Source organism: Ceratotherium simum, chromosome X (assembly GCF_057802395.1).
Source record: "Ceratotherium simum simum isolate JZ-2026a chromosome X, ASM5780239v1, whole genome shotgun sequence".
NCBI lineage: Eukaryota > Metazoa > Chordata > Mammalia > Perissodactyla > Rhinocerotidae > Ceratotherium > Ceratotherium simum.
The window spans coordinates 88,604,448-88,892,805 of NC_141940.1; the positions used below are offsets into that span (position 1 = coordinate 88,604,448).

Sequence of the window (288,358 nt, forward strand, 5' to 3'; positions counted from 1 at the left end):
TGGGTCCCATAGTAGTTTACTTCCTTGATTAACTTGGCTCTTGACTTGCTCCTGATTTTTATTATGAGGCCACCTTGGGGATTCCTTGAAACGTGGGAATAGAGCAAAGGAAGTTATATGTTCTGTTAAATGAAGGGGTTAGGGCAAAACAGTCTCTAAGGGCCTTTCCAGTTCTGATATTTGAGGAGTCTAAGAAAGAGTTTCTTTTCCATAATTTCTCAGGGAAACTTGTGTGGATGAGGTAAGATCAGGGTGAGGAAACTTGATTTTTGCCAGAGCTAACTGACTCCAGCAGAGAAAGGAATGCTTTGGGCCACAAAGGGCCCTGACAAGGGTCTGGAGGAGCTCAATAGTCCTTGGAGTTTATTTCTGGAGGGTGAGGCCCTGGTCTTTCATCTCTCTAAACGAAGAAGTGAGCCCAGGCATCCTATTAGCAATGTGGCCATGCTCAATGCCAGCAGCTGGAAATGGACAAGGACTTTTGCTGAGCTGAGAGCCCTGCATGTAATAGGAAAGGGATGACAGGAGCAGAAGGAGAAGGAAAACATGATTATCTCCTGGCAGACAGTGTAATTGGTTTGATGTCTCTGAGAGTTTTAGTCTTTCTGAATGTTAGCCTTCATTTCAAAAGAAAGTTGTTAGCAGAACTCGTCTGGGAGATTACTGCAGGACCAGGACTAGGCTGATGTGAGAGGCACTTGCCTCAGGGGCAAAATTTAAGGGGGCACCAAAAAAGTCAGTAATCAAGATAGATAACATTTTAAGGCACCATTGAAAAAAATGAATATTAATACAAAAAATCCATGATGAACAAAATATCAAAAATTGTATTACAAAGGATCCATAATAGTGCCATGCTAAACCATAATAGAGCATGAGGCAAAAGGAAAAAATGGTAAGACTGATTTTATGGGAGTAACACTTTATGGGAAATTGCCAAGGCAGTATTTAGAGAATGTATTGGCCTGAAAGCCTGCATCAGGACAAAGAAGCAACAATGAATTAAGTCCCTGCTTAAAGAACTGAGGAAGAGAACAAATAACAAATCAAACAAGTTTAGGAAACGGGAAATAAAATTTGGAGCAAGGGAAAAAAACAGAGAAAACGGAAGTTTCACTTACACCTTTAAATAAATTAGGGGTGAGGAGAGGTATGTTTCAACGTTTTCTCTCTTGCTTAATGTAAGAGTACATCTTTCCAAACAAAAGCTCATATTAGATTAATTCTGGTTAAAAACAAGAACCACACAGGATTTCCCCCATTAAAATTCTACTTTAAAATAGTTCTAATAATGAAAGAAGAAAAAGAAGTAAAAAGTAGAAATATGGAAGTAGAAATAAAAATGCCACTTTTTCAAATGATATATTTGTACATTCATGAAAATCAAATCCCCAAATACCAGAGGTAATGAATGAGTTTTGCAAAGGTATAGGATAGAAGATACTTGTGAGCTGTAAGAATTTGCCATCAACTAAAACAGTTCCAGCTGCTTCTTCCCCAGTGACTCAGACATGTAAAAAGTTCAGCAGTTCCCCTGCACTAAAATCTCTGTGGTGTCAGGACATGAAGTAAAATCTAAAAGAATTTATTGAATTTCTATATCCAGGAGCCACCCAGCTAGAAAGAGAAGAGTCTAATTACCATAGTGACACTAATATTAAACACTTGGGTATTAAGGAAGGCAAGAAAGGACATTTACAGAGCTCTTACTGAGTGTCAGAAACTACTAGGTGTTTTAATTCTCTAAAAATCCTCATGAGATGGTTTGTTATTAGCTGTTTTTACAGGTAAGAAATTAGAGGCTCAGGTTTAAAGGCCTTTTTCAAGATCATAAGATCAGTAAGTGGGAGAGTTGGGATTCAAATCCAGGTTTGCCTCATCAAATACTATGCTCTTTCCATTCTATCACACTGTCTTCTTATTAATTCAGAATCCGTGTTTATTAAAAAACAAAACTATAGGGGCTGGCCCGGTGGCATAGTGGTTAAGTTCACGCGTTCCGCTTAGGTGGCCCTGGGTTCACCAGCTTGGATCCTGGGCACGGACCTATGCACCGCTCATCAAGCCATGCTGAGGAGGCGTCCCACAGAGAAGAGCTACAACTCTACAACTGTGATACACAACTATGTACTGGGGCTTTGGGGAGGGAAAAAAAAAAGAAAAAGAGGAAGATTGGCAACAGATGTTAGCGCAGGTCAAGCTTCCTCAGGAAAAAAAAAAGAATTAAAAATAAAAACTACAAAACATGAATGAGAAAAATAAAGGAAAACATAAATAGAAAAATAGACCATGCTCTTGACTAATAAAACTAAATAAAATCAAACAAAACTCTTGAATTCAACATGTAGGTCTCATCTAACGCCAATTTAAATCTTTATGGGATAGTCTCAAAATATCTTCCCCAAAATATTTATTAATTGCAAAGAGAAAATAGTAACTTTACAATGGATAAGCCCCTCAATCACACCTTAATTATGTGATCAAGGTTAACATCATCAGTAAAGACATATTGACGTCATATACCTCCTGATATGAGCTCAAGGGAAGGGCACATCACCTCTGTGGCATTCTTGCCAAAAACCCATAACCCCAGTCTAATCATGAGAAACTATTAGATAAACGTAAATTGAGGGACATTGTACAAAATACCTGACCAGAATTCAGTGGGCTGCAAAGACTTATAAGGGAACATTTTGGAGTTATGAAATGTTAACTATGTATCTTGATAGACGAGGCATTTAACACATGTATACATTTCTCGAGTCTCATCAAACCGTACACTTAAAATTAGTGAACATTATTCTATCTAAATTATAGCTCAATAAAGTTTCTTTTAAAATATATTTAAACTTAATACCTGTAGGAAAAAAAATTCCCCTTCCACTGTTCACAAGTTTCTTTGCTCTTCTGCCCCTTTCCAGAAAGTCTCCAATTTAGCAAGTCTTTCTGACTTTGGGCTCTGAGCCACCCTTAACTTGTAGCCCTCCCTCCTGCTCCTTCCTCTTGTCTGTGGTGGCCCAGAGCAGGACCTTGGAAGCTCCCTCTTCATGAGACCTTCCCTCCCAGATCCCAGCTACATATCCAAGGTGAGAAAGTTTCCAGCTCAACTCCTCTTGTCATGAAAGTCTCCTCAGAAAAGCCTTCCTTCACTACCCTATCTCCCACAGTTACTCTTTTATTATTTTATCACCCTGTTTTATTTTCATCACTCTAACTGATATATCCTTTTTATTATTATTTACTTGCTTATTGACTGTCTCCTCCCACTATAATGGTAACTCCAGAAGCACAGGGACCTGTCCTGTTCACTACTGTATCCTCAGTGCCCAGCACAGTGCCTTTACAAAGTAGCCATTCAATAAATGTTTATTGAATGAATAACAATCCACCTATTTTGGTGTTCAGTGGGGACAAATAACATTAAATGGGGAATCAGAAAATTTGTCACTAACCATGGCCACTTAGTATCGCTTAATCACTTAATATAGCCAACTGTCAGTTTCCTCACCTCAAAAAATCAGGATGCTGGGGCTGGCCTGGTGGCGTAGTGGTTAAGTTTGCGTGCTCCGCTTCAGCGGCCCAGGGTTCACAGGTTTGGGCGTGGACCTACACACTGCTCATCAAGCCATGCTGTGGTGGCGTCCCATATACAAAATAGAGGAAGATTGGCACAGATGTTAGCTCAGGGACAATCTTCCTCAAGCAAAAAGAGGAAGATTGGCAGCAGATGCTAGCTCAGGGCCAATCTTCCTCACCAAAACAAAAAAGAAACAAAAAAAATCAGGATGCTAATCAGTATATTTCATATCTACCTCCCTGGAAGTGTTATGCAGATCAAAGAGGCAAGCAAGTTGAAAATATGCCTAAGTATACCCATTAAAGCTTCAATGCAAAATAATAATAATAATAATAATGTCTAACATTTACTGAGCTTTTACTATGTGCAAGGCATTCTTTTAATGCTTTCCACTATTAGGCCCTTTAACCCTCCCAACAACCCTATGAGGCAGGTACTGTTATTATCTCATTTTGAAGATGAGGCAACTGAGGCCCAGAGAGGCTGAGTAACTTGCTCAACTTCATACAGTTAGGAAGTCGTAGAGTTGGGACTCAAACACAGATAGTCCTGGCTCTAAATCTTTCACTCTGTACTGCTTCATAGAATATAAGGACCTTGTCCATAATGTCATATGTCAGGATAAGTCCTGGCATAGTGCTGGTAATACTGACAGAATGAAGTAGGCATATCTAGGAGGTGACAGGAACCTCGGGTGTGGTGTGGATGGTTGGCTGGAAGGAATCCAGGCTGGTGGATAGGCAGGGGTTTCCAAAGGGTATTGCAGGCATAGGCCACGGCCCAGAAGAGCCAAAAGCTTCCCCAAAGCAGCGGGACTCTCAACAAGCAAGCAGACACATCTCCTGGGACTCAGGGAGTAGGCAAGATCCCCAAGTGCAAGCAGAAGTGATGTTCAAAATGTATCCTCGAAGAACAAACTGGTAATTTGCATTTGCTCAAAGTGTCCAGGGCCACTACTGTTTGGAGGTGCCAGGCAATCAAGTGAAAGAACAATGCCAGACAAGCTGGTACATGTGCTCCCTGGCAGGGAACAAGGGCAGTCCCTGATGGTGTCCAATTAGTGCTTCTGAGAGCCAGACTGCACAAGGCAGAGGGGGAAAATGAGTTATGAAACACTTGGGGTGCTCAGGGCATTTACCAATCAGTATGAAAGTATTTTGATATTTTAACAGCCAGTAGGGCTATACCGGTTCCTAAAGTCTGAATGCCAGCCCTAGGTTGGAAATTCGTTACTTTCTCCTATCTTCCTCAAGACTCAGGGTCTGGCTAAAAATTAAATTTGAGGTAACACCTGAGGTGATTCCAGCTGAGGAAAGGGTGGAAGAGAGGAAACCCATAAGTTACTCCTTCTGACTCACACAACTCTATCCTCACTTTGATCACACTGTATTCTAATGTCCTATTTACATGTCCGCCTTTCCTCTAGAGTGTAAATAGCATATAACAAATGCATATGAAGGGCCTCCCACCTACTGGGCAGCCAGCCAGTCAATGTTTGCTGAGTAACAGCTAACATGTAGTGTGTGCTGACTTTCTGCCAGGCCTCTCATCTGATCCTCACAGCACGCCTGTTGGTAGCACCATTTTGCAACTGAAGAAATGAAGGCAGAGAGGATCGGAAACTTGCCCACATCTGGGATTAAGCCCTGGCAACCTGATCCTGGAGTCTGTACTCTTAACTACGGTGCTTGATTTAAGTGGCTGGTGGGAGGCCATACGTGTACAAAAGTTCCGAGATGAATAAAGCGTGGCTTGTTTGGGAACTGAAGAGACATATGGTAGCTGGAGTGTAGAGTCTGTGAAGGTGAAGTGATGGGTGACAAAGCTAGAAAAGTCAGCTACCATCAGATTGCAAAGGGCCTTGTATACCATATTTAAAATTTTGGACTCACTTCTAAGGTCAACGAAAAACCATTTAAAAGATTTGAACCAGGGAGTTCCAGGGTGAGATTTGTGTCCTGCAATGCTCACTCGGTCTGCTATGGGAAGGATAGATTGGAGGGAGGGTTGTGCTGCTCAACTGTTATTTACTTCCTTTGTTTATTTTTGTTTTTTTCCTTTCATTTTTAAAATACCAGCCTCACTGGACTTTACTGAAAGTTAAGAGGATTTATCCACATCTGGGCCAACACATCTCTTGAGGGGCAGATGGGAGAGGTGCCCCTTCTGATTGGCTGGAAAACCCCAGCTGTGGTGGAGCCAACTGGTGAAGGAGAGAGTGGTATGTTTTCCCTTCCCTAAGGCTGCACTTTGTCTCACAGCCTGTATTCAACACTCTCACTCCCACCAGATGCTAGGAGTAGTAGACTCCAGATCCCATGCTCCTCCCACCCCCAAATGACATAACACCTCCCAGAAACCATAGACCCTGTCCCAGAACTCGGCAGAAGGGAGAAGCAAAGGCAAACACCCTGACCTGCTAAACTTCCTCTTGGGGGTTTGATAGCATCTATCTCTTAGAGACCTTGCTTTTGGAAAAGAAATTTCTCCTGTCTGAGATTTCAGATGCCTTTGTCAGCCAGCCCTCTGGCCCAGACTGTCTGCTGAAGGGAGGAGGACGCTTGCCTGGAAAATCCTCTGGCACCAAATGGTCCACTTCTAAACTGATACAGCAACTTGGTTCTCCTCTAGACTAGGCACACCTAGAATGACTTGTCATGTATCTCTATCCTCCTTCAAGTATACCCTTGAGGTTTGCATCCTACTTCCCTGGCCCTTCCTTCTCAGTCTGCAATGAAATCCTCTTTCTCTGCCCATCTGATAAATTTTGGAGTACCCCAGGATCTATCCTCAGCTCACTGTTCTCACCAATACCACTCCCTAGCTGCACCTGCTTTGCAAAGGGTTGGAGGAAGGCCCAGCTGAAACACTGCCAAAGAGAACTAGTGCCAGGGTTTGGGTCCTGAAGGAAACCAAGAACCAGAAGAGGCGGAGGTGGGTCTGAGATTAAGTTCTTACAGTGATGCTTCTTCATTGAGGGTCCTGGAACTTATGAAATTGCAGATTCCCTGGCCCTACCCAGGGAAAGTCTTGATTCCTTAGTTTTGGGCTGCAACATAGGCACATGTATTTTGAAAAATCTTCTCCAAGTGATGGTCTACTACCCCTTTATATTTTGAAAAAATTAAAACCTAGAGAAAGTTGTAAGATTAGTACAATGAGGACCCATATACCCTTTATCAAGAACTTTCACCAATTATTAATATTTTGCCATCTAGCTTTATCTAGCTAGCTAGCTGACTAAAATTTTGTATATAATAATTATTATATTTTATATATAATATAATAATTATTAAAATAATAATAATTTTGCTGAACAATTTGCAAGTTAGTTCAAACATCATGATATTTAACCCTAAATACTTCAGTGTATATCTCCTAGGAACAAGGACATTCTTCCACATACAATTCATATTTATTTTTCCTTAAATATCACAATAATGGCCTCTATAGCCATTCCCTTCTACCCCATCCAAAATCCATATATTGCATTTAGTTATCCGTTAGTCTTCTGTAATCTAGAATAGTTCCGCAGCCTTTTTGCTGGTCTTTCATGACACTGACATATTTTGAGTCCAGGCCAGTAGTTTTGCAGAATGCCTAAGAGATTTTGATCCATAGCCAAGGCTGAGAACAGCTTACAGAGTACTTTACTTTGGAGAGATCATAACCAGTCAATGAACAGGAAGGCAGGCCTAAGGCCAAAATGGAGGGTTAGGAACTGCATGAAAACTGAAAGGAGGTCAGGAGTGAAGTGAGGAAGGGTGGCGGCTACGCAGATTGGATGGCTTAAACACATAAGGTCACAGCAGCTCTTCTTCCTATGGTTACAAATGCTCAAATACACCCAACAATGATTCACACGGTGATTTCTTCTGTCCTCTCACCTGTCTCCTGTGCCCCAGGCACTTATTTTGAACTGTCTTCTGGACATGGACATTTACTGAGCATATGCTGTGCATCAGGCACTGTTATAAGCACATCACATGTATTACCTTATTTAACCTTCATCACAACAAACTCTCTAGGAGGCAGGAACTGTGATTGTTCCCGTTTGATGGGTGAGGAAACTGAAGCACAGAGAGGGGGTAACTTGTTCAGGGTCACACAGATAGTAAGTGGGGTACCAGAATTTGAACCCAGGCAGTTCTAGCTCCAGAGCTCTCACTTTTTCATTTATTTTTTAAATTATTATTCAATAATTTTTTTTTATTTTGGTTTACAGTTCTATGAATTTTGACACATGTATAGACTCATGTAACCACCACCATACTCAGGATACACAACTGTTCCATCACCCCAAAAAACTTCCTTTCTGCTATCCCTTTAAAGGCACCCCCACCCCCTCCGGTGGGGAATGTTGCTATTTTTGTTTTGTTCCTCCTACAGGCTGTGTTTCCAATGTCAGTTTGGGTTCTTTAAATTTTAAATTGTTAATTGGTCTTTCCTATGTATTTGCCAACCAGTAGTCAGTTGGCTCCTCGGGGAGGACCGTTTAGTTCAGTTCTCAGTCTTCGTTATGCTAATTAGGATCAGTTCAGTTCAGTTCTCAGTCTTCGTTATGCTAATTAGGATCAGTTCAGTTCAGTTCTCAGTCTTCGTTATGCTAATTAGGATCAGTTTAACGCACGCAGAGGTCAAGGGTAAACCCAAGAGTTCCTAAACAGCTTTATAGGCCACTTTCCTGAGCTCCTCACTCTCCATTATCTTTCCAGTACTTTCTGGTTCCCTGGGCTCCCATTTTTGGTCCTCTAGGCTAGAAGTAACCCATGTCCGGGATTGCGCTGTGTCTAGGGCCAAGTGAGCGGAGACAAGGAGAGGGGAGACAGAGACAAAAAGAAAGCATCGGGTTTTCGCCCCTTCCTCTTAGAGCTGCAGGTCCATTGAACAAAGAGGAAGGTTGTTCCCCTTAGGAGTTTCGGCTTCCGCCAGTTTCCGTTCCCGGCCGCTCTTTGCCACTGCCGCCACAGCTACTGTGGGATGACCTGGTGACTGAGACGCGAGGGAACAGAAAAAAGAGGAGAAAAAAAAGCACCAGGGTATTTCCTCCACTCTCTCTGGGCTTTAGGATTTCCCTTTGCTGCTCCTCCATCCAGAATAAAGGCTTTCTCCTAGATCTCTGCACCACAGTGCTCACTTCCGGTTTTCAGAATGTGTTGAGCTCATGCTGGGAGATGCTGGAGGAACAAAAATGGTAAACTCACCACCACGTTGATGGTACTTTAAATTCTAGTGTTCTTCTCTGATCTGCCTGCTGATATTTCCTTTTCAGAGTTCTCAAACAGTTGCCCATGCATTCTGTACAAGTTTTATAGTCAAATTCAGTGAGAGAGAAAGGGAGGTGGGTGTGTACTCTGTCATATCCAGAATCAAAAATCAGCCGTCACTTTTATAAACCCCATGCCATAGTACCTCTCCACGTAAATGTGCCATAGACACTATGAGGTCATCATGTGCCAATCGGATTTCATTACCTATTCACTAGTCTCGCCTCTTCCAGTGATCCCTATCTTAACCAATGCACCATCATTTACCCAGTTGTTCAAGCCCAAACCCTGGGTGTTGTCTTTGGCTCCTCTCTCTCTATAACATCTGCATCCAATCATTCCTTGATCTTTGCTTCTCCCTCCTTATTTCCGATATCTTAAATTATTCAGACCTTTATTCTTTATCATCTGGATTATGGCTACAGTCAGCTAATTGGTATAACTGGCTGATATTTTTTATTTGTTTTAACTTTCTGCTTTTTAAACTTCGTATTGGATATATAGAGAAAATCACACAATGTTATAAACTTGATTTATTATCAGTAAATTTCACAAACTGAACCTACCCATGATCAAGGAACAGAAAATTACCAGAATTCAAAACACCCCCTTGTGCTCCCTCTCAAACACTACCCCTTTACTTCTCCCTGTAGGTGACCACTATACTGATTCTTAAAACCACAGCTTGGCTCTGCCATTTTTAAAACTTTGTGTATAGATAGAATCATACTGTATGATTTTTTTGTGCCTGATTTCCTTAGCTCAACATTATGTGTGTGATATTCAATCATGTTGTTGCATGTTGTTTTATTCTCACTGTTGTACTAATATTCCGTTATATGTTAAAATCATCCATTTTGTGGTTGATGGACATTTGGATTGTTTCCAGTTTGGACCTATTAAGAATAGTGCTGGGGCCGGCCCCGTGGTTTAGCAGTTAAGTGCACGCACTCTGCTGCTGGCGGCCCGGGTTCGGATCCTGGGCGTGCACCACTTCTCCGGCCATGCTGAGGCCGCGTCCCACATACAGCAACTAGAAGGCTGTGCAACTATGACATACAACTATCTACTGGGGCTGTGGGGGAAAAAAAGGAGGAGGATTGGCAATAGATGTTAGCTCAGGGCTGATCTTCCTCACAAAAAAAAAAAAAAAGAATAGTGCTGCTATGAATGCTCCGATACATGTCTGTTGGTGGCCATAAACGCTCATTTATACTAGACATATACCTACAGATGATATTTCTAATATGCATATGTTCAGCTTTTATAGATACTGCTAAACTCTTTACCAGAGTGGTTGTACCAATTTATACTTCCACCAGTAGTATATGACAGTTCCTGTTGCTCTATAGCTGGATACTATTTTTAGAGATTAATATATTTATATATTTTTTCTCCCCATACATTCCTGTTTTTCTTTTCTTCCCTCAAGCAGGTAGCTGGTTCTGGCCGTCTTGGCCACCAGAAGCTTTGTAGCAGGGCAGAAAACTAACATTTCCCAGAACACTTTCTTTTTTTTTTATAATTTTATTTATTTATTTATTTTTTCCCCAAAGCCCCAGTAGATAGTTGCATGTCATAGTTGCACATCCTTCTACTTGCTGTATGTGGGACACGGCCTCAGCATGGCCGGAGAAGCAGTGCGTCGGTGTGCGCCAGGGATGCGAACCAGGGCCGGCAGCAGCGGAGCGCGCACACTTAACCGCTAAGCCACGGGGCCGGCCCGCACCCCACCCCTCGCAACACTTTCTGACTTTTGTTCACAACACCGTTGAGCCCCAGAGGGAGGAAAAAGATTGCCAGTAAAGAAAAAACATCTTGGAAGAAACAGAAAGGGAAAAGGATTTTCCCAGGTTGAAAAAGAGATTCCGCCCATATAAGGGGAGGAGATAAAGAGCTCTGTGTATTCCAGAGTGACAGAGCCTGGCCCGGCTTCTGGGTGGTGTGTGAGGAAGGCCCCAGAGAGAAGTCATGAGGTGGGAATCTCGGAAGGTGAGACTGTAAGCAAAAGTTTTTCACAAAAGCATCCAAATGCTGCTGGACCTGAAGGGCCCTGCACAGGGGCCAATGGATATTTCAACATTAACCAGCATGAACAGATGACTTGATGACTAGAGGGCCATACCCCCAGGCCCTGATGCATATAAAATCCCAGAACTCAGGCACAACTCTGAGTGAGGGATCCCAAGAATAACTAAGGTTGGGTTTTCCTCCAGATTTATGGGACTGGGAGCTCAAAATGGAATTAACTCTGATTTATAAAGAGATGTGATATTTCTCAGCCATCTGAGTTGTGGACTGAGGAGCGTACCTCCTACACTGGTCTGGTATTCTCCAGGGCTACTGCTAGCACATATAGAATCTTTGTGAAAATTAGAAAACAGGCACTGCCTCTGGGCTGATCAGTTAGCAAAAGGCTCACCTTCTGCTGAGCTGGCAGTGTTGGGCCAGGGTGCTTAGCTTGATAAGTGGAATGTGGGCTGGATTTCAGCCCCTATTCATGCTCCTTGCACCATACAACCTGCACAACCATACATAGCAATCATGAGTGGCCCCTGTCCCAATCCACCTTTCCCATCATCACCAGAGCTCTTGCTCTGAAGCACACATCAGACCATGGCACCTCCCTGCTTAAAACCGTTCAATGGCTCCCCATTGCCTGGATCCGCACTGACAAATACACTAGCCACTAGTCACATGTGGCTCTTGAGCATTTGAAATGTGGCTAGTTTGAGTTGAGGTGCATTGTAAATGTAAAATACATACTGGATTTCAATGAATTTGTATTCAAAAAAGAATGTAAAATATTTAATTAATAATTGTATTGATTACATGTTGAAATGATAATATTTTTGATATATTGAGTTAAGTAAAATATGATATTAAAGTTGATGTTAGCTGTTTCTTTTTTCTTTTTTTAATGAGTCGACTAGACAATTTAAAATTGCATATGTGGCTCACATTATATTTTTAATGGACGGTGCTGGTCTAGGTAAAGTCCAAACTCCTGACTTTGACACAAAAGCACATTATATTCTTGGCTTTGCTTCTTCTACAGCCTTATCTAACCTCCCGTCTTCCTCCTTTCTCCCCACCCCTCCAATTCATGCATACATACCCTCCTTCACCTGGCACTGCAACCACTCTAAATCCCTTTTCATTCTCTTTCATACCTTTGCTTTTGCACAAGCTTTTTCCTTTTCCTCAAATGCACTTGTCTTCCTTGGAGTTTAGGTTCCTTATGTGTCAAATTAAGAAAGAGTGATAGACAATCTCTAGCATTCCTTCAGGCCAATGGTTCTATAGTTTGGCCTCAAAGAAATACACAGTGGCATGGATAATCCGACAGTCATTTGCATTTACATTCAATGTGAGAAAATAATATATACTAAGCACTGGTGGCCTACTGTGTGCCAGGCTCTGTTCCAATTGCTTTCCATACCACTTAATCTCATCAACAATCCTATGAGATGAGTACTATCATTATCCATCCCTGTTTTACAGATGGGGAAGCCTAGGTTCAGAGAGATTAAGTGATTTTCCAAGGTTACCAGAGACTTCAGAGCTCAGGCTCTTAACATCTATACCATGTTTGAGAAGCTGGGAATTGATAGCACTTTCAGTTGAAGGAATCCACACAGCAAAAGAATGACTTGGGAAAAGATGGCAAGCTGCCCAGACCTCTTAGCCTGTTCCTGCTCTTTTAACATTCAGCTTCCTTGTCTCTGACACTGGAAAACAGCTGTCTCTCCCTCTGTCACTGTCTGACCTTCCTTCCAGGTTTATATTCCCATAAAAGCTCAATCATGGAGGCTGAGCTTACAGCTCAGGACGGCTGCCTGTGGACACCGTTAAACACTTCCTCTCCACTCTTGCTCAGCTGTCCCAGGAGTCCAAAGGGTCTGGCCAGAAGGGGATTATCAATATTTTTCAGGCCCCTCTCTTCAGATTTAGGGGTTTCCCTGAATTCTCTGGAATTAGGTTGCCTCACCAGCAAGAAATGCATTCATCTAATAATCCCACCAAGTCATAGGTAAACGTGGAGGAAATATGCAAATAAAAGAGCAGAAGCAGGGGTTGGCCCTGTGGCCTAAGTGGTTAAATTCAGCACACTCTGCTTTGGCAGCCTGGGTTCGGTTCCTGGGAGTGGACCTACACCACTCAGCTTCTGCCATGATATGGCAGTGACCCACGTACAAAATAGAGGAAGATTGGCACAGATGTTAGCTCAGGGCGAATCTTCCTCAAGTAAAAAGAGGAAGATTGACAGCAGATGTTAGCTCAGGGTGACTCTTCCTCAGCAAAAAAAAAAAAAAAGAGAGCAGAAGCACATCCGTGCTAATTAGGTCTCTCCTCAACAGACACTCACACTCTTCTCACACCCACACTCATACTTTTAAAAACAAATCATTCTAAAAACAACATAACAATATTAAACAGCTGTGGGGAAAATCCTCTTAGGTGATTTAACAGAAAGGCTGTGGAATCTGTCAGACTTCGGTTCCACCCCTGCCTTTGCTATGTGACCTCGAGCAAGACAACCTCTCTGTCTGAGCCTTCTGATAAACTGTTATGCCCCCTCCATCCCTTCAATTCTCCACCGTGTATCCAACCATCTAGCCCTCCTGCTTTGGATTCTTCCACAAATGCAGGCCTTCAGCTTGCTTTTCTCTCCTTCAGGAGCTGTCAGTCTTCGCTCTTTGCCTTCAGGTTCAGCTTTCCCAAAGCTGACTGAGGTGTGGGATGCAGGCCTGCAGATCCTCCTTCTTTGCTGACCCCAAAGACAAGGGGCCATGGCCTGGAACCTGGAAAATCTTTATTAATCTAGTAATCATGATTTTCATTCAAGGGTTTTGCTGTCAGCCCCTTTGGGGAAACAGAGAGGGATTAACAAAAATCACTAACACTAGAATATTGATAAAATTTCCGGAATCTTAGAAATTTCTCCGAGTCCCTGTCCCTGAGTCTTTTGCTAAATGCTACCTTTAGGCCCCAGAAGCCTTCTGTTCAATTTTATTTCTCAAGATGGAGCTCATTAATCCTCTCATTTGTCACTGACTAGCTATGTAATCTTGAGTAGGTCATTTACCCTGAGTCTCAGTGGACATAATATCTCCTAATACCTATTTCCTCTCATGCTTTCTTCTTCTTCTTTTTAATCTTTCTCTCTTTCATTGTTCCCCTCGCCTGGAGCACTCTCCCCAACTCCCACCTTAGCCTTTGCACTGCTGGCCTCTTAGTCTTTAGGTCTCTGTTTAAGTATCCCCTCCTGAGAGAGGCCTTCCCTGTGTACCAAGTCTAAAGCAGCCCTCTGCCCTATTACTTTTCTCTTGGTATTTCTTCTTATTAGTTATCACAATTTGCAATTATGTATTTACTTGTTTGCTTGTTTATTATCTGTCTCGTCCCTAGGCTGGGAGCCTTAGGAAAGTTGGCACTGTATGTCTTGTTCCCTGCCTAGGCACCTATATAGAGATGATATTCATTGATGCAAAGCTTCTGTGGCTGAACCCAGCGGTTGGGTGGGTGGGGGGCACATTTATTTTGTTATACCTGCTTTTTCTGATTCCCACAAGCAATCCAATTGCATCAAAGCTTTTATTTTTTAAAAAATTGGAGGTGGGGAGTAGAATCTGCTGAAGACGTGGAGAGACTAGGGGAAGAGTCATACTTTCCTATCTCTCCCTTACTGCTTCTCTCCCCAGCCCTGTCGTCTGTTCTCCCCACACTTCAAATTCCTCTCTCTCTCCTATCAGAATTGCCCTCTCCCCGCACCTTTGCCTCAGTTTCATGCCTTAGGAGCCTTTTCTTTTCTTTTTCTCCGGATAATTAAATTGTGTATAAAAGAACATTATTGAGAAGGTCAAACAAAGCCTCATTTGTTGCTTCCCTCTGTCCCATTTTCCCTACCCCCACCAGGGGCAAATGGTATTATGAATTTGGTATGTAAAGTTTTGATGCAAGATTGTGGACTTTCTGAGGACAATGATTCCATTCTTTCATCCTCCAGATCCTCTGCCTCAAGCACAGGGCTCAATAAGTATTTGGTGAATGAGGAGAGGAGTGGACTTTCTATTTTGTTTTGAACACTAATTGTCAATTCACTTCCTGCGAAGGGGGAGGCTGTCCTGTGAGGGATACAGGGCGGTGCCTGCCCTTGAGGTACTTATGATCTGAAAGAAGAGAGCACAAAATGCATAAGATAGCTTGTTGTCCAGGCCAAATGAAAGAACCAGTTAGCACTGTTGGAGTTCAGAGGAAAGACTGTAGCAGGCCCAGGAGGCCTCACAGCTGAGGTAGAATTTAAGTTGGGTATTAAAGGAAAGAAAGGTCTTAATTAATCAGCGAGTAAGTGGGGAGAGCATTGGAAAAAGAAAGCAACCCAAGCAAATCTGTGGGGGAAGGAATATAAATACTTCCCTGAGAACACCATTGTCTAGTAGTTTTCTCTCTGACATACTGTCATCTACAGTTATCTGCCAGCCTACATTTGGGGTCCCTAAGGCAGCCTGTTATTCTATAGGAGCTTCTCTGATCACCTTTTTTGGGGTTGTGAAGGCTACCTGACAGTTTGCTAGCTTCATAAATAGCCCTAAATTGTATTTTGGATATGTTGTATGAATCCAGTGGATGTGGTATATGATGGGCTGCTGCATAGGTAGGGCCTATCCAGAAGTTTTTGTGGCAGTATTACTTTATATATTATTTAACCAACACTTATTTAGCATTTACTAATGCTAGGCATTGTTCTAAGCACTTTAAAATATTAGCTCATTAACAGATACCAACCTCATTAACAAATGACCAATGAGGTAGGTGCTATTATCCTAATTTTAGAGATGAGTAAACAGGCACCGAGGGGTTAAGTCCCTCAGTCATGGTCACATAACTAATAAGTAGCAGAGCTGGGACTCAATCAACTCTTAACCATTATGCTGTAATGCCTCTCTCTACAAAAATCCTGGATGGACGGTTTAAGGTCCTTTAAATCCTGTTAAAGGAGTCTTGAGACTATTCCTTTTTTTTCTTTTTAATAAACTCTTTATTTTGGAATAATTTTAGGTTTACATAGAAGTTGCAAAGATAGTTCTGAGAATTCATGTATACCCTTCACCCAGTTTCCCCTTATGTTAACATGTTACATAACCATAATTCTTTTGTCAAAATTAAGAAATCAACATTGATACATTACTATAAACTAAGCTACAGGCTCTATTCATATTATACCAGTTTTTCCATTAATGCTCTTTTTCTGTTCCAGGATTCAATCCAGGCTACCACATTGCTTTTAGTCATCATGTCTCCTTAGTCTCCTCTGGTCTGTCAGTTTATCAGTCTTTCCTTGGTTCTCATGACCCTGAGAGTTTTGAAGAGTACTCGCCAGGTATTTTGTAGAATGTCCCTCAACTTGGGTTTGTTTGATATTTTCCTCATAACTAGACTGGGGTTATAGGTTTTGGAGAAGAATACCACAGAGATGAAGTACCCTTCTCATTGCATGGTATCAGGGGGTACATGACATCCACCTGACATCACTGTCGATGTGAACCTTCATCACCTGCCTAAGGTAGTGTCTGCCAGTTTTCTCTACCATCAAGTTACTATTTTCCCATTCCTATACTCATTTCTATTCTATACACATATTGGTTAGAAGTGTTATTGAGTCTAGTCCACACTCGAGGGGGAAAGGATTAAGCTCCACCTCCCGGAGGAAGAGAATATCTACATATATTATTTGGAATCATTCTGTAAGGAAGATTTTTTCCTTCTCCCCTATTTATTTGTTTGTTCAATCATTTGTTTATATCAATATAGACTCACATGTTTTGTACTTTGGGTTATAATCCAATACTATGTTATTTATTATAGACTATTCCTTTTTAAAATCCATATCCTTCCTATACATTTGAAAGATTATTAGCTTAAAAATCCAGAATTCCTTATTGTGGGTTTGTTTATAGTAGGGACTATCTGAATTAAGTTCTGGTAGAAAATTTGAGGGGTATGTGTGTACATGCATACACCGATTTTACAGATGAGGAAATTAAAATTAGTGATGTTAAGTGAGTTGGCCATGCTTATACAGTATGTGATGGAATCTTATACATGAATGAATGGTCTCTACAAAATCCCAATGGTAGATCTCCATGCTCTGCTTAAGCATCTCTTGTGACATGAAGCTCATTATCTCACAAGCTAGCTCTTTTGATGTAGGGTCTGCTTTACTAATAGTGGGACTACAGTCGTCCAGGTAGTGGTATCGGAAGAGAACAAGGGAAATGATGGCCTTGGGAAGAGCAGAATTTGATGGAGTGGTTGGCAAGAGAGCGGATTTGACTATGGAGGAAGTGGTGACCAAGTCTAGGGTGTGGCAGCTAAAAACTAGTGTGTTTCCCTGGATTTCAGCAAAGGAGTTGTCTACCAAGATGACAAAGTGTATGCAGAGAGAGAACTTGTAGTGACCACCCCTCACGCCCCAAGCCCATCTAGCCACTGTTCTTCCTCACAGTGGACAGCCTTCAGTTATTGTATTACTGCTTTTGTCCATCCCCAATACATCCATTCTTAGATATAAACTATATTCCTTAATTCAACAAATATTTCTTGAGCACCTACTGTATAGGCTAGGACCTATTCTAGGTGCCACAGGTGAGTTAGAAGGACAGTGTGTGTGTGTGTGTGTGTGTGTGTGTGTGTGTGTGTGTGTGTAGGAGGTGAAGAAAGGCCTTCTATTGCTCATTCTTACTTGGATTAAATTAAGAATTTCTCATTCCTTTTATCCCTGATTTCTTTTTTTTATAAAAAACATCTTTATTGAGATATAATTCACATATCATATAATTCGCCCATTTAAAGTGTTACATACAGTTCAATGGTTTTTAGTATATTCACAGATATGTGTAACCATCACAGTCAATTTTAGAACATTTTCATCACCTCAAGAAGAAACCATTTAGCTATCCTCCCTCTATTCCCTCATTTCCTCCTCCCAGCCCTAAGCAACTACTAATCTACTTTCTGTCTCTCTGTATAATTTCCCTATTCTGAACTTTCGTATAAATGGAATCATATAGAATGTGGTCTTTTGTGACTGGCTTCCTTTATTTGGCATGTTTTCGAGGCTCATCCATGTGGTAGCATATGTATCAGTACTTCATTCCTTTTTATAGCTGAATAATATTACATTGTATGGATACCGCATTTTGTTTATCCATTTGTCTGTTGATGGGTATTTAGGTTGTTTCCATCTTTGGCTATTGTGAATAATGCTGTTATAAATATTCATGTACAAGTTTCTGCATGGGCATGTGTTTTCATTTCTTTTGGGTATATACCTAGGAGTGAAATTGCTGGGTCATATAGTAACTCTATGTTTAATCATTTGAGGAGCCACTAGACTGTTTTCCAAAGTAGGTGCACCATTTTATGTTCCCACCAGCAGTATCTCAGGGCTCCTAGTTCTCCACATCCTCCACATCAACACTTGTTATCTGATTTTTTGGTTCTAATCATCCTTGTAGATGTGAAGTAGTATCTCATTATGATTTTGATTTGCAGCATTTCCTTGATGACTAATGATATCTGAGCATCTTTTCGTTTGCTTTTTGGCCATTTGTCTATCTTATTTAGAGAATTGTATATTCAGACTCTTTGCCCATGTTTCAGTTGGGTTATTTATCTTTTTATTATTGGGTTTTAAGAGTTCTTTATATATTTTAGACACAAGTACCTTATTCTTTTTCCCATCACTTGGCTGAGATCCGTGTCTGGTAGGAAAGTGCACAAGGCAGAAGTTGCAGTCAAGGTGATGGTGCAATAAGTCAGGAAAGAGCCTCAAAGATAAAGAACTGGACATGTGGACAAAGGACCCAGCCTGGTTTCTGGATTTTCAAGAAATCTGGCAGCCCATGGAGGGGTTCCCAGGCCAAGGGGAGCTAGCTGTATCTAGCTAGCTGGCTAGCAATGTTACTCCAGGTAGTTGTTAAAAGTTATTTGACCATATATAAACTTTATTAAATGGTGCTCTTTCTGAGGAAAGCCTCACTCTGTGCTTGGTAATTTCAGCTCCTCATCTTGAAACAATCGTGCTAGTGTTACAGAAAAAAATTATTCATGACACTTGTTAAAGACAGTAAGGCAGACTTTATTCAAGGGGACTGCTACAATAGAGTTTTATAGTAGGATAGAGAGGTTGGGCTCAACTTGGAATACAGCAAGAAAAATGGGAATTTGTAGCCAAGGACCAGAGTTGGGGGTTGGGGATCAATGGATGGAAAATGACTAAGAGGAAACATCAAGGGTAAGGCAGGATTCTGGCTAAACCGACCTAACAGGATTCTTGCTGAAAACAGGCCAGGGTGATCAGACATCACCTGGGGGATGGTGGAGGATGAAGAATCCAATCAGATATCAAGGGTGATCAGATAGTGAGGGTGGGGGATTCTGGCTAAATGGACTTAACAGGATTCCTACTAAAATTGGACAATGCAGAGAGGAACGCAGAAGCTCAAAAGTCAGGGCCTAGTTGACAAGATAGTTGGGAGGAGCCTGAATAAAGTTTAGTCAAGGAGAAACTCTTTGACACCAGTCCCCCACCCCACCACCCTACATTTTCCCTGTCTACTTCCCTGTGAGTAGTAGGCCAAAGGAGAGGACAAACACTCCTCAGGGCTACTGTGTGGTCTTAGGGTTGCTAGGTGACCCTCAGGGCCCCTTGCAGTCTGTAGCCCCCCCCACCCCCCTCCTGGCTGAGGTGCCCTTACCTTCCCCTGTGGTGGCTGGCTGCCAGAAGTATTACAGGTCCCACAGCAAAGACTCATCTGCCTGCAGGCTACACACCGCCAAGGGCCAGGAAGAGGCGGCTTAGGCCTGGTGGGGGAGGAGGGGCAAAGTCACGTAACTCCTTAGGGTTCACCAGAACAATCAAAGCCATCATGGTGCTGCAAGTTGCTGCCACCACCCACCTCTTTGTCTATTTTGCACTGTTCATTTCCCAGGTGAGGGAAGCTGGGAGCCCTGGAGAGTGGACCACTGGCACCCCTGGGGAGCGTCTGGCACCAGCAGGGGTTAATCTTTGCATTCTTGGGGCTCATTAGCCCCAGTCATAACCTCACTCCCTCCATACTTTGCTCCTGAATAACCTATGTTTCTGATGTTCTCTCCCTATGACCCAAATGCGAATTTGGGTAGGTCTGGGGTCCAAGCTTTGGCTTAACTGTTGTCTAGTGGATAGACAGCAGTGGGAGTAGGGCTAATCTTGTTTGTTTTGCCCAGAAAGGACCAGCAGGCAAAGTGGGGCCTCTGGGCAATCTGGAACGTTATGTACTGCTACATCCTGGGAATGAGCTCTGCAGATATGGACGAGAGCAGAAGGTGCGTTCAGCCTGGGATCCTCCCGGAGAACAGACGCTTCAGCCAGACTACCTGGGTTCAAATCACTTACTAGTTGTGTGACTCTAGGAAAGTTACTTCACCTCTCAATCTCAAGTTCCATATCATAAGTTCCCCATAAATGGAGATAATAGTTCCTGATTCATCAGGTTGTTGGGAGGGTTAAAATGTGTTGATATAAGTAAAGTGATACGTGTTTACTGTTGTTTTCATTGTGGACAGAAAGGCGGGAAAACATCTTGGTTTTCAAGGGCCTGGTACTGGCAACTGTTGATTCCGTAGACCCAACAAGCACTGAGCATCTGGTGTGTGGGTGCTTCATTTACACTCACAGTTAATCCTCTCGACAACCCAATGAAGTATTATCAGCCCCATTTTGCAGATATCTCTCTTAGCAAGGCAGGGAGAAGGGTAGGGTAGGGGTAAGTGGGGGATTGAGTGAGCATGTGAAAAGCTCACTCTCCTGACCTCCCTGCCAGTGCCCTCTCCACTTCACAGTCTGCAAGAGAGAGCTGAGGAAAAACAATTCCTGGGCAGCAGGATCTCAAAGGTATTCTATGGAGTCAAAGTACGACAGCTTGGAGAGAACTGCCAACAGGGAAGGGCTTCCTGCTTGGACCCACAGCCGTGTTTTTACTCCTGGTTCCAAGGGGTTGTTGGTTTCCTCTGAAGTTGAAATTTACTTCCCTCCTCAAAGCAGGACCCAGGAAACTAACCTACTCTCCTATTAGCTAACCTGAGTACTATCTGAAGAAAGAAACTAGGTCCTCATTAGTCTCTAACTCTGGCCACCTCATCCCTCCCACCCCTTACAGGCAAATACACACAGACACTTAGGCCCTTGTACAATGAGAACTTTGATTTCCAAGGAGTGAAAAATCTCTCCCCCGACTCCAGACTTGTTGAATAAATATCTAGTGGTTCCCAAAGCAGAAGAAATATTATTTAGGAGAAAGAGAGGGAGAGATCAAGAGCAAGGAAGAGTAGTGACCTTGTTACCCCATCCCCATATTCTTCTACATTTATGAGCCCTCGCTACTACTCTCAGAGGGAAATAGGGATCTACCTTTGACTGATATAGGAATGGAGTCCACAAAATTCAGAGATTAGTTCAGATGGAGAGTAGCAGAACCCAAGGTTACAAGTATTGATTCTTAGCTTCTGGTTTTCCCCCTCACAACCAGGACTCTCCCTAGAGAGAGGTATAAACTCGCCCTCTGAGATTACCAGCCAGACAAATTTCAATACACACTTCACCTTTAACCCTCAACTCTAGGTCAAAGCAAAATTAAGACTTCTGGAGAACAAAAATTGAAAAATTTGTTTTGGTAAGCCAGCTATTTGTCAATCAGGTCTGTTGCATCTTTAAATTCATTGTATAGGCTATCCATGTCTTAACATGCCTATCATTTTTAAATACTCTGAAGCAAATTAGATGTTATAAGTTAAAACTCTCTTTCTCAGGAAAAATGATTCTAAAGCATGAGGTAATTTGAACTTGTGAAATTGAAGGTGGATTCCAAATAAGTTACGGTTTATTAAAGAAATTGAGAAAGTCCTGTTTAATGTGGCTACCCTTTCCTGGTAACATTTTTTTAAGTTCTGAAGGAGTCTTATTTCAAAAAAAAGAGTCATTTTTTGCCATATGAATTTTTATTGCAATGTACACTTAACATCAAACAGCTCAGGTGCAGTCAGTTCATCCTTTTCTTGGCTTCATATGACCGCTTCAAAGATCTTCAAACACTTTTAGAGAAACAGCAGACAAATTTCTGTTTTACTACAATCCTTTTCTCCATTCATATTCTCAATATATTTCCAAATTAGAGGGCATTCTTTTTTTTTTTTTTTTGTGAGGAAGATCAGCCCTGAGGTAACATCTGATGCCAATCCTCCTCTTTTTCCTGAGGAAGCTTGGCCCTGAGCTAACATCCATGCCCATCTTCCTCTACTTTATACGGGACGCCGCCACAGCATGGCTCAACAAGCAGTGCATCAGTGCGTGCCCAGGATCCGAACCGGCGAACCCTGGGCCACCGCAGCAGAGCGTGCGCACTTAAACGCTTGCGCCACCGGGCCGGCCCCCAGAGAAGGACATCCTTGTCCTACACTTTGAAATTATGATTTTATGACAGGCTGACATATTAACATTTTTTCTATGGCCAGAAACAATGATAGGCATCTTTTTTGTGTGTGTGTGAGGAAGATCAGCCCTAAGCTAACATCTATGCCAATCCTCCTCTTTTTGCTGAGGAAGCCCGGCCCTGGGCTAATGTCCGTGCCCGCCTTCCTCTACTTTATATGAGATGCCGCCACAGCATGGCCAGACAAGCAGTGCGTCAGTGCGCACCCGGGATCCAAACCCGGGCGACCAGCAGCAGCGGAGCTAGCGCACTTAACCACTATGCCACGGGGCCGGCCCCTGTTAGGCATCTTGTAGGCACATGTCTAAGGAAGCTGTCTCTTTCCATTTATATAAAGTAAAAAAATCTCATTATGTGCTTCTGCACGTTTTGAAGAAATTGAAAATGATCCAAAACTTTCATTATGAAAGCTTTAATTCCACAGGTAAGAAAAACACACTCCTTTTAAGGAGTGTTGTATACAAGGTGTGCAGGACATTTAACAGGTAAGATCTTTTCATTTTCTTTAGTAAGAAGTTTATAGACTGAATCGAATTTTCAAAATTTACATTTGTACTGTCTGCTGAATATGCAGATAGATGAGCAAAGTCTAGTTTGTATTGTTTCACGTTTTCTGTGGTTTCATTAATATCTTCATAGAAGTCAAGAAGACAATATGAAACTCCATTCTTTTTTAAATCAAAGTACCTAATAGCTAGGGGGACCATTTTTTTCTTGCTGTGATCAGACACATCACTTGATACACCGTAGAAAGCTTGATCGTTGGTAAGATCTGACAAAATCAGCTCTATGCTATAAGGGACCAACATATCTGGGATCAAAATTGCCCCCTTTTGTTTGCCTATAGGGCATTTTGACTGCAACTTCTGAATCAGGAAAAGTAACTTTAGTCAGTTTCATAGAGTAATCAAGGGAATAACATGATAATGCATGTTCATTTGTGTGGTATGCCCAAGCTAATTCAGCAGCCGCTATTTCCAACTCAGCATTGGTGCCTTTTGGGGAGACTTTGGATTGATTTGGAAGTACTTGCCAGTCTCATCCTGAACTTGTGAGATTCCATCTCTATATGTGCTTTCACATATCCTTCTCCACCATTCCCAATCCCAAATTCTTTTCTCTGTATTGTGTAGTAAGTTCTGTTGGGGTTATTTACGTCCCTAATCCAGTTATATGTAGTCTGCATCTGTCATTAAAATAACACAGTAGTTTAGCCTTCTTTTTCAGTGATTCCGGCATTGGTATTATAGTGGTTCTCATTTTCATGATCTGCATTCTTACAAAACATGGTGTTATGCGCTGAATTGTGTCCCTCCAAAATTCATGTGTTGAACCCCCAACTCCCAGTATCTAAGAATGTGGGGCTTTAAAGAGGTGATTAAGTTAAAATGAGGCTGTTAGGATGGGCCCTGATCCTATCTGACTGGGTCCTTATAAGATGAGGAAATTTGGACACACAGGGAGACACAAGGAGTGCTCGCACACAGAGGAAAAACCATGTGAAGACACAGGGAGAAAGTAGCCATCTATAAGCCAAAGAGAGAGGCCTCAGGAGAAACCAAACCTGCCCACACCTTGATCTTGGAATTCCCAGCCTCCAAAACTATGAGAAAATAAATTTCTGTTGTTTAAGCCACCTAGTCTGTGGTATTTTGTTATGGCAGCCCAAGCAGACTAAGACACATGGTGACAATATTCACAATGTCAAAGGTTAAACTAGCACTATTTTGATACAAATCACAACAGTTGATGCACAGGCAAAGTCAAAGACTGTTAATGCTCATGACACAGCACACTTAAGTTGCGCACTGAAGTGGCATCATTCAGAGTGATGCAACAATGAGTGATCCATTATTGTGAACTGAAAACCATGGTTGTCAATATCAGCAGTCAGAGGAAAAAACAGCCACAAATACAGAAGAAAGATAATCTGCCCCATATCCATTTCACACTAAAAACTGTTGTTTTCACCCCCTATTTTGGGGGCCAGCATACCGAATTTGTACTTTCCCGCCAATCTTCCACACTCATCACTGAAAACTGAGACTTTTCACATCCCAGTGAGGGGTTTCCTGGGATTCAGGACTTTCAGTGCTAAAACTGGAACAGTCCAAGGCAAACCAAGACAGTTGGCCATCCTAGGTGGTGGTCCTGGGATGCTGCTGGCAGTGTTCTATTTCTTGCCTGGGTGGCGGTCACATGATGTTTACTTTACAATGACTTTCAGCTGTACATTTATATTTTATTCATTTTTATGTTAGTGTATTAGTTTTCAAAATACATATATTTTAGAAAAAGTTATGTCCCTCACTTCCCACCCCATGTGTAATTCAGGATAAAATGATACTAAACTATAAAATAAATGGAACAAATCTAACCAATTTCTGATTTTTCCATGTTTTATATATAATGTAAATTGATTTCAGTTTTTGTGATGCCCCTGCTTTGCTGGTGCCCTAGGCACCTGTTTATGTAGATAACCTGGTATTGCCCTAAGTGAATGACATCACATTACCAGATACAACATTGGCAGGCCTTTTGGCCCCAGCCCCATGTAACCTCTTGCCTTTTATCACTCTTTCAGATAGACTTAATGGTTCCTTTCCACTGCACTTTGTGAGTCCCAGTGCTGATCACAATGAATTGGAATTAGGTGTTTACTGTGTGTCTCCCAACTTTGGACTGAACTTCTTGTGAGAAGAATGGTGACTTGTTCATTTCTGCATCGTCAACGCTTTGCAGTTGAGACTTGGTAAACATTTGTTGAATGAATGATAGGCTTTTATTGGAGCCAGCTGTCAAAGTCATCCCCACCTTGTGGCCTGGTTCTTAAAATTGCATTATAAGCCTGGATATTGTGGAAATTAATAAAAGAAACCTTAACTAATTTAGAGTTGGGAAGGCCTGTAAGGAGAGCTCTTATGCCCTATCGTACATCACCAATTACTTCAAACAGGAAGAGACATACACTGGCATCTTCAACAGGAAGTAAAACTACTTTACTACTGAAGGAAGAGTTCTCTATCCACCTGGCAACAGCACAACCAATGAGAAGTGCTGCAGCTCAGCCAATGAGAAGCTGTTGCCGCCCTGTTGCTGCCCTGTTGCCTCCCTGTCCTGTTACCTCCCCCAGTGGACTTTCATTTAGAACAGGCTTCCATACTCCCCCTTTTTCTCTGTAAAAGCAAACTCTCCTCCATCATTTTCCAGATTTGCCTATGGTTAGACAGAGCATGCGCATCACAAATTGCAATTCTTTTGGCTATTCCTGAATAAACCCATTTTGAGGGTAAAATAACAGGCAAGCCCATTGTGCCCATCACTTCTGTGAGTCTCTCAAATTCCGAGCTCCACTCTCCTTGTGTTTTGAGCTCTCAGACTTTATTCAGGATCAGGAGAGTTTTTGTCCTCTCTAGGAAGGACTTTGTACTCCCAGTTCAAGACTCTGTCCTTGGATTCAAGGCATCATCCTTGGTGAGTACTCAGTTGTTTTCTGAAGGTAGCACAGTTCCTTTTGGGGCTGGGGCTTGCTGAAAATCCAGGAGTTTTTCTTGGGTCTTCAGATTCCTTTTGGAATCAGGGCTGAGAATCCAGCAACTTTCTTTTCTTTTTAGATTCCTTCGGGGATCAAGGCTAGGACTCTAGCAACTTTCTTGGGTTTTCAGGGGAAATTTCAGAAGTGGGATTCCCGTCATCTAAATGTTATGAGGGAAACCATCCTCCAGGGACCCTGGCTGAGTTTATATTTAAGAACTATGGGCCCTTTACATGCGCATTTTTAACTAACTGGGCCAAACAGACTAAAAGCAGTCTGGAATTGCAATGGCTGTTATGGGGACCTTTCAATCTCCCCAAATTAGCTTTTCTTAAAACCAAATTGGAAGATCACAGCTCTAAAATTAAACAAAATGGTATGTCTATTTTCATTGGTACCTGGAGGCTTCTGGACATGCACAAAGCTCTAAAATTGCCTCACTGCAAGATACCATGTCTAAATTAGCCAAAACAACTAAAAAACTGAGGGAGAACAAAATGGCTTCTGAAGCCTCATGTTCCCCTCCCCCTTCTTCTTTTTCTCAGGCACCATCTTGTTTGTCTTCCCAGACTCCTTTGTTTCAGACTCGACCCCGGCAGCCACCTTGTGCCCAGCATTCACCCCTGACACTATCTTCCTCTCTTCCCCTCTGCAAAAACCTGCCCTCTTTAAAATCAGACCCTCTGAGGATTAAAATGCTAAATCTCTAATTACTATTTCTGAGTTAATGAGAGCAAATAAACAACTAGAAGGAAAAATTTTAATAGCAGTTACCCTAGACTTTTGATAATAGACAAAATGACTCCAAAGATGGCTCTAAAAGGATCCTTACAGCACGCAAATAAAAATCTTGAGTAAAAGACTTTGTCCAACTGAACAAGGAACCTCACCTTAGTCCATCAGCCAGAAATACAATTTGGATCCAACTATTCTTTTGAGTTTTGTACCTGAGAGATGGCTAAAAGTTTTTAAATGAAAGCTATACGATCTCTGTTTATGTCTGTCTGTGTGTCTATGTATGTATGCTACAGGGATGAGATATTTTTATACCTCCAGATGGTATTGCTAGAATTGATTTGTAAAAAGCTCTATTTAATTAGCTTGAAATTAAGCATTTATAAATTAAGTATTCTTAAGTAATAGAAGCTAACTTGAATGCTTTTCAAGTTTACATGATCTAGACCAAATCTTCAGTAAATAAAAGCTAGTTAAAGTGGCTGGTGGAAATGAAAAAAGCAGGCATGTCTTCAGAGTTGTTAGTACTGTGTGTAATGCAAAGGGGAACTTTTTCTCTGCCTGGGTTTACTAGTTAAGTAGGCTCATGCTTACTTGCCTCTGTTACAAAATTAGTCAGCAAGAAAGTAACTTAAGATGATAGTTGGCCATTTAATGTCTAATCCAAGCACCATTGCTAAAAGGAAGTAACTAAAATAAATGTAAATGAGACCAAAGTTTATACGAAGTTAAACTAAATAATGGACAGTCATTGAATACCTAAATCATTTTCCAAACAAGATAAAATAGTAAAACATTAATTACTGAGCATAGATTTATCTATTTTCGGCTTCCTATTGCAGAGAAACTAAAGACATTTGAGTCTATTAGTTAACATGCTTTATGCCATGCTGAGAAATTTTCTATGAAAAAAGACACACGTTTCTAGAAATTTATAAAAGGTATTTTAAGTTCACCAAGGTGCAAAATGCTAATATAGTTCACAGTTGCTTACTTCCTAGTTTTCACCAGGAATTGGGAATTCTAAGGGTTAAGAATTCTAATATGTGTAACACAAGCTACTAGAAACAAAAAGTGAAACATCTCTATATGCAAGGAAAGTAGAATGTGTGTTTTGATAAAAGGGGTATAAAGAATGGAAATGCATTTTGTTGAGAGAAAAGAAAGTAATTTTATCTTAAAGAGAGGCTGGTTATTTCAGAATGGGAAAAAGAAACAACACAGGACACAATCTGAATGAAAAAGTCATAGAAGGTTTATGGAAAGGAATCTTGGGAAAGGAAATTTAATGTGTGGTCAAGCTGGTCAAGGTTAAAATGAATTGATTAAAGTGAATTTTAATACCAGAGTAAGATGATGCAAAATTAAAATTTGGTTTTCTTCTCTGCTGGTGAAATAGATTGTGAAAGCTTCTTTATCTTTAAGCAATAGGCCTAGAAAAACAGAGATTTTGTCTTTTGTCAAAATAATTTCCCGTGTTGTTTCTATCAGGTCTTTAATTACTTAAGAAAACTGAGTCCTCTTAGTATTGAAGGAGTTATGTTTTGCTTACAACTATGCAACCATTTGCATTTGCCTTTGAAACCTGTTATTGTTACTTTGGTCAAATAGATACTTAAGTATTATTTTATAATGATCTGTGATCATACTTGGTCAAGTGTCTAAACCTTTTGATATTTTTGACAAACTTTCCCAAATATTCAAATTCTAAATGATGCCTTATGGACAAGGATGTAACTTTAGGATTTTCCAGAGGGCACCTGGGACATCTCAAAAGATTTTTTCCCTCTACTGATAAAAAGAGAGCTATTACACTAATTAGGCTTATTTGGTATGTCAAATTATACGAGAAACATGGTCAAATAAGCGATAATAAACCTTTTTAGGTTAAATTGTACGGGTGAATGTTACTAAAAAGGGTTCTAGAAATTGTATAAAAATCTGATATGTCCTAATATAATTTTAAAACCTGTGATTCCAGTTATTATCTAAAATGTGTGAAACAAAAATACATAAATTTTCTTGTCAATTGTATTTACCCATTGCCATCTTTTTTCAGCCTCTTGTCAGTAACAGACAGTTTTTGTTTTACTCTGACACTTTTACCAATATGTTTCATTTTCAAAGAGATTCATGGAAAAGACTTTGACAAGTACTCTGGAATACAGGTGTTGATAACTTGAAGATCATAACACTGAACTGGGTGGGAATTTCTGGAACTCAAGTAGAGGAATGATTAATGTTTTGTTTTCCAGATTTAAAGGACCCTTTTTTCTTCTCTCTTTTAAGCTATCTATAACTTACAGCATTTTGTTAAAGTGTATCTTTGCGATAAGGATTAAATCATTTATCTTTTTCTCTCCACTTGATCTCTCCAGAATTCGGAAACTCTTGAGTATTCTTTTCATGACATTTGCATAAATTCAATGAAAATCCATTCTCCTTATAACAGGACACAACTGGAAATATTGGCTGTTACCAAGGCTTTGACTAGAATATTATGTTCAAGAAAGATGTATATAGACTCCAGAAATGACCAGACAGCCTTAGGGAACTGCTTGAAAAATTGGCCTAGTACCCTGCTTACAAGGTCTCAGCAAAGCATTCTTAAAAAAAGAGCATATGTGGTCAATTACTATTCTTGCTGAATTTATATAAATAATCAGGCCAAGTTTAATTTAAAAATTAGTTTTACTATGATTATCTTTAATAAAAGTGTAGGCAATCGTGAAGAGAAATTATGTTTGCACCCTTGTAGATATTAAATTCCAGTCCTATTAATTGTCTTTAAGGTTTTGTTATACCTGAAAGCTGGACTGGATCCTAAATTCTTCCCGTTTCCTCAAGTGTCTCAATACAATACTCCAAACTGATGTTTCCAATTTTACTGCCCTTGAAATCTCCTTGGAAGGGACTATACTAGGCCCTCCTCACTACCCAGAGGACAGCCAAACTTCAGGGACTTGAGCCTTGGGTACACATCTCACAGCTAAAGAAGGCCCCACCTGACATCCGGTCCTGAACAAATGCTGGAGACCTCTAAATCACATTGACTAGGAAGAGAAGCAGCTGAACTCTGAGGCAGACAGCTTTCCCAAGATGACTAGACCAGGCCTGTGTACCCTCTTCCTCTTAAAGTGAGAAAGTGTTGTTTCTCACTTTATTTTCTCCCTCTCCTTCCTGCAAGGACAATGCCCTTGTCCACATTTCCAAATCCCTTGTGAAAGGGGGAAACACCTCCGATTGCTGTATAGGCCATCAGAAACCACAGTCTCTTCAAGACAGTAATGACTCCTTAGTTCATCCTATAAGTCATTTCACTGGGCTTGCAGACGCTGTTGTTTGTCTAAATTGCTCTGCTGTCCCATTTTACCAACTCAGGGTGCTAATCCCACCTAAACTCGTTTCTTGCTTTAATTTAACCCAGGCTTGCGAGGGGAAAATAAGATGTTTTGAATATTTGTATGAAAAATTCTGTGGGGCCGGCTCCGTGGCTTAGCAGTTAAGTGCGCGTGCTCCGCTACTGGCGACCCGGGTTCGGATCCCGGGCGCGCACCGACGCACCGCTTCTCCGGCCATGCTGAGGCCGCGTCCCACATACAGCAACTAGAAGGATGTGCAACTATGACATACAACTATCTACTGGGGCTTTGGGGAAAAAAGGAGGAGGATTGGCAATAGATGTTAGCTCAGAGCTGGTCTTCCTCAGCAAAAAGAGGAGGATTAGCACGGATGTTAGCTCAGGGCTGATCTTCCTCCCAAAAAAAGAAAAGAAAAGAAAAAGAAAAATTCTGTGGGGCAGTCAGTGTAACTCAGGCCATCTGTAAATATCTTGATATACCCATATATTTAGGCAACCTCTTGGTATGTAACAATATAGTATCTGAGCTTTGGTTATATAATGCTAATGCCTCTATGCCAATGAACAAGTCCATAGATGGTATCATCTATCATCAAAGCTCCTTATGCAGGAGCTTTATGTGCAACCCTTGATTACAATTTCATCTGTGGATTTTTCAGTAATGGCCTTTATCCTTGGACAACTCATTGCCTTGACAGCTGGAGAATACAAGGACAGTGTGCCCTTGCCATATTCACTGTCTCTGCATAACCAAACAGATACCTCTCATTGGTCTCTCCTATTGAATCTCTATAGTCACTCCAAACAAGAACTTCCAGGAGGCACACATGACTCTGGGTTTGCCTGCATGGTGAGAGCTTTCTTCCCGTGGATTGGAGTGAGTGCCAATGAACAAATGATCAGGAATCTGCCCCTGATTCTAGAAGAATTGGCCAACTCCACAGCCAAAGCAATTTCAGCTTAGCAACAGTCACTTAACTCATTTATCAAGGTAGTTTTGAATAATCATATAGCCCTGGATTATCTACTTGCTGAACATGGAGGTGTCTGTGCAACGGTGAACACCTCCTGTTGCACATAGATAAATGCCTCTGGGGAAGTAGAAACCCAATTACACACGATTAGAGGGCAAGTACATTGGCTACAACAAATTGCACCTAACAATCCACTGTCTTTTCATTTGTTCAGATTTTTACCTTCAGGTCTGGGCTCCTGGTTTAGAACCATCCTGCAAACTGGGCTTATTGTATTGCTCTTAATCTTATTCTGTATACTTGTTGTGAAGTTCTATGCTTGTTGTCTGTTGAACCTCTGTAAAAATGATGTGCCCAATAAGGTGATGCTGGCTCAGCACTTTGAGGTGATCTCCAATGTCTACAACCTTGGAGAAATATAGACTTCAGATGGAAAATTCCTGAGAGTTCTCCTTCCTAACCTTCTTTGTTACTAAAATGTGGCCTAAATAGTTTCCAATCACTATGTAATTTCCCTCCAATGTGGAACATTTCAACCAGGAAAGGTCCTTCCCGGCACCAAGGGACAAGACCACTATGCACAGAAAACCCACCTATTGATCAGTGATGCTTTCAGAGAAAGATCTGGATCCAAAGGGAAAAATGTGGAAATTAATAAAGAAACCTTAACTAAATTGGAGTTGGGAAGGCCTGTAGGGGGAGCTCTCACACTCTATCACACATTGTCAATTACACCAAACAGGAAGAGATGTATACTTGCACCTTTGACAGGAAGTACAACTATTTTACTACTGAAGGAAGATTTCTTTCCCTACCTGGCAACAGCCCAGCCAATGAGAAATGCCACAGCTCAGCCAATAAGAATCCATTGCCACCCTGAACTGTTACATCCCCCCAGTGGACTTTCATTTAGAACAACCCCTCTCCACTTCCCCTTTTTCTCTATAAAAGTGAGCTCCCCTCCTTTGTTTTCCAGATTTGCTTGTGGTTCACCATAGCATGCACATCCTGAATTGCAATTCTTTTGGCTATTCCTGAGTAAATTCATTTTGAGGGTAAATAACAGGCGAATTTGCTTTTTAAGCTGACAAGGGTGTCTACAAAAACTCTACAGTTTAGATCATACTAATGGTGAGAGACTAACTGCTTTCTTCCTAAGATCAGGAACAAGGCAAGGCTGTCCACTCTTACTGCTTCTATTCAACATCATAATGGAAGTCCTAGGCAGTGCAATAAAACATGAAAATGAAATTAAAAGCAAACAGCTTCAAAAGGAAAAAATAAAACTGTCCCCATTCACAAATGACATAATTGTCTATGTAGGTAACACCAAGAAATCTACCAAAAGAAACACTCCTGAGAATAAGTGAGTTTTAGCAAGTTCACAGAATACAAGGTCTACGCACAAACATCAATATTTCATACTGGCAATGCACAAATGGAAACCTAAGTTTTTAAAAAAATACCATTTACAATAGCTACACAAAAAGAAAATATTTTGGTATTAACCTAACAAAACACGTACAGGTTCCGTACGGCAAAATAAAGAAATCAAAGAAAACCTAAATAAATGGAGAGACATACTATATTCAGGAGTTGGAAGATTCAACATAGAAAAGATGTCAATTCTATTCAAATTCACCTATAGATGTGTGTCAAGGGTCCCCAAGACCACCTCCAGGTATAGTGATTCCTAGGAGGACTCACAAGTCTCAGCATATAGTTACACTCATGGCTATGATTTATTGTAGCAAAAGACACAAAGCAAAACAAGCAAAGGGAAAACAAGCATGTGCAAAATTTGAAGAAAACCAGAAGCAAGCTTCCAAGAGTCCTGTCCCAGTAGAGTCCTCAGGACGCACTTAATTTCTCCAGCAATGAGTTGTGAAAACACCTGTAAAGTGTTGTCTACCAGGGAAGCTCATTAAATGACTTGGTGCCCAAAAGTTGATTGGGAGCTGGTCACGTAAACACTCTCTGCCTAGTGTGTACCAACATTCCAGACTCCCAAATGGAAAGCAGGCGTTCAGAATAAACCACATTGTTTGCACTAAGAATTTAGGCACAGTTATCATTTAGAGAGGGTTTTATAGCAGTTTATGGAACTGTTTACCAGTCAAGTTCCCAGATGCCAGCCAAGGGCCAGCCTTGCAAACAGGCCTGTCTAAGGATAGCAGTATCAGGCCTGTTATGTTAACTTTTTTCTGCACAAGATGTAACTCAATCCCAATCAAAACTCCAACAGGATTTTTTTGTAGACATAGACAAACTGATTCTAAAATTTATATAGAAAGGCAAAGGAACTAGAATAGCTAAAACAATTTTGAAAAAGAAAAGACAGAATAGAGTTGGAAGAATCACACTATCTAGTTTTAAGACTTACTATAAAACTACAGAAATAAATTCAGTGTGATATTGGCAAAGGGATAGACACAGAAATCAATGAAACAGAATAGAGTATAGAAATAAGTCTAGCAATAGACCCACACAAATCAGCCAATTGATTTTTGGCAAAGGTGCAAAAGCAATTGAGTGGACAAAGTACATTTTTCCACAAATTGGTGTCAGAACAATTGGACATCCATATGCATAAAAATGAACTTTGACCTCAAAAACCTCACCAGTTATACAAAAATTAACTCAGAGTGGATTATGAATTTAATGGTAAAACTATAAAACTTATAGATAAAATATAGTAGAAAATCTTCTTGACCTAGGTTTAGGCAGAGTTCCTAAACATGACACAAAACACACAATCTGCAAAGAAAACACTGAAAAACTGGACTTTATCAAAATTAAAAACTTTTTCTCTGTGAAGGACACAGGTAAGACAATAAAAAAGCTACAGACTGCTAGGACATATTTTTAAATCATATATCTAATAAAAGATTTGTATCCAGAATATGTGAAGAACTCTCATAACTTGACACTAAGAAAATAAACTACCCAATTTAAAACTGTGCAGAAGACTTAAACAGAAACTTCACCAAAGAGGATATATAAATGACAAATAAGTATGATGTTCAACATCATTAGCCCTTGAGAAAATGCAAATTAAAATTCTGGTGACATTCCTCTACACACCTATTAGATGGCTAAAATAAAAAAAAATTCTAACAATACCAGGTGCTGGCAAGGATGCAAAGCAACTAAAGCTCTCATACATTGCAGGTGAGAACACAAGATGGTAAGTCACTCGGTGGCAGTTTCTTATTCAGTTAAACATACATTTATCATAACCCAGCAATCCCACTCCTGGGTATTGATGTTGGAAATGAAAACTTCTATAGTAGTCCCCCCTTATCCACAAGAGATACATTCCAAGACCCCCAGTGGATGCCTGAAACTGCATAGTACCGAACCCCATATATACCACGTTTTTTTCCTATACACATATTTGAGGTGCGACAGCAAAACTAGCACAAATTTCTTTCTCTTTGTTCACAATTTCACGGATAGAAGATTCATTCTTACCATGGATCTTAGAAACCTCAGCATATATTTTTTTTTCTTTCCTTATTAAGTCAAGAACTTTTACCTTTTCACTTAAGAAAGCACTTTAGGGCTTCTCTTTGGCATATCTGAATTGCCAGCATCATTACTCTTGTGCTTTGGGGCCACTATTAAGTAAAATAAAGGTTACTTGAACACAAGCACTGTGATACCACGACAGTTGATCTGATAACCAAGATAGCTACTAAGTGACTAACAGGCAGGTAGCATATACAGTGTGGATATGCTGGACAAAAAGATGTTTCATGCCCCTGGTGGGATGAAGTGGGACAGTGCAAGAGTTCATCACACTACTCAGAATGGTGTGCAATTTAAAACTCATGTATTGTTTATTTCTGAAATCTTCAATTTAATATTTTTGGACCATGGTTGAATGTGGATAACTGAAACCATGGAAAGTGAAACCGAGGATAAGGGAGGACTACTGTATTTATATAAAAAGCTGTCCATGAATGTTTATAGCAGTTCTTTCCACAGCCTCAATCACTGGAAATGGTGACATCATTATCATGGCAGCATGAGAGGATCCCTTTGTCTCTCCCCTTCAATCTACAGCAAGTAAAACATCCATAACCCAACAAAGGTTACACTGCCCAACACACCAAGATGCCAGAGACATCCACACAACGGTACATATGAAGATGGGTGGATTGGAACATAAGAGGAGGCAAAATAGGGGAACAGCAGAGGCGGTGCCTAGGACTCTAGATGCCAGGCCGCAGCGACTGAGCCAGCCACCCCCAGCCCCAGAGAAACCAGTGGGCAGCAGCGGAGGTGCACGTGCAACTCCAGCCAGCCAACCGTGGCAGCTACGGCCACGGAGAGCAGAGCAGCAGCAGAGGTAGAGCTCCATGATCCCGGGCAGCTGGCCATGGCTCAGAGCCTGGTAGCAGCAGCAAAGGTGTGCACACAACTCTGACATCCCAACTGATGTCATGCTGATTGGGAGAAGATATTGGCAAATCATATATCCAATAAGGGGTTAATATCCAAAATGTATAAAGAACTCATACAACAAACTCAACAACAAAATAATAAAGACCCCAATTAAAATAAGGGCAGAGGATCGGTACAGACATTTTTCCAAAGAAGATATACAGATGGCCAACAGGCACATGAAAAGATGTTCAACATCACTAATTATTAGGGAAATGCAAATCAAAACTACAATGAGATATCACCTCACGCCCATCAGAATGGCTAACATCAAAAAGACAAGAAATAACAAGTGTTGGAGAGGATGTGGAGAAAAAGGAACCCTCATACACTGCTGGTGGGAATGTAAATTTGTGCAGCCACTATGGTAAACAGTATGAAGAGTCTTCAAAATATTAAAAATAGAACTACCATATGATCTAGCTATTCTACTTCTGGGTATTTATCCAAAGAACATGAAAATATTACTTCAAAAAGATATACGCATGCCTATGTTAACTGCAGCATTATTCACAACAGCCAAGACTTGGAAACAACCTAAGTGCCCATAAACGGATGAACAGATAAAGAAGATGTAGTGTATATAGATACAATGGAATGCTACTACGCCATAAAAAAGATGAAATCTTGCCATTTCTGACAACATGGTGGGACCCTGAGGGTGTTATGCTAAGCGAAATAAGTCAGATGGAGAAAGACAGATACCATATGATCTCACTACATGTGGAAGATAAAACAACAGCAACAACAAACAAACACACAGACACCGAGAACAGATTGGTGGTTACCAGAGGGGAAGGGCGGTAGGGGGAGGATGAAAGGGGCAAAGGGGGACATTTGTACAGTGACAGATGGAAACTAGATTTTTCATGATGAACATGATGTAGTCTACACAGATGTCGAAATATAATGACATACACCTGAAATTTATATGTTATAAAACGATGTTACCTCAAAAAAAAAATACAATCCAAATGTCCTTCAATGAGTGAAAGGCTCAACAAACGTGGTACATCTATATCATGGGATACTACTCGGCAATTAAAAGGAATGAACTATTGAGACATGCAACAACTTGGATGGTTCGCAAGGGAACGATGATGAGCAATAAAAGTCAATCTTGAAAACGAGAGAAAATGGCAGCATTAAGCGCTCATGTATCAATAATCACTCTAAATGTAAATGGATTGAATTCCCCAATAGAAAGACACAGAGTGGCTGGATGGATTGAAAAACAAGACCTAACAATTCGCTGCCTCCAGGAAACACATCTAAGCCCTACAGACAAACACAGGCTCAGAGTGAAGGGATGGAACACGATACTCCAAGCTAATGGCAAACAAAAGAAAGCAGGTGTTGCCATACTTATATCAGACAAAGTACACTTCAAGATAAAAACGGAATAAGAGACAAAGAGGGGCAATATATAACGATAAAAGGGACACTCCACCAAGAAGACATGACATTTATAAATATATATGCACCCAACACAGGAGCACCAAAGTACATAAAGCAACTATTAACAAACGTAAAAGGAGATAACAACAACACAATAATAGTAGGGGACCTTAACACCCCACTTACATCAATGGATCAATGGACAGATGATCCAGACAGAAAGTCAATAAGGAAGTAGTGGACTTAAATGAAAAACCAGACCAGATGGACTTAATAGATATATAGAGAGCACTCCATCCAAAAAGAACAGATTACACATTCTTCTCAAGCACGCATGGAACATTCTCAAGGATAGATGATATGTTGGGAAACAAGGCAAACCTCTATAAATTTACGAAGACTGAAATCATAACAAGCATCTTTCCCAACCATAATGCTATGAAACTAGAAATCAACTACAAGCAAAAAGCTGGGAAAGTGACAAAGATGTGGAAACTAAACAACATGCTACCAAACAACCAATGGATGATTGAAGAAATTAAAGGAGAAATCAAAGAATATCTGGTGACAAATGAAAATGAAAATACACCACACCAACTCACACGGGATGCAGCAAAAGCAGTCCTGAGAGGGAAATTCGTAGCAATAGAGGCCCAACTTAACAAACAAGAAAAATCCCCAATAAGCAATCTTAAACCTCACCTAAATGAATTAGAAAAAGAAGGACAGGGCCAGCCCCATGGCTTAGCGGTTAAGTGCGCACACTCTGCTACTGGCGGCCCGGGTTCGGATCCCGGGTGCGCACCGATGCACCGCTTGTCGGGCCATGCTGAGGTGGTGTCCCACATACAGCAACTAGAAGGATGTGCAACTATAACATACAACTATCTACTGGGGCTTTGGGGAAAAAAAGGAGGAGGATTGGCAATAGATGTTAGCTCAGGGCCAGTCTTCCTCAGCAAAAAGAGGAGGATTGGCATGGATGTTAGCTCAGGGCTGATCTTCCTCACACGCACACACACACACACACACACACACAAAAACAACAACATACTACAAAGCAACAGTAATCAAAACAGCATGGTACTGGCACAAAAATAGGCACACAGATCAATGGAATAGAATTGAAAGTCCAGAAATAAAACCACACATCTATAGATAGCTAATCTTTGACAAATGAGCTAAGAACATACAATGGAGAAAGGAAAGTCTCTTTAATAAATGGTGCTGGGAAAACTGGACAGCCACTTGCAAAACAATGAAAGTAGACCATCTGCTTTCGCCATACACAAAAATTAACTAAAAATGGATCAAAGACCTGAAGATGAGACTTGAGACTATAAAACTCTTGGAAGAAAATGTAGGCTAGTATACTATTCGTCATTGGTCATAAATGGATCTTCTCAAATCCCATGTCTTCTCGGACAAGGGTAACAAAAGAAAAAGTAAACAAGTGGGACTTCATCAGACTAAAGAGCTTCTGCAAGGCAAATGAAACCAACATCAAAATGAAAAGACAACCCACCAGCTGGGACAAAATATTTGCAAACCATGTATCCAACAAGGGGTTAATCTCCATAATATATAAAGAACTTACACATCTGAACAACAAAAAAACAAATAACCCGATCAAATAATGGGCAGAGGATATGACCAGACATTTTTCCAAGGAAGATATACAGATGGCCAATAGGCATAGGAAAAGATGTTTTGTTTTGTTTTGTTTGTGAGGAAGATCAGCCCTGAGCTAACATCTGTGCTAATCCTCCTCTTGTTTTTTTTGCTGAGGAAGACCGGCCCTGAGCTAACATCTATTGCCAATCTTCCTCCTTTTTTTTTTCCCCAAAGCCCCAGTAGATAGTTGTATGTCATAGTTGCACATCCTTCTAGTTGCTGTATGTGGGAAGCGTCCTCAACATGGCCGGAGAAGCGGTGCATCGGTGTGCGCCCGGGGTTCCGAACCCGGGCCGCCAGTAGCGGAGCACGCACGCTTAACCGCTAAGCCACGGGGCTGGCCCTGAAAAGACGTTAAACATCACTAATCATCAGGGAAACACCAATCAAAACTACACTAAGGTATCACCTTATACCCGTGAGAAAGGACATAATCACCAAGACAAAAAATAACAAAGGTTGGAGAGGATGTGGAGAAAAGGAACCCTCATTCACTGCTGGTGGGAGTGCAAACTTGTGCAGCCTCTATGGAAAACAGTAAGAAGATACCTCAAAAAATTAAAAATAGAAATACCTTATGATCCAGCTATCCTACTTCCGAGTATTTTCCAAAGAACTTGAAATCAACAATTCAAAGAGGCTTATGCACCCCTATGTTCATTGTAGCATTATTACTATAGCCAAGAAGTGGAAGCAACCCAAGTGTCCATCAACAGATGATTGGATAAAGAAGATGTGGTATATATACACCATGAAATACTACTCAGCCATAAAGGACAAATCCGTCCCATTCACAACAACATGGATGGACCTGGAGGGTATTATGTTAAGTGAAACAAGCCAGACAGAGAAAGACAAACACTGTATGACCTCACTCATATGTGGAATATAAACTAACACATGGACAGAGAGAACAGTTTGGTGGTTACCAGGAGGAAGGGAGCTGGGGGCTGGGCACAAGGGGTGAAGGGCGCATTTATATGGTGACTGACAAATAATAATGTACAACTGGAATCTCACAATATTATAAACTATTATGACATCAATTAAAAATTTTTGAGAAAAAGTCAATCTCGAAGGTTACGTACTATATGATTCCATTTATATAACATTTGTGAAATTACAAAATTATAGAGATGGAGAACAAATTAGGAGTTTCCAGGGACAGGAAGGTGAGGGGAGGGGGATGGCTGTGGCTATAGATGGGTGACCTGAGGGATTCTTGCAGTGATGGAACAGTTCTGTATCTTAATTGTGGTGGTGCTTACAAAATTTACATGTGTGATAAAATTATATAGACTAAACACATACACAAATAAGTGCTTGTAAAACTGGTGAAATTTAAATAAGGTCTATGGACCTTGATTGTGATATTATATTAGTTATGCAAAATGTTACCATTGGGAGAAACTAGGTGAAGGGTACAAAAGATCTCTCTATACTATTTTTGGCAACTTCTTGTGAATCTATTTTTCAAAAAAAATGTTAAAATTTCATAGAACTGCATATCAAAAAAGTCCATTTTACTGTCTGATTATTAAAAAATATAAAAATTAAAGCTATAAAAACACTATATATATATTTTCTAGAACTGTGATTCTTTATCAAAAGGTGTGATTAGCAACACTTGTGGAGCTTTATAAAAATATGAGTGCCAGGGCCACGACCCCACATTCTGATTTGATTAATTATGGGATAGGACTTGGGCATCTGTGATTCTGTGATCTGTGCATTAGACGTGCACCCCTAGTGGATAACCACCACTTTAAAAGCGGGGGGATCATATACACACACAAATGTTAACAGTGATTGTGGGGTGTGGGATCGCAAGTAATTATAATTTCTTACTTTGCTATAATAAATGTTAATTTCTGTGTAATAAAAATAACAAAAGCTTTTTTTAAAAAAGATTCAGTTCATCATTCCAGCTCGTAGAGATATTTTACCTCTGTTATCCATTTATTTCCTATCCCTACTCCCAGTTTCATGCCATCTATGAATTTGATGAGTAGATCTGCTCTGTTCTCATCTACATGACTAATAAAAATATTGATCAGGACAAAGTCTACTGGCAGTCCACTAGAAATCTCCTTCTAGCTTGGTAATGATCCACAATCTTTGGGATCAGTTTTACTTATTTAAGATCTACCCAAATTCTACTCTTATCTAATTTACTATTCCTCATCATTTCCAAAGGTGAGGGACATTTTCACACTTTGCTGATATCCAAATATACCATGTCTACCACATTTCTCTGGTCTGTCACTCCAAAGTGAGCCTGAACAACTCCTCTGGTACTTAAAGGATATTGAACTATATTACCTTTTCTTCCCAATTATATAGTAAGACTCTGCTGGGCAAAGACTATACCCTATATTTCCTTGAAAACTCCATAGCAATTCATTCAATTCCATTCATTCAACAAATATTTATTGACTCCTACTATGTGCCAGGTACTATTCTGGGCTATCCTTCCTTAGTGTAAAGTGATACTTAAGTATTCATAGCAGTATTCCCTCAACGTCCAACCCTGGACAAACAGCTACCTGCCATGTCTGGTGCCACACTGTCCTTCTTATTACCCATCCCACCCAAAGCTTGAAAAACTTTGTCGCTGTCCCTTATCCAAATCACTAGATACACTTTTATAAGATTTTGAGAATGACTAAACTACCATACCATCATTGTCTTTTCTAGAAATAATCTCTCTTTCCACTGGGTTCTCACAGTATCTTATTTATAACATTCTTATGGTACTTAGTATACTCTACTTTGTATTGTACTTATCCATCTGCATATCTTACCTTGTCCCCTAGATCATAAGTTCCCTGAGAGCAGGAACCATGGCTTATTCAGTTCTGTAGACCCAGCAAATTTTTACCATGTTTGGCACCTGGAGATGCTGAGTGAATAACCAATAAAGAGAACAGCAGCTCCTTAAGGCGGCAGTTGTCAGGCTTACCTGCACCTCTACCAACCAGTCCACAAGAATGGCCCTCATGTCACTGCTGATGTCAGTCTGCCTGTTCATGTATTTTTTAAGTATGAATTTTTCCTGGCAGTAATAAGAAATAAACATTAACAAACAAACTCTTCTTGTAGTTCAAAAATTGTAACTTAGGAAAAAAATATTTGCAAGTAATCTCTCAGAAAAAAAGTAACCACATAATTAACTTCTTCATGGTTCTAACTCATTATTTTCAGATAATGGTATCAGATGGGGGCAGATCAAAGTATCCTTATCCTTTTCCAGACAAGTTCCAGTTATTCTTGGGAAAGGGACACACACGATATTCAAGTGTCAGGGTGGATGTTGAGGAGTCCATGGGGAATATGGAATATAGGAAGGAACACACCTATGACTACAGACGAATATGAAAGAAGTTCTGCCCCTTCTTTACAATTCAATCTAAAGCACAATACCATGCTATGTAGAGCAGTGCTTCTCAAACTTGAACATGCATATGTGCTACTTGGGGATCTTTAAAATTCACATTCTAATTGAGAAGGTCTGGGGCGGGGCCAGGTTTCTGCATTTCTAACAAGATCCCAAGTGAAACTGATACTGCTGAGCTAAGGCCCGCACTTTTAGTACAGCAAAGTTCTGTCTTACTTCCTCCAAGGTATACTAGAGAAAGTGTGGGCCCTGGAGTCAGCTAATCAAATTCTATGTCTCTAGAGAGAAGACAAGATATTTATCCTCCCTTTTACGCATGGCCTGCTAAAATTCTAGTTGTTAAGATTATCTTGGTCCCACCTGTTCTGTTGAGACAGACAGAAAATTTGGAATGATGAATATTAGTGGTAAAGGAGACTAGCAGATTTCAAAGGAGGAAGAAAATTTCACCAGGTTGAAGAGCTGAAACAAAGGGTGTGATTTTACCTATGGTACCAGAAACTTACGTAGAGAAGGGAAAAGATCTCTAAGAGCAGCCACTCAGAAAGAGACTACTTGATCATTTTTATGTCCGAGACCGTCTCCATGGCAATTAGAGGTGCAGCAACCTTATGATCTTCAAGATAATGGGACTGTAGTCCATATCTCAGCTCTACCACACACTAGTTATGGGACTCTGAGCAGTTTCCTCCAACTATTCAAAGGAGATAATAATACCTACCACCATGAAGTTATTGGGAGAATTAAACAAGATAATGTCTCTAAATCCCTTAGCACAATGTCTAACTCATAGTAAGCTCCCAGTAGATGTCAGTCATTGCTATTATTATTTTTATCATATTACCTCCCCTTTCAACTTGCATTTGTAGGATGGAGTACAAAGAAATGAGAACTAGAAATCATTGCCGCCCCCCCCCACCAGCCACCTACATACCTCTCTCTCCTTCATGTAATTGAAGATATCATTGGCATATATTGAGTTGAAAAATGGATCATTGTGGTCCTTGTCAATATCCTCCAGTGGGATTATCTGCTTGGAAATCACCAAAAAGACATATTAGGAGGAGAAAGATTCCAAGGAAAGCTTAGCTCATAGACATAAAGAATGATTCCTTTCTTCCCACTGTAATCTTCTGCTAAGGTTTCTCAAGCTTCATATATCCTAGGCCATAACAGAGCAGGCCTTGGCTCTGCAGTCCTCATATTGCCGAGTGACCAAGAAATGCTTAGTCCTCCTTGTATATGCCTGGTCTGCCCTAGGAACCAGGTACCATTTTTACAGGTAAGCTAAAGACTCTCCAAGAAAGACACTCTTATTTTACTATTTCAGCATGTCACCTGTCTTCTTTGGTTCCTTGTTCTGTCCCAATGCTTTGATCTGGCCCAATTCATCTTCTTGGTAGCCTTTTCCTCCCTTCTACCCCTTTACTCAGGTTGTTTTGCCTACAAGAGGGGTATTGCTCTTCCCTCTTGCCAAATCTCATCCCTTCGTCCTTCCAATTTACAACTTAAAGACCATCTTCCTTGGGAGATGTCTCTCATAACTCATCTTTGACTGAAGCCCACTGTAATGTAGATTGCAATTAATAAGAAAGGCAATTTCCTGAAAGAAATTGTCTAACCACTACTGCAAAGCCCAAATATATATATACGTTGTGGGTATTCCTGGAATAAATACTTTCTAATTGCTTGGGTGTATCACTATGCTGATCAGGAATTCAAGAGATTCTACAAGGCCAGGGGCCACCCCAGGCATAGTGGTTAAGTTTGGCCCGCTTTTCTTCGGAGGCCCAGGTTCACAGGTTTGGTTCCTGGCACGGACCTACACCACTCTTCAGCCATGCTGAGGCAGCGACCCATATACAAAATTGAGGAAGACGGACACAGATATTAGCTCAGGGCTAATCTTCCTCAAGCAAAAAAGGAGGAAGATTGGCAACAGATGTTAGCTCAGGGCAACTCTTCCTCACAACCAATCAATCAATCAATCAATAGATTCTACAAGGCCAGTTTGGTTTACTATAGCTTACTACGTATAGCTCAATTGCTTAGGAAGGCAAAACAAATCTCTTTGCTAGCAGCTACCTCCAGGACAACAAATAACACGTCATCTAATTTAAGAAAAACGAAAGCAGAATACCTCCTTCTGTGATCTCTTGCCCTGAGACGAGAAAGGTTTATTGGAACTGGATTCACAAGCACTGGACTTGCTTGTGGTACTTAACTTGCCCACACTGGACATAGCGGCAGTGCTGGACATGCCTGTTCTGGATTCAGGGGCAGTGCTGGACACATGTGGGCTGGTCTCAACTTGAAGGATCAAGAAATCTTTGAGAAAGGTATCTTCCTTGTGGGTGGGATTCTCTGGCAAGGCCAATGGCTCTTTGAAAGACAACTCCTTCCCAGGGGTGGATTTCTCATTCAAGGCAAATATCTCCTTGAAATTTAATGCCTCATTGATGGTAGGCATCTCCTGAAAGGCTAATGGCTCCTTGAAAATGGCCTCCATCTCACTGCTGGGCTTCTCCTGCAAGGCCAAGGGTTCCTTCAGGATAGCCTCCTCCTCAATTATGGGATTTTCCTGCAAGCCCCAGGGCTCCTTCAGGATAGCCCCCTCCTCAATTGTGGGATTCTCCTGCAAGGCCAAGGACACCCTCAGGATGGTCTCCTTTTCAATACGAGGCTTCTCGTGCCAGGCCAGTGGCTGTTTAATAAGGGACTCCTCTTCATTGGTGTTCTCTTGCAAGGCCAACTGCTTATCAAAGAGGAACACCTCCCCCTGAGCAGTGGGCTTCTTTAAAGATAATTCTCTCTCTATGCTTGTTGCTGTCTCAGTGGGGAGCTCATTCAGAAAAACTATGGAGCCTTGGTTAGAACGATGGGAATCTGGCAAATATCACATCTAATCTGAGGTCTCTGTACAGGTTGGAGGAGGCAAAAGACTGGCAGATCAGCCAGAAATTTAATGGGGAGATCTGAGAAACAAGACAGGCATAGTTCCACTTTCACAGACTCCTGGTGGTCTGTAAGGCTGTGTGCTTGCACAGGGCCACACACATGCTCAGGAGAGACCGGAGAGGGCTCTAGCTATCTATTTATGCCAGGGTGAACATGAAAGAAGATATAGCAGCTGCCAAATATTAATTGAATAACAACTGTTGTTTTTCAAAATTTTCTCAGCTGCTCTTGCACATTTTCTCTTCCAAGTGATTTTTGGAATCAATTTGTTGAGTTCTATAAAAAGTATCATTAGGATTTTGATTGGGATTAAATTTATAGATTTTTTTAGGTAGTTGACATCTTTACAATATTGAGTTTTACTATACTGAAATATAATTTATCTATCACTTCATTCAGCTATTCTTTATGTCCATCAGTAAAGTTTTATATTTTTCTTCATCTAGATTTTGTACATTTATTGTTAGGCTTTTTTTCCCTAGGCAATTTATATTTCTGGGAGTTATTGTGACTAGGATTTTTTTTTGTTATTGTGACTAGGATTTTTTTTATCTATTAGATTTTCTAGTAGATTATTGCTGGTGTATAAAAACATTGCTTTTTGTATGTTGCTGTTGAATTTTGCCACTTTGCTGAATTATTTTTATTGGTTCTAATGGTTTCTCAGTTGACTGTATTGGATCTTTTATGTAGACAATCATATTGTTTACAAATAGTGATAGTTTTTTATTTCTCTTTTTAGTATTTATATCTCTTTTGCCAAAGTTAATTCATTTATTCAATTAATGTTTGGCAGCTGCTATGTGCCAGGCATTGTTTTACACTCTGGGGATACAGTAATTGACAAAACAAACAAGGTTTATGCCTTCTAGAGCTTATATTCTATTCAGGAGAAATTGACAATCTAGAAAAGGCATAAAAAAGTCAGTTGCCACTTGCAAAATATCCTCAAACTTAGTGGCTTAGAATAACAATAAATATTTATCTCGCACAGTTTATACTGGTCACGAATCTGAGAATAGCTTAACCAGGTGATTCTGACTCAGGGTATTTCATGAGATTGTAATGTAATCAAGATGTCAGCTGGGCTTGCCATCATCTGAAGGCTTGACTGGGGCTAGAGGATCCATTACTAAGGTCCATTACCACTTACATGGCAGGCAAGTTGGTTCTGGTTGTTGGCAGGAGGCCTCAGATCCTCATCTCCATAGGGCTGCTTAAGTGTCCTCATTGCATGGCAGCAGGCTTCCCTCACAAGGAGTGATCCAAGAGGGAGAGACAGACAGAAGCTGTAAAGTCATTTATGACCTAGCCTTAAAAGTACACTGTCATTTCCACGATATACTATTGGTTACACAGGTCAACCTTACTCAGTGTGGGAGGGAACTACACAAAGGTATGAATACCCGGAGGCAGGGATCATTGGAGGCCATCTTGGAGGCTGGCTACCACAGACTATACATGAATTTTGAGGGAACTGTAAGCCATGTAAGTAGAGGGTGTCAGCAGTGAAGTGCAGACAAGTTGAGGCCAGGACATAGGCTCATGAAGAAGAAGGGAAGATTATAAGGAAACTCTAAGATAGTAAGTCTCAACCATCAAACTCAAGAATGACTTTTTAAAACAAATATTTTGTAACACTCTTTTATTACCCTGAAATGGAATTTGTGGATAACCTACCTATGCACATACTTTGAAAAGATGAGTATAATGTCCCAACTGTAATATGGAGGACATAAAAAAATATAATTTTTTAATAAAACAAAATATATTTCAATATCTAAATGCTCAGTCATAATTATACCAGAAAATGTAATGAAGTCAGTTGCCTCAACCTGAAAATGCTAACCGATACAGGTATGTTTTATTGGCCACTGAAACACCACAAATGGTATTGCCATAGTGATGTGATTTTCCAAATAGTGAACAACTCTTGGTAAAATTCTGAACCAAAAAAGCACAATATTCCCTTTATTTACGTGACAGTTGCATTCTGGGAAAATTCAGTTTTAATTTAAAGTATATAAAAATACTTGTTTTTATGTAATACGGAGTTAGGTTATAAGCTCAGATAATTTTAATGTCTTTTCACCTACATGAATGTCCAGCAGGACATTCAAAAGTCACATGAGATAGGACTGTCATGTGCACTGTAGGACTTTAGCAACTCTGAACCCTGTTTGCCAATCAATCTGATCCGCAATCATTGTGACGACAAAAAATACCACCACATATTTCCCAAAATGCCCTCTAGGGAGCAATATGGCCCCTACCCCCATTGCCACCCCAGTGAGAACCACTTACCAAAGAGAGGGCAGGTAAGAGGAAGCAGTAGAAGGGAATAAGGAGTGGAGGGTATGGTTGTGGGGAGGTGCTTGAGAATAGGAAATGAGGCATTCTGAATCTTGGGGCTTCACTTAATGCCTTACCTATCCATATGTACTTATTGATGAAATGAAGGTCTCAGAACCAAACACAATCCTGGAGCTGTTCTGGAAGGAAGACGGGAGAGGGGGGTTGGAAGAAGAGGCCAGGACTTGTGGACCCTGAGCAAATGGGATTTAGGACTACCATCGCACTTTTGCTGAAGTCACCTTAGCGTTTTAGACACTGCTTCATACCTTTATTTCTTTCACTCCCTCGAAGCTCAAACTACTAGAGCTTCTAACATGCTTGCTACTGCTGAGAGACATCTCGATTTTGCGTATGAGAAGACTGAGGACCGGAGAGACGAAATGCCTTGCAGAAGGGCCCCACGGTGGGTTAATGGCTGAGCTGGGACTAGAGTGAGGATCTCTTCACTACAGCACTTATAAAAGCAATGGGACCTGACTAGAAAGTGCTACTAGTACGTAGGCCTCTCCTTCCTCTTCAGGCTCCTTTAGGCCAAGGTCAGGGACAGATAACACTATTCTAATTCAGGTTCAGCTTCCCACCATCTCGAAGGTTAAGTCATGGGGTTGTTATGTTTTTCTTAAAGACACAAGCACTTAGAAGTCCTGAAGAGTTGAAATGCTTATACTTGCTCAAGGGCCTGCCAGAGTCCCCTGACTTCTGACCAGATGTGCCTCAAGCTGGCTGGCAGAACTATGTGTTCTCCATGAGCGAGTGACCTGAGAACATTGACAGACTGACCAGTGAAGACAGCCTCCTCCTTCTATCCCATGTCCTCTGACTCTGATGTGGGGATGGGGGGCATGGCTAGCCAGAAGCTGGTCCTCTCAGAGTTGTCTTGCTTGCTTTCCTTCAAGAGACTGACAGTATTCTCTAGCAGGGTATTCAGAAAGGTGAGTTGCTTCCCCAGGCACCCAGGCAGGGCTTTTGAGAAAGATGGGTCCATATTTCCTGGGTGTTCTAATTATCTATGGCTGTGTAACAAGCTGCCCCAGAACTTAGTGACTTAAAACAACAACTGTTTTATAATATCTCACAATTTTGTGTGAGAATTCTGGAATTCTGGCAGGGATGATTCTTCTGTCCCACATGACTGAAGTTACTCTCAGCTGGTGGATGGGCTGGTCTGGAGGGTCCTAGATGGCTTCACTCACATGTCTGGTTCCTTAGTGGGGATGGCTAGAGGGCTAGGCTCAGCTGAGACTATTGACTAAGGTGCCTACATGTGAACCCTATGGCACGGTGGTCTCAGGGTAGTTGAATTTTTTATACGGCAGCTTAAGGCTTCCAGAGTGAGTGTTTTAAGTGGCCCGGGCAAAAGCTGCAAGTCTTCTTATGACCTAATCTCAGAAGTTCCAGAATGTCACTTTTGCTGCATTCTTTTGGCCAAGCAAATCACTAAGTCTAGCCAAGGTTCAAGGAAAGGAGAATTAGACTCTACCTCTCAATGAGAAGGGTAGCAAAAGATTTGCTACTATCCTTAATCTGCCACACCAGTCTTATAGAAACATTCATTCATTCATTCAACAAATAATTATTGAATGTCTACTACATGCATGTTCTAGTCATTAAAGACAGTAGTGGGAGACAAAGCAGACAAAAATCCCTGCACTTGTGAAGCTTACATCTTTCTAGGGGAGACAGACAATAAACAAGACAAATAAGTAAAATATATATTATGTTGGATTATTTCAAGTTTTAAGGAGAGAAATAAAGCAGTGTAGGGGAATAAGAAGTGCTGGAGTGGAGGGTTAAAATTTTAGATAGTGTGGCTAGGGAAAGCCTTTTTGAGAAGATGACTTTTGGATAAAGAGCTGAAGGAAGTCAGGGAACTAGCCATTCATCTATCTGGGGGCAAACATTTCGGGCAAAGAAAACAGCAAATGCAAAGGGCCTGAGAAAGGAGGATGTCTGATGCCTGGAATGCTTGAGGAACAGTGAGGAGGCCAATGTGGCTGGAGGGGAGTGAATGAGAGAAAAGAGTAGTAATGGACAGAGTAAGACTAACAATGGGGATTGGTGAGTGGGCGGAGCATCAGATCAGTTAGGGTCTTAGGAGACCTGGCTAGCACTTTGGCTTTTCTTCTGAATGAGATAGGAAGCCATTGGAGGGTTTTGAGCAGAGAAGTGGTGTGACCTGACTTATGTGACATATGTTCTTAAAAGGAACATTCTGGCTGCTCTATGGAGAAAAAAAAAAGACTGAAAGGAGTCAAGGGCAGAACAGGGAGTCCAGTTGGCAGACTCTTGCAATCACCCAGTTAAAGGTGATTCATGGTGACTTGCACCAGAATGATAGCAATGGGCATGGTGAAAAGTGGTTGCATTCTGGATAAATATTTTGAAGATCAAATCACCAGAATTTGCTGACAGACCAGATGTAGAGTGTAAGGGAAAGAGCAAGCAGGCACAAAAATATGGCCTCTTCTGTAAGTTCACTGAATTCTCAGGTCCCTTTAGGTGCCCTGATAGCACTTTGCATGTGACATATTTTAGTGGTAGGATTCAGGTGACAAATCTAGCAGTAAGTCTCTGAACACTGGACTGGTTGGGAATCCTAAGCCTAGAGGCACCATTCCACAGGAATTATACTACTGGGCTGGCTCAATCTTGCATATACATATAAAGGTGGGAGTGCCTGTATATTTCTAGTCAGTCCACATGTCTTGAACAGCACAAGTGAAAAATCACTTGTAATTTTCATTATGCTATTTCACAGTCTCTAATGTCAATTGGAGATAACTTAAGTGTTTGTGACAGCCTTCTGGAGTGTGGGCTTCTTCAAATGATAACTAACACATGGAGTGTGTATTCCTGATTAAGATACTAGGACGTTGATTAACACTAACCAGATATACACACATGTATCTCATTCTCTTTGTTGAAGTATTTAAAAGTAAATTCCCAGAAAATTTAACTCTGATTGGCCTCAGCTCTGGGGCCCAGAAGCACTTGGTCTATGGACCTTGGTGCTGTCATGGTTTTGCCTCTGAGAACTTAGACTCTCATTGGAAGGGTGTAGGCCCATCAACTGGACTGGCTTGCAATCCCTTCCCTCTTTGTCCTAATCAAGGGACACAGGGGTCTCAGAAAGGAATTCCAAATGGTGTTTTTCTGCTCTAGGGTCCCACCTCCATCCCATGCCCTTCATCCTGGAGGCTTGTTTTTCCACTCCCCTTGCAAAAGCCAGGATAGACATTGCCACTGCTTCTGAGAGGCAGCTGGCCACCCCTTCCTCACTCACCTCTGCTCACCTCACTCTGGTTCCCTGGAGCTCTGCCTCCACGGTGGGTGGGAATGTGAAGAATGGGCTGGATTTGCTTAGGCAGAGAGAGGAAGGATGGCAATCTAAGCTGGGTAAGAGCATGATCAAAGGCACAAAAGTGGAACCATGCATAGGCATGGCGAGCAAACAGGAATTTATCCCACATGACTGGAGCTGAAAGTCACAATGGAGAAGCAGTGGGAGACAAGGCTGAAATACAGGTTAGGGCCATGTAATAGAAGGGCTTGAAAACTTAACTAATTCATTTGACCTTCCTTTCAGTAATAATTGTAATAACTTCTGTTTGTTGAATGTGTCCTATGTGCCTAAGTGTCCCAGGCATGTAATCTCCAAATTAGAGATTGTTTTCCGTGTTTTACATTTTGAGGAAACTGAGGCCCAGAGAAGTAAAATCCCTTGCTCAAGGGTACCTAGCTGGTGAGTGGTAAAGCCCAGACTTAAACCTAGATCTCTAGTTCTTGCTGCAATTTAAACAAGTCGCTCCCCTGCTTAAAAACTTTTAGGACCCTTGGAAGGCTGGGATAGAGAGTTGAGTTGAGTCTGAAGCGCTGATGGAACTCTAGGCTGATGATCTCCCTCATCCTTAACAGCCACCTGCTCCTCCTCCTCCTTTCCCTCCAGAAACTCTGGTTCATCCTGAGAAGCTGCCCCAGTCATCACTCCTGCACAAATGGGAGCCCTGAGACCTGCTGTGCTACCTGTACAACCCCACCTACCATGCAGTGGCACTTTTTGGGTCATCCAGGGTGGCAAGCACTATGTGTACTTCTAGGTCTACCTTTGCTTCAATAGCAGGGCTGAGGACAAGGAGCCCTTCCTGGTGGGCCAGCAGCTGATACAATGTATCAACTGCTGCACTGATTACCACCATCCCATTCTGCTTCTCAAGGGTATGGCCACCAAGTGCTGGTCGCTCAAGGTCAAGTATGGACTACATGCTCTACTCCTGTTGGGCTTCTTTGTGTTCAGGAGTAGGGAGAGCTCTCTGTGTCTGTCTCATCCCTCTCTGTACATTACACTGATAGGACACCCAGTTATTTAGGGGCTTCTCATGGCCTGGAGTCAGGGAGTAGCCAGACTGATCACACACTTTTCCTGAGTCGTGAACCCTCAGCATGAGAACAAAAAGATATCTAGCACCCTGGCCGAACAACTAGACCTGGCCTTTTGGATCCGCTTCTCCCTCTGTCTCTCAAGAACCTAGTCCATTAGATCCTCGAAGGCCTGACATCATCCCCTCTTCCTACATAGAGCCTGATGTCCAAAGCAAACAAGGCTGAGAGGAAGGCTGAGGATGAAGAGAGGCAAGAGAACTTCGTGGGAGGAAGACAGCAATTCTCACCTCCATGCCTTCACCCCTAGGGCTGGCAGAGTATAGCCAGGAGCTGAGAGCCGCATTCTCTGCGAGTAGCTTATGAGACTGTGACTCCACTGAGCACTTCGTGTTGGCCCATGTTAGGACAAGCAGCACCTACCATTTCTTCAGGGTATGAAGGGAGTGGACAAGGCTAACCTGTTGGACAAAACTGCTGTTGCTGAAGGAAGAGGATAAATAGGTTCTTGCTGCCTCTGAGCTTGAGAATTGTGAAGTCCATTGTGTTTGTATCTGTTTCTATTGATTATTTATAATAAATAAATATGTAAGGCAACTAAAAAAGCTTTTTGTCATCCCTCACCTTTTTCTCCTTACTCTAGTCTGTCCCAGTAGAACTGAGACTGGTCTCCAAGTTGTAAACATTCCCATTTCTTTCTTTCTTTCTTTTTCTTTTTCTTTCTTTCTTTCTTTCTTTCTTTCTTTCTTTCTTTCTTTCTTTCTTTCTTTCTTTCTTTCTTTCTTTCTTTCTTTCTTTCTTTCTTTCTTTCTTTCCTTCCTTCCTTCCTTCCTTCCTTCTCTCTCTCTCTTTCTTCCTTCCTTCCTTCCTTCCTTCTCGCTCTCTTTCTTCCTTCCTTCCTTCCTTCTTCTTTCTTTCTTTCTTTCTTCCTTCCTTCCTTCCTTCTTTCTCTTTCTTTCTTTCTTTCTTTCTTCCTTCCTTCCTTCCTTCCTTCTCTCTCTCTCTTTCTTCCTTCCTTCCTTCCTTCCTTCTTCCTTCTTTCTTTCTTTCTTTCTTCCTTCCTTCCTTCCTTCCTTCCTTCCTTCTTTCTCTTTCTTTCTTTCTTTCTTTCTTTCTTTCTTCCTTCCTTCCTTCCTTCCTTCCTTCCTTCTTTCTTTCTTTCTTTCTTTTCTTCTATAACTCTCTCCAGGACCCAAGTATTAACTTGCTGCAAAGGCCCAGTCTTTTGCCTCAGTTTCTCCAGTCAATACTCCAGCAATTTGTTGGGACTGGGGCCCTCTTGGAACTTCACTCAGGCCTCTAAGTTTGTCCTTTACCCTCTGCCTGGCTCTCACCAAATTCTTCCCCAATGGGAGGAATCCTGCTTGTATTTTCCCAAGGTTCTCCTGTGAATGGACAAATTATTCAAAGCCCCAAGTCCACTACCTGCTTAACTTAGGAAGGAGATGGATGAATATCAGGAGAGTTGTTTCATGGGATTTCCATGTAAGAAAGCCGTGGTAAGAGGCATCTGAGAGTAGAAGAGTGAAAAGATGGTTGATGACTTAGGCACAAGGTCATAAGGCCACGCTCCAATGATAGGAAATCTCTCTAACATTTGTCGTGTGGACTATGTTGGGGATTTTGAGACCGTCTGGAAGAGAACAGGGATACCCTGAACCTTTCCTGCCTCTGCTTCAGGAAAGGGAGTGAAATCAGAGTATTGTGCAGTGTCCTAGTATGACATTATCATAGATCCTAAGCCCTGTGGTATGAAGAGGTTCACATGGTGATTCTCCAGTGGGTTCTGGACTACGGAGTCAGAGCCCTGTGTTGGAGCCCTGCCCCTACCACTTACTAGCTTTGGACCCTTAGGCAAGTCACTTACCCCTCTGTAACTGTTTATTCATCTTTAAATTGGGACTAATGATAGAGTTCTGAGGATTAAATGGGTATTCAAAAATCGTAGTGGTATTCTTAACAAGAAGACAAAGCTGAACTGAGTCTGTTGATTGAAGGAGAAAGCATATAAGTTATGCTGCATTTTGAGGAAGAGGAAGGGATGAAAGAGTGAACCCTTGTGACCTGGTTGTCCTCCATTGCAGTTCCCCATTGGTAGGGTAAACATATAATGTATCATACAAGCTGGAACACTTTTGAAAGTGAAAAGAGGCTATCCATAATTACACCATGAATACAGGTATAAACTGGGCCTGGCCCAGGGCAAACCAAGACGCATAGTCACTTTACCCACAGGGAACATGGTATAATATAAAATAAAGGCCCCAACATTGTAAAGATATGAGTTTAAATCCATAAATCCCTGCTCTTGTCTCCTGGGACCTTGGGCAGATTATTTTGCATTTCTGAGATTCAATTCACACGTCTTTAATTTGGGACAGAAAAACCCACTTCACAGATTTGTGGGTAAGGATTAAGTTCCTTGAGATTGTATTTAAAATAACTAACGGGGGGCTGGCCCAATAACATAGCAATTAAGTTTGCACGTTCCGCTTCAATGGCCCAGGGTTCGCCGGTTCAGATCCTGGGTGCCGACCTACTCACTGCTCATAAAGCCATGCTGGGGCGGCATCCCACATAGGAGAGCTACAGTTTTACAACTATGACACACAACTATGTACTGGGGCTTTGGGGAGAAAAAAGAGGAAGTTTGGCAACAGATATTAGTGCCGGGCCAATCTTCCTTAAAAAATTAATTAATTAAAAAAAAAATGACTAACAGGGGCCAGCCCAGTGGTGTAGTGGTTAAGTTTGCGCACTCTGCTTCGACGGCCCAGGGTTCACAGGTTCAAATCCTGGGCACAGACCTACACATCGCTCATTAAGCCGTGCTGTGGTGGCATCCCACATACAAAATAGAGGAAGATGGGCACAGGTGTTAGCTCAGGGCCAATCTCCCTCACCAAAAAATAAAATAAAATAAATAAAATAAAATAATAAAATAAATAAAAATAACTAACAATTCCAAGTGCCTAACAAATGCTAGTTCCCTTCCTCCTATCTTCCCTATGCCCTCAGGGCAGGCCCCGTAGTACCACCATCTCTCTGAGCCCCAGCCTCAGTCAAATTGCCCAACTAGCCTCCAGCCTGATAACTCTGGTCCCAGGTCCTGCCCATTCCCCTTTGGCCCAGCCAAACTCAAAGGATCTGAGGCTAATTATCATGATCTTATCCATCCATATGTGATTTCAGTTTTGCAAAATATTTTCTCATCCATCATTTCATCACTTTGTCCCAGGAATCCTGTGAAATACCAGCCCAGGATTTCTCCTGCTTGAGTGGAGTCTAAGAGGTATAGTGACTGCCCACACTACAGTCATGCTGAGAGCCAGTGGTGGGCATTCTTTTTGATGGTTTCAAATGTCCCCATTTAAGACCATTCTTGAGTTTCACAGTTATTTAAGAGTAGGAATATTGATTTTATTTTTAATGAAATATGCTGCGTTACATTCTAAACATGCTCATTGTAGGATATTTGGAAAATAAAGAACATTGTAAGGAAGAAAGTGAAAACTTCTCTGAAATCCGCCATTCAGCCACAAGCACTGTTTCCTTCCAGACTCTTCTTGTAGTGTGATTAATAGTTACAGTAATAACTGGTAATATTCAGTGAGTACTTTGTGCAAGCACTGTAGTAAGGGTTTTACATTTATTATCTCATTTCAATATTCACAACAATCCTATGAGGTACATGCATAGTATTATTATCCTTATTAAAACTGATAAACTGAGGCACAGAGAGTTTAAGTTTCTTGGTCAAAGTTACCGCAGCTATTAACTACTGACACTGGAGTTTGAATGCAGGAAATTTGCCTCTGGAACCAGCTTCTACTACTATGCTATGTGGCCTTGTATGTTAGATATTTCCTACCTAGTGCTGCCTGCAAGAAGGCAGGTAGATCATGCAAAAAGTGACTTGAAACTATTCACTTATCCTTCTTTGTCACAGCCATTCCTTTTCACCAGAGCTGTTCCCCTTCTAAGAAATGGGCTAGAAGCCACAAACTGGCCCCATACCATGCAACAAGGAAGAGAACAGAGGAAGAAAATGAAGGGCTGGATGAGATGGCCTGCAAGTTGAAGGAAGCCAGGACCAGACAGGGTAAACCACAAGAAGCCTATCCTCTGCGAGCTCACAGTCTATGACAGACACTTTTGGCAGGCGTGCTCCTATCTTGTTAACAGAACCCCAACACTGATCAAGTGTCCAACTGAGATCTCTTGATTTCAGGGAAGGTGGGCCAGCAGTAGGAGATGAGCCATGATTAGTTGATGACAATTACAGCAACGCTCTTCCCTTTCACCAGTGATTGGCCCCAGTTGTGGACAGTGAAATATAAAAGGAGGTCAGCTAGGGGACTTCTGGGAACGGTTTACATCCCAACCTTGTGTCACAGATGCGTCCCCAAATACTTCCCTGTGTATAGCATTAGGGACATGAGACTCACAGTCAGCAGAGAACATGAAATCCTTGCAACTTTGCAGGACAGAATATAAATACTACTAAAGCCCAAAGTAAAGCCTAAAAGGATGGGAGGGGTTGAATGGACAGATTATGGAAGGGGAGAATGATTCCAGAAAGATGCTAAATGGTAGAACTGAGCATAGTGAGCTTGGCTACGGGATGAGGTACTATGATCAATCCAGCTTGGATCACGTGCCCATCATCCTTAAGGCCCCCAAAATGAAATATATTACCAGAAAAAAAGAGAGGAAACGTAGACAGACAGACAGAAACAACAGATGGCCATTATTGGGATCATCCACTATTTATATTTTTTCAGTGATTTCTCATACATTATCTGCTTTGAAGGGTCTGCCCTACCCACAATCCCCTTTCTCTGGTAACTGGATCTCTCCCTCTCGTAGGGGTAGGATCCTGGCAGCCATGTTGTAACCATGGCTCTTGGTTCAAACTGATTGAACCATACAGGATCCCTCATCCAAGCTGGGACAACCAGATTTCATCCTGAGAATTTGGAATTGGAATTCAGAGATGCTAGTCAGTCTCTGCTGGTCACTTAAACCTAGGACTTGTAAACGCAATAGCTGTGGGGAAACTCTATTTAGTCAAGTTCACGGGAAAACAGAAAAGCCAGGATTGCAAAGTGAAGGATGGAGTGGATATGGAAAGACAAAAGACCACATGGACTGAGAGGATGATTAAAAGAAACAGAGAACTACCTTGATTGCTGATGATTTTCTAGTTCACAGCTTGAGTCCCTCCTGAAACTTGGCTATACTTACTGATCTTGTGTTCCATGAAACTCCCTGTGTCCTATAACAAGCCCTCCTTTTTTTTTTAAATTTTATTTATTTATTTATTTTCTCCCCCAAAGCCCCAGTATATAGTTGTATGTCATAGTTGCACAGGCTTCTAGTTGCTGTATGTGGGACGTGGCCTCAGCATGGCTGGAGAAGCAGTGCGTCAGTGCGTGCCCGGGATCCGAACCCGGGCAGCCAGCAGCGGAGCACGCGCACTTAACCGCTAAGCCATGGGGCCAGCCCTGCCCTCCTTTTAACTAAGCTAGCTAAAGTAGGTTTTTGTTGCTAGCAACCAGAAGAGCCTTGATGAAGATACTATATTGTTGGCTCTTCAGACCAAATGAAGTAAGAGTAGTTAGTCATTATTCTCATTTTACAGATAAAGAAACTGCGGACCCCTCAAGTCAGCCATATGGTTTCCAGGGAGGTATGCCTAATGGAGGCTATGCAACTTTGGGCAACTCACAGAACTTTTTGGGATCTAAGTTTGTGAAAACTGTCTGCGAGTAATCTGTGGATCTCTTGAGTTCCTCGAATTAAAGACCCATTTAAAATCCCAGGAATGAGGCATTGAGTTTTTTTCTGATGTAAAGCCTCCCTTGACAAGAGTTGGATTGCATAGGATGCTTCTCTATGCTCCCATAACCACTCATGCATCCTTATTATAGAACTTCTAATGCTGTACTGAAATTGCCTGCTTACTTGCCTGTTTCCCCCACTGGACTGTCATCTCTGGGAATCACTGTCTAGCAGTGACTAGCACACATCAGGTGCTCCATAAATACATGCTAAGGGAATAAAACTTTTGATTGGCTTCTTTTCTGTCTGACTACATCCTGTCTAAATGTTCCATGTGACACAGTTGGACCCATAGCAAAAAATGCCTGTTGATAGAAAGAGCATTGAAGGCACGTGTGGCTTCAGCTCTGTGGGATCAGCTCTGTCACAAATGAGACAGCTATGTGACATTAGGAAAGTCATTCCCCATCTGAAAAACTATATGGTCTCTAGAGTGGACATTTATCATTTTGTGACAACTTTGAGACCTCTTCCTTTGGGGACTCCTCTACCTTATGAGTCCACATTTTCCCAAAGGAGAAGCCAGAAATCTTCATTCCCAGCCTCCCTTGCCACTAGGTTACAGGCATGTGACTTAGAGTCTAATAAAAAATGGTAGTCCAGTTTCACACAGGTTAAATACTTAAGAAACATAAATATGGCACCTCACCCTGGAAAATATCTGAAATTTTCTTGCAGGAGTATATGTCGAAGTGTTGCAGCTTGTTAGTTATTGTGAAATGGTGGCAAGAAGGTTACTCTGAAATTGGAGGGAAAGTTGTAATGCCGGATATAAATGATATCTTTGTATAGTTTTCTGTTTTGTTTTGTTTTTTGTTTGTTTTTACTTGTTGCTCTAGGGATCACAGCATATACATGTCACTTATCACATCCTTCTAGTATTGACATTTTACCATTTCACGTCCATTTTGGTCCTTTTATGCTCCCATTTTATAATTTACTTATCCTAAATATTTTCTTGACATACATTGTGAACCACATCAGGCAATATAATTTTGCTTCCAATAATATAACAATTTTTTAAACTCAAAAGGAGATGGATAGTCTATAATATTTACATATATCTTTACCTATTCCATTGGTCTTTCTTTATTCTTGATGTTCCAAGTTTCCTTTCATTGTCATTTTCCTCCTGTATGAAGAACTTCCTTTGGCCATTCTTTTAAGGCAATTCTTTTGGTGACAAATTTTGTTAATTTTCCTTATCTGAAAATGTCTTTTATTTTTTATAATTTTATTTATTTATTTTCCCCCCCAAAGCCCCAGTAGATAGTTGTGTGTCATAGCTGCACATCCTTCTAGTTGCTGTATGTGGAACGCGGCCTCAGCATGGCAGGAGAAGCCGTGCGTCGGTGCATGCCTGGGATCCGAACCCGGGCCACCAGCAGCGGAGCGCGCGCACTTAACCGCTAAGCCACGGGGGCGGCCCTGAAAATGTCTTTATTTCACCTTCATTCCTGAAGAATATTTTTGATTGATGAGGAATTCTGGATTGACATTCCTTTTTATTCATCACTTGAAAAATGTTATGCCACTTCCTTTTGGCTTCATGGGTTTTTTTTTTTGTTTTTTTTTTGTGTGTGTGTGAGGAAGATCAGCCCTGAGCTAACATCCATGCCAATCCTCCTTTTTTCTTGCTGAGGAAGACTGGCCCTGGGATAACATCTGTGCCCATCTTCCTCTACTTTATATGGGACACCACCACAGCATGGCCTGACAAGTAGTGCATCAGTGCACGCCCGGGATCTGAACCCGGGCCGCCAGCAGCAGAGCACACACAATTAACCGCTACGCCACGGGGCCGGCCCCTTGGCCTCATGGTTTGTGATGAGAACTGCACTGTCATTTGCATCTGTGTTCTTATATAGGATTGCTTTTAAGATGTTTTTGGCTTTAGTTTTCAGGAGTCTTATTATGATATGTCTGGGCATGAATTTCTTTGGGTTTATCTTGTTTGGTTTTCTCTCAGCTTCTTCAATCTGTAGGTTATGTCTTTTGACAAAATTGGGGAAAATTCAGCCTTTATTTCTTCTAATATTTTTTCAGCTACATCTTTAGCTTCTCCTTCTGGGACTCTGATGATATATGAATGGTGGATCTTTTATTATTTTTCCACAGACCTCTAGGCTCTGTTCATTTTCTTAAAAAAATCTGTCTTTTCTCTTTTGGTTTGACTGAATGATTTCTATTGATCTAGGTCACTGATTCTTTCTTTTATTGTCTGCCTGCTGCTATTGAGTCATTACGATGAGTTTAAAATTTTTCGGTTATTGTTGTTTTCAGTTCTAAAATTTCCATTTGGCTTTTCTTTATACCTTGTATTCCTTTGCTTGAGACTTTCTATTTTGTCATTTATTTTAAGACTGATGTCTACAAGAAAGTCATTTAAAATATAAAGATAGAAGTAGGTTAAAAATAAATGTATGGAGAAAGATGCAGCAATCAAAAGAAATCTCTCATGGCTGTACTAACATCAGATGAGGTAGACTTCAGAATGGGTCAGCTCCTGGAAAACTCAGCCAAGATAAAGTAGACAATATTAATGGTCCTACAACTATTAAAGAAATTGAATCAGTAATTTAAAAAGCTGTGGAAAAAGGAATCTCCAAGATGGTTTTTCTAGAGAACATAACCAAACGTTTATTGAAGAATTGACATCAATTCTACATAACCTCTTCCAGAAAATAGAAGAGGAGGCAACATTTCTCAATTCATTTTATGAGGCCAGCATTACTCTGATGCCAAAACCAAAGATGACTTTATTTTCATATATTACTGAATTCTGTTTGCTAATATTCTGTTAAGGAGTCTGTTGTTTATGTTCTGAGGGATGCTTGTCTGTAGTTTCCTTCTTTTTAAAAATTTATACACCATGATCAATTGTAGTTTATACCAGGGTTACAAGGCTCATTCAATATTTGAGAATCAATCAACATAATCCACCATATTTGCGGGCTAAAGAAAAACATCGCATAATTATACCAATTGACGCAGAGAAAGCATTTGACAAAATGTAACATTCATTCCTGATCAAAACTCTCAACAGGGCCGGCCCGTGGCTTAGCGGTTAAGTGCACGCGCTCCGCTACTGGCGGCCTGGGTTGGGATCCCAGGCACGCACCGCGCACCGCTTCTCCGGCCATCCAGCAACTAGAAGGATGTGCAAATATGACATACAACTATCTACTGGGGATTTGGGGGGAAAAAGGAGGAGGATTGGCAATAGATGTTAGCTCAGAGCCGGCCTTCCTCAGCAAAAAGAGGAGGATTAGCATGGATGTTAGCTCAGGGCTGATCTTCCTCACACACACACACAAAAAAAACTCTCAACAAACTCAGAATAAAAGAGAACTTCCTCAAATTGATAAAGAGAATCTACAAAAAACTATAGCTAATATCATGGTTAATAATGAAATACTGAATGCTTTTCACCTAAGATCAGGAACAAGTCAAAGAAGTCAACTTTCATCACTCTTACTTAAAATAGTACTAGAGTTTTGCCAGTGATACAGGCAAGAAAAGGAAATATAAGGCACATAGATTGGAAAGGAAGAAATAAAACTGTCCCTATTTGTAGATGTCATGATTCTCTACATGGATAACCCCAAGTAATCTACAAGAAAACTCCAAGAACTAATAAGTGAGTTTAACAGGGTCACAAGAAACAAGGTCAGCAAACAAAAATCAATCTACTTCTTTATACTAGCAACGAACTACTGGCAACTAACATTAAAAACAGGATACATTTACAGTCATTTCACCAAAAACTCCCCAGAAATACTTAAACATAAATCTAACAAAACATGAACAGGATCTGTATGTTGAAAACTAGAAAACCTTGTTGAAAGAAGTCAAAGAAGATTTAAATAAATGGAAACATGCCATGTATAGATTGGAAGGCTCTACATTGTAAAGATGTTATGTCCTCAAACTGATCTATAGAGTCAAAATAATTTTTTGTAGATATAGGCTAGCTTATCTTAAAACTTATTTGGAATGGCAAAGAAGCTAGAATAGTTAAAACAATATTGAAATAGAGGAATAAATTTGGAGGAATTACACTGCCCGGTTTTAAGACTTACTGTATAGCTACAACAATGAGGATAGTGTGATATTGGAGGATGTATAAATACATAGAACAATGGAACAAAATATAGAAGCCAGAAATAGACCCATACCAATATGTTCAACTAATTTTTGACAAAACTGCAAAAACAATACAGTGGAGGAAGGGTAGTCATTCCAACAAATGATGCTTTAACAATTGGACATCACCCCCACCCCCAAATATGAACCTCTATCTAAATCTCACATCTTATACAAAGATGAACTCAAAATGGATAATTAATCTAAATCTAAAATGTAAAAGTATAAAACTTTGAAAAGAACATAGGAGAAAATCTTTGTGACCTGGAGTTAGAGGAAGAGTTCTTAGATATGACATCAAAAGCACAATCCATTTAAAAAAATAGGTAAATTGAACTTTTTTTAAAATTAAAAATTCTTGTTCAGTGGAAAACCTTGTTAAGAGTATGACAAGACAAGCCACAGACTGGAAGAAAATATTTGGGAATCCCAAATCCAACAAAGGATGCATATGCAGAATATATAAAGAACACTCTAAATTCAGCAGTAAAAAAAACAAACAATCTGATTCAAAAATTGGCAAAAGACTTGAACACTTTACCAAAGAAGATGATGTGGCTCTAAAAACACATGAAAAGATGTCCAACATCACTAACCATTAGTGAAATGCAAATTAAAATCATAATGAGATATCACTACACACCTATTAGAATGGCTAACATGAAAAATACACAATACTAAGTGCTGACCAGGATATGAAGCAATTGGAACTCGCATACACGTCTGGTGGGAATGAAAAATGGTAGAACTACTCTGGAAAAACAGTCTGTCAATTTCTTACCACAGGACCCAGCAATTGTACTCCTGAGTATTTATCCTAGAGAAACAGAAACTTATGTTCACACAAAAAACCTGTACATGGATATTTATAGCAGCTTTGTGTGTAATAGCCCAAAACTGGAAACAGCCCAACATCCTTCAATGGGGGAATGATTCAACAAATTGTAATACATCCATACAATGAATTACTACTCAGCAATAAAGAGAAACCAACTACTGATGCAGGCAACAACAAGGATGGATCTCCAGGGACTGATGCTGAGTCAAAGAAAGCTAATCCTAAAAGGTTACATACTCCGTGATTCCATTCATATAACATTCTCAAAATGACAAAATTATAGAGACGGAGAACAGCTAAGAACTGAAAGGGAAGGAGAGGGCGTGTGTAATTATAAAGTGGCAGCATAGGGAGTTCCTTTGTTGTGACAGAACACTTCTGTCTCTTGATTGTGGTGAGGATTATATCCATCTGCACATGTGATAGAATTATACACAAAGACATACAAAAAAAATGAGTGCATGCAAAAACTGGTAAAATCTGAGTAAGAGCTGTAGTCTAGATAATTCTGTTGAGACAATTAATTCCCTCGTTTTGATATGCACTTTAATTATGTAAAATGTCACCATTAGGGGAAACTGGGTAAGGGACATAGGACCTCTCATCCTAATTTTGCAACTTCTTGTGAGTCCATAATAATTAAGAAATAAAAAGTTTAAGAAAAGAAAGAAACCTAGAGTTGGCTAGCTAAAGCTATATCCCATAATGTTCTAACACTTACACGGCCTTTGTTTGCTAAAGACTATTTGCCTGAGTGACTTTCCAGGGTATAAACCTTGCCACCAGTGTCTCAATAGAGCCCTTGATCTTGAGGAACTACCAGACTGAAGAAACAGAACATTGAATGCTTGGGCAGGTTCTTTCCCCTAAAACAAATGTTCTTAACCTGGAGCTCAGGGACCAAGCTTTTCAAGTCGGTCAATGTCCTCTTTGATATTTTAGAATGGTGTTTTTTTGTTTATTTAGAAGCTATACACACACAAGATAAAATATTTGTAAAGTATTGATACTTAAAATTTTAAATTAAGGCCAGCCCGGTGGCGCAGTGGTTAAGTTCACATGCTCCACTTCAGCGGCCCGGGGTTCACAGGTTCGGATCCTGGGCACACACCAACCCACCGCTTGTCAAGCCATGCTGTGGTGGCGTCCCATATAAAGTAGAGGAAGATGGGCATGGATGTTAGCCCAGGGCCAATCTTCCTCAGCAAAAAGAGGAGGATTGGCGACAGATGTTAGCTCAGGGCTAGTCTTCCTCACACACAAAAAAAAATTATTAAAAGCTCTCCAGTCAAGCTCCCCGGTCCCAGAATTCTAGTACTTCTATCCAAATGTAATTTTACTTTTGACAGTTTTTGTGTATTCTTCCAGGAAAAAAAGAGACCCAAATGGTAGCATACTATATTCACAGTTCCTTGCTTTTTACACTCAACAACACATCATCGAGATCATCCCACATCAGCACTACAGCTCTACCTCTTGCTTTTATTTTTTTTAAACTTGTTTTTATTTATTTATTTATTTATTTATTTATTTATTTTGTGAGGAAGATCAGCGCTGAGCTAACATCCATGCCAATCCTCCTCTTTTTTTGCTGAGGAAGACTGGCCCTGTGCTAACATCCATGCCCATCTTCCTCCACTTTATGTGGGACGCCGCCACAGCATGGCCTGACAAGCAGTACATCGGTGTGCATTGGGGATCTGAACCCGGGACGCCAGCAGCGGAGCACGCACACTTAACCGCTATGCCATGGGGCCGGCCCTCTCTTGTTTTTAAATAGCTGCTTAATGTTCTTAATATTAATAGATGAACCAGTTTATTTAACCAAACTTTAATTTAGTTTTTTGCCATTATGAAAATATTCCAAGTAAACATCCTTATATAGTTACATCATGACATGCTTTTGAATATATATCCATATGGTAAATTCCTAGTAGTAGTATTGTTGGGTCAAAGATACATGCACGATAAATGCTGATGCACACTGCAAAATTGCCTCCAAAGAACCTGTACCAACAGTGGAGGATAGCATCTATTTCTCTTTATGATTGCCAACCATGAGCATTATCAAGCTTAATTTTTTTTTTTTTTTTTTGCCATTCTGATAGGTAACAAATGACATCACCTGTTTATTGCTGGAGATAACTAGCTTTGGGTAATTATGACTCTTCTGCAGTCTCTCTAAACTTTCCTCTTTGCCTGTTGTCATTTATTTTTTTCCCCCAAAGCCCCAGTAGATAGTTGCATGTCATAGCTGCACATCCTAGTTGCTCTATGTGGGACGTGGCCTCAGCATGGCCGGAGAAGCGGTGTGTCGGTGCGCACCCGGGATCCCAACCCGGGCTGCCAGCAGTGGAGCGCCTGCACTTAACCGCTAAGCCACGGGCTGGCCCTGTTGTCATTTATTTTTAAATAAATAATTGTATTGCTTTTTCTTAAACAAGTAATAAATAATATTCATTGTAAAAAGAAAAATCAAACAATATAGAAGTACAGAGAGGAAAAAGGGAACGCTCCTCTTCTCCTCCCCATTCCTATCAGCCCTACTTCCCTTCTCAGAGCTGCTGAGACACTGCTGTGTGCCCAGCAACGTCACTCTGCTAGATGCAAGGGCATCAGGCACTCATTCTGATTCCTTTCATTTGGGATTCGAATGCTTATGACAGGGGCACGGCTGAGGTTCACCTTTACAATATCCAGGAAGAAGGGGTTTGCCGAGCACATCAGCAGTAATACAAGACTGCAAAGAAAATGGCTAAACAATTTATGTGAACAAAATTCCTTAAAAGTCCTTCAAAAGCTTTAGAGGCACCATTTCCCTACAATAAACATGCAAACTATTAATAATGTGTTTTTTAAATCAGAATCCAGAAGTACTTCAAGGAACCAAAGCTTAGTTAATTTATTTCCTATATGCTTTGAAAATAGCGAGATGGTGTTTCAACAGAGAAGGAAAGAGAGAAGGAATCAATAAGAAAAGACAAAGGCAGAGTCTACATGTCTAGAGACAGACTGGAATAAATTATTTGAGCCTTAGTTTTCTCACATTAAATGGGAATAATTATAAAATATCTAGCTCATAGGGCTATTGTAATAAATAATAATCTATGTCAAGTGCTTAGCACAGATTTAGGCATAGAGTAAGTACTCAATAAATGGTAGCTACTCTTAGCTATTCCTAAAACCTTTCCTGAAGAAGGACAGCATTGTGGGTGGGAAGCACAGAATGAATCAAAGCTTGGATTCTGGAATGGGGATGATGTACTTACAAAGACAATGATGAGATCTGACTAGAAGTGAAAGAATCATGCAGTACATGGGAAGGGATGATTGAGGAAAAGTATTGAAGCAGTATGGAAAATGGAGATATTTTAGGCAAAAATCATTGTGAGGAGTGGGCAGAATAGTTTGGGATGGGGAAATCAGGGAGGCAGTAGAAGGACTGTTGCAGCACAGTAGAGAGGTGAGGGATATATTAAAAAGGAGGAACCAGATGGCAAAAACATTGTGAAGTAAGATGAATGGACAAAGAAAATGTGGTATATACATAAAACAAAATACTCTTCAACCTTTAAAAAAGAAAGAAATTCTGCAATATGCAACAACATGGATGAATCTTGAGGACATTATGCTAAATGAAATTAGCCAGTCACAGAAAGACAAATGCTGCATGATTCTACTTATATGCGGTATCTAAAATAGTCAAACTCATAGAATCAAAGAACAGAATGGTGGTTGCCAGGGGTTGGGGAGAACGGGAAACAGGGAGTTACCAGTCAACAGGCATAAAGTTTCAGTTAAGTAAGATGAATAAGCCCTAGAGATCTGCTGTACAACATTGTATTTATAGTCAACAATATTGTATTGTACACTTAAAAATTTAAGAGGGTAGATATCATGTTAAGTGTTCTTACCACAATAAATTAAAAGAATAATTTTTTTTCTGAGGAAGTTTAGCCCTGAGCTAACATCTGTGCCAATCTTCCTGTATTTTGTATGTGGGTCAGCACCACAGCATGGCTGAGAAGTGGCATAGGTCCGTGCCCGGGATCTGAACCTGCAAACCCCGGGCCGCCAAAGCGGAGCACGCTGAACTTAACCACTATGCCATGGAGCCAGCCCCAAGAATAAAATTTTTAAAAAAGGAATTCCCAGGCCTTGATGCCTGACTATTTAAGGTACAAGGAAAGAAGGGAGAAGAGAAAACTATACTTGTTTGTTGAATGGATAGAGTTAGTTGGAGGGGCTGGTTTTACTCTAGGTGGAGATCTGAGACTGGAAGTCTGCTCCCTACATATTGAGTATGTGTGAGGTGACTGCAGAAGACTCCAATTAGTAAGGTTTGCCTAGAGGTAAAACCAACAAGGCCAAGGTCTTTGGGTCTCCTTTCTGGAATTTCTGGCATCTAAACAGTTACAGTTCAGAGATCTAGACCCTTGCTACTCACAGTGTGATCCACCCCAGACCTACTGAATCAGAATCTGCATTTTTTTTGACTTTCAATTATTTTATTGAGGTCACATTGGTTTGTAACACTGTGTAAATTTCAGGTGTACATTATTATATTTCAGCTTCTGTATAGGTTGCATCGTGTTCACCACCAATAGTCTGGTTTTTATCCATCATCATACATATGTGCTCCTTTACCCTTTTCACATCCCCGAACCCCTAGAATCTGCATTTTAACAAGGTCCCCACATTAAAATCTGAGAAACACTGACCTACAGCATGGTTTTGGGAGTCAGGTAGTTTTTGGATTATTTTAGGGGGGTGAGGGGCAGAAAAATGACTTTAAATGCAAATGTAAAATAATAGTATGATGAGTCCCAATTTCAGAAATTTGAAAAAATAGCAAATCATAGAATTGAGGAAACATAGTAGTTATAAATTCAACAAATACATCTATTATTTTTGTAACCCAGGTGGATGATGATGATAATAGTTAACATTAATTTTCATTGAGCACTTACTTTGTTTCAGGTACTATTCTAAGTGCTTTCCAGATAGGATCACATTTAACCTTCAAAATAACCTTAAGCCTTACAATAAACCCATGAAACAGGTACTATGATCATCCCCATTTAACAGATGAGGAAACTGAGGAACAGGGTGTTTAATTGGCTTACCCAAGTTCACATAGCTAGTGAATATTGGAGCCAAGTTTTCAATCCAATATGTCTGACTCCAGAGGCCACAGGCTTAAATTCCATATGTCAACTGACAAATTTTCCCTTACTAGACCTGGGAAGTTCAATGTTCTCTCCAAGATGTCTTTATTCTCAATGTCACTTGGTCACTTTTGGCTTGAAATACCCACTGTTGCTGAACTACTCTGTAACTCACGTCTTACTCCTGTGGCTGATCTTTTCTCCTTTCTTTGAAGGAACCCCTACAGGAGACTCAGTCTCCTTTCCTTAATTTCCACCAAAATCACTCACCAAAGACATTTATATGTGTAGCACACTTTACTGAAAGCTTGGAACAATGGCGGGGAATTGATCCTATAGCAATACAAAAAAAGCTTAGCTCTATATATTTGCTACTCTTGTCCTTAAAATCCTTGTCCATTTCCCTAATAGGAAATTTTCACTATCTTCCTACCATCTTGCCCAACTCCCCAGGACTTCAATTTCCACATCACAAAAGCCTTATCAAATCATTTTCCTTAAAAAATGAATTTCCCTCCCTAAGAGGAACTCTAGGGCCAGCTATGAAAATAAAAAATGTTCACCCCACTATCTACAGATACAGGGTTTTCTTTCATTTTGCTTTGTTTTCCGCAAAATGGAATTATATTGTACTTAATTTTCTGCAAATTTCTCTTTCATTAAGTTATATTTAATGGTATCCTTCCACATCAGCCCATAACAATCTACCTTACTCTTTTTAAGATATAGAACCATTGTATGGCTGTACCATAATTCATTAATTGCTCCTATATTGATGGATATTTATGTTATATCCATTTTTCCATGGTACAGACAATGCTGAGATGAATATCCTTTTATATAAAACTTTGCACAATTGTTTGATTATTTCTGTAGAAATGTTTCCCAGAAGGGCAATACCTGGGACAAAGGGTACGTGCAGTTACAATTTGGAGAGATCATGCCCAACTGGTCTCTATAAAGGTTGTATCAATCTACATTCTGATCTAGGATGTCTGGGGGTGTCCCTCTCTCTGTATTCTTTCCTAGACATCAGTCTTTTTTTTTTTTCCCTTTTACTCCCCAAAGCCCCAGTAGGTAGTTGCATGTCATAGCTGCACATCCTTCTAGTTGCTGTATGTGGGACCCCCGCCTCAGCATGGCCGGACAAGTGATGCGTCGGTGCGCGCCTGGGATCCGGAGCGCACGCACCCAACCACCAAGCCACGGGGCCAGCCCCATAGACATCAGTGTTTTTTCAATCTTAATTTGTATTTCTTCTATTATGAAGGAGATTGAATGGCTTTTTATGTGTTTTTTGGCCATTTGTGCTGTTTATATGATTGCTTGTTTATATTTTTTGCCTACCCATCACTCCCCTGCCATTAGTGTTTTGAACTGCCCCCACCCTCAATTCCCTCCATGTATCTCAGGCTCAAAACCAGGCTCAAAATACACCTCCACCACTTGAGGCTTCAATATCATTATTTTCGTAAAATGTTCTATTTTATTTAATATATTTTCTGTCAGTCTTAATATGAGAAGCAAGCTGCTTTTAAAAAGTCATTCTTGGGGCCAGCCTGGTGGTGGAAGCGGTTAAGTGCACGTGCTCCTCTGCGGTAGCCTGGGGTTTGCCGGTTGGGATCCTGGGCGTGCACCAATGCACCGCTTGTCAAGCCGTGCTGTGGCAGTGTCCCATATAAAGTGGAGGAAGAAGGGCACAGATGTTAGCCCAGGGCCAGTCTTCCTCAGCAAAAAAAGAGGAGGATTGGCAGATGTTAGCACAGGGCTCATCTTCCACACACACACACAAAAAGTCATTCTTTTTAAAAGTCATTCTTTCAAAAAATATTGAATGAAATGGAAAATACAATGGAATGCTAATGAAATCATTCTTCAAGAAGTTTGTAGAACTACAGTCCCACTTTTGTGTAATCCAGGCACGTTTTGCTCAAGTTGAAATCGTAGCTGGGGTATAATTTGGTGTCTCACTTTTGGCATTTATCGTTGGATCATTATTAAACTTGGACTTTTCTTATCAACCCAGGGCCAATTTGCATTCTCTTGCTCCCTGGACACAAATCCTAACCTAGGGCTTTGGTTTTATTGCTGTGCTTTAGTAAAGGAGGAGTTGAATCTGTAACTTAAGGGAGTCAGAGATATTGATTCACTCTTTTTTTTTTTGTAAGGAAGATCAGCCCTGAGCTAACATCCATGCCCATCTTCCTCCACTTTATACGGGATGCCACCACAGCATGGCTTGCCAAGCGGTGCATCGGTGCGCACCCGGGATTGAACCCGGGTCACCTGCAGCGGAGCGCGCGCACTTACATTGATTCACTCTTTTACCTGTTCCCCAGAGCCACCATTTTGTCTCACCTTCCCCAGCAAGGATGCAGGTGAAAACATAGTTACTGAGCAGTCACATAGCCTGAGGCAGGTCCACAGGGGCAAAATTCCTTTGGGCTTGGAGCCAGGGCCTGAATCAGGCTGGAGCTGGCTCAGAATAGGCTGGAGGAGAGGAAGTCAAAAGCCCAGGAGAGAAATCATCCTGGAGGAAAAGACATCTGTGGAAAGCAATCTGCTCTAATAAATATTAAATGGGAGAAAAAAAAGAATATAAGGCACTATGGATCAACATCATTCCAACTCTGTGTGTGTGTGTGTGCGTGTGCGTGTACAATTTGTCATACATAGAAAAAAATAAAAATAAATTCACCAAAACCTTGAAAGTGGTATCTCTGAGTGAAGGAACTGTAGGTAATTTTACTTTCTTCACTGTGATTTTCTGTATTGTCTTATTTTTTACGATGATCCTATATTTTATAATCAGAGAAAAATGAACATTATAGTTTTAAAAAGCCCGTTGTTGCTTTTCACGTGTCCCAATGCCATCTGTTGAGCAGTTGGGAACCTAGAGGGGTGGGTTCTGATCTCTGGATGCTAATAGCTTCATCCAAGGAAGGAATATTAGTTTGCTCAGGCCACCATAACAAAATACCATAGATTGGGTGGCTTAAATGACAGAAATTTATTTTCTCACAGTTCTGGGGGCCGGAAGTACGAGATCAGAGTGCCAGTATGGTCAGTTTCTGATGAGGGCTCTCTTCCTGGCTTGTAGACTGCTGCCTTCTCATTGTGTCCCCACATATATGGCCTTTCCTCAGTGAGTTTGCACAGAGGGTGACAAGAGATTCTCACATATTGAGGTAGATGGGGTGACTATTCGGGTTCAAAATTGATTCGGCTTGAACTAAAAAGCCTGACTTATGGCCTATCAAACATACATTGTACATCTGCTTAACCATTAAAATAAAGAATGCACTCTGTTAAGATCTGAAAGCATACTTCCCCTCCTACAAGTAATGCCCTATTGGTACCACCCTAATGGTACCGCCTGGAATAGTCCCTTTCCTGACATCATCTGCTAATTTGCAACTGAATGCTTCTTTGAAATTTTGATGAAAATGTATCCTGGGTGTGATTAATGTATGTTCTTTGTTCTGTTGTTTTTTTTGTGTGTGTGAGGATGATCAGCTCTGAGCTAACATCCAATGCCAACCCTCCTCTTTTTGCTGAGGAAGATTGGCCCTGGGCTAACATACATGCCCATCTTCCTCTACTTTATATGGGATGCCGTCACAGCATGGCTTGACAAGCAGTGCACTGGTGTGCGCCTAGGATCCGAACCTGTGAACCCTCGAGCCGCCGAAGCAGAGCGCGTGCACTTAACTGCTGCGCCACCGGGCCCGTCCCTGTTCTTTGTTCTAAAAAGATGTAAGACTGTACTGAAAACCATGCTTCTCCAGAACTCTTTCTGAGGCCTTCCTGGGTTATAATCTTCACTCTGGTTCAAGTAAACTCACCTTATTTCTCTTATCTATAGAATGGTTATTGGTTATTTTGCATCGACAAGAGAGAGAGAAAGAGAAGGCAAGCTCTCTGGTGTCTCTTCTTAAAGGGACACTGATCCTATTGGAACCTCACCCTTACAACCTCATTTAAACTTAATTACTTCCTTACTCCAATTACAACCACTCTGGGGATTAGGGCTTCAGCCTAGGAATTTGAGGGAAACAAACATTCAGTCCATAACACAAGTAAAGGGATGGGACCTACATATCTACTATATGCCAAGCAGTTTCACACATAATCTCATGAAATTCTCACAACAACCTTGTAAGATAGGTGTTATTTTTCATATTGTATATATAGTAATAGCAATAGGAAAATTTATTAAGCATTTACCATGTGGTAAGCACAGGGCTATGGGGATCCTTGTTAAGTAGTGGAAGAAAGCTTATTGAAATTGTTGCCTGAAGTTATGTGGAAAGCAGAACACGTAAGTGATGAACTTGCTTATTTACTTAACGAGACTTCCAAGCAAAGTATTGAAGGTGTGGCCTGGTTTTTTTATTGCTGCTTATAGTAAAATGTGAGAGAAGAGAGATAAAGTAAGGGCAGAAATGTTAAAACAAAAAAGAACCAGTACTTAATGATGCTCAGCCTCTTCAGATGGCAAAAGATGCTAAAATTAAGAAATGGCTGGGCCGGCGCCGTGGCTTAGTGGTTAAGTGCGAGCGCTCCACTACTGGCGGCCCGGGTTCGGATCCCGGGCATGCACTGATGCACCGCTTCTCTGGCCATGCTGAGGCCTCGTTCCACATACAGCAACTAGAAGGATGTGCAACTATGACATACAACTATCTACTGGGGCTTTGGGGGGGAAAAAAAAGGAGGAGGATTGGCAATAGGTGTTAGCTCATAGCCGGTCTTCCTCAGCAAAAAGAGGAGGATTAGCACGGATGTTAGCTCAGGGCTGATCTTCCTCACACACACAAAAAAAAGAAATGGCTTTGGAGCACTGTTAGGAAAGTGTGATGTAGAGAAAAGGCTGAGAGAGTGACTGTGCAAGCTTTTGTTAAAACCCCAGAAAGATAAAAAAAAAACAGAGTGGTATTCAGTCACACAAAGGGCCCTTTCAAGAGATTAAGGGTATGGCTCATGGAACCTCTCAAATAACAGGGCCTCTAGGAAGCTTAAGAGCTGTGTACTTAGCCATCGCAGAAGTCCCAGGTAGAAAAGGGCTTATCTTGCACACATCTGTGAGTGTGTCTTTTGTCTAAGTCCAGTTAAGTCCACTGAAAACTCATCAAGTTTTTGAGAAGGTTATTTCCGCAGAAACACCGTTGTTAGCCTGGACTGAGACAGAGAGTACAAAATTAAAGACGGCTGTTGGACCCCCAAAATTCTATTGGCAGGAAGCAGGCTGATAAAACTACTCAGCTGCAAACATGTGCTACCTTTCATGAAAAAGGAAAGATAACTCAGAGGACAGAACCAAGAGATCAGAGAAGCCTTAAGAACTAATCAAGGAATATTTAATAATTGCCCAGCTAGATTTCGGAATGGCTATGTGCTCTTTAATGCCTCCCATGGCCCCCTCCCCGCTTTTCAAATGGAAATGTCTATAGCAGTTATCTTATGCCTCCCCACCATTTTATGTTGGTTGTATGAGGGGTATATTCTTTGTCTCTTTAGTTTTATAGATCAACAGATTGAGAAGAATTATACCTAAAGGACTGCATCCACACCTGGACCTGATTTAAATGATGAGATTTTGGACTTGAAGCAGATGCTATAATGAGATGAGACTTTTGGGAATGTTGGGAGGGAGTGAATGTATTTTGAATGTGGGAGGGATGTGAATCATTGGCAGTCAAGGCAGAAAGACTCTAATACGGCCCCCAGGACCCCCACCACCTAGAATTTATGCTTTTGTGTAATCCCCCTCCCTTTGAGTGTGGGCAGGACCTGTGATTTTATTCTAACGAACAATATGGCAAAAGTGGCAGGATATCACTTCTGTGATTATGTTACATACTCTTGCAGGGAGTCTCCTGCTAGGAGAATCTCTTCCTTTCTGCCTTTGATGAAGCAAACAGTCATGTCAGGGAGGCCCACAATGGCAAGTGTAATGGTGAATTTTATGTGTCAACTTGGCCAGGCCACAGTGCCCAGATATTTGGTCAAACATTATTCTAGACGTTTCTGTGAGGGTGTTTTTGTATGAGACTAACATTTAAATGGATGGACTTTGAGTAAAGCAGATTGCCCTCCATAATGTGGGTAGGCTTCATCCAATTAGGTGAAGGCTTGAATCGAACAAAAGATTGACCTTCCCCAAGCAAGAGGGAATTCTGCCAGTGGATGGCCCTTGGACTTAAACTGCAACATTGGCTCTTCCCTGGATCTCCAGCCTGTTGACCCACCCTGCAGATTTTGGACTTGCCACCTCCATAATTTCATAAGCCAATTCCTTAAAATCTCTCATCTCTCTCTCTCTCTCTCCTCCCACCCCCTCCCCCACTCCCCCTTCTCTCTCTCTCTCCCCCTCCCTCCCTCTCTCTTTATATATATATATATATATATATATATATATATAAATACATAAATATACACACACATTCTATTGGTTCTGTTTCTCTGGAGAACGCTAACTATCACAGCAAGGAAACAAGAGGGGCCTCTGGCTGACAGCAAGCGAGGAACTGAGGCCTTCAGTCTGGCAGCCCCCAAGGAATTGAATGCTACCAACAATCATGTGAGCTTGGACGTGGATTCTTCCCCAGCTGAGCCTCAGATGAGAGCCCAGCCCTGGCTAACACCTTGATTGCAGCCTTACAGAGAACCTAGCTAAGCTGTACCAAGACTCCTGACCCACAGAAACTGTGAGATAATAAATGTGTGTTGTTTTAAGCTGCTACATTTGTGGTAATAGTGTCACACAGCAATAGATTAATATAAGAAAGTCTGGAAGCTTGGGGATTCCTGTCCATAAACTGAGTGTAGTTGACCCTTATTTTTTCTTTCAAGGACTCTCCTAGCTTGCAGCAAGTCAGCCCTGTGTAATGCTTCCGTGGCAGACATATCCCATGAAAATGTTGAAGCATCATAGTATTGTAGAAAAAAGATCAGGAGTCATGCAGACCTGGACTTGAATTCCACCTTCACCCCTTCCCATCTGTGTAACCCGGGGAAAGTCACTTCACCTTCCCTCCAGCATCAGCTTCCCTTTCTTCATCTAACATAAAAGGGTTTAATAACTGTATCTGTTTCTCAAGGTTGTTGTGGGGACTAAACGAAATAATAGATGTGAAGCATGAAGTCTGGTGCTTGAAAAAGAGCAAACACTTAATACGTGGAACTTTTATTTTTGGGGGGAAGGAAGACTGGCCCTGAGTGAACATCTGTTGCCAATCTTCCTCTTTTTGCTGAGGAAGATTGGCCCTGAGCTAACATCTGTGCGCATCTTCTCCATTTTGTACATGGGGCGCCGCCACAGCATGGCTTGACAAGTGGTGCGCCAGTCCACGCCCGGGATCCAAACCTGAGAACCCCTGGCTGCCAAAGCGGAGCATGCAAACACAACCACTATGCCACCAGGCCAGCCCCACATGCAACTTGTTTTAGTGATAATTTGCAGAGGGTTACTAAGCCTGCAAAACCCCAAGGACAAACCCCATTGCCTATACCTGCCCCGGATCCAGGGCCACTGGTAGTGGCATGACAACCAGTGACCTTGGTCTCCATTCCCTCTAGATAGAGAAAGCTCGGAACTGTCAGGCCCAATAAATATTTGCTGAAAGAGTACGTGGAAAACAAAACAGAAAAACCTGCACTAGACTGTAAGCCCTGTGAAGACAAGGACCGTGTCTGTGTTGTTGGCTCCTCTATCCCCAGCACTCAGCACAGTGCCTTGGACAGAATAGATGTTCAATAAACAGTTGCTGAATAAATGAATGAGTGAACAAATGAATGAATGACTGCTTCACATATGGGCATGAAGGGAAACACACCTGGGTGTTTACTTCCAGCATGTGGCTGCTCTACCTGAATGGCTCCTCAGAGATCCCTGATGTGAGCACTAGGGCTGCCCAGGGGCTCCCTTTAGGCCAAATTATTTCTACTGCTCTCCTGGGGAACTGCTAGTTTCCCCCAAAGGGAGACAAATAGCTGCAAGCAGAAGGGCCCTACTTATTTAATTAGAGTGAAGCAGAAGTAGAATGCCATTTTTTTAGCATCTACTGAGTACCAGGCACTGCTAAGCTTGTTACACACGTTATCTATCTCGTTCATTTCTTACCACAACTCTCTAGGTTGGGTATTACTATCTCCATTTGGCACAAGAGATTACTGAGGTACAGAGACATTGGGTGCCTTGCCCAGGATCAAACAGCTAGTAAGTGGCAGAGCTAGGATATGAACTTAGACCTGTCAGACTCCAAAGCCCATGCTCTTTCTGCTGCACCAGTACTGGGATCTGGCAGGCAGTAGCCACAGACGTTCAGAAAGTCTCAGGGCAGTCTCTTATTTGCCTTTGTGCCTCGAGTTCTATCACAGTGGCTGTCAAGTAGTAGAGACTCAATAAATGTTTAATGAACAAATCTATCAATGAAGAACTCTTCCCATTCATTCATTCAACAAATATTTGTTGAGTGCCTATAGTGTGCCAGGTATGTTAGGTAGAAGCTAGGGATACAATGGTGAACAAAATCCCTGTGGAACTGATAAAAATAATAAGAATAAGTTTTCACATATTGAGGGATATGGAAGCCATTCTGGTTTAAATCTGATTCAGCCTAAAGCTTGTTTTTCCCAGAGCAGCCTGACTTATGGCCTGCCAAACATGCATTGTGCATCTGCTTCAAACATTTCCCAAAGTAAAGAATGTACTCTTTAAAGATAGGGATGAATGTCTCCCTTTCCTCTGACGCCAATATCAGTACTTCTTTGAAGATAAGCTTTTCTTCCCAGAGAACCAAGGTCAAGTTGACCTGCTGTGTATGTGCTAAACTGCAGCAAAACATCTTCTCATGACTTTGGGGAAAAAAATGTATCCCTGTTATGCTTAATGTATGTTCTTTGTTCTGAAATGGTATACAACCATGCTGTACACCATGCTTCACCGCAGTGCTTTCTTCTGGTGGAGATAGTGCTTCTGGGCTAGTCCTCAGCATGGCTCAATAGATAACAATAAATTGTTACTCTATCTTATCTATATATTGATTATTGATTATTTTCATCAACAGAACTTACATTCTAATTGGGAGAAATATACTATAAACAAACTAACAAGAAAACATCAGATGACGATGACTACTCAAGAAAAAAGAGCGTGACGCAATTAAGAATGACAGGGAGGTCAGAGAAAGCCTCTTTAAGAGGGGACATTTAAACTGAATAATGAGAAGGAGCTAATTATGTGAAAGTCTGAGAGAGGTACGTTTGAAAAAAATGAAACAGCTAGTGCAAAGATCCTGAGGCAGGAATAAACTGGGTGTGTGAGGAACTGAAAAAAAAAGAAGATAGTGTGCTGGGAGCAAGTGAGAGAGGGGATGAGTGGTAAGGGATGAGGTGTATTAGGTTGCTGGGGCTGCAGTAATAAAGTACCACAAAACAGGTACCTTAAACAAAAGAAAAATTTATTGTCTCAGTTCTGAAGGCTAGAAGTCTGAGATCAGGGTGTTGGCAGGGTTGGTTCTTTCTGAGGGCTATGAGGAAGAGTCTGTTTGTGCCTCTCTTCCTAGCTTCTGGGGGTTTGCTGGCAATCTTTGGCGTTCCTTGGCTTGTACATTTCATCATCGTGCAAACATCATAGAGTGTACTTACACAAACCTAGATGGTACAGCCTACTACACACTTAGGCTATGTGGTATAGCCTACTGTGCCTAGGCTATAAACCTGTAGAGCATGTTACTGTACTGAATACTGTAGGCAATTGTAACACAGTGGTATTTGTGTATCTAAACATAGAAAAGATACAGTAAAAATATGGTATAAAAGATAAACAAGGTACACCTGTATAGGGCACTCACCATGAATGGAGCTTGCAGGACTGGGAGTTGCTCTGGGGGAGTCAGTGAGTGAGTGGTGAGTGAATGTGAAGGCCTAGGACATTACTCCACACTGCTGTAGACTTTATAAACACTCTACACTTAGGCTACACTAAATTTATAAAAAATAGTTTTCTCTCTTCAATAATAAATTAACCTTAGCTTAATGTAACTTTTTTACTTTATAAACTTTTAATTTATTCACTCTTTGGCTCTTTTATAATAACAATTAGCTTAAAACACAAACACATTGTACAGCTGTACAAAAATATTTTCTTTCTTCATATCTTTATTCTATAACCTTTTTTATATTTTTACAATTCTTTTTTTTTTTTACTTTTTAAGTTTTTTTGTTAAAAACTAAGATGCAAACACACACATTAGCCTAGGCCTACACAGGGTCAGAATCATCAATATAAGTGTCTTCCACCTCCACATCTTGTCCCACTGGAAGGTCTTCAGGGGCAATGACACGCATAGAGTTGTCATCTCCCTTGATAACAACGGTGCCTTCTTCTAGAATACTTCCTGAAGGACCTGCCTAGGGCTCTTCTTCAGGAGGTGTCACTCTTTTCAGAAATATGTCCATGGTGGCTTGCTTGGCTTGTTTCTCTTTTTCATCATAGATTTGCTTGTAAGCAGATAATGCACCATGAACACTCCTCTCTATTAATGAAAACCTTTCGGTGTTGGGGGTCCATGTTTTCTAACTTTGTAAGGAGCTTGCTGAGCTCTGCCAAAGCTTCTGCTAAACCCTTCACTGTGAATTTTCTTAGAGGGTCTTTTTCTTTTTCTTCTCCTGCAGTTTCCTTTTCTCTTGCCTCTTCTTCAGCTCTGCGTTCCTGTTCCAGTTCCAACAATTCCTGATTAGTCAATGCCTCAGGAACCTCCTCTAGGAGCTCCTCAATGCCATCCTCATCCACACACAGGTGAAAGTTGTTTGCAATCTCGACTGCAGCTTTGTTGATTTTCACAACTTCCTCATCCTTGGCACATCCTTTGAAGTCATGGATGAATTTTTTTTTTTGTGAGGAAGATCAGCCCTGAGCTAACATCCATGCTAATCCTCCTCTTTTTTGCTGAGGAAGACCGGCTCTGAGCTAACATCTATTGCCAATCCTCCTCTTTTTTTTTCCCCCAAAGCCCCAGTAGATAGTTGTATGTCATAGTTGCACATCCTTCTAGTTGCTGTATGTGGGACGCGGCCTCAGCATGGCCGGAGAGGCGGTGCGTCAGTGCGCGCCCGGGATCTGAACCCGGGCTGCCAGTAGCGGAGCACACGCACTTAACTGCTAAGCCACGGGGCCGGCCCTGGATGAATTTCTTGAGTGTCTTCTTCCAGATGCACTAAGTGGTAGGAATTTTTCAGCTCCAATATAATCTTATGGTGCCCCCATCGTATATATGTTTTGTTATTGACAGAAATGTCATTTGGCACATGACTGTATGATCTCATCCTAATTTAACCAATCACATCTGCAATGACCCTATTTTTAAATAACATCACATTCTGAGGTACTGTTGGTTAGGACTTTAACATGAATTTTTAGGTGGACACAATTCAATGCATAACATGAGGTTAGCAAGATAGGCCAGATGAAGGTCGTGGATGGCCTCAGAGGCCAAGGTAAGGGCTTTGGATTTGCTCTGGATATAAAGGGAAGTCACCAAAGGATTACATATCAAGCAAGTGACATGATCTGATTTATGTTTTAAAAGGATCATTCTGGCTGCTGTGTTAGATTATGAGAGAAAACAGCCCCCTGTGCCTGCGTGAGTCATATAGCTCCCCTGCTAGGGATGGGAATTCTCATCATAAAAACCACTTACTGGACCTGAGGCTTTGGTTTTCATGGTTTATCACTAGTTTGCAGGAAAAAACAAATTTAATTTCCAATTGATGAGATGAACACAACCTTATAACCACATATAAAAATACTATTTTCTTTTCTAGATCTTTACTTTTAAAAAGTTATAAAAGTGATACAAGCTCCTGCTAAAAACTTAAAATAATACCAAGAGAAGTCAGTTAGTAAATACAGGCCCCCAGACACTACTCCCAAACCCCTATCCATTCCCACTTCTTACTTTTCTACAGACCCTACATTTTAAAAGGAACCTCTTTGGAGACCCCCTTCCTAGAATTATTTCTGATCATCTCTACACTTCTCCATACAGATTCTTATCCACAGTAAATTTTTAACACTAGGCCAACTGTTCAACCAGGCAGGCTCCTGTTACCCTCTTCCCCTAAACTGGCCTAGAAACACTCAGGGTGAACAGGAGCACTTAGTCACAAGATTAGTAGCACAAGGATCACTGGACTTGGGGTCAAAAACGTTGAGTTCCAGTTACCCTTACAACACACCCTGCCTCTGAGATACCAAGAAAATCACAACCAAATCTTAGACTTAGTTTCCTCATATTTTGCCTCTCTCACAGGGGTCTTGTGACGTTCAAGGGTGTTTGTGTAATAAAGCATTTCTGGTATATTACTGCTAGTGTAGACAACCCTCCTCTCCATTCACCACACACACAGCCGTATCTGTTGGTATTCATCCATATACAAGGGAGTTTCTGTTTTGTAACTGGAACTTCAAGTTATGCTGGAGGACAGGCAAGGAAGGAAGAGGTACAATTGGCTTTGTCAGGCTGGGTGATATCTAGGGTAAAGAAGTGTTCTCTGGCTTTGCAGGCTTCAGATGTGGCCAAGTGGGAGTTGGACCCAGAGGGAAAGAAGTGGGTGCATCCCTCCCGACAACCAGAGCTGACAGATTGTTTTTTTTTGTGTGTGTGTGAGGAAGATCAGCCCTGAGCTAACATCCATGCCAATCCTCCTCTTTTTGCTGAGGAAGACCCGCCCTGAGCTAACATCTATTGCCAATCCTCCTCCTTTTTTTTTTCCCTTTTTCTTCCCTAAGCCCCAGTAGATAGTTGTATGTCATAGTTGCACATCCTTCTAGTTGCTGTATGTGGGACGCCACCTCAGCATGGCCTGACAAGCGGTGCATTGGTGCGCGCCCAGGATCCGAACCCGGGCTGCCAGCAGCGGAGTGCGTGCACTTAACCGCTAAGCCACAGGGCCGGCCCTGACAGATTGGTTTGAGTGTACCTGGATACCCTGATTTAGTGGTATATTCCAGAGTCTCAGAGGCAGAAACAATCAAGAAACATTTTGGTGGGAGAGGAGGTGCCAAGATTCTGCTAATATTCAGAAGAGGCTGCCAAGCCCATAGGTGGTATTGGACTCGGAAAAAAATATTTTGTCACTAGAATAGACTGCTAGTTTATGCCATTCTAAATTGACTGTGTTTTGGATTGTCATCTAGAGAATGGGTCTGTTTTGTCCTTTCATTGAATCCTCAGTCCTACTGGTGCTCAATAAATATTGGTTGAGTGAATTTTGACTATTCTCATATCTCCTTTAGCCCTCAGGACCAAATGAATAACAGTGATGTTTGTATAGCCAAATTGTAAAGCCCAGTTTTCATACGTAGTTTCAATTCATTCCAACAGGTTTTATTGTCATTCCTCCCTTACAGATGAGGTTACTGAGGTTTAGAGGGGTCAAATCACGTGCCTAAAATCACATGGTGAATAAGTAGCAGAGCCTGAAATAAACACGCCCTCTGTCACCTACAAAGGGTTGGATGTGATGGTGATTATCAGGTTGTGACTCGTAATATATATAAGAACTGCTTGTGGGTGGGTGAGTGTGGTGTCCTTGGAAGGTGGTGTACATCTAGGGGAGAGACATATCTTCAGGCGGGAAACAGATACTAAGAAGGCAAGGTTTACACAGCCAGCCATTCTATCAGAACTGTGTTTTCCGAGGTCCTGCTCTGTGCTGGGCACTGTATCTGACACTTGGGATACAAGAAGGAACCAGAAGTGAGACACTGAGTTCTTGCAGGAGGTACTAAGATGGTGCCCACCACATAGGAGTCTGAAAAGGCTTCAGGGCGGGTGAAGCCTGTAATACCCCCGTATGGTTTTCTAGTACTAGTCCAAGACCTGACACCAAACCTCCAGGAATCTATATTTTAATACCCATTTCAGATGACTCTGACGCACAGTCAGGGTCAGCCAGATGAGCTTATTGCACATCACATTGGCTCCCTTTTATTTTCCCCAAGCTTTTAGATTAAAAGTTATACCTCCATCTCTGCTGTGCTATATGCACACTTGCGCCAGAATATTAAAAAGGAGTGATCTCCACTGCACCCCTACACCAGCAAGGTAACCAGAAAAATTGCCTCAGCAGTAAAGAGAATCTTGCGGCACACAAAGCCATACTGTGAGATCCAGAAACCCCTTTTCAAGAGGAGACTCTTCCTCCAAGTCCAATCTTAGACATCCTGAGTTTTGTTTGATGGAGAAAGGTAGCAATTCCTTTACAGTAAGCCTTGAGTCCTGGTCTTCTGGCTCCAAACCCTATGCTTTTTCCATTCCATCTGCAGCCTCCTGAATCAAGATCCTATAATGTCTATTTGGAGACACTAGCAGTGGGCAATGTATAGTCATGGAACCTCCTCAACCCAATGACTTGAGGAGGCTTAAGGGAACCCAAAAGTCAAAAGCATCTTTCTCTTACCCTGAATGTTGCTCTCTGTTTAGAGTCTCATTATTGTTTTTGAAAACAAGAAGTTTTTTTTCTACTTGTGGTTGTTTGAACACCTCCCTTACCCCACATCCCAATAGCAGTTAAGATGAGAGTGCTTATGATGAAGGAGAGAAGTGAGGCCAGGAGAGGGGCCTTGAGAGCTCCAGGGAGGGGCAGAGCCTGAGATCTAGGGAAGGAGCTTGGGAGACCTGGTTCTAGAGTCCAAAGGACAAGAGCCGGAGAGCCCTGAGGAAGAGTGACCACACTTCTTGGTTTGCCTGGTGTTATAGACTGGATGTCTGTACTGCCCCCAAATTCATATGTTGAAATCCTAACTCCCAATGTGAAGGTATTTGGAGGTGGGACCATTGGGAGGTGATGAAGTCAGGAGGGTGGAGCCCTCACGAACAGAATTAGTGCCCTTATACAAGGGACCCAAGAGATCACTATAGCTCTCTTTTCACCATATGAGGATTCAATGAGAAGTCTGCTGGAAGAGGGCTCTCACCAGAACCCAACCATGCTAGCACCCTGATCTCGGACTTCCAGCCTCTAGAATTGTGAGAAATAAATTTCTGTTGTTTACAAGCCACCTTGTCTGTGGTAATTTGTTATAGGAGCCCAAATTGACTAAGATACCTGGGATAGTCCCAGTTTGCACCTGTTGTCCCTGGGTAATTAACACCATCCCACTGTCAAAAGTGTCCTAATCATACAATAAATTATATGGCCATCCTAATGAGGGAGGACCTGGGGTTCTTCTTCCCTCATTGTTTTTTTCTGGGACACTGCTTTGAAAAAGAAAGTACAACTTTTCAGACACCAGGATGATAAGCTCCTTAAAGGCAGGGACTGCCATGTGATTGACTTTTTTTAATAATAAAAAAGCATAAAGTTTATTATATACATTAAAAAGATAATGTCTGATAAACTAAGAAACACCTTGTGATTGAATGGTGTATTCCCGGCATCTAGCTGTAGGTATGAATTAATGCTTCTTATGCCGCCTGCCCTCAGACAGTTCTCTTCTGACCAAACCATAGCCACATCGGTATTTTAATGATTGCACTGACATCTGGTGGTCATTTTTAGGTTTTTCCCCGGGCAGCTCCTGTACTAGATGATGGATCCATCTGTACCTCACACTCCATCAAAGCCACTTTTACCTGAGCCCTATAGCAACTAGCCATGACACTCTAATTCACAGCAAGTTGTTGACAGCTGGTAACATCTAGATGTATTGTTTTTTCTCAAAAGGTATTTAGATAAGAGGCAGGGATGGCGATATTGTGGAAGGGTCCCAAGAGAATGATAAATAACATCAAAATCTGAAATTTCCTCGTGGAATTTCAGGCTTATGAGGGAGCTATTTTTACGTAGAGGTGTCCTTCCTGAAATGACACCAATCAGGCCAAAGGCATTGAAGTTCTTGGTAGCAACAGGATATCAAGTCAACATCAATGCAGATGTGATCAAATGTCAACTGGAGAAATTCTTCAACTAAAACTCGGACACAGGGTAAACTGTCTTACTAGAGGTCTGGCTAACAGAGAGAGGGAAGGAGAGGGGAGGAGGAATCAGATGCAGGAAAAATAGAATGAGAAAGTAGGAAAGCCATACTTTAAAGTATAGCTTTCCATTGTTTCCTGTCTTCCAGAGAGGTGTGAAAAGGAAATGTTTGCATATTCAACCACCTCCCTGAAACACACCCTCCTCCTCCATTACTTCAGAGGGTTTCCCAAAGTAGACATTTTAATCCCAACACACCATAAAGAAGGTACTACTAACCCTACTATTCACTGGAGGAACATTTCAATCACCTATCCTACTCCTTGTAAGAAGTGACTAGAGGCAAGAGGCCTATCAAAGCCCATAATCTTACATCATTAAAAGCTCAAAAAGAGAAAAAATATAGCTCCCAGTTAATTCTCATGTGGTCAGGAAAGTATCACCAATGTATGAGATAGGAACATTTAAGTAGCCACAATGAATGAGGCATCTGGAATCTCTCAGAAAATGCAAGCTGCCCCTCATTTGTCTCCTTATGGCAAAAAGTATTACTGAATCTATAAATGTAAAAATAATTATGTATTTAATAAATCTTTTAAGAAGTGAGCCTGCTAGTAGGGGGTTGCAGCTGCCTTTTACACTACCCTCCCCCAACCCCCACACCCTGCCCCCCTTGCTTTTATGGTCAGAAATCAATAGCTACAAAATTCGGGGTCTTCAAAAACACACCAGACACCAGTTGGATAAGGCTGTGCTTTATTACATGCATAATTACAAATCTGTGCTGAGTGAAAATGTATAAAGCAATGGCGACCTGGGTTTAAGCCACACAGAGAAAGGGCTGGACAATCCCATTAACCCTTCTGCCAATGTCCATTCCATTGCCTTTAACATGATTGTTTCCATTTCTTACAATTTGCATAGCACTTACTTGTCAAAGTACTTTCCAGTTATTGTCTCAGTTTATCCTCACAACAACCCTGTGAGGTAGGTAGGGCAATTAACACTATCCCCATTTTGCAGATGGGAACACTGAGGCACAGAGCGGTTAAGATCTTGAGGCTAGTTAGTAGAAGCATAGGAAATAGAAACCAGGTCTCCTTACTCCCCAGCCCATGTCTTCTTTGTTAGACTATGTTGCTATGCATGACCAGGGAGAAGAATGAAGAGAGCAGTGAGCCACAGCTTTGGTACAAGCTGTGCATATGAATAGGGGCCAACATCTCTAAAAGTTAGAATAAAGCTAAGAAAGCGTGACTAAAGGGTTGGCAACACTCAGACAAATAGTTGCTCTGAACAGCTCAGCACCAAGCTTCCTGTGAAAACTCAGGCTACATCAGCTTGGGTTGACACTAGTTTCTGGATGCCTAGCTACTGCTGATGTCTATACATTAGCTTCAGCTGAACTTTTACCAACTCTTAGGAACTAAAATGTCCAGTCAGACAGGTTTTCTTTGGCTACTGCAGTTGGAGCCGGCCCTATAAATGAGCTTATTAGAGGGATTCATACAGTGGCCCATGGGCTGGACCTGGCCCCTCTGATCCTCTTGGCCTCATTGGCTCACCCAGCAGGTGGTATTTTTCCCATAGCCAGAAATGAATGGACAGAGGTAAGAGCAGGAGGGTGGCCTTGGTCAAATGAAGAAGAGTCACCACGATGACATCAGTGTGTCATCCTTAGGTGACATGACCAGGGTATTGTCTGTCAGGCCCAACTCCTTTCTGGCCTGTACCTGGTTAGCAGCAGAGCTTCAAAAGACAGTTTAAGAGAACAAAATACTAAACACATCATTTTCTATCTAGAATGAAATTAATTCTTAATCATTACACAGTCCCAAAGGACCAAATATATAATAAAATAGTAAATACTTATAAAAAAGCTGAGTACTAAAAAGGCAGGACAATGGGAGAGAAAGGAGGGAGAAGAAAGGATAACGTGAAATGGAGGAGGGAAAAGGAGCACTCTTGAAGGACCATATATTTTGAGGTACACGCAAATGAAAATGAGGCTGAACATTCCCACCCTGATAAAACCATCTCAGGCCACTCCCTCGTCCCCATTTTGCCAGATGGCATTTCACTCACCAAATCCTAGACTGCCTTTGACTTTCAACAGATTTGGACTAGTAGATAATAATAAGGTTTAGCAATGAATACTTCATACGTCCGCAAGGAGATGCTAAAGCCCTCAACACTCTCAACAAATACCGTTGGCTTTAGCCTCTACAATGGAGCAAAGCCCTGCTGGCACTATCAACTCAGAAGCATCTTCCATTCTCTATTCTCAGAACGATCCTCTCCCTCACCCAAGGTCCACATTCAAAACAACATGCTTGTTAACAACTGAGAAAAATTTGAATTTAGGGCATGGAGAAGGGGAAGAGAAGGAGAGAGACAGAAAGGGAAAAAAAGAGGGAAGGAGGGAGGGAGAGAAGTAGAGGCAGAGATCATCTTTTTAAACCCTCATATTTTTATACCATCACATGCCATTTCTCCTTAAACGGCAAACTTTAGGCAAGGCATTCATTCAATGAGTGTGTGCACAGAGGCTGAAGACCCTTTAGCAGAACTTAGAGGTAGGAATTTATGACTGTAGGATTGAGCTGGGTGATCCGATAGGTCTCTTCCAAGAAATGCAAACTCCGCACATCATATACTTTCTTTCTCTCTTGGGTGATTTGGCAAAATCAGACTACACAGTGGAAAAACCAATTTTGTTCCCTTCATCACTTCAAAACTTTGCCCAGATCCAGATGTTTAGAAATGAGACTGTGGCCAGCAAACACCTGGGGAGCGACTTGAAGTTGCTAACACCTACTATTCCAACAACTTCTCTCCCTGGAGCAAACAACCAAAATTGAGGCAGAGCAAAGTTGAGTGGTCACCAGAGGTCCACTACACCGATTTCACGTCAAATTTATATAGCTCCCTGAGCTCTGATCTGAGAAACCCATACCTTTTTCTTTTTAATATACAATAAGTACATACTAAGGAGGCTAAAAATATAAGTTTAAAAAAAATTTGCTATAAAAATTCAAACTATCTACCTAAAGCTTATCATTTAGGCAATGGCAGTAGATGCAGCCCTCCTTCAGGAGCAGATGTCTTGTCTTGGGTCAGCCTTCTGCATAAAAGTAGACAGATGGCCTCCAGCTGAATACTGCTTTGAGCCTCTCATTTGCTTGGAAAGCCTGGTCTCTGGGCGACTACTTGACTTTTTCTTCCCTTGAGGCACATGATCGAGCAGTTCTTAAATGCCAGGATGTACGGCTTGGGGCGTGGGATGGCCTTCCTCCCACTATCTTACACGAACTCATGTATTTTCTTACTAGGGCTTTTCGAAAACACAGCCATAACTTTTCATTCACTCTCCAAAGGGAATCCAGGCAATCCCAGAGGTGGTTAAAAAAAAAATCAAGGTTTTAGGACACTTAAGTTCGGACCACATATTTATACATCTATTTTTTTAAGGACTCAATATTCTACCTCTCGTTTCCTTCCTAAATTCCTAATTTTTCTCAGAGTTTTCAAGAGCTCACTACTCTCTGCAATACCATGGAAGATGCTCTCCTGCTTTCTCTGAACTGATGGGTGGCCTGCATTTGGCTCTGATCCAGTGAAGGTAAACTGATTCCTCAGAATACAATGTGGTCAGTCATCAGTAAGTACTTTGGTAATATAAAACACCGGCTGTTTCAAATTCTCAATACTGTCTTCACTATCATTATTAAAAACTCCAAAAATTGCACTCTTTGTGATTTATTAAAAAACAAAACCAAAAGATATTGTGGGGTAACAAGTACACCCTCCTACTCATCACCTAACAAAACAAACCAAGATCAAGACCCAACCAGGAGAAGTGATTGAAATACTTAAAACACACAGCAATGATTATTTTGCATGATGGACTATATTGCATGTTAAGTTTTTTAAAACATATTTGCTTCCCCCACACCTGACGGGTTCATAAGATCATGGTTGAGAATTACTTTGCAGTCTTAGACCACACTAAGTCCCCATTACTTTATCATTCTCATGTTCAAACATAATTGAAGACTTGCCAGAGAAATTTATACTGTGCTCTGCTCTTCCTGCATAGGATTCAGATTCAGCCCCTGGTGCCAAAACAAATTAATCATTTGCTCTGCCAGCTGGCAAATCCAAAGTATCGTCAATGTCAGATTATCCACCAGAGGATATCTGTTCTGTGGATTATACCACTTCTACTCCACAGCTGAGCTCAGCCAGAAGGATGCCGGAGCCAGAAAAGAGAAGAGTGTGTGAACAAACATCCAAATAGAAATGATCTTGAAAGTGGCCATTATTTTGCATTTTCAGTCCCCTGCTTCTTCCCTCCAACGGTATAACTAATCTTGTATTACCTGTTTCAGCTTCTTTAACTATTTACTTTGAAAATCTGAAGATACAAAACATAGTAGTTCGACTTTTCTAAATCTATAGACTCTCACTCCTTTCATGGCCAGATGTCTACCAGATACTTTTCCTTGGAAAATCCTAACCCTCTTGAAGCACTTACTGGCATTCTTTCGTAAATCCTTCCCTTGTGTCAGGCGATTTTTTTTTTAATTCCGAAATAGACTAGTCTCAACTCATGTTCATTCTTAAATCACAGATTATCTAGTCTTTTGCCATTGAAGTATGTGGCCATTTGAGGCTACTGACAGACCTCCCCATATCAGCTTTGTTTATTGGTTAAGTATGTCCAACTGCTGAATTGGCAATGGCACAAAGGACATTTTCCTTTGCCTCAAGACAAGAAACTCGGAGCGTTAAGGTGCTGAGCTAGCAGTCTAGCAGAGAGCTCTAGCCACAATTAGCCAATCTTTGAGCCAAACCACAGGATTGGACATATAATGGATACCTTACACTACAGCTACTTCTAGCATACTAGTTACAAGGATTCCTGAGAAGCTGAGGTTAATGAATGAGATTTATCAGGAGTGAGGTATCAAAGGGATATTATTCTCTGGAGGGCCAACTGGTGCTTAGCATCTACAAAGTATACCTTGGCACAGTGTTATCTGATTTCTTGAATTTATTCTCTGAAGTAGCACCTTAACACTGGCTCATCTGTCTAAAATAAAAAACAGCCTAGAAGAAACACAAAGGCAAACTTAGACACCCTCCATATTGCTGCTGTACTATGAAATGTGACCAACCCTCTCACTGTCATCAAATACCAGAAATACTAACATTTCCTGTTTTGAAAACTTTAGTTGGGTGGCTAATAAGAAAAGATATGTAGTGAACCAGAAATATATAGATAAGAACTTTCATTTCTACGCAATATACAGGGGTGGTCAGGCAAATAGCCTCATCTCGTGTGAGGGAATCAGTGGCACGGAAGGGACAAAAGATGTAGTTACTGAGTCATGACTACGATATAATATAACTTAGAGAGCTTTTTTCCTTTTTCATTAAAATGCTAGAGTGGTATACTTAAAAGGAGAAACACTGTTGACTGCCTTGATATTTTAAAGATAACAATCAAAACAAGCCTTGGCTACCCAGTTCTGGGCAACGACAGAATTTCAGATTTTGGAAAGATAAGAATAGGGGTAAAAAAATCCTAGAATCAGGGATCAGCAACTTTTAAAATGAGGTACACTGAAGTGTTCAGGGCAGGGAGGTGGCGGGGGGGAGGTGGAGGTGGGCACAGGCTATGCCAAGTGACTGCTGATTCCAGGCTGGAAGGATGGTAGGAAGTGCTGGGAACAGACTTGCAAAATGGGACAAGCTGAACTCTCTGCCCTGGCAGTTAAGTCTCACTGCTGTGGGCATCAGCGTGGAGATGGAGGTATGGCAGCAGCGACTGGGCTGCAGAGCAAAGCAAATGTCTGTGCGTTACCTCTGGTCCACATGCCATGAGACTGCTGAGCCTTGGTTTACAATTTAACTAGCCCTGGGAGTTATTTTTTGTAATAGGAATGATTGACCAAGCAGAGTGCTCAATTCCAAAGAGAGGACTCAGGACTGAGGAGTCGGGAAAGGGAAAAGAACGGAGTGGGTATAACTGCATGGAGGTGAAACTCAGAAATGAAGCAGCAGTCGGAACGATGGTGGTGGCTCTGTAATTCCAGCAGGTGTCCCTCTAGTGTGACGTGTTCTACTGCAGAAAAGGTGGTAGGAAATTGAGAGAGGCACCTTTTCAACTGGATACAAGCACCTTTGGTGTCACCAGGCCTTGTCCACATCCCTGGGTCTTAGGATGGTTCTACATTTTATCTAGAATTCCAAGGAGCCTCAAGGGAGTCACAGGTGCCTATCCTGTTCCAATGCATTGAACATATTTGAAAGTACCCCAAGCCTAAATTCGTGTTCTTGGGGACAACACTGGCCTGTTATACGTACTCACGGGAGGAGGCATGAGTGCCCAGTTATTTTAGTACTGGTGGTCTTTATGAAGGAATGCATGAGAATGCCGATACAGCTCGGGATCTTCCCTGGTTTACCGGTATGCAGTCTAGACTTGGTTCCCTTTACTAGTCTTACATATTCCAGAAGCCTAAAGCACCATCACTCGTGGAGGTGGCATCTGGGTAAGAGGATTAGTTGGGACCTCACAAAAATGTGAAATTCCTAGTCATTGACTTTGCTTAGAACTTGACTAATCATTCATTTCAAGGAAGCTGGAGATGTCATTTCTTGCTACTAACAAATTCATGGCAAAGTCCTTGTCTACTAGCTAACAAATACCATCTGGAAAATTACCCTTTTTGCAGACAAGGAGAAAGTTCTATTAACTTATCTTTGTGCACTTCAAAAGAGTACCAGGAACAAGCAAGCTATAAAAGTCAACCTCTCTAAATTTGTTTAGAGGAGATTAACCAAAGCAGCATTGTCTTATAATCAGATATTAAAATTAACATACACATAACACACATACAAACTAATAATGCTAAATATTGTAACAGGAACAATATAACATTTGAACTGAATTTTCACAGTCTGGAAAATATCATTACTATTTTCCTTCTGGCTCTCCTTTCTGTGGTTGGAAAAGCAAAGCCCCTTAGTTTATACTTCATCTTCCACCAATGACACTTAGAGTCCAAAAAAGTGACTTTTTCATGAGTTTCCTGCAGGCTATAGATCAGGACGGTTGGAATTTTTCTTGCATAGTTTTCAGTGATTGCATATTGGCTAACAATTATGTTTTAAATTAAAAAAAAATTAAAAAAAAAGAAAAAGAATTAAACCATAGCAATTTTGCTTACTCTTTCATGAAATCTTCCTAATGCAATATCACAGAAGCCTAACTGTATTTTCTCCTAAAGAGAAGATTAATTTCCAGAGATTATGTAGTGCAACTGGTTAACTTGTAGGAAAGAGACAACACGCTAATATAACTTCACCATCCAAACACGGGAAATGTGTTTTGGGTACCCAGTTAATAAAATATATCCATGGTCTGCAACGTCCTTCCTGTTTATATTCAGCACAACCCTGTGATTCTAGTTGAAAAGAATGGAATCAGGATCTTGGTTCGCCATCTGTGCTATATGCTTTAACACATCCTTTTTGGTAATGATTCCGAGCAATCGCCTAAAAGACAAAACAAGACAATAAAACAAAAATAAATGTGGAGTTAAAATAACATTCTCAAAGGTGACATTCTTCCTCCTCAGGCCTTTTCAACTTTGTCTTGGAACACTATCTGCACTTACAGAAGGATGAGATAACAGGACTAGGTTACGTCTCCAGGCAAATAGGACAATGCATGGGTTCCTAAACATGCTCCAAGCATTTCTAGCTCTAGTTCTCAGATCCTGCTATTTCCTCTGGTTGAAATATTCTTCTCTACATATAGGAATCTTACTTACCTTTTGCAACCCAGCTCAAATCTCCCTCTCCTAGAACACCTTCCCTGATCCCACAAGCCAGCAATAACTGTCCTCCTCCCAGCAAACAGCTTGTCCTGTGTACTGTTGTGCTAGCCCCACTTGTGTATTCTTAGCTCCCCTCTAACACTGCATACTCCTCGAGGGCGGAAAAGGGTCTTATTCATTTTCCTATTCCCGGAGTCTAGTGGAATACCTTCTCACAGGAAGTAGGGATTCAGTAAACATTAAAAGACTCAGGGAAAGTCGCCTCGCTGATTTAAATCCTGCAGGACATCTGTTATACCATTTAGAAATTTTAGGGGGTGAAATTCTTATATAATTGCTGGATTAACATATCACGTTCAGAAAAAAATCCACCCTTCTCCCCAACCTCCCTTCTTTTCCAATAAAAACAGCAGAGCTTCCTTTACTGGATAAGAAATATCCCAGAAAGAGCGAGCCTTGGCCTTGGGAGTCAGAAAACTTGTGTTTAAAGCCTATCCTTACTATATATATTAACTGAGAGCCCTTGTGTAAATCTTTAAACCTCACCAAAACTTGGTTTTCTCATCCTCAAATAATAAGAACAAAGGTATTTAAGAACCAAATACTACACTTATACTACCTAATAGCATTATAATTTCAGTGCTGCCTGCTCATAAGAACACAGCTGTTTCTTTTGTGGGGGAGGAACTGAGTTATTTAGAGTGTGCAACCAGCAGTTCACATCTCTCAAACACACTTTCTTCCCCAAACTCCTTTTCTATTAATTATGATGATAAAAGAAACACATCCATTTTCATCTCACAGCTTCAAAAAGACCTAGAAGTGCTACTAACGTTCATTTGAATTGGGTTCTCCTTCTTTCTTTATCTCTCTACATTATCTTTTCTCCCACCATCCAATTTTTGCCTTCACCAAAGAGCTCTCACCCATTGTGTGTAACCAGGCACTGCCGCAGTCCCAGCTTTCGGAAGATATCCACTACGATCTCCATGGGTGTAAGGTCAGTCACAGTGAAAGGGCTGAGGTCCAGGATGTTCCGAAGCTTTAGGGTGGGTGGGGTGTATGGTGGCATCGGAGGAGAATGCTCAGTGAAATAAATGATGGAAGTGCTCACAACTCCATCCTGTTTTTTTCGAGCATTTTCTATTTGAAAAGTAGAAAAATAAAGTTGAAAATAGAAGTGCTAGTTCTAGCCTTCTGGCCCCTAACTAGTCCCCTTTTCCCTCTGTCTTCCCTCATTTCACATATATTTATTTATTTCCATAGTGGATTCTATTATTCCATTTCTGAAATCCTTACCAATTGAAATAATGAGATCTCTTCGGAGGACGAAACCCACAAGTCTTTGGGACTCCCGGGACACCACCACTGGGAAGCCACTGTAAGTGGTTTCACTGATTATGCTCTCTACATCTTCCACGGTCATACTGTCCTGAGTAAGGACAGTCAACAAAGGATCATTTCTCCGGGGTTTCATCACGTCCATCGCCAGGGTCTTATGAGCAAACTCTTCTTTGGCTTCAAGAAAGGGGTATCCATTGAGACGGATGTGGGCATCATAGATGCCTTCCCGCCCAAGAGCATCTGCCACCCACTTGCTTGTCATAGCTGCAGCCATCAGAGGCACAATGTATTCCAAGCCACCAGTTAGTTCAAACATTATGACGACAAGAGAAACAGTCATCCGAGTCACCCCGCCTGCAAAGAAACAGACACAGGCTACAGAAGGCAGGAAAAGTACAGGATTCATTACAATTATGGGCCTGTCACAGGCCCTATCCAGGAAAAGCTTACTTACCAGAAAGATTGCTAAAAGGAGTTCTCACCTATAACTGCACAGACCCCAGCAACTGCGCTGAAGTAAGTTTATAATGGACATGAGTCAGATTTCTCAAAACAACATCTATAAAAGCACAAGATGCCTTCTTGATTCTTTTTTTTTCCCATTTATCTGTTGCTTTTCCCCCCACTTATAAAATTAATTGCAGAAGATATTCACCATTTTTCTAACACTACAAGGACAAGAGGTTCTCTGGGACATGCAGGCCCATTGTGGAAAATTCAGAAAATATTTTTTTAAAAAGTATGTAAAAGAAAGTCATTATCCATTATCTCATTGCCTATAAATATGCAAAGTAAAAATTATGAATGACTTTTTCAAGTTTTTTACTATGCAAAAATGTATGTTTTTACATAGGTGAGCTCATATTATATGTTTAATTCCCCACCATGCTTTTTCCTCGCACTTTATGTCAGGAACATTTTGTATATTATTACAAATTTATTTAACATTGTATTTAAAGATGTTAAACATTTTAAGATTGCATTCAATGGCTGCACAGTATAACATTATACGGATGTACCATAATTTATTTGACCAGTCCCTTCCTGTGCACATTTAAGTTGATTCTAACTTTTGCTATTATAAATAATACCATGATGAACATTCTTACACAGATATCTTTGTCCAAATTTCTGATTATTTCCTCAATATGATGAAACTTGAAAGAAGAATTACTCTCAAGAGGGAGGAATGTAGATATATAGTAAAGAATGCTTTCTTAAAACTCTCGAAAAATGGCAAAGCCAATAGGAAATGGATGGGCATTAAAAATAATCTGCAGTCAGTTGTGTTTAATATCACTCTTCTTTATTATGTTACTTAGGTAGCAACTTCTTTGAAATCAATGCAAATCAACTACTCACCTAAGCAGGCTGCAGCCCCAACCATCGCATAAAGGCCAGGGGTGATGCAATCAGCTCCTTGACTACACCAGCTATTGAAGATGGCCCAGTCATGGTGGTAATAAGCCAGTTGTTCCATTCCTACTCCTAAAAGTCGACCTGCTATAGCACCAACAGCCATGCTAGGAATAAAGAGGCCAGAAGGGATCTGCAAAGAGAAAGCAATAGATGGTTAGTGAGAAATGATGTGACTGCCTGGAATATGGTAAGGGCTAGAGGATTGACTCTCTGCGAAGCAAACAGGCCAATGACAATTTAACTGTGCACTATGCTAGCAAGTGGCTGTAAAGATTTGTGTAACGCTACAGGCACTAGAGGTTCTCTGGGACGTGCATGCAAGTACGACTGCAAAGGATCTTACCCTGATTCGGGGTCCATCAGGCAAGAGCCTGAACTCTCCAGACCACACAGAACTGGAGGCAGAAATTATGCCTTTCCCAAAGAAAAAGGAAAATAGATGGAGTTTCTCATACACGCAGACATTTCCCCCAACTGTGAATTTTTTTTTATTGATGTTTTAATGGTTTCTAACATTGTGAAATTTTGGGTTGTACATTTTTGTTTGTCCATCACCATATATATGACTCCCTTCACCCCTTGTGCCCACCCCCCACCCCCCTTCCCTCACCCCCACTGCCCCTGGTAACCACAGTCCAGTTTTCTCTGTCCATGTGTTGGTTTATATTCCACACATGAGTGAGATCATACACCAACTGTGAATTCTTATCAATGACAGTTACCCTTTACTGACTATCTACTATGTTCTATGCTGGATGCTCTACAGACAAGATTTCATTGGTTCTTTACAACCACCCCAGGAGGTAGCTGTTACCATTCCCAAATCACAAAGAACTTAAGGTTCAGAGAAGTTAAGTAACTCACCCAAGGCCAAGATTTAGTAAATACTGGTGCTGGGGGTTAAATGCAATGCTCATAACCACTCTCATGTATTGACGCCTAACCCATTGCTCACACAAAAAGGATGGCACGTGAGGTTTCAGTTTATTTTGTAATAGCATAAAGAGAGATTAAATAATTAATTTTTTAGGGCCAGCCCCGTGGCTTAGCGGTTGAGTGCGCGCGCTCTGCTACTGGCGGCCCGGGTTCGGATCCCAGGCGCGCACCAACGCACCGCTTCTCTGGCCATGCTGAGGCCGCGTCCCACATGCAGCAACTAGAGGGATGTGCAACTATGACATACAACTGTCTGCTGGGGCTTTGGGGGAAAAAAGGAGGAGGATTGGCAATAGATGTTAGCTCAGAGCTAGTCTTCCTCAGCAAAAAGAGGAGGATTGGCATGGATGTTAGCTCAGGGCTGATCTTCCTCACACACACACACAAAAAAAAGCTTGCTTGCTTTCTAAAAAAAAAATAATAATAATTAATTTTTTAAATGGGGTAGTGACCATGGTTGCATGACTATCCCAAAAAGGAACCCTCATCTGTCTCCCCACTCTTTTTTTTGACGCCTAGGATACTATAGTGAATTCTCAATTTTCTGTGCTGAGAGGGAAATGACAACAAGGATAATCAAAACAGCAGATTATTTTAAAATAGCTTGTGTTTGATTTTGGAATACACTTGAATCTGTGTAGGTCTGATGGTCTGCAAATTTACTTTAAATGTAAGAATGAAGCTACCAGGTGAAAATTAACTTAAGAAGCACTATAAAACTTTCCAGGGTGTTGAGGAGGATGGATACCATCTCAGAGATTACAGTACTGCCCAAACTGAGTTGCTGTCTCTTATTCTCTGGTTTGAATCTCCGTTTCCTTAGAGAATAGAGGGAAACAACTTGGTAGTGGGGTGCTAGAGAAAAGAAACAAACAAAGAAAAACCTAGGGAGGAAGAACAACCTTAACATCATTTCCTTTCTGGTTTCTTCTGAATCGTGGAAATGATAATGGGTACTGAAAATAAAACGTGCTGGCTTGATGTCTGCTTTTGATAGTTTAAATATTTAGAATCACCTGTGAAGTTCTTGATCATTGGACATTGATACCAACTGTAAAAAATACACTTAGCTATATACTGGGTTGAAATATATGAAATTGCTATCTTAGCGGTCAAAATAGTTGACTATTGGCAACTTCATTTGGTTCAACCTAATATTTTGCTTTATTGGTAAACTCTAAATCCACCCTATAAGGACCAACAGTCTTGGTCGGATACTGTTTTAATATAAAATGCACTGGAATAAATACCTCACCATCCTTTTTGAGGGGCAAAATATGTTTTCCATAGAAAAGGAGAAAACATTTCTACTTAAAATCTCATCACTGAGGTTTGCATTTGGCCTAACACTAGGCTTGGACAATTTTAGACAGAGGTACAACTGTCTAAGAAGTTATGAGGACACGTAGGGGTAAAAAGGGATTTTGGGGGTGGGGGATGACATTGGGTGAAATTGGAAGTGTCACATGAGCTATGAGGATTGTATGATATCTTGGCTTTGCCCTCCAAACCCACAGCCACATCCACATCCACCAGGTATCAAAAGAATCTCCTCACCTTCATGCCAAAGGTGAATATAGTAATGACAATTTTCAGTATAAGCGTCAAGGCCAGCTGCCACATGGCACTGTAGACTCCCACACCAGCCGGTCTGTCGGGCAGTTCACCCCCCTTGCTTGCGTTGAAACGGTTCTCATAATCACAGAGCTTGGAGGAGTCCAGAAGGCCACAGTCATTAAACAGCTCAGAAATGAGCTCACTTGTGCTCATACGGGTGTATTCATTGGGGAAAGCCAGGATGGCAGTGATGGCTGTCACAACCAGTACCTCTATGACAGGATACTTTCCCAACTGAGTGGTCTTACGCTTCCGACACCAGGCAATGTTTGTGCGGATAAACAGAGCTCCCCACAGACCACCAAATATGCCCAGCAGAATAAATGGCACAAGCTCAAAGAGATGCCATGGGGTGTGAAACTCCACGTAAAATAGAACCAGGCGGCTGTTCCCAAATGGATTGATAGAGCGTAGAGTAAATGCTGCCACCAAGGCAGCAAAGAACGAACGCCACAACGTTTTGAGGGGAAAATAGTAGCTGACCTATAAGAGAGAAGGTGAGAAAACAAACTCAATCAATATGCACAAACTATTTCGAGTTAAAAATTGGTGCTGCAGGAATTAGAGGTGAGGATGAAAACTGCCCAGAGATCTCTGGTGACCTGGTAAAGCACTGCAGTGGGAAGAGCACTTTGGGACTGCAATGTACATAGACACTGGGTACAATTCCTGACACACAAGCACGCGCATGCACATGCTCTACAGACAGTTAAAAATAGTTACCTCTTCCAGGCTGAATAATACTCCGCCAATAGGTGCCCCAAAGGCTACAGATACACCAGCTGCTGCTGCAGCCGACAAGACCTACGATCCAAAACTCAAAATTAGTGATAGAATAATGCCACTTTCCTATCTTCAATCACATTTTTAAAAGGAATGTTAGTGGTTACTAAACATTAAAAAAAAAAACAAAAACCTTTATATGCTCCATATCCAGTTTATAAAAAATGAAGCTCAATCTATATTTACTTTGAGAGCAAACATTGTACGATGAATTCTGAACACATGGTTCACACGCTTGAACACATAGAGGGCTTTTCCTTTGTAATTAATTCAGGCATTTACTTTATTCCAAATTATGCTCCCCATCCCCAATACTCCCAATTCAGTAACTGCATTTGAGTTTGTAGACCTATTCACCACCTAAATGAAGTACTTACAGTGATGTATTTACATAGCATTTTCTCTATAAAGGAATGCTTTCTAAATGAGATTTTAAAGAAGGCTCTAATGATACAAAAATGAAGTAACAGTTGGCTCACAGCTATTCAGCAAGTGCATATATTCATAGAGTAGGTATTTAGGGTTTCCTAAATTAGGCTTATGTGCCCTACTCCATGCCTAGTGACCTAAGGAAACAGAAATAGAGGCAACTAGAAGCAAGGTTAGGGATAGATTTTGAAGGGAAGAGAAGACCTAAGTATGTTTAGATGTGGCAAGGAAAAGGGCCAGGAGGGAGGGGAAGAGGAAGAGGAAGAAGCTGTCAGAGGGAAATAAAAAGGGGTAAAGAGACAGGGAAAGAGAGCAAGTGATATTTAGAGAGTGCCACCTTTGTGTGTAGGCATACACATGTGCATGTAAAATGTGCAGGACAAACACACCAGAATTGACAGAAGGACCAAATCCTTTCATTGGATTCTGGTTGCTGTGGAATGGTATATGATTTGGGGTAGTAAGGAAATATTTTAAAGAGAAAGTTGAACAAAATTAAGAGTTTTTGAAGAATAAAATGGCTCTTGGCAAAATAAATCGGCAGGTTTTTCTGGGAGTGCAGAATGGCCCAGGAAACTAACGGAAAGCTGGTGCTAGCTGGGGACGGCTTGGAAATGCGTGGCTATAATGGCTTTCATCTGAGAAGGACAAGGACAGTCAACCTGGAACTTGAGAAAGGGGATTTCAGTGACTCTGTTCAGCATGAATTATGAGGGAGAAGAAAGAATCGAGGTGGCTAGTTTGCTGTAATTTTATTCTGTAGAGTGAAGTCTGTCTATGCCCTTCCTTCTCAAATCTCTATTTTACTCTCAACTATCTGCCCACTTTGACAAGGCCCCGGGACACAAAAGGCTTGCTGCTGATGGCGAGAACAACAGAGAAAAGAACTGGAAAGTCTATATAAGCAATAGGAAGTAAACTAAAGATTCAAATATTCATGAGTCTAGTTAGAGAAACATATGACATCTGCACAGAGAAACGGCCAAATCAAACTCCTCTCTCATTTTATAAGAAACTATCTGAACAAAAATGCCAATTTTATGGAATGAAAGCAACCTGCAATCTATAGTTTCGAAGTCACCTCTACTCATGCAAAACCAGCAACAATCAACACTTTATTCTTGCCAGTTAAAATGTTTTTTTCAACTCTTTAGCTTCTGTTGTACATTATTCCTGTCTGACAACCTCACCAATTTAATACTGCCTTTATGTCCCGCCACCATTTGACAGGTAGCTAAACAACCTACTCAGATTTCCCTCTTTCTCTCCTGCTAGCCTTCCTCTCCTGCCAGGAACTTTCCCCCTTGAACTATCAAAATGTATTCCATATTGGAAACTTCAACATCTTTGATTTTCCGTCTGGGTCTTACAGTTAATTTGGTTTTGTTTTGTTTTCAGAATAAATCACTAGGTTCCAATTTTGTGAAAAGTCCTTTCTAATGAAATGACCCTGGTCTTGACCCATTCTATATGAGATTTCTTCGTAATTCAGGGAAAACAGAACATGAGCCATTGTTTTCTTAAATCCTTAATTATAGCAGGACAAAAGTAACCAATGACTTGGAACAATTTTTAAAAAATGTTCTTCCTCTTCAAAATAATATACATTAACAACTGCAAAAACATGAGAACAACTACAGAGATGCTGTGATGGGACTAACTTAGCGGGGTTGAAGTAGAAGGCAGAGAGAGATCCATTACAGAGAGAAACTAATTCAGTGTAGTGTTAGATAGAAATAAAAGATTAAAAAGCTGGCATCTGAAACACAGGCTGAATTTATATTCTCTCACAGGAATAAACAACTTCTTAAAACAATCTTCTATTATTTTTGTAACTTATTTTGTAATAGAAACAGCACACACTAGTATAGGATTATAGATAATAAAAAGTTAAAGTCCTTACGTCTCCTTTACTACCACCTCACTTTCCCACTCACCAGAGGTAGACATTTTTAACAGTTTGGGGTAAAACTACTTTCCAGATGTTTCTTTCTAGGTGCATATATACACACTTTTAAAAAACATTAATTGAATTATACTATACACATTATTCCAAAATTGGCTTTTGAAACTTAAAGATGTTTATAGCCATCATTTCATGTCAGCGGGCTATCTCATTCTTTGTAATGCTTGCATAATATTCTATAGTATGAACAGACTATTGTTTATTCAATCAGCCCCCACTGACGGACATTTTGATTGCTTCAGTTTTTCACTATGTTGACAAATGCTGCACCGACTATCCCCATCCACCTTTGCACACACCCATGCTAGGAAGTCTGGAGGATAAATTCCTAGAAGCAGAACTGCTGGGTCAAGGGGTATCTGCATTAACATTGGTAGAACCCCCAAATTCTCATCCCTAAGATTGGACCATTCATGCTCTCACCAAAAAGGAGACTATTAAGGCCATTTGTTATTACCTCTCTGCGCTTGGCTTCATTCTTCCTGTACTTGTTGAAGCAGTGGCACAGGATGTTCCCGCAGCAGCAAGCCACGTGCACTAGGGGACCCTCTTTGCCCAGGCTCAAGCCAGATGACACTGCCAGCACCAATGTGATGGTTTTGATAATCAGGGTCCACTTACCCAAATAGCCCCTAATAATGAAACCACTCAAGATAGTTTTAATCTGCAGGTCAAACACAGAGAGATTGAATATAGACCAAGCAAGTAAATAAGGCTAAAAAGCAATAATCTGGACCTCATTATGGAAACTGCACCTTTTGAACAAGTGACATGTAAATGCTTGACCTACAGTGATCCCAGTTTGGGAGGGAGCCCAGGAGCCCAAGAAAGCGAGAACTTTTTAAGAAAAGCCCAAGAAAGCGAGAACTCTTTAAGCTTTCATGTTCCCTTTTATTTTTGGCCATGTGATAGCTGGGCAAGGGAGTATTGTAAGTAGGAGACTGTGTGGACATGGAGAAGGGGAGGCAGACAGGGAGGGTGTTTTCCTTACTTACATCCTTACAAGCTAGTATAGCCTTGATACTCTGCCAAAGAACTTTGTAACTATGACTTGCTCCAGGAAACAGAGAGGGGCAAGGTCATCCGGGTAACCTAAAATCTCAGTGGTTTCAGTCACAGTCAAGCAATCTAAACCAAAAGTAGTTAGGGACAGGGTTGTAGTCACCCTCCTTCTAGCCCAAATCATATTGTTGGAAATGTAGTAAAATAGTTTTATAGCTTCTGCTCAACAAAGTTGATAATACCACTACTTTTTCAGGCCAGAATCTTAGGCTCTGCCCTGGGAACTTCTTGGGTAGGGAGTGGGGGAGGTCTTCAGGGGTCTGGTTCACCAGGAACTCACAGGAGGCTAGGAATCAACTCCCTTTAATGTCCACGTGGCCCAGGAGGGGAGGAGACTCAAGGGGAGACCTAGAGAGGCTCTAGATTGCCTCAGGATCTGATCCTATTTAATATCCATGTTGTGGGATATGCTGGAATATATATCAAAAGACTTTAACCAGAAAGGAGTCATTATTGTTACCATTTATAAGCCATTTTAGAGACTCACCTCAGGGATTCCAGAGCCACAGGCATAAGGTGCAAACACCTTGACAAGAGATACGGCCAGGAAGGCAAACAGGAGAGCCCAGAGGACGTACATGAAATAATTGACTATGTAGGCAAAAGCTCCCTAGAAAAGGGAAAAAAGAAAGAAGCTTGTTTTAGCCCAGACAGCCTCAGTGGGGCATGCAGCTCTTCTGAGTAATGGGTTTTCAGGAGAGGAGGTCAGAAAGAAAAACACCATTATTAAATTGCTGAAGATGTACCTTCCTGGACAGTCAGCAAAGCAACTACTGGGACAGTGTTGGCCCACTTGCATAGGAGGCCTTGCTACACGCAAAGTAAATCGACAACGGCTTCTAAGGATGGACAAGAAGAAAGGGCAAACAAAACCCTGAAGCAAATTCACTGTCTATATGAGTGCTTTGATAGGTTTTGTAAGCAAATATACAAGATTCTATGTCAATTTTATTAAGTCTTAACCGCTCTTTTATTGGAACGGCTGAACATTGGCTACACATTTGAAGTGAAGACGGGCTAGCTACCTACTTTGGTGTCAAATTCTCCCAGGAGATTATAGAGTCTAAAATTCCTGAGTGTTTTTCTTAAAATACACAATTAAGTTCTGTAGAGAACAACCACATCTTGGAGAGAATTTTGCTACCACAGACTCAGCAACAAGTACATGCAGCAGAAAGTTTCAGGCTCTGACCATAAAACTAAGCCAGCGAGATGCCAGATATCCCCAACGATAAAACAGCAAGAGCTATTTTTAAAATGGAGAGAATATACTTCTGAGACTATCCCCCTCTGATAATGAAGTCTGCTAGAAGAGAAATCTAATTTTGACCACCAATAAGGATTCGCCAACATTAAAGGGCTTGCAAATAGTTATGCCTTACAAAAAAGCTATTTTGAACATTAGTTGATTATGCTTGCTGATCAAAATATTAGAAGTTGCAACTCACTCAAATTACATGAAACACAAAATTCAATAGGCTTTTGACTTTTTTGTGTGTGTGCGAGGAAGATCAGCCCTGAGCTAACATTCATTGCCAATCCTCCTCTTTTTGCTGAAGAAGACTGGCCCTGGGCTAACATCCATGCCTACCTTCCTCCACTTTACATGGGATGCCGCCACAGCGTGTCTTGACAAGTAGTGCATCAGTCTGCGCCCAGGATCCGAACCTGTGATCCCTGGGCTGCCAAAGCGGAGCGTGCGAACCTAATCGCTATGCCACCAGGTCGACCCCACTTTTGACTTTTTAAAACATAAACATTAGTAAAATAATTCACTGACTTAGACAAGGAGAACCAAAACGCTCAGGTTTTTTTCTGAGTTATAATTTTGACACAGGTTTTCCCTTATCTTAGTCCCTCAGAGGAACAAATAATTCCTCTCTCTTGGCCTTTCGAATGTAGCTAAGGAGGTCGAAGCCTCCAGGGGTAGGAGACAAAGAGGGGAAGGGAGTAAAAGAAAAAGCAGCTGAAATCAGCTAGAGGCAGAGACCAGGAGGCCAAGTCCTTGGCAGGAGAACTCTTCTTAAAACCTAGAAGACTCTTTCCCCAAGCAAGGATTTCATTCATAAAAAGGAGCTTGAGCAAATCTCAAGCTCCAGTTTGAAAGTTATGGTTGGAACACTTAAACACACACACACACAGCTATAAAGGGGTAGCACAGGGGAACGTTGTGGTGATGGAACAATAGTTTTATATCTTGATTGTGGTGGTGGTTACATAAATCTACATGTGATAAAATTGCAGAGAAATACACACACACACATCTATGCCTGTAAAACTGGTGAAATAAGGTCTGTGGATTGTACCAATGTCAATTTCCTTGTTTTGGTACTATACTATAGTTATATAAGATGTTACTATTGGGGGAGGCTGGGTGAAGGGTATATGGAGTGGGGGGAGAACCTCCCTGTACATTGTTTTGCAACTTCCTGTGAATCTATAATTACTTCAAAAATAAAAGTCAAAAAAAAAAAAAAAGCAAGGGAATGACATACATACACACACATACACACACAGACTCACCCTAAATTCCAGGGCTTCTCAAACTTTTCTACCCAAGTACTCCTAATCTAGGAGAGAGGGTAGGGGGTGGGGTACCCAGGAGCAGAGCTGAAATAGAGATTATGTTTTATCTTAACAAACATGGGAATTTTGCATTCCTTTTTAATTAAATGTAATTTTTGAAAAAAAAATTTCTTCCAAATATTCAGGAAAAACTGATCTTCTGGGAAGGCACATAGTGTTTATCCTGTGGTTTCACCTACCCTCTGGCACGCTGCTCTTACCCCAGTTTGAGAAGCATAGACTTCAACCCTCCCCTACATATGGATCTACTCCTTTTATTGAACTCTTTCCCCAAGTCACTATGCACAGTGATATATGTACTTAAACACTCTTATTCCTGACTTTATTATTTTCCTATCCTTCTTTTCCCTTGACTGATTCTGTGTGTGTGTGCGTGCGCGCCATTTCAAATTGTTTGTGGACCAAAGTAGGTATAAAAATAAATTTAATTTAAAAGTACAAACATATATCCTAGTCTTGTCCCCCTCACTTCACTACCACAGTGGATGAGCAGTGAGCCAAGATGGTACCTGTTTTAGTTGGTGGAAGTCAGAGTGGAATTGGGAATTAAGGATTATTTTGTTTTCTCTTGTGTGTTTTTAGTAGGAGAGATCTAACATACAACCGAGTGGTAATGGAAAGGTAAGGAGCTGAAAAACAATGTTACTTCTGCATCGAAAACCATAGGCTAGAAGACAAGGACAAATGAAAACACTGATTTAACCTCAAAATGGGACTAGAGGCAATTTTACTCCTGGGTTTTTGTTATTTTGATATAGAATGTATCATAATTTTTTTAACGTTGTAATGTAATGCTCAGGGAAACACTACTTTTGGAGTCTACATGATAAACACATTTTTAACCCACTCCATCCCGTTAGAAATTATAGCTCACCTGTTCGCTGGCTCCGACATTTCTACTGAAATTATTAGGGAAAGATAGATTTAGTTACACTATGTACTAACAATTAAGAAGAAATACCAGGCTCGTTTAAAACAAACAAAAATTTTAAGTCATTGTGTAAGCATGAAACAACTCCACATGTCAAAAGAGATGGAAACAGGGCTGCGTTTAAACCACAGAGAAAGGCAGCTGACACTGGTTCCCCTTTTCACGAAAAGGAAAACAGGGGAAGATTCCACAATTGCCACAAGTACAGTATAAGAAACAAAGTAAATGTAAGAATAAAAGTCAGTGGTTCAGAAATCTTCACAACATGTTACCTCGTCCGTGCTGATGATAAGCTGGGACCAGCTATTCCACTCTGGGCACTTGTCTCTGTCTTCAAAGGTGACATGCTCGGAGTTCCAGCAACAGTGCTCATGGTTAAACCATAATCCCCCTGTGCATATACCTTCTTTCAAGTCTGTCATCCAATGAGCAGAGATGTCTATCAAGCCAGCTAGGGAACCTGATTTGAGGGGAGGAAAGGAAAGGCCAAAGTTGTCAGGGAAAATGAGGGAAGAAGAATTAAAATAAAGGACAAGCATATACTTTCCCATTCCATCTGCAACCTCTTTCTGATTATCTGTCTGCTTGATTTTTACCTATTACTTCTAATAGATTTCACCTATTTTAACATGAAATGCCTGTTCAGGAAGGGGAAAATAAAAACACTGTCCACATTAAACACTGTGTCTGTGGAATTTCTATATAGGGGAATCTTAGAGGAGAGCAAAGTGGTTGGGTGGGAGCAAGGGGTAAGTGGATTTGACTTTTAGCTGATTTACATGGGAAAGACTCTGCCTTGACTTAGAGTTGATGAATACTGATCCATCAAGACAGTCAAGTTTATTAAAGATTATTTTATTCTCACTATATACATAAGATTGAGAAAATGTGAATTGCCCGCATTGAAGAATATTATATGACATTTATTTGAGATGGCTTGTGGAAGGGAGCTGGTGAAGACTATGGCGAGAAGGGCTCAGTCTTAGTGATTTTGCTCCATGGACAAGAGAATTTGAGCTGCTGACATGAAGGCATTCTAGGCTAAAGGAACTGAATTTATAAAAGCACCAACTGTGATGTACATGGAAGGTTAGAGGAAGCTGCAGACATGCTGAAGTCTCCTGAGCCTAGGACGTGAACACTCTGAAGTTTTCTTAGTGAGAAGGAGCGAAGAATATTATACACAGAACATTCATCAAAGAAAACTGTGAGAAAATGAATAGTGAACTGGGGACATATGCACTATGGCTAACAGACTCATAGGGTTAAGATAGTTATAATACTTTTGATTCTGGTCTTCTCATCATTTCTGTAGCCCAGATGAAGAAACTCTGGCATAAAGAAATTAAATGGTGTAGAATCGTGCTTTAGGGAAATAGCAAAGACATTATAAAATTCATAGCCCCTGAATTCCCAGACTGTTCCTGCATTCAGACACACTGCCTCTATTGTTGCTCTCCAATGCTTAAAATACAAAATACCCTGTGTGTATGAGGGAAAGAAAAATATTCACTGACCACCTAGTGACAAGAAATACATTAAAAAGTTGAGAATATTACACCTACATTCCAACAGGCTGGAGGCCATGTCACATGTATGTTTTGGTAGGTGCTAAAAGTGTTAACACAGGTCATTTACATACTTGAATAACCTAGTCAAATCTAATACATTGTTTGACACCTACTCTTGGCCACTCCAGCCTCCGTCTTCTCTTCCTTCTAAATCTTATTGCACTAATCGTCTGGATTCAGAAAATTAACATGATGTTATAGTTTGGCTTGTTCTCTGGTGGGTCCACGTGTGCATGTCATATTCTACTCAACACTGGTACCCTCGATTCTATCTTCCCTCTACTTCTATTTCTCCTCCTTCTTTTTCCAATTGGCTCTTTCTTCCCTGGTTACAAATTTTATTGGGTTTCCCATACCCTAAAGAATTAAATGCTTTCCCTTGTCCTTGTTACCATTTCAAGCTTCTGTCCCTTCTTTCCTTCCAATGACTACCAAATATCTCCAAAACTTCTACACTCACTGGTTGCTTCCCTTTGAAATCTGGCTCCTAATATTTACCTGAGATGGTTTTTCAAGGTCATTGGTGTCCCCCTAACTGCTAAACTATATAACCCTTTCTCAGCCCTCTTCCTTCTCTTTGGCTTCTCTACAATACTTGGCATCACAGACCGTCCAGTCTTATTAGCCAGCTCTATACTGTGCGAGCCAGAAGCAGCAGTGTTAATACTCTGGACCACAGGTTGGCAAAACTATGGCCTAAGGGTCAATTTAGCCTCTATGTTTGTAAATAAAAGTTTCTCCTGGTCACAGCCCCACTCATTTGTTTACCTATTGTCTATGGCTGCTTACCTGCTACAGAGACCATGTGGCCAACAAATCCTAAAATATTTACTATCTGGCCCCTTACAGAAAAAGTTTGCTGACCCCTGCCCTAGATAATCTTTGAAAACCCAGCTATGGATGAGCCATTGCTCATTTGCAGCAATCATCTTATACTCCATGGCTCATGAATTACCACTATGTATTAGCAGCAGCAGCATCGTTAACAACTGGGCACTGTGCTGAGTGCTGTGTGCTATAATCTCATTTAATGCTCACAACAAACATGTAATATAGGTACTCTTATTATCCCTATTTTACAGATTGGTAAACTATAGCTTCCAAGGGTTAAGAAACTTGCCAAAAGTCACAAAATTAGCAAGGAGGTGGGATTCAAATCCAGGTAGCCACAAACAGCCTGTTGCTGTTAACTGTCATTTCATCCCATCCAACTCCAGGTTTCCCACCTGACTTCTATTTTAGCTCAATATTCCAGATCTTCCTAGACCCATCTTTTAGTGCCATAAGGTACAACTCCTAGCATCTCTGTCTGGTATTCTTGGCTTTCTGCTTCTCCCACAGGAGGGGAAGCCTGCTTGGGAATTTGATTTAAAGCTGTACTTACATAGCAAGTGTACTATTTCTAGTTAGACTGGAGTGGCTTGGGGGGTTTATGAAGACGATTGGAAGAGGTGGTACCATCCCACTCCTCAGCCACCATGAAAGAATGAGATTGTAAGCAACTTGAGAGTATGAGCCATATCTTACGTGCTTTTCTTTATCACCAATTGAGAGAGTAGATGTTTAAGAAATAGCTATAAAAATCTCTCAGGAAGTCCTCTTCTACATCTTCTCTTCTAAACCCCATGCAGTACGTGTTTTAAAAAAAAGTTATTGTCTCCAACAGAAGGGCTCTTCCTCAAGACAAGCACCAAAAGGCAGTGCTAACAATACCTTAAAATGGATAAAATACTTTATAGCATACAAATGCATTTAAATGCATTTCCTCATTTCATCTCATTTATTTAAGGAAGGAGATGCAGGTATTATTACCCCTTTACAGATGGGGATGTCAAGCTTCTAAAAGGTCCACCAGTAATTCATATCACGTAGGAAAACGGTAAAGCACAGCACTCAACTCATTCATGACTTGGGGGAGGGGCACACCACAGTTTTAGGAGATTTGTTTAGAAAACTAACATAGTTTACCATACCTGATAAAAGCCCAATAAGTAGCATCAACAACCAGCCAGAAAAAGCATCACTCACACTGTGAATTAAGGCCCATGTGGACTCTTTGCTTTTATTGGTAATCTAGGGAGAAATGAGAAAACATTGGTACACTCTACATACACCTTTGCTTTTTCACCTCAAAATGTGCAATAGAGTAAAGAAGCACAAAGACAAATCTATTCATTGAGAATAGAGACCAACTTGGAGTTACTTCTCACATAATCTTTGGCTGAACCAACGCCACAAAGAACTCTGAGGTTGACTGGACCTTGTCTTACTGAACCCCACCTTCGCCTACAGTATTGCAACGCCTGCAAGTACCTGATTCAGGGCTTCCCCATTCAGCTGCCAACTTCTTATAGCATCACTCTGTTATTGCTTATTGCAGTGGTCTCTTCCTGCCCTGGGCATCAGATATTCTAAGGATGGCCTCTTGACACACAGCAAATAGTTTGATTGTTTTCCAAAGAATAAACAAACATGGGCTTATTTGAGTGGTGAAAGTACAATCTGAGGTTTACTATCTGGGGCTGTGCTTCAGGTCAGGCAAATTCCAAGACTTGATTCCACAAACCCCTAACTGTACATTGATCATAGATACTAAATGATATCAGGACTGCATCTCTTTATTTTCAAAAACCTGCTTGGAATATCTGAGGCTATCAAGAGGTGCAGAAAGTTTTACCTTTTAGGTCCTAGCCATGTCAATTTAACCCTTTAGTGCCCACATTTCAAAACCAAGCATTCTGACAGCTTTGTCATTGGTACTTTGCCCTTCTCTGTACCGCTATTTCTTATCTTTGAAACTGTGACTTAGCTACCCCATCTTCATCTACAGCAACATCACAAATAATAATAATAAATTATTATAGAAATTTTAAAAGCAGCTTAAAAATTCATTTTGACCTATGACCCTAAGTTTCCAGTTTCAATGTTGAAAGTATATGAGGTGATATTTTTCCCTGTGACAGTGTTTCCATTCTGATGATGAAAAGTTAATGCTAAAAAACTAAATGCTAACATTTGATAAACACATTTTAATTGATTGTGAATTATTATTCATGGCATAATTTGTCTCAGATGCCACCATTTTACTATAATGGGAAATACGCCTTGTCACATCACAGGTGAATTTCACAATGTGAATAACATGTTGAATATGCAACTGGTGACAAACTGAACTCTGAAATACAGATAGCAGAGATTCTAAAGCCATATGATTCTAAATTTTAAAGCTTGCATGATGAATTGATATGACAGACAGAAAGAATATGTATGTGTGTGTTCCCAAATAATAGAAACCTTATGAAAAATGTACAATGTTTTATAGAGATCACCTTTTTTAGTTACAATAAGAAAACTCAGTGGGATTATCACAAATCCATGGATTACAAAGGAATTTCTCAAAACCTATACCTGTGACAACCTGACTCCTGGGTTCAGGTGGTCATGAGAAAACCAGTCAGGAGCTGTGAAAGGCTTAAGAATGAAAAGTGATCCAAACCTGACTGCTCAGGAGATTTGCTCAGCTCTGAGAGGAGGAAATCATGAACTCAGGAGAGAATGGGGCCAGCTTAAAAATCAAATTTTAAATTTGAAGTCACAACAGAAATAATAAAGAAAGAAAAACATCATAATACCAACTGTTGGTTAAAGAAATGCCTCACCAGAGGATCACCTACTGAATCAGGATCGCTGGGGCTGGGGTTCTACCTTTTTAGTAAGCTCTCCATGTGCTCCTGACACAAACTAGAAACTGTGATTCTCTGATGTAAATGATACACAGCAACAAGTTAAAGGCAAATGACCTTGGCAGACTGCTTTGAAAAGTTTTCACAGTACTTGGAAAAGAGAAAAGTGGGGAAATTCTCTTGCCAAATTCAAAAGAATCTGTGTCATACCCATAAGTACCATCTGTTACCTTTCATATTAAATTAATATATTTAATTTGAATTTGATTGGCCTCGTGGTTTTGTTTGAGTTGAATGCCTCAATTTGCTTTGGTTTCATGGTTGTACAGGAGCTATAATCACAAGGGGTTTATCTTCTATGCTTCAGTAAACACTAGGGCTCTGAGATTTTTTTTCTTTCATTCCTTTAAAAGGAGACCATTTACTTTTCTTAGTTCTAAAAATCCTGCTTCAAGGGAAAACCATAAAAGAGAGATGAGATGAGGAAGGAAGATCTTTGAAATGTATTTTGCTCCCTTCCACCAAGTTTGTTTTCACCTCTCTGCATAGGCATTTATACCCATTTCAGGGCTGCAAGGATCCTTTTCAACTGCTTACTACAGGAAGACAAATCATCATTAAATACAAATTCTTTTCAAAATCATATACGATGCCTTAAAAGTAAATTAAAAAATAAAACCCTACATTGCCAATAAAAACCAGATTCAGCCACATCCAGGGCTGAAGGAAAGAATACATAAACAATATATATTTTCAACTTCTTCCCCTTCTGTTTTCTAACACCTAGTCATGTACCATCTTTTGTCTTACCTCTCGGTGCCTATCCCGGTCTCGAGACTTCTCTCGCACCCAGTCAATTGTATTGAAATCATCATAGGTCCCCACACCAGGGATTGGCTCCTCCAAGAAGTCCATCATCCTATTTGAAGAACCTATTCCTCCACCATTGTATGACTTGTCCTCTGTATTGAACAGGAAACAGACATTAGTACTTCAGACACTCTGGACATTTTTCATACCTCCTTTCTGCGCACCAAAAGGTGAGCCCTTAAACTATTAGACAACTACAGTTAGGGTGTGCTGATAAAGCTATATAATCACCTGGTGGGAACATTCATCACATTCAGAGGTTTCTGTGGTCTAGGCACAAAATGATGAGCGTCTTAAGGCAGTGTGAATGGAAAGGGACAGATGAGAGTGACAGTACAAAGAGAGAATTGACAGGAGCTGAAGTGCAGTGGGAAAGGATTTATGAAACAAAAGACAGGAGCGACTTAGGTATTTCAGTTTCCGTAACGGAAGGGAGACCAAAGGGTCAAAGGTCTTTGCAGACATATCACATCAGAACCCATTTTACATTTATAATTCAGTAATTTTATAATTTATAATTCAATTTAAAATACACATTTGTAATTCAGTCCTAGGAGGTGGCTTTGAGTGGGGACTCCAAGAAAGCATGTCAGGCTCTTCAAGAGTTAAGCTTGCTGGAACGTACATATTTCCCTTCAGTAGGTATAAGACTTTGCTCCTTGATGTAATGGGCTTATAGAAACTTTTACTGAGTATGTCAGAACAGTCTAAGATTTACAGGTAGAGATTTAAAGAACAGTGCATGGCTCAGCGATGAAATGTCCCTCTCTGATCCTTCAACTGAAAGAAACATACCCATTTGCCCAACCATCACAGTCCTTTATCTGTTTTGCTTTAGCGCTTCTACTACAATTACTTATGCAAATACTTTACCTTCCTTTCTAGACTAGAAGCTCTTTGAGGGCAGCCTATATCTGATTCATCATTGCCTTCTCCAGTGTCTAGCACATATTCAAGACTCAATAAATATCAGCTGAACCAAAGTTTGTTTTATAAACAGTGGGGATGAGGGAGAAGTATTCAAACTCAGAACTTGTACTCACACAAGGTTACTTAGTATTGCTTAACAAACTTGTCCAAAATATTTCCACAATCCTCTGGTGGAACAATGTTTTACTATTAAACACAAAATGTAAAACCGTATTCAGGAATTTACGCAAATATATACTGAGGAAAAACGCACAGTAACGCCATCATGGAACTCTACCAGCCAAAGCTCACATTTGCAGCATCCACCTTGGCAGGGACAAAGCTTTATCCAGACTGCTGATGAATCCCTCTGCAGAGAAGGCCAAAGTGAGCCTGAGCTGACCCCCTCTCACCCATCTGCATCCCCATCTTCACTCTAAACTCCTAACAGACAACTTCAGCACTCTGCTTACAGGGTAAGTTTGAATTAACACCCAGCTGGACCTGGTTTACAAACTGTAAGTCTTCTGAATACCTAATTCAGCATACCTTTCACAAGCAATACACACATTTGAAAAGAAAAGCTCTGCAAAATCCAAATCATATGGGGGGGGTGGGGGTGGGGATCCAGTGGAGGAGTTAAACAAGTTAATCTTAAAACCCCTAACCAAAGTCCTTTCCATATCTTTGAGCATACCTGGCTGTAAAATGGTTGGCTGCTGAATCACCAGCCCAGCATTTCCTATCATGTCAGTGGCATACTGATAAAGATTAATGTTGGTGTGTTGTTTGAGAGCTTGGAGGGAAACAGCCAGCTAGGAAATGAGGGCAGAAAGAGAATAAAGTACATGAGGGGGGAAAAAGCAAGCTGTTTCAATTCTCAAGACAAATGCTGACATGAACACAGGACACCAAACAACCAGAAATTTACTTTTTAAAGCAGGTTCATGCTTCAATTGAATTGGCTCTGCTTTAAGAGTGCTCCTTTCAGGACAAATTAGAAAAGGATTTTGTGAAACTGATTTTTAAAAGCATCCCATAGCTATCTAATGTTACACTGTATATCAAATGAGGCCCCCAGCTCTAAGGATACTGAGACAAAATGAAGATCTGCAAGCTTCCTAACAGGAAAGAAAGAATCCTATTACATCACTAGGTAACATGAGCACTGCATCATCCTTCTTTGTAGATAGTCTCCTGTTAGAAACGCAAATTGTCAGGCAGCTCTAAAAGAGCAGGCAGTGATTAGAATCCGACAACAGACTGCTTGTGATTCTCCAGATCCCCTTCTCCCTGGGGTCACGCTTCGGTCCTTGGCCAGGCTCAAGTCAGCTTACCTTCAATCACAGCTTTCTTTTTTTCTGCTTCAAGGAAGAAATAACCTTGGCAGCCCACATTTGGTCATTTAAGTTGAAGAGCTTTTACAGAAGGAGCCCCAGTATGAACTGCTTTAGAGGAGCACTTGCTGCATTCTCTGCCTTTCACAGGAACAAACGCCACCTAAAGAACCACCAGTGTTCCCAGCGGTCAGAATGTGATGTCACTGTTGGAATCACGTGACCAGACCCTTGGACCAGCCTTGGAGAAAGGAAGATTTTTAACCGAGCACAGAAGCCTTAAAGATGTAGTCTCATCTAAACAAACACCATCAAACTGGGGACAGTCAGATGAGTTCAGAAACCTGGGGTTCAGACAAGTTTCAGTCTTCAGACCTCATTTAGCAGTAAATCCAAGACGGCAAAATAGAAATATCCAAAAGCATTTAGAGTTACAGGGATCTGAGTCAAAAAAGGAGAGAGGTAAATATAGAAAAGGTTTTTAAAAAAATGCACTAGAGAGCTATAACATGGATAAAATCTCACAAACATAATGCTGAGTGCAAGATGCAGACACAATAGAGCACATCATGTGATTCTGTTCATATAAGTTCAAACACTGGCAAACATAAATTATCTCATTTTAGGATACAAATGTAAGCGACTACATGACAAAGAGAAACAAGAAAATGACAAAAGTAAAGACAGTAGCTACCCGGGGAGAAAGGAGGTCACCATTCTGAATGGAGCACAGGGTGCGGGTGGGGCTTCTGGAATGCTGGTCATTTTTCTTGATCTGAGTGGTGATTACCTGAGTGCTCACATTATAATTATTCTTTAAACTATATACATATGTTTTATGTCTTTCTATGTACACATCATAATTAGAGAAAAATATGTAAAACTGAACTGCGTATGAGCTTACTATATGAGGTCAGGTCTTGAATAGCACCTAGTAACTTTGAAAACCCAGAATATAGTCAAGAAAATGAGTTGTTTCTTAGTATTAGTGCTGTACCCAGCAAGCAACATCAAATCTGATCTCATTAATCCAAACTGGGTAAAAGTAGCTATTTCAGCCATGAAAATAAATTCACTACTACATTTGCATTGTTCTAAAGGCTTTCAATTCCCCACCCTTATACCAAAGGCTATTCTTAAGCAGGTCTTAATTAATTGTGCAATAAAACCAGTCCAATAAAGAAGAATAAAATTGCCATCTCCCAACTTCCTAAGTGAATCCACAGGGCAGCCACTGTTAAACATTAATCCGGTCAGTGCAGTGTGCTCCAATAATCAGCCCTAAACGTAGGGCTTCAAAATGTTGTGATTACTCTCATCGATTCTTAAGGCCCAATGTATCCTGAAACGTTAATACGACAAAACCTTTTGAAATGGGAGGAATTTCATGAAACCTGTAGGCTTTTAGTCCGGTCCATCATTATTATAACATCTCAGTCTCTTGATGAACTAATCTAGCATTAACGAGAAGAATTAAAATGAAGTGGCAACTGATAGTACTGTGGCAATAAACTACAAAGCTTAAAAAGCAAAAGCTATTTATTTGTGGCCCCAGTGTGACTGTCTCATACAATTACACTTTTAGAAAAGTATGTATATCTTACTTAAGGAGGATGACATGCTCAATCTCATAAGACTCCTTCAAAGTCATTCTTTATTAAATAGGATTCTACCTGTAGTATCTGAAGACCACTACAGAATTCACTTACATTATCTAATAAGACTTACATTATCTTATTAGATCATTTTATACTTCAAGATACTATCTTTTTTGGTACCTAAAAAAATGTAGAGTTCTTCAATGTACAGTGACTGGATTGCATGACTAGTACCATGTTAATAACTTTTGATGCAAGTTCATATGTTTTTCAAATGCTACATCAGTGCTTCTAGGGGAGGAACTTTTTTATTCCATGTAAGTTTACTTCCTTTGAAAACTAAAGGGCTGGGGCCAGCCCGGTGGCGTAGCAGTTAAGTGCGCACACTCCATTTCGGTGGCCCTGGGGTTCGCAGGTTTGGATCCCGGGTGCACAGTGATGCACCACTTGTCAAGCCACGCTGTGGCGGCGTCCCATATAAAGTAGAGGAGGATGGGCACGGACGTTAGCCCAGGGCCAATTTTCCTCAGCAAAAAAAAAAAAAAAAAAAGAAAGAAAGAAAACTAAAGAGCTGGTAGCTATGACACAGTCCTCAAACTAAAATGAGATTTAATTACAATTCAGATTAAGAAATAAGGCACTGGTATTCAGAATTTGACATGTTATATTTCTTTTACTCTTTTCTACCCCCATTCCCTTCTCTGCCAAATTTGTAATCTATAGCATATGTTCATTATACAGACTGCCAGGTGTAGGTCAATTGATATTATTGTGAAAATGAGACAAAAAATGCTTACCAATTTTTAATGCATCTTATGATAAAAACACAATAATATAGTTAATACTTGCAGACAAGCAGAGTTATCTTTCTGGAACACAGATCTGATCAGATCATATTCTGATTTCTAAAACGTCAGTGGCCCCCACAACAACGTTTTTAAAACTTTCAGCATCAGAAGACCATTTAATGGCATTTGGCACAAGTGTGGACCAGGAATTTTATTTTATTTTTTTATTTTTTTGTGAGGAACATTAGCCCTGAGCTAACATCCGATGCCAATCCTCCTCTTTTTGCCGAGGAAGACTGGCCCTGGGCTAACATCCGTGCCCATCTTCCTCTACTTTATATGGGACGCCGCCACAGCATGGCTTGACAAGCGGTGCCATGGTGCATGCCCAGGATCCAAACCTGCGAACCCCAGGCTGCCGCAGCGGAGCACGCACTTAACCACTACGCCACCAGGCCAGCCCATGGACCAGGAATTTTAAAATATTCATCATAATTTTTAGATGGAAAAAATAAAATATTTAAAAATGTATAGCAATAACGATGATGACAATGATATTACTATTATTTTAGGTTTCATCAATGAGAGGGATTAAATTGTTTGCACTCTTTCACCAAAGTATCTATATCTGACTTGATGACAAATTGCTTAAGCTGCAGGTCATATTTCACATCTAGTTGGTTTCTTTTCTTAGCATTTTTTTTTTTACTTAGTAGAAAGAAATAGTAAATTCATAAAACTTAGTTGTTAAGACTGGCAGCAGAGATTACCCCATTCAGGACCAACTACTGAGGTACAAAGAAAGTAATAAAATGCAAAAGGCTTTTCAAAAAAACAGTGTATTAAGAGTGAAGCTTCCTGTGTGTAAATACTTTGCCAAGGAAGAAAGAGTAAAATTAAACAACGAACCTAAATGTCAGATTGGGGTACTTAGGTAAGTGTAGAGTTTTGGCTTTTTACAAAAAAAAAAAAAAAAAAAAAAGCAAAACTTAAGTAAGTTGTGAAGGCATAGTGTGCTCTAAGTGATATATAAAATAATTTAATGCTCTAACAGGAAAATGATTCAAGTTATAAGTATAATTAGATCTCAACTTGAATGATAAAAGAAAAGCCCCCAAAAGGCTAATTTGCATTCTTGAGTCTGGGGAAAACATACAGAAAACTAGTCAGAAAAAAAGTCAACACTGAAACAGCTTTCCCTGTAGGTTACACTTTGGTCTAAACACTTAACAATGGGTCTTTAGAAACACACTGCTTGAATGAGGAGGCATATAAATGAATGCATTTAGCTCATTTCCCTTTATGGAAACCACTTTCTAATTTTTTCTAAAAATCACATGATGCTTAAAACTAGAAACCCCCCCAAAATACAAGAAAAGAAATTCCGACTTGAGTATAATGTTTATTTCAATCTCTAACCAATATGCCATTAGAAATTTACCTGGGGGGCTGAACAGTAACTGATTAAGTGAACTAGTTAAACACTAACAGAAACACAAGGGGAAAGAGGATAGAAAGAAACCTAGTGCACAGACCCTCAAGTACTGCTTTGGTACTGTCACAGCTGTGTGAGGGCTCACTTATTGGCAGCAGCCTAAGAAAGAAATAAGCACTCAAAGGAATGGGGCAGGGCTATTGGTATGTATCACAGGACTTGAAATTAGTCGCATTTTTAAAAATGTATTTCAGTTTTTACAGGGATACACTGTATTTTTGCAGGGCTGGAACCAAATCTACAAAAAAATTCACCACTCTACCTAGTGCATATCAGCAGATATTTATCCTGTGGTCATTTAAATTTTACCTTCATTCAATAGCAAGTACTAAGAGCCTACTATAAGCCACTTCTTACTTCTATACCCTCTTCCCGTCTTGTATTGGTTCATCCGTTCTACATCTCCCAATAAGTCGTGATCTCTTTCACATTCCATTCACCTCTGTGTTTGAGAATACTTTACAGCTAAAGCCCCAATAATTAGTCAACACTTTTAGGACCTTTCTATCAACTTGTGCCTCCATTTTGCTTCTATTTTGCTTTCCCACTTACTCAAACCCAGTGGCTGAAAAGCAAAGGTTGGTGGAGTAGCCCTCCCATCCCCTGGATAGTATCACAGGATCAAGTTATGCTTTAATATACTATTTTAGTTTGGCCCCTGGGACACTTACTCAAGGCAACTATTCTACTGGTACACATCTGTACTGAAATACCTCCACGACTGTAGATAAATAACTACTCTTTCCTGAGGACTCTCCTCCCCCTCAACACCCCCCTACAAGCTCCTGAACGTTCCCATGATGCAGCAGCTGGAACACCAGGAGGCTCCAGGACACCGCCCAGAGCTATGTCTTATATCCAATCTGACTGGTCAGTGCCTGTGTTGTTTTGTGTCACCCCTGCACTCATTTAATTTAGGGAGTGACTGCTTTGGTTCCTGCTCCCAGCAGGTTAAAACTTGAAGTTGTCTAGGAGGCAGGAAGGACTACAAAGAGGAAACTCTCCGAGAGGTAGACAATAAAAGAAGTGGTGGGAGATGTGGGGAACAAAACTGCAACAACTGCAACAAGTCTATGATAGATACTATTGAAATGAAGTTGGAGGGTTATGAGAAGTATACCGGAAGGTGGGGCACGGCAGAAAGGGATAGGGAAAAGGCTTTCGAGACAAATATGAATCTAGATTCTAATACTACCCTCGGACTCCTTGTTTCCTATTGGATACAGCTCTGTCCCCACTGGGTTGTCGACACTTGCTTGCAGGTGTACCTTTAATGCCTCCTACTCCCAGCATCTGCTTTAATCTGAAAGTTCCCAACCCAACCCACTTTCATTATAAGTGGAGCCAGGGTGCTAATTGCCAGAGTTACCAGAGTTAGGAAAAATAGCATGAGTATTATGGCTTGGTATCTGCAGACTCCCACTGGACTAGAATGCCACAAAAATCAATGTGTTGGAAAAATCCAGTTGGAAGTAAAGAGGCTAGATTTGACAAAGTTGCTGAGAGGGTTGTCTACATAAAGAAAATAGCCCTCAGCTCCATTACTTGCTCTTCACTCCTTCCTTCTCAAATTTACACATTTATGGCACTGACAAGAAGATTGGTGAATGTAATGGGTAGGGAGACACTGCCCTAAAATGCACATTGCATACCACAGTGTTGGGAAACCCTTTGGCTAGCATGATCCTGTGTAACAAATAGCAATCATTGTTTTAGAAGCAGCAATTCTCTAGTTCTTCTGTACTAAATCTGCATTGGTTTCTCTCTATTCATCTCCAAAAGGAAGTTGGGAATAAGAGATTAGCAATTATTCCTTGGTGGGGGAAAAAACTTCAAGAGAGGAAATACCAATTAGGAGATTCTTCTTCGATTCATGGGAATAGTGTGATGTCATGGACAGAAAAATGAGTTAAAAAAACATATATATATAAAATCTAGGAATTGCACTTAAAGAAACACTTGTACCTGTGCATGCCAATGTATATATTTTATTCATTGGAACACTATTAGTAGTAGCAAAAACATGGAAACAAAGAAAAAGTCCAGTAATGGGGGAATAGCGCAAGGAAAAAGGTAGACTGATGTGTACTGAAACAGAAAAATCTCCCAAAAATATTATGTGAAAAAAGCAAGTCACAAAATATTAAGTAGAATGTTTCTTTTTAAAGTGTGTGTGTGTTTGTTAACTGGATAGAAAAAGAATTGAAAGGGTCATACTGAATTATTTCTAGGGGTTATCTCTGCAGTGGGAAGTAGAGGAGGGACTTTCGCATTTTATATACTTGTGTATTGTTTGAATCTTTAATAGTGAAGTGTATTTATGTGTTATATAAGTGGTTCTAAAAAGACAAATAATGATAATGCAGCTAGAAGAGTAGAGACAGGGCACTGAAAAAGGAAGACTTCCATTCTGAAAGGTAGACCACTGGGGTATTTAGAAACAAAGCAGGTGACAGTTTCTGGAGAACAGGAGGAAAGCACCGAGAGGAAGATGGCTTACTAAATTTTTAAATGAAAGTCAATGGGAATAAAATCTTTGTGATCAGACCTATTGTCCAGCAGTGAGAAGATATGGATTCTAACCCTAGCTCCACAGCTCACTAGTTGTGTCACCTTGGGCAATTGCCTTAATCTCTGTGGGTTTCAGGTTCCCCATTTGTAAAGTGAGGGGGTATTAGCATGTATGATTTTTTGTGTGTGAAGAAGATTGGCTCTGAGCTAACATCCATTGCCAATCTTCCTCTTTTTGCTTAAGGATGATGGTCCCTGAGCTAACATCTGTGCCAATCTTCCTCTACTTTGTATATGTGACACCGCTACAGCATGGCTTGATGAGCGATGCATAGGTCTGCACCCAGGATCCGAACCCGCGAACCTGGGCCGCCAAAGCGGAGCGCACAAACTTAACCACTACACTACCAGGCCTGCCCCCTGATTTTTAAGGTCCCTTCCAACTCTCATACTCTATCATTTAGCATTTTTTAGTTATTCATACATCGTGCTGAATGACTTTTGAGAAGACCTTAGCTTTGAGGAATTCCAAACGGTATTTTGGAATTCTCTTTTGGCAAGATCATAAAATGGCACTACCAATCCTTAGAAAAGAAAAGTAAGACTCAGCTTATCAGTGATGTATAGGACAACCTGGGACTCAACACTTCTGGCATGTGGCTAACTAGAGCTATACCAGTGTGGCTACAGTATCTCTGGAGTACCTGCTCACCACAGACCCCAGAAACATCCAGCACACACTCCGGAAACCTTACAGCAACCTTTTCCTCTACTCTATGCCATAAATCAAAACAAGTTAAAGTTAAAAATTATCTACTCAGGATTTATAGTACTGCTAAGGACTTCTAAAATATTTTTTTTCCTTCAAGAGGGGACCAAAGTGGTTTTACTAATTTAAAAATAAATGGGGAGTGTCCAGATTCAGCTCTGGCAAGTAAAAAGCTTAAAAGCTGTCACTCCCATCCTTACAACAAGAAAAAGCTAGACAAACTAAAAAATCAATAACTTTTCTTGGACCCACCAGAGAATTGAGGTTGCATGGGAAATTGCAACCCCAAAATCTGAAGAGACAGTCTTATCCAAAGAGATACAGAGAGATCTGCTTACCTGGAGTAGAAACCACTGGAATCCTAAACTGGTAGGGACACTTAAATGGCAACTTTGATGAACTGCTGAAGGCTGTGTGGACTTGCGTGAGAGTGAGAAACTCCTGAGGCCTACACTTTTGCGGGCTCTATCTCCAGGAACTCCACCAAGTTCTCACAGTGAAGAAATGAGCAAGATCCCCGCCTGACTTTGAAGAGGGGAGGGGAAAAGTAATCATTGTGAAATACCCCAGAGCTTTCTCTATAACAAAAGCCTATGCTCCAGGGGAAAATACTTTGCCTGAGCCTTATCCCAGCTGGGGGAAGAGCATTCCTCCCATTCCAGCAGCCCCCCACCCAGCCTTCTTGTCTCACCTAGAGGGAAAAAAAGCATAGTCAACAGGGGCCTGGGCTTCCAGGAAATGGATTGGAAATGCTGCAGTCAGGGACAGGAGCAGTGGGCAGGGAGAACAAAAAGCTATACCACTGGACTAAAACTTGTGAAGGTCAGAGCCACAAGAGACACGGTCCCAAAAGACACTGAGATTTAATCAGAAGATTATAAAATGACCTGCTCCTGCATACCTTATCACCATACCAATAGGGCTCCAGTATAATAACAGTGGATTACAGCTGAAAGAACAGCAAGACACAGAATCTCTCTCAAGGAGTTGTGCTTAAGGAAATTCAAAATCAAGAGGGGAGACAAAACCAATGACACGATGGGAATTTAACCCTTTGGCACCAATAGTTACACCAAACATTAAACACAGCCCAACTCCTAGCCAGTTTACCATAAATCCTAACACAATGGAATTAAACTAGAAACCAATAATAGAAAAATAGCTGGAAAATGCCCAAATACCTGGAAATTAAACAATACACTTCCAAATAACCCATGGGTCAAAGAAGTCTCAAGACAAATTTAAAAATATTTTGAAGTAAATGAAAATACAACATATCAAAATTTGTGGGATGCAGTAAAAGCAGGGCTTAGAGAAAAATTTATAGCATTAAATGCATATATTAGAAAAGAAGAAAGATCTAAAATCAAAAGATTTGAACCTCCCCAAAGAAGATATACAGATGGCAAATAGCAAATGAAAAGATGCTCAACATCATTTGTCATTAGAGAAATGTAAATTAAAACGAGATACCACGACAAACCTATTAGAATGGCTGAAATCTAAAACACTGACAACACCAATTGCTCACAAGGATGTGGAGTAATGGGAATTCTCATTCATCGCTCGTGGAAATACAAAATGGTACAGCCACTTTGGAAGACAGTTTGGCAATTTCTTACAAAACTAAACACAGTCTTACCACATAATCCAGCAATCACACATCTATATATTTACCCAAGTGACTTGAAAACTTATGTACATGTGAATACCTGCACAAAGATGTTTATAGCAGCTTTAGTCATAATTGCCAAAAGTTGGAAGAAACCAAGATGTCCTTCAGTAGGTATGTGAATGGATACACAAACTGTGGTACATTTAGACAATGGAATACAATTCAGCAATGAAAAGGAATGAGCCATCAATCCACACAAAAATATAGACGAAACTTAAACGCATATTGCTAAGTGAAAGAAGCCAATCTGAAAAGTCTACATACTGTATGATTCCATTTATATGACCTTCTAGAAAAGGCAAATTCATGGAGATGAAAAACAGATTGGTAATTGCCAGGGGCTCAGAAGGGAGGTGGCTGAATAGGTAAAGAACAGGAGATTTTTTAGGGCAATGAAACTATTCTGCATGATACTGTAATAGTGGATACATGTTACTATGCATTTGTCAAAATCCATAGAACTTTATAGCACAAAGAGTGAACCTTAATATATGCAAATTTTAAAAAAATCCCAGGATGGAACGCAGACTGTGACAAAAGAATCTAACTATATTACAAATTTGTGAAATAACCTCGCTGAAGGAGTAGAGGAAAAAGGTGCTGACCCAAGTAATTGGAAATGAGTGGAGTCTGTAAGACTAACGGCAAAAGGAATTGTGTACAAGCACTGTACTCTTGTTGATAAAGTAGTTTCCCATGGAGGGTATGGGTTAACAATTTGAAACCACTAAACATGTACACTGGAAGTGAACAGTTAAATAATGGATAGTGGATAGTGGCAGCCAAGTTTCTTACTACTTGGAGTGGGAAGTACATACATGGGTCAGTATACACACATATATCTCCTTACTGAGAGGCTGAGAGGACCTGGAAGCAACAAGACCTTAGTAGAAAGGAGCACATCTAGTGCCTAGATCTTGGTTTCTAATACCATTCCCCACTAAAAGGAACAAGGGCTGCATGGAGAAATGGTTGATTCTAGGACTGAGGCAGGAAATATATAACACGGGCCTGGAGCACATTATAGTGTCAGAAAGTAAATAAGTGCTCAAGAAAACCCCACAGCAATAGAGGTATATCAAAGGGAAAGAGAGCCCATTGAAAGAGCTCCAAATGGCCAAAGCAAAAAAACTTGAACAAAATAAAGTAGTAACGACTTACAACCCAAAGTATAAAACAAATATGAGTCCCTGCTGATATAAATAAGTGAATAAATAAATGGAAGAGAATAGACAAATCTCCCATGCAGAACAATTCCAAATAATTTCTGTAGATATTTCACCCTCAAGGAGGTGGAGCATAAGTCCCTCGTTCTTGAGTGTGGGCTATGCAGTGACTTCTTTCCAAAGAGTACATTATGGATAGGATGAAAAAGAATAACTTCACTGTGGAGAAAGCTGACAAACACTACCTCAGCTAGGTTAACATCAGCTGTGACAAATCATATTGACAGCGTATACCTCTGTTATGATGCAGTGGGAGTGGCACTTTACCTCTAGTCTTCCTCCCCAAAACCCATAACCCCAGTCTAATCATGAGAAAAACATCAGACAAATCCCAGTTGAGGGACATTCTACACTTCCAGTGTACATGTATAGTGGGTTCAAATTGTTAGCCCATACCCTCCATGGGAAACTACTTTATCAACAAGAGTACAGTGGTTATACACAATTCCTTTTGCCTTTAGTCTTACAGACTCCACTCATTTCCAGTAACCCTCAAAACTGCCAAGGTCATCAAAAACAAAGAAAACCTAGGAAACTATCATAGCCAAGAGGAGCCCGAGGAGACATGACAACTAAACATAATGTGGTCTCCTGGAAGGAACATTAGGTAACTAAATATAGCTCAATAAATATGTACTTTAGTTAAGACAAAAATATAAATAAATAAATGGGGAAGAGATTAGAGGGCATAAATTCTAAAATTTGACCAGCTATTTTCCCATTAAGTAACCTAAAGGAAGCCTTTAAAGCCTGTGGACATCATCATAGGCTCATCGGTAAGGGTTCAGGATATAAAACTGGTGTGCTTTATGATCCCATGGAGCTTTTGATACAGGCCACTTTTTTTTTTCAAGCTCAAAAAGCAGCAGTAACAATTGCTGCTCTCCCAGGCTAAGTGTTTAGGGAAGTTTGAGGATTGTGAGGGTGATGGATTCTGAATTCCATTTCCTTGTCCTCCCGGCACCATCTACACAATTGCAATTTCAGTTGGGAAAGCCTAACTGAAATGATGATGGTAGGTTTCTCCATGAACTGGAGCCCAAGATGTTTTCTATTTCTCTCTGGAGGAATACTAAGATCTTTTTTTTTTACAGCGTGACACAACAAACAGAACTGTTTCACAACTTATTTGTGGATTTTGTACACCATCATGTTTTTCATTTTAAAAGTTTTTTTTCCTTCCCTGGGACGTTGGGAGGTTATGTTAAGGCTCACAGGGGTGGTCCGGGCATGTTCTCTACACGCAAGGGGGACACGGCTTGCTCGTACTCTGCCTGGGCTTTGAAGTCATCCGTCACTCTCTTCTAGTTTATTTCCTGTATCTAATTGGTCCTATCAATCCCCCCTCTGAAATTTCTCCAGAACTTATTATTCCTTCTTCTCCATTCCTGTTGTCTTAATTCAGGCCTTCTGATCTTTTGCCTAGATTTTTAAAAAATAACAGTTTAACTGGTCTTCGAGTCTCCAATCTACTCTCCCCCGAATCCATCCTTCACACTGCCATAAATTCTCTAAAACACAAATCTGATCATATCATTCCTCTGCTTTTAAGTCATTTGATAACTCCTTGGTTACAAGATAAGGTTCAAAAGCGCAGATAATCTGAACCCCACCTAGATTTCTAATTAGATCCTTGGCTGTATCACCTGCTGTCCTCCCTCCTGCTCCAACTGTCACCACCTCCACCCTAGGAGCCTCAGAGCTCAGACACGCAGACTCTGCATTTCTTGAATACAAAGGTCTCTCTCAGGCTGCTGTGCCTTTACCTGTGTGTTGCTCTCCCTGCCAGGAATGTGTCCTCATTAGACAGTTAGGGAGTAGCAGCAAGGCATGCTAGGTAGAAAGACAAGGAGGTGAGGGGAACACTGGAATTGAAGAGCGTTACTAAAACAGTACGGTGCTGGGTTCATATCTGGGCGCTCCATAAATACTGAATGAATGAACACAGGAATTGCTGACCCTGAGGTCCAGGCTGCAGAGGCAGGCAAGTGAGAACACACGGACTATGAGAATAGCTCTGAATTTTTTCCTGTTTCTCAAACCCTTTTTCTATTTTCCTCCCCCTCCCCTTCTTTCAGGTCTCCATGTTTACGTTTCTTCTAATTTACAGACTACTATAGCACTACCTCAGATGCATTTAACCATGTTATGCATAATTTATTTATTCATTCCTCATAAATCAATCCCTCTAGCCATCTGGAAAACAAGAACCACTTCTACTGCCTTTCAAGCTCCTTTTAACTAATCTTTTTAGTACGTGCTGTTGTGCCTGGTACAAAATGTAGTATTTTATGCACAGTTTCACCACCAAATACCAAGGGCTTTACGACCTTTTTCTGTTGCTGTTGCTGTGTTTATTAGGCAATCTCATATGAAAACATTAAATAAAGTAAGAACAATTAAAAATCAAAGCAAGAAAATTATATCACTACAGCGTATAGTAAGTGAACTGATTTTCGTGTGTGGCTCATGGAAAACAGCCTCACTGTTTTACGGTCAGACCTTGTAAACCACAAGCAGTAATTCTCCTGTAAAGGCTAGTGAAAAGTGGTGAAGGACTACTCATGTAAAAACACATTCTAGAATTAGAGGCAACGTAAAAATCTTGTCTGCCTCTGTCTTCTAGTCTATTAAATAGGAATAATGGATACTCGCTTGCCCCAGTCACCTACTAAGAGCGACGTGAGCAGACAAAAAGTACTTTGGTGATACGGATGCTCTATGAAATCATTTTCGATTAGAAGCAATGATGATAACTAAGCTAAACCACTCTGCTTTAGCCAGAAGGCTTAAGGAGAGGTAGCCACTTTAAGTTCATGGATACACTAACTGATCACCTCACCAAAGCCACTGATTGCCATAACTGACTCACTCTGGTTATCTAGACATAAGTAGAAGTGATACACAAACAGGTGTTCCTTTTAGAGAAATAGGCAAATATGGAAAACCACTAAATCCCAAAACATGAGTACCTTTCTTTTATGAACTTTAAATTCAGGGGCTCTCTTCTACTGTCACTTTCCTGAGATACCTTTACTAGGCAAATTTCTCGTTATCTTTTTGAACATGTGGTTTTCATTCCGGTATGTTCACCCCAAGTTGGTTGCCTCCTCAGAGAGGCCTTCCCAGACCTTTCTAACTAAAATGTTATTCCCCAGCTATCTTCTATTGTCATTCAGTTTATTTCCATCCTAGTACTTATTATAACGGGTAATTAACTAGGTAATCTGTTTATTTATTTGTCCAACTAGATCTAAATTCCAGATCAACTTGGATTTTATCTATGTTAATCCCACTGCTGTATCCCCAATGCCTACAATAGTGCCTGGTTCATAGCAAGTGCTCAAAAAGTATTTGTTGAATGAATGAGTGAGGGGGCTTGTCCTCATGGTGACAATAAGGTTAATTCAGACTTCTTACCATGATGTTCAAGGCCCCAATTTACTTATATGGGCTTATATTCTGCCTTTTTATACCTCTGTATATCATGTTGATATCTCTGTAAAAGCTTGCTTTCTGCCTGAATGCTCTTCTTTCTAGCACATAACTTATCTTTCAAGGCCCTTCTCAAACACACCTTTCCTGTGAAATCTTTTCTAATCCTCCACAGACACACACACACACACACACACACACACACACACACAGAATGCTTCCTCTGTTAAGTTCTTATAAGAGCTATAGCACTCATAATATAGGGTTATAGTAGAAATAAAATAATAATGACAGCTAATATTTTATTGAACATTAACTCGATGCCAGGTACAGTTATAAACACTTTATATGTTATCATCTCATTTAATCCTGAAAACAACTCTAAGAGGTAGGTACTATCATAACTACTTAGGTGTCTGTTTAGCTGGCTAGAGTCAACTTCTTGAAAGCAGGGATGGTGCCTTAAAGTCTTGCTGATTCCCAGAACTTAGCGAAGAATCTGCAATGTCATATACCCTTACTACAACTTTGCTAAATAATGAATTCCGACATAAATTTTTTATCCTCTGACTTTACTTTGAGAATGGCAATCCCAATCAGTTAAAGAACCAGACGGTAGTTTTAAGTAATTATACAAATTTACTCTTAGAGTGATACAGTCCTTTCTAATTACAACAAGAAACTAAGTCACAAAAGAAAAGAATGCCATACCTAGCTACAGAAAAATTTAAAATATGTGTACATTAAAAAAACAAAGTTAAAGGCAAACTAGAAATGGAAAAAATATATTCAACCTACATTAGAAAAATATTAACAATAATACATGAAGGGCTCCTATAAAAAAATAAGAAAAGATAATTAGCCCATTAGAAAAACAGGAACATCATATGAACAGGAAACTTCCAGAAAAAGAAATTTAAATGGTTAGTAAGCATATGAAAATATGCTCAACCTCATTAATTTAAAAAAGTGCAAATTAAAACAATAATGGGAATGTATTTATTTATTTATTTTACTTACGATATTTTATTATTTATTTATTTATTTATTTTCCCCAAAGCCCCAGTAGATAGTTGCATGTCATAGTTGCACAGCCTTCTAGTTGCTGTATGTGGGACGTGGCCTCAGCATGGCCAGAGAAGCGGTGCGTCAGTGCACGCCCGGGATCCGAACCTGGGCCACCAGCAGTGGAGCGCGCGCACTTAACCGCTAAGCCACGGGGCCGGCCCTAATTACGATATTTTAAAGATGAAAAAAGAATTACAATATTCAGCACCAGCAAGGCTGTGGGGAAATAAGCACTCTTATGCACTCATGCTACAGAAATGCTCTCATATACTTAAAAGATATATCTATATAGAGATATATATATACACACACAAACACACACACACAATGTTGTTCATTGCAGCATTGTTTGTAATAGCAAAAGATTGGAAACAACTGAAATGTGTATCAACAGAAGCTTGTTTAAATAAACTATGGTACAGCTATACCAGGAAATTGTATGCAGCCGTTAAAAAGAGTGATGTTACTGGATAACCAAATAATAGATGAGGGGAATTCTCATTTTATAAATGTACTCCAGATAATAAAAACCCAATTATAAAAAGGGGGAAATATTTGAAAAGACACTTCATCAAAGAGGATACAAGGTTGGCAAATAAGCACGTGAAATGACGTTCAACATAAGCCATTAGGGAATTTAAATTAAAACCATGATGAGATAACACTACATACCTATTAGAATGGCTCAACTGAAAATTACTGAAAATACCAAGAGCTGTTGAAGATGCAGAACAAATATAGCTATCAGACATAGCTAGTTCCGATGCAAAATGGTACAGCCACTCCAGAGAATGCTTCTGCAGTTTCTTATAAAGTTCAACATACATTTTCCACATGACTCAGTGATCCCACTCCAGGGTATACTACTCAGCAAGAAAAAAGAATGAACTACTTGGATGAATCTCCAAAGCATTAAGCTGAGTGAATGAAGTCAGTTTCAAATGGTGACATACTACGTGACTCCACGTATTTAACATTCTCGAGAAGGAAAAACTGTAGGGACAGAGAATAGATCAGTGGTTACCAGGGTTTGGGAGTGAGGGAGGTCTGAAAATGGATAGCAAAAGGGAATTCTTTGGAGTGTTGAACTGTTCTGTATGCTGTCAGTGGAGGTGGGTACAAGAATCTGCATGTGCATGTGCAAGAATCATATGCTTGTGTTAAATCTCATAGGACTGTGCGCCAGAAAATAAACGAATTTAACTGCATGTACATTAAAAATAAATTTTAAAAAGATAAATTATTTTCAGCAGTAATGATACCTTCTATTTCTCCATCTAAGGGAGGAACATCGTCTCTCATGGAGAAATCCATAGCTGTCCCTGGTATGTCCATCAAGTCTTCATCACTGGAGCTGCTCCGGAAGCTATTGAAACTCCCCTGCTGAAAGCCTCTGTTATCCATGGCTCCTGCACAAAAAAAACCCAGGAAGCTTATTACGATGACTTCCAAGCCCCTTACCACTTATTATTTTTTTATTGTGGTAAATACACATAAAATTTACCATTTGAGCCATTTTAAACTAGACAATTCAGTAGCATTAAGTACATTTACAATGTTGTGCAATCATCATCACTACCATTTTCAGAAATTTTTCATCATCCCAAACAGAAACTCTGTACTCAGTAAACATAATTTCCTATCCCCCACTCTAGTCCCTTATAATCTCTATTCTCTTTCTATCTCTATGGTTTGCCAATTCTGGATATTTCATATAAATGTAATCATGCAATATGTGGCCTTTTGTGTCTGGCTTCTTTTACTTCCCATAATGTTTTCAAGGCTCATCAATGTTATAGCACACATCAGTACTCATTCCTTTTTAGGACTAAATAATACCCATTGTATGAATATACCACATTTTGTTTATCCATTCATCACTTGATGGACGTTTGGGTAGTTTTCACCTTTTGGATTATCACTTATTCTCATGTCTTCTTTCATGCTCTTACTTTCACAATATAGACATGCAAACTACTCAGTATATTCAGTTACCCTTCAGATGTAATGTACCTCTACCCTTACCATGTAGTTGACAGCACTTTTTTGAGAACCATGCAAATGAGAAAACCAAATGAGGACATGTATACAAAACTCATGGGAGTTCACAAGTAATCAATTGATGTAAATGCTAGACATCAGTATTGAGAAACGTTTTAGCCATTTGAGAGTGGAGAAACATTATCTTAAGCCTCTAACTCTCCCAGAGCTCCTAACACAATGTAGATGCACAGAAATACTGGGAAAAAGAGGCACACTGTGCCATTCAATGTTGCTCTCTACTCAAGAATTTAATATTAAAGATGAAATATTTTCTACATCCCAAGTGTGAATCTTCGGATTATAAATTAAAACTCAAAAAATCTTAGTATTTGATTTAAAAAAAATAGCATTGTAGCCAACCTTACCTTATCCAGCCCTGCCCTCCCCCAATTTTTTTGATGAAATCTTTTTTGTGTGTGTGAAGCTGATTAGCCCTGAGCTAACATCTGTCGCCAATCCTCCTCTTTTTGCTAAGGAAGATTGGCCCTGAGCTAACATCTGTGCCCATCTTCCTCTGTTTTTATGTGGGACACCTGCCATGGCATGGCTTGATGAGCGGTGTGTAGGTTTACGCCCGGGGATCCAAACCTGCGACCCCAGGCCACCGAAGTGGAATGTGCGAACTTAACCACTACGCCACTGGGCAGGCCCCTGATGAAATCTTTATTGAGAATCATAGTCAGCAAAGTGTTATTGGATTAGGCAAATAATATTCGTTTTGAAGTATTCCAAATCTTTTAAGAATCTTCTTACTCTAGGTTATCAGAATTACATGTGATGAATGTGGTAAACACCAAACAGGATAAATTAAACAATAGGTCTGAAAAATTGGAATCATAGCAGATAAATTAAATATTTTAAACATTGAGCATAAAGGAAAAAGAACATTTACCAGGTACTTGTCAATTTTCAGGCACTGGTCTATGTGCTTAAAATGAACTCTTTGACTTAATTTTTCTAACATTCCCATGCTGTGGCATTATCACTGCTAGTGCAGATGAGGAAACTGAAGCTCAGAGAAGCTAACTTGCCCAGTCAGTGTTAAAAAAAATTAAGCTCCAAATCATGTACTCAGTTTCACAACACTTCACTTGTAATAAAAAGACCAGCCTGACTGAAGTGTGAGGGACATTTATGAACCACCTACTATGTACAAATCATTGTGGGATAGAGAGATAGATACAGAAATGATGCTGGGGGGCCAGCCCTGGTGGCCTAGTGGTTAAGTTTGGTGCACTCCGCTTCAGTGGCCTGGGTTTGGTTCCCAGGTGCAGACCTACACCACTCCTCAGTGGCTATGCTGTGGTGGCAGCTCACCTATAAAATAGAGGAAGGTTAGCACAGATGTTAACTCAGGGCAAATCTTCCTTAGCAAAAAAGAGGAAGATTGTCAATGGATGTTAGCTCAGGGCCAATCTTCCTCACAAAAAAAAAAAAAGTGATGCTGGGTGGGGCCAGATGAGATGAATAGGAGGCAAAGATTTGGGAGTTATCAGCATCAAGGTGATGGTTGAAACCAAGAGAACAGATATTCCAAGGGAAACCTGCTATTCACTTATGGATAAGGATGAATATAAATTTTAAAAAATGCATTCTCAATATCCTGCTTTAGCACGCACAAATAGCTTGAACTCTGTACAGATGTGAACCTAAACAAAAGGTTTCCCTGGAACATTATCATGCTTACATAGTGACATATGGTCAAGTAGGGAAGATAGAGTCATTTACTCAGTACTAGTATGTACAAAATTATTGATCATAAAACCATTTCCTCACCTACAAAAACTCTAACCTTGCTATGTGGATCGAATGGGCTGCTAGCCAATCCTTCATCCTCGCTGGACTTTTCCCCCTGCTCTCTCCTGCTTCCTTCACTCCCCTTCTCCGAGTACTCCCGCAACAATGCACTTACATGGAATTCTCTGTCTCAGTTGCCGCTTCTAGGGAACCTGAGCTACCACAGGATCCTTGGCAGTTTTTCCTATTACTAATAAGATATAGGAAATCCTGAATCTCTCTGTCTTCCCTCCTATCATCCAGGAAGAAGTGCCTTTACTCTTTATTTATTATTTCTTATTTATAAACAAAAAATAGCCCCTCCATCTTGTTCGGGATCTGACTGAGATAATAGATCCTTCCCCACCTTACTCTGATTTACTTTATTTTAACCTTTAAGGATACCTACTATCTCCAGCTCTCATCTCCACCTCAAGCTCCAGTCCTGAAGTCCCAAGAACTCCACTTGACACTTCTGTTACTACATCAAACTCAACTGGATGAAAATGAAAAAACAGTGGAAATTACATTAACCTAAATACAAATAATAAAATCTAAACAAGGAACGTTCCCTGCCCCCACCATCCACATCAACTTTCCTTTTTAAATGCAGGTGGCATCAGAGTCAATATTGCAGTTAATATTTGTCTAACTCCAGGATTTACTACATTCAACGAACCTGCAAAAGCACTCAATCTCAAGAGTAGGTATTCCAGGTTTCTAGAAATCATAGCTGAAAACAGACACCATTTTAGCTGACGAGAAGAACCGAGGCTAACAGGGTAGTACAATTCAAGAGGTTTTCTTTCCATTTAAAAATTTTAAATGCCCATGAATTCTATTAAGTGACTAGCACTGAAAGAAAGCAAGAAAATCTGCAAAATGATGCAGAATCCTTTCCTTCTCTCTCCACTGGTCATGTGTTTCATTCAGGAAATGATTTAAAATATAAAGTTCCAGCATCTCTACGTTAGCCACACAAATTATAGGAAGAAAAGTATGGAAGTCCAAAAATAATTTATGTTTGGCTTTGGAATATGTCCTGTAGTCATATTTTCAGATGGGTGTACCTATTGTTCTGGGAATTCATTAAAACAAAATAATGACGCTACAAGATGAAGACTCAACAAAGGGGAAGATGGAAAACTTGTAAGTTTCCACATGGGGACTTTATGAACTCCTTCCTGTAACCCACTGACACAGAACAATCCAGCTAAATTGAGCTGTCTCATTCCAAACAGTTCCTGAAGCAGCTATCTGGTTTACTGTTTGGGTTTTAACGTGCTTCCTTAATAAGTACATAGAAATAAAGGGTCAACTAAAGAAAATTAGAAGCAGCAACTAAATCAAGTAAAACAGATGCCATAAACAATAGTTCAATAAAAGAAATAAATACAATCAGTAAAACTCAAAGTGATATTTGCCCATGGATAATCCATTCTGCTAGTCTTTGGGTTTATTTTGCAGATATAAAAAAGTTCAAGAGAAAAAGTTAAAGCAGCAGAATAATGAGAAAATAAAGTTCCTTAAAGTTGAGATTTGAACCCACACCTAGTTGAACTCCAAGCCCAGTACTCTTTTCATAACACTTTGGGGTTTCACTATGACATGTCAGTCCAGAGAATGGCACATCTGGATAAATTAAATCTCTAGATGGCCACAAGCCTGAGATCAGTTAGAATTTAGGGTAGGCTAGGAACAAAGTAAGGGGATTTGATTCATTTTCCCAACTAGTGGATTACATATAGGGCTTCATGCAATGAAGGGCTAGCGAGGACGGCAATCAGGGAAAAATGTTGCTTGGTTGATATTTTTGTTACATAGCTGACATTTTCAGTGCCTTTTGTGGCTCTCTTGCTTAAAATCATAAGCTGGTTCCCTACTGCCTTTAGGGTCAAGTTTAAATTTCTTTGCATGGTATTCAGGGCCCTGTCAAATCTAAATTTCATCTACCCAGATAGACTTACCTCCTGCCACAAATTTGTTATACTCCACATAGGCCATGTACTTTTACACCTCCATGCCTTTGCTCAGGCCAGATACTCTATCTGGAATCCCATCCAGCCCCCAATCCTCTTTTCAGCCTGGTGAAATCTCATTCAATCTATCTAGGGCCAGCTCAAACAGGCTTTTCCCTCAACACTCCCTTTGTTCAGACATCTATGGTGATTGCATAATCTCTTCCACTTGAGTCTTGTGACTATATCCTGTCCTTTTCATTTCTGTTGTCCCAGAAACTCTAGTTTTGTCCAAGAGTAAGTGTTCAATAAATGCTTATTGAGGAGGATTCCAGTTGGGGAGGAAGAGTTAACAGCCAATCACCATATTTTATGGCTGACATTCAATAAATCTATGCCTTGCACTATGAGGGTAGAGAATTGGGGATATAAAAAATATTTGTTACCCTGTCACTGCTCTCAAGGAATTCATAATCTAGCTGGGCAGAAAACTTTCACATAATGCAATTACACAACAGCTAAATGTTAAATTGTTAGAATAAAAGTGCAATTGGCATTCAGAAAATGGAGGGGAGATTGTAAGCTAGAGAAGGCTTCAGGGAGGAAAGAGGGTATTCCAGGCCCAGGAAACAAAATGGCAAAGGCTTGAGCTGAGAATAAGGCTGGCATTTGTGCTTGACTAGAGGACAGAGTAGGTGAGCAAATGGATGGAGATAGATCATAAAGGATCTGGAAAGCCAATGGTGTCGCTGTGGTTTTTGAGGAACAATATGATAAAAACATAATTTTAGGATGTAAGTGTGGCAGCAGTGGGCTGGAAGAGAGAGAGGAGGAAAGGGCTAGGAAGGCAGTTTGCTACTTCCAGTTTCACTGTAGGTGATTTGAGATGGAGGAGGAAGTGGGGGAAGGGGAGGACGAGTGCATATTCCCAACAGTTGTACTGAAAGAGCCAGGTAGGGATGGGGTGGGATGGTGATAGCTTGTGGTATGGCATACTGGCATCTTGTTTTACTAGTGACAGTGACATGTGTTGGTTCAAATAAATTAATACTTCCATCTCAACTAGCCCAATTGGCAAAAAGAAATGTATAAACCAATGGGTGGGCTGACACACATGACCCTTCAAATGAAAATATAACATATATCACATACTCCAATGCTAACAAGCACAAAGAAACAATGAACTTTTCTATTTCTTGTTTTTGCTCCACAAAAATAACTGTTGACCTGCACATGGCATTCTGTGCAATATATGCCAGATACTGCAAATGTAGAAAAGGGAGAATGCAAGAGGAAGAAAGGGTTAAAGAGGGGCATTATACAATTTACCAAGATACAAGTATTATCATATCATTAAAAATAAAACATTAACACAATCCTTAGTATAACATTGAAGGTGATAAAAACTGGCATATACATAAAATCACCTTTTGTCTACCCACTATACTTTGAGCTACTTGAGGACAGAGTGACTTAAATCTGTGTTCCCTAGTGCCTAACACAAAGACAGAGCTCAGTAAATAATCTAGTTTATATTCCAAATTCCAGTTTTAGTTACTTTATTTTGAGAAGCAGAAATGAAACGTAAATATTGGAGAGTAATCTCTGAGATGCCATAAAAGGTGCTTATTTTGAAGGTTTGGGACAATCCTTAACCCAAGGCACCTTCTCTACCTGTGGGAATTGCGGGTAAAAAGTCCCAGAAGGAAATAATAGTGCTTCTTCTCACAGCGCGGTCTTTCTCTAGGAGTCATCCTCACAGCTGAGGAGGGGTTATGAGAGAAGACAGGACTCAGAGCAGGCAGTACCAGAGCAGCAGCTCTCAAACTTTTTGGTCTCAGGATCCCTTTAGTCTTCAAAATTATTGAGGAGCCTAAAGAGTTTTTGTTTATATGGGTTCTATCTATAGATATTTACTGAATCAGAAATTAAAACCCAAAAATGTGTAAAATAAATATTTATTAATGTATTTAAATACAACAATACTCAACCCACTACAAGTTAACATTAACATTTTTTGAAAAAAATCTATATTTTCTAAAATAAAAAAAATTGAGAGGTGTTTTGCAAATCTTTTTAACATCTGCCTTAATAGAGGACAGCTGGATTCTGCTTCACATATTCCATTAGCTGTCAAAGCAATGACATCATCATCTGTCACATAGCCTCTGGAAATCTCCACTGTATATTCATGAGAAAATGAGAGTGAAAAAGGCAAATAATGTCTTAATATTAATATGAAAATAGTTTTGACCTTATAGACACCCCTAAAAGGGTCTCAGGAACCCCCAGACTGCTCTTTGAGAATTGTTGAAGTAGAGAAAGAACACAGACCAGAGAAACTGTACTTGGGCAACACTCATGATTGGTGAGAAGGTAAAAGAGGACAAATCAGTCAGAAGATACTGTTGATGGCTGTGAAAGTGAAGCTAATGACAAACTAATATTTCCTATAAATTTTTTTCTGAAGGAGTAATAGATATATAAAGAGATTGTTCAAATCTTTAAAATTAGATCCCCATAGGTGAACAGGCAAAAGATATTAGTAGATAATTCATTAGAGAAAAGGAAAAAAAGGGCTTTAAAATTTCAGAAAAATTGAAATTAAAAAATAATATCCTATTTTTAAAACTAGACTATCAGTGGTGAGCACGATGCAGTCTACACAGAAACTGACATATAATAATGTACAACTGAAATTATACAATGTTATAAACCAATATGACCACAATAAAAAAAAATACTATGCTATCTTCCCTTAGCAAATCAGCTTTTCTTTGATTTTATCTTAGAGATTTTCCAAATATAATAACACCGTGTTATAAAGGCTTTCAAGAGAGTAATAAACAAGATGGCTATAGAAGTGCCCTGAGGTTCAAGGACAAGGGTGTCCCAAGCCTGACAAAGACAACACTAGAAATTTATAGATCACTTTCACTTTGGAATATATGAGTAAAACTCCTAAATAAACTTTAACAAACTGAATATAGCATCACATTAAAAGATTTGCCTGCTATAAATAGGAGGGCTTATTTCAAGAACACAAGACTGGTATCACAAGGGAAACTATCAACATAATTTGCCAGACTAACAGATAAAATTTTAAAACTGATAATTACCTTGACAGATGTCAAGAATGGATTTTTAAAATTTATATTTATTCTGGATTAAAATTTTTTAAATATTCCAGGTGAAAGATTTCTTTCTTGATGTAATATAGAATACTTAAGTTAAAAACAAGTAGCAAAATATCATTCTCCTTACTACAGGAAGGCAATGATGCCTCCTGTTGCCAATGATATTTAATATGGTACAAGAAAAACTCTTAAGAGGAAAAAAATGAAGGATGTATATATATAGGAAAGGAAGAAATATGATATTCTGATGTTTTGATTGTATGAATGCATTATCTATATAACCCTAAAATATTAACTAAAAATAATAGGGTAATAAATGAATTCAGAAATTATAAAATATAGAAAAAACAACTGCATTCCTATGTCCTACCATAGAACTAGAAAATACAATAATTTCCTTATGCTAGAGACATAAATTCAAAACACAGTATTACTTTAAAATTTATAAAAGCCAAATAAGAGGAAAAAAAGGAAGACATAAGTCAACAAAGATGTGTCATGCTCTTGGATGTATGAAGCTCTTGGAAAGTCTAAATATAGCAAGAATGAAACAGATCCTAATTTGAATTATACTACATTTATATATTAATCTAAAGTCCCTATGGAACCCTTTATGTAACTTAAAAGATTGATAGTGAAATTCACCTAGAAGAATAAGTAGGCAAGGAGACTAGAGTATGTATTTTCTTTCTTTCTTTTTTTTTTTTTGAGGAAGATCAGCCCTGAGCTAACATCCGATGCCAATCTTCCTCTTTTTTTGCCAAGGAAGATTGGCCCTGGGCTAACATCCATGCCCATCTTTCTCTACTTTATATGGGATGCTGCCACAGCATGGCCTGACAAGCGGTGCCTCGGTGCACGCCCGGGATCCAAACCTGTGAACCCTCGGGCCGCCGAAGCAGAGCGCGCGAACTTAATCGCTGCACCACCAGGCCAGCCCCTAGTGTATGTATTTTCTTAAATGTAAATATGGCAAACTTATCCCGTCAGATTTTAATCTTCTACAAAGAAACAATCATGAAAACCTTCTGGCATTGGATTAAGAATAGAGATTCTGGCAATGGATACAAACTATTACAAGAACTTAATAGTTGATAAACCAGAAGCAACACAAATATAAGGAAAGAATCACTTTTTAGTAAATAGTTGAAGGACTGCTAGATATCAAAATGGAAAACAATATAGAATTACAGCATATACCACACTGTAATAAATTCCTGACAGGTTTTTTAAAAGTTGATTTTAAAAAGAACACAGAATAGTATATTTATCCCAGATGTGGAGAATAGACAAAATTACTTCTGACTATGGCAAGAGATAAAATGGATTAATTCATATATATTAAATTAAATAACTTTTTGCATCAGGGAATGTATGCAATGAAATGAAGTGAAAGGAACAGAAAGGGAACACATCCATGTTATCACGGATAAAGGTAATAGAAAAGATGAATGCAAACATCCAAGTAAAAATCAAAGGACTTCTGGTTTCTGGTCGAGTATGCAAGGAGCTTGGAAGTCATCACTCTCATCCTCAGAATGAGAAAAAAAGTTGAACAAACTGAAAATCAACAAGTCTTCTTAGATCCTTCAGAGAACTGAGGTCACCAGGCAAACTGTTGCCCCCAAAATTGGAGAGAAAGACAGACAGATTCAGAGAATCACAGTTTACACGAGCAGAAACCTCCGTGGGAACCAGTACCAGGGTAGGAGAACCTAAATTGTAATTGAAGAATAGCTGGAGGCTCAGTGTAGACAAGTTTGAGAGTTAAAAACTCAGGGCACCCAGTCTTAGGGGGACCCCACAATTCCATAAGTTTTCCCTCCAGGAGCTCTACTAGATTGTCACAGTGAAGATCAGAGAAAAATCCTCTTGTGCTTCCAGCCAGGGGAGGGGAAATGTAGCCATTTTGCAATACAACCAGAACATTCTGTTATTCTCAACAAGGCCTATCCTTAAGAGAAACTATTTTACCAGAGCCTAACCAACTTAGGGGAAAGGAAAATTCAACTCTAGCTCCCTCTAGCCTTCCTGTCTCACATAATGGGCAAAAACCTAAAACAAATCTGGGAAACACTTGTAAAGTTCACAACTAAGGGGTATAGGCTCACTAAAAGACTGAAACCTAATCATAGGACTATAGAACACTTCCCCTTCCCACACACCTTACTACCACATCAACAGGGCTCCTGAATAACAATAGGGGAATACAACTGAAAGAACTGCATGTCTTAAACCTTATTTAAGAAGTCATCTCTAGGAAAACCCAAATACACAAGAGAGACAAAGTCAAAGACACTAGGGGAAATGTAAGCCTCTGACACATACAACTACAGCAAACAGTAAATACAGCCTAACCTCTACCCAAATAAACATAAAACCTCACACTAAAGGCCTTTTTAACTCAGTTACTTTTACCAGTATATCACATACAACTTTCAACAAAAAATTACAAGGAATCCTAAAAGACAAAAGAACACAGCATGAAGACACAGAGCAAGCATCAGAACTAGAGTCAAATAAGAAAGGTAGGTTGGAATTATCAGAACAGCAATTTAAAATAACTATGATTAATATGCTAAGGGCCCTAATGGAAAAAGGTGGACAACACGCAAAAACAGATGGGTAATGTAAGCAGAGAGATTGGAAACTCTAAGAAAAAATCAAGAGGAAATGCTAGAGATAAAAAACACTGTAACAGAAATGAAGAATATCTTTCCTGAGCTCATCAATAGACTGGACACAGCAGAGGAAAAGAATCAGCAAGCTTGAAGAAATGTTAATAGAAACTTCCAAAACTGAAATGCAAAGAGAAAAAAAGAATGAAAAAGTGAACAGAATATCAAAAACTGTGGGACAATTATAAAAGGTATAACATATACATAATGAGAATACCAGAAGGAGAAGAAAGAAAGAAACAGAAGAAATATCTGAAGTAATAATGATTGAGAATTTCTTAAAATTAATGACAGTCACCAAACCACAGGTCCAGGAAGCTCAGAGAATACTAAGGAGGATAAATAGCAAAAAAATCTACATTTAGGCACATCATATCCAAACTGCAGAAAATCAAAGACAAAGAGAAAATCTTGAAAGTAGTCCGAGGAAAAAACACCTCACCTACAGAGGAGCAAGGATCAGAATTACATCAGACTTCTCTTCAGAAACCATGCAAGCAACAAGGTAGAAGAGTGAAATATACAAAGTGCTGAAAAGAACCACCAATCCAGAATTCTGAATTCAGAGAAATTATCCTTCAAAACTGAAGGAAAAATAAATATTTTTCTCAGAGAAATAAAAATTGAGGGAATTTTGTTGCCACTAGACTTGCCTTGCAAGAAATGTTAAAAGGAATTCTTCAGAAAGAAGAAAATAATACAGGTCAGAAACTCAGGTCTACATAAAGAAAGGAAAAATGCTAAAGAAGGAATAAAAGAAGGAAACATATTTTGTTTTATTCTTAATTGATCTAACCAATAACAGTTTGCTCAAAATAATAATGGCATTAATGTTTTCAGTGATGATAGCTTATAAATAAGTAAAATAAAAAAGAGCAATGTTATAAGGGACAGGAGACAGGAAGTGGGAATACTCTGTTATAGGGTACTTGCATTACCCATGAAGTAGTATTGCGTTATTTGAAAGACTTGAATTAGTTGTAAATGTATATTGTAAACACAGGGAAACCACTAAAAAAAAAAAAATACTTTAAAAAAAGAAGTATAATTTATATGCCAAGAAAGGAGGAAAAATGGAAACTGTTCATACAAAATCATACAAAATGCTCAATTAAAACCAGAGAAGGCAGAAAAAGAATGGAAAACAAAATAAGAAAAAAGAACAAGGGCAAGGAATAGGAAACAGTAACAAGTATGGCAGATATAAACCAAACCACATCAGTAATCTCTTTAAATGTCAATGGTCTAAATAGACCAATTAAAAGACAGAGACTGTCAGAGTAAAAATACAATATCCAACTATGTTTTCTATAAGACACTTACTTTAAATATAAAGACTCAAGATAGATTAAAAGCAAGGAGATGGATAAAGATATAACATGCTAACACTAATCAAAAGGAAGCTGGAGTAGCTATATTAATTTCAGACAAAGCAGACTTCAGAGCAAGGAAAATTATCAGGGATAAAGAGGGGCATTACATAATGATAAAGGGGTCATTTCTCAAAGGAGCCATACAATCCTTAATTTATATGTGCCTAACAACAGAGTGTAAAAATACATGAGGCAAAAACTGATAGAATGGCAAAGAGAAATGAGTTCATCTTGGAGACTTCAATACCCCTCTATTGGAAATAGACAGATCCAGCAGATCTGTAAAATCCAGATCCAGAAAATCAGTAAAGACAGAGTTGAACTAAACAGCATCATCAATCAACTGGATCTAATTGACATCTGTAGAATTCTGCATCTAACAACAGCAGAATACACATTCTTCTCAAGCTCACACAGAATATTCACTAAGATAGATGACATTCTGGGCCATGAAATACACTTTAACAAATTTTTAAAAAAGGAAATCATACAAAGTCTGCTCTCAGATCACAATGGAATTAAACTAGAAGTCAATAACAGAAAGGTAACTGAAAAAAGCCTAAATAATTGAAGATTAAATAACACACTTCTAAATAACACATGGGTCAAAGAAAAAGTCTCAAGAGAAATTTAAAAACATTTTGAACTAAATAAAAATGAAAAAAATTTATCAAAATTTGTAGGATGCAGCAAAACCAGTGCTTAGAAGAAAATTTATAGAATTGAATATATTAGAAAAGAAGCATATATTAGAAAAGAAGATCTAAAATCAACCCTCTAGGCTTCCACCTTAGGAAACTAGAAAAAGAATAGCAAATTAAACCCAAAGTAAGCAGAAGAAAAGAAATAATAAAAATTAGAGCAGAAATTCATCAAACTGAAGACAGGAAATCAATAGAGAAAATCAACAAAACCAAAAGCTGGTACTTTGAAAAGATCAATAAAACTAATAAACCTCTAGCTAAGTTGACTAAGAAAAAAAGAGAGAAGATACAAATGACTAATATAAAAAATGAAATAGGGACCATTGCTATTCATCACATGGACATAAAAAAGATAATAAAGGAATATCGTTAACAATTCTATGCTCACAATTTTGATAACCTAGATGAAACAGACCAATTCCTTGAAATACACAATCTACCAAAACTCACACAAAGAGAAACAGATGGTGAAAATATGCCTATATTTATCAAAGAAATTGAATCACTAATTAATAACTTTCCAAAACAGAAAGCACTAGACCCAGATGTGATCAGTGGTGAGTTCTACCACACATTTAAAGAAGAAATTATATCAATTCTCTACAATCTCTTTCAAAAAATAGAAGCAGAGGGAATACTTCCTAACCCATTCTATAAGGCTAGCATTATTTTAATACCAAAACAAGACAAAGACATTGCAAGAACGGAAAACTACAGATGAATATCTCTCATGAACATAGTTGCAAAAATCCTTAACAAAATACTAGCAGATCAAATCCAACTATGTGTAAAAAGAATTATAGATCGGGGCCGGCCCTGTGGCCTAGTGGTTAAGTTTGGCATGCTCCACTTTGGTGGCCCAGGTTTGTGGGTTCAGATCCTGGGCGTGGACCTACACCACTCATCAAGCCATGCTGTGGTGGCGATCCACATACAAAATAGAGGAAGATTGGCAGAGATGTTAACTCAGGGCGAATCTTCCTCAAGCAAAAAAAAGAGGAAGGTTGGCAATGGATGTTAGCTCAGGGCTAATCTTCCTCAGGCAAAAGTAAATAAATAAATAAAATTTAAAAAATAAAAAAATAATTATATACAAGCGTGATTTATTTCAGGCGTGCAAAGTGGGTCCAAAATTTGAAAATCAATTAATGTAATGAAAGGCTAAAGAAGAAAAATCATATGAACATATCAATCGATACAAAAAAAAAAAAAAGGATTTGACAAAATCCAACATCCATCATTGACAAACATCTCTCAGCAAACTAGAAATGGAGGGGAACCTCCTGGACTTGATAAAGAACATTTACAAAAAACCTAGCTAGTATCATACTTAATGGTGAGAAACTAGATGCTTTCCTGCTAAGATCATAAACAAGACAAGAATGCCTGCACTCATCACTCCTATTCAGCATTGTACTGGAAGTCCTACCTAATGCAATAAAACAAGAAAAGGAAACAAAAAGTATATAGATTGGGAAGGAAGAAATAAAACTGTCTTTGTTCACAGATTACATGATTGTCTACGTAGAAAATCCCAAAGAATCAACAAAAAAATTCCTGGAACTAACAACCAACTATAGCAAGGTTGCAGGATACAAGGTCAAGATACAAAAGTCAACTGCTTTCTTACGTATCAGCAATGAACAATTGAAATTTGAAACTAAAAACACAACGTTGGCGCCGGCCTGGTGGCGCAAGCAGTTGAGTGCGCCAGCTCCGCTGCTGCAGCCTGGGGTTCGCTGGTTCAGATCCCGGGTGCACCGATGCACTGCTTGTCAAGCCATGTTGTGGTGGCGTCCCATATAAAGTGGAGGAAGATGGGCGTGATGTTAGCCCAGGGCCAGTCTTCCTCAGCAAAAAGAGGAGGATTGGCAGAGGTTAGCTCAGGGCCGATCTTCCTCACAAAAATAAAATAAAAACACGTCATTTACATTAGCACCAAAAAATGAAATAATTAGTTATAAATCTAACAAAATATGTACAAGATCTATATGAGGAAAACTATAAAACTCTGATGAAAGACATTAAAGAAGATCTAAATAAATGGAGATATGTTCCATGCACATGGATAGAAGACTCAATATTGTCAAGATATCAGTTCCTCCCAACTTGATCTATAGATTCAATGCAATCTCAATTACAATCCCAGCAACCTATTTTGTGGACATAGAGAAAGTGATTCTAAAGTTTATATGGAGAGGCAAAACATCCAGAATAGTCAACACAGGAGAAGGAGAAGAACGAAGTTGGAGCACTGACATTACCTGACATCAAGACTTACTATAAAACTATAGCATGGGGCAGGCCCTGTGGCGTAGTGGTTAAGTGCCCATGCTCCGCTGCTGGCGGCCCAGGTTCGGATCCCCGGAGCACACCGAGCACCGCTTGTCAGGCCACGGTGTGGCGGCATCCCATACAAAGTGGAGGAAGATAGGCACGGATGTTAGCCCAGGGCCATTCTTCCTCAGCAAAAAAAGAGGAGGATTGGCAGATGTTAGCACAGGGCTGATCTCCTCACACAAAAAAAAAAAAAAAAAAGAGAGAACAGACAAATAGATCCATGGAACAGAGTAGAGAACCTAGAAATAGACACACACAAATACAGTTAACTGATCTTTGGCATAGGAGCAAAGGCAATTCAATGGAGAAAGGACAGCCTTTTCAACAATTGGTTCTGGAACAACTGGACATCTTCATGCAAAAAAAAAAAATGAATCTATGGGGCCGGCCCGGTGGCGCAAGCAGTTAAGTGCATGCGGTCTGCTGCGGCAGCCCGGGGTTCGCCGGTTCAGATCCCGGGCACGCACTGACGCACCATCTGGCAAGCCATGCTGTGGTGGCATCCCATATAAAGTGGAGGAAGATGGGCATGGATGTTAGCCCAGGGCCAGTCTTCCTCAGCAAAAAAGAGGAGGATTGGCAGATGTTAGCTCAGGGCCGATCTTCCTCACACACACAAAAACAGAATCTAGTCACAGATCTTCAATTTTCACAAAAATTAACTCAAAATGGATCATAGATCTAAATGTAAAATGCAAAACTATAAAACTTCTGGAAGATAACATAAAGAAAATCTGGATGACCTTGAGTTTTGCAATGACTTTGTAGATATAACACCAAAAGTATGATCTATGAAAGAAAAAATTGATAAATTGGACTTTATTAAAATTAAAAACTTCTTCTCTGCAAAATCCACTGCCACTAAAATGAAAAAACAAGTCACATACTGAGAGAAATATTTGCAAAAGACATATCTGATAAGGGGCTGATATCCAAAATATACAAAGAAATCTTACAATTCAACAACAAGAAAATGAACAACCCAATTAAAAAATAGGCAAAAGATATGAACGTAACCAAGAAGATACACAGATTGCAAATAAGCATATGAAGAGATGTTCAACATCATGTGTAATTAGGGAATTGCAATTTAAAACAATGAGATACCACTATATAGCTAGCAGAATGGCTAAAATCCAAAACACTGACAACACCAAATGCTGGTGAGGATGCGTAGCAATAGGAACTCTCATTCATCGCTGGTGGGAATGCGAATGGTACAGCCACTTTGGAAGATAGTTTGGCAGAAACACACTCTTACTATACAATCCAGCAATCACACTCCTTGGTATTTACCCAAATGATCCGAAAATTTATGTCCACACTAAAACCTGCACACAGATGCTTAGAGCACTTTTACTCATAATTGCCAAAAGTTGAAGGAAACCAAGATGTCCTTCGGTAGGTGAATGGATAGACAAAATGTGGTACATCCAGATGGAATATTATTTAGTGATAAAAAGAAATGAGCTATCAAGCCATGAAAAGATATGGAGGAGTCTTAAATGAAGTAAAAGAAGCCACTCTGAAAAGGCTACATACTATGTGATTCAAACAATATGACATTCTGGAAAAGGCAAAACTACAGAGTCAGTAAAAGGATCAGTTGTTGCCTGGGGTTGGGAGGGGGAGGGAGAGAGGGATGAATAGGTGGAGCACAGAGGATTTTTAGGGCAGTGAAACTACTCTGTATGATACTAGAACGTCATTATACATTTGTGCAAACCCATTGAATGTACAACACAAAGAGGGAAGCCTAATGTAAACCATGGACTTTAGTAAATAATAATGTATCAATATTGGCCCATCAACTGTAACAAGTGTACTACACTAACTGCAAGATGTTACTAGTAACAGAAACTGGGGTTGGAGAATATATGGTAATTCTCTGCACTTTCTGCTCAATTTTTCTGTAAACCTAAAACTGCTCAAAAAAAAATAAGTCTATTAAGCTAAAAAAAAAAATCAAAGGAGACTGAAAGGGCAGTTTACACATAAGGAAATTTTGACTCTAAAAACCATCCCATGGAATGCAGAAATCTCTATTAAAGTTATCTAAACCAGTGATTCTCCAAGTTCAATGTGCATCAGAATCCTCCGGAGGGCTTGTTAAAACACAGATCACTGCCCTCACCGCCCCACCCCCCGACTTTCTGATTCCCTAGGTCTGAGGTGGGGCCTGACAATTTATATTTCTAACAAAGTCCCAGGAAATGCTGATGCTGCTGGCCCTGTGCATCAAGAGAGATATAAAGTCTGAGAAAAATAAGAGCGAGGCTGAGTAGTAAGCAAAATGGGATTTTAGAGTATACCATAGTTAACGGGCACATACTAAACAAGCCGAGTCTTTCCTGCAGAGTATATTGGGAAAAGTTGGGAGGGAAGGACCAAGTGTCAGAATTTTTAAGTCTCACCTGTCTAAGAACTCAAGAAAGAAGACTGAAATGTGTCTGACTCTTTCTGTCACTGCCTCTCTCTCACCATTTGTGATACTGTATTGCTATGCCGACCTAAAAATCAGAAATCTGTAATGGGCAATGGGCGAAGGCACTAAGAAAGGTAGGAATGACTAGATCAGCCTGGCTGCAGCGGAGAGGAACTACTGGAGAAGACTGCTAAGGCCACAGGAGGGACAGGCTGAAAATGCTGGACTAAATTTGAATTCTCCAACCCCTTCCCCTTTTTCTTAAAGATTTATCCACGCAGTTTAATTCCTTGGATTGTCCCCTCATTTCCAGGAGACAAAATGTGCTGTTGATATGCAACTTCGGGCTCTGGGACAATGCTCTTCTGCCTCTCTTTACACCCGAACGTGAAGTTAAAAAGCAGATGGGGAACACATTAAGAGTTTCTAAGAAACTCCTGTATGTGCCCACAAGGCCAAACCCCCGATGCTATTTATTGTGTTCACTGCAGTATTGCTGGCAACCAGCACAGTGGCTGGCACACGGTAAATCCTCCTAAATAATTGCTGAAAGAATGACTGAATCTGAGGGAAGTAACGTAAAGATCAACAGTCCTCCTGTGTGATCACAATACACACTTTTCTTAGACCCACGCTTACAGATGGTAGATTCAGAAAGCGTGGCACCTATGTGCAACGGATATGAGAGAAGGGGCAGATGAGAAGGCTCAAGTACTGGAACAGTGTGTGCGCACACATGTGCAAGCACCTCTACCTGCCTGCAATGACAAGGTCCACCTTGGCATACCACGTGTGTGCATAACAGGTAATGAGGAAATGCACTCTTCGATATGCTTCCAATAGTCTACTAAAAAGACTCACCTTTCTGTGTGTGGGCGGACACAATGATAATAAAGATGTTTATTCTCACACAAACCCACTAGATATAAGGCCACTGCATCCCCAATGCCCAGAAGCCACTCAATAAATATTTATCAAAGAAATAAATGAATGATTGGGAGAGAAGGGCAATCTAAGGGCACTCTGCACTTGTCTGTGTCAGACAAGGCTCACCCTCTTCGAGTCCTTGTACCAGAGCCCTGCACTGAAAGAGCACTCGGGCCCACATACCAAGGACACAGCAGATGGAGTAAATCCGAACATGGGGCATCTGCATGCCCTAGGTGAGACAGACAGACAGAGAGAAATATAAATAGAGAGACAGACAGTATGTTAATATAAAGATATAGGCTGTTCATTTCCATACCGTGTGGTGTGCATACAAGATCAGCAATGAGGGCCCTTTGCTCTTCGCCCCCTCTCCAATTCAAGAGTCTGTGGTGGCTATCTTTTTTTTTTTTTTTTTTTTTTTAAAGATTTTATTTATTTATTTTTCCCCCAAAGCCCCAGTAGATAGTTGTGTGTCACAGCTGCACATCCTTCTAGTTGCTGTATGTGGGACGCGGCCTCAGCATGGCGGGAGAAGCAGCGCGTCGGTGCGAGCCCGGGATCCGAACCCGGGTCGCCAGCAGTGGAGCGCGCTCACTTAACCACCAAGCCACGGGGCCGGCCCTGTGGTGGCTATCTTAAGAAAGCTCACAGTTCTGCCTGCAAGTCCAGGGAGATAAGGGACAACTTACGAGCTCAAACTCCTACACATCCTGGAGGTGTGAAGCTTCTCCACAAACGTGCATTCTCTGTCTGTCCTCAGAAGGTATGAGGTGAGGGTGCCCTCAGTGGGTAGGGGGAATAGCAAGGCTCACTCTTTGGCACCCCAGCATCTGTGCCTATCTACACTGTGGATCTAGATGAAGTTCATTCTCCTAAAGGTGCCCACCAGAGAGCATATCTAGTGATTTTCCTGTCTTGTACATCACTGCATCCTCAACACTCAACACAGTGCCTGACACATTGCAGAAACTCCATACACATTCAGGAAGGCAAGAAGGGAGACATAACAGCACTCTGTCCCACCATACGTAGGCAAGGCTTCCTCTCTTTGAAGCCTTGACTGGAGACAATATTAGAGACAGCACGCACACCTAGGTTGAAAGGAAGTGAGGGAGGCCGACGGTGTCCCCTAGCCTGTGTGTGGAAGACAGAAGGGGAATAAAGAAAAAGCTCGCTCTCTAGCACTCAGGGCACCTGAACACATAGACATCATTTGATAAGCAAATTTCTTCTAGAACACAGACAAGCCCACCAGACAGAGAGCTCCAAATCCCTAACTATTCTGTTCTCCTGTGCTTCCTCAACAGCCACCAGCCACTCAAAAACTCTTACTGGGAAGGAAGGGAGGGAAGGGAGGGAGGGGAGGGAGGGGTGATGTATATATAGGCTCTGTCCTTCTTGGTGCTGTCGAGCCCACCCTCTCTGAATCCTTGCCCAGGTGCATTGCATTGAGACAGCACTAGCACCCAGATAGCAAGGATTAGAGAGGGGGAGCAGAGCAGAAGGCTCAGGATGTGCATACCACATGCATGTCTGTGTGAGGGGATAAAGAGAAGCCCAATTCCTGCACCCTGAGCCCATGTATCCACAGGCATTGTCGTGAGGAAGCTGACTCTCCAAGAGCCTGCTAGACAGTAACGCTGGCGTCCCTGACAGGTTAGCGCCCCATGGCATCCCCAAACAGCAGGAGCTCAGTAAATTTGTTAAATGGATGGACAAAGAAATGCACACATAAATAAGTGACTGAGAGAACAGCAAAACACAGTAAGGGAAGTGTTGTACAGGCTCTGTCCTACACCCAAACCAGGCTCACAATCTCGTATCCTTGCACAAGCTCACTGCTCCGATAAGTCAGCACTCATGCCTAGGCTACAAGGATAGGGGAGGGGGAGCAAAAATCACAGTCCAGGTACCTGCACACCATCCATGCATTTGAGTGTGTGTGCACAACAAGGAAGTTCACACTTCTGCAGACAAGTGTAAATAACAACAAAGCTTCTCTCCTGCCTTTCAGTTTTGTGCAGAAATGTGTCTATGTTTGTTTGTGTATGTGTGCATGTGCACAAGGGGAACACGGGTATGTATAGGAGAATGAGAAGGCTGGATTCCTGGCACACCCTGCATGCCTGTCTTCCAGCCTGGGGAAGTTCATTCACCCCACACCTCCACTAGACAGAAAGTCCTGTAAAAAGAGACGCTGTCTCTTATTCGGCAGGATAGTCCCAGTACAGTGCATGGTATGTAAAAAGTGATCAATAAATATGTGCTTGCTGATTGAATTGTTTGGCAGAAGGTTCATGATGACAAGGCTCGCCCTCCTGTAATCCATGCACACAGGAGGTGCTTTCAGAATTCACAACTCCAATATGCAATGGGTATAGGAGAAGGAGCAGTTCGTTCTTCTGCACATCTTGTGTGTGTGTGTGTGTGTGTGTGTGTGTATGTGTCTACAGTGTTAAACGCATGCCCTGAAAAGTAACGATAAGGCTCTTCCCTGATAGAGTCTTGGTTGTGAGTTCACTTAACTTCCTATGCTCACCAAGAGTGTGGTTCTGGAGGAGGAGGCGAGAGTAATGAACAGATGTGCTCCCTGCCACAGCTTGCAGGGACACAGCACTGGGAATGTGCATGAGAAATGGGAAGCTCATTCCCTTCCATCCTCTATAGGCTAAGTCCCTTGCTTATCAATGTGTCCCCAGCACTTACACTGAATCAGCGATTCTCAAACTTGAACGAACATCAGAATCAATAGGAAGGCTTGTGAGAATACAGATTGCTGTGGTTCATGATTTAGTAGGTCAGGGGTAGGGCCCAAGAATTTGCATTTCTAACAGGTTTTCAGATGATACTGATGCTGCTGGTCTGGTGATCACACTTTGAGAACCACCACTCTAAACGGACATTAAAGAAATCAAAGAATGGGAGGGGTGATGTAAAGACTCTTTTAAACACGGATGAGATTCCCTCTCTTTGAATTTTTGTACAAGGGCAATGGACTGGGACAGCATTTGTACCCAAGTACCAAGAATGAGAGAGAGGACCTGAATAGAAGGCTCAGGCATCTTCAGATCGTGTGTGTGTGTGTGTGTGTGTACAAGAAACAGCACTCTCCCGTTCACAGGTGATTTGCCTATGATTATACAGAGGTGAAATGCTTTTTCTGCAGATGTATGTGTGAGATAAGCAGTAAGTCAGGACCACTTTCCATTCGAGCTCTGGCTGTGGAAGGAGCAAGTAGAAAGCTCACTGCCCTGCACACTGGACGTGGGCAAGAAGATACTGCTAGTGACTCTCAGTATCCCGTGCACACTGTGGATGCAGCTCCATGTACGGGGGACCCACCTTCTGTGTTTCTATACCTGCGTGCTGTGTGCGTGTGCAGACGTGTGTGTGTGTGTCTACAGGGAAGGCCCACTTTTCTGCATATAGTGTGTTCACATGTGACTGTACAGAAAGCTCAAGACAAGGATTTCTCCCGCCCACAGCACCAGGAAGGGGAGCAGCAGTAGGAAGGCCTCCTTTATTCAGTCTCTATTGACGGGAGGGTTAGGGATGCTCGCTGGCCTGCATGCTTGGGTGGGAGTGGGACAGCACAACAGGCTCCATCCTCTGCCCTCCCTGTAAGTGGGAGTCTCTGCATGCAGGTCCATGTCGCTGGGTGTGTCTGGAGGGTGGGGTGGTGAGAAATCTCGCTCTAGCATAACCTACACATGCTCGTGTTTGCAGACCAGGTAGCAAGGAACATATAGGTCTACTCCATTCTTCTGAACAGTGGCCTATTAGCCCACAGCATCCATGTGTCCTAGTGTGTTTATTAGTCCCCCATCAGAATGTGAGGGTAGCAACCTTGTCTGTTTTGACCCCTGCTACATCCTCTGTGACCGACATAGTACCTGGCATCTAGTAGATACTCAAATATCTGTGGAAGGAAGGGAAAGAAGGAGGGAGAGTTGCTGCACAGGAGCTCTGTCCTTCCAAATGTAGACAACGCCCCTTCCCTTGGAGTCCTTGAACAGGGGCAGTGATTCAAGACAGCACTGGCACCTAGGCTGAACGAAGGAGAGTGATGCAGCCAGTCAGGGGCCCACTCCATGGTACAAGTCTGTGTGTGTACCCAGTCAAGCCCTTCTCCTGCACACAGTGCACTTAAGTGGGACTGTACTGAGGTTTAGAAGGTTCTCCTACACACATCTGTGTGAGACCAGGATGCGGGAGGCATGTCAGGTCCCAATGGGCAGCCCACCTACCCTCAGGATGTGCAGGCATAATGAATGAAAAGAAGTCCATTCTCCAACCTGCAGGGAAGGATCAGATGTGGCTCGTTCTCTTGTGGGCCTGTTGCCCAGCACAGCAGCTGAAATACAGTAGGTACTCAACAGGTAGCTGTAGACAGGAGGGAAGGAGGACGTAGAGGTGCTCTGTCCCATGCGAAGATGATACTCTCCCTCTCGGAATCCTTGCCCAGGTGCATTGCATTCAGAAAGCACTCTCACCCAGGTGGCAAGGATTAGAGAGGGGGAGCCAGAACAGAAGATTCCAGCACTTACATGCCTTGTGTGTGTGTTAACAAGAAGGTTCACTATTTTTGCCCAGTGTATTTACGTAGGATTGAACTAAAGAGAAGGTTCTCCTACACAAATCAGTGTGAGAGCAGGAACGAGAAGTGTCACACTTGTTTGTCAGCTGGGGGTGGGGGATAGATAAGAAGTCCCCTATGTGGCCCACTCACGCTCAGTACATACAGGGGTGGTGGGTGATGGCAAAATCCATTCTCCTCCCTAGACTGTAAGGACCAGGAAGGCAGGGGCCAAATCTGTCTTGTTCACTCTTCTGTGTCCAATGCCCAGCACAGCGCCTAATAAATATTATTTGAGGAAAGAAAGAATAAACGAGGGCCAGATGGCACGCAGGCATGCAGCAAACAGCTTAGAGGTGATGTACAGATCCTCTGTCGTTGTCCACGCAGAGGAGGCTCACCCTTTGGAATCCTTGCCCAGGTGCACTGCATTCAGAAAGCACTCTCACCCAGGGACAAAGGATGAGAGAGGGAGAGCAGAGCCGAAAACTTGGGCACCTGCACCTTGTATGTGTGTGTACGTGCATATTTAACTCCCATGGTCCCATTCCCGCAAAGCATCACTATATGCATTTAATAAGATTGATACACCTCTCCAGAGTGTGCAAATGTATTCATCCCCATGCATAAGGTCACACGGCCATTCTTTCTCAGACAGAGCCTCCAATATGTACTGTGAGCAGCATCGTTTTCAGATCATACGCGAGAGTCTGCATATGTTGGCTCTGTGTTTGGGGGTTAATGAGAAGGCTGGGACAATCTGTGTACGCAGGCATGCATGTGCATGCACATGTTGGAGGATGGCACAGTAAAGGGGATGCTTTATTCCCTTCCATTACTCTGCTAAACTATAAGCTCGTTAAGGGCAACAACTGGTTGTGTGAGTATCATCACCCAAGGTATGTTTCCCCATTACAGTATCTGACACACAGTAAGCTGGAATAAAGAGACAGCTCAGGCCCTGACATAGGTGTAAGCCTGTCCATAGGGAATGAAGTCCATTCTCCCATGGTGTCCTCTAGAGAGCCCAGGGAAGAGGAATCTGGAACAAGGATCTTGTCTATCTTATTCACCATCTAACACCAAGTGCAGGGGCTGGCACCTCATGGCAAACTCAAATATTTGAAGGAAGGTGGGAAGGTGGAAGAGGTGATGTACAGGTACTCGGTCCTTCCACATGCAGACAAGGCTCAGCCTCTTTGAATCCTTGAATAGGTGTGTTGCACTGAAACAGCACTCACACCTAGGTTCCAAGGATTCGAGAGGGGGAGCAGACAAGAAGACTCAGGCACCTGCCCTTCGCACGTGTGTGTGTGTGTGTGCAGCTATGACAAAGAGTTTTGTTCTCAAGATACAGTGTCCTTTATGAATGATTGTACAGAGAGGCAGAGAATGTTCTCCTCTGCATAGTTCTGTGTAAGATCAGAGAAGATTCAGGATTTTGTGTGTATATTTATGGGCAACAGTGGAAATGAGAAGTCCACTCTGCGGCCCACCCACTCTCAGGGCATGTAGGTGTAATGGCTGATGAGGAATTTCATTCTTCTCCCTTGTCTGTAAGCAACATGAGGGCAGGGACAAGGCGTGTCTTGTTTACTACTGTATGCTCATTGCCCAACTTAGTATCATGTATAGAAGAGGTGATCAATAAATATTTGTGGAATGGACAGAGGAAGATGGAAAGGTGCTCTGTCCTAAATGAAGAGGAAGCTCTCGCTCTCAGAATCCTTGCCCATGTGCATTGCATTCAGACCAACACTCTCACCCAGGTAGCAAGGATTAGAGAGGAGGAGCAGAGCAGAAGGCCCTGCATGGGTTTAACAGGAGAACGTTCTCTTTTTCACAGAAGGTGCTTACTTGTGATGATACACAAGCAAAGAGAAGGTTCTTGAGCTTCACATTAAAGATGTCTAGTTGAACACATATTTTGTCTGTTCTCTCAGATAACAACAACAAAAGCAATGACAAAAAGGTATAATCCTACAAGGACAAAGAGCCTGCGAGGAGAGAGGAGTGTGAGCAAGAGGAAAGAGAGAGAACGAATATAAGCTATCACCAAGCTCATTATCCCCCCAATCCTTTGTTGAATAAGTGACCAGAAGGCACTATAGTTGAGTGCAGCTGTTCTCATACTTCAACACGCATCAGAATCACCTGTGTAGCTCGGTAATATACAGGTTACCTCTTAATGGTACCAAGAAAATGAAATAGGATGACAAAGTGGAGCATAGCACCTGGCACACAGCTATCATTCTTACCCTCCATTTATGTGTGTATATGGATTTGAATGAGTGTGCATTGTTAAGGGGGGTGGTCGCACTTCTGCATGCAAGGGACACATGAGAGGGAAGTTTCCCTCTCCTCTACTGTGTGTGTATGTGTGTGTGAGAGACAGAGGAGCCATTGCAACAAGAAGAGGTACCCTCCTGCAAACGCAGCATATGGGAATGGGGCTTGTAGAGCTCATCGTTCAACAGGCAAGAGTTTAACTGCCAGAGCAGTTGAGTCAGAGGGCCTGTGACTTCACAATGGGGATGCATGCCCGCATGTAGTTCTGCGTGGGGCGGGGGGAGCACATGCCGCCCACACAGGAGAGTAGGGTAAGCTGAGGCCTGCTCTCCTGCAAACACTGCATGTTGGAAGGAGTTTTAGAATGCTCACCCTCCCCTAGGCAAGGGATGTGAGAGGGAGCAGGTGAGCTGGCTCACTGTCCTGAATGTTTCACACGCGTGTATGTATCAGAGTACCCAGAGAGAGGGGAATGAGTCATAAAGTGAATTTTTTGAGTGAATGAGTGTGTGTGTGAGAGAGAGAGAAATACAGAAAAAATACAAATGAATGAAAGAGAATGGAGGCATTTTCCCCTGTGAGTATGAAACCAAAGGCTCCTGTATCTCCTGTCTCTGAACACTCACCTGCCTGTATATGCTGTGCCCTTAGCCACATGTGGGCCTCCCATGAATGCTCATCCTCCTGTCTACCTTGCTTGTGTGTATGTGCATGTCTGGGTATCTGTGAATGTGAGAGAGACAGCTCTCTCTGTTCTTCCTGGGAGGCATAAGAGAGCGGGGCCAGGGAAGGCAGGCTCTATCCTTGCTCACCTCATTAGTGGGACTCTGTGCATACAGGTCCACACCCCTAGATAGATGCCTGTCTATCCTGGGGGATGGGACAGGGTGCTCAGTGAGTGGGGACTAAAGAGTAAACTCATTCACTGGCATATGTGCACACCTGCACAGTGGGTACAAATGACGTTCATCTTCCTGTATGTGCCCACTAGCCAGTATACTCAGGGGACTATGACTGTCCTGTTTATTGCTGGCTCACTTTTCCCAGCACCTTGAACACATGAAGTCAGGCTTAATGGGAGTAAGGAATTTTATTCTCTGGCACAAGCTCAAGAGACAGTAAGCCCAGGGCCCCTGATACTTTGCTCACTATTGGATTTCCAAATCCAAGAGACATTCAAAAAGATCTGTGAAGGGAATGAGGAGAGGTGATAGGCACTCTGTTCTTCTCGTGCAGAAGACACTCACCCTCTGTGAATCCTCGCACAGGTGCACTGCACTGGGAGAGCACCTGCATCTGCGTACTAAGATTACAGTGGAGGGACAGAGCAGAAGGCTCAGGCACCCACACATCAGGTGTCGGCACAGGTGCCCAACTCATACACGAGAAAGAGGAAAGGGAAGGTTCAATCTTTGATGACTCCTTCTCTCATACCTCACATCCAGTATATCCAGTTGGCTCTAACTTTAAAATATATCCATATCTGACCAGTTTTCACCACCTTCACTGCTACAACCACTACCACCATGTCTCCATCAATCTCTCACCTGAATTATCTCAGTGGCCTCCTCATTGGTCTCCCTGTTTCTGCACTTGCTCCCTCTTACTCTATTCACTGCACAATAGTCAGAATGATACTTTTGAAACAAAGGCATGTAAAGGGCCTGTAATCCTGATTTTGAGTTGGAAGTGTAAGAATGAACTCATAATATATTTTATCTAGAAACAAGACAAAGCAACAACAAACATTCTTTTTGTTCTGGTCATTGAAGAAGCCTGAAAACAATGACCAACCCAGAGGCAATGAACACCTCTAGTGCCTAGAACGTGGTCTCTAAGTACCACGTCCAATAAGAGGAACCAAGGCTCATTGAAGACATGATCGATTCCAGGTCTGGAGAAGGAGATATTTGAGATGGGCCTGGAACAGTTTTTTCAATCCAGAAAGCAGAGAATCTATTGAATAACTACTGGGGCCATGTCAAAAGTGCTCAGGAGCCAATTTGAGGAAGCTCCCCCCGGCTAAAAATTGGTCATTTGAGCTTCACTGAGGATAAGAACTGCAATGGATTGAAAGATCAAATATATTTAAATCCATGATCTTAACAGAATAATTTTTTTAAAATCCTCTTTGGAGTAAGCTAGTAAGCCAACTCGTTATTTTGAGTACTGATAGAGAGATTCAACCATTTATCCTGCCTTTCCTAAAAAAAACTGTACCACTGGGCAATCAAACAGTAGATGAGGGGAAGTTTTCTTTATGGAAGTATTCTGGCTAATAAATGAAGAGAGAATAATGGAATTAGAATATCATCATCTTGCAAACCTAATGAAATAATGGCTCTAGGAATTGAGCATCAATGTCAACTAACATCATAGAAAGAGTGACAACCAGTCATTACATGGCTCTTGATGGAAGTACTTCTGCCCCCTTCCCCCAAATTAGGCCCAAATCTTATCAGGCTTCTAAAGATTTTATTTATTTATTTTTTTCCCCCAAAGCCCCAGTAGATAGTTGTGTGTCATAGCTGCATATCCTTCTAGTTGCTGTATGTGGGACGCGGCCTCAGCATGGCCAGAGAAGCAGCGCGTCGGTGCGAGCCCGGGATCCGAACCCGGGTCGCCAGCAGTGGAGCGCGCTCACTTAACCACCAAGCCACGGGGCCGGCCCTTATCAGGCTTCTAGACACAACTATCAATTTACAGGAAATATAAACAAGGAAAAGGAACATGTAAACTACACTACCGAGATGCAATCAGAAAAATCCAGCCTATGGGAAACTGTACAACAAATGGCCCACTTTCTTCCAACAAATAAATTACAAGCAAAGAAAAAATATAAATGGAGGTGGAAGTTATAATTCAGAGACTTCAGATACCTATCAACCAACTGCAATATATGGACTTTATCTGGGTCCTAATTTATGATATTTTTGAGACAACAGGAAATTTGAACAATGGATATTTGATGATAGTAAGAAATTATTAATTATTATTAAGTGTGAAAATGGTATTATGGTTATGATTTTTTAAACAAGAGTTCTCACCTTTTAGAGATATATACTAATCATTAGCTTTCCCTTTCCTCCATCATATCTTACTACTTTCTATCCTTCTGCTCCTGCCATAATGGCCTCTTTGTTGTTCCTAGAACACAGTAGGCCTTTCCTGATTGCCCTATTTGATCCTGAAACTTCTCTACCACCATCTCCACTGCCAGTGCCCCCACCCACTCCCTTATCCCTTTTTCCTGCTTTATGATTCTCCAGGGCACTTATCACCAATTGACACACTATGCATTTTACTTACTCACTTTGCTCACTGCCTGTCTCCCCCCACTAGGACAGGGATTCTTGTCTTTTGATCACTGATGTATCCCTGGTGCATAAGAGAGTGCCCAACACATAGTAGATGCTCAATAAGTATTTGCTGAATGAATGAATGACTCACTGAATGAATCAGCTGCAAATCCTGGGTATGGGAAGAGAAGAGAGAAAGCTCACACTCTGACTCATGTCTGTGTGACTGTCTAAGAAGACAGACCTTCATACACCCTCTTGTGCAAATAAGTGTGCATTTGGGAAGTGATGGGATAGTGAGTGAATCCCACTTCCTGTACCCTAAATTTGTGAGTGTATATGCACACTTCCTTATGCGTTAAGGAGCAAATGCGCCTTAATTTCCTTCACACATTGGGTTTGTGAGAATTAGTTAGAAGGCTCTCTTTCCATCACACCCCTTGTATGGGAGTCCTGCAAAGGCTCTCTCTCCTCCCACCTAGGTGATGACAAGGAAGGAACAGGTCAAAAGACTCGCCCTCCTTCTAGGCTGTGCTTGTCACTGAGCATGAGGACCTGCACTTTGTACTTTGTAGAGAAAGTAAAAGAAGGCTCCCCCTTCTGCAAGATCTACGTACGACTGAGATGGGAGAAAGGACACGGGGCAGAGGGTCGTTCTTCTTCCCACCACCTGTGTATGTCCATGTTTTTGTGCAGGTGTGTGTACTTGTATGCACACATGCACAAGAGAGCAAGGAAAGCTGAGGCTCACCATCCTGCAAACCCTGCATGTGGGAGGGGTTTTCAGAAAGCTCACCCTCCACCATGCAAGGGATGTGAGAGAGGGAGCAGGGAAAGGCTCACTCTCTTGGCACAACGTGTGGGTATGCTCTAGAAAGCAAGCTGCATCAGCCTGGGGGTTGTCCATGGGCAGCAAGGGAGCCAAGGGAGGAGCAGTGGTGGGTAAGCCAGGAGGGGCACACATGGAGAAGGACAGTTGTCCAGACGGGGATTTGTTGGCAGTGGTATATGCATGTGTCCCGCACACAGGACTTATGAGAAAGGGGCTACATCAAGCCCTCAATTGCTTCAGTGTATATGAGTTTGTGCTCATGCTTGTGCACTGGAGAGGAAGGAAGAGGCTTGCCCTCCTGCAAGCCTTGGGTGTGGGAGGGTAATTAAGATGCCAACGGTCCTACACTCAAGGCATGTAAGAGAGAAAGCAAGTCAGAAGGTTCGCTCGCCTGTAAACTGTGTGTGTATGAGCGTGTGTGTGTTTGTGTCAGATACCTTGGACAGGTATGTATGTGACTGTGCCCCAGACATGCTATAATCAGAAGGTGTGTTTCTGTGTACATTCACATATATACTTTCAGGAATGTTCACTACCTACTACCCATCTTTTTTCCATTTTCCTTCTTTCTTTCTTTTTCTTTATTTTTATTCCAAACACCATAATGGTGTTTATTATTTGCAGGGCACTGTTCTAAGTGCTTTTCATATATTAACTCAATAAATCCTCATAAAATATCTACAAGGTAATCATCACTATTCCTATTTTACAGATGAAACAACACCGGACCGTGCGTACAGAACACATGGTAAGAAAGCTCAGCATCTTACATGCTGGTGTTTAGAAAGGATGCAACAAAGAAGGCTCAATCTCCTGACCATTGTACGCCTATGAGAGAAAGCAAGAATACCACACCATGCGAGGCACAGGAGAGCGCCTCATTCCTCCCATGCTGCATGGAGGGAGGGAGGTATGGGTATCAGAGCGGGCTAGAGGGGATTTGGGTTGCATATGTGTGCTAGGGATGTACTAGGGAGGCTCATTCTCCTGCACGCCTGCTTGTGGTAGGCACAAGCACTGCTTGTGGTGGGTGTTAAAGAAAGCCCACATCCTACACACAAGGCGTGAAAAATGATAGGGTCTGGGTGTGGGAAGACAGAGCACAAGAGTATCAGAGGGAGAGACAAGATGATCCGCTTGCTAAAAAGGTTCACTTTGGTGCCAAATCATAGGAGGGAGATTCAAAAAGGATAGCTTTCTGCAGGCAAAGGATGTGAGAAGGAAAGAGAACAGAAGAAAAGCCTTATTCGCTTGCATGTGTGAGAATGGGCATGCGAGCAAGGTAAGCCGAGGCCCCCTCTCCTGCATATTGGTAGTGGTTTCAGAAAGCTCCCCCTCCACCAGACAAAAGATGCAGGCAAAGGAGCAGGTGAGATGGTTCACTCTCCTTAATACCCATATGTATGTGTGTGGGTGGGTGTGTATGTGTGTGCACATGCGCCAAACAAGATGCAGAAAGAGTGTGGAGTGCATAAGCCACAGGCAAGCAGGTGGACAAGCAAGGCCAGGGCCTGGGGCAACGAGGTGGCTCATTTTCCTGCACACCTGCGTCCCTGGACTATGTATGTGTGGTGGTGGCTGGAAGGCAGGGCAGGAGCTGCAATAAGCCTCCCTTTTGATCAAGCCACATGTGGCAGAGAGGATAGAGAAAAGCAGAGTGTGGGAAAGGGAAGAGTGAGAAGAAAGAGAGCCAGAGCAAAAACAAAAACCAGAGAGAGAGAGAGAGGTGTAAGCAGAAGGCCCACTCTGCTATCAGCCCACGGAAGAGTTGGATTAGGGCGGAAGTAATGCAGGAGGTAAAAAGTGGCTGTATGAGACATAGTCAGAGTAGGTACATATTTTAAAAGTAGAGCCAATAAGATTTGATAATGGTTTGGACTTGGAGTGTGGAGAAAAAACAAGTGTCCAGGATGAATCCAAAGATTTCAGCATATTAAAATTCTATGCATCTCTGACGTGAGTAACTGGGGAACGCCATTTACTGAGGGGGAGATCACTGAGGGAGGGGAGAGGAAAATCAGGACTTCAGTTTTGTTTGTGTTCAAGTTTGAGATGCTTATTAGATATCCAAGGGCAAATGTCAAATATACAGTTGGACACATGCACCTGGAATTCAGGAGCGAGGTCCAGGCTGCGAATATAAATATGGATGTCATCCACATAGGATGGTATTTAGAGCCACAGTACAAGATGAGGACAGCTGAGGACTAAGGAGAAGTGGAAAGAAGAAGTCAAAAAACTAAGCCCTATATCTCTCTAATGGTTAGAATTCAAGAAGAAGAGAAGCAGCCATCAAAAGAGACTGAGAAAGAGAGGCTGGTGAGGTAAGAGGACAACCAAGAGAGTGTGGAGTCCTGGAAACCAGGTAAAGAGACTCAGGACAGAGGGGATGAGCAACTAACTGTGAGTGGATCTGTCAAGGAAGATGACAAAGTTGCCCAATGACTTTGATGATGTGAAGGGCATATGGGACCTTGACAAGGGTAATTTTAGTGCAGTGGTGAAGATTAAAGCCTTAATTGGAGGGCGTTCAAGAAAGATTGAGAGAAACAAAAATAGAGAGTCAGCTCCTTCAAGGAGTTTTTCTGTAAAGTGGAACACAGAAATTGGTAGAAACTGGAGGAGCTTTTTTGAGTCAAGGAAGGAGGTAGTGCTTTTTAATTTTTTAATTTAATTTTTAAATATATAGATTATGGAAATTGAGACACAAAGAGGAAAAGTTGCTTGTCCAGGATCACAAAACTAGTAAGGGATCGCACCAGGATCCCACCACAAGTATTCTAACTGCCAAGACAGTGGGCCTAACCACCAAACCCCAAGCTGTGCGTACCCATGCATGTATGAGAACCAAAGGTGATCAGACTCACTCTTGGGCACATCCTGAGTGCACATGTATGGGAGAGGGAGGGGGAAAACGGAAGAGAGAAAGATCAAGAATGTATAATAAGGGGGCCCTCCCGGTGGCATGGCGGTTAAGTTCCCGTGCTCTGCTGCAGAGGCCCAGGGTTCACAGGATCGGATCCTGGGTGCGGACTGACGCAGCGCTTGTCAAGCCATGCTGTGGTGGCATCCCATATAAAGCAGAGGAAGATGGGCACAGATGTTAGCTCAGGGACAATCTTCCTCAGCAAAAAGAGGAGGATTGGCAATGGATGTTAGCTCAGGGCTGATCTTCCTCACAAGAACAAAAAAAAAAAGTAAGAATGTATAATAAGAAGGCTCAAGTTCCTGTCATAAATGTGTGAATGGGCACACACAGAGAAACGAGTGATGAGGAGGCTGACACTGTAGCACAACCAACGTGTGCATTGGGAGGTTGTAATAACAAGGTTAATTTTATTTTAGTTTAAGCCATGCATGGGGTAGGAGGAGGGCAGCACTAGAAGGCTCACAGTCCTGCAAGGCTGGATGAAATGAGACAGCTCAGGTATCTCTCTCTTACATGCACACCATTGTGTGTGCACATGAAAGAAAGAAAGAGGAGTGCAAGATAAGAGAGAGAGGCAAGTGGGAGGGGAGATGGGAAAACACACGCTCCAATAGACAGGGCGAGTTAAGAGAGAGAACACGTCAGCAAGCTCATTCTCCTTTACTCTGTGTGTGTGTGTGTGTGTGTGTGTGTGAGAGAGAGAGAGAGAGAGAGAGAGACAGACAGACAGACAGACAGACAGACACTGGGGAAGCACATTAAAAAAAAACACACAAAGCCTTGCATGCTCAAGGTGGAAAAGATGAGACAGCTCAAGAGGCTTGCACTCCTGCATAGACAGCAGGGCGTCTATGGGAAGAGGCGAGTAGAGAGCAGAGGCAGAGATGAGGCAGGTATAAGAAGAATGCTTACTGATGAATCCTATAAAAATGTTAAAACATCACAAATATTCACACTACTTTTATGATGTAAATAATTATCATTTGGATGTTACAAATGTTCTAAAACCTTTGAAACAACTAAAAGACAAAGGGCTTTTAATGTACAGACTAAGCAAGCAAACTTATTAGCTGTAGCAAAATTCTCATATTCTTTTTCTTAGATGTCAGTTGCTTGAAAACACTATAGTGTAAAGAGCCAAAGGTGTATTCACCTTGACACTTTCTTTAGTCTTCAATCTTCTTGGCCAACAGATGATAGCTTAGAAGTTGCCTGCCACCCTTGAAGGATACTCCCATTTCTGATCTTATTTTTTTCCCTAAGTTAAGAGGGGCAGATATTTTTTTATTCCTCCACACACTCCACCATACAAGGAAAACACTAACAGTCAGAAAACAACTTCTCCCTCACTATGTGTGTGTACACATAAATGCCTGTGAATCTGAGCCAATTTTTTTTAAGTCTACTAACCTACAAAGCCCGCTTGTGGGAAGGGAAATGGGAAGGGAAATGGGAAGGGAAATGCGAAGGCATGCTGGATTTAAGAGACAAGGCACGCTCAGAAAGCCTGCACATCTGTAAAGCTTGTGTGTGGGAGGGGACCTGAGACAGCTCACACCCCAACATGTGAGGCATGTGAGACCAAACAGGTCAGGAATCTCCTGCTTCTCCCAGAGAACGTGCACAGACACAGGTACACGGAGGCCGGGGTAACAACGAGCCTCCTCCTCTTACACACCTGGATGCATCATCTGTGTGTGGGGGGTGAGGGCGGGGAGGGCGTCACTGTAATAAAGCTCACTCTTGTTCACCATGCCTATAAGAAAGGCATTAAGAAATCTCCATCATGCATGCTGGGTGAAGGCCTACTTTCCTTCAAACTCTGCAGGTAGGAGTAGGATTTGGAAAGTTCACTCTCCACCAGTCAAGGCACATAAAAGGGTGATGGGGTCTGAAAAAGCTCTTCTCTCTGGCACTCTCTGTGTGAGAGAGGAAGGGAGAGGAGACACAGAAAGGCTCATATGCCTGTAAACCTTCAGCGTGGGAGGGGGACTGCGAAAATTCACACGTATAGGGCCCATGAAGTAGCAAGCAGGTCAGAAAGTGGGTGTGCTTGTACGTCTGAGCTGAGAAGGCTCATTTATCTGCACCTTTTTTGGTGGCCACTCATGAGAAAGTTTACTTGGTAGCATGCTCAACGCAGTTATACACAGGTACCCACACACTGGCAGGAACGGAGGGGGTGGTGGGAGGGTAAGTGAGAAGAGTGACCCCAACTATTCACCTTCTCCCTTGTCTGGGGCCAGAAAGGAGCTCCTAAAGGGTGGTTAGTCCTAGACTTGGTGCTCAGCAACCTGGGGCTAAGGGAGAGTGAGAGAGAAAACTAACAAGACAGACAGACACAGAGGTGGCATCTTCCATAAAAATGTTATTATAATTTTGAAGTAAAGAAAAAGGTGGCAAAATGGATTGGAGAATGAGATGGCTGTGTGTATGTGTTCAGGAGGTGAGTGAGCAGGAACTGAGACTTCAGGTGTGAAGGGTGCAGACTGTACAATAGGGACACAACACAGGGGAGGCAAGATAACAAAGCTGTGGCTTTGACACATTTGGTGGAAACCCTGGTGATCACCAGGATAAGCTAGATAATGAGCTCCTGAAAAATCATGAGATAATGGTACATTTAATGGCATCCAGAGTGAAGAAAACCCTAAAAAGGAGACGTACATTTGGGGCTTGATATGTGTAACGTGACTGCTGTCCTCAAGGAGCTTGAAGTCTCTACACCATGTAAGAGTCCTGTGAAAAGTTCTCTAAGCTCCATCCCAACTCTGAGACTTTGTGATGCCACAAGGACAGATTTAAGCGAGATAAAATGAAATGGTGAACTAGTGATACAAGGCAATAGGTGCAAAATGCATGAATTTAGAGAGGAGAGATATTGCTGCAGGCCGGACAGGTTGGAGTGAAGAACAACCAAAGAGGATGGCAAAGATGTCGATAGGTCATGAGGCAGAGGAGGTGGAGGAGGGTATTCCAGAAGGTAGGGAGGAGAACACATAAAGGTGCCACCTAAGAGGCCACAAATAAACCAGTTTGACTGGAGTGGAGAGTTCTGCCAGAAGATGAGGGTGAATAAGGCCAAGGCCATGCCATGGTCCCTAAATGCTGCAAGAATAATAATGAGGTGGACTATCAGCGTGGTAAGCAACCACTCCGGAGAGGGAATTTTAGATGGCTCATTGACATTTCTCTTAATGCATCCACTTGAGTGTGAAGAGGAATAAGCTAAAACTAACCTCAACTCACATTTGTATGGAGTTTATTCCTTGAGATGAGACTAAAATAGATATTTAATTTTTAAAATGAACTGATTTAAAGGAAGATAGCAAGTCCAGATGGACAAGAGGATTGTGAAGACAGTATGCAAATGACTGGTATGCCTGTGAAGCACAGCTACAGGCAATGGGCAGTGAGCAAAGTTTTTGCTTCTTCAGAAAGTTTCATCCAGCAGCAAGTGGAAATATAGATTGCACTAGGGAGATCAATTTAAAAGCTCAGGTCTCACAACCAGACAGATGAGAGAATTCAGGAGGGCCTGAACTCGGCTGAGTAGAGGTGAGAATAGAAAGGAAGTGATAGTGGGAAGGGTGGGAAGGAGGGATTCAGTAGATGTCAAGAGCAGGAATTAGTAACTCATTCTATGCGGTATTTTGTGAAGATGAATCTTGTGACAGTGTTAGGAACAAGGGTTGAACGAGGGTGGTAGCTGAGCCAATATAAATGAGATGAGCATGAGGAACACTTTAAACAATCTACACAACTTGGATGATTAAACCAGGCCATGATTACATCAGAAAATGCCAAGGATTCCAGCATTAACACACAGATAATGGCTTTGGGCTAAGAATTAGGTATTTGGGGTCTTAGCATCCTGTACTGAAATGGTCATGTTGTATGGCAACAGCACTAAACAACAGAATGCTGTTTGCTGCACAGACACCAAGGCATTTCATATACTTTTGCCACTCTTAATTTTCTGGGCAAGCTACCTATCCTGTGCTGGTGTTCCCAAGATGAAACACTAATTTTTCCCCCATTTCCCAATCCCTGTAGCTCTAAAGCCAAGAAATAACACATGATAAAACTGGCAGTTGAGTAGATTTTATTTTATTGCTCAAGGGAAATTTAAACAAAAAACGACAACTTGGAAGGACTTTACTCATGAGCTCAAGTCCCCTCTAAAAATAGACACAGTTACACCATTCATTTGGTACATAAACTTATTACGTCTTACAACTTGGAAGACTGGCAGAATGAATAGATTCATTATCTCTTCATTTATGCTTGTCTTAAGAGCTGTCAAGCCTTTGCACTCTACATTTCCTCCAAGAACCCACTCTAAGAACGTCTCTCCCCTGAGTGGCTCACACAGCACTTACACACATCCTGCCTGGCATTTGAGTTATTTGCATTGTGTCTTATCTCTCAAGGGAAGAGACTGACTTTGACATCTCTTGGAGGCCTCAGATACAGGGTAGAGGCTCCATAACTATCTGTGAAATAAATCTGTTTGCTTTTAGGCTAAGTACAGCTGCTCCCATTCTGTTTGAAGTATTGCCATTTCAAGGGCCCAAAAATGTCTTATCAGCAGCTATTCACATTACTTCCCCTTCACCATTATTGTGCAACAAGATATGGATAAAACGATTTACTAACTCAGGAAGATTTCAGGGTGTGTTGGGTTTTGGGACACACACTCCATCCTTCAGTCACCATTCTGCCGAACCACCCACCCAAGGCGTGGTGACTACCAGCATGACAAATACCGCCTACACCTCACTCAATTCGAGAATGTAAGCTTATGAATAAGTCTTGATCTAAACTGAGGTCTAAGAGACAAGATATATTGAGTTAAAGGTTAATCTTCATTTTCTTAATGGGCTAGAGAAGAAAAAATGTATTAAACCACCCTGGGAACTGGATTCTAGTTCCAATCCTGGCCCTGAGTCTTAAAGCAAGTGGCTGACAACTCTGCATCTTAGTTGCTTCATACTCAAGGTGATATGAACTAACACTGGTTTTAGGGGAAAAAAAGTCTGCTGAAACTTTGTGGAAGAATTCACTCAATCTTGTTTAACTTTTGTGACCTAGTATACAATTTTAGGAGAATATGTGCAAGCCTCTGTCTTATGCCGTCCTTAGGGTTTATGCAGCAGAATGGAGTCCTGGGTAAGATTCTTCTAGGAATATTTACCCTCTTGGAATGCAGTACAAGACTGAATAGAGGTGTATCAAATTCTGTACTAGTTTAGGATGTGTTATAGTGAGATTCCAAGTTTACCTGGTAAAAGTGGCTTAACATACACTAGAATCTAACACAGCTAAGAGGCATTTTTTTTTAACTTCCTACTCTCCTCGATTTCTTTGTTTAGCATCTGACAGAAGGTGACTCCCTAATTCTTGAAATGCCCTCGTCTTAGTTTATACTAAACTGTACAGTAGTGGGGTTCTCCTACTACCTGTCCGATCTTTCCTTCTTTTCAATCTTTGCAGCCATTTCTCCCTTCTTCAAGGCTCCTACTGTGTGTGTCTACCTCCCTTCCCACCTCCCAGCAAGAATACATCTTTGGCCTTCTAATCATCTCTCTCTGAATTCTATCACAGGTTCCAGACATCATTATTCTCAAACAAATTCTAATTATCTATTCCTGCTCTCTCATTCAAGCCACAGGATACTTACAATCATTTAGCACAAAATAAAAAGCTTGACACCTAAAAAAATATCTAAAGCTAAACTCATTACCTTACCCCAAAGCAAATCTCCTTCCCCCAAAACTGCCTGCAATCACTACTGCTATTTTGAGCTTACCAACTTAGAATGTGAATTATCTTTTGCTCCCTTCTACTGTAATCTCTATATTTAATTTGTTACCAAGTCCAAACTTTCTGCTTTGCAAATTTTCATATTTGTTCCTTTACTTTCTTTTTTTTTTATAATTTTATTTATTTATTTATTTTTCCCCCAAAGCCCCAGTAGATAGTTGTATGTCATAGCTGCACATCCTTCTAGTTGCTGTACGTGGGACGCGCCCTCAGCATGGCCGGAGAAGCGGTACGTCGGTGCACGCCCGGGATCCGAACCCAGGCTGCCAGCAGCGGAGCGCGCGCGCTTAACCACTAAGCCACGGGCCGGCCCTGTTCCTGTACTTTCTATCCCCACATTCAATCTCAGACTCCCCTGCCCTGCTTCTCAGACTCTCCACAGGCCTTTTGTCCACTCAAGCCAATTTCCTCATGGTCAGCCCTCACCCACCCCCAACCTGTGTTACAGGGCCAGTCTGGATCGTCACCTCCCCTTTCTACATGTCCAAATGTTAACTGTCTTTAAAGGCCCAGCTTGGGCCGGCCCCGTGGGGTAGCGGTTGAGTGTGCGCACTCCACTGCTGGCGGCCTAGGTTCGGATCCCGGGCGCACACCCAGGCACCACTTGTCATGCCATGCTGTGGTGGGGTCCCATATAAAGTGGAGGAAGATGGGCACAGATGTTCGCCCAGGGCCAGTCTTCCTCAGCAAAAAGAGAAGGATTGGCATGGATGTTAGCTCAGGGCTAATCTTCCACACACACAAAAAAAATAATAAACAAATAAACAAACAAATAAATAATTAAAGGCCCAGCTCAAGTCTCACTTCTTTCATGATACTCTGCCTTTCCTACCTACTTCTTGATTATATTCTCATTCTCTACCCCCTTCATTGTTTCTTGAATAATAAGCACAAGATCAGCCACGTTTGGGGCATGTTTCTCTTGTATCGTCTTCCACAGTGCTAGAGGCATAAAGGTGCTCAAGAAATACTTTTTGGTTATACAATGATTAATGTTGGAACTATATTATTTAATTTGAAAACCTCTGGTCTTATTTTTCTCTTCACTGATCATATATTGAATCTAGAAGAGCCCATGAGGGTTATGACACTCTTGTCCCCCTCCCTCCTCCTCTCCCCTCCCCTTTCAAAATTTAACACATGAAAAACACACGTCATATAATACTAAAAGTCTGCAATTTCAGAACTTTAGTAAGGACCACAAAATCCAGCTAGATACTTCCCCTAAATGTGAAAAACTGTTTTTTCCCCCTAGCATTCATGTTAAACAAAGCCCTTAAATTAAAAAGCAAGGACAACCGGAAACCTTTCCTCTTCAGCTCCCTGGGGAAATGTTGCTCTGAAGCTGACCTTGGTGGTGGAGAAGGTGGGTGTGGGGAGGAAACCTTCAATGCCTAGAATCTAGGGCTCAAGCCAAGGGAGGAAGAGACCCAAATCCATTGGGGCCCAGCACATCTCTCTCTGATGCCAGAAGTTCAAGGCGGGGGTCTCACTTCCTAACTTGCCTTGCTGTATTCTTAAATCTGTTTAAGCTATTGTATTGCTTATCCCATCACCCACCAGCCACCAAGTAACAAGCTTTTCCCAGTTAGCTCAAGGAAACAACAGCACACCATTCTCACACCCCATTAGCAGAGTAACTGCAACAGTTAAGTTTTTGTGCGCCAGGAGAACTTAATTGAGTACATTATAAACCAAGGAAAAATGAGAGCTCCACATACATGCAAATCTTTATAATTTCAATACATCCCTTAATTAATCATAAGGGCAAGCAAATCACTTGCATTAAAAACCATCTAAAAAAGTTGTTGGCTTGCCGTGAGGTTAATATAACATTGAGTTAAGAAATTATTGCTAGGGAAAAACATGTAGAAAACAACATGCAGAACACTCAGCACATTGTCTTAGCAAAGTGCAAGTTCTTTTGCAATAGACTTGAACAGTGTTGCCATTTTTCTCCTTGACACCAACTACAATACTTAAGTATTTCTTCTGTTTGTTCCTTTTTTATTCCTAAACAAAGGTCTTAGAGAGTCTGCCAGTGATGCACCTGGATAGTCGTCGGGTATTTTAATGTGGGTACTGATTAAAATGTCAACCCTATAAGGACCTTGAAGAAGAAAACAGGCAGGTTTCCTAGCGCAGGTATTTTATGAAGGTTGTGTCTAATCCTACGGTAGGACACATAAAATAGTATGTCAGAATTCATCCTTTGAAACCCTCCACAAAATAGTAATAGTGGAAAAATAGGGATATGGGAACCTTTTTGTAATATTTCCAAGCTGAAATCCAGAAGTCAAAAAAGGAAAAAAAACAATGGGGGGAGGGGAAGACCAATCCCAAGACCCTTTTGCAGATTCTATGGCACAAGTCAAGAAGATGTAGCCAGCCAGCTCATAAATTTGCCACTAACCACAACTAAATATAATTTAAAACACCTGGAAAGCTTTTTTTAAAAAAATGAACTGAAAGATTTGGGCAGTTGTCAGCATTTGGGCTGCCAGACAGATGGTGTCAATGCGCTCAGGACAATGAGACAAGTCAAAGGCTTAATTCATTCAACTGAGCAGCACCTCTGCACATGGATTACAATTTACACTTCACAATGTACACTGCCACTAATGCCATATGTTTAAGAAACCATCATTGGGGTTGGAAAAGAAAGGAAAGAAAGTTTCCAGTCAAATTCTCACTGCCCTTGGTTACACAGGCATGTTCACTTTGTGATAAATCATTGAGCTGTAACTTTGGATTTGCAAGCTATTTTGTACATGTGTTATATTTTAATAGGAAAGTTAAAAAAAACTTCCCAGCATCCTTTGGCTAAATTAGTAGCATTATTAAGCAACTTGCTACAGAAATGCTTAAATGGCACAGCATTCTGGTCATTTGGAGTACAGTCGTCCCTCAGTATCCACAGGGGGGATTGGTTCCAGGACCCCCTGCAGATACCAAAATCCTCAGATGCTCAAGCCCCTTATATAAAATAGCATAATATTTGCATATAACCTAGGCACATCCTCCCATATACTTTAAATCATCTCCAGATTACTTATGATACCTAATACAACGTAAATGCTATATAAATAGTTGTTATACTGTATTGTTTAGGGAATAATGACAAGAAGAAAAAGTCTATACATGCTCAGTACAGACGCAACCATCGCAGGCCTTTTGATCCATGGTTGTAGAACACGTGGAAATGGAGGGCCGACTGTAGACTCACTGTGTGAGGTGGAAACATAACTGCTTGTGGACTACTGGGACATGGATGATAAGAACCAACCTTACATCTAAATGCATGAGGGAGAAATTGTTCATTGATTAAGGGGTGTGCAGACTGGGCCATTTAACCTGAAACAGGCTAATTCAGCAATTTCCAAATTTGGGGCAACTGTAATACTCTCTCAGTTTAAAGTTTCCTCTAACCTCTAAAGGGAAAAAGCACTGCATGGTGTGTGTAAGTGTAACAGAGATTAATAGAAATTGGGTAGGGGCCGGCCCCGTGGCGTAGCGGTTAAGTGCGCGTGCTCCGTTGGTGGCGGCCCAGGTTTGGATCCCGGGTGTGCACCGACGCACCACTTGTCAGGCCATGCTGTGGCAGCATCCCACATAAAGTGGAGGGAGATGGGCATGGATGTTAGCTCAGGGCTGATCTTCCTCACAAAAAAAAAAGAAGAAATTGGGTAAATAAGAATCAATTTTTGAAGCTTCACAACATTCTTAACATGTGACACTCCATGGAATCATAAAATCAGGGCTGGGAATAACTGGTCTGAATCAGCAGAAAATGCCTATGAGAGGCAGGACACCCAACCAAAACCTGTGCCATAGTCAACCCTATACAGCGGCCAAAGGTTATGGAACAGGGCAACATTGGAAAGTGAGTACTCTTCATGTGCCCAGACTATAATCAACTTAATATACTTTTTAAATACATATTTTAACCTACTATATTTTGTGGAACACACATCTTGGGGGCGAAAAATGTTATTTTTATTTGGATAGAAGAAGATTCATTTAACCAATATATATTGAGGAACATACATGGCTAGGTGCCAGGATACAATTTTTTTTAGAAGACACATTTTATATTCAGGATCTCAGGCTACTTGGGAAGGCAGGGGGTGGGCAGTACTAACAGAGAGGGAACAATTATAGAAAAATAAAATATAGTGTGTAATCAGGTGCTAAGTGGTGCGGTAGTAACTGTAAGTAGAGCAGCAATAGTTCAAGGAAGGGGTATATTCGACACAGTTTAGTATAGCTGCAGAGGTGGGGGTGGGAGAGCGACAGTCTGGGCCTTCTAGCACGGGCAGGTAAGATTGCTAAAAAGGAGAGGGCGTTCCAAGCTTGGGCAGGTAGGTCTGAGCAAAGGGCAAGGTAGCGTGAATCAGCAGGAGGTGGAGCAGTGCTACTCAAAGTGTAGTTCAAAGCCGAGTGCCAGTCCCCAAATGTTATTACCAGTGTTCACCAAGACAAGTCCAGAAATTAATGAGCATTGAGAAACTTCTATAGCAATTTGAGAGAGTAATTTTATGTCTCACGAATCTAATAATAAATATGAAGCTTTGTATGTCTGCATTTTATTTTATATGTCTTTATAATTTCATTCTCCTAATTATTTTTATTGTATTATGCAAAAGTATCAATTCAGGATGGGTTAGAAGTTAAAAAAATACAAACAGCAGGTCTCTCAGCACAGCTCCTTTCAAAAGCACTGTTCAGGGAGAGTGATGCTACATTTGACTCAAGGGGCTGGGGTGTGGGGGAGAGTTCAGGGAAGGCAAGGATGGATAAATGAGGGGAGGCAAGATAACAAAGGCCTTGAAACCCAAGCACACGGAGGAATTTATACTCGAAGCAGTGGAAAGTCATCCTAGGTTCATGAATTAGGAAGTGACACGATGAAAGCAGTTATTTCGTAGGGCAGAGTCTGGCAGCCACTAGTTGGGTTTGATTGGAAGGGAGATCAATTTCTTGGGAAATAAAGGGATTACAGTAATTTGGAAATCTAGTTGGGAGGCTGAATTTGAACCCCCGTAGGCTGGGCTGATAGACAATAGCACTGTAGAACAAGGGGCAATGTTTAGTACACTGGCTATCTGAGGGAAAAAGGTTCAGAAACAGGACTCCAGGGTTTCTTGCTGAAGACCAGACACAAAGGGATCTCGCTTCTCTATAAGGAAAAGCTTAGACTTGACTGAGGATGACAAGTAAAGATAGGCTAGTAAGGAATGTGGGGGATCCAAAACACTGAAATACTTGGAGGATGGAGGAGTTTTTCTGGAGTATGAGGTGGGGCAAGGGGTTTAACCATGGGAAGCAATAAAGGTCTAGAAAAGTAGCACTTTATTTATTTTTTGTTTTTGTGAGGAAGATCAGCCCTGAGCTAACATCCATGCCAATCCTCCTCTTTTTGCTGAAGAAGACTTGCCCTGGGCTATCATCTGTGCCCATCTTCCTCCACTTTATACGGGACGCGGCCTCAGCATGGCCGGAGAAGCGGTGCGTCGGTGTGCGCCCGGGATCTGAACCCAGGCCGCCAGCAGCAGAGTGCGCACACTTAACCGCTATGCCACAGGGCCAGCCCCTAGAAAAGTACCACTTTAAATACTGAGATACTATGTATCACAGATACAATGCATCTGTATCTCATCAAGTCTGTATAATCTATAAACTAACCTAGATAGTTTCTACCCTGAGATTCCTCTGCGCTGGAGTTAGTATATGTTAAAATGGCCACCCGCAGAGGACACTGTGGGGGAGGGGCCTTTCTGTAAAGGTCTAAATAGCAATGCTTCCCTGGGCCTCCTTCTCACAGGCACAGGCCAACAGAATGTTACCCAAGATTTAACAGAGTCTAAGTAAGATGCCCTCTGCTTGGGGATTTCCAGGAAGAACATTTTATTATGCCTTGAAAACACCTTCATATAAAGTTTACAATTATAATACCATTGGTCTGCTAACATTCAGTTTATGGTACATAAGTAATTCCAAGGGTATCTTATAAGAAGCTCAGTGATTTTTCCCCTTTGCTATACTTGTACCTGTCAGGGGTTGAATTCTAATGGATTTAATAAGCAGTATTTAATAGACTGCTTTTATATAAGTATATTACTGTTAGTAATTTTCCAAAAGGATATACAGACAAATTGTTCCCAGAATCTGGCTGGGAGAAGGTCTTACCAGATAAGATACCATCTATGTTGTATAAGAAATGCATTGTTCACCCACCCCTCCAGGGGCTATGGAAGATAAGAAAGGGTAGAGTGGGCCACCAATAACCTAGGACAGGTTTAGAAGATAAGAAAGGACTATGGGGCTATAGTCTCCTAAGAGGTCACACTTCTAGAAACTTCAATAAACAGGCAATATCAATGGACTTTTACCAATGAAATCTTTTAGTGGCATAGGGTAGGGTGAGGGTGCCTATGAGGACATGGCATTTCAAAATGTGTTGGCAACATAAGCTGGTTCTCACATCAGCACTCAAGCTTTTGGCCTGTTTTATGCCTGTGTTAACTGTTCCTGAGTGTGTCTTGTATTTTTCCTTATTACACAATCATCTGTTTTTGAAGATTATCAAATCCAGCAGCCTCTTCTGAATGAGTACAAGTATATATTCCTTAGACTAGAACACTTGGTTATATGAGATGTTACTGTGTTCCTCAAAAAAAAAAAGAATGATTGTCCAATGGTCAAAAAAGGTTTGGGAAATTTGCAAATGTATTAAAAGCTCTGAGAAGTCCTATAGTAAAGAAACTTATTAAACTTTTCATTTACCTCATCATTTTGGAAATGACCAGAAAACCTTTCCTCCTCCTCTCAGAATGCTTAGGAACCTCATGGCGAACACTATGCTTTGTATCGGAAGGGCTGCCTTGCCTCAGCAAAGTATTTTAAAATCAGTATTTAAAATAAAAACCAAATGAAGTAGGTCACTAAGAGGGAAAAAAAGAATTTGTGTGAATTTTTTGGAAAAATATATATAATTACTATTACTGTATCATTGTTAGGTTTCTATTATGCTAAACAAAAATGAAATGTTTCAGACGCATTTGAATGAGGTAGAAAGTGTGACAGGGATAATTTTATTTAAAAACAGCAGATATTTTAAAAGCATATTTTAAAATTCCAATGCTTAATAAATATATTAAGCATTGGAATTCATTCCATATTTTTAAAGTACATTTACTTTCCCAGCTGTACTTTCCATACTTTTCATTTTGGTTCCTGACAGTGGGGGGATAGCATTTTCCAAAACATCAGGTAGGTGACAGGATGAAGACAGGTGGGATGTAAATTTAGCCACAAATTGTCCATTCATAGATAGACTTGACTGAGGACATATTTTTAAAGCTTATAAATATACATATTAATGATATTAGTATTACCAATATATTTATATCATTTTATTTTTAAATGTTAAGTTACAGAGAATGCAAGCTAGAAGACAATACCATCACTTTTTAGGAAAAAACTGCTGTATTTTGCTAAATTTTAAGACAGTTTATTAGATCTGATAGTGAAGAGAGGAAGGGAGATTTCTAAGTATTTTCTTCAATAACTGACTTTTTTCTAAATTAAAAATGAAAAAGATTGAAAAATTAAACCATAAATGCAAAGGGAAACTCTTAATCATCCTTAAAAGTTTACCACATATGAATGAGCTAAATACAACATCTGCTAACATAAAGATTAAGAGACCCAAAGGATTTTTTAAACTTAAACAAACAAACCCTTACCTACATTTGACTAAGGAAACAGCAATTTATTTTCATGTCCTAGAAAAGAAATTCCATGTAGGTATTTTTAAAACATAATGTTAATTGTTAATAATAAAGAAAATGACTAAAGCTGTACAAAAAAACCAGGCATCTGGGCAGATGGCAAAACAAGAGCTCCTGTGAAATTAAACACATCAACTTTATTTTCATCTCAAAGAATAACAAGTATTATTAATAAAAAATAATCAAGATTGGGCTCAATTACTATGATTTTTTTTTATCCTCATCTAGTAAATGGAGATAATAATAGTATTTATTTATTGGGTTGAGGAGGGGATAACATATAAAGCTCTTAGCACCGTGCCTAATAAAATTTGTAAGCACAATGCTTAGCTCAATACATAAATTATGTTTATTTATTTTTTTATTTACTTACACACACACAAAAAAAAACAGTTCACACATTTCTCCCACCCGCCACCCCCCAACCACCAGCAACTACCAATCTGTTCTCTATATCTATAAGCTTGGCTTTTTAAAAGATATAGATAGATAGATTCTATAGTATAAATATAAATATATACTTAGATTCCACAGATAAGAGAGATTATACAGTATTGGTCTTTCTCTGACTTATTTCACTCAGCACAATGCCCTCAAAGTCCATCCATGTTGTCAAAAATGGCAACATTTCTTTTTTTACAAATTTTAGGATTGTTTGTTCTATTTCTGTGAAAAATGTCATTGGAATTTTGATAAGAATTGTGCTGAATCTGTATATTCCTTTGGGTAGTGGGGACATTTTAACAACATTAATTCTTCCAATCCATGAGCCTGGAATATCTTTCCATTTATTTATGTCTTTAATTTCTTTCATTGGTGTTTTATAGTTTTCAATATACAGGTCTTTCACCTCTTTGGTTAAATTTATTCCTAGGTATTTTATTCTTTTCAATGCAATTGTAATGAAATTGTTTTCTTAATTTATTTTTCTGATAGTTCATTATTAGTGTATAGAAGTGTAACAGATTTTTGTGTATTGCTCTTGTATCCTACAACTTTACTGAATTTGTTTATTAGTTCTAACAGCTTTTTGATGGAGTCTTTAGGGTTTCCTATATATAATATGTCATCTGCAAATAGTGACAGTTTTACTTCTTCTTTTCCAATTTGGATGTCTTTTATTTCTTTCTCTTGTCTAATTGCTCTGGCTAGGACTTCCAATACGATGTTGAATAAAAGCAGCAAGAGTGGACATTCTTGTCTTGTTCCTGATCTTGCAAAGCTTTCAGCTTTCACTACTGAATATGATGTTAGATGTGGGCTTGTCATATACGGTCTTTATTATGTTCAGGTACGTTCCCTCTATACCTGCTTTGTTGAGAGTTTTTATCATAAATAGATGTTGAATTTGTCAAATGCTTTTTCTGCATCTAACGAGATGATCATATGATTTTCATCCTTCATTTTGTTAATGTGGTGCATTGCATTGACTGATTTGCAAATGTTGAACCATCCTTGCATCCCTGGAATAAATCCCACTTGATCATGGTGTATGAGCCTTTTAATGTGTTGTTGAATTCAGTTTACTAAGATTTTGTTGAGGATTTTTGCATCTATGTTCATTAGGGATATTGGCCTGTAATTTTCCTTTCTTGTGGCATCTTTATCTGGTTGTGGTATCAGGGTAATGCTGGCCTCATAGAATGAGTTTGGAAGGTTCCCTTCTCTTCTATTTTTTGGAAGAATTTGAGAAGGATTGGTATTAATTCTTCTTTGAATGTTTGATATAATTCACCAGTGAGGCTGTCTGGTCCTGGACTTTTGATTGTTGGGAGGTTTTGATTACTGATTTAAACTCCTTACTAGTAATTGGTCTGTTCAGATTTTCTATTTCATCGTGACTCAGTCGTGATAGATTGTATGTTTCTAGGAATCTATCCATTTCTTCTAGGTTGTCCAATTTTTTAGCATATAATTGTTCATAGTACTCTTATGATCATTTGTATTTCTGTGGTATCAGTTGTAACATTCCCTCTTTAATTTCTTATTTATTTGAGTCCTCTCTCTTTTTTTCTTGATGAGTCTAGCTAAAGGTTTGTAAATTTTGTTTATCTTTTCAAAGAACCAGTTCTTAAATCTTTTCTATTGCCTTTTTAGTGTCTATTTCATTGATTTCTACCCTCATCTTTCTCATTTCCTTTCTTCCACTAACTTTGGGCTTCATTAGTTCTTCTTTTTCTAGTTCCTTGAGGTGTAAAGTTAAGTTGTTTATTTGAGACTTTTCTTGTTTCTTGAGGTAGGCATTTATTGCTATGAACTTCCCTCTTAGAACTCCTTTTGCTGCATCCAATAAATTTTGGTATGTTACATTTCCATTTTCATTTGTCTCAAGGTATTTTTTTACTTCTCTTTTGATTTCTTCTTTGACCCATTGGTTGTTCAGTAGCATGTTATTTAATCTTCACATATTTGTGAATTTTCCAGTTTTCTTCATGTAATTAATTTCTAGTTTCATACCATTGTGGTCAGAAAAGATGCTTGATATTATTGCAATCCTCTTAAACTTATTAAGATTTATTTTGTGGCCTAAAATAACATCTATCTTGGAAAATGTTCCATGCGCACTTGAAAAGAATGTGTGTTCTGTTGCTTTAGGATGGAATGTTCTGTAAATATCTGTTAAGTCCATCTGATCCAACACGTCATTTAAGGCCAATGTTTCCTTACAGACTTTCTATTTGGATGATCTATCCATCGATGAAAGTGAGGTATTAAAGTTCCCTACTATTATTGTATTTCTGTCTATTTCTCCCTTTAGGTCTGTTAATATTTGCTTTGTGTATGTAGGTGCTCCTATGTTGGGTGCATAAATATTTACAAATGTTATATCTTCCTGTTGGATTCACCCTTTTATCATGTAAAGCCCTTCTTTGTCTCTTATCACGGTCTTTGTTTTAAAGTCTGTTCTGTCTGATATAAGTATAGCTACTCCAGCTTTCTTTTGGTTTCCATTTGCGTGGAATATCTTTTTCCATCCCTTCTCTTTCAGTTTGTGTGTGTCCTTACATCCAAAGTGAGTCTCTTGTAGGCAGCATACAGGTGGATCTTGTTTTGTTTTTTTTTTAATCCATTCAGCTACTCTATGTCTTTTGATTGGAGAATTTCGTCCATTTACATTTAAAGTAATTATTGATAGGCATGTTCTTATTGCCATTTTGATAATTGTTTTCTGGCTGTTCTTGTAGTTCCTCTCTGTTCCTCTCTTCTTCTCTTGCTCTCTTCCTTTGTGGTTTGATGACTTTCATTAGTAGTATGCTTATATTCCTTTCTCTTTCTCTTTTGTGTATTTACTATAGGTTTTTGCTTTGTGGTTACCATGAGGCTTACATGTAACAATTTATATCTAGAACAGTCTATTTTAAGTTGATAGCAACTTAAGTTTGATCCCAGTGTAAAGCTCAACATTATTACTCTCCCTCCCTGTTTTACGTTTTTGATATCACATTTTACATCTTTCTATCTTGTGTATCCCTTAACTAGTCATTGTAATCATAGTTATTTTTACTACTTTTGTCTTTTAAGCTTCATACTAGCTTTATAAGTGATTAAGCCTCTACCTTTACTATATATTTATCTGTCCAGCGAGATTTATTCTTTCATATGTGTTCTTGTTACTAATTAACGCCCTTTCTTTTCAGCTTAAAGAAGTCACTTTAACATTTCTTGTAAGGTCAGGTTAGTGGTGACAAGCTCCTTTAGCTTTTGCTTGTCTGGAAAACTCTATATCTCCTTCACTTCTGAATGATAACTTTGCCAGGTAGAGTATTCTTGGTTGGACCTTTTTTTCTTTCAGTACTTTGAATATATCATGCCACTCCCTCTAGCCTGCAAAGTTTCTGCTGAAAAATCCGCTGATAGTCTTATGGGGGGTTCCCTGTATGTAACAAGTTGTTTTTCTCTTGCTGTTTTTAATATTCTCTCCTTGTTTTTAACTTTTGACATTTTAATTATAATGTATCTTGGTGTGAGTCTCTTTGGGTTCCTCTTATTTGGAACTCTCTGGGTTTTCTGGATATGGATGCCTGTTTTTTCCCCCAGGTGAGGGAAGTTTTCAACTATTACTTAAAAAGCAAACCAGGTCCAATTAAAAAGTTTTACAATACTAAAAGTAAATAAGCAAAGTCACAAGGATGGGGTGAAAACAGCAGCAATTAAGACAGCATAAGAAAAACAAATAGAATAAGATGTATGGCCTAACAAGTACATAAGGAAAACTACAGTTCTATGGCAAATAACCATTCGATTATCAGAAATAAAAGAATCCCTGGACACAGCAGTAAGAAATTGAAGCAATATTATAAATTAAGGAATTAAGGCTATCTTTTCACATCCTTGAACCATCTCTCAAGTCTACTAGAGCATGAATTTAAACAGAAAAGTTCATTGCTAAATGAAAAATACAAGATAATTATAATGCTAAATTTTCTGCAGTAAATACAATAAAAATAATTATACATTGGATTAAACAAAATCTGACCCTAACTGGTTATAAAAACACATGTTAAAAATAGCTACTCCTTTTAGGTTTGCTAATGTAAATTAAAAGACAAGACATTAGTCACAGAATTGAGGGGAAAAAAAGCAAATTTTGAACTCAAAAAACAAAGACAAACAACAATAAACAAACACATAGGGACAGAGATTGGTTTGGTGGTTAACAGAGGGGAGGGGGGGAGGGAGGAGGGTGAAAGGGATAATTCGGTACATGTGTGTGGTGATGGGTTGTAATTAGTATTTTGGTGGTGAACATGATGTAATCTATGCAGAAATAGAAGTACAATGATGTACACCTGAAACTTTTACAATGTTATAAACCAATGTTACTGCAATGAACAAAAAATTAAAAAAAAAAAAAAAAACAAAGAAATTATAAAATGATACACAAAAGAGCCAGAAAAAGATTTTTTAAATATCCAATAAAAAAAAGAACATCTAATGATTTTTACACAACAAAACCTGATAAATTTAACAATGACAGAGAAAAACACAATTCTAGTTGAAGAATTATTCCATTATTTGAATATGAGGAATCAAATCAGCAACAAAAAAAACTATGAAAGAATTCAGTATATCTAAACAGAAGAATCAATATAATATAATCATCAGGTTTATAATAATATTCAAGGGGAAAATTTTAGGAAAATGTTTTTTTCACAATAATTTATCATATACTCAGACATAAAGACATTCTCAATAAATATGAAATGGTAGGATTTTTACACAGCACTAGGCAGTAAGAAATGGAATATAAGAACACAATCAAACCACATGGAAATTGTAAAAATATATCTTTTTTAAATGACAACTGAATCAAAAAAGTAAGAGACTATTTAAAATGCAGTGAATCAAAATATATCCATAGCTCTACATGCCTCTCTTAAGAAAAAGGCAGTTTGAAAAACCTAATAAAATGGATAAACTGCTAGTACAACTAAACAAAAGAGAAAAGTGCACAATTTATTGACTTTAAAGATATACAGTTAATACAAAAACGATTTAAATTATTGGGGAGTTCCATATGCAAATATACTTTTAAAAAAATGAAAGGAATAACTTCCTTGAAAAGAAAAAAACCCAAGTACCCAAAGTAAAATAAAGAATCTAGACCAAAGCAATAAGCTATATTATCAACAAACTTGAAAATAAACAAAAATGGCCCTTAAATTTTAAATGAATAATAATCCCATTACACAAATGGTTCCTAAAAGTGTTCTATCAAATTCATTTTCATGACGTGAATGTCAGCTTGATTACTAAACCTGACTTAACAGCTAAAATCTCAAAAGAAAAATTACCGATTCGTCTTTTTTGTGAATATAGATGCAAAATTCTAAATGACATTTTAGCAAACCATACGCCAGCACTTTAAAAGAATTGTTCTTCATGGTCAGTCAGGTTTTAGCCCAATGTTCTAAGGCTCGTTTTAAATAGGACCAATGATTCACAAGAAAAATAGTAAAAATAAAATTAAGTGAATAAATACGGTAAAAAAAAAAAAACTAAAAATTCAACATTCAATTCTGATTTTAAAAGTAGAAGGATTTTCTTTTAATATTATAAATATGTGTCTGAGAGAAGTTAACACTATTCTTAAAGGAGACACATTAGAGGTAGTCATCTAAAAAAAATAGAAGAAAAGAAAAACCACACAAAGATATCTAGTCACCATTCCTAATTAACCATATTAGAAAATTTGATCATTGTAATCAAGTATGAAAAATGAGTGAGTAACATAAGCAGATAAAATTAAAACAGCACTATTTGCACACTACATAATTATATAACCTAAAAGACCGAGATATGCAAGGAACAAAGTTAAAAATAATTAAGTTCAACAAAGGGACAAATTTTAAGATAAAATCTCAAAAATCTATTGCATTCCCAATCCAATAATAAACATCTATCAAATACAACTAGAAGTACAAAAATCCATTTTACCATAGCAACAACCACCAAAAAAATTAACCTGAGAATTACCCTAACTGGGCACATATATATCATGGGGACTAAGTGTGGCAAAGATGACAACAGTTTAACACAACGCAGAAATGTTTAGGCCTTCATTTCCACCTGGACAGTTGCCGAATCCTGTCAATTTTACCTCTGTAATGTGACAATATGATGTACAAAAAGCTTGTCATCTAAATATAAATTTAATACCCAAGGTCCTCAGAACAAGAGGTTAAGGACACACGGTTTCTATGAAAGGAATGAATGAAATGAACCACAAGTGAATGATTATTTAGTACCATATTCACCCACAGTGTTAGTAAAAAAATAAAGATAAAGCCAAATAACTGTGGGGCTATTGGGATAACCAAGGCACTCAAGACACTGTTGACTATACTACCACATAAACCAACTGTCTGATCCAGTCCTCTCAGTTCAGGAACAGGTCCCTGCAAAACTAGACCTCTCCTCTTCCATGTAAAAAGTGTGCTTTGTACAAAAGATGTTTGTCACAGCTGCATTCATAATATATTTTTAAATCCCAAAGATGTGATTAAACCAACTCTGAAATACCATTTATTCCCCCCATTCATTGATTGTTCATTTCTAGAGATATACACATGAACAAAACATACAGTCTCTGATCTCAGGGAACTGGCATGATGTTGTTTAATTTATCCATTTAAATAAGTGTTTGTACCATGCTACATGATACATGGAAATGAATGTACAAAACAATGTTAGCTGAAAAAGTCTATCAATAACAAAAACAAAAAACTGCATAAGCAATGATAAAAGCAATGCGGAAAGATTTTCTTTCTACATACACAAATAGAAACAAAGGAGAGAGACAAGAATCTGTAAGAAATGGACAATAACATAGTGTTTTAAATCCATGGAATAGTTTTCCACACATGCATACAAACTTGCCCTGCAACTTCTATAATGCTTTCAATAGCAAAGTTTGGTGTTACCTAGCTGCTTCTATGCCTGTATTTTTTAGAGAGGACAAAACTTTACATATATGTAACTCAGTATAGCCCTCTTTTTCCTTCTCTTTTATTTCTCTTTTAACTGCCAATAACATAAAACCTAAGCACTTCTTGTAAATTAATTGCTGCATTTATTTAATAGGGGGTTTTATGCCCCCTTTTCCTAATTTTAAAACCAGATGAACGGAACATGTTATATTTCTTTACTTTTTAAAAGTTGCTTTTTTTTTAAACTCGTAACCCTTAATTGAATTATTTCAGTGGGTCAGTGGCTCTTGATAGGAAAAAAAAAAAAACCTCCCCCATCCTGTTTTATATGATGCTACTTGTTGGAATATTAAAAGAAATCCTGAAAGTAGACATTACAAGTTTCCCACCGGGGGCAGGGGGCTCCTCCACATTTAGACTACCGCTGGCTCTTCAAGACACTTTAAACGGATTTTATGTTTATTTTTAAAACTTCCAAATTATTTTGTTCCTAAATGTCACCTGCATTAAAAACAATGTTTTGTCTCTGATGCCACTCTGAAAAACAGCTCAAAATTAGGGGACCAACAACAGAGAAAGAAACGGGCATGGGTGATAACGGCAGTCAATGGGAAGAGAGGAACTACCACTAAAACCAGGATAATTCCCCCAGATTCCCTCACACGCATGGCCCATGGCTCCAGTTAGAAGCATCACAAAGCCTTCAGACTCAGAGGCAAAGAACACTGGACCCAGAGACGTAGACTAATTTCCTTAATCATGCCACTGAGAGTTTGGTGAATCTAATCTTGAGAAGGTTTATTATATTGGTTTCAGCTTCATATTTAGCTTGAACACAATTAACTGTACTCCAAATACATTCTTCTCTGTGTTCTTGGCTATTCTCTCAAAAGTTCAATAGCTGCTGCTCTCTGGCTACTAGTAATAGAAAGGAATGAATTCAGTAATATTTGGATTTCAACCCTGAATCTTGAAAGACTTGATTTTTGCACTGAAAAACTTCATTTAAAAAATAAGTAAATAAATAGAATAAAAATCTGCCAAGACTGAGACATGAAGGCTGAGGCATGGAAAAATAAAATAAAATACCCCTGGTATCTTTCAATGCAATTTGAAGATATAGTTTTTTGTTTGTTTTATCATCATGTTTTGGTTAGGGTGTAGTATAAGGGTTGAGCTTCCAGATTAAAAAGTACAGAAAGATGTATATAAGGCTCAGAGACGGAGGAATGCATTAACCATGAAATCCGAAATTGGAATAGGATTCAAGCAACTTCAACTATGTGGGAGAATGGATAGCAGAAAAAGAATTCACACAATGTCTTTGGATTATAGTGTGAAAAATGATGGCTCATTGGGGAAAGGAACTTTTAATAAATGCTTTTGGGGAAACGATTAAAATTCATTCCAGATGAGTCAAGGATTCAAAGTTTTTTTTTTTTAAATTATGAAAAATTATACGAAAATGGAATGGTACATTTATACTCAATGTTTGAGAGAATTTTATTAACAACAAAGCAAAAGAAGAAATTATCACCCATGGGTGATGAATATGACCTAAATAAAACTTTTGTACATTAAAAAATTACAAAGCTTAAAAGGAAAGCAATACAGATAAAAGTAGCCACAATTTTGATGGATAAAACTTAACATGGAAAACAATAAAGATCTGATACAACCTTATAGTTTTTTTTAATACTACTTTCTTCTGGGTAAGTGCCTAAAAGATATGAAAATATTACATCAACAAGAAAGGAACAGCCTCCTCAGCAATTAAAGCACTGCATACCTATTAACTTCATAATAAAACTCAATGCTACGTCCACATTTTATTGTCCTGACAAACGATACCAGTTTTTAAGGACACAGTACTCTATTGGCTCTAGGTGAATTAGTCAAAGCAACAAAGAGGAGAAAAATCCATATTTTCAGTCATTGGCATTTTATATACTGGCTATTTTCATGCACTAGGATAGTTTTGTAACTTTTAATGCATGTTTTTAATATTTCAGTTCCTTTCAGATTTTTTTAAATTTCAGATTTATTTTTAGTCATTTATGCCTTAATCTATTTGTTTGGCAATCTTTTATAAATATTTCTCCATTTTATCTCTGCCACTAAGTGAAACTGCTTTTGGAAATTTAGTTGAAAACATTTCCAATCACAAGTTTATACATAGATAAATAATTTTTGTACACTTTCTGGTGATTTTACAACATTTAAAACATACTTTTTAAACAGCATTTGGGGCTAATTTAATTATTCTGTTTCACTAAAGCCTACAGAAACAAAACTTTCAACAGGGGTGAAGGACTGGCTAAATTTATTGTTGGTTATTCCTAAAAGTGGCATTAGATTTTAAATGTTATTTTATGATGGAGATATTAGCTAACACTACAGTGGTAATCACATTGCAATATATAAATGTATCAAACCAACATGTTGTACACCTTAAACTTACACGTTATATGTCAATTATATCAATAAAAAATAAATGTTATTTTAACTCTGGTATAAAACTAACAGAGAGATATATAGACATAATTAACTCAGCATTCCAAAGATCATAAGAATATTTATATCTTTTTGTGTGTGTGTGTGAGGAAGATAGGCCCTGAGCTAACATCTGTCGCCAATCCTCCTCATCTTGCTGAGGAAGACTGGCCTTGAGCTAACATTTGTGCCCATCTTCCTCTATTTTGTATGTGGGACACTGCCACAGCATGGCTTGATGGGCGGTGCTTTGGTCCACACCCGGGATTCGAACCTGCAAACCCCGGGCCACCAAAGCAGAGCGTGCAAACTTAACCACTATGCCACCGGGCCAGCCCAGAATATTTATATCTTTAATCCTAAATACATTAGATAGTACTAGACCTTCAATGTGACTAATTAGTATTTACAAAAGTAAAGTTGCTTCAATATAAAAAAATTCTAGGAAAAAAAGGTGGAAAAAGCACAGCTAAAGAGGTAAAGCAAGCAGAGAAGCTAAAATTTTTTAAAAATCACCTGAAAGTTTACCTAATAATGGAGAAAATTTTTTTAATTCATGAAGACACTGCAAAACAAGTAGACAGGTACGATTAGCTGAAAATGAGTTATATTTTGTTGCATCTGAAGAATGGACAGAAATAATTCAAGGCAGGTAGAAAGCTTCAGAACTACCCTGTGGCACACAGAAATGAGCAACCTGTGAAAATTGTGGACAAGTTCATTCTTTCAAACAAATCCTCTGCTTCTCAAATATTTTAAAATTTATCAAAATTGTTAAATAAACTCTGGTATACCAGTGAAAGACGAAAATCTAGTCATCAAATATGAAAAATGATAAATGTGTGGCCCATGGTGGGGAATGTCAGGAGAGGTGGGCTGTAGACAAGACTTTAATAAAATAAAATAAAGATATAACACAATCATCTGTCTTTTTTTGGTGAAAATGACAAGGATACAAAGAGATTACAGAGTTGTATAAATAGTTGGTACTTTGTGGGGGAAGATATTGCCCTCTCTTCTTTTAAAGTATTTCAGTATTCAGTAAAAAGAAAAGAAATCATAGTATCCTCAACCTATTTTCGCTTGTTTCAGAGCATGAAGTTCCCCTCATCCTCTTGGAAGCTGGCCCTCTAACCTGTGTTTCGATTCTTTTCTTCCTCACCTCTGTGGAGGCCTGTGCTTTACCTGTCTCCACAGGACCCCTGCATCTCCAGTCACACATGGGGTCCACTCCTCCCATTTAAAACAGGAGCACAAACACTCCTTTAATCTGCTGTCCCCTCCAGTAGTCCCCACCCTTGTGCAGACACTTTGCTCCTACCTTTACCTTACACCTTGGTTGAAAAAACTGTCTTGCCATTTTGGGAGAGTCTATAGGTCAAACCTACCCATTTAACATACTATATTCACTAAATAAAGGGCATATTTATTTTTTATTTTTTCAGTTTTATTGAGGTATAACTGATAAAATTGTAATATTTAAAATGTACATCGTGGTGATTTGATAATGTATAATTATGTATACATTGTGAAAGGGTTCTCCCCATCTAGTTAATTAACACATCCATCAGCTCACACATTTATCTCTTTTCTTTTTTTTTTTTTGGTGAGAATATTTAAGTTCTACTCTGTTGGCAAAGTACACCATATAATGTTATCAATTTTAGTTACCACATTTTACATTAGATCCTCAGACCTTATTTATCTTGTAGCTAAAGGGCACATTTAAATAGATTAAATCAGGGTTAAAATCATTATGTAAGAATTTTCAACGGAGATTTCAAAACTGGTGGGTAGAGGCTATAAGCAGAGAAAATTAATGTGGACGTTTAAAAAAAATCCTGACCATAAAGAAAGGAAATGAACCCTTACATTTAAATAGCAGCCATTATGTTTTTCAAAGTGCTTTCCTATTGGTTAGAGACTGTTATAGGTATATTGTATATCGTAGAGGAAATCTTAGACATGCTCTATTCTAGAACTTTTATTTTACAGATGAAGAAACTGAGGCCCAGTGCCTTGTTAAGGTAAGGATAGCTACTATCGACCGGGCCTATAAGTTTTTTATGTGCGTCTTCTGTATAAACCTGAGTACAAGCCCCATTTAACAGTTGGGGAGACTGACTCAGAGCAATTAAGTAATTTCCCAAAGGTAACACAGGACAAGCTACATAACTTGCAGGGCCCAGTGCAAAATGCAAATACAGGGTCCCTTGTTCAAAAATTAAGAATTTCAAGATGGCAACAGTAGAGAATTAAAGCAAGTGCAAGGCCGTTCTGAGTACCTGGCTCTGGGGAACTGCACGGGCCCCATGCCCATGAAGTTGACCCTGGGTGTATAGTTAGTAAACGTGGTAGACCTGGAGCTTAACCCCACTTTCCTCAGATCTCCAAGTCCCTGCACTTAACCACTACTTTATTCTGTCTCCGGGAATTTAAGGGATCAGCTTACCCAAGGTCATACCGTTGGTTTGCAAGAGAGATAAAATTTGAACCCAGGAAGTTTGACGCCAGTTGCTCACGGCCACAAAAGACCCTTTTGCGCCCTGTTCCTCTTCCAGGTGACTGAGATCAGCTAGTTATGGGCAACTGGAGGGGCGCAGCTGTCACCATCACAGCTGAATCAGCTTGGGGCTGGCCCAGCCCTGCCCACCACCTGCTCCACACTCTAAAATCAGCCTTTGTACAGCTCGGCTTCTGGGAAAGGAGAAGCGCTAGGAGGAAATGGAGGGGAGGTGGTTCTTTTTTTTTTTTTTTCAGTCTCCTTCCATAGATCCTCTTTGAGGGGAGTCTAGACACACATATTCTGAAAAGTCCCCTTGTGGTCCTGATGTACAACCTTGGGTACTGACTTTAGTCTAATAAGGGGAGGTATGAAGACATCCCAGATATCTCTAGGAAACTGATCACTACAGCAACTATGTTACTGTGGAAATTACAGCAGACTTGCAGAAAAACAGACCAGGGTTTAGAATTCTAGCCCTGACACTTATTTGCTGCCTGACTCTGGCCATGTCATTTCACTTCTTTGAGCCTCAATTTCCTCATCTATAAACTAGGGATACCACCACTAATTTCCCTGGCTTGTGGAGTGTGCTTAAAGATTCACCGCACTGTGTCTGACACACATATATTCATCAAGGTTTTTCTTAAGAGGAAAAAAAGGTCTTCTATGCAAAGTAACTGCTTTATAAAAAAAAATATATATATATATAATATATATATATATTATATATATATTCAATATTAGGGAGCATTTCCCTAACATACTCAATTTGTTAGGGAAACAAATCCCTAACCCCAGCACCTAGTTTAACTCCCCCTCCCTCCAAAATAGACAATTCTCTAAGTTTTTCTCCCCCCACTCCCACTCAATAAAAACCTTCTTTAGAAAACTATCCAATCCAAATAGCAATCCAAATAAAATATAGGAAATCCACAGGGTGGCTCTGAGATACCACTCTGAGTATCTACTATTCATGATGCAAGCTTTTCTCCTAAAGGAGACCTTTCCTTTCACCTTGTCTTATCTATATCCTTGGCTTCCTTAATGAGGCTTAAGAGAAATTTCTGTTCCGAAGTTGGTTTTTTTTTATTGTTTTCTTTCCAGATAACCAAAATTAACCTAAGTGCACCTGCCTAGCTTTTCCTAAGACCTCAAATTCCACCAAACCACCCTGCTCCAAGCAGAACAAACTGGCCATGAGATCAAGTTTACCTTTGCTACCATAGCAAAACGCTGCCTACTGCTCTGTCGCAACCTATGAAAACGCATTTTTATTTATTGTGACAGCAGAACACTCTGCTGTAACAATAGTTATGTACATAGAAAAAGCCTGGAAGAAAACACAAAAAGAATAAGAGCTGCTGTGTTAGAGGGATGAAAGTACTGGCAAGGGATTCCCACAAGCCTAACATTAAACAAATTTGAAAAAGCAGTTATTTTGCATACATGACTGCAAACTCAAAGCTTTCAGGTTCCCGCTACTCAAAACTGTCACTTAACGACATTATCCTTGCCTCCCTCCTTTCAGATATTACCAGTAGTCTGCCTCCCTTTGCCTGTTGTCATCTGTAGCAACTCTTCAGGAATATTTGATACCAATGACGACTTCACTCTGGAAACCATCACTTCCTGTGGATTTGTTCTAACATTATTCCCTCGCCACTCCTGCTCTGGCTTCTCTTAGGGTTCTGGTGCTGGCTCTGTTACCAACCAGCTTTTTGCCTTTAGGAGTGGTTCTCAAACTTCAGCCCACATCAGAATCCACGGGAGGGCTTGCTCCAACAGTGCTGGGCCCCATCCCTAGAGTCTCTCCTTCAGTGGCTTTGGGGTAGGACTCTAGAATTCACCTTTCTAATGGTTCCCAGGTGATGCTGCCACTGCCAGGGGCCACACTTTGAGAACCACTGCTTCAGGTAAAAGAGGGATGAATTAGATGAGACTAGGATTTCTCAACCTCAGCACCTTTGGGGCTGGATAACTCTCTGTTGTGGGGGCTGTCTTGTGTACTGTAGGATGTTTAGCAGCATCCTTGGCCTCTACTAGATGCCAGTACCCACCCGCTCCCCTCCCCCCAACTAAGTGTGACAACCAAAACTGTCTCCAGACATTATCAAATGTTCCTAGGGTGGGGGGCAAAATTGCCCCAGGTTAAGAACCACTGAGTTATACTGACAACCAAGCTCCTTTTCTATGAAGTGAGGAAGCCTCCTCCTCTTGTTCATAAGATGCAGATTTTTCTCAAGATGTGGTCATTTTTGTTTAATTCATCCACGCATCCATCCTACTATGTGTCAGGAACTAGGGGGCTACTCAGGTTGATGAACATGTTCCTGCTCTTGGGATAGTTACAATGAATAGAAGAGACAGTGTGATCAGTAGGCCCAGGAAACTGTGGGGACATGGAACAGGGGGGCACAGCAGGCTTTCTGAAAGATGATGATAAAGATGGGCAAGAGTTGGCTAGAGAAAAGGGATGGGGAGGAGAACTCCAGGCAGAGGGCATGGCATATTCAAAGGCATGGGGGCAACAAAGCATGAGAGTCAGGGAACTACCAGTCGTTCCATGTAGCTGCAGGCAGTCATCTTTTTTCCCTTGTAGAAGGGAGAAAGTCGGGGGAAACAATATAACCAACTCTTTAATCTTTTCATCTTCTATATACATCCCTGGTAATTCTGTGTCCTTCCCCCATTTGTACCTTAAGCTATCACCATTTTGAACTTCTTTCTACTAACCTCAGAGCCTTAAAGAATCACTTTCTCCAGACGCCCGAATTAAATCCTTCTCTCTTCTATCATGACACCCATTACACTTGGTTATAATTGTTTCTGTCTGTCTGCTCTACTAAGCCTGCAAGCTCCATTAGGGCAGGGTCCATGGCTATCTCTTTCTTCAATGTATCCCCAGCATCCTGCACTGTGCCTGGCACAGATAAGCCGCTCAAATATCACTTGAATGAACGATGCCCTCAAACTCCATATGTCCCAACCCAACCCATATGAACACTCACCAACACCTTCCTTCCCCAAACCAGATTCTACTTCTATATTCACCTACCATCCCCTCCACCTCCCACATGCCCCATTCACATAGTCTCATCAAAATCTTGGCAACATCTTTCACTTCTCCTTTTTTCTCACTCCTCACATCCATCTTGGTATCTCCAGTGAGAAGCAAGGTCTGTCATCTGAGGCTCAATAAATACTTCATCTGGGAGACAGTCTATGGAAAGAGCTTGGACTTTGGAATCAAACAGAAGTGAGCTCATCTCACTTCGGCCTCTTAATTGCTAGGTGATTTTGAACAAGTCACAGTCTCAGAGCCTTAGTTTCCTCATCTTTAAATGGGTTTAATAGCACCAACCTTATATAAAGTTGTTATGAAGTTAAAGTGAAGTACTTAGCACTTCAATGTTACTCAATAAATGTCCCCTTTCCCCTCACAGCATCCCTGGCAGGAGTAAGAAGCAGGCAGGAAGACATGTAAAGAGCTAAATAGGAAGGTCAGTAAAATGGGACAGTGAGAGACCAGGAAAGTCAAAGAAAAAATCAAAATTTAATTCCCTGAAAGAGCCACATTTACTTTCCTATTGTTTTCTTCTCTCAAAATTTAACACATAACATTTATGCTAATTAAGGAACATAGTAATATCCAAGAGAAATGAAAACATATGTCCACCGAGAAACTTGTAAATGAATGTTCACAGCAGCATTATTCATAATAGCAAACAAGTGGAAACAACCCTAATGTCCATCAACTGGTGAATGGTGGGATACCCATACAATGGGATATTACTAGGCAATAAAAATGAATGAAGTACTGTTACATGCTACAACACTGATGATCCTTGAAAACACTATACTAAGTGAAAGAAGCCAGACACAAAAGCCCACATATTCTATGATTCCATTTATATGAGATGTCTAGAATAGGCAGGTCTATAGAGACGAACAGTAGAGTAGTGGTTTCTTGGGGCTAGGGGTGACCACCACCGGGGAGGGAGTTTCTTTTTAGTAGGATACAAATATTCTGAAATTAGTGTGAATATACTTAAAACCATTGACTCGTATACTTTAAATGGGTGAGTTGATGGTATGTAAATTATATCTTAATAAAGCTGTTAAAGAAAAGATGACACATAGAATAAAAGAACAGCTAGAGAAATGGCAAAAAAAATCTAATGATTTCCTTCCTACGTCCTAGTAGATTATCTTGTATATCCCACTCTGAAGACTGCCACCTTCAACTAAAGAGAAATTGTCTGGCTATAGAGAAAGTCTCACTGGCACTGCCAGAGAGGTCAGTGAGGGGACAATGAGAGCCAGGTTTGAGCAGAAGCAAAGGGTCAGTACCCTAGAGCTGCGACGCTCAGACTTGAAGATACACACGCATCACCTCAGGGGCTTGTTTTCACAGGATCAGTGTGGCTCTAAAATGAAAGGATACATGAAAATGCACTGTAATTGGGAAAGCACCATATAAGTGTTGTTACTCAGTCAAGTCACCCATTTCTGAGGCTTTATGGGGGTCATTTGCGGAGGAGGAAGGGAAATGGCAGTAAGGTTTCCTTTTTCCTACTCTGCTTAAGGGCGGGTTTAGGAAATGACAGCCCCTTAGCCTCACTGAGCCACAATGTCTGCAAATCTATATGTTGGAAACATCTGACACAGGTTTTAGAATCATATCATCTTAAATTGCTGTCAAATCCATAAAGTAGAGAAGTCACATGTAGATAGCCAAGAGCTTATTCAGCAAGGTCACTTGGCGTGGAAAGATATGGACTCTGGGGTCAGAAATCCTGGAGTTGAGGCCCAGGTCTAACACCTGCTGGGCTTTATATCTTTAGTGAATTCCTGTGGTTCTTCATATCTGACATGCAAGGGTAAAATACATCTTGCCTGTGTCACAAAGTGGTGGTCGGATCAGCTGAGCTGATATAGTGAAAGCACTTTGTCAAACTCTGGATTGGTTGCTTCACAAATCATTTTACTGCATATGTCTATCAGCAGGAAAACATTCAAGCATGGACTCCCATGTATGTACCGCTATATTAATATTATGTACAATATAAAACACATAAAAAACAGAGAAAAGAAACGTGAGATAAAAATAGAGGATTAGAATTTCTATAGTAGATTAGATAAATAATCAATATTAAGTTTACTGAAATTGATAACCATCCTATGGTTATATAAGAGAATCTCACTATTCCTAAGAAATACACACTCAATTATTTGAGGTGAAGGGCCATGATGTATGTACTTTACCCTCAAGTGGCTCAGAAAATATGTATACATCACACACGCATAGAGAGCATGCAAATAGAGTGAAATGTTAACAATAGGTGAATCTGGGTAAAGGGTGTAAGGGTGTTCTTTGTACAATTTTTTTTTTTTGCAAATTCTCTGTAAGTTTGAAATTATTTCCAAATAAATTTTTTAAAATTAGAAGTTATAATCATTGATTGAGACTTACAGAATGGCAGAGTAAGGAGCTTGGCCCACTCTCTCCCCAGCAAAGTAACAATTTAACTGGCAAAAATTAGTTTTTAAAGCAATCATTTAAAGTCTCTGGAAATTGTCCTAAGGGCATGCAGCAAATGGAGAAACATACACTAAAGAAAATCTATTAAGTCTCAGCAAGAACAGTGAGAGTGGATGGCATTTGAACTACTGCCTGCTTCCTTACCACCTTCCCCCCAGCTCTGTGTTACAGAGGTTCTACCCTGGGTAGCCAAGAAGATGGGGGCTCCTTCCCCTCCCAGCTCCCAGTCTGGGGCTATAGTTTCACCCCAGAAGGGGCAAGTTACTGTTGTTTCTCACCCCCCCGACCCATGTTGCAGAAGTTGTATTTTGATCAGGCGCAGCCAAGACAACCAGTCTCCCTTCCCTCACCCAGCTCCCACCTGTAGGGTAGAAATCTGCTCCAGGTGCAGCAGGACAAGCATGATTCTAGCATAAGCTAACTCCTATGGCAGAGGCTGCAACACCCTTTCATGATAAAACCATCAATAAACTAGGAATAGAAAAGAACTTCCTCAACCTGATTAAAGACCAACTACGAAAAACCCAGAGCTAACATCATAATTAATGGTGAAAGACTGAATGCTTTCCCCCTAAAATCAGGAAAAAGATGAGATGTATAATCTCACATCTTTTATTCAATACTGTCCTGGAAGTTCTATCTAGGGCAATTAGGCCAGAAAAAGAAATAAAAAGGCATCCAGATTGGAAAGTAAGAAGTAAAACTATCTATAAGTACAGATACATGATCATGTATACAGAAAATCTTAAGGAATTCACTAAAAACTATTAGAGCTAATAAATGAGTTCAGCAAGGCTACAGGACACAAGGTCACTATACAAAAATCAATAGCATTTTCATACACTAGCAATGAAAGATCTGAAATGAAAATTAGAAAGACAATTGCATTTATAATACCATAAAAATAATAAAATACTTAGGAATAAATTTAAGAAAAGAAGTACACAATTTGTGCTCTGAAAACTCCAAAACATTCCTAACAGAAATTAAACAAGACCTAAATAAATGGAAAGACATCCCTTGACAGACAATAACAAGTGTTGGCAAGGATGTGGAGAAATTGGAACCCTCATACATTGCTACTAGGAATGTAAAATGATGCAGCTGTTTTAGAAAAAAAACAGTTTGGCAGTTTCTCAAAATATTAAACACAGAGTTATATGACCCAGCAATTCCACTCCTCAGTATGTAGCTAAGAGAAATGAAAATATATAGCCACCCAAAAACTTATATGTGAATGTTCATAGTGGCATTATTCATAATAGTCAAAAAGTGGAAACAGCCCAAAAGTCCATCAACTGATGAACAAAATGTGGCATATCTACACAATGGAATATTATTCAGTCAAAATATGAATGAAATACTGTTACATGCCACAACATGAATGAACCTTGAAAACACTTTGCTGAGTGAAAGAAACCAGTCACAAAAGACTACCGGTTATATGATTTCATTTAAAGGAAATTTCCAGAATAGGCAAATCTACAGAGACAGGAAGTAGATTAGTAGTGGCCTAGGGCTGGGGTGAGGTGAGGAGAGTGAGATGGATTGCTAATGGATACAGGATTTCTTTCAGGGTGATGAAAATGTTCTAAAATTAGATTGTGGTTATGGTTGCACAACTCTAAATATAATAAAAACCATTAAATTGTATACTTTAAATAGGTGAATTGTATGGTATGTAAACTATATCTAAATAACCTGTTTTAAAATGTAAATAGTCTTAAAAAAACAATTAAAGGCAAAAATCTACAGACTGGATTTAAAAAGCAAGAACCTATGTACTATATTGCTGCCTATGGAAAACCTACTTTACACATAATGACAAAAATAAGTTAAAAGTAAGAGGCACAATAAAGTTACAATGAGATACCACTATGCACCTACTAGAATGGCTAAAATTAAATACACTGGCCATATCAAGTATTGGCACGAATGTGGAGCAACTGAAACTCATTAACTCTACCATTTTACATTCCCATCAGGAACCACTTTGGATAATAGGTTGGCAGTTTCTTTTTTTTGTGAGGAAGATCAGCCCTGAGCTAACATCCATGCTAATCCTCCTCTTTTTGCTGAGGAAGACCGGCTCTGAGCTAACATCTATTGCCAATCCTCCTCCGTTTTTTTCCCTTTTTCTCCCCAAAGCCCCAGTAGATAGTTGTATGTCATAGCTGCACATCCTTCTAGTTGCTGTATGTGGGACGTGGCCTCAGCATGGCCGGAGAAGCGGTGCATGGGTGCTCCCCCAGGATCCGAACCCGGGCCGCCAGTAGCGGAGTGCACACACTTAACCGCTAAGCCACGGGGCTGGCCCGTTGGCAGTTTCTTAAAAAGCTAAACATACACCTACCATATGGTGCAGTCATTCCAATCTTAGCCATCTACCCCCCAAAAAATGAAAGCTTATGTCCAGTGAAAGATTTGCTTACAAATGTTCATAGCAGCATTATTCATAGTAGCTAAAAACCAAAAACAACTCTAATGTCTCTCAGCAGGGGAACGGATAAATAAATTGTGATATGTCCATACAATAGGATCATAAAAACCAATGAACTATTGATCCACACAACATGGGTGAATCTCAAAATAATTATGCTGAAGGAAAGGAGCCAAACAAAAGAGACTATATGATTCGATTTACATCAAATTCTAGGAAATGCAAATTAACAGTGATAGAAAACAGATTGGGAGGGGGGCTTGCTGAAAAAGGAGGAAGTAACAAAGGACCCCCCCCAGGAAAAAATTTTTGGAGGTAATGGATATTTTCACTATCTTGATTATGGTGATGGTTTCACAAGTGTATATATATTTCAAAATTTATCACAAAACTTATCACATTGTACACATTAAATATGTGCTGTTTATTGTACATCATGTCTCAATAAAACTGATAAAAAATAGATAAAAATCACTTGTTCTCAAGGCCGAACAGAATCTCACAAATTATTAGATCAACGCCAGGCAGATCTTTCAGCCCCCTTTGATGCTCCCGGTTTTAAGCTGAGGAGGAGTATGACCCCGTGTGTTCCCCTCCCAAGTGGAACGAGCAACACAAGACTGTGGACAGATCTATTTCAATCCTGCTGCTGGGTGCCCTGGGAGCACATATATTTTGTTGTACATGACACAATTTTTAGTCATTGTACATACTGATATAGTCAAGAAAGATTTTTCTCTGAACTTTGGAGACTTGGTCACTAACAGACTGAGGCAGAATCAAGTCATCCTATGTGGGGTCAGCAGGAATCTGCTGTTGAGGGAGCAACAGAAGAGAGGGCCTGTGGAAATGAACAGTGTGATGGCTAAAAGAATAAGCCTTGGAGACAAGTGCCTGGCACATTGTAAGTGCTCAAAAAATTAGCAAAAAATAATATAATAAAAATACCATAATTAAAAAATAAATACCATTAATTCAGGATTTGTCATAATCTGAATTAGAGTTGGGTAGAAAAATATCTTTATTCAGAGATTAAAGAGTTTGATAAACACATCAATAGCATAAGCAGGATTGCAGGGGCCATGATAAATCCACTTAAGCAAATTAACCTTACAGGTCCCACAGAAAGAACCTATTTGCAGCTTAATACAAGTAGCACAGACTGTGGAAACAGACTGCCTGTATTCAAATCCCAACATCACGACTTAATAGCCTTGTACCTTGGGCAAGGTACTAAACCTCCACGTGACTCAGTTTCTTCATCTACACAATGGGAGTGAAAATAGTATCTACCGCATAAGGGTTGTTGGGAGGATTAATGAGTTAATACTTGTAAACTGCTTAGAACAAAGCCTGGCACTAAATTTTAGCTTGTTCATTAAAGCTGTAACTGGCCAAAGTCTGTTTCATGCTACACTTTCTGCTAAAACACATTGACTTTTCTTACAACTGGATGGAATTAATGAAGTTTCTTTTCAAGAAGTAATGTCTCACCAACTCCTCCTGTGACAGCTCTTTCAAAAGAACATATCTTGTAAGTAGTTTGCTGCTCAGATTTCAACAAAAACAGCTCAATTATTCAAAACATTGCTTGACATTTTCTGGAACATAATTGGTGCTCAATAAATGGTTGCTGAATAAATATTCTTTCAGACCAGGACAAATTTACCATACTTAATACTGTTATTTTTATAGTCAAAGTTAAAAATGCAATATGCATCACATCCAAATAGGAAATAAAGGACTCAGAAGAGGGAGAGTTACCACGTAACTGGTTAACCAACTTCAAGGAAGTTGCCCAATGTAAGAAAAATGCTAGTTTACTGCAAAAGCAGCAGAATTAAGGCTTAGCTTTCAGCCAAAATGATGATGCAATGCAGGCATTCCTTAGCACTTTTTGGTGATAACAAGAAAAAAGACAGACTTAATGGTCCACAAACAGGAAGAACCTGGACTGTATCCTAAATGGCCTCACTGGGAAACAGAACAGGGCTTCCGAGTTAACTCTGATGTGAAATCCACCGATCATCCCTGTTTTGAGGGGAACACTGACCCGGTTTGTAATAGTTGTCCTGAGACACTTTCTAAGGAGGGAAATCAAATTCCCTTTTTCCTAATGTAAGACCAGAGTCAAGCAGGAAGAAATAATCTCCTTGCTCTGAGTGGTCCAGGGGAGAGGTTGAAAGCATCTTCTCCACAAGTAACAAGTAAAGTGCCCTCAAAAGAAGTTGCCAAGTGGTTTCCACTCTGTCCTGGGTACTGCTAGACATTTCTGTTCCTTCGCCTTTCTAGACTACTTTTATATTACTATGATGGCTACCTGTCACAACAGTCTCTTCTTAAATCCTAATCAGCCTCTCCCCAGCCCTCAAACCATATACTTCACTGAGCAGAGAGATCAACAGACATAAGCTTTCTTGTTCTTTGCCTCTCTAGTCACAAGGGAAGGGTTATTGTTCTAACAATATTGTTCTGACTTCCATCCTTTTTTTTCTTTTTTAATTATTTTATTGAGGTGACATTGGTTTATAACATTGTGTAAATCCCAGGTGTACATTATTATATCCATCCTTTTACACAAGTCATTCTGCTTTACCCAGAATCACTCACTTTTGCCCCTTTACTCCATCTCAACTCAAACACTTCCTTAAAAATATTTTTAAAACCACTGAATGTCCCTCACTTCTTTCATGGCTCACTTCCTTCTGGAGTCACTGTCTGGCTGCTCATTAAGTCTGCACCCCTTTTACCACCACGTATAGTACTGACCCAGGTATGTCAAGTCCCTAACATCATTCTGATACTGGGTTTTTAGCTCTAGGCTAAGATTGCCTCTATGCTATGATGGCGCCATATCAATCTGTTATCAGCACTATACCTGGGTTGACCAAGGAAGGGGGTGGGTGCCTTCATTCTCAAGGCAGGAAATATGGAACCAGGCCAGGCTTGAACTTAATTAAATAGGCCAAATTCTCATCTGGGGGCTCGAGGTGAGAATGACATTTAAAGCTTAATCAGTTAGAGGCCACCAAAGACAAACCTGTAGTCTGACAAAGTCAGATGTATTCACTCATCACAAGGGAGGGCACTCCAGAGGAAACACTGGATGCTGCTCAACAAGAGGGAGGAAGGAAGCATCTTCTGGGTTCCTGCTGAATGATTCCAAGGAGGGCCTAAGGAAAGTGGGGATCAGTTCTGGATTGGTTATTTCTGAGGCAGGATTAGGAGAAGCGGGGATAAACTAGGGATTGGATGCCGTTCTGAGGCGAAGGCAGCTCAGCAACTGGGAATCCCCAGTAATAGATGGGTATAGCAGAGTGGGTCTGGGGACGTCATTGATAAGAAAGCAGTATTCACTGAAAGAGGGTGTCTTCATGACTTTTTACAGCTGCTGCATGACTTTGGGAGAAAACACTGTTTCCTGTTAACTTTGCAATTGTCTTTATCTGTGTCTGTCCTCCCAGCCCAATTAACAGCAAGAGCTGCCTTTTTTTTTCCAGTCCCAGCTGATTCTCCTGTTCCGGACGTTTTTGACTCTTTCAATGAGATGGACATGGACATTATGCATCTTCCAGTTTATTTTAGTTCTGCAAATGTTTAGATCTGGAAACAAATTATACAACCAAGAAGAACTTGGACTATATCTCTACTGACTTTGAAAGCTTAGGTAGAAAACTGAAGTCTTTAGGGGCATATGGAAGCTTTTCTCCTCTTCTTCCTGTTGAAGATCATGACTTTTGACTAGAAGGGAGGATATGGAAAATGAACATCTTGCCACTTAGATGATGTCAAAGAATAGGATGTGGTTTTCTGGACAATCACTTAAGATCTCAGAATGATGGACTTCTGGCAAGGGATGGAGGAAATTTCACACAGACCAGGAAGAAATGATTTGCTGGAGATGATGAATATGGACTTAAAGGAAGATGTTAAGGGAAGAAAAAAAAATACCAACAAAAATGTGACATAGAAAGAAAAATCACAGTGAAAGAGATACCCACTACTCTTCAGGAGAAAACCAGACAAGAGAGCTACAAATCATGCCTAGGGCTGAAGAAGTCCACAGACTGATTTAACAGAGTAGTAGTAACAAACAAAGTCACTGGGGCACTTGAAACACCAGAAAGCAAATATGATCTCACAGTTATCATCATCAAGAGCTTGTGAAATGGCATCTGGCACTAGATCATAGAAGGCAGTAGAGTATAGTGATTAAGGAGAGGTTTGAAGCCAGGCCGACCAGGGTTCAACTCCCTGTGCTGCCTCTTACTTGTCATGCGATCTTGGTTAAGACACCCTCTCTGAACCTTCACTGGCCCATCCATAAAACGGGTATTCAAATATTTACTTCACTAGGCTGTTATGAATATTAAAGGTTACAATGCATTTAAATATCTATCACAGTGTGTGGCACAGAGTAAGCACCCAAAGGTGGCCACTATCATTATCATCATCATCACCATCATTTGTAGTAAAAAGGTGGTACTTTCTTATGGAATTAAACAAACCAGAGGGTAAAAACTTGATGAATAACAGTTAGTTGAGAATAAAAGCAAAGAGAGAGAAGTGATGTTATTAGATCACACTATAAACTTCCCTGGAACACAAGTAAGATATAGTATTGAATTCTATCCCCTCTCCCTCATACTTCTTTTCCACTCTAAAGGGGCATGGGCAATCCTGTGTACACACACACACACACACACACACACCCCTTCCCTCCTCTGTTTTCTGTATCTCAGGACATCCAATCCACTCAACGTGAATTTTGAAGTCAATGCTGGCCTACAAGAGGTCAGTTTTTAGTAGAGGGAAGGGTGTACAAGCCAGATTTTATGAGTTGAAGACTGAAAGATGAAGAAGTATAGATGGGGCCGGCCCCGTGACTTAGCGGTTAAGTGCGTGCACTCCGCTGCTGGCAGCCCGGGTTCAGATCCCGGGCGTGCACCAACGCACCGCTTCTCTGGCCATGCTGAGGCCGTGTCCCACATACAGCAACTAGAAGGATGTGCAGCTATGACATACAACTATCTACTGGGGCTTTGGGGGGGGGAATAAATAAATAAAATCTTAAAAAAAAAAGAAGTATAGACGGCTCTTTCAAGAATGAAGAAATGAAGAAAAAAGATATCCCATTAGTCTGCAGAGATGGTAGGATTAAAAGAAGATTTGGGGGAAGTAGGTGAAAGAGGGATTCTTGCATATGTTTGCAGGCAGAAGAAAAAGAACTCTGAGCAAAACACTAAAGATACAAGAGAGAAGGGAGAGATTAGGGAGATAGGTAAAAAGAAAAACAGGTTAGCCTTGGAAAAGATGATACAAAAAGAATGAAAATAAAAGTAGCCATGGAAATAAATGTTTCGAGCGAAAGATGGAGTTTGTAACCACTGGTCTCTATCTTTTCAGGGAAATATGTAAATAGATTATCTGCTGAGAGGAGTTGGGGATAGGGAGGGCTGAATTAGGGCGCCAGAGCGATATGGTAAGAAAATGGAACAGATGCTCTGGGAAATTGGAAAAGGAACCAACTAGGAATGTATAAAAAAGGATTAGTGAGCAGCCGTTGAGGATCCAGCTGTGGTCAGAAATCACAGTTTAGTCACGGATATAATCAGCATGGTGAGGCGATTTTCCCAAGTACTACTCGGCAGCCTGGGAACAGGACAGAAGAAAACAGATGCTAAAGTCCATCTAGGCCTGGGGATTGGCAGGGCAGGTGCAGGGGAACAAGAGGGACGTGAGAGAATTGAGGATGCCGGTGGAATTAATATCAAATGGCTGGCAGGGTTGAGTCAGGGTGGGAAATAGTTGATTGGGTGGGAAAGACTGTAGAAGCAGGAGAGGATTGAAAGTCAGGAAGAAAAGAGAAGGCACTAGAAGTGTTGATGAGGTCAAAGAGGTTCTGTGAGAGTAAGGGAATAGCGGATGCACTGGAGGCATTAGTCAAAAAGCTGAATTTCTGAGTTTGAAATATCAGAAGTAGAAGAGTTCCAGTTGGTTCCAGGCCCAAAGTATGGCCATATGAAGAAGTTGGTGAAGCAGAATGAAAATGATGGTCAAGGAAGTGTTATGCTGGAGCACTTGACGATGCATCAGTGTGGCCACTGACATGGTCTAGGATGAGGCCAGGAGTCAAGATGGCATAGAATACTAAGCTAGGTGCCAGAGGCCTCAAAGAATGTGAGCAAGTAACCCAGAGATCAGTCTCTGCCAATGAAGAGAGTCAGTACACTACCTGATGGCAAGCATATTAAAGAATAAGGGAAGAGGAAAGTTGTTGAACAACATCCTGCCACCAGAAGCTAGCTTTGAGACTGAGGAATTATGAGAGAATGAGCAGCTTCCATTTAAGAAGGTAGTAAAAAAAAAGTGTCATCAAGGCAAGGAGTTCCAGAAAAATAGTTGAGAACATATGGACATTTCTTCACCAAGGAACAAGAGTTCTGGAGGGCACAGGAGATCTGAGAAAGGACTGTCAGCCAGGAAACAATATGCCTATGAAAGGCGAAGGGCTAAGCTGAATTTATAAGAGGGAAATTTTATCCTTTAGGATGCTGAGGAAGCAGCAAGAGGAACTACAACTCTGTATAAGATTGACCAAGAAAGAAGAACTGATTGGTAAAAGTAGAAGTGAAAGAAACTTTAGGAAATAGGGCCATGCCATCTTAAGTACTTTTGGGTAATGACCAAGGACAAAAAGTGATAGGTACAAAGATATTCCCCAGATATTGGGCATGCAAATTTCTCTGAGACCACAGTGACTCTTAAGTGGACTACTGTTTAAGAGAAATAAAAGATTTGGGGGAAAGGATTCTAATACTATCATCAATCCCCCATGATCTTGAAAGAAAAAAGGAGAAATGACTAAAGAACACCATGTAGCTACACAGGAAACATGCTGGCAGGCTACAGGAACTAATGTAGCTATAGCAAGCACAGATTTGTCAAGGTAAGATCATCGACCCTAAATAGAAGATACATGTGAACAGGTGACCAAGAAAGCAAGTGAGCAAGCAAGAACACCAGTGGGATGACTGGTTCCTATTTCTATTCCATCTTAAATGATAAGGATAATTTTCAAATTGGAAACAGTAGCACAAACATAAATAATAGTTTGTCAGAGCCCAAGAGATGCTGAGATATTGAGAATAGCAAGCAGTTTAAAATGAATTTGGGTCCGGGCCCACATCAAGGATATCCCATGTTACTAAGATAACCAACATTCCTGACCGAGAAGCCACTGCTGGTAATCTCCGAAAAATCATGGCCAACTACAAAAATGAAGGAAGATTGGGGCCGGCCAGGTGGTGCAAGCAGTTAACTGCGTGCGCTCCGCTGCGGCGGCCCAGGGTTCGCCGGCCCGGATCTTGGGTGTGCACCGATGCACCACTTGTCAAGCCATGCTGTGGCGGCGTCCCATATCAAGTAGAGGAAGATGGGCACGGATGTTAGCTCAGGGCTGATCTTCCTCAAAAAAAAAAAATGAAGGAAGATTGTAGTTTGACAACTAACAGCCCAATTTTCAAAAGCCAGACATTTCTAAAACAGCTCAGAAATCAAAGATGCTGATCTCGATGGGAAAAAAGTCTATAATGGAGTATAAAACTGATGGTTACCAGCAATGATCAGGTAGTGAGACTGGTAGATTGAAGTAATGCCACTAAGCGTTTTTGAGTTTCAGTAAGTCATTAAAGACATTTTTCCCTATAGAATACATTCACATCCAACAATGAGATGTGTCCTGCATTGTTATACAGGTATGTTGATTTTTGACTGAATAATCTTATTAAAAAAGAATGCTAATGGAATGCTACTCAGCAATAAAAAAGAACAAACTACTGATAAATATAACAACTTGGGGGCCGGCCCAGTAGCGCAAGCAGTTAAGTGAGCATGCTCCCCTGCGGCGGCCTGGGGTTCGCTGGTTCGGATCCCAGGGGTGCACTGACGCACCGCTTGTCGAGCCATGCTGTGGCGGCGTCCCATATAAAGTAGAGGAAGATGGGTGTGGATTTTAGTTCAGGGCCAGTCTTCCTCAGCAAAAAAAAAGAGGAGGATTGGTATCAGATGCTAGCTCAGGGCTGATCTTCCTCACAAAAAAAAATGTAACAACTTGGACGAACCTCAAGGAAATTAGGCTGAGTGAAAAAAGCCAATCTCAAAAGAACACATAGTGCACGATTCCATTTTTGTGACATTAATGAAATAACATAATTATAGAGATGGAGAACAGTTGCCGGGGGTAGGCATGGGGAGGGGGCAGGGATGTGGCTATAAAGGAGCAGGACAAAGGAGTCTTGTAGTCATGCTAGAGTTAAATATCTTAATCCTAGTGATGGTTACACAAAGCCACATATATGATAAAACTTCATAGAGCTACACACACACACACACACACACACACACACACACACAATCTGAATTAAGCTCTGGATTGTACCAATGTCAATTTCTTGGTTTTGACACTGTACTGTAGTTGTGTAAGACGTTAGCACTGGGAGAAGCAGGGGGAAGAGTACACGAGACTTCCCTGTACATTTCTTTGCAACATCCTCTGAATTTATATTTCAAAATACAACGTTTTTTTTAAAGAACACTAATTAATGGATCAATGACAACGTCACAAAAGGAGATCTAGTTGCTTATCTCAGGGCTCTGTACTTGGCACTACTGAAATACCATTTTTAACCCAACAAGTTAGGGAAGACAGAGAAAGCATGTTCCTTAAGTTTATGAATGATACAAAACATAGACACACAACTAATCTGTTTTCAAATAGAACAAGAATCCAAAAATATCAACAGGCTGAACTAAAATATAATAGAGACAAAGGTAAAACCCATCATTGTATCCCCAGCACACAGCAGAGTGCTTGGCACAAAGAAGGGGGCTCAAAAATATATCTGATGAAAAAATAAGTGAATGCAAGTTTTAAGATATTCAACAGGTTTAATGGGAGTTCATCTGAAAAGGCCCTTTACCCAACAGAATGATAGTATTCCCTCAAACTGACACAGTATTCCACTTCACTAACAAAGTATATATTTTTTAAGGGAGAGCAGAAGTAAATATGAGATCACTGTGCTCTGCACTAGTCTGACTGCATATATAGGATCAAGGCAAGTCCTAGGGGCCATGTCTTAAAGGAGACATGAATAAAGTAGAGTATATCTCAAGTAAGGCAACTAAGTTGGTTAAGTATCTAGAAATCTCATTATATGAAGGACACTAGAAGGAACACAAGATATTTAGTCTGGAAAAGATAAGATGTGGCAGGTGGAAAGGACAGGCTCAATAATAATTATAATGCAAACCATGATATACTGATAATATTAAATACTTCATTGTAGGTAGCGTGGCACTTTACAATTTACAACATGCTTTCATACTTGTGTCCTCACCGGTCTAATATCTGAAAGGCTGGCAAGCAGGGAGAGGGTTAGATATTTTTTCTTTCTGTGCAGCACAATGGTTAGAGATTATAAAGAGATAGGTTTCAGCTCAAAATAAAGAAGGATTTTCACACATTTCAGTCTTCATGACAATGGAATACCAACAACGGTAAGAGCAACAAGAATGTGCTAGTAGACATAATAAGTGTACTATACACTTATTATCTGATTTAATCATCACAACAGTCCTGTGAGGTGAGTATCCCCATTTCACAGATGAGAGAACTAATGCACGAAGGGGTTAAATATCTGCTATAAAAGGCTATAACCACAGCTAGTTAAAAGTCAGAGCTAGAATTCAAATTCAGGCAGCCCCATTTTAGAACTCCTACTGGTGGGGTAACTGGAATGATCACCCATTGCATGGCTAAGGCCACTGCAGGGTGAACAGACTGCTAGCCTAAGTCAGAGGCGGGAATAGATATAATGTAACATAATAGGATTCTAGGAATCTTCGATGACAGGCTAGCTTGGACTGGAAATACAAAGTGGTGCCCTTCTGGGAGTGGTATGGCTCTAGCCAAAAAAAAAGAAGTCCCGTTTTAAAAATTGTAGAGTTTACTAGGAAGGTAAGGGACATTGCTCTCAAAATCTTTCTTACACATATATTTTTAGTCTTGTAATGGCTGTTTCTGTTATTCCCTTATACTTCTGCTCTCCTTTGCTTTCTTGCAGAGTACTTTGACCATATTTCTACAATTTCAGTCTTATCCTAGATTTATGAGTGAGGCACAATGCAATGTGCATAGTAACTAAAGGAGCTATGCTATTGGCTGTTATGTCCCTATCGCCCCTAAACTGAACACAAAAAAATGAAACAAAGCAAAACAAAACAAACAAACAAACAAAAAATACTAGCACTAAAGGCCTGGAAGCAGGTTGTTTGAAAGTGAAGGCAACAGCATAAGGCCCAAAGAGCTCAGGCAGGCCTTGGAGATAGTGGTGCACTTCTCTACACTTGTGGACACTTAAAACAAGTCAATTTGGATCAGTTTTGGCTTCACCAAAATTTGCAATGTGAAGATCTAACAGAAGATTAGTGTCATCAAAACTGAATCACAAAAGTCCTTGTGAACCATTTCCTATTTCAACCCCTGCCCCCATCAACTGATGCAACATATATTAAAATCGCAAAGCTCACTACACTTTGATAGTTTTAATTAACAAGTTTTCTCCACCCAAACCACATAAATGGAAATTTCTACCTGTGGGGGAATAGAGTAGGGTTTTCCTTCATTAAAGATTAAGAAAAGAAAGAAACCTGGCATGTTGAAAATCAGTTTAATAGTTGCTGGGTTGAACTGTCTTTGGAGTATGCAGTACATGATTAAAAGTAGAGACAGAAGATAAAACATGGAGTCAAATCTAGATGAATTTCTGAAAAATAAATTAGGCAAAGGAAAATAAACCAAGGTCATCACAATAAGCAACCTGTATTCAGAAGCAGCCAAATTATCTCAGAGTTTTACCAATGGCTATGCTTATGGCATCTCAAGGGAGTTGGGGGGTGGGGCGATTGTCTGAACAGCTCTTCAGAAGCCTTAAAAAAACATGCCAACTCTGTAAAATAAAAGTGCTTTGTTGGGTTTCTACACATATTTGTGTTCCCATCCACTTGGTTTCTAGCTGGAGCTTAAGGAGCAGAGGTTGCAACTAAGGGCTGTAGCATTTTGACTGCTTTACAAACAGAGGCAACAGTCAGCCTGCAGCATGAGAATGTGGTCTGAACTGACCATAGGGCCAGAACCTGGAAAATGCAGCTAGCTGGGCAGAATGGTGGGGGTGCGGGGGTGGGGGGGTGGATAGGATTCCCGTATTTAATTAATCAGAGACCTGACTTATAGAACTCGTGAAAGGCCAGTTGGTACCAGACTCCAGAATCAAACCCAGGTCTATCTGCCTCAAAAGGATGAGCACTAGCCTGTCAGTCATAAGAAGCAGCTCTGCCACTAACCAGCCCAGTGACTGGATAAATTACAACCTAAGGCTCCGTTTCCCCATCTATACAACAAGAGCGGTGACATTTGGGGGGAAAATTAGTTTTTGACTTCATATCTCATCCCAATGGAAATGCCAGATGGATTCAAGATTTAAAAGTAATTAAAATCATAAATAATCCTATGAGAAACAGGTCCATCTCTGACATTTGCAAAGCCAGAGGGAAGAATGTAAATGTAGGCTCACAATCCCCTCTTCTCTCTCCTTCCTCCCGGATCCCATTCCTTCCTACATGACTAGTGGCCTTGGGCATATACATGTGGACCATCCAGTGCATGCATCCAAGCTCCACCCACACATTTCTCCCACCAAACAACCACCTCTTAGACGGAGGAGAGCTCACACCTATGGTACAGTCCCCTCTTAAGAGGAGAGACCCAAGGAAGAGGCCCTTGCAAGCCCTGGAAGCAGATTGAGTAGGGAATTTTTGGCTTCCAGCACTTGAAGTATGATCTAGAAGGAACAGGCAGAAGTTCTGGGTGGGCACATCTCCTTGGCCCTTAGAACTCCCTACCCTGTGGTGAGATACGTGTAAAGTATAAATCATAAAGGAAAAGGCTGACACATTTGACTATATATAAAAATGGAAAACTTGTGGACATTTAAAACAGGTCAATTATAAAACAAATATCAAAACCGAGAAGAAACATGTACAACATCATGACAAAGAGTTTCTATCCTTACTAATTAAATAACTCTTAAATCAGTTAAAAAGTGACTACCTAATAAAGAACTATCAATAATATAAGCACACGAAGAAAGTTCAACCTCACTAATAATTAAAAGAATACACAACAGCAAAAAGCCCTTTTTGACTTATCAAATTGACAAATATTTTCCAAATGATAATACATAGGATTGTCAAGAGTTCAAGAGTGTAAAGTAATCAACCTTTATCCTCCCATCTATCCAATTCTACTTTTTATAATTTACACAAAAGAAACAGTTATGGATGCGACAAAGACTTAACTATGAAGATGTGCACCCCAACACTGGTAATGATAGAGAACAACTGGAAACAACTTAAATGTCTGACAACAAGGGATTGATTAAATAAATCATGGTACGTCAATACAATGAAGTAGTCAAAGTGTTATTGTAGATGAAGAGCTGACAATATAAAAATATGTCCATGATATAAAGATGAAAAAGGGCAGTTTATAAAGTAGTATAATTCATTTTATTGTTAAAGTTACACACACACACTATCTAGACTATACACACAAGTGTTAAAATGTTTTCTCTTAGACAAAATCGTCCCATTTACAACAACATGGATGGGCCTGGAGGGTATTACGTTAAGTGAAATAAGCCAGAAAGAGAAAGACAAACACTGTATGATCTCACTCATATGTGGAAGATAAACCAACACATGGACAGAGAAAACTGTATTGTAGTTACCAGGGGCAATGGGGGTGGGGGGGTGGGCACAAGGGGTGAAGGGAGACATGTATATGGTGATGGACAAACAAAAATGTACAACCCAAAATTTCACAATGTTAAAAACTATTAAAACATCAATAAAAAAATGTTTTCTCTTTTTAAATTTGGGATGTTAAAATTTTCTTTGTTCCTTGTGTTTTCTAATTTTTAAAAACTGGTTATAATAAAAGCATATTACATTAATTTTTATTTTTTTTAAAGAGAAGAGATGGATGATCATTTCTAAGGGACTTAGTTATTCTAACATGCTACAAGAGTATCCCTTTGTAGCTTTAACATTTTAGGATTCTACAAAAGGAAAAACCAATGAATTGTATGGTACCCTCCGGAGAGCACAAGGGAGTCAGCGTAGCATCTTCCACATTAATGGGGCAAATCTTTATTAGCATAAAACAAACCAACCAAAACCAAAACAAAACACCCCACCCAGAAGACAAAGGCCCTGCAAGTATAGAGTGGAGAGTTCCCACTACTTAAGGCTATAGAGTTCTTTTCTTTCTGGATTTTATCTTGAAAGCAATATTCTTTTTTTTTCGAAAGTGTTTTTTTAATGCCAAATGACTTCCACACAAAATCAAACCAATCAATTTGATGAATAATTGGTAGGTGGAAGGAAAGCACAGTACCTGGTGGGGGAGGGGGATGACGGGATTATTTTTTTCCACTTCTTCCATTTCAAGGTAGAGAAGCTTCTGTTAGAGTAACATTCTGGCCTCTTTCTGCCCTCTTACTCCTCCCCATGGAGGGAGCTACAATTATTTGCTTGAGAGATTAGACAACAACTTATAAGAAGAAATTCGTGTTAAATCTAAATTTCAAGGTTGGCCCATTGTAACCACAGTTTAAAAACCATTTATCTGCCTGCCCATCCACCTATATGTACATAAAAACATATGCACAGGCACGAGCTATGTGCTCAAGCAACACTTGCTGCCTGGCTGATCCAGGAGATCAGAAATCAAAAGACTTAGATGAGTAGTCTGGTCCATGAATGGAAGTTTCTATGTATATGTAAGGGGTCTGCAGAGGCAGGCATAGCAATACAAACAGATCCTAAAAATATCCCCATTTCAATGTATCTGACCTCTCTCCATTTTGTGCCACACAGAGCTTCCATTTGGTGAGCAGAAAACCATGCCAGCTCAATGACCTGTCACCTATTTCTGTATATCCCTTTGAGTACAGAGGGGTCCTCTATTAAAATCCTATCCATCTTCCTCCAATCAGCTCAAATGTCACCTCCTTCCCAAACCTTCCTTCCTCCTCACCCTAGCAGCAAAATTACCTTTTGTTCTCTCAAGATTCTAAGCCCTTTGTTTCTACCACTCATCATGTATGATTTTATGTAGTCATATGTGTACATGTTCTTTTTCTAGATTATAAGCTCCTTGATGGTAGGGTCCAAGTCACTGATTGTTATCTGAGCCACAGTACCAACATAGGGTCTTACACAGTTATTCAATAGAAGTATACAGGACTAAAACTTTAGAACTTACATAAATTTAAGAGCATCCTCCCTTAGCATTAGAGAATGGCCTAACATCCATCTTAGAGATTCACTGGCTACAGCAGCAAACTCTCACCAATGTATTTAATATTTTTGCCTTCCTCAGCTTTTAGTCTCATGTAGGTGATAACAGGGCGAGATATCACCCATCCCCGGGAGCTAGTTTATAAAACTCTCTAAAGCAATGCCATCTAACAGAAATATAAAAACACCGGCCATGTATGTAACTTTAAATTTTCTAGAAGACACATTAAGAAATGTAAAAAGAAATAGAATGAAATTAATTTTAATAATAGATTTTATTTAACTCAGTATACCCAAAATATTATCATTTCAACATGTAATCAATATTTAAAAAATACTGAAATATTTTATATTCTTTTCATCATACTAATTCTTTGAAATCCAGTATAGATTTTCCATTTACAGTATACATCAATTACACCAGTCTCTTATTAGCTGTGAAAGCTAGTTACCTAACCTCTCTTTGCCTCAGTTTCCTCAATTTTAAAATGGGAATAATAGTATGTATCTTATAGAGCTGTATTGAAGTTTAATAATATAATATGTGTAAAGGGCTTAGAACAGCACCTGGCAAGTTGTAAGAGCTCACTAAATATCAACTATCTTTATCATTATCATCATCCATTTACTACATGAAGAAACTGAGTATCTAAAGAAACAAAGCATATTTCCCAAGTCATAAGGCAAATAAGTGCTGGTTTTATTCTCTTTTAAATAGTTGCCGATTAAACCACGCAGTGCAGCTGGGAACAATGGAAAATCATATTTTTCATCCATTTAAAACTCCAAAGTGCTAGCCAAATGGAGTTTGGTAGTCAGTCCAAAAGGCAACATTCTTCAAAATGGTAGCTGCCATCCAGCTGTGTTATACTAAAGGTCCTTTCCCCCACCTCTTCCTTTAAGCTCTGTCCCCCATTTACTGAAATACTGCATCCATGTTAATAGGTGAAAATGTATAACTCCTTACGTTTTACTCTGCATTATTTTGGGTTATTTTTGTTGTCTTTTGTTCAGATGACCGGTGAGGTGGAATATTCTTGCATAAATTTGTAAAATGCCCAGCACCTAAGATCACCCAATCTTTGACACACTTGATTGTGTTCTTCAGGAGACTCGAAGCAGAGAAGAAGCAATACAAAAGCAATCAAAGAACTGAAGGGACAATGGCCTAGGAATCAAGAAACCTGATTTCTGGCCTAGGGTCTATGATTAAATCACTATGTGACCTAGAGCAACCCTCCTGAGCTATATCCCCATTTAAGATAAGGTCACCTGCAGGATTTAGGACTAAGAATTAAAATCCAGTACACCAGGGCAATAACACAAGATAAAATTGCATTGGGTCTTAGCATTCTTGTTTCTCTCTCCTTAAGTGTGCTGGCAATAAGTTCTTGAAAAAATGAGCATTGACAAAGTTTGCAGATAATTTCCTTTAATATCCAAATAATTAGAATACCTAGAAAGGCAAATAAGATTCATCTATCTGATATTTATGCTGTTATCACTGAAATCCAAAAAATTGTCATATCCTTTAAGGTTGAGGAGAAGATAAAAACAACAACAAACAAACACATAGAGACAGAGATTGGATTGGTGGTTACCAGAGGGGAAGGAGGGGGGAGGGCAAAAGGGATGATTAGGCACATGTGTGTGGTGATGGATTGTAATTAATATTTGGGTAGTGAACATGACATAATCTATGCAGAAATAGAAGTATAATGATGTACATCTGAGATTTATACAATGTTATAAACCAATATTACTGCAATTAAAAAAAAAAAGAATTACAGGACATCAGCATACACACAGAGGGGCATCAATGACCACTTCCATACATCTCCCCCAACCCCAAATTCCCTGGGGCAGGGTTTCTCAACTTCGGCAATGCTGACATCTTGGATCAGATAATTCTTTATTGTGTGGGGCTGGCCTGGGCATTATAGGATATTTAGCAGCTTCCCTGACTTCTACACACTAGATACCAGTAATATCTCTCACAGTTGCGACAACCAAAAATGCCTCCAGACATTGCCAAATGTCCCCAGAAAAGCAAAACTGCCCCCAGTTGAGAACCACTACTATGGATCCTCTACCTTGGCTATCCTAAATTCCTTTGAACTTAAGCTTATTCAGAGACCTGCAATTTTCAGTGTGTCATCGCTTATGACACAGCCTCATTAACACAACATGGGGGGCCGGCCCCGTGGCTTAGCGGTTAAGTGCGCACGCTCCGCTGCTGGCGGCCCGGGTTCAGATCCCAGGCGCGCACGGACACACCGCTTCTCCAGCCATGCTGAGGCCGCGTCCCACATACAGCAACTAGAAGGACGTGCAGCTATGACATACAACTATCTACTGGGGCTTTGGGGAAAAAAATAAATAAAATTATTAAAAAAAAAAAAAACACAACATGGAGCGATCAACTTCCATTGGCGATCTGGATTCTCAAAAGGCATAACCTTTCCAGTTAATTTGCATTTAATACACATATAATGGAAAATACTTTTGTAAAATGACCCATTACACTGCAGAGCTTATCCACATTTTTTCAGAGCCAAAACAATGTTTTCACACAAATAGCAATTCCAGTAGCTAATATTTTAGATTAAGATATTTCAGTGTTAGAGCACATTTCTTTAATGTTAGCACCCTGGCTTTAATTTACTGATCAAAATTTCCAATATACTACCCATCTACCACCTTATTCTCCTCCATCAAATCCTCATGCTTCCTCTTACTCACCCAACTGCTCACACGTTCTGGTTCCCGATGACTGGGCCCTATACACAGTCACCCACATTTTCATCTAAAGTTTTGACAGAGGGTTATTCTATTTCCTCAGGTCTGTAGATATAAGCAAATTGGGAAGGAGTACTAATGAGAGCTTATCAGCCATAAAATAATAGGATCACCCAAACATATAGGGAACATCTACTCTTTCATGCTATGGGGACACAAAACCAAATACAGATTAGATATGAAAGAACAGAAAGAATCACATCAACCACATGCCCAAAGTCATTTAGCTAGCTAATTTGATCTGCTGGTAGTGGAGCCTTAGAGTAATGGTATCCTGATTGCAGCTATAGATGAAAACTAGAATTTTGAGCTAAATATATGGGCTTGGGACTCGACACCTGAAAGAAAGGACACCAATGTGACAATGTAGGTTACCTCTGAGGAGGAGGTTGAAGGAGCACTTTCACTTTTTTCTCTAGATGCTTCTATATTATTTTTTAAGATGAACATGTAATCATGTGTTACTTCTATAATTAAAAACCAAAAAACGTAAAGCCAGGAGAGAAGATAAAATCTCAGAGGGAGAGAGTACAAAGAAAGAAAAGGCAAAGAACTCGACACTCCCAAATATGGACATAATTAGGGGGCAGAAGGAAGCAAAGGCAATTAAGAAGCAGCGGGAGAGGCAGGCAGAAAGAGAACTAGGAGAGTACAACTCTGTGGCCTAGGGAGGGAAGTTTCAAAAAGGAACTGAACCGTCAACGGAACCAAAAAGGGAAAAGGGGAGAGAAATAAAATGGCAGAACAGGGCCGGCCCCGTGGCTTAGCGGTTAAGTGCACGCGCTCCGCTGCTGGCGGCCCGGGTTCAGATCCCGGGCGCGCACCAACGCACCGCTTCTCTGGCCATGCTGAGGCTGTGTCCCACATACAGCAACTAGAAGGATGTGCAGCTATGACATACAACTATCTACTGGGGCTTCAGGGAAAAAAAGGAGGAGGACTGGCAATAGATGTTAGCTCAGAGCCGGTCTTCCTCAGCAAAAAGAGGAGGATTAGCGTGGATGTTAGCTCAGGGCTGATCTTCCTCACGAAAAAAAAAAAAAAAAGAGGATTGGCAACAGATGTTAGCTCAGAGCCGGTCTTCCTCAGTAAAAAGAGGAGGATTAGCATGGATGTTACCTCAGGGCTGATCTTCCTCACAAAAAAAAAATGGCAGAACAGATTTTAGATTTGAAAGAGGCTTCTTAAAAATCGTAACCTTCTCCCTACATCGTGCCCCTCAATCTTTGAGAAAATTGAGGCCCAGAAAGGTTAAGTGGCTGGCTAGAGAGGTATTGGTAGCTACAGGGCACAGCAAAGGGAGACCACAACATGTCTATGGATAGTCTAGTGAAGGGGTCCAGTGGAAAGGAAGAGAAGATACCAGAAGAAAAGGGAGATAATTGGATAAGTAGTACCTGAAGTAGACAGGAAGAGACCAGACTGAAGGCAGGAGCAAACAAAAATCATATAACTTTTCCTCTGAAGCTGGATAAGTTGTTTCCTTTCTCATTTGAGTTGTTAGATGAAGAGGTCAGGGGACTCACTTAGAGTACGTGGGTTTCCCCAGAACTCCACCCTTGGCACCCTTCCCCTCTCAAACTATACACATACCCTAGGCTCCATTTACCATCTATACACGAAAGATTCCCAAATCTCTATTCCAGCCCAAATCCTCTTCTAAGCCCCAGACCCAAGAAAGATGAATCTCTACTTGGATATCTATAGGCATCCAAACTGAAACCTCTATCTCCACAATTCTAGTCCTGCTCCAGTGTTCTCAGTCTCAGTACAAGGCCCCACATGGTGAATGCTTTTAGGCAAATTACTGAACATTATTTCTCATTACGTCTATGTAAGCAAGTTGAAAAAAACATTCGCTGGATGACAGTAAAGTTAGAGTCACAGCTGTTAGAGCAGCCTTACCCAATGAGTGTCCATTAACGGATTAATGGTAAATTGCAAAGTCTGCAATTAGCCTCATTCAGCTCTGTGCCAACTATGGCAGGCACTTGTAGCTGACCCTCAATAATGCCTACCTCCTGGTGTTCATGCCCTTGTATAATCCCCTTGCCTTGAGTGTGGGCAGGACCTGTGAATAGCTTTTAGCCAATAGAATACAGCAAAGGTGATGGATGTCATTCCCATGATTTTATATATGTATAGTATTCCTTCTTGCTAGCATGACATAGAGACATCTCTTGCTGGCCTTGAAGAAGCAAGCTGCTATGTTGTGAAGGGCCTGTGGAGAGGGCTATGTGGCAGGGAGCTACAGGCAGCCCCTAGGATCTGAGGGCCTCAATCCTACAACCACAAAGAACTAAATTCTGCCAAGAGCCACATAAGCTTAGAAGACCCCAAGCCTCAGATGAGACTGCAGTGCCAACCAACACCTTGACTGCAGCCTAAGAGACTGAGCAAAGGACCCAGCTAAGCCATGACAGACTCATGACCCATGGAAACTGTGAGATAATAATTGAGTGTTGTTTTGAGCCCATATGTTTGTGGTAACTTATTATGCAGCAAAACAAAACTAATACGTCAAGCAATATTTTATTAATTACTTGGATAAAGATATTTATGAAATATGTATGATAATAATGCTAAAACAAGATGAACAAGAAATAAAAATTTAACTACATTAATATTTAAGTAAAAGCCTAGACAGAAAGGTTTTTGTAAATAAAATAAAAAGAGACAGACAGACAGACACATACTTGGAGAAAGAAGTAGGCCTTGGGCTCATTATGAGTTCATAGTAAGATGCAGCTATGAAACACCCAATACTATTTGAGACCATACTAACAAAATATAATGTACAAAACAAAACGAGAAGCAATCCTATTGTGCCATATGAACTGGTCAAATCAAATCAATAAATATTTCCTGGGTGCCTCTATTTAAGGAATTAGGAGGAATAGAGGGACATATATGTTCCTGTCCCTCAAGTATTTTCCACTCTATCCAGGGAGCTAAGATAAACATATTAAAAAGTTAAACCATAAGAAAGAATTTAAATAACAGTTTAAGACAATGACAGAACGAATGTTATGAGCAGCATCAGAATTCATCTGGCAATTAGTTAAAGGCAGTAACAGAAGCAGGAGCTCAGAAGAGGGAGCCAACACACCATTATTAATATTATGATTATTGTTTTGTCAATATGATATAAAAGTGAGTGTATTCAACATTGGGATTCCATTTCCTATTACTGAGCACAAGCACTCAAATTTTGAAAACGTGGAGGTAAAAAAACACTCAGACAAGTTGTGCTACTTCAGGGGCTTTTTAGTGACAGATAACATACATTTTACAGATGAGTAAATATGAACAAAGAAAGGTTAAAGAATTTGTTTGTGATTATAAATCAGTAAGTCAGTTGTACCGATGAGCAGATTTTCTCTTAGCCTAGAATGCTAATGAAAACTCACATTACCTTTCTAGGTTACAATGGCTACTTTTGGTTAACATGATGTTTTCACTAAAATGATTTCAAATCCTGAGTCATCCCTTACTCTTCTTCTCCCTCCAAAGTTGACCAGTAGTCAAGCTTTGTCATTTCTTCCTTTGTGATGTCTCTCACATTTATCCCTTCTTTTAAATTCCCAAAGGCAACATCTTATATCCAGGCCCTCATAATGTTCTACCTGAATCTCTTTCAGCAATGTCCTAATTAATCTTCCCAATTCCAGTATCTCCTTCTCATCTGTTTTGCACGGTTCCAACTATGACATTCTCTGCTCAAAGCCCTTCAATTGCCGCCTCCAACCCCCCATTGCTTATAGAATGAAGTAAGGATCTCTTAGTTTGGGAGCCAGAGTTGGATTCAAGTTCTAGCTCCACCACTTCCTAGCTATGTGACTTAGAGCCTCATTTTTCTCATTTGTTAGATGAGGATAACACCAACTGCTCCATAGGTCCTGGTTTTCCTGGGTCAGTCTCTGTCTATTCCCACCCTATCTGACTAGCTTCACTCTCAAAAGTGTCCTGGTTTTGACAATAAATCATTTGGTCAATAAAGAGTTGTTATGAGGATTTATGAGACAATACATATAAATGTAACAGGCCTGGCATGCCACTTTCTTTTTTCGTCCCCTCAAATGTACTTTGTACTTTGCTGCCTGAAATTCTATCTCTAAAATCAACAACTATAGAAGAACCTAGCCCACACTACATGGTCTCCCTCAGATGCCACTCCTCACCTTTGTCTAACTCCTAGGGTATTCTAAACCTCTCTTAGATAGAATTTGTATCTAAAACCAGCTTGGGTCATAGTTATTTGTGCACATGTTTTAACTTCCTCAGAGACTAGCTGTGGTGAGAACAGTGTCCATTTCTGACTCCTCGTAGTCTCACACGGGACACCTAGTAGGTCTTCCACACAGAGGTTACTTACTAAATTACTTAAAATTAGAAAGAATCCAGAATTTTGGCAACAGAATGGCATTTCACTTATCCATCAAGTGTTTATTCAAGTCTTCTGCTTTCTTATCCCTTGAGATCATTTCACTTGCTCATTCGTACCACAGCAAGGGTACTCTAATAGGAAGTTTCCTTCTTTCACAATGGGCCAACTGTTTTGGGGTAGCGGTGGAGGAGGGAATTCTTAGAGTGATGGTCCTAGGAATACAGGGGAACCAAGAGTGCAGGTTCTAGAGGCAGACTGCCTTGCATCCAGGCTCTATCATTTCTGAGCTCAGAATCCATGTAAAGCACTTGGAAAAAGCACATGGTAAGTATGCGATAAATGATAGCTATCATTATTTGTTCTCTTCTCTCCTCGACCGCAGTCAAATCAGAATACTTTACTATGGAGTAAGGCCTCTCAGCAACATCCTCTACACAGGGCAGCCAAGTACCAGCTCTCAGCGTATACAAAGTCCAGCCCACTCGAGGCTCAGAGTCTCCTCTGTCTTTCTAGGATGTCTGGTTCCTTCTCCCAGTTCCTCCCTCCTTTATGCCTAGTCCAAGCTGGGACCATTTCTAACAGCTTCTCTGATCACCAGCAATGATGAGAATCTTCCTGTCTGGTTCTCTAAGCATAACTCCCAGGTCCAGGTTCAAATTCACCACACTCCAGGAAGCTCCTTATGCTCTATGGTTTCCACAGTCAGAAAAAATCTCTCAAAAGTTGCACTCTTGGATTCCAGTCTTTCTACGCCTATTTACACCCTGAAATTACTTAGGTTTTCTCCTTTCTCACAATTGTTCCCATCACTCCAGTGTCTGCCACCTGCCCAATGACATCTTATGCATACAATTATACATCCTAGAGTAAAATGTGCCTTGCTTCTTCATCCATTATGAAGTTTTCTACCATCCATCTCCTGGCTAAAATCCCAAATGTTAGAGAATTAGGGTCAGTTAAGACAGGCTAGTGACTCTTGTCTCTAAATGCACACAACTGAGTGAAGAAACTAATCATTATAGCAAATCACGAGGACATTCAGCTGGACATTCCTTTTACTTCTTGTATCTCGGTCAAATGCCTTCTTTTTGTAGGGGGAGTGGGCTACAATAAGCTTGAAGCATTTGAGGATTTAATTGAAACTTTATTATGTAAATATTCGGCAACTTACATCTTCTCCACTGCAAACCTAAGACTATACTTGCATTCCTCCTCAGGTCTTCAAGTAAAAAGCTCAGGAAATCGCAGCCTAGCATTCACTTCCAATATTTAAACAAGCTGAACAAGAACAACAGTGAGATACTTAATTGTTTAATTGTGGCCTAGAATACAATTACTACACTACTTAGCTATTAAAATACCCACAGATCAAAACTAACGACATAATTGAAATTGCTTCATCAAAAAAACCCTAATAAAATCATGATTTTTACTTAAGTTTATCTCACTTTCTTAGCATTCAGCTTTAACCAAGTCACAACTCCCCTGAGCCCCTGGCCATGCTGATTCCCTGGTAGGTTTCCAAGGCCCTTGGTTTGCCCAGACTCTGCCTCCTGTGCTTCAGACCTGACCTCTCACCTCAACCACTATTACACTTTTATTTCTTAGTATAATATGTCAGAAAAGAATTGAGTGCAGTAGGGGTTTTATTTAAATTTTATTTTTTGTAAAGGCATTATAGCTTGTTGTAAACAAGTTAAGCAGTATAGAAAGGTATGCAGTGAAAATAAAAAAACTTCTAGCCCTGCCACCCCTAATCTCCAAAGTAACAAGTGATAACAGTCTCTTGTGCATCATTCCAGAAAACATCTATGCATATGCAAGGACACATATATACAAACTCATATCTATCTACCCCATACCTCCCCTCTTCTTTCTGCTGTATAAATGGGATCATACAATACCATTCTGAACCTTTTTTTCCTCACTTAAAATGTATCTGGGACATCACTCCCTGTCATTATATATAGATCCACCTCACTCTTTTTAATGAAATACACAGCAGTCCATAGCATATATACACTATTAGTAATATAACCAGTCTCTCCTGATGGACATCAACATCGTCGAAAGTGAAAAAATGACAAGGAGGCAACTAACATTCTTGTAACAAGTGACTTTTGTGCAGTTCTTTTTTAGACTAGATTCACTGAAACAAAGAGTATACACATCTTTTTTTTTTCTTTTTGGTGAGGAAGATTAGCCCTGAGCTAACATCTGTTGCCAATCCTTCTCTTTTTGCTGAGGAATATTGGCCCTGAGCTAACATATCTGCCCATCTTCTTCTATTTTATGTGGGACACCGCCACACCATGGCTTGATAAGTGGTGCATCAGTCCACGCCCAGGATCCGAACCTGCGAACACCGGGCCGCCGAAGCAGAGCATGCAAACTTAACCACTGTGCCACTGGGCCATCCGCTTGATAAGGACTTCCAAGCTGCCCTACAAATGGGCTCTAACAGTTTATACTCTCACCAACACTGCACAGAGGTGGGCCTTTAAATCAATCACCTGATCTGAAGTTCCTGCAGCTCAAATAGGGAACTAGATATTTAAAACAAAAATAGAAGCGCACTGATGATTTTGTTACATCTTTTATTTTAATGCAGTCTAGAAAACCAGGTGCCACAGTTGGTGGCAGCTATACCTTGCTGTGATTAGCCTTTCCCCCATACAAATGCAAATTCAGAGGGTGCTATTCCTCAGAACTAATTCAGCTCTTAAATAATGAATTCCTTAGGTTTAGAGATTTTATTGAGTGAATTCAGCATAGAAGAGAAACCTATACTGCTCCTGGCAACATCACCCACAATCATCCCTAACATCAGGAAAGCTACACAATGGTGTGACAGAAGGTGGTTTCCACTCACCCATAATTAGTTAGAGGCATTGGCAATGGAGGCACACTTTGAACATGTAATAACTCAGTACATCAGCATATTCATGGCATGGGATGATCTGACTGGGAGATTTTGCTAGTTTAACAGAGAATAGGTTTTTTTTTTTCCAGTGACAGTGAATGTCTGTAAGCATCACTGCATAGAATCTAGTGAATCACATCTAGAATAACACTTGTTTAACATTTCATAGTATTTTGCAAAGCACCTTAGCATACCTTACCTCATTTAATCTTCATTGCAATACTGGTAGGAAGGCAAGGCAATGATTACTCATTAAACAAACACTCAATGCACACATAGTATGTGCTGGGCATTCTCTGCAAGGCAGTTGGTATGCAAAGATGAATGAGACACTCCCCTCCCATTCACTGTCACGCTGCCCTATCCAATCTATCCGCAAAGCCTTCACACTGCACTTAGGATATTTGATGACATGGCCTACAAAAGCCTATGTGACCAGCGCCCTGCCCACCCTTCCAATTTCATCCCATGCCCCTGTATACCTCATTCACTACAGTCCAGCCACATCGGACCATGCTGGAGAAGAATCCAGGTTCTTTCCACCTCAGAGATTTCATTTCCTCTGCTTAGGATGCTCTTCCCCCAATTCTTGGCCTGGGTAACTCCTACTCATCTTTCAGGTCTCAGCTGAACTTGTCACTTCCTCCCAGACCCCTCCTCCCAATAAACTATGTCTCACCTATTATTATTTGGCAGAGGACTTGACTTTGTAGCACTCACAACACTTCATAATGAAATATTTGTGCATCTGTTTGCATTCCAATGCCCCCAAACGACTGCAAGACTTAGGAGGCGAGCTTTCAGGAAAGACTGCAGAGAAGAGACGACCCTTGAGCTGATGGCTGAAAAATAAGTAAGCATTTGCCAGGAACGCGACCTACTGATATGATCTAGGCCACCAGGGGTGGACTGCACGTGGGGAAGAGCAAGGACGGTGTGGTGCCTCTCAGACTTTTGGCTTTGATTATCTGGGTGGATGGTGGTACAGCCATTCAATATAGAGAATGTAAGAGGAAGCGGCACTATTATTATTATTTACTACCGGGGTACAGAACCCAAGGAAAAGTCCTTGGCAGAGTTAGGAACTTGGATGGTGGTGATTCCTCTGTCCACCTGCCTCTCACCACTCTCAAGATAAATGGGAAAGGTCATGAGTTCAACCTGGGAATAGTCAGTGCTGAGTCATAGGTGGCCACACGTCAAGCGAGGCCAAGGGATGGCAGTGGAAGGACCAGAAGACTTAAAACAGACAGGGCCAGGGGGTTTCTCTACATCTGAACACTTTTTTTGGCCAGAAGATGTCAATGATGTAATTTAGTGTGCTTATCTTTTCGTGTGGGGGCCAGAAGAAGAAAAGAAAAAGAAAAATTCAGTGCCCAGAGTATCTCACAGGCCTGGTAATATCTATTTTCATTTCCACTGGATGGTCCCTATCTTGGATTTATTTTTAACTGCTCTATGTTGCAATTTCTGTGTCGCTCTTCATGAAAGTAGTCAGGGCAAAAATTCTAAATAAATACAATAAAATGCTACCTAACGCCGGAATGGTATTGGGTTGAAAAGCATCAAAATATGTCATTACTAAGGGGGTTACCTCATCCTATTAACTCCTCAACAGCTTCTTTGGTGTAACCACAGGTCTATAAATACCTGGGGTGTTAACGAAGGTAGGAAGAATAAGAAGAATCTGGCATTTGTTGCGATTCCTAGTGAAACTTTCTAGTCTCCCTCCCCCTGCCCCGCCACACACAGAACAGCATTACACGAAACAGGAAGCTTTGAATCATAATTCTGGTTAAAACATAACAACCTATAGCTCATTTAAAAAATGCTAACAGAGTGACAGGAACTAAAAACACACCCTGGAAGCCTCAATGAAAAAAAAAAATTCTTTGGAAAAAAGACTAAATTTTCCAAAGTAGCAATAAAGCATAGTAGGGAAAGATGAACATTTAGCAGAAAATTATAAAATAGCCAAGCCTAGAGGAGGCAGTTTAATGCAGCAGGGCTAAACAGGCAGACAGAGGGGCAGAGAGCGCACTGAGCAGCACTGATTACCAAGAGTCGGGGGCCTGGGCCTGGCTCTATACACCACGTGACAGCTGTATGACCCAGAATGAGCCTCACTGGGCCTCACTTTCTTCCTTTCAAAATGAGATGGTTGAAACAGATCACCTCGAAAGATGCTTTCCAGCTTAAAAACATCCCTTTACAAGCATATCTATTTTTTTCTGCCGCAATTATTATACAATCAGAGCAGCTACGACAGGCTGGACATTTTGGTGATTCTCATTCTCCATCTACAACCATGTGAGGTAAATATTGTCATAGCCTTCTGCATATTTTAATAGTAAAGGTCAACATTTGTGAGTGCTTAACAAGTGCCAGACAGTGTTCAAAGGCTGTATATGTGTGTTTTAACTCACTTCATCCTCCCAATAATCCTATGAGTAGGTATGATTATTATTAACCCCACTTTACAGACAAAGAGGGTGAGGCACAAAGAGATGAAATAACTTGCCCATAGCCAGAAGTGACAGAGCCAGGATACAACCCCAGGGAGTCTGTCTCCAGAGACTACACTTGACCCCAGATGAGACCACTGGGCTTTCAAAGTTTAGGTGACTTTGGCAGAGCTGGGTTCAGCTCTAGGTGTATCAGATTCCCTGTGCTCCTTCCACAACCATATGCTTGGGAAGGAATGGCTGGCTCTTAGAGGAAAATTTTCTGAAAGATTGTGTTTGATTACCCACTACCTACCCCCCACCTATTACACCCTGCTGAGGAGGTGGAGAAGGGCAATGGTGAAGAGAGATGAAGAACTCATTGTTTTATCTCATTTTCAAATAACTTCCTTTCTGATTATAAGACTAATACATATTCATTGTATAATATTTGGAAAATAAAGTTATAAAAAAAGAAAAAAATATAAGTGCATCATACTACCTAGAGATAGCGACTTTAACAACTTGGCTTCATTTCCTCGCATCCTTTATTTATGGTCACATTCGTAGGTGTATATGTAACATGAAACACAGAGATAGACATAAAGCCACACAAGTGAAAAAGACAGAAATGGGATAATCCCATACTTTTCCATTATATCATGAAGATTTTCCTCAGCATTAGTCTTCATTTTCTTGTTGTTGTGTGTGTGTGTGTGTGTGTGTGTGTGTATGAGGAAGATTTTAGCACTGAGCTAACATCCATTGCTAATCCTCTTCTTGTGTTTTTTTTTTTTTGGCTGAGGAAGACTGGCCCTGGGCTAACATCCATGCCCATCTTCCTCTACTTTATATGGGATGCCACCACAGCATGGCTTGACAAGCGTGCATAGGTCCACACCCAGGATCCGAACCTGCGAACCCCGAGCCGCCAAATTGGAATGCGTGAACTTCACCACCACGCCACCAGGCCAGCCCCATGTTATTTTTATTTTTAACACATACGGTTATTAATTAGGCACTGTGATTTTTCTCGTTTAATCCTCCCAGCCCCCCCATGCATTGGCTCAGTGGTTCCCAAACTTGTCTGCACACTGGAGTCACCTGGGGGGGCTTCAAAGATCCTAAGCACTGCAGTGGGTTCCCAGAGATTCGGATTTACTCGGGCTGGGTGAGGCCTGAGCTTGGGAGGATTTAAGAGATCCTCAGGTGATCCTAACGAGCATACAAGGCGGGAACTATTAGGTTCACTGCTATTTTACCCCTCTCTTACTGATGTGGAAGTTGAGGAACACTAAGGTAAGTAACTTCCCAACGTCAGCCACCTGATAAAGGTGTAGCTGGAATTTGAATCCAGCTGTAAGCCCAGGGCCCAGACTTTTAACTACTGAAAATTTGGGATCTGCTTCCCCACCACAACCACCCATTTAATATCATATTGTGAACCTATTTCTATGTTAATAATAGAACTCTACATTATCATTTTAGTAACTATAGTATTCCATTGTATCGATGCATCAGAATACAAGTGTCACCATTTTTTCCCACTATAGAAAATGATGCACTTACTATCCTTATTGATACATTTTTGTGCACATCTTTAATTATTTCCTTAGGATAAATTCCAAGAAAAGGAATTGCTGGGTCAAAAGGTAAACAATTTTTTTAAAGCTTTTGATAAATATTGCCAAATTGACATTCTCACCTGCTTCCTTGAGCCCTTGCCAAGAGAGTTTTGTCATGCCTTTTCAATCTTTGCAAAGTTTACTGGAGAAAACAGTATGCCATTTTAATTTCCCTTTCTTTACTACTGAAAACATTTTTCATATTTATTGGCCATTTGGATTTCTTCTTTTATGTATTTTCCTATTCCCATCCTTTGCACATTTTTCTAGTAAAATACTTGCATTTTTCTTATTGCTCTGTAAATCTTTTTGTATTAAGGATAATGAGTCTTGTTCCAATTGTTTCTAGTTTTCTCATTAACTTTATTTATGGTTTTTTGCAGAAATTTCAGATTTTCATATAGTTTATTATATTAACCTTTTTCTTTATTATTCTACCTTTGATATTATGCATATAAATATCTTCCCTACCTCAAGATTATATATTTGCCTATTTTGTTTTTAGTTCCTTTATCATTTCTCTTTTTTTTTAACTTCTAATTCTTTAATGCAGCAGTTCCCAAACAGGATTACACATCAGAATTCCTTACAGAGCTTCTTTTTTTTTTACATATGTAAAGGTATAGACACACTGAAATTCTTTATTGCTAACACTGCTTTGACTTTTACATTTCATGAAAACAACATTAACTATTTCTTATGCTATAAATATTTTAATGATTTTCAAATACTACTTTATATTTTAGAAGACAATCCCATGATCATGAAAGCACTAGAGAAATCTATAGCAGATGTTCTATGATGATAGTTTCACCTGTTATGCATGTGTCCTCTGGAAAAAAAGTATATGCCTTTAAGACTAAATTTTTGTGCCCTATCCAAATGCAGAGGTAATTTTAAGTAATAACAAGAATAATAGAGAATGGTCTTTTTTTTGGTTTTAATTTTAGTAAAATTGTAATGGAGTCTGAGAGCCAAGACCACTAACATATCTAATCATTTCATTTTAGTAAAGAGAACTTTGACAAAAACAGCTGATTGTTTCCTTTTGTCTAGACAAAATCATTTCTTACAGAGCTTCTTTAAATGCTCAGGTCTTAAGACTGGATCACAATTTAGGGGGATGAGACCTGAGCAGGAATATTTTTAAAAGCATCACAGGCAATTCTGAAGCACTCTAAGAAACACAATTTTAACCCTCCTAAATTTATGTTGCCATCATTTTTCCAAATTACTTCAGCACATTTGTTAAAGAAATAATTTCATGAATTTGAAATGCTGCCTTTCTCCTAGTTGGTAAGGTCCACGAGAGCAGAGATCATACCAGTTTTTACTGACCACTGCATCTCTAGGGCCCCGCATCATGCCTGGTACACAACTGGTACTTAATAAATGGTAATTGAATAAATAAATCACACCTGACAACACAAATCTCCAAGCTCATCCCACCCCAAATTGGCTCGTCTTCTCTTCAATATTTTCTTGACGATTAGACCAATAAAACTGATGCCATTAATGATGACACTGAGTTATCGAAAATATTAAATTATGCCCAGTAATCTGTTTAAAGTGGCCAGGAAATGTTTTACAGGGCTCCATCAAATAAAGCCAAAATACTAAAGTTGGCCATGTTTAAGAGGTATGGGAATTATGATCAAATTCTCCATGGAGGAACCAGACAGCATTGACCAGAGAGACCAAGTGGACGCGGCTTCCTCCAGCTCTCAGAATTCCTCATCTAGCTCCAGAGACTGACTCGGAGCTCGCTGGAGCTGAGGATAGACCCACACATTCCCTCTTCCACTAGCCCAAGGAAAGAAAATTGGAACAGGAATCAGAAGCCCCGGGTTTTAGTCCTGTCACTACTATCAACCTGTTTGACCGCGGGCATGTCACTTCACCTCTAGGGGTTGAGCTAGATGTTTTCTAAGGATCTCTTCAGATCTAAACCTCTACCTAAAGACCCAAACAGACTACCACAGGGCAGGGCTTCCAAGGACAACCTGAAATTCCCTCCACAGAACAGAGTCCAGTCCCACCCCAGGCTATAGCAAAATAACAGTGATAACAAAAGCAGTAGTAGAAGTAGTGGTAGTAGGAACAGCAGAAGCTATTGCTAATTTTACTATGCACTTATTATATGCTAGATAATATTCTGAAAGTCTTACTATTAATAATAATGACACACACTTATATGGCACTTACTATGTTCCAAGTGCTTTGCATATATTAACTCAATTAATCTTCACAACAACCCTATAAGGTGAGTTCTCTTATTATCCCCATTTTACAAAGGAGGAAACTGAGACACAGAGAGGTTAGGGGACTTCCCCAAGGTCTCACAACTACCAAGTGATGGAACCAACAGAGTTGAACCCAGACCCCTACTTTTAACTACTATATCATACTGCCACCCATACCATCGTTGTACTATGCTTGTCACTTCAGAGGTTGCACAAAACAAGGAAGAAGATGCAGTTACTCATATGGAATACTTCCCTCTTCACTCATGCTAGAAATATTAGGTTTTACTTCAACGTAATTTTAAGCAGATCAGATTTCAGGGCCTGAGAGAGCAAAATACGTTATTTATTAAGAAAATATGACATTTGATTAGGAATTGTTATCCATTAAAATGTTTTTATTATAAAATAAATCATTAACGGGCCGGCCCCGTGGCTTAGCGGTTAAGTGCGCGTGCTCCACTCCTGGCGGCCGGGGTTCAGATCCCGGGCGCACACCGACACACCGCTTCTCCGGCCATGCTGAGGCCGCATCCCACATACAGCACCTAGAGGGATCTATGACATACAGCTATCTGCTGGGGCTTTGGGGGAAAAAAGGAGTAGGATTGGCAATAGATGTTAGCTCAGAGCCGGTCTTCCTCAGCCAAAAGAGGAGGATTAGCATGGATGTTAGCTCAGGGCTGATCTTCCTCACAAAAAAAAATAAAAAAATAAAAAACAATAAATCATTAACTACTAATGGCATTTCCATTACACATAGAGAAAAAACACAAGCTCTTTATGCATCATTAGGAACAAAACTTTATACCCCACCTGCACAAACTTCAGTTCCATACTTTCAGAACTGTCTTTTACTCAGTGACCTGACAGCCCACAGGTGCCTCAAAACGAAACAGGCCAAACCAAACTCGGTACACTAACTCCCACAATCCCCATGCCCTTCTCACCTCCTCCCATGCTCCCCATCACAGTGAATAGCACCACCAGCCCCAGGCCCCCAAACTGGGTGTCAACCCAGGCTTGTTTCCCCCCACACCCAGTCACAAAACATTCCTAGAATTCATCCTGTTCTCTCTATCCTTGCTGCCCCTGCTGTTGCTCAGACTCTCATTATCTCTTCTCTAAACCACTAGACCAGAAACCTCCCAACTGGCTCTTAGCTTTCTTTCTCTCCAGCTCCAACTCCACCGCAACACTGATGCCAAAATAATCTTTCTAAAACAAAATCTGATTATGTTACTTCCCTGTTTAGAATCTTTGTCTTCAGGATAAAGTGTAAAATCCTTCCTAGAACACACAAGGTTCTTTATTATCTGGCCTCCAACTACCTTCCTTGCTTCATCTGAGGTCGTGCCCCACACATCTCACACGAGACAAACAGAGCCACTTGGAAGTTTCCAAACAGTGCTTCTCTGTCTGCCCAGAATGCAATTCTCTCATTTGCCCATCTGGCAAACTCCCACTCATTTTTTTTCAGACCAGCTCAAAACTCAGAGTTCATCACGCTTTTCTCTGGACTTCCATCGCATTTTGCACCTCTCCCTATTATAACACTTATTCAACCTAACACAAGTATTTGTTTATATGTCTGTCTTTCCGGTAAGACATCGAACCCTAGGGTTCCGTGTCTTATTCATCTCTGTATCCTGTTTGTTGAGGGAAAGAATGTCTCAGGATTTAAACAAGACTACCTAAACTGCTCCTGATAAATGCCCATTGTGTGAGTCAAAGCGGGCACACAGGCCGAATCCCATTTCAACAAATATCTTTAAATTGACAATCCTCGTACATCAAAAATACTTGTTACATGTGTGTGCCTACAAACTTGAAACCATTACCAACAGGAGATAGTCTTAAAAGATCTATTAGACCACCAACAAACCTACCTGGTGAATATTTACAGATATTTGAGCTCTTTCCTTCTACTCCGTCTAAGTGGTCCTTAACCTTTTGTGGGTCACAGACCAACTGGGGTAGTGTCTGTCTACCATTTCTTAAACCCACACTCCCTTTTGATAAATATAAAAATCCCACGCACCCTGGAGATTCTGATACTCTCCCAAAAGGCACAATCCTCAACTCCACCAAAAATAAAAAATAACTTTATATGTGATAGGAATTTACAGGTTCACAAGAGATGTAATCCATCAGGCAACATATCATTGAGCTTTGCTCTTGCGAAGTTCATAGCATTAACACAGGCATTTTCCTTCTATCACCAAATATAAACATTATAACATTAAATATACTTCAAAGTCTTTATTGGGAAGAGGAAGGCAGGGAGGCATTGACATCTGTCTCCCCTACCTTTGAGAACCTTATGTGAGAAATTTGCTGGAAACAAATGAAAAACACAAATACAAAAAAATGTCCTCCGTTTCCTCACATATAACCCTCATAAGCACATGTTCAAACAAAAGGAGTTCTTTGAAAATGCTTCTTGCACTACATTTTCCTGTTACTCCTCCCCCATCCCCATTTTAAAATAATTTGAACTTCTAGCTAGCAGCAATTTCTTTTAAACTAATATGCTTTGTCCTTGCGAAAACAAAGGGTTAAATTAAAGAAACAGCTGGCTGCCTGCCACTGGCTTGGGGGGTTGGGTAGGGATGGAGGATAAGGAAGGAGGAAAAACCAGTTAGAGGAATAACTGCTAATTTCTTACCCTGCCACATGGCCATCTTGATCTTATCCTCTCCCACGTTGGGGTCACAGGCTCAGAGTTTCCCAGGGCCCCCCAGTTTTGTAAGGAGGCTTAAATAAGATGTAGATGGAATAGCAGCTGTGTGGCCTTGCTTTCTGCAAGATTCTCCAGCCCTGAACCTGAAAACGTAAACAGAAAAACGAATACCTAAATGAAAAAACTATTTTGAAGCCTTCAAAATCATTTCCCGTCCCTCTTTGAACCTCTCTTTCAAAGATATGCAGACACAGGCAGTGTCAAGTTTCCCCCTAAGCAGCAAGGTATCTCTAAAGAAAGAGAATAGGGAGATCTAGAGTCAGTTAATATTGCCACTGAGTGCTGTCCAACTCTGCATGAACCACTGGATCTTCAGTAAATAGGTTTCGGAATCTCAGAGGATGGGTGATTGGATGAGATAACCGTTAAGTGTGTTTTCTATCTTGAAGTTTCACGCTTTGGAGACTGAAGAACAGCATAATATCCAGTGCCCTCCCCAGACCCCCAATTTTACGTTAAAAAAAAGTAGAAAGAGAGCAAATGTTGTGACTACTTCAAGTTTTACAATAGATCTTGCATAGGAAAAGAAAAGCAAGGAAACATGATAAAAAGAGTGATGCCCTCTCGGTCGTGGTGCTTCGTCTCCGCTTCATTCCACTTCCCCACACTTTGCCAGTGTCCTACAGGGAGCATACATTGCTTTTCTAATCTGGGGGAAAAGGAATCAAAGAAAAAGAAAAACATAAAAATACAATACTAATTTAAGTAAAACCAAATTAATTCAGCTAATTCCTATTTTTAAAACATCAAATTCAGTCTTAGGACAATACTATTTGCAAGCATATGCAAGGCGCTAGGAATGGGAGAAAAAAATGAAAAGTCTGACTACTTCGTTTGATTCAGAGGTTTAATGTATTAAACACGTTGCTTGTCCATTTAAAAGAGTTCTTAACAAAGTGGTCTTCCTTATTTAGCATACAAGCCAATCTGCTTTTTCTAAGAAAAAGTCCTCACCTTTTTGACCTGGCTAACATCAAAGTAGATTGCTATTTCCATAGCTTTTATACAAGCAACACCTCCATCCCCAAAGCGAAAGCGCTCACACACAGAGACTGAAAGCTAATACGAACTTCAGAGTCATTATTTTGGCCTTCTCTAACGACTTTTTTTTAAGGACAAAAGTGTGAATGTGTACACTAGTCCCAAAAACAGGAATAGAGAAAAGATAATGCTTTGGCTACAGAAAGGCTCGCGAAGTCCAAGAAAACTAGGAACTCACCAAGTCCCAGGATGAATTCACCAGGAAAAAACGCTCCGACGGCTTATCTGGAACCTGGAATAGTTTGTTTGGGTTTGCCTTTTTTCTCTCTTATTTCGCGTGCAGTTAAATAGTACTGATCCGCGCCTCGTGGGACCAGGCGAAATTTTACATCCCTGAAGTCAAACCCGGGTAGTTGCTAATAAATGTATGAAGTTTATGTAAAGCAGATTCTTAATGGCTCTTTATGCTCTACACTTCTGGATTGCCCTTACTTATTCGGGGTGGCTTACACTGACATTATCACACGGGCTGACGTACAACTTCACTTGGGACTCCAGGAAACTGATTTGCTCTGAAACATTACTAAAGGTAACGCGCATCAATGTGAAGGTAAAGCTTGCCCCTTCGGGGTGAAGGCGCTCAAGCGCTAGCCCGGAAAGTCTGGAGAGAACCAGCTACCCGCGTTAAGTGGGAAAAGGAAAACTCGCAGCAACCACTTTTGCGGGAGTTTGGACTCCACTTCGCTAAGACCCACACAAACCTGCGAACCCCGAGCAGGAGAGAGAAGAACGGGGCCTCGACAGAGCTTTGCCAGCCAAAGCCACCCTGCCCCAGTCCTGGAAAGGGGACGCCTGCAGCTAAACTCCCCCATTCAAAAGCGGGGCAGGCTTGGCGCCGCTCCGCGAGAAAACTTCGCTGGGACAGCGCAGGGACCCTTGCTCGGAGAATAGGGCTGGGCTCCCGGGAAGATGCCGCCCTGCACTGGCTAGAACCAGCCGGTCTAACACCTCCGAGTGCCAGGCGGCGGGGGCCGGGCACGGGGAACCGCCAGCTCCAGGAGCCCGAGCCAGCAGGGGAGCGCTTCCCCTGTGTCGCTGCACCCAGGGGGTGCTCCGGGGGTGGGCCGGGGTCCAGCGGCCCGCGAAGGACCTGTTGGGGAAGGGACAGCCTGTCTGTCTTTACCTGTCGCCGAGGTCAGGAGCGGCGGAGCCCGTGTCCGCCGCTGGCGGGCCAGGCGCTCAGTCGGCTCTGGCGTCTAGGACATCAAGTTGAGTTAGCGCCCCACGTAGCCGGCAGAGCTTCATTCACAGCCCAGCCAGGAGGAGGGGGAGCGGAGCGGGCGCGCGGCTCATGTGACAGGCGCCTCGCAAGTATCGGCCAAGCACAGCCGACATCTGCGCGTGCGCGCCCGGCCAGCCCTCTCCCCGCGCCTCGGCCGAGCCGCGGAAGGGGTGATGCCAGGCAGGGAGGCGGCCGGGCGGAGGAGGGGGAAGAAGGAGGTGCTGGGAGGTGTTTCCGCGTGCGCAACCGCAGTAGGTCGGCCCTGCTCGCTGCCATATTTAATGAGGACTGGGCGGATCCTAACCCAGTGCTGGGCGTGCCAATTGCTTTTGAAAAAGAAATGCTCCATTATGTTTCGTTGTTTCAATCCTGCGGTACGTTTTTTTTGGATTTGTCCTTAGAATGAAACTGTTTATCCTAAGCTGCTGACCCACAGAATAATTAGTAGTGGAAATCTAATACTAATTATAGTATTACGTATTTTGAGCCTCTAATTATATGCCAGGCACTGTGCTAAGCCCTTTGCTTTTTTCATCTCCTTTAATGCCCACAATAACCCCACTGCGTACGTACTATTATTTCTCCACTTTTATTCATAAGAAAACAGAGGCACAGAAAGGTTACGTAACTTGTCCGAGCTCACATAATAGTAGAAGTAAGAATAGTGATCAAATATAGTGGTGCTTGTAACAGCCAATTTGAGCCTTATTGCAACACTAGAAAATCTACAATATTGTCTCCATTTTAATAACTACAAAACGGAGGCTCAGAAAAGCAAAAATCACAGGACTAGTAAGTGGTAGAACTGGGATTCCAACCTAGGTCTACCTGACTCCAAAGCCCTTGCTCTAGGATTGGAAGAAACAGCCCCTAGTTTTACAAAAGAGAAAACAGGCCAATGGGGTGCGTTGACTTACTTAAGATGATCCAGCTAATTAGTTATTGGCTGAACTGAGACTGGAATCCATATTATCAATCCAGATAATCTAACTAGAACCCCAATGCTCTAATTAAGAGTCTACTGTAGTGAACAATTTTGAATGCCTACTTTGGGCAAGCTAAGTGGCCAGGGATACAGAACCTGTACCCTAGCCAGGTCAGCATAAGGCCACCAAGGACAAATCTGTAATCCAAAAAATCAGGCTTTTTGACCCATTTCAATGATGGAGACCACACCCCAGAGAAACCATGGGGCATCTCACCATAGGAAAAGAGTCTTTATAAGATTTGGAGGAAGGGTGGAGTTTAGGTGAATTTTAAATGAAGCATTGTTTTGGTAACCTTAAAACAGGGCTGTGTGAAGGGGTCAACATCAGGTCTGGACTGCAAAGTAAACCCAGAGTCCTGTTTCCTTGGGAACCACAGAGTAAAGCTAGGTGTGGGATGTTGTGTCCAGAAACCCCTTATCTGAAGCTCTGCACCTGGAGTGGAAATCACGGCTGCCTCTCTGTGTCCAAGAAACTTATATCCTCCAGACAAATGTGGGATGTTTTATTCTCACTAATATGATTTCAAGCAGCGACGTTTCTGATAGTCTATGATTGTACAGAACAAAGTTTCTCAGTGAATAAAAACAAAGTGGTGGTCACTCAAATAAGGGGATGGTTATCACCTAACAGCTGCAGCATGTCTTTCAGAGAAATATTGTTCCCTGTTAAATTAGCAGCTGGCTTTATCTGAGTCTGTTATTCCAGCCTGATGAATGGCCGGACTTTGGCTTTCTCAGTCCAAGCTAATTTTTACTTTCTCATCTGGTGGCATTTAGTCCCTGCCTTCAGGCACTCATAGTATATGGGGGGAAGGGGAGGGGTAGGTGGGTGGTGGTGATGCCCATAAGTAACTAGAAAGGATCTGGGCAGGTTGTGCTACGTCCTCTGATAAAGGTAAATCCAAGTGGAGATAACACCTTGTGCAAAGATGTGCAGGTAGGAAATCACATATGAGGACCTGTGAGTAGTCCTGTGTGGTTGAAGCTTAGGGTAGGGAAGTGTAGGGGAGTTGTGTGAGATATAGAAGGTAAACTGAGGCTCAGTTTTGGATGATCCTGAATGTTGGACTGAGATTTGTGCTTAATTCAGAAAGTGATTGAAAAAGAATTAAGGTTTTTGAGCAAGGCAATCTCTTTATTTGAACTCTTCTTTTTTTTTTCAATTGAGATATAATTGACAAATAACATTATGTTTCAGGTGTACGACATAATGATTTGATATTTGTATATATTGCAAAATGATCACCACAATAAGTCTAGTTAACATCTGTCGCTTTTCTATAAAAAGGTGAATCTGGGGGGATTGTTCAGGGAGAGGTTTGTTTGTTTGCTTTTTTTGTCATTGCAGGATAGGAGAAACTGGACCTTATTTGTAGGTTAAGCAGGAAGAGCCACTGGTGAAACAGAAATTGAAGAGTCAAGAAAAGGAGGGGAGGGGCTGGCCTGGTGGTGTAGCAGTTAAGTTCGCATGCACTGCTTCGGTGGCCCGTGGCCCAGGATTTGCAGGTTTGGATCCCGGGCACGGACCAATGCACTGCTTGCCAAGCCATGCTGTGGCAGCGTCCCATATAAGGTAGAGGAAGATGGGCACAGATGTTCTCCCAGGGCCAATCTTCCTCAGCAAAAAGAGGAGGATTGGCAACAGATGTTAGCTCAGGGCTAATCTTCCTCACAAAAAAAGAAAAGAAAAGGAGGGGCTAAATAATGGAGTACATAATACATGGGGAGATAGAAATGAGATGCAAAAATACAAGCTAACCTTGAAAAAGACGCCTCTTCCTCTGAGACAAGAAAAAAGGGTTAAAGGACGGCAATATAGTCAGAAGCAGACTTGTCATGAAGCTGTCTCTGTAGACAAGTATTTTGGCTTTACTTGGAATATACGTTTATTTGGGAGAGCTTGGGCAGGAGTGATTTACGGCGAGTATGAGAGGGATGCAGTACACCCATGTTACCACTTGGTGTCGCCACTGACCACTGACAGCTTGGAGGGCGCCTGTTGGGGATTTTAGTTCATTTCAAAAAAAGAACATTTTATCTTTTCCGAATTGCAAAACAAAACAGTTATGAGACTGGGCTCTGGAGCCAGACTGCCTGGGCTCAGAACCAACCAGACTCAGACCGGTATCCGAACCTGCGAGCCCCAGGCAGCCAAAGAGGAGCGCCACACTTAACCTCTACGCCACCAGGCCAGCCCCTAGCATTGTTTGTAATAACAAAAAATGAGAAACAAGCAAATGTCCATCAATAGAGGACTGATCAAATAAATAATGGCACATCTATCTAATGAGAAAGTTCTTTATGCATGTATGTGTAAAATTCTATGAAAAAAGCAAGATATGGAGCTGTGTACTTTCTCAATTTTGTGGCATGGAAGTGTATTACCTATTGAATTATATATCTCAAAAAAACAATGTGGAAAAGTCTGTCAAGGATAGTGTTTAGATTGAAGAGCCAGTTGGTTAGCTTACTGCCTTAGTGCCAGCTAAAGAAAGATCCTGTTAGCCTGTGAGCATATACTGGAAAGTGTATGACATGAAAAACTCCAGTCTTTATAGTTCTCTAATTGGGCCCAGCATCATTTTTGACTGATGGTTTTCACGAGAAATTTTACTTTTTAAAAATCTCATATCAGATTGCCCTCTATTTGAGAGTAGTCCAATTTCTATCTGGATGAGAGCTGCTAGTATTCTAAGGGGGTAAATATGAACATTTGTTTACGGAGTGGTTTTGAGGATTTGCAGGTCTCTCATCTGTAAGTTCATCCAGCTCTGTATAGCCTTCTGTTCCATGAAGGGGTTGAAGCACATGGAATGTGGTAGTGGTTTCTTGAAACCACTGTGATACCTGTCCACCCACTAGCATTAGAGCTCCTTGAGGGCATGGTCCATGTCCTAAACTTCCTTTATATTCATCACGGCAGTGCTCTTCATTTGTGGGGAAGGACCAATTTTCCCCCAAATCCATCATGTACTGATACTTTTATAAAATACAATAAAAATGAATTACTAGAAAAATGAAATCAAAACAAAAACATACAAAATACAAGCCCAGTTCTTCTATGATTATATTCAACAGACATAAAATTACTCTGTCAAATTGTTGTTAAGGTTTTGAAACATTTACTCCCAATTTCTCATCACGGACCAGTAATAAACAGTTTGTGGACTGGCACTGGGCCGTGGACCATACTTTGAGTAGTACTGCCTGACAGCACTACCACAGTGCCCAGCTCATTGTAGGTATTCAATAAATGCTGGGTTTAATACATCATCCTTATAGTGTTTTCTACTTTGTAGAGTGTTTTCACATATCTTTCCCCTTCTATCCTCACACCACCTACAGAGTTAAGTGGAGCAGATTTTATCATTCCCATTTGACAGAAGAGGAAGTTGAGGCATGCAGATTAAGTGTTCTGCCTGGTCTGAAACAGCGACTTAGTGTCAGAGCCCAAATTAGTCTATGACTCCTATTGCATTTTGTGGCAGCGGCACTAAGAAAGCCCTCCAGTCAAAGAGAGCTTCCAAAGAGTTCCACCAGTTAGAAAAGAGAAGACTTGCCTTCGGCTTTCCACATGACAGCAGGTTGACAGAGTGGTGTAATAGAAAGAGCAGAGACTCTGGAATCAGAGAGCTAGTTTGGAATCCAGGCTTGAGCAAGAGATTTTACCTTTGAGCCTGTCTCCTTATCTCTAAGATGGGATAATAACAGCTTCTCCACAAACTTGTACTAAGAACTAAATGGTGACTGTAAATAGCCAGGCACGTAGTTCAGAAAGAATGGTTATTGTTAATATTAGGCTCAGTTTAGAAGGCCTGTGGTGAAGGGCTGGCTCTGTAATCTAATCACGTGGAATGCACGCCATCTTCTGGTGGAGTAAAGAACGTGGCTCTGGGAAGGGAATGTCACTGTCTGTAGGAAGGGGATCAGTGAATCACGCCCTTCTTGTCTTTCGGTTTTTGCATTGGCTACTAGAAAGCTTGGAGCCAAATGTTTGGATCACCTCTTGCAAGTGAACAGGACTTTACAGATTGTATTTTGTGTTAACTTCACCTCTAGCTCCATTTTATTTTTCTTATCCGTATTTTCTCTTGACTTGATTATCTCATTTTTTAATATATTTTTGTAGGTCATTTTAAATACCCTTTAGAATGTGCATAGTGGTGATTTATTAAACTATATAAGAATATGACCAGAATACATTCTATTTTTGGTTACTGTTGGTCCATTATCCAGGTAGCCTCCAGAATCTAACAATAACTATAGGAATAGATAAGTTGACTCTAAGATGCAATGGAGGTAAAAAATGATTCAAATTTAAAATAAAACTTTAAGACTCCAAGCCTATGAAAATTGAAATGGCCACTACCAATTACTGCTGGGACACTACAAGCTGAGTTAGGTGATATATTCATTTTTTTATACACTGGGTACTTGCCACGTGCCATACACTGTTCCAGGTATGGGAAATACAGCAGTCAACAAAAAGACAAAGTCCATGCCCTCACTGAGCTTACACTTTTTTGGGGGCAGATAGTAAAGACAGATGATAAGGAAGATAAATGAGAATACTATATGGTATATGTAGGAGGTAAGTGCTATGAAAAAAATTAAGCTGTGAAGGGGTATAGAGAGATCTGGAGGGTTACAATTTAAAATAGAGTAGTCTATTTTAGAGAAAAAGACTTCTATTTAGAGAAGACTCGAGAAGTCTTTGAGAGAAGGTGACACTTGAGAAAGAACTTGAAGGAAATGACAGAGTAGGCCATGCTGGTACCTAGAAGAAGAGTATTTCAGGCAGAGGGCAAGCAAGTGTGAAGGCTCTTAGATGGAGGCATGCCTGGTGTGACTGGGAATAGTGAGGAGGCTGGTGTGGTGGAAACAGTGTGAGCAAGGAAAAGAGTAGTTGGTGATGAGGTCAGAGAACTCACAGTGGGCCAGATCACATTCAGCTGTGTAGGCTAGTGTAAGGACTTTGACTTTTTCTCTTGCTTGAGCCTTGGCTTGGGAGCCATGGGAGGGTTTCAGAAAAGGGGTGATATGGTTGACTTCTCTCTTAAAAGGATTGCTCTGGTTACTGTGTTAAGTAAGAGGGAAAAGCACAAGTTAGGAGGCTATACAGGAAACTGGAGGAGAGACAATAGTAGCTTTGACCAAAGTGAAAGCAGTGGGGGTGATCAGAAGTGGTCAGATTGTGCATTTATTTTCAAGGTAGCATCATCAGGATTTGCTGATGGATTGGACGTGAGGTGTTAGAGGAAGAGGAAAGTCAAGAATGACACTGGGGCCGGCCCCATGGCCCAGCGGTTAAGTGCGTGCGCTCTGCTTCAGTGGCCCAGGGTTCGCAGGTTCGGATCCCAGGAGCACACTGACGCACCGCTTGTCAAGCCATGCTGTGGTGGCGTCCCATATAAAGTGGAGGAAGATGGGCATGGATGTTAGCCCAGGGCCAGTCTTTCTCAGCAAAAAAGAGGAGGATTGGCATCGGATGTTAACTCAGGGCTGATTTTCCTCACAAAAAGAAAAAAAAGAATGATCCCAAGGTTTGTGGCCTGAGAAATTGGGAATAATTAAGGATAAGCAAGTTTGGGGAGGGTGGAGATCAGAAATTCAGTTTTTAACATTTGAAATTTGAAATATGTATTAGATATCCCAGTGGTGATACTACATAGGCAGCTAGATGTACAAGTTGCAGTTTAGGGGAGAGGTTTGGACTGGAGATACAAATTTGAGGCTTGACAGTAGATGGCGTTTAAAGCCATGAGATCAGATGACATGACCAAGGGAGAAAGTAGAGCTAGGGAAGAGAAGAGGACAGGACTGAGCCCTGGAGCACTCTCATGTTAAGAAATCAGGAAGTCGAGAAGGAACCGAAAAGAAAACTAAGAAAGAGTAGCCATGTGATAGGAGAAAATCCAGGGCAGTGTGCTCTCCTGGAAAGAAGTGAAGAAAGTGTTTTAAGAAGGAGGGAATGGGCCGGCCCTGTGGCTTGGTGGTTAAGTGCGCGCGCTGCAATGCTGGTGGCCCGGGTCTGGATCCCGGGTGCGCATCGAGACACCACTTCTCCGTCCATCCTGAGGCCGAGTCCCACATACAGCAACTAGAAGGATGTGCAGCTATGACATACAACTATCTACTGGGGCTTTGGGGGGAAAAAATAAAAATAAATAAAATCTTTTAAAAAAAAAAGAAGGAGGGAGTGATCAGCTGAGTTTACTGTTACTGATGGGTAACAGTAATAATAAATAATAAAATGGGGACAACATTGAATTTGGCAATGCGGAAGTCACCAGTGACTTTGACAAGATCAGTTTTGGTAGAGCCATAAAAGATGGAAGCTTGATAAGAATGGGTTTGGGAGAAAATGGAAGAGAAGGAACTTCCAGTTCACAAAATGGAGTGAACACACTTATCCCTATTCTTCCTGCTAAGTAAAAACTCTAGACATGTATAAAAGAAACATAAGATTTTGAAAGATGAAGAGAAGAAGGAAAACCAAGTAGCTACCTTACAACCTGAGGAATGACACAGTGCTTGAATGGTGTCAGTGGAGGCCTAGAGGGGAGCTTGAATTTTCACCCCTTCCCAATAGTAATGAGGTGCCTCTCTTGCCTTGGGGAAAACAAGGTGGGAAACATGCTCTTCCACCTCCAGATGGCAGCGACAAGGCAGCGCCCCCTTCTTCACATGGGATCAGAGGAGGTCAGCTACACAGAAGATTTAAATAAGATCCAGAGTCTCATCACATAACATCCAAAATGTCCAGGATACAAATGAAAATCACCTGTCATAAAAAGAAACAGGAAAATCTCAGCTTAAATAAGAAAAAGTCAATCAACAGACACCAAGACCTATGTGACACAGATGTTGGAATTATATTACAAGGACTTTAAAGCATTCAACATAAAAATGCTTCAAAGAGCAGTTCTGAACAGATTTAAAATAAATTATAAAATACCAAGTCTCAGCAAAGAAATAGATGATATAAAGGAGAACCAAATGGAAATTTTAGAACTGAAAAATACAATGTCTAAAAATTTCCAAAATTTGGGAAAGAACATAAACCTACAGAGTCAATACCTGAGCAAACCACAAACAGAATAAACCCAAAGATGTCCATGCTGATACATCATAATCAAACTTTTGAAAATGAAAGACAAAGAAAAAATCTTGAAAGCAGCAAGTGAGAAATGACACCTTACTTAGGGGAGGAAAACTATTTGAAGGAAGGCATAGTTCTCATCAGAAACCATGGAGGCCAGAAGGAAGTGCCACAACATTTTTCAAGTGTTAAAAGAACAGAATATATAAAGAACACTCAAAATTGAACAGTACAAGAAAACAAACAAGCCAATTAGAAAATGAGCAAAAGACAGGAAGAAGCATTTCACTGAAGAGGATATACAGAAAGTAAATAAACACATAAAAAGATGCTCAACATCACTAGCCTTTAGGGAAATGCAAATTAAGACTATGATGAGATATCACTACACACCTACTAGAACTGCTAGACTTAAAAAACAGTGATAATAGTAAAGGCTGGCAAAGATGTGGAGAAACTGGATGTTTCATACATTTCTGATGGGAATGTAAAATGGTACAGCCACTCTGGAAAATGGTTTAGCAGTTTCTTAACAAACTAAATGTATACTTACCATATTACCAAGAACAAGTTCAAGGTCCTGTATGAGAAGGAACAGAAGGGGCCTGTGACCATCCTGTGTCACTGCAATGGCCACTTAGTGTCAGCCAACAGCCAGAAGTGCTTCCTGTGGAGCCTGCGGGCCAGCAAGCTGAGGGTCAGGGCCTTCATTGGCACCCAGCTGTACTTCCACCAGATGATCACCGTGAAGCACTTCATTCTGGCCATGGCTGTTATGAAGAGCATCTTGCTGCTATGCTACCAGGAGGACAAGAAGACACCGAGCCTCAGGTCCCGAGACACCAAGCCCCTCAAGGTGTATAGTGTGGACTTCAGAGTGGACAGTGCCCAGCTGGGCTTCAGGGTGTCAGCCCAAGATCACAACCTCATGGTGTACCTGTACCTGCTGGAAGCTGAAGACAGTTTCAGGGGCATGTGCCTACTGCGCTGGGCAGACGCCCATGTGGGCACCCACGTGAACACATTCTGGAGGATCTCATGCAGGAGGCCACTGAAGGGCCCAGCAAAAAGTCAGTGGTGTGGGAGAACAAGCACATCATGTGGTTCGTCACACTGGACAGTGGCATTGGGCCTGATGACAATGAAGACCTACCAGTAACTGCTGATGCTACAGAATGCCCTGGCCACCATACTGCCAGCTTCAACCTCCACGCCAGGCACATGCCGTGCGTGGACCATCATGGCCTACAGAACTCTGTGTGGACCATCCTCGCCCTGGCTGCTCAGCCGCTGCCTTCACCTCAGCACCATGGAGCACCAGGAGCTGGCCAAGAAGATCGGCACCAAGCCCAACATTGTCCTGGATGACCTGGAGACTGATGGCGTCACCGTCCACTGCTAGCCCCATGGATGCTGCTGCTACCCCTGTGCACTGCCTCCCACTTCCTTTTTCTGTATAAAACACAAGGTAAAGGGGCGGGGGAAGATTGCTACATGCAATAACTCTAATGGATCTCAAGGACGTTATGGGGAGTGTAAAAAGGCAATCTCGAAAGGTCACATATTATAGGATTCTGTTTACTTAACATTTTCGAAATGAGAAAATTGAGAGATGGAGAACAGATTAGTGGTTGCCATGGGTTAGGGATGTGAAGGGAGGGGAGTGGGTGTGACTATAAATAAGTAGCAGGAGGGAGATCTTCGTGGTGATGGAACAGTTTTGTATCTTGATTGTGGTGGTGGTTACATGAATCTACACGTGATAAAATGGCATAGAACTATTCACACACTTTGTACCAATGTCAGTTTCCTGGATTAGATATTATACTACAGTTCTTAAGATGTAACTACGGGGAGAAGCTGGGTGAAGTTTACAAAGGATCTCTCTGTAGTATTTTTACAACTTCTTGTGAATCTATAACTATTTCAAAATAAAAAGTTTTTTTTGTGTGTGAGGAAGATCAGCCCTATGCTAACATCTGCCAATGCTCCTCTTTTTTTTTTGCTGAGGAAGACTGGCCCTGTGCTAACATCCATGCCCATCTTCCTCCACTTTATATGGGACGCCGCCACAGCATGGCTTGCCAAGCGGTGCGTCGGTGCATGCCCAGGATCCCAACAGGCGAACCCCGGGCCGCCGCAGCAGAGCACGTGCACTTAACCACTTGCGCCACTGGGTCGGTCCCAAAAGTTTTTTAAAAGAATGGGAAAAGAGGAATTGTAGATGTCAAGTATAGACAATTCTGTGAGGAATTTTGCTATAAAGGGGAACAGAGAAATGGGGTGGGTAGTAAGCAAGGAAAGGTGGCTCAAAATAAGACTTTTAAAATTTTTTAGTGGGAGCAATAATAGTATGATTGAAGCTAATGGGAAAGAACCTGTAGACGGAAAAAAAATTTATATTTGAGAGGCAAGAGAAGAGAGAATTGCCAGAAGAGGATGGGATCCAGTGAACAAGTGGAGGGGTTGGCCTTAGCTAGGAGCAGGAACAGTTAATCCATAGTCACAGGAGAAAGGGTAGAGTATATACAGAGATTTAGGTAGATGCAGTGGTAGAAATGTGTGGGCTTTGTTTTCTGATCGCCTCTGTTTTCTCTGTGAAATCAGAAGGAAGGTCATGAGCTGAGAGCGAGGATGGGTGCGGAGGTGTTAGAGGCTTGAAGGGAGAGGAGAAGGTATTAAATAGTTGTCTAGGAAACCGGGACAGTAAATGGACTAGGATAATATTATGTTATTTCCTGGCAGCATTAAGTGCCCACTTCAGGTTTATGGTCTTGAATTTAAAGCAAGAGTGTCATTTCGTGTTTTTTCTCCAGCCATGTTCAGCTCCAGGGAGATAGGAGAGAGGTAGGAGTTATTGGTAATGACAAGATGGAGGTAAGTGATTACAGTTAGGTGGAGGACAAAATTGGAAGAGAAGATTTCTAGGAATTGAGAGGCTCGAGTGTTAGAAGGATCAGGTATTGAGATATTGAAATCACAAAGAATTAAGACAGGGTTAATTGGAGAGAGTATAGTGAGACAGAAGCTAAAATCTTTGAGAAACTGGAGGGGCACCTAAGAGTCTATAGATAACTACCACAAGGTAGGAAACAAAAATATATAATTATATATATATTATTTATATTATATATATTATATAATATATTCTGTGACAGGGAATTCAAAGACGGGGATTTTTAAGGAGGAGAAAGGGAGAATGATTTGGAAGTGGCAGTGAGGGACCTCAAGCTATGGGAGAAAAAATAACCACCACTTGAGAGGGCTGTAAGGTCCTTGGATAGATCTAGATTTCAGTCAGATCAAGGTGAGGGAAGCATTCAGCAAACAGGGAAAGGTTATAGGGGATTTTGCTGGCGACTTTGAGTTCTAGATAAGGTGACTATACGTATAATTTATCATCCGATTGGGGCCACTATTAGAATGACAAATGTTAAACTGGGCAGGACAGTGGCATACAATGCATAAACTGGAATTGTCTTAGGCAAATTAGGGCTATGGTTCTGGAGGACACAGTAGAAGGATTTCAGGATCTGGAGAGGCTAAGAGGTGGGGATAGGTTAGGTAAATACACAAAATTGTACGGGATTAGAACATGAGATGTGCGGATAGTGACCGAGGCGTCCCAGGGTTCTTGTGACGACTGACATAAAGTTGAAGGGCATAAAAAGCTTAGTTCTGGTGATATTAAGGCAGATAGAGCAGCAAGTCTGTGAGTGTTGAGAGGGAGAAATGGGTGGGTGTTCAGGACTTGCCTTGCACTTCTGCCAATGGAGATTCAGTCCTGGAGAAGGGAGTTCTATTCCTAGCCAACAAGGATAGCAACTTGATCCTAAGCCCCACTGAGGAAGATCTTGATATTTCTGAAACTCTTTGTGCTTCCAGTATGAATTGTTTTGGGAACTGGGACTGGACTGACTGCTGGTGAGGAAATTAATTTTGCTAACTGTGAGAAGCCCTAACATAGACAAGGGACTCAGTGGTGTTTCCAACAGAAACTATAGGGAAACACACTGACCTTGGCTATAACTTTGACCCTAATTCTATCCCCAATTCTCTTTGGTTTGTCTCTTTTTCTCACAGTGCACAGCCTATCTATTAGCAAATCCTTTTGGCTTTATCTTCAAAATATACCCAGAATTGTATTACTTTTCACCTTCTCCATCACTACCACACTGTTCCTAAATACCATGATCTCTCACCTGGATTACTGTAATATTCTCCTAACTAGTCTCCCTGATTTTACCTTTGCCACCCTATATTATATTCACAACACAGAAGTCAAAGTGATCCTTTTATAACACAAATCAAATTATGCTACTCCTGTGTTCAAAACCCTTCAATGGCTTCCCCATCTTACTCAAACAAAAATCTATACTCCTTATCATGGCTTACAAGAAAGGCCCTATGATCTGTTCCCTGCATAACTCTCCTCTAGCCACAGGAACTTTGTGTTGCTGTTTTACACCTGCCGTGCCCTTCCAACCTTGGGGCTTTGCACTTGTTGCTCTCTCTGCCTGGAAAGCTCTCCCTCCCCCACCCCCCACCAGATATCCCCTTGGCAAGCTCCCCACTTCATTTGGGTCTCTGTTTATATGTCTTCTCCTTCCCTTCTACCACTCGTTCTAAAATACCTCCTCCTTTGTCATCCATTCCCTTAACTTGATTTTTCTTCAAATACTTTTTACAAGGCTATATATTTTGCTCATTTTATTTATTATCACTTTCTCCCACTAGAATGTATGTTTCATGAAGGCTAAAACTTTCTCTCATTCATCACTACATCTCTGGCCCTAACAAAAGTGCCTGGCACATAGTAGGTACTCAAAAATTTGATTGAATGGAGACAAAAGTATAAATAATTAGATAGATATAAATAAATTTTAAATAAAGTCATATATAATTTTAAGTAAAATACTGGTTTTAGATTTATTCCTAGATACCTTAGAGTTTTTTTTATTGCAAATGAGATCCTTCTTTAAAATTACATTTTAACTGCTAATTGCTACTATATAGGAACTCTGTTGACATTTATATGAAACTCTTTGTTTCAATTTTGTTGCATTCTCTTATTCTAATAGTTTGTTTGTAGATTCTCATAGATTTTTTACATAGACAGCCATATCATCTGTGAATTATTATTTTTTATCTTCTTTTTTAATCTTTATTTCTTCTTTTTATTAGTTCATTTGTTAGAACCTCCAATATAATGTTGGATAATAATGGCACTAAGTTGCCAGGTTTTGAGTAGACACCCTTTTTCATCAGTGTATCTGTTGTGTTTTATTGTCTGTTTATTTTTAAATTATGAATGGGTACTTAATTTTATCAGTTGCTTTTTCTACAACTAAGATGACCATATGGTTTTTCTCCTTTTTATCTATTAATGTGGTGAATCACATTAACAGATTCTCTAATTAAACCACTCTTGAAATAATGGAATAAACCCTACTTGTTCATATTTTGTTTTAACATACATTAGGGAATAAATCTGCTTGTATTTTAGCTAGTTTTCATTTAGGCTTATAATCAAGGTTGGCCTATAAGTTTTTTTTATGCACTGTCTGGGTCAGGTTTGGGCATCAAGATTATTCTAGCCTTAAAAAATGAGTAAGGTTTTCCTATTCGCCAGGAAAGTTGAAGTTATATAATTTTTGAAGGTTGGCTTAAAAAAAACCATGGTAAATTCCTTTTGGCCTTGTGCTTTTCTTTAAGGGGATTTTTTTTTTTACTACCAATTTGACTTATTTAATAATTACTTGTCTATTCAGCTTTTGAAAGTTCTTTATATATTTTGGATACAAGTTCGTTGTTAAGTATGGATCTGCAAATATTTTATCCCAATCTGAAGTTTGTCTTTTCATTCTCTTAACAGCATCTTTCTAAGAACAGATTTAAATTTGGTGAAGTCCAATTTATCAATTTGTTCTTTTATTCACCATGTTTTTAGTGTTTTATATGAGAAATATGTGCCTAACTCAAGGTTAAAAAAAATTTCTACTATGTTTTCTTCCAGAAGTTTTATAGCTTTATGTTTGTCATTTAGGTATATGACCATTTTTTGAGTTAATTTTTATAAATGGGAAGAGGCATGCATCAAAGTCTATTTTTTTGCATATGGATATCTAACCATTTGAGCACCATTTGTTGAAAATACTATCCTTTCTCTAATGAATTGCCTTTGCATCTTTGTCAAAAATCAATTCCATGGGCCAATTTTTGGACTCTCTATTCTGTTCCATTGATCTATTTACCTATATTCATGCCAATACCACACTGTCTTGATTACTGTACCTTTCTAATAAGTCTTGAAGTTGCTTGTTGTAAGTATTCCAGCTTTAGTCTCCTTTTTCAAAATTGTGTTTGAATATGTGTATCAAACCATCACATTGTACACCTTAAATATACACAATGTTACATGTCAATTATATCTCAATAAAGCTGGAAAAAATTAATCAGGCACCAAAAAACTCAGTAACCAAAAAAATAGTACTTTAACACAGTAATTTTAAAAATCAAAATTAATGTAAAAAATCCATATCAAACAAAATATAAAATTTTAAATAAATATAGGATCTAACCTTGCAATCAATCAATCAATAAATTGCATACCCCTTAAATAATTGTATTTGACTATTCTAGGTTCTTGGAATTAACATATAAATTTAAGAATCTGCTTGTGAGTTTCTAAAAAATTCTGATAGGATTTTGATTAAGAATGCATTGAATCTTTAGATCAATTTGGAAACAACCAACATCCTAACAATACTGAGTCTACAGATCCGTGATTATGATGTACCACTTCAATTTATTTAGGTCTTTTGTAATTTATTTCAGCAATAGTTTAGAGTTTTCAATACAAAGATCTTACACATAGTCTGTTAGGTTTTTATCTCTAAGTATTTATGGTATAGATTTTTTTAAAATTCGATTTCCAATAGTTTGCAGCTAGTATATACAAATGCAATTGGTTTTTGTATATTGATCTTGTATCCTACAACATTGCTAAACGCATTTATTAGTCCTAGTAGCTTCTTTTGTGAATTCCTTAGGTGGCCCCGGTTAGCAGGTTTGGATCCTGGGGAAGGACCTATGCCACTCGTCAGCCATGCTGTGGCAGCAACCCACATACAAAGCGGAGGAGGATTGTCACAGATGCTAGCTCAAGGCGAATCTTCCTTGGAAAAAAAAAAGCATTCTTTACATAGCCTATCATGTCATCTGAGTATAAAAAGAGTTTTACCTCTTCCTTTCTACTCTGTATACCTTTCATTTCTTTCTCTTGCTTTGTTGTATTGGATAGGACCTCCAGTAGAATAATGAATATAAGTGGAGAGCACATATTCTTCCCTTGCTCAAAGCACTCTGTCTTTCACCGTAAATAGGATGTTACATATAGGGTTTTTTTGTGGAGTGTTCTTTAACAGATTGAGGAGGTTCCCTTCTTTTCCTCGTTTGCTGAGAATTCTTATCATGAAAGGATGTTGGATTTTGTAAAATACTTTTTTTGAATTTATTGAAGTGATCATATGGTTTGTTATTTTTTCTTCTTTTAATATTGTGAATTACATTGATTGGTTTTCAAATGTTAAACCCTCTTTGTGTTCTTGGAATAAATTGTTCATGATATATTAGATTATTTGCTTAAATTTTGATAAGAATTTTTGCAGCTATGTTCATGAGGGATATTGGTCTATAGTTTCCTTTTAAATTTGTTTGTCTCATTTTTGTATCAGAGTAATGCTGGCCACATACCGTTAGTTAGAAAGTGTTCCTTCCTCTTCTATCTTCTGGAAGAGTTTTTATAGAATTTGTCTTATTTTTTCCTTAAATCTTTGGTAGAATTTATCAGTGAAGTCATCTGTGCCAGGAGTTTACTTTGTGGGAAAGTTTGTAAATAAAAATTCAATTATCTATTTCTTCTAGAGTGAGCTTTGGTAGTTTGTGTCTTTCAGATTATTTGTTCATTTTATCCATGTTGTTGGATTTATTGGCTTCAGATTGTTCATAATATTCCCTCATTATCCTTTAAATATGTCTAGGATCTGTAGTGATGTTCCCCTATTTCATTCCTGATTCCAATAAATTGTATCTCCTCTTTTTTTTTCCTACTCAGCCTGAATAGTTATTAATTATATTGATTTTTTTCAAAGAACTTGCTTTTGGTTTCATTGATTTTTTTCTATTTTATATCACAGCGACTTCTGCTCTAATATTTATTATTTCTATTCTTCTGTTTAATGTGTATTTAATTCACTTCTCTTTTTCTTGTTTCTTAATATGGAATCTTACGTCATTTATTTGAGACCTTTCTTCTTTTCTAAGGTAAGTGTTTAGTGCTATAAGGTTCCCACTAAGACTGCTTTACCTGTTGCCCCCATATTCTGATAAGTCATATTTTCATTTTCATTCAGCTCAAAATGCTTTCTAATTCTCCCTGTGATTTCTCTTCTCTGACACCTGGGTTATTTACAGGTGTATTAATTAGTTTCCAAATATTTGGGGATTTTCTAGATATTTCTGTTATTGATTTGCAATTTAATTCCTTTGTAGTCAGAGAACATATTTTGTACTACTCGAATCCATTTGAATTTATTGAGATGTTTTATGGCTCAGAATTTGGTGTCTTGATAAATATTCTGTGTGACTCCTGAAAATAATGCATATTCTGCTGTTTGGGGTGAAGTGTTCTATAAATGTTAATTAGGTCATGTTGGTTGATAGTTTTGTTTATGTCTTCTATATCCTTATTGATTTTCTGTTTACTTGTTCTATTGATTATTAAGAGAGCAGTGTTGAAATCTCATGCTTGTGAATTTGTCTATTTCTCCTTACAGATCAGTTTTTACTTCACGCATTTGAAGTTCAGTTATTTGATGAATTGACCATTTTATCATTATGAAATAACACTCTATCTCTGGTAATATTCTTTGCCCTGAAATCTATTTTGTCTTATACTGATATGCCAACTTCAGCTCCCATCTAATTATCATGAAATATCTTATCCTATTTTTTTTTAAATTTTTTGTTTATTGCAGTAACATTGGTTTATAACATTGTAAAAATTTCAGGTGTACATCATTGTACTTCTATTTCTGCATAGATTACATCATGTTCACCACCAAAATACTAATTACAACCCATCACCACACACATGTACCGAATTATCCCTTTCACCCTCCTCCCTCCCCCCTTCCCCTCTGGTAACCACCAATCCAATCTCTGTCCCTATGTGTTTGTTTATTGTTGTTATTATCTACTACTTAATGAAGGAAATCATACGGTATTTGACCTTCTCCCTCTGACTTATTTCACTTTGCATTATACCCTCAATATCCATCCATGATGTCACAAATGGCTGGATTTCATCATTTCTTATGGCTGAGTAGTATTCCATTGTGTATATATACCACATCTTCTTTATCCATTCGTCCCTTGATGGGCACTTAGGTTGCTTCCAAGTCTTGGCTATTGTGAATAACGCTGCAATGAACACATGGGTGCATGTACCTTTACAAATTGGTGTTTTCAAGTTCTTTGGAAAAATACCCAGCAGTGGGATAGCTGGATCATATGGTAGTTCTATCCTTGATTTTTTGAGGAATCTCCATACTGTTTTCCATAGTGGCTGCACCAGTTTGCACTCCCACCAGCAGTGTATGAGAGTTCCCTTCTCTCCACATCCTCTCCAACGCATGTTGTTTCCTGTCTTGTTAATTATAGCCATTCTGACGGGCGTGAGGTGATATCTCATTGTAGTTTTGATTTGCATTTCCCTGATAGTTAGTGATTTTGAACATCTTTTCATGTGTCTGTTGGCCTTCTGTATATCTTCTTTGGAGAAATGTCTGTTCAGGTCTTTTGCCCATTTTTTAATTGGGTTGGTAGTTTTTTTGTTGGTAAGATGCATGAGTTCTTTATATATTTTGGAGATTAAGCCCTTATCAGAAGTATGGTTTGCAAATATCTTCTCCCAATTGTTAGGTTGTCTTTTCGTTTTGTTGATGGTTTCCTTTGCTGTGCAGAAGCTTTTTAGTTTGATGTAGTCCCATTTGTTTATTTTTTCTATTGTTTCTCTTGCCCGGTCAGGCGTGGTGTTTGAGAAGATGTTGCTAAGACTGATGTCAAGAAGCGTACTGCCTATGTTTTCTTCTAGAAGTTTCACAGTTTCAGGTCTTACATTCAAGTCTTTAATCCATTTGGAGTTAATTTTTGTGTATGGTGTAAGGTAAGGGTCTACTTTCATTTTTTTGCATATGGCTATCCAGTTTTCCCAACACCATTTGTTGAAGAGACTTTCTTTTCCCCATTGTATGTTCTTGGCTCCTTTGTCAAAGATTAGCTGTCCATAGATGTGTGGGTTTATTTCTGGGTTTTCGATTCTATTCCATTGATCTGTGTGTCTGTTTTTGTGCCAGTACCATGCTGTTTTGGTTACTATAGCTTTGTAGTATATTTTGAAATCAGGGAGTGTGATACCTCCAGCTTTGTTCTTTTTTCTCAGGATTCCTTTAGCTATTCGGGGTCTTTTGTTGTTCCATATAAATTTTAGGATTCTTTGTTCTATTTCTGTGAAAAATGTTGTTGGAACTTTGATAGGGATTGCATTGAATCTATAGATGGCTTTAGGAAGTATGGACATCTTAAATATGTTAATTCTTCCAATCCAAGAGCACGGAATATCTTTCCATTTCTTTGTGTCTTCTTCTATTTCTTTCAGAAATGTTTTATAGTTTTCGGTGTACAGATCTTTCACCTCTTTGGTTAAGTTTATTCCTAGGTATTTTATTCTTTTTGTTGCAATTGTAAATGGGATGGTATTCTTAATTTCTCTTTCTGCTACTTCGTTGTTAGTGTACAGAAATGCAACTGATTTTTGTATGTTGATTTTGTATCCTGCAACTTTACCATATTCGTTTATTACTTCTAAAAGTTTTCTGGTGGATTCTTTAGGGTTTTCTATATATAAAATCATGTCATCTGCAAATAGTGACAGTTTCACTTCTTCCCTTCCAATTTGGATCCCTTTTATTTCCTTCACTTGCCTGATTGCTCTGGCTAGGACTTCCAGTACTATGTTAAATAGGAGTGGTGACAGTGGGCATCCTTGTCTGGTTCCTGTTCTTAGAGGGATGGCTTTCAGTTTTTCACCATTGAGGATGATATTAGCTGTGGGTTTCTCATATATGGTCTTTATTATGTTGAGGTACTTTCCTTCTATACCCATTTTATTCAGAGTTTTTATCATAAATGGATGCTGTATCTTGTCAAATGCTTTCTCCGCATCTATTGAGTCGATCATGTGATTTTTATTCTTCATTTTATTAATGTGGTGTATTACGTTGATTGATTTGCGAATGTTAAACCATCCCTGCATCCCTGGAATAAATCCCACTTGATCATGGTGTATAATCTTTTTAATGTATTGTTGTATGCGATTTGCTAGTATTTTATTGAGGATTTTTGCATCGATGTTCATCAGTGATATTGGCCTGTAATTTTCTTTTTTTTTGTTGTCCTTGTCTGGTTTTGGTATCAGGGTAATGTCAGCTTCGTAGAATGAGTTAGGGAGCTTCCCCCCCTCCTCAATTTTTTGGAAGAGTTTGAGAAGGATAGGTATTAAGTCTTCTTTGAATGTTTGGTAGAATTCACCAGGGAAGCCGTCTGGTCCTGGACTTTTATTTTTGGGGAGGTTTGTGATTACTGTTTTGATCTCCTTACTGGTGATTGGTCTATTCAAATTCTCTACTTCTTCTTGATCCAGTTTTGGAAGGTTGTATGAGTCTAAGAATTTATCCATTTCTTCCAGATTGTCGAATTGGTTGGCATATAGCTTTTCATAGTATTCTCTTATAATCTTTTGTATTTCTGAGGTGTCTGTTGTAACCTCTCCTCTTTCATTTCTGATTTTACTTATTTGTGCCTTCTCTCTTTTTTCTTGGTGAGTCTAGCTAAAGGTTTGTCAATTTTGTTGATCTTTTCAAAGAACCAGCTCTTGGTTTTATTAATTTTTCTGTTGTTTTTTGGTCTCTATTTCATTTATTTCTGCTCTGATTTTTATGATTTCCCTTCTTCTACTGATTTTGGGCTTTGTTTGTTCTTCTTTTTCCAGTTCCTTCAGGTGCATTGTTAGATTGTTTATTTGAGATTTTTCTTGTTTGTTGAGATAGGCCTGTATCGCTATAAACTTCCCTCTTAGAACTGCTTTTGCTGTATCCCATAAATTCTGGCATGTCGTATTTTCATTTTCATTTGTCTCCAGGTATTTTTTGATTTCTTCTTTGATTTCTTCATTAACCCAGTCGTTGTTCAGTAGCATTTTGTTTAATCTCCACGTATTTGTGGCTTTTCTGATTTTCTTCCTATAGTTGATTTCTAGTTTCATACCGTTGTGGTCAGAAAAGATGCTTGGTATTATTTCAATCTTCTTAAATTTATGGAGACTTGTTTTGTGGCCTAATATGTGATCAGTCCCGGAGAACGTTCCATGTGCCTTTGAAAAGAACGTGTATTCTTCGGTTTTTGGATGGAATGCTCTGTATATATCTACTAGGTCCATCTGTTCTAGTGTGTCGTTTAAGGCCAATGTTTCCTTATTGATCTTCTGTTTGGATGATCTATCTGTTGTTGTAAGTGGAGTGTTAAAGTCCCCTACTATTATTGTGTTACTGTCTATTTCTGTTTTTATGTCTGTTAATAATTGCTTTATATATTTAGGTGCACCTATATTGGGTGCGTAGATATTTACAAGTGTTATATCCTCTTGTTGGATTGTTCCCTTGATCATTATGTAATGCCCTTCTTTGTCTCTTTTTACAGTTTTTGTTTTAAAGTCTATTTTGTCTGATATGAGTACTGCTACCCCAGCTTTGTTTTCATTGCCATTTGCATGGAGTATCTTTTTCCATCCCTTCACTTTCAGTTTGTGAGTGTCTTTAGGTCTGAAGTGTGTCTCTTGTATGCAGCATATATATGGGTCTTGTTTTTTTATCCAGTCAGCCACCCTATGCCTTTTAATTGGAGCATTTAGTCCATTGATGTTTAAAGTAGCTATTGATAAGTATGTACTTACTGCCATTTTTTAACTTTTTTTTTTTCTCAGTGTTTTAGTAGTCCTTCTCTGTTCCTTTCTTCTTCTATACAGAATTGGTGGTCACTTTAGTTTGACCTCTGTCTGAAAGCTGTACTCTTTAACTCCCCTCCTCCCTCATGTTTTTGATATCATATCTAACCTCTTTGTTGTGCATTTGTATCCATTACGTTCTAATCATGGAAATAGATAATTTTTCCTATTTGTGGTCTTTTCTTTTCCCCTTAAATCAGTCCCTTTAACATTTCTTGTAGCACTGGTTTCTTGGTGACAAACTCCTTTAATTTTTGCTTATCTGGGAAAATTTTGATCTCTCCTTCCATTTTGAATGATAACCTTGCTGGGTAGAGTATTCTTGGCTGTAAGTTTTTTCCTTTTAGCACTTTAAATATATCGTGCCACTCTCTTCTAGCCTGTAAGGTTTCTGCTGAGAAGTCAGCTGATAGCCTTATGGGGTTTCCTTTGTATGTAACTTGACTTTCTCTTGCGGCTTTTAGGAGTCTCTCTTTATCTTTAATTCTGGACATTTTGATCATGATGTGTCTTGGTGTGGGCCTCTTTGGGTTTATCTTGTTTGGGGCTCTCTGTGCTTCCTGTACCTGGATGTCTGTTTCCTTCCTTAAGATAGGGAAGTTTTCATCTATTATTTCTTGAAATAGATTCTCTGACCCCTTGTCTCGCTCTTCTCCTTCTGGGACACCTATAACACGGATGTTAGTGCGCTTGATGTTGTCCCAGAGGTCCCTTAGACTGTCCTCAGTCTTTTTAATTCTTTTCTCTTTTACCTGTTCACCTCGGGTAATTTCTTCTAGTCTTTCGTCCAGCTCACAGATCCGTTCTTCTGTATCCTCTACTCTGCTTTTGAGTCCCTCTAATGAATTTTTCATTTCCAGTATTGTATTCTTCATTTCTGATTGGTTCTTTTTTATATCTTCCATTTCTTTGTTGACATTCTCACTGAGTTCATCTATTCTTCTCCCCAGATCAGTGAGCATCCTTAACACTCTTAGTTTGAACTCTCTGTCGGGTAGGTTGCTCATTTCTGTTTCACTTAGTTCCTTTTCTGGGGTTTTGTCCTGTTCCCTTACTTGGAATGTATTCTTTTGCCTCTTCATTTTGCCTCTTTCCCTGTGCTTGTGTCTACGTATTAGGTAGGTCAGCTACGTCTCCTGCTCTTGGATAGGTGACCTTATGTAAGTGATGCCTTAGGAGGCTTCCAGTGTGCTTCCTTCAGTTCTCAATGTTCCAGGGGTGACCCCTATGTGGGCTACGTGTGTCCTTCTGCTGTGGCCTGTTTGCTCTCCCTGTAGGCACCCAGGGAGGCCGAGTTATGCTCCTGGCCAGCTGTTGTAATGCTCAGCTGCTTGTAGTTGTTGTGGGCCCTTCAGTCTCTTTATCAGGTGTGGGGAGCCCCAGCACAGTTGGCTGCAAGTTCTAATACCACATTTGTGTTGCAGTATTTCTTTTAAGTGAGTAGGCCCCCACTGTGGCAGGTTGTTAGGCTCAGGGCCTTACAATTGCTGTAAGCCTCTAGCCTATTAGGTCTCTTGTCAGCTCTCTGAGGATTGCAGCTGGGTGGGGCTGGCCTCAGGCACAGGAGCACCCAATTGTTTCAGGTTTTGGAAGGTGGAGCAAACCTCCTATGTGGGTCTTTGAGAAGCACAAGTCTTCTGCAGCTGAGAAGCCCTGCCGCCCACAGGTCCACACACACAGTCAACACAGTCCTGCCCCGTGTGAGTGCCCCACCTCCCCAAGCGGACCCAGTCTCTCCACGGCGGGAGCCCCACACACTCTGCCACTGCCCCACACTCTCCACCCGCTCCTTGTGCACACCCTGCCCCGCTCAAGTCGGCTCAGTTGCCAGGCTGCAGAGAATCCAGTCACCAATCTATGCAGGCCCACAAGTTGCCTCAGGGCTTGTTGTTGGGTGGGGCCAGTCTCTAGGGTGGGCTGCCTGCCCTGGCTGAGCTGGATTAAATCGGTGCTCTAGTGGGTGGGGCAGACCCTGGGCTAGCAGGCCTCAGAGAGAACTCCAATGGCATCTGTGTCAGCACGCCCACACCAGGCCACAACAATGGCCGCCGCCAATGTCCCAGTCCCTGGAGAGGTCTCACCCCTCACCAAGATGCACTCAGGGCCTATTAGGTGAGTCTCCTTTCACCAAAGCTCTGTACACCTTTCTTTCTGGTGATTTTAGGATGATTCCTGAAATGGGTGAGTTTGCGCACAGGCCCTTTAAGAGCCAGTTTTAGTTTCTTTGTGAACCGGGTTTTCTGGGGGTGCTCCCCAGTGTTTTAGTAGCAGGCACAGTCAGATATTATGCCGCTGGTGTCAATTGTGCTGGGTCCACAAAATGCCCACAGCGGGGGCGCTCCCCGGCTCAGGGCCCCGCGCCTCCAGGGAGGCTGCGTACCTGTGCGCTGCTCCCGGCGGCCGTGAAGCTGGCGGCTTGTGAAGGCGGTGTTTTTCCTCTCCAGAAGGGAGTCTCTGCCTCTTCCACCTCAGTTAGGATTGTCCGTTGTTGCAGGAGTTCCTCTCATCCAGTTTTCAGTTCTGTCTCAGGGGGAATTTTTCCACGAGTAGTTGTAAATTGGCTGTGTCCACGGGAGGAGGTGAGTTCCGAGTCTGCTTACACCGCCATCTTGACTCCGCCTCCCTATTTTTTTTATTTTTAATCTATTTGTGTTTTTATATTTGAAGTGGCTATCTTGTAGGCAGCCTATAGTTGGGTCATACTTTTTCATCCAATCTGGCAATCTCTGCCTTTTAATTGGAGTGTTTAGACCACTTACCTTTAATGTGATTGTTGATATGGTCACATTTAAATCAGCCATCTTGCTATTTATTTTCTCTTTATCCCATCTGTTCTTTGTTCCCATTTTGTTCATTTATTGTTTTCTTTGTGGATTAATGAATATTTTTTTGGATTCCACATTATCTCCTTTTTGGCTTATTAGATATAACTTTTTATTGCATCACTTTAGTGATTGTTTTGGGATTTACAGTATACATCTCTAACTTATCACAACTAACCTTGAGGTAATATTATAACAATTCATGTATAGTCTAAGAACCTTACAATCGTATCCTTCTATGTTCCCACTCCTTGCCTTTGTGCGATTGTTTTCATACATTTTGTTTCTACATATGTTATAAACCCCAAAATACATTGTTACCCTTTTTGCTTTAAGCTGTCAATTATCTATACAAGTGATTTTAAAATTAAGGAAAAGAAACTATTTACCCACATAGTTTTCTTTTTCAATCTTTTTATTTCTTTATGTAGATCTAGGTTTCCACATGATATTTTCTTTCTGCCTGAAAGACTTTCTTTAGCATTTCTTGTAGTGCTTGTCCACTGGTGATGAATTATTTCAGCTTCTGTGTGTCTGCAAAGGTCTTCATTTTTCCTTATTTTTGAAAATACTTTTGCTGGATATAGAATTATAGGTTTACAGTATTTTCTTTCAGTCCTTTAAAGATGTCGCTTCACTGTTTTCTGCCTTACATGGTTTCTGATGAAAAATCTGTATGATTTTTATGTTTGTTCCTCTGTACATAATGTCTTTTTCTGGTTCCTTTTAGGCTCTTTTTTTCTTTATTACTGTTTTTTGAGCAATTTGATTTTTGCATGCCTTGATGTAGTTTTCTTTATGTTTATTGTGCTTAGAGTCTATTGAGCTTCTTAGATTTGTGGGTTTATAGATTTATCATATTTGGGGAAATTTTGGCCATTATTTCTCCTAATAATTTTTCTTTGCCCTCCTCTCTCTCCTCTCCTGGGAAGCATACATATATTAGGTTGCTTGCAGTCATCTCACAGCTCACTAACATTCTGTTAATTTATTTTCAGACTTTTCCTCTGTGTTTCTTTTTTAATCATTTTTATTGCTATATCATCAAGTTCACTAATCTTTTTTATTGGAATGTCTAATCTGCTCTTAATCCCATCCAGTGTATTTTATATCACAGACATATATTTTTGTCTCTACAAATTCAATGTGGATCTTTATTTATACTTTCCATTTCTCTCCTTAACATACTCATGCTTTCCTTTACAAATATGGAATACATTTATAACAGTTGTTTTGATGGCCTTATCTAACTCTATCATCTGTGCCATTTCTAGATCAGTTACTATTGATTATATTTTCCTTATTATGAGTCATATTTTCCTGCTTTTTTGCATACCTAGTAATTTTTATTGGATGCCAAACATTGTGAATTTTATGTTGTCTGGTACTAAATTTTATATATTTCTTTTAATAATTTTTAGCTTTTTCTGGGATGCAGTTAAGTTACTTGAAAATAATTTGATCCTTCTGAGGCTTGCTTTTAATCTTTGTAAGGTAAAATCTGGAAGGGTAAATAAAAATAAAATTGAATTTTCCCTATTACCAAAAAGGAAAGAGACTTTTTCTCCCTTTCTTTTCTTAGAGTATTCCCTTGAGAAACCTAGTATTTGTGAATCCTTCCTCTGTCCCTTTGATATGTATGTAAATCTTCTTAAGGACTAAATAAGCCTCTTGCCAGCCTTATAACCCAGAAATGTTTTTCTTAAGGGATTGGGAGCCATCTCTTTTAAATGCAAACGTTAAGGAAGATAGTGCCCCTATATTTCTCTCTCATCCTAGGAGTTTAACCTAGGTGCCTTGCTCCAAACGTGTAAGCACTTGCTTGTTGTAGAGATATGGTAAGTTTTATTTTTCCTTCAGATAAAGGCAATTAACTAGCACAGATGGCTACTTCAATTACCAGGTGAACTTAGAATGAACTATGAAAGAATGTATAGCAAACAGTGCCTTCAAGTCCTCTTACATAAGGACAATTAATCATTTATTTTAAGAACATATATGTAATGGATACATTACATACATAAGAATGGGATTTATTTCTGTCTTTGCAATCTCATTAGCAGATTGCCTATAATGCATCACAGTCTGGTTTAATCCTTATTTAATAATAAAATTGTTTTCTTTCTTTTCAGCATTCTTGGAGAGGATTTCTGGGATTGGCAAGAAATTTTACTTTTAATTTTTCCCCATACATCAGAGCAGCAGTTTAAGGCTAATATTGTCCTCTACTGAGGCACTACACTTCTGAGTACTCTACCCAAACTCCTTGTATTATAAAATTTCTCCACTCTGAATATTGGGGATATGAACTCTTCCCAGCCTGTTTGAGCTCCAAAACTTGTTCTCCATGCTCATTGCTTGTGATTCATTCCCTGGCCTTGAGTAGTTTCCTTATCTACATGTGCTGATCAGTACTCAGCTGAAGACTCTAGGAGAACCGTCTGCATATTTCCAGAGCACTAGCATGCTCTCCTGTACCCCCTACAGTATTCTGCCCTGTAAATCTAATCAGCTTGTCCTCCTTGAATTTTTAGCTCTGTCTTCTTGACTCAGGGAAACTGCCAGGCTCTGTTTGGATTCCCTCTGCCTGTGCTGTGACCTGAAAACTCACCAGGCAGTAAGCTGAGGTAATCATAGGGCTCACTTTGTTTTTCTTTCTCTCAAGGATCAGTATCCTTTGCTGCCTGATGTTCAATGTCTGAAAACCATTGTTTTATGTAATTTATCCACTCATTTCAGTTGTTTAAGGCAAGAATGTAAACCCAGTTCCTGTTACTCCATCATGATCAGAAGAGAAAGTCCCTATGTTTTCTTTGAACCATATTTTCTTCTTTCCCCCTCCTGTCTGCATCTCTTAGATTAATCACTCTTTTAAAAAATCCCTATTTCTCTAATGATTTTGAAGTTATTTGTTATATTCCTCTTCTTTTAGATCTATTTTTCCACCTATTGTCCTGCACAAATGGTGAACTTCCTTGCCATATTTTTGGCCCTGTGGGTAAAATTTTACTAGTTCCCTATGTGTGAAAGGGTGGCTCATGGCTTAACGGATGGAACTCAGTTCCCATTTCATGGCCTCATCTTCCATCTCTGTAAGAGTATTAAAACTCCAGTCCCTAAAATGCAGTGGTTCTCAAACTTTTTCATTTCAGGACTTATTTACACTTAAAAATTATTGTTTTGTTCTGGTAAGATGTAGTAAACAAACTCCAAACTGCCTCTCCCACTAAATACAGCTGTGAAACCTGGACAAAATGCATGCAACAGCTATTTGAGTACTCTGAAAGTAAATAATAGAGAGTGGATTGAGGAAGAAGACCAGATTTTGTAGTATCACCAAATTATCAGTGAGTTTACCACTTTATTTCTTCTGGTATAACCTGGCATGGACTCATGGAAGTCCAAAACCCAAAAGTGTATACTGAAAATTACAAAATGCTGATGGAAGAAATCAGCGAAGGCCTAAATAAAGGGAGGGACATATCATGTTCATGGATTGGAAGACTCAACATAGTAAAGATGTCAATTCTCCCCAAATTAATCTATATATTTAACACAATTCCATTAAAAATTGAAGCTATATTTTTGTCAATATTGACATGCTAATACCAAAATTTATATGAAAAGACAAAGGAATGAGAATAGCTAAAATAATTTTGAAGAGAATAAAGTCGAAGTAATCACACTACCTGATTTTAAGACTTACTACGAAGTTACAGAAATCAAGACAGTGTGGTATTGGTGAAGGAACACACACATAGATCAATGCAGAATAGAGTGTCTAGAAATAGAACCACCCAATATGACCAATTGATTCTTGACAAAAGTGTAAAGGCAATTCAATGAAGAAAGGATAGTCTTTTCAACAAATGACATTGGAATAACTGGACTTCCATGTACAAAAAAAAATGAACTCAACCTTAACCTTACACCTTATAAAAACTAACTCAAAATCAAAAATAGATCTATATATAAAACATAAAAATATGAAAATTTTAACAGAAAATGTAGGAAAAATAGCTTCATGACCTGGGGTTATGTAAAGAGTTTTTTCCACATGACACCAAAAGCATGATCCATAAAAGAAAAAAAATGATAAATTGGACTTTATCAAAATCCAAACTTTTTGTTCTGTGAAGATACTGTTAAGAGAATGATAAGAGGAGCTACAGACTGGGAGAAAATATTTGTAATTCTCACATCTGACAAAGAACTTGTATCCAGCATATATAAAGAACTCTCACAACTCAACAGTAAGAAAATAAAAACTCCATTGAAAAATAGCCAAAAGACTTGAACACTCACATGAACAAAGAGGATATATGGGTGAAAATAAGCACATGAAAAGACTTTCAACATCATTAGCCATTAAGAAAATACATATTAAAACCATGATGAGATACCACCACACACCTATTAGAATAGCTAAAATAAAAAATACTGACAAAACCAATTGCTAGCAAGGATGCAGAGCAACTAGAACTCTTTTACGTTGCTCTTCAGAATGCAAAATGTTACAGCCACTTTGGAAAACAGTTTGGAGTTTCTTATAAAGTTAAACATACACTTACCATATGATCAAGCAATCTTATTCTTGGGTATTTACCTTAGAAAAATGTTCATGAGATACGTGTACACAAACATTCACAGTAGCTTTATTTGTAATAGCCTCAAGGTGGAAACAACCCTCCCAGTGGGTGAATGGATAAATAAACTGGTACTATTCGGCAATAAAAAGGAATAACTATTGATTCACTCAACAACTTGAATGGCTATCAAAAGTATTATGCTGAAGGAAAGACGCACTTCTCAAAAGTTTACACGTTGTATGATTCCATTTATATGGCATTCTCACAAAGGTGTAACTATAGTGATGGAGAATGAATCAATGGTTGTCAAGGCTTAGAGGTTGGGGGAAGGTATGACAAAGGGACAGCAAAAGGGAGTTTTTGGGGTAATTGAACTGTTCTTTATTCTGGTTGTGATGATGGTTACATGAACCTATACAAGTGTTAAAATTTATCGAACTGTATGCCAACAAAGCCAATTTTACTGTATATTAATTTTAAAATAAAAATAAAAAATTATTGAACATTCTAAAGAGCTTTATTTATGTGGGTTATATCTATCAATACTTGCCAAAACAGAAGTTAAAAGTGATTAAAAATTAAATATTAATTTGTTAATTCATTTAAAATAGTACTGTAAACGTTACATAAATTACATACTTGAAATGAAAAATAACTATATATTCCAAAATACACAAAACATGTAATCTCATTGTTTTACATTTTTGCAAATCTCTTTAATGTCTGGCTTAATGGAAGACAGCTGGATTCTCATAGCTGCTTCTGCATCAGTCTGTTGCAATATCATAGGTCATGTAGCTTCAGGAAAACTGCTGTACATTTGATTGAGTAATAAATGAGAGTGATAAATTCAAACGAAATCTCAGTATCATTGTGAAAATAGTTTTGACTTTGTGGACCTCCAAAAGGATCTTGGGGGTCCTAGGGGTCCCCAGACTTCCCTTTCATTATTGCTGCAAGTGTATGCCAAAATCTGATACCCTCTTAGGTCATTTTCAGCTTCAGCTCAGGGTCACTGATCTAACTTGGCCTTCCCTCTTTGTCTCTGGTACTTGGGCATTCCCCTTTCTTGATTCTAAACATGGCTATATATATTTTGTTTCCATTACATTTATCCAGCATTGATGTATCTGAGGTGGGATGAAGGATTTCTCACATCAGCTTCATCTACCTTATCAGCTGTAGTTCTTTCTATAATCATGGTGCTATTATTGTTTCCATTTTGTTTGGTGTGATTTCCTTAAGCCTTTTCACAATGTTTCTATCTTTTCAGTTGTGGAGTTTGCTTGTTTATTTCTAATGTGGCTTTGTAATTTATTTTTTTTTCTATTTTGTTTTGAGATTTACAAACTTGTTTTCTTAATCTCCCACTGTCTTAAATATCTTCTTTGAACCCTTATATTTCTTGATTGTACCCTTTTAAAAGAGCCATCATGATACCTATAATATCTATACACCATTAGGATACATATAATGCTTCCAGTGTTTTTTTGGAAAACTTTCTCATTGTGTATGCTCTTCATTTGTCTTTTGCTTATGTTTCATTCTCTTTTTCCTCATTTCCCTCCAGTTTCTATGCATAAGTCTTGAACTGGTTCCTTTTTGATTACTACTCATCTGTTGAAAAGTACTGTAAAGCAGTCCATATCCTTGACATAGGTTTATTGTATCAAATATCTTGTCTCAAATTATATTAATTCATTTGTTCTAGGAGAACATCTCTCCTCTATCTTTGTCATTCTCTGCCAAGGGCAAGGGTGGTGGGAACAGATTTTCGCACTGGGTAGCAAGGCAATCAAGGGGTGTACTGTTTTTAGATAATTAAAAAAAATAAAAACAACTAAAAGTCAGTCTGCTTTTTATTATCACCAAGGATCAGTAATTATAAATAATAACAGTGATAAAATACTCCTCCCCCCAGGGAATACTCTCATTTCCCTCCCCCAACCCCCTCCCTGCCCGTGGCACTGATTCATCATATCCATGGAATTCAAGTCCTTTATGACACAAGATCTTTATAAAAAGAGACTTCCAGTTTTTGCTGGGCTGCTTATGTGTATTTGGGGTTGGGGTAAGGGCAACAGACTCACCTCTTCCATAGACAGATCTTTAATCCATCCCCCTATTTTCAGCCCCACTTTTCATTCCTACCAACCCTCAAATCCTGTCTAGGATTCCACAGGCAAGATGGGCTTCAACCTCCACTCCAGTCTCCTCATAAAAGTACTCTGGAATTAGGCTCCTTCTCCTCTTCCTCTAGAACATAGGCTCCATGAAGGCAGGGATTTTCATCTGTTCTGTTCTATTTTGTAGACACTGTTGTATCCCCAGTGTCCAGTTACATCTCAGCAGATGGTAAAATAGGCAGCATTATGAAAGAGATACATGTCTGAAATTTGGCATGGATTCATCAGATATCCACCAGACTCCATGGGGCTTTAGACCCAAGATTTGCTCAGTGGCAAACTATGCAGACAGATGATTGAGGACTAGCTGCCAATCTCCAATATCCTGGCACTAACTAAGATATCAGAATTGTGGCACCATCTTGGTGGTAGTTGGGGATAAGTCTGAAATAGTATTACTGGTGAAACTGGGGCTCGGAGACAGAAATTAGGTTGAATTGTTGAAAATAAAGTATATTTATTTCACACAAGTTTGTGGATGGAGATTAATACCAGGTACACATATATAGCTTACATAATTGAAATCACATCTTTGGAACAGATAATGCATTCACATGCAATGGTAGAATTTCATGCTTAATGTTCCACACTTTACCTTTTTTCATTTAATATATCTTGCCAATTATTCCATATGAGTACATAAAATGTTTATTTGCTTTTTAACAGTTGCATTTTAGTCCACTGTATAGAGGTACCATAATTTATTTAACCAGTCCTGTATTGTTAGACATTTAGGTTGTCTCCAATGTTGCAAGAAATAACCTTGTACATCATTTTGCATGTGTGCAAGTATATCTGTAGGATAAATTCCTAGAAGTGGAAGTGCTTAGTATAAGTATGTGTATTTGTAATTTTGATAGATATTGACTAACTGCTCTACATAGAGAGTGTACAGTTTAATAGCTATATATGAGACTGTCTCTTCACATTCTCACCACTATGGTGAGTTAGCAGACATTTTTTATCCGTGCCAACCTGATATATAAAATATGGCATCTGAACTTAGTCATAATTTGCATTTCTCTTATTATGACTGAGGTTGAGAATCATTTATGTGTAAGAGCCATTTGTTTTCTTCTGTGAAGCATCAATATTCTTTTCCCATATTTTTACCGTGGTCTCTTTCAGATGGATTTGTAGGAGTTCTTTATATTTTAGAAAAATGAGGGCCGGCCCCGTGGCTTAGCAGTTAGGTGCACGCGCTCCGCTACTGGCGGCCCGGGTTCGGATCCTGGGCACGCACTGACGCACTGCTTCTCCAGCCATGCCGAGGCCGCGTCCCACATACAGCAACTAGAATGATGTGCAACTATGACATACCACTATCTACTGGGGCTTTGGGGGAAAAAAAAAAGGAGGAGGATTGGCAATAGATGTTAGCTCAGAGCCGGTCTTCCTCAGCAAAAAGGAGGATTAGCATGGATGTTAGCTCTGGGCTGATCTTCCTCACAAAAAAAATAAAAAGAAAGAAAAATGAGTTGTAACTATTTTTCAGTTTGTTATCAGTCTTTTGGCATTGCTTATGGTGGGTTAGAGTAATAAATCACACTTTTATTTTTTAATTTATTTTATTTTATTTATTTATTTATTTTTTTTGTGAGATCAGCCCTGTGCCAATCCTCCTCTTTTTTGCTGAGGAAGACTGGCCCTGAGCTAACATCATGCCCATCTTCCTCCACTTTATGTAGGAAGCCGCCACAGTGTGGCTTGCCAAGCAGTGCGTCGGTGCGTGCCCGGGATCCGAACTGATGAACCCCGGGCTGCTGCAGTGGAGCACGCGCAGTTAACCGCTTGCGCCACCGGGCCGGCCCCAACACACTTTTAATTTTAAATATTTCAAACATATTAAAAAGTGCACAGAACAATATAACAAATACTCATGTACCTTAAATTTTGTTATTTTGGCATGTTTACATAAATTTTCTTTTAAAGAAATAAAATGTTACAAATACAGATGAAGCCCCCTTTGTACTCCTTCCAGATGCATTCCCTTCTCTCCCTCCCCCAAGGTAACCACTATTCTGAAATTAGTCTGTATTCTCCCTACCAATGTTTCTATACTTTCACTATATGTATATGTCCTTAAAAACAGTACTTAGTGCTGTTTGGTATATTTTAAAAATCTACATAAATAATATCAAACTGTATGTATCACTCCCAAATTTTTTTTTATTCAATATTATGTTTGTGGGGTTTATCCATGTGGATACATATAGATCAAGTTAATTGATTTTCATTTCTATAAAGCATTCCATTGTATTAATATACCAACATTTATTCATCCTTTCCTTCACTGGTGGAAATTTTACTATAAAAAGCAATACTCTGTGTGCAAGAGTTCTCTAGGGTTTATACCTAGAAGCACAGGAGCTGGCTGGTACCACGTCCTCTCAAAGATTGTGAGCAAAACAAACAAACTCTCCAAACTGCTCTCTAAAGTGGTACCAATAATTTATACTCCAACCCGCAGTATATGAAAATCCCAGTTACTCTAACATCCTTGCCAATGCCAATTTGGTATTTTCAGACTTTGTAAAATTTCCAATGTGATGAGTATGAAAATGGTGTCTCAATATTGTTTAATTTGCATTTCCTAATTGCTAATCTTATCAAAATTATGCAAGCATTGAGTTGGAGCCAAATGATTCTACAAGATTTCTTATGAAAAAACAATACTCTCTAGCCTTCACCCATTTCCCACTCCCCAGAGGTAACCACTTCCAACTCATGGTATGTTAAAAAAATTATTCTTTCACTTGTTAAAATGGTAAGGAAGAGTTTATTCAGGACTATGGTCATAGGTGTCAAGGCTATCACAACAGGGAAGAGACATTGGGCTCAACTCCAAATACAACAAGGATAAGTGGAGATTTATAGTGAATAAGCAGAATGAGGGGTCACTGGATAGAAAATTACTAAGAGGAGAGACATCAAGGGTAGGGGGATTCTCACTAAACTGACTTAGCAGGATTCATGCTAAAATTGGACTAGGCAGGCCAAAGACAAAGCCCAAGGATGAGTCCTAGTCAAAAAGAGGTCTTAGAGAGCCTGACTAAAGTTTGGTCAAGGAGAGAGTCTTTGTCAGTTTTGACCTTGTGGCAGAGGTTGTTAGTTTTGCTCACTCAAATCTAGCTGAGCACACAGCAGTTTTGCAGTTTCCCTTGCAATTAGGTAGGTCATTTTTCTTGTAAAATTTCACTTAACCTCCTGTTTTCAGGATAGCACCCCTATTTCCAGTCTTCTCAGCTTAGGTGGGAAAGAGGAAGTTGTATGGCTGAAGACGGAGAGAGAGGGCAGGTTCTGGGGTCTAACTGCTGCTTCTTTCTTTTTTCTAAAAGAATTGCACCTTTCATTTACTGAGCACTTATGATGGTGCCAGGAATACATGCATTTGAATCTTCAGAACTCTTTTTTTTTTTTTTTTTTTTTGTGAGGAAGACCAGCCTGAGCTAACATCTGTTGCCAATCCTCCTCTTTTTGCGGAGGAAGATTGGCCCTGGGCTAACATCCGTGCCCATCTTCCTCTACTTTATTTTTTTTTTTTAAAGATTTTATTTATTTTATTTTTCCCCCCAAAGCCCCAGTGGATAGTTGTATGTCGTAGCTTCACATCCTTCTAGTTGCTGTATGCGGGACTCGGCCTCAGGATGAACGGAGAAGTGGTGCCTCGATGCGCACCCGGCATCCGAACCCGGGCCACCAGCATCGCAGCGCGCGCACTTAACCACCAAGCCACAGGGCCGGCCCTATCTTCCTCTACTTTATATGGGACGCCGCCACAGCATGGCTTGACAAGCGGTGCATTGGTGTGCACCCGGGATCCAAACCTGCAAACCCCGGGCAGCCCTAGCGGAGCGCGCGCACTTAACCGCTATGCCACCTGGCCAGCCCCCTGAATCTTCACAACTCTTTAAGAAACATTCTTTTATTATAACTTACATTTTAAAATTGAGATACCATTCACATACTGTAAAATTCACCCTTTCAAAGTATACAATTCATTGGGTTTTAGTATATTCACAGGACTGTGCAACAATCACCATTATTTAATTCCAGAACATTTTCATTAGCCCCAAAGGAAACCCTATATCCATTAGCAGTCATTCCCATTCTCCCCTTCCCCTAAACTCCCCCCACCCCCCACAACCACTAATCTAATTTCTGCCCTATGGATTTGCCTATCCTGGACATTTCATATAAATGGAATCAATAAAATATGTGGCCTTCCGTGTCTGGCTTCTTTCACTTAGGATAATGTTTCCAAGAGTCACCCATGTTGTAGCATTTATCAGTACTTCATTCTTTTTACAGCTGAATAATATTCCATTGTACAAATATGTCACATTTTGTTTTTCCATTCTTCAGTTTAGGGTCATTTGGGTTGTTTCCAGATTTTGGCTATTGTGAATAACACTTTCATGAACATTCATGTACAAGTTTTTGTGTGAACACGTGTTTTTATTTTTCTTAGGTATATTCCTAGGAGTTGAATTGCTAGGTTATACAGTAACTCTGTGTTTAACTTTCTGAGGAACTGCCAAACTGTTTTCCAAGCAGCAGCATCATTTTACATTCCTACCAGCAATGTACAAGGGTTCCAATTTCTCCACATCCTTGCCAACTCCTGTTATTGTCTGTGGGTTTTTTTTTTTTTTTTGTCAAATGCTTTTTCTGCATCTATTGAGATAATCATGTGTTCTTTTTCCTTCATTCTATTAATATGGTGTATTACATTGACTGATTTTCATATGTTGACCTAATCTTGCACTGAGGGATAAATTCCACTTTGTCATGGTGTATAATCTTTTTAATATGGTGCTGGACTCGGTTTACTAGTATTTTGTTGAGGATTTTCACATCCATTTTCATAAAGTATATTGATCTATATTTTTCTTGTAATGTTTTTGTCTGGCGTTGGTATGAGGGTAATACAGGCCTCATAGAGTGAGTTGGGAAGTGTTACATCTTCTTGTATTTTGGGGGAGAGTTGTGAAGGATTGTTGTTCATTCTCCTTTAAACATTTGGTAGAATTCACCAGTGAAATCATTTGCTCTTGGGCTTTTATTTGTGCACTGCTTCTTAAACAAATTTTCAACCAAGCCTCCTCCTTTTAGTCTCACCATCACCCCTACTTTCAGAGATTTTTGGTGCCATAAACTCCTAAATGTTTTGAAAATCTCATGGTGTAAATCGGGTTGTCTCTCCGCTTGTTCCACTGTCATTTTAGGATGCAACTTTCTTGGGACTGCTAAGTCAGTTATTATTCATCCATCTGCTTTCTCTGTCTTCCTTCAAGACTTTCTCTGTCTTTGGTTTTCTGAAGTTTGGATATGCCTAGCTGTGGGCTTTTTGTATTTCATTTTGCTTGGTGTTTATCTTGCTTGGTGTTCTCTGAGCTTCCTGGATCTGTGGTTTTGTGTAAATAATTTTGGACCATTTTTGTCCATTGTTGTTTCAAATGCTTCAAATATTTCTTCTGCCCTTGTATTAATCAGGGTTCTTCAGAGAAACAGGATCAACAGGATGTCTTTCTATACATAGATATAGATATAGATACAGACAGATATCTATATATATGCTATATTCCGTGTGTGTGTATATATATAGACACTATATGTATGCATAGATATACACATGCTATATATGTATGTATATATTCCAGTCCACACTCAGTTTCCAGCTATATGTCACAATTACTAGTTAAGTAAGTGTTCTTACCACTATGGCTTCCACTGACTTCTATTCCAGGTAAGCGCATCCCGGGTGCTGAATCTCTTTGGATCTGCCTGTCTCTCCAGATTTCAAGGTGGTAGTTTGCCCTGCGACTTCAGTTCTCTGATGGGTCTAATAAAATTGTCTATTTTCGGTTGGCCCAGCTTTCTTGTTGTAAGGATGGGAGTGATAACTTCCGAGCTTTTTACATGTTGGAGCTGAAACCAAAGCTGCTTTTTTAGATGCCCCAATTTTATTGCTCTTATATACTCTCATTCTCCTTGTCTTTGTGGATTTGTTCCTTTTTAAAATCCCTTTACCATCAATTTAGTGAGGTCTTGGGAGGGAGGAAAAGCTAATGGGAAATTCAACCCTCCATCTTTAACCAAAATTCTCAATAGATTTTCTAATATTAAGCTATCCTTGCATTCTTGAGAAAAATAAAATTTGGTCATGATGTGTCTTTTTTACCTACATTGCTAATTCAGTCTACTAGTATTTTTAGGATTTTCATATCTAGGTTTGTAAGTGGGATTGGTTATTATCCATAAAGATTATATATCAGTTGCGTTCAATGATGCAGAAGTGTTTCCTCCTTTCATATTTCCTGGAACAGTTTGTATTAGGTAGGTTTGGTAGATCTCACCTTAGAAACTTTTTTTTTTAATATTGTCTAGGGGAGAGGAGATTTTAAACTATTGACTCCATTTTTTAAAATATATATCTTTTAGTCTTTCTATTTCTTCTTAAATAAGTTTTGCAAAGTTTTTTTCTAGAAAATTGTTCATTTCATCTACAATTTTATATTTATTGGTATAAAGTTGTTGGTAGTATTTTAAAATTATTTTTAAATCTCTATTATATCTATAGTTTTGTCCCTCTATTCATTCTTAATATTATTCACTTGTTCCTTCTCTTTTGTTTTCTTCTTCAATCTTGCCAGGTGTTTGTCTTTTCAAAGAACTAAGTTTTAGTTTTATTGATCTTCTCTACTGCATTCCTGTTTTCTATTTCATTGATTTATGATCTTACACAGATTGTGCCTTTTGTTCTGCTTTCATTAGGTTTAATTTGTTGTCGGTTTTCTAACTTCTTGAATTAAATGCTTAAATTATTAAATTTTAGCCTTCTCTTCTAATAAAAAGCATTCAAAGCCATACAGTTCCCTTTAAGTTCTGTTTTAGCTGTATCTCATAAGTTTTGATATCTATATTATCATTCAGTACTAAATACTTTCTAATTTACATTATGATTTTCCTTTAACCCACGAACTATTTAAAAGTGTTTTTAAACATTCCAAACAACTTTTTTAAAAAGTTTTTTTGTTGTTGTTGCTTTTATTTCTAACTAGAATTACACTGTGATCAGGGAATGTGGTCTGAATGAAACCAATTCTGTGGTATTTATTGAAACTTGCTTTATGACCAAGAATGTGGTCAATATCCCAATTGTGCTTGAAAAGAAAGTGTATGTATTAACTTAGGTGCATGGAGAACTATTTATGTATGTATGTATGTATGTATGTATACATACATATATATACATAGCATATAGACATACACAGACACATCAATTCATTAGATTGAACTTGATAATTGTGCTGTTAAAACCTAAGTTCTTATTGACTTTTTTGTCTGATTAATCTAACAGTCTCTAATGAAGGTATGTTAAACTCTCCCACTACAATTATAAATTTGTCAGTTTCTCTTCATAATCCTGTCTATTTTTGCCTTATATCTTTTGAAGCTATGTTACTAAATATATATAATTTAGAATTTTTATATCTTCCTACTGTTAATAAACAACTATTCATTTTATCATTACATAGTGATGTTCTCTATCACTAATAATTATTTTGGCCTTATAATCTATTTTGTATGTTATAAACAGAGCTACACTAGCTTTCTTTCAGTTAGGATTTTCCTGAATAGCTTTTTTCATTCCTTAATACTTCCAACCTGTGACCTTCTGTTTTAGATATGTCTCTTTTAAGGAGCACATTGCTGGATTTTTCAAAATCCAACCTGACACTATTAACTGGAGAGTTTAATTCATGTGCATTTATTATCATCATTGTTTTATGGTATTTGGATTTGTTTCCACCGTTTTAATTTGTGCTTTCTATTTACCATAATTTTTCAATGCTTCTTTATTTCTTTTCTCCTTTCCTGACTTCAATTTGATTGATGGGGTTTTCCCCCTTTTTTCCCTTCAGAGGCTTGGAAGTTATATAGTCTTTTTTTATTATTCCATTTTCCCCTCTACTAATGCGTAAGTTAGGAAGTTATGCACTCTGTTTCTATTTTTTAATGGTTACCTCAGAAATAACAACATAAATAATTAACTTACAGAAGTCTAAATTAAAAAAAAAATCCTTTCCCTTCCTTCCAGATAATACATGAGCTTGGAACATTTTAACTCCATTGACCCTCTCAACTCATATGCTTATTGTTGTCTGGTATTTTAAGTCTAGATTGCTTTCAAATCCCACTAGCAATGATTATTATTGTTTTATACTTCCATATTTATTTAAATTTGTCCACATATTTACCATCATCTTTACTTTTCATTCTTTCTTTCATCACAGATCTTCTGCTTAGGATCATTTTCCTTCTACTTTCTACTTACAATACACTCTTTTGAATTTCCTTTAGTAAAGATCTGCTGGTGAAGAACTATCTCAATGTTTGTGTGAAAATGTCTTTATTTTACTCTCATTCTTTTAAAAATATTTTTGCTGAGTATAGAATACTAAGTTAACAATCAGCAAATTGAAGATCATTCCACCATCTTCTGATTGTTGAGAAGTCAGCTGTCAGTCTAGACTATCGCTGTCCCTATGACATGATCTGTCATCTTTCTCTGACTCCATATCTTCTTGCTCTTTGGTTTTCTGCAGTGTCTGGTGTAGATCTCTATTTATCCTATGTAGGATTTGTTGGGCTTCTTGAATGTGAGGATTCATTTCTTTCATTAGGTCTAGAAAAATTCTCAGCCATTATCTCTTCAAATATGACTCTGCCTCATTAATATTCATTTCATATTCTCTTTCTCTCACACTATAATCAGATGTGGGCTAAATTTTCTCATTGTATCCTCTACATCTCTTACTCTCTCTCCTGTACTTTCTATTTCTTTTCCTCTCTCCATACTGCATTCTTGATCATATCTTCAGGTTTATCTTCTAGTTCATTAACACTCTCTTTTCTCATGTCTACATTTCTGTCAGAAACATTCATTGAGTTGGTATTTTTCACTTCTAGAAGCTCTTTTTTTCCCCAATATGCTATGTCACTGTTTATAGATTTCCCTTCCCTGTAGATATTTTCAAATTAACAATTTGTTTCTTAAACATGGTACACATAGTTGTTTTAAAATATGTGTCTGGTAATTCTATTATCCAAAATCTGTGTGGGTCTGTTTCTATTGTTTCTTATCCCTGCTGTTTCTAACTCAAGTTGCCTTGTTTCCTTCTGTGCCTGTCTATTTTAGTCGGCTTTCTGATCATTGCCCATGAAAATTTATTTGTGGGGATGAGGCCTGGAATGAGTACATTCTACTCCAGAGGCTTTGTATTTGTTTCTACCAAGCACTGTGGCATACTACCTGTCTGGGAGCCACCTAAAATCAAGTTCACAGCTTGAAGTTCCTTGGCTAATTCAGGCAATGGGTGATAGGGATGCAAATCTGTTTGAGTACTGGAGTGTGGCCTCATTTTGTCAGGGATGGATTTTTTTAACCCCCCTCCCCCTTTTTTACCCTTTCTTTTTAGCAGAAGAGCTCTGCTTAGTGCAAGGCAGCCTTCTGTACAGTTCTCTGAGATTGCTGGGAAAAGGGACATGTTTCATTCTGGTTTGCCCTTATGCTGCTCGTGTAGCCCTTGGGGTCTCAGCCTAACGTGGAGAAGGTCCCCTATTAAATTCCTACCTTGGGCTTGCCCTGAGCCTTGACTTCTGTCTTTCTAGCCCCGTGTGACCATTGAGTCAAAGCTCAGGTATGCACTGTAGGTCAATGCCCTCAGAGAAAATTGGCTTTGGTGCACCAATATCTCTGCTTACCTGTCTGGTTACAAGCTTTCATCCAAAAATTGGCCTGGAAGTTTCCCTCTGTCCTCTCAGCTCTTCATTGCATTTAAAGTGGTTTTGAAATATTCTATCCAGCATACTTTATTACTTCAATAAAGAAAGATGAATCAAATAACCAAGCCTGCCGTTGCCAGAAACTAGAAGTCCATATTCTTAAATGCTTAAACATTCATACTTGATTTAACAAGGTCTAAATTCAGGCAATATCCATACCTTCTTCCCAAACAATACAAGAACTTAGAATGCTTTAAATATTAATAGTCCTCTGTTGTCTTATATGTTTTTGTGCTCGTGTTTTTAGTGCCAGCTTGTTTTTATACCTCCATATTGCTCAACATTATTATTGTTTTATACACTTAATGATTTCCCCATGTTTACCAATTTTTGTTCACTGTTCCTTGCCTCCTATTCACCCCTTTTCTCTGATTTCAGTTTCTTTCTTCCTGAAGTGCATCTTTCAGTAGTTATTTTAGTGAGAGTCTGTCATTACTAAACTTTCTTAGGTTTGTTTTTTCTGAATGTCCTTATTTCACTCTTAAAAAGAGTAGTAGTTCTTCTCATCAGTATTTCGTAGGGGTACTAATTCTCCTTGTGGCAACTGATAACTCCTTCATGGTGTATCATTTCTTTGCAAGTACTATATTTTTGTGTTTATTTCTGAGCACATCTTCAGCAGGTATTGTCTTTTTCTGTGGGGTTCCATGTGCCCTGGATTGTAAAAATGTATTTATTTTTGCTGAAGTTCTAGGGGTTTCAATGGTTCTGCTTTAATTTTTATTACAATTTTTCAGTATGTGGTTCCCATAACACACAGTAGGGCAAATTTAGACCCCACATCAACATATGACATAGGCCTGGGGATTTTATTTCTTCTGCTGGCTCCAGAGAGAGCATAAGACTTTTCACTGCTTACTTTCCAAACCCCTTTTAAAGGGCAGAGAAGCTACTAAAGGCTTTGTCCAGAGGTTTCCATTGAAGCTTCTCTGACTCTGGTAGACTTGAGGTTGTGTTGCCAGTACCTGCATGGGCATTAGATCCCCAGCTCTAAGCCTGTAGCCCCTAGGTCCTGATATCTGGAACCAATACCACAAGGGATTATTGCAGTGTCCCTTTACAATTACTAGATTGGCTTTTTCTTTTTGCTTCTCTGGAGATTTGACTTTTTGTTTTTTTAAGCTCAGATATAAATTAAATTTGTTATAGTTTATCTAGTGTTAATATGTGTTTGTAGTTGGGGAGAAGCTATTCATGTCATCTTAGTATGCTATATAGCCAGAAAAAATACATACTTTATACGTGTGATTTTTCACCTTACTTATAATTAAGCATTTTCCCTTATCACTTCCATTATCATAAATACATACTTCTTTAAGTTCCAAGGAAATTAAGTCCCCCTCAGGACCATCTAGGTTAAGGGCACATTTGAGCCAGGTCTCTGTAGCATGTTGGATTATTTTCCAGATATACTACTCATGTAGTTTAAATATATCACTCCCCTGGAGTTTAAAATTCCTTAGCATAGTGATTTTCAAATTTTAAAGATTTTAGTAGCAGAACCCTTTCTTCAAATATTACTTGGAACCCCAAAATATAAAATAAGAGGGGAACTGCTCTGGTTGAAGTGGGGTTGAGCGTTCCCAATCTTCACCAATTTACCCTCCCTCTTGCTCCCCAAGGTGCTCTCCAAGGTGCTCCTGGGGCATCTCCTTGGGCTCCAAGAACCATGGTGTGAAAACAAATTGAATAGATCAGTGGTTCTCAAAGTGTGATCCCAGAACCAGAAACATGAGCATCACCTGGGAATGTATTAGAAATACAAATTATCAAGCCCCATCCCAGATCTACTGAAATCAGAAATTCTGGGGGCAGGACCCAGCAATCTGTGTGTTAACAAGACCATCCAGGTGACTCTGATGCAAGCTAAAGTTTGAGAACTTACTAGAATAGAGTTTCCCATTCAGGAGCTATTGGAACAGGGATAGGGTCCAATATTATTAGACAGAACAGGGCCCAGGATTAACATTTCTGGGTAATTAAATTATCCCAAACTTATCTGGAAGGCTGTTTTTCATCCACCATTTTCTTGTACCTGACTGAGATTATAAACACTCTCGAGGTCCAACTTTGCAATGGCCTGGGTCCCTTTGAATTGGTCCAATATGTGAGAAATCACTGTGAAGAATAGGGATTCTTACTTTTAGTTCTTTAGACAGAAATAATGACACTCTTCATATTTTTTTTGACAAAAAGACTTCATATCTGAAGCTCATTAAATAATATTGAGCAAAAGAAGCCAGAAGCAAAAGTATACATATTGAACAATTCCATTTATAGAAGGCAAAAAAAAGGCAACACTAATCTACAGTGAAAGAAGTCAGGATAGGGATTACCCTTTGGAGTTATTGACTGGAAGGAAGCAGGAGGGGGGCCTGACTTATGGGTAATGTTCTGTTTCTTGATCTGACTGTTGTTTACAGGGATATGTTCATTTTCTATAAATTCATCAAGTTGTACCCTTATGATATATGCACTTTCCTGTATATTTGATATACTTCAATACAAGAGTTTAAAAATGGTATTGGGTCACCTGCAGGGGAAGGTCAGTATGTAATGACACACTGATGTGGGTGCTGAGCTTCATACTCTCAGATGACCTGGGCCTTCACTTCTGGGTGTGAAAATACATTTGGTGCAAATGCAGGTTCCTGGCACCAGGTCTACTGCATTATGACAATATGAATTCAATGGGGGCCACTCTGTTTCTTGATTGGAAAAGACCTCTTGGTTGATGGCATCCCTGATCAGGATTCCCTGTGGATGGGGAAGAAGTGAGGCAGTTACCTATGTGAACTGTGGGCCAGAGTAAGTTTCAACATCTACCTACTCTAGGAAATGGAAAGTGGTAGAGTTCTGGATTTTCAACCAGGTTAGGCCAAGAAACTGTGGGAAGCATGTGTAATGGATGAAAGGGAAGTACCCCATTGTTTGGTCCCTCATTCTGAGCTCTGTGGGTACATAAGGCCCCCCGTTGTGAGCACCCATCTTTTGCCTGTGCCCTTCTGGACCTGGATCATAAATCTACTTGTGAACTGAGTTTCCCTGGCCTTAAGCTGAGATGGAATCTTAAAGAATTAGCTTAAATTTCACCAGCTCTTGCCCACATGTGCTCACACAGGAATTCCAGCCCTCAGGTAAAATAGTCCAATTGTGTCTGAAAGTCCCCAGTAGGTCACAAACTAATCTGTTTTTGGCATCTCACGTGTTCTTCCTTACTTATTCTGGGCCCCATCTTTGTGTACTCTCCCCATGAAGCTGCTTAAAAAGTACTTACCCCTTCCCTGCCCCCTCAACTGCTGCTGTGCCCACCATGGGAATGTTGATAAAGGTGCCAAGGGTGTTACCTCCTGATCCCCCTAAAGGCCCCAACCATGGAGGTACCCACCCATGTGCCAGACATGCTCAAACAGGCCTGAATCTCCATGTGAGCTCAAGGTAATACATACCTGCTGAATACGTGATGCCCTGGGTCCCACGGTGGTGAGATCTGAAAGCAGGCCCTGGCTGCTGTTACATTCCATTTCTCAATATGGGGGTTGGTGACGGATAGGGGCATAGGGCTGGGCTTGAATGGCTCCCCTGTTGCTGAGGGACAATGGTGTTTTCCAGAGGAGGTGCGTGCTTCAATCAGGAAGTGCCAGGCACAGCTGCTCCCTCTGGTGGTCTGTGCCTTCCACCAGTGGAGACAGGGAGGTCAGCTTCAGCAGTCTCGCGCCATTCATATTTCTTAGAACTATTCCTGAGTGCAGGGTATTTAAAAGACAGTTTCTGTATCAGACAAACCCAAAATGAGGAACATTCTATTAAAAATGCTAATGCCATACAAGACAAAAAAACGTTGTGGAAATGTTCCAGATTAATGGAGGCTAAAGAGACATGACAACTAAAAGCAATACCTCACCCTAGACTAGATGCTGTGATGGAGAAGGAAAATGCTATAAAGGACATTATCGGATCAACAAACAAAATTAGAGCACAAATGGTAGATAATACCGTTGTATCAATGTTAAATTTACCGAAGCTGTTAACTATACTATGATGTAGAGAATATGCCTATTATTAGGAAATGCACACTGAAGTACTTAGACATGAAGGGCCATGACGTATGCAATGTGTGTAAACTTGACCCTGATATGGTCCAAAACTAGACACACACACACACACACACACACACTTATGAGAGACTGCATACAGGCAAACAATAAAGCAAATGGGGTAAAATGTTAGCAATAAGTGAATCTGGTAAAGGGTATACAGATGTTCTTTATACTATTTTTATTTTTGCAACTTTCCTGTAAGTTTAAAGTTATTTCCAAATAAAAATGTTTTTAAAATGTAAAAGACAGTTTCTGTACAGGCAGTCAGAACCTGGTGGCACATGCTTGATTGAACTCTTCTGTGGCAGAGAGGAGGGATGAGGACATGGCTTTCTTCCCAGGCAGGGCTACCAGACACATCCCAAAAGGTAGTCAGACACCCTGCATGAAGCTGCCAAGTGGCATCTGAGGCCATTCATCTCTTGATCTTCCCCATTCTACAAGATACCAAAAATAACACTTTTTACATTTTCTCCTGAGGATTATGGGCCCTGGGTGTTGGTGAAAATTTGGTTATGAAAGGAAGGTGTATTGGTTCATTCATCCATCTAATAAATGTTTTGAACATCTACTTACTATGTGCCAGGAACTGTGCTAGGGGCTGAGGATGCCTCTCAGAGGAGACACAACCCCTGTCCTAAAAAAGCCTATAAGCTAGTTTGGGATGCAACCACAACCACATAAATAAATGTATATTTCCAAATGAGTTGACCATGAAATAGACTTGGGAAGCCCCGGGGGAGCCCAGCCTTTTACCAGAGCCAATGGATTCAAGCCCCATGGGTCTGATATACATTCATTCCCCGCCCCCCAGGATTTTCTAGATTGTAGGTGCTTTTGTACCTGATGCTGAGGGAGAAAGAAGGAACCACCAGTGCTTACCCCATCCTGGAGGCATCCCATCTGTTTCGGCTTAGCTCTCTGCAGGCTGCTCTACCCTCTGTGAGAATCAAGGAAGAGGCCAACATGCCACTCCATCACTACCCCTGAGCTGGTGGACCAGTGAGTTTGGAAAACAGTGTTTCTGCTGATCCATGCCTGCAGGTGAATGCAGCAGCTACACCCATAAAGCTTTTGGAAGACCAAGACCACCAACACCCTCGTATGGAAGCCTGGTAGCATACTGGCCCTGAGTCCCATCACTGAGGTGCTGAGTCACGAAAACAACATGATGGTCTTCCAAATGGACAGAATAATGACTTCTGGGGACAGTTGTGGCTCTCCTCAACCCTGGGTATGGCACCAACTATGATGCCCTGCACACAGGGACGACAGTGGAGTCCATTGCCTTGGGGCTCCAAGTAGACAGTGCTGGGGAGGGAGTTGTAAGAGTGTGTATGTGTGACTGCATGTGACACGATGTGTCTTTTCTGTCCATGGGTCTCAGGTGGGACTGACCTCACCTCTGCTGCACTCTGGTCCTGGTTCAAAGAAGTTTCAGATCCAACAAACGTTTACTGAGCCCCTACAAAGTTCCAAGCCTTTTACTTTATACTTTGACACATTTTATATCATTTAATCTTTAACAATAACCCTTTAAGGTAGGAATTATCTGCATTGTACAGATGAGAAAACAATCGCAAAGAGGTTCATTGATTTGCTCAAGTATATCATACAGCTTTTTTTTTAAACACTCACACACTATACTCTTAGCTGAGGCCTGTCTGTGTTGGTTGCTTATCTTACAGTACTTCTTGTCTTCTCTACTTTTGGAGCAATTGCTCCCCTTATACAAGCCCCCTTCTTTCTTCTCCTTTCACTAGCCCACGTGGGCTTTTCTTTTTTAATACTGCACTTAATAGCACAAAAAAATCACGAATACAAAGAAACTGGCAAAGGTGTTTGTCAATGAGATATCCCTGCCTCCACTTTTCCGCTTTCATACCCATATATGTAATGGGCTACATTTTTATAAACTTTTCTTTTCCCCCCACCAAAACATATAACTGTTAAGTGATTGGTCAGTTGAAGCTGAAACACCCATGGAGAAAGATGTTTTACGGTTACAAGGGCACACCCCCCCCACCACCCCCCTCCCACCCCACACTTTCCCACACAATCTTTTGGAGGAATATAGGATATGTACCAGTGTCAGGATTTCCCTGCTCCTGCCTTCCCCACCCAGAGCATTCCTGCCATTTAATTTTCCTTTAAGTGACTGCTTAGACTAGAGCCTCTTCTCCCGCCCCTTCTATTTCTCTTCCAATCAGGACCTTTCAGACACTGGGTACTGTTCAATTCTTACTCTGTCAGGCCCATGGGCCATGCAAGTAGGTCCTTTAAAATCTCGATGCCAGTTGTAGTATGGGTGTCATCATCTTCCATTACAGGTAGGTCTGTGTGTCACTTCAATAGGCTTGCATATTCATTTCTTTCACTTTTTCTGACTCATGTTCCAGGACTTGTTTGTGATAGAACAGTAAATACCCTTCACTGTCCAGAACGTCCTTAATACTGGCCTTGGTGATGACAGCATCATCACACTTGAACCACTGGTCCTTGTGGTGCCGGATGAAGCTGGTATAGTGGCCACTCTCCAAGGTTCCTTGGTGATTAACCACAGCAAACAAGGAATACTTATTCTCGTCGTTTCCACTATTGGTTGGCAGCTGCAACTGTCCATTCATCCTGCTCTCTTTACTTGAGGCCATAAATGGTGTCATATCCAGCTCCAGAGGAAAGGATATGTATGTAGTGATCTTGCGCCTCTGTTTGGCAGAGTGTTCAAACCGTTTGAAATGAAAACACGCAACAACAGGTAATTTATTCATTGTGAGCTGTTTGGTGGATTCCTGGTAGCTCTGGCAACTACCGCATTTGATTTTGGCACTGCTTCCTAAGTGCTCTGGCCTCGTAAACCTTCGCAAGCAGTCCGTGAGGGTGGTGATTCCTGGTATGTGGCTTTCCCCATTCACACTGCTCTCCCTCCCTGGGCTCATGGGCCAGAAGGAGGTGCAAGAGCCAGGCAAGTCCAAACTGATGTCCCAGCATGGGTCTATCGTGGTGGAGACACCATGGCAGGCTTGACAGGTGACATCAGACTGCAGGCCACCTGTGAAGATTTGGTCTATGATGCAATTACAGTGGTTGGGATTGTTGGCCGCCTTCCCAGCATCATCACCTTTGCAGTGCCTGTGCAGGACATCTAACGCTGCAATGAGGAACTCATGGGCATCCTGTTGTCTGTACCCTGCTAAATGACGTGCATGGATCCATACTAGGTGCAGTAATTTATAGGGAACGTGAGGAGATGGGTTTCCAGAATACAACTCCCGAAAAAGCGAAGCCATCTCACAGACCAGACACAACTCGGGACTTGGCATTTCACATCTGTGCCTGTCAGAGAGAAAGAAATCTCTCAGTATCGGAGTGTGGGTAAGGGCCTGGACGATGCAGTTCATAAAGCATGTGTTGCCAAGATTGATTAGTCCTCTTAAACCGATGGTAAAGCTGGAGGTGATTCTTCTTCTTCTTGGGTTGTGTCCCAGCAGTTCTAACTCGGGTTTGGTTGTCTCCCAGGTTGGATATTTCTCACCAAGGCCTGACATTGAACACTGCTGGTGAGAAACCTCGGTTGAGGTGGAGGCTTGTAATTTCAAAGCTTCTCCTTGCTCTTCTTTGGCAATTTGTTCAATGTCTTTGTCATATACATAATCCTTACACATAAAGCAGTATATACCTCCATAATAAAGGTCTACGGCTAAGTTGTGTTGTTTTGTCTCAGCGTGTTCATGAATGTGTTTCTCTGTGAAGCAGCCAAAGAAGACACAGGAAAGGCAAGAGTGGAGTCTGTTCAAATGGGTGCCGCACACATGGCAGATGCACGACTTTGCCTTGCTTTTCCTGGTCTCTGGGGTTCCACACCACACGAAGCACTGGTAGATCACCCGCAGTTCCTGCCTCCAGTTCTCTCCCACCTTAAAGCTGTTCACGTGGGAACAGCCTGGTGGACCCACAGTGAAATCCACATCCAGGCATCCGCCCCCAGGGCCGCGCCGGGGCCGGGGCCGGGGTGGGGGCCGTGGCCTAGGCTGTGGCGGGGTACGGAGCCGTGTCTGCGGTCGCGGCCGAGGTCGGCGGCGGGGGGCACGACTGCGCCGCGGAGAGGGATCGGGGGGCCGCGGGGGGTCGGAGGGGAGGGTGGGGGTTGGAACCTCGTCGCTGCTGCCGCCACCGCCGCTCCGCGCTGGGTTCTCATCCTCCAGCTCCTGCTTCGGCTCCCCCTTCAGCTCCTGCTCCGCCTCCCGTACCGGCTCGGGTTCGGGCTCCAGCTTGAGCTCAACCCGGCGGCCCGGACCCTCCGCCGTCTCCACCTTCCCGGTGGCGTCCACCTTCCCCGCCGCCTCCACCTTCTCGGCGGCGTCCACCTTCCCCGCCGCCTCCACCTTCCCTTCCACCTTCGCCTCCACCTTCCTCTCCCCCTTCTCCGCCGTCTCCGCCGTCTCCGCCTCCTCTACCTCCTCCGCCTCCACTGGCGGCGGCTCCTCCCCCTGCTCGCAGGGCTCGGGCGGCCACTGGGCGTGGCGCCGCGGGGGCCACGCAGACCTGGGGTGTCCCCCGCCCGGCCTGAGGGAGCGCGGTGGCTGTGGCAGCTGGACCCAGAAGGGACTTTCACTGAAGGAGGCGGCGGCGGAAGCAGGCGACGCCCCCGGGAATCCTCCCGCCGTAGCCCCCTAGCGGAGGCCGCTCTGCAGCCAGGCCCCGTTTCCTTTAATTCAATGTTTCCCAAACTTGCTTGTTCACGAGAATCACGTGGGGAGCGTGTTAAAATTACAGATTCCTCGGCTCCACCCGCAGACCTACTGAATCACAATCTCGAAGGGAGGTGCTCCGGAACCTGTATCTTTAACTAGGGCCCGAGAGGATTCTTATGATCAGGCAAGTTTGGGAAACACAGCTCTAATTCATTGAGGCTGGCGGGAAGGGGGGCGGGGACCGCGCAGTCTCTTTAAGGCGCTTCCAGTTCTCAGCTCCAATCGCTGCTCTGACCCCCTTCATCGTCTCCTCCCCTCTCCTCGTCCTTTCCTTCGTCCGTGCGGCTTCCCTCAGCACTGCGGGTCCCGGGACGGAGGGGTAGCCTAGTCCAGAAACTCCTCTGGGGTTGTGAAATGTCCACTCAGAGGCTGGGTCCTGAGGAGTGCGGTCAGAAGCTGTGATAGGCCATCATCTCCGTGGCTGAGCCTGCCCCCAGCCGTGTCCCAGGCTCCCCTCCCACTCCAGGTTCTGCCCTGCCAGATAAGGATGAAGCCCCAGCTCCATTCTGGGGCAGGCCTGGACCCCAGATCCGGAGGAGCAGAACTCCCAAGGCCACTGGGCCTGAAAAGACACGTCCCTTTGCCCATCTTATCGGTGCTTTGCACAGTCTGTGCCTGCTCCTCGCCTCCTGCTCCGGCTCCCAAGGCCGCGGGTGGGTTGAGGGTTTGGCAGCCAGCCTTCTGGCCCAGCAGACGCTGAGCAGCCTGGGGACAGCAGGAGGGACAAGACACTACAAGGCCATGCCTGCCTATAGCTGGCACCTCCCCTACGGCTGAGAGAGCGGCCTGAACTACAGGACAGTGCCTCCAAGACCCTCAGGCCCTAGCAAAGTCCCAGGTCGGGCAGCAGGTGGGAGTGGGAGGGAAGCAGCTACAGTTGTGGAGCTGACAGTGGAGGGGATGGGTGGCCATGGGTCTGAGGGCCTCTGGAAGCTCCTGTGCTGAGAGCTGCTGGCAGTGGCAGCAGCACCACAGGGCCCACGAGGAGCAAGTGGCTCAGGCCTTGGGCACACTGGGGGATGTCGGGGAGCAGCCACAGGTGCTGGTCCCAGGGAGTGCGGCCCAGGGCAGGCTTCAGGACCTGGCTCAGAAGCAGCAGCCAGCCAGTGCTCGAGTATCAGGGAGAGTGTGTTCTAGGAAGAGTCTGGTCCCTGAGTCCTGGGGATGGCTGGCCTTGGCCCAGTACACACTGCCCGGCTTGTGGGGCTGTGCTGCCTGATTATACCCTAGCAGAGTTCTCCTTGGTTAGCAGCTGCCATCACCCATCCACCTATTCCCTTCCTCTGGGGAGGGGGGTGCCTAGGCCTCCTGAGGTTAGCAACAGGAGTTGGTTGTCAGGAATAAGGAAGCCTTACGGAGGACAGGATGCCTGATTCCCATCTAGCTGAGGTCCTTAGAGCTGCCCTGGTGCCTCCCCTTCCTAAGCCAACTCTTGCTTCAATTCCTTGAAGCACCCCAGCATCCATCCAATAAATCTCTGCCCTTCGTGGCCTGCAACCAGAGGAACTGCAACTAGTGCATCCAGTGAAGGAACCTGCTCCTGCTGCTGCTGCTAAAAATGACTGAGGTCATGCAGTGGGGTGGGGGGCACAGTAGGTATGCTCATCCCACCTCCACAGAGTAACAGACATCAGAGATCTAAAGATCTCTGTGTACCTGGGATTGTCTACCACTGAAGACTAACCATGGCAACCTGACTGCCTTACTGATCAACCTCCTGCAGAAGCCCACAGGTCCAGCATGTTCTAGAAGTGGGGGGCTCTGCCATCATTCACTCAACAAATGTCTATGCAGCTCCACCCCAGAGCCAGGGGTTGTACCAAGAGTTGTGGACACAGCACTGAACCAAACAGACTTGCCCCAGGGCCAGAATCAGGGCTGGGTTCCCCAAAAGGCAGACTAAAGAAGTGTCTAGGTCACCAACAGAGAAGAGGCACCAAAAACAAAAGAATCAAGAAAAAAATCTTGGAAACGGTTTGACATTTGATTTTTTTTTTAAGTAGTCCTCATGGGAAAAGTCAGAATTTTGTTGTACTTCCTTACATTCATTTCCTGATTGCATGTTGCTTTTGCTCTGAATCACGTGTGGGGGAGTGTCAGCATAATCCTTTTGATGCTTCGTGCCTGTATGGGTCTGGATTCAGTCTGGGCAAATGTCACCATCTCCGCCTCACAAAGACCTGACTGCAGGCTAGCAGGAGGGGCTGACCTCAGGAGAGACCTCTCCTCATTGCAGTTGCGGTGCCTGGGGTTGAATACAACTCTGACCACAAGGTGGCAAAAGAGTATGTGACAATTCTTTGGATATTTGTTTTGTATGTTTATATAAAACTATTGGTTTATTTCAAAATACTCTCTAAAAATATTTTTTTACGTTTGTGCTCCTTCTCACATTTTTAGGTTGACATCTAAAATTTTGCATCAAAAACGTCAGCTGAAAAAATAACATGATTTCTGATAAATATTAACATTCACAAACAGAACTTTTATGTCATGATTTTACATAAACCCGGTGAAACCTAAATACCTTAGTGATTTGAGAGCCACCATCATCTATTTTAAAAATTCATAACCAAGCTCTTCTTTGATGGTTGGAAGTCCTACATTTTCCCTTTTCTCCCTGAGTTCTCAATTCCATTCTATTCTTCTAACAGAATTTTATTCCAATAGTATATATTTTTGCACTTGAAATGATTTTATTGATTATACTATCATATTTCCCTGCAGCAAAAATATGTATCTATTTTGCTATTTAAGTCCTTTTTAAATGCTCCTGTGATCCTAAAGCTATAAGTGTTGTTTAAAAATTTACTCGTTTGAGTTATCATGACAATGTGTATGGATGGATCAAAACATTGTAAATATATTACAAATTTTGATAGGTAATTATTAAACATAAAAACAAAAATTTATTAGAGATAGGTAGGTCATTTTTTGAAAAAAGTTGGTATATCCATGGATAAATGTTGCTTATTTTTAGAATGAGACAGGATTCAGCATCAATTCTCTTCCTATTTTTCGTTTGGTTAAATGTTAGCACACAGAAACCTCATTTATATAAATAAGTAAATGGGAATCTACATTTTGTTTTAGCAATGTCACTTGAGTCTTTGAATTCCTTTGGAGATATATGGGGGGAAATTACACAATGATTTATATTCAAAATTATTTTTCATGATTTATCAGCTGACAGCTCTGTTGGGCTCTCCTTCAATTTTATTGGAAGCCATCTCAGTTGCAAAAGGATTTGATCCCTATTCATCTGTTAGAGCAATTTGTTTCTTCACCATTGACAGCAGTGTTTGGAACTGTTTCTCTGGTGTCCTGAGGATTTTACACCACAGGGCGGTGTACCCAGGTAAGATTCAGGTTGGGTAAAAGTTATACTTTTCTTTTGTGAAGTGCAAAAAGGACTACTGTGAAAGGGGAGATGGAAAAAGAGAACCAGCTTGATTCGTCCACTGCAAGTGTGTTCTCTGGCAGATCAACTTGAGGCAATATGAAATATGAAATTTGAGGTCGTAGACATTGATCCCCTTAAAATTCTAAGTGCTTATTTACCCCGTGGAAAGTCTTCCTGTACCATCAGGGTAATGCACACTCCACTTTTAAGGTTGCTGGTTTATATTTATTATTATAAAAGTAATATATACAATATTTGTAGTTTTGTAAAGAGCATAACATGAAAAGTTAAAGCCCCTCGCTCCCCTGCCAATCACACCCAATTCTATTCCCCTGAAATAACCACTTGTTAACAGTTTCTCATGTATCCTTTGAGAAGTTTTCTATGCAAATACAAGCATGTTTTATACATTTATCCTTTCGATGAAATATAAATGAGACTGTAATATACGTATTGATCTACAACTTAGCACTATATATTGGACATCAGACAGTTCTCTCCAAGTTGATCTACACATCCAATGCAATGCCAATAAAAATTCCAATGAGTTTTTTGGGGGAGACTTTTACAAAATTAATATGGAAGAATAAAAGGCATTTCCCTCCTTTCTCGTTTCTCCTTCTGCCTCCCAGAAACAAGGATTTAATGGCTATGGCTGAGTAGCCATCTTGTAACCCAAAAACTGATTACCTCTGGACCTATTCTTACATGAGAAAAAAAAAGGCATATTTTACCAACTCTAAGAGGTACATCTCTTCATGTTTCAACGTCTCTGAAATCTTTGAATGATAGTTTATGATTATATTTGGCAGCATGTTTTTTTTTCTTAGTGGCACATAAAATAATGGTGTGTCTTACAGTCAACAGTGTCTTAGAGTCTATGTAACACTTGTAACATCATCCTATTTGAGCCTTTGTTATTTGGATCTCTGTTATGTGTAGCTGAATACAGTTTCTAAGAGATAGCAGGCTTTCTATTTCACTCCTACTGAAGTCCCAAGTCCTTACCCTGGCCTTTAAAGCCCTACACAATCTGTCCTTGGTCACTTCCTATCACTTGCTTCCTATCAACTCAGCCTTGCCTCAAACTAGGTTTACTGCTGTTCCTTGAATAAGCTAAGCTGGCTCCTGCTTCCAGGCCTATGCCCTTATTGTTTCCTCTGCTTGGAAAACTCTTCTCCTAGAAATTCTCGTGGCTTTCTCCCTCACTTCGTCAGATCACTGCTTAAATGTCACCTTATCTCAGAGTCCTTCCTTGACCTCTATATAAAATAACACCCCATCCCTGCTTTATTTTTTTATGTTTTATTTTTTTTGAGGAAGATCAGCCCTGAGCTAACATCCATGCCAATCCTCCTCTTTTTGCTGAGGAAGACAGGCCCTGAGCTAACATCTATTGCCAATCCTCCTCTTTTTTTTTCCCCTTTTTCTCCTCAAAGCCCCAGTAGATAGCTGCATGTCATAGTTGCATATCCTTTTAGTTGCTGTACGTGGGATGCCGCCTCAGCATGGCTGGACAAGCAGTGTGTCAGTGCGCGCCCGGGATCCGAACCTGGGCCGTCTGTAGCAGAGCATGCACACTTAACTGTTAAGCCATGGGGCTGGGCCCCCTGCTTTATTTTTCTTCAAAACACTATCACCACATCATGTATTAAATATTACACACACATACACATGCATGCACATACACATAAAATTACCATAATATACACTCCATGAAAGTAAGATGTTCACTATTCTATTCCCATTGCCTCTTTGGCACTTAATACATATTTAAATATTTGTACAATAAACAAATTAATGCTTTTCTTCATGAGTGAAGTCAACCATATTTTCATGTTTATTGGTCATTTTGTATTACCTTTATTTGTGAACTGACTGTTCATATCCTTTGCCTATTTTTCTTTTGGGTTCTTATTAATCATAATAATAAGTAACACTTATATAGCCCTTGAAGTATGCCAAGAGTTGTTCTATTAAATTGCTTAATCCTCACTACAATAAGAAGAAGTAGGTGCTGTTACGATCTCCATCTTACAGGTGAGTAAACTGAGGCACAGAGAGATTCAGTGGCACCTAAGGTAACATAGCTAGTAAATGATGGACCTGGGATTCAAACCCAGCAGTTGGAATCTAAAGTTTGGACTCTTAACTAAACTATTAGCCCTTTGTCTGTCATAGTCTAGTGTATATATATTTTCTCATTTATCATTTGTATGTTATTTAACTGTTGTATTTTATTTCATTTTTTTTTACCATGTGATGTTTAAGATTATTATGTAGTCAAGATTCATAAACTTTTCTCTATGGATTCTGGATTTTAGTGTCAGGTTTTTTTTTTGGATTTCGTTTGTTTTTCTGATTATAAAAATGTAGAATAAGTGCAAATCCTGAGACAAAAAAGAGCTTAATGATTTTCAGAAATGAAAATAAGGCCAGAATGGCTTAAATTTGCTAAGAAGGAGAGTGGTACAAGATGGGGGTGAGGATAGAGATGCAGGCAGGGATCAGATCACCTGTAGCCTTGTAGATCACTGTGTAGGATTTGAATATTATCCCAATTGCAATGGGAATCATTTGGGGGATTTAGCCAGGGAATAACATGATATGATTTATGATTTACATACAATAATTATAATCAAATAATGATAACAGTAACTAACATCTATTGATTGCTTATGATATGCCAGGCACTATTTTATAAGTACTCTACTAAGTTATTTAAACCTCATAACACCCTGATGAGGTAGGTCCCAATATTATTCTTACTATACAAATGAAACAGGCACAAAAACATCAAGAACCTTGAATTTGCTAATTCTTATTCTCTGCTTCTATACCTGTTCCCATTCAGAATATACCTACTATCAACAATAAGATGTCTGACACCTACTTTGTCCAGGCCTCCTGATGTCTCACTAGTGGTCTGCAAGTCTTCACTGGGCTAAAGAAAGGGAAATGGCAAGTCCACTCAGCACCAGGGCCCTTAGGTCTGGGAGCTGGTCATTGGGAAGACCCATCCCATTTGAACCATGCCAAGCTGCCCTAAGCTCAGGAATAGCCAACATGCTGGCCCATTCATGACGACCGAGGTAACCAGCTTAGCAGCCCCTGCTTACCACTGGAGCAAGACAAGGCCTTGCACTTTGCACTCCCATAGCCATACAAGCAACCAGGAAACTGAGGAATGGGCTCATCAGGATCCACCACAGGCTTCCAGGAGATGCCAGGCCTACAGACAGAAGCAGCAGGCTTAGTGGTGTGGAAAGGGCAGACAATGGAGGAACTCAAGGCCTCCTTCAAGCACACATCCAGCCCTGGGTAGCCTGTACCCATGTGATTCCAATGGCCTGGGCCCTTCTCTGGTTGAAAGAAAGGAAAGGCTCACAGAGAGAGCAAAGTCATGCTTGTGAGGGATGACAACAAAGATGTAGGTTAAACTGCATCATATCCTAACGAGCCATTTTCCCAGTTTTCACCACATATTGCCTTGAGTAGGCTGTTTCATAGCTTCCCTCAGTCTTCAGCAGCTCTGACTGTACCCCTTCAGACTACCGCCCCATATGACCTACATTTTTGATTCTTTACCTATCTGCTTTATAATGTTGAGTACTGATTAGCCTCCTGAGTTACAGCATCTGGCCAACTACCTATCTTACCCCAGCCTTTTAGGAAAACGCTGGAATCCCAAAATCTGTGTCTGATGCTGGAGATTGGCCCTGTGGGATATGGCATGGCCCTGGGCCTGAGCCTGAGCTTAGAGGCACAATGAAGAACACATTCTTGAATTTTACTCACCAAAGTGTGGAATCTGACTTCTTGTACTTCTTGTCCTAAGTGTCTCTATCAAATTTGAAGGGTGGGAAAGGTAGATCTTGTTATATTGTACCAAAACTGGTAGTTAAAAATCCTACTCACACTTTTTATTCTTTTTCAAAGTCTTATTTCTTTTTTTATTTACAGTCATGTGCCACATAACAATATTTCAGTCAACGACGGACTGCATATATGACGGTGGTCCCATAAGATTAGTACCATACAGCCTAGGTGTGTAGTAGGCTATAGCATCTAGGTTTGTGTAAGTATACTCTATGATGTTCACACAATGACAAAATCACCTAATGACACATTTCTCAGAATGTATGCCCGTCATTAAGTGACGTATGACTGTATTTTTTATTTTTACTGAAATGTATTGGACATATAACATTGTGTAAATTTAGGGTGTACAACATGTTGATTTGATGCATTTATATAGTGTAATATTATTGTCATTGTAGTGATAGTTAGCAGCTCTATCATGTCACATAATAATCATTTCTTTTTTTGTGGTGGGAATAATTAATATCTAGTCTCTTAGCAAGTTTGATGTTTATAATACAGCATTGTTGTCTGTATTCACTATACTATGCATTAGGTCTCTAGGGCTTATTTACTACTAGTTGCAAGTAAATCTTATTCCTTTTAAAACCACAAAAATCAATACTGACAAAATTATATACAATTTTGAAATTAATAGAAATTTAGCAATGTCTATCAAAATTACATATGTATTCATTATTTGACTCAGTAATCCCGCTTCTAGGAATATAACCCAAAGATACACCAGCAAAAGTACAAAATGATATATGCAGAGGCCATTCATTGCAACACTGTGTAATAACAAAAGACTGGAAAAAAACAACAAATGTCCACCAGCAGGCGACCAGTTGAATAAATTATAGAGGAGTCATAAAATGGAAAGCTGGAAAAAATATTTTTTAATAAAATAAAATGGAATACTATGGAATGAGACAGATTTCTATATAACGATTAGGAGTAATATCTAGGACATAT

General features: G+C 40.4%; 3 protein-coding genes across 7 annotated transcripts; all 3 read right to left on the reverse strand.

Moving 5' to 3' along the window:
- Positions 1–40,983: 40,983 nt before the first annotated feature.
- On the reverse strand, positions 40,984–46,091 carry LOC106802565 (G2/mitotic-specific cyclin-B3-like). The gene is made up of 4 exons (XM_014790948.2): positions 46,007–46,091; positions 44,043–44,788; positions 42,837–42,932; positions 40,984–41,560 (listed from the first exon to the last, which is right to left on the reverse strand). Exons 1-4 carry the CDS (start codon positions 46,089–46,091, stop codon positions 41,354–41,356), a joined length of 1,134 nt encoding a protein of 377 aa, XP_014646434.2. The 3' UTR covers positions 40,984–41,353.
- Positions 46,092–84,314: 38,223 nt separating this feature from the next.
- On the reverse strand, positions 84,315–230,710 carry CLCN5 (Cl-/H+ antiporter 5). 5 transcript variants are annotated; one of them, XM_014790969.2, is made up of 14 exons: positions 230,505–230,710; positions 228,266–228,423; positions 128,696–128,842; positions 110,563–110,714; positions 108,043–108,142; positions 104,771–104,958; positions 101,469–101,591; positions 100,377–100,583; positions 97,465–97,545; positions 96,682–97,224; positions 94,132–94,318; positions 92,725–93,123; positions 92,352–92,568; positions 84,315–91,141 (listed from the first exon to the last, which is right to left on the reverse strand). In XM_014790969.2, exons 2-14 carry the CDS (start codon positions 228,279–228,281, stop codon positions 91,051–91,053), a joined length of 2,451 nt encoding a protein of 816 aa, XP_014646455.1. In that variant the 5' UTR covers positions 228,282–228,423; positions 230,505–230,710; the 3' UTR covers positions 84,315–91,050. The 5 variants fall into 5 exon arrangements, with proteins under 5 accessions (XP_014646455.1, XP_087282830.1, XP_087282831.1 ...); XM_087426704.1 differs by lacking the exon at positions 230,505–230,710 and adding an exon at positions 229,560–229,581; XM_087426705.1 differs by lacking the exons at positions 128,696–128,842; positions 228,266–228,423; positions 230,505–230,710 and adding exons at positions 112,229–112,346; positions 120,368–120,523.
- Positions 230,711–277,420: 46,710 nt separating this feature from the next.
- USP27X (ubiquitin specific peptidase 27 X-linked) lies at positions 277,421–279,284 on the reverse strand. Its single transcript, XM_014790949.2, has one exon. It carries the CDS (start codon positions 279,028–279,030, stop codon positions 277,714–277,716), a length of 1,317 nt encoding a protein of 438 aa, XP_014646435.2. The 5' UTR covers positions 279,031–279,284; the 3' UTR covers positions 277,421–277,713.
- Positions 279,285–288,358: the final 9,074 nt, after the last annotated feature.

Coding starts and splice junctions, on each gene's coding strand:
- LOC106802565 (XM_014790948.2), bottom strand. CDS start 46,091: ATGAGGACACTTAAGCAGCCCTATGGAGATGAGGATCTGAGGCCTCCT. Junction 42,933..44,042: donor GCAAGAGATCACAGAAGGAG/GTATTCTGCTTT, acceptor ATTTCCAAGCAG/ATAATCCCACTGGAGGATAT. Junction 41,561..42,836: donor ATTACATGAAGGAGAGAGAG/GTATGTAGGTGG, acceptor TATTACTGCCAG/GAAAAATTCATACTTAAAAA.
- CLCN5 (XM_014790969.2), bottom strand. Junction 100,584..101,468: donor GTGGCTCTGGAATCCCTGAG/GTGAGTCTCTAA, acceptor TTTGACCTGCAG/ATTAAAACTATCTTGAGTGG. Junction 92,569..92,724: donor AGATCTCATTATTTCAATTG/GTAAGGATTTCA, acceptor CTTTTCAAATAG/AAAATGCTCGAAAAAAACAG.
- USP27X (XM_014790949.2), bottom strand. CDS start 279,030: ATGTGTAAGGATTATGTATATGACAAAGACATTGAACAAATTGCCAAA.